Source organism: Zootoca vivipara, chromosome 8, assembly GCF_963506605.1.
Source record: "Zootoca vivipara chromosome 8, rZooViv1.1, whole genome shotgun sequence".
In the NCBI taxonomy this organism is placed as follows: domain Eukaryota; kingdom Metazoa; phylum Chordata; class Lepidosauria; order Squamata; family Lacertidae; genus Zootoca; species Zootoca vivipara.
Genome location: NC_083283.1, coordinates 57134464 through 57358315, shown reverse-complemented (window position 1 = coordinate 57358315; position 223852 = coordinate 57134464). Strand labels below are relative to the sequence as shown.

Genomic DNA, 223852 nt, shown 5'->3' with positions numbered 1-223852 from the left:
CAAACTATATACAAAAAGCATAAGCATTGTGCATTCTAAGTGCTAGTATACAGAGTTAAACACACACAGCTTTATAGTCCCCCCCCCCAATAATCCCTGTCAGCAGAAATAAGTGAGAGCAAATTGTTGGCCTTGGAGGAAATGAGATATATATATAGATATAGATATATGAGAACATGAGAGGATATATATTTGTAATCCTTACTTCCTCAAATGGACAGTCCCGGTTTGGTATTTCTGTTGGAAAAGATAAGTCCAAAAAATCCACTAAGTAGTTGTACCCTCCAGGCAAAGGGCTGAAATCATCATCAGTTTCTATTACCTAGTTATGGGATATAAACAACAAGAGAAGGTTGTCATTTCAAACAGATGTTGTGCAATCCCCCAAACTATTTAGTTTTTGCTTGATTCTCCCATTTACTCTTAGTGCTCAACCGTGAAGTTCTTCAGAATTCAGTTGTGCTTACTTAGTCACAGGTATGTGACTTTTGGATTGCTGCTTTATATTTAATATATTATATTTCAATTTCCAACATCATTGTCCTTTCTGTGTAGTAGTTTATTTGTTTAGACTTTTTTCATCCAACTTTTTATGAGCTGAATTTGAGGCAGGGGGTCATAATTCTTTGAAGAGAAGGGCTCCTTTGCCTCCAAATTTAAAATGAGAATAAAAGAAATTGTCTCACTGTGTTAGAGGGGGAAAAACACACAGAGAGATTTATAGTTCAAGAAGAAATATTGGCTGTCACTTAAATATAATTGTCATCTTAATTGGTATATGTCCGTAAAGTTGGATTTTTTTAAAAAAAAATATGGATATCCCAAAAGGAAATTTTAAATTGTTAGCAGCAACTGTATATCCCAAACTGTCACCATCAATTTTATGCATTTGAGGGTGTTGCCTACAGGAGGTCAAATCCCTACTGTTGTTCTTTAAAAAGTGTTTGCTAAAGCAATTGAAAACAGATAATCTTGTAGAATTTATCCCTTAAGTAAACAATATATTGCATTTGACAAATGCTTGTATAGACCTACTCACCCTTAGCACAAGGTTGTAGCCTTTAAACCCAGCCCATAGATAATATTCTTTCACCCAGGAAGGATAGAGAAAAATATCATCATCAACTGCAGCTCCAAGAGTGTGTAAGTATGGCTTAAAATCCCATGAGTCCTTGAAATTTTTTGTCCCTTCTGGAGGATCAACAATTCCTAAACTAAGAGAGAGGAAATAGACAATTAATAACTGCATCGACTAACTGTAGTCAAAATCCATGCAGAGCATATCCAGGGGTGTAGGAAGGGAGGGGCGGAGGAGGCGGTCTGCCCCGGGTGCCACTCTGGGAGGGGTGACAAGATGGCCTCTGCCTCCCCCCAGCTGTAGAGTGGCCGAGGGCGTGTGCAGCCTTTATGGTCGCCATGCAAGCGGCAGCCTGTATGGAGTGTGCATGTGCTGCGGTGCCCCGGGTGCCGGAGAGGGTTCCTCCACCGCTGAGCATATCTCTCTGATTCACAGAGTGAGTCTAACTGCAGATAAAATGAATAGCCCCACTTTCTATTTCTTATTCATCTTCTGACCCCCAACTTGCAATAATTGTTGCAAGGTAGCATTTTACACCCATTTACATTTATCCAGCGGTTTGACTTCACCCCTGGAAGCATACTCCATTGTCTCGAGACAGACAAATACCTACCAAACATTTAAGGGCAATCTGGATTCAACTCACAGAAAATTATCATGGTAGATTTATTCAACACGGATAGAAGACAGACACTCTGACTGTTTGGGGAAAATATTTTGCTAAACTAGCAAGGGACCTAACACATTGATGGAATGTTTGAAATCTGCTGCATGGTTCAGCTTGTCACTGGAATCTATAATGGGAAAAGGGGAAGAAGAAGAAGAAGAAGAAGAAGAAGAAGAAGAAGAAGAAGAAGAAGAAGAAGAAGAAGAAGAAGAAGAAGAAGAAGAAGAAGAAGAAGAAGACGACGACTGGTCCACTACATGCTGGTGTCACAATAGCCCCTAACTCTGCCTTGCAAGAGCCCTTTCCTTAGTGCTCTTCAAAGGCGAATGGGTCATTTGAGTGCTTCTTAGCCACATGAAATGGCAAAGATTTCCAAAACTCAATCTCAAGACTTCTTCTTCCTTCTCAACTTGATGAAGATGCTTCTCCTGTCCACACCAGTGAAGCACTTCAACAAAAACCGGTTAACAGATTTATTGGCATTATAAACATTCGGAACCTAGTTACAGAAATTCAGTAAATACTTAATCTGAAATACGTTAGGAATACCTGTCTGTTGGATCTCTGAGCATCCTTGCCAAGTCCAAAGTGGCTCCAGGTTTTGGTGTCCATGTTGAAACTTCTTCAGATTTTTTTTTAATTAGTCTGTTCAACTCCTCTGGGTCATTTTTAAGATTTGTTTCTCTGATGTAACTAGGTTAAGGAAAGACACACAACTGAATGTTTCCATAGCACTGGAGACACAAAATCATGAGTGGAAGGAAAATAGCAAAATTATTGTGATACAACTGGTGACTAAAGAGTGAACAGGAAGACAGTACCTGTCAGAAGGATGAGCTTCGACAAAATATCCCGCAAAAGGACAGTAGATTTTTGGCTTCAGATCAGTAACCAGCTGGGCCTTGTAATTCAACAGCTTCTTCCTTTCGATTTTAATAAACTGGGCTTTCTTCTCCTCTGAAAAACAAAAGCACTTATTGGACATAGGTTGTGCAATCTGGCGGGGGGGGGAGTCTTAATTGTCCTACAATGATTTTAACAGTTATGTTCTTCATTATTATTATTATTGATCACTTCCATCAGCATCACTTTCACACTTGAGCAAGAGAAATCTGGAAGGGACATTTGTCAAGTGGAAAGAGATCAGGGGAAGAAACTGCACAGAAGATCTGTCTCACTGCTACAGGCATCCCCGCCGCCCACTTGTGCACGATGGACTTGCATGCGGCTGCGTACATGCATGGCGCCGGGAAATAAATAAATAATTCAATTCTAACTGGAAATGTCAGGAGAGAGCTGGAAAGCCCTTCCTTTGTGGTTCACGAGGAGACCCTTCCCAGAGGGACATCAGTGAGCCAAAAGTCCAGAAAATAAGACTCCAACTGCTCAAAAATGGCACGCGGAAGCTTTTGCTGCTGCCACACTACTCCACTCAACAGCTGTTGGGCAGGAAGATGTATTTACTGCAGCAGGCTTATGTGCATTTCACTTAAGTGTGCAGGGTCCCAGAACGCCTGTACATGACAACAGACAAGGGGGCATTCCAGAATATTTTCAAGCTTTTAAATTCCCCTCTGGGTTAATTGACATGGACCGTTTGCTGTTTTTGGTCACTAAGTGTTTGTGGCATGAGTGCTTCATTGTGGGTTCAGGAACAGTGTGTGTGTGTGTGTGTGTGTGTGTGTGCACAAACGAACATATCTACACATGTACACACATTTGACTGGACGGATTTAGGTGGGAGGGGGGTGGATGTTGCCCAGGTATGCTTGGGTTTTGGGGTGAGGGGTTTTTTTTTTCTTTGTTGCCTGGGTGGGTTTTAGTTTTGATGGTTAATGTCGCCTGGCTATGCATATGTCGGGCATAGGCAAACTCCGGCCCTCCAGGTGTTTGGGACTACAATTCCCATCATCCCTAACCACTGGTCGTGTTAGCTAGGGATGATGGGAATTGTAGTCCCAAACATCTGGAGGGCCGGAGTTTGCCTATGCCTGGTTTATGTTGTGTTGGTACCTGACAACATAGAAAGAGCTCTCGCTTCTTCTCACATTTCCTCCATGTTTTTCTCTGAGGCGATTTCACACATTATGTTGCTGTGTGTGCTTGCTTGTTTGTCTCTTAAGAGAAAAGGGGAGTGTTGGCTTGAAATAAAAGTGTTGGCCAATGGAGGCTTCAAAATATTCTGAAAAATGGACTCCTTATCTAAAAGATGCCATTGGTTCATTACCAGTGTAATTTCCTCCGCTGTATACCATTGGGAATCCTGACGCTCCACCTGCAAAGTCACTCATCATGAGGTCAACCTTCTCAGGAAGCTTCCCACCATTGGGCCTGGTGCAGTCCACTGTATTCAGAATTTTGTGCCCTATGCAAAGATAAACTCTCAATTAAAATTGGGTCCCAACATCTTCCCAGCAGGACCAGGCCAGAACTGGCTGAGATTTCAGAGCAAGGGGAGAGGACCATATTTTAGGCACTAGGAGGTTTTGTTAGAAACCTGAAGTGTAGAGGAGCAAGGATGGTTTTTCTTTACTTTTATACAATAATCTGAAGTTATGAATAACCTCAAAGTAGGTCAGAGCTGGAAAAGAGAGAAATTGCACTAATCATACAGAGTATCTGAATCATTCCACTTTTTTATTTGAAACACAGTACAAAAAAGTATCAAATGCAACATAGTAATTATTGTTACATTCAGGTACCTTTATATTCAACAATGATGCAAGTATCCATTTCAGGATGAACACCATCCATCAGTATAATAAATCTAAGATTCCTGTCCACCTTAAAAGAAATCAAAGCATATATTACTATTAATTTTGACATGGGTATTTCTATTCATAGAAAACAGTGATATGATTGGCTGTAATCCCTTTAAAAAGTTATTGGAATGCAATCTAAAATGGCTCCCTAATGTGTATATTAGGGGAAATTGCATAGAAACTTGTGTATAATAGAATAAATTTGAATTAAAATCCTGATCAACTTCCATGAACATGTTGTTGTTGTTGTTGTTGTTGTTGTTGTTGTAGTAGTAGTAGTAGTAGTATAAATGCAAGGTTATGTAGAACTGTTGAGAACTGTGTTTAAAATCAGGAGGGATAGAAACCAAAAGAAATTGACACCGACAGATTTACCCATCCTTAACTGCAAGCGGGTGGCGCTGGGGGTTAAACCACAGAGTCTAGGGCTTGCCGATCAGAAGGTTGGCGGTTCGAATCCCCGTGACGGGGTGAGCTCCTGCTGCTCGGTCCCAGCTCCTGTTAACCTAGCCGTTCGAAAGCATATCAAGTGCAAGTAGATAAATAGGTACCTCTACAGCGGGAAGGTAAACAGCATTTCCGTGTGCGGCTCTGGTTCGCCAGAAGCAGCTTTGTCATGCTGGCCACATGACTGTACGCCGGCTCCCTCGGCCAATAAAGCGAGATGAGCGCCACAACCCCAGAGTTGTTCACGACTGGACCTAATGGTCAGAGGTCCCTTTACCTTTAACTGCAAGCAACAGTCTGCTGCATGGTTATTTATCCATAAGCATCTTGTTACTATTAAACTTTTTGTTAGTAATGCACCCTCTGGTGTTATTGGTGTTAGTAATGCTGCTCCTCCTCCAACGAATACATTTTAGTGGCAACAAGGATAGGATATTTTTGAGGATTGTTGAGTAGTTCTTTGTGGATCAAATGATAGTGTGATGATTAGGTCCACCAGTTGTCTCTGAACTGGTTGGACATGTCCAAGTGGCCTGAAGTGGTGAGCTAGCAGCTGCTGCGGGAACCAGCAAAGAGCACTCATTCATGGCCCCCAACAAGAGTCAACATGAAGCAGAGTCAACTTGAATCAGGAGTCTTGCTTCATCAGCTCACCTTATGTGTTTACATTCCATCTTAGGATATATACGGTATGTGGCAACCCAGAAACATATTTCAAACAGCTTTGGTTATTAAGTGATGTGTACTGGGAGCACTGGGACCTCAATTTCCTAATTCTGTAAATATTGTTAGGCTACATGTCGGAGTCCCTTCTAATTCCCAGATCCAGCAAGTATTTAATTGTTGGAATAGCCAGGCCAGTTTCTTGGTAATGGCCCTAAGTGTGGGTTGTTAGGGTAACAAAGGAAGCAGCTATGCGCCAGAGGGCAAACAGGTGAGCAAACAGGCACTCCCACAACTGGCAAAAATGAGAGTTGAGGTGTGAAAGAGAGGGAGGGAGGGAGGGAGACACATTCTTGATTTCTATTTGAATTCAAGGTTGTGGCTATGGGAGAAGCAAGACCTTCTGGGGTGTTAATGCCGTGAACGGCTCCATTGTAAACTCAGATTGTATGTGTAAATAAACCATATATCTTAAAGATAGCACAGTCTTCACTGTCTGTCGTTCCAAGGAAATGGAACCCTGCATAAGCATTTGGAAGCCCTGGAGTCTCAAGCCTCTCAGAAATTTGGGTGGTGTGCAAGAATTGTGTCTTAGGGATTTTTTAAAAAAAATACGGTATTGTTGCTTACTCATGGTCTGGTAATGTTCTGATTAGAAACTTCTGGATTTTTTCCATACTTTAGAAAGAAAATTTAAACTTCAGAAAATATCAAGACATCAGACCTGTTGCCAAACTCCAAATGGGACAATGTTAATATTGGTCAGCTTTACACCACTCTGCTCGAGGTACCAGAATACAGGCCGTTCTGTCTTCCCAACATAAATGGGCACATCTGGCCTCCTCTCTGCAAGTTTCTTCAATGTGGGGTAACTGGAGAGTAGGAAAAGAAGAACATTAGAAAGCTTGACTGGGTGAAACAAACAAACAAACAAACAACAACATATTTATACCCTGCCCATCTGGTTGGGTTTCCCCAGCCACTCTGTGCGGCTCCCAACAGAATACAGTATTAAAAACACAATAAAACATCAAACATTAAAAACTTCCCTAAACAGGGTTGCCTTCAGATATCTTCTAAAAGCCAGATAGTTATTTATTTCCTTGACATCTGATGGATGGGTGTCCACAGGGTGGGCACCACTACCAAGAAGGTCCCCTGCCTGGTTCCCTGTAGCTTTATTTCTCACAGTGTGGGAACCGCCAGAAGGCCCTCGGAACTGGATCTCAGTGTCTGGGCTGAACGATGTGGGTGGAGACGCTCCTTCACGTATACTAGGCTGAGGCCATTTAGGGCTTTAAAGGTCAGCACCAACACTTTGAATTGTGCTTGGAAACTGTCACAGATGGGTGTTGGCTACTCTTGGGCCATGAATGCTGTGAGCCCCTCCATCACAGGCTCAGGTTGTATATATGTGTAAATAAACCATAATATTCTACAGATACTGTAGTCTCCACTGCCCCTCATTCCGAAGGAAATTGAACCCTGAGTAAGTGCCTGGAATCCCTGGAATCTCAAACCGCTTGGAGATTGGGGTGGCAGGCCTCAATTACTATGCACGAGAATGGCACAGCTAATGATGTTCTCCCTTCCCTCATAAATGCCATCCAGGAAACAGAACTTTGGCTTGTCCTATTTATATGCTTCCTTATATGCCTGTGTCACCAGAGCAGCATGGGACAAAGCCATACAGCTTGCACACCACCAGCCCCAAGTAAGAGTGCTTAAGATGACAGCATAAGTAATTTCCCCTCTCTTTTTTATCACATACACAGATACCTGAGATGATCAGAATGCATGTGGCTGATGTAAATTAGATCTGCACGACACAGTCTTTTCAGCCAGTCGCTGGGCGGCTCATGAAGCAACCACCAGCCGCGTGCAAAAGCAGGGCCAATGAGCCACGGATCGAAGATCATTCTTCTGTCTCCAAGTTTGATGTCCATGCATGCATGAGTTACGTAAGTTACCTAAGAGGAGACAGGAACCCAAGACTCAGACTGATCAGTGTTGTCATGTTCTGTGTGCCTGAAATGAAAATAACTGTTTCCTAGCATGGCTAGCTCAGTAGGTTAGCGCATGGTGCTGATGACGCCAAGGTTGCAAGTTCGATCCCTATATGGGGCAGCTGCATATTGCAGGGAGTTGCACTAGGTGATCCTCAGGGTCCCTTGCTTCTCTACAGTTCTATGATTCTGTTATGTCCCCATGGTGTTATTTTGAGAGCGGATCTTAGAGAAGATTTCCACTTCCTTTCTGCAGAAGAAAATACAGCCCAGTGGCTGGCGTTGCTCTTTGGCTGCTACGGCCCAAAACATGCAAGTTGGGCAGGGAGTGCCTCTTCCTTTGGCTACCCCCAGAGGGGGAAAAAGAGACCAGGTGACCTTGCCCCACTGCTGAAAACATTTCCTCTGCATTGTCTGCTCCCCTTGTGCTCCCCCCAAAGGTCCACACATACTGCCACTTCTGTTTCACACATTCTTTACCTTTCTGTTCACACAAGCACATCCACTCCTGTTTCCCCACCTCCCCGCTTCTGGCTCACACTGAGCAGGGAGGGTGCGTGGTCAGGTGGGTAGGTAGCATATCTAAACTTTGTGCAGAGGCCAGAGGCCAAATAGGAACTGCTAAGAGCATTCAGAATTGGTGTGGGTGGGCTGAGATCCTCTTGGAGACACATGAGAAGCCATGATGAGAACATGTTCCCTTCTTGGGAGGCACACTAAACATAGAGATACTTCCCCAACCTAGTAATAACAATAATAGTTTTATTATTTATACTCTACCCATTTGTCTGGGTTTTCCCAGCCACTCTGGGCAGCTTAAAACACATAAAACATTGTAAGACATTAGACATTAAAAAATTCCCGATACAGGGTTGCCTTCAGATGTCCTCTAAAAGTCAGATAGTTGTTTATTTCCTTGACACCCGATGGGAGGGCATTCCACAGGGTGGGCACCACTACCGAGAAGACCTGGTTCCCTGTAACCTCACTTCTCACAGTGAGGGAACTGCCAGAAGGCCCTTGGAGCTGGACCTCAGTGTCTGGGCTGAACGATGGAGGTAGAGACGCTCCTTCAGGTATACTGGGTTGAGGCCGAGTTCCCTTCAGATGTTTTGGGCTATAACTCTTATCATCCCTAATCACCAGAATGAATGCTTAATAAAGGCTGGACATTATCTAACAACATATAAGATTTGTGCAAGCAAATCTGAAAGAATGCTGAGTAAACAGGCCACAAACTTTAGGTGTATCCAGAACTTCAGGATTGCTGGACGAGGATAGGAAGATTACAGAGTGGCTGAATGAATTGTGACAATTTTCACTGTGAAAGATGTTGAGAATGAGAAACTGGGCTTGTCCTCACTGAGCATTATTTAGCTGCTAATTCACCCCCCCCCCATTCACCCCCCCATCTGGAAATAGTAAATTTGCTTGTGCAGTTTTCTGATTTTGTTGCAGTCTGGGGGATCAAAAGATACACACACACACACATTTTACTGCATTTTCAATTTAATTTAATTTTTTTAAAGGGAAAAAAGAAAAACGTCACAATGTAATAATAGCTTGGAAATGAACTAGACTTGGGAGAAAGAAGCTGTATTTTTTTGTAATTGTCTGTGGGAAAACTCATGAGTAACTCATAGTTTGTTAAACAAACTATAGTTCAGCACCATGTGCACACTAGGCCATAGAGGCAAGCCCCAGTACATAAAAAGTTGGTGATTTTTATTTACCTGCACCTCTCCAAAAGCTAGGTCTTCAGGCTCTCTGGGTTCTGTATCCCATGGATTTGGAGGATTCAGTTCAACTAGCACCAATCCATTATCTGGACCTGTTTCAGCAACTAGAAGGAGAGAAAATAAACTACAGTACTGCTTTGCTGCTGCTTCATTCATAACCCCAAAACCTATGATATATAGCTCTATCTTTGCTGGACCAGAAGAACCCTGCTCTCTTCCGCTGATGGAACCTGGGCTCAGCCTGTGAGCCATTAGATGTTTACTCAAAAATGTTTTACTGTAGGAAAAAAAGTTGTTGTTGTTGTTTTTAAAAAATAGCTTTTACCATTTGCCACGCTTGGCTTTTAAAAAACCAATCCAATATCTTACTGTTTTTGACTTGTATGCATGACAGCGAACAAAATAAGCAATATAAATCAAATCAAACTCTTTAACTTGAGCAAATTGGATTTGTATTTCTATTAAACCACAGAGCAAGAAAATAACAAATGTGGCACTGTTATAAAAAGCTGCAGCAGATGTTACGTTTTACCTAGTTCATCTTGGCAGAAGCTGTCTGGGGGGTTAACGTATTTCATTGTGCTCACATCCAGCTTCCAGTTATGCTTAGTGCAACGTACACACCTAGGTTAAAAAGCCAACAACAGAAATAACAATGACGGGGTTTTAAAAGTTTAAATTCTTAGAGCAATGTTATAAATATTTAGCAACGCGAAGCTAGCCAATGAACTCGGATACCGTTTGGTTGGGAAAGACACATTGCACGAAGAGAAGGAAGCAGTTTTAGGATAGAATAATAGTCAGAGTCTGGGTACACACTTCCTTTAGAGCACATTTGAAACACAACCTTTCCCTCGAAGGATTATGGGCTCTAACATTTACCCCCCACAAAAATTACAGTGCCCAGAATTCTTTAAGGGGAACAATGTGCTTTGAATGTGCTTCAAACATCTCACACAGCCAGAATGCTGGGCTGATTTTATTTATTTCATTTCATTTAGGAAATGCTTCTCATGGAGCATCTTCAAGCGATTTTTCAATACAGTAATAACATCTATTAAACTTACAACAATGCAGAGCTGAGAATAAAGCACAGCATTGGATTATCCTGGGTCAAGTATGTGAAGTATCAGGCTAGAGAACTCTGCAGCAGAAGCATCAGTGACCAGTCACCATTTCTTTCTCTGTCCTACATTCTGACAAAACTCTAGGAATTGCAGGGAAGATGTAAAATATTGCACAAGACAATGTGATATGTACATATAAAGTATATGCTGCATCTAATATATAAGGACATTAAAAGAAACTGTGGGGAAAGGACCAGCAAGGCGAGACAAGGTAGAAAAGCGGGAAGGCGCTAAGGAAGAAATGGCAGAAAGACTTCATATAAACATTTTTATTAACCAGCCACAGAGGCAGATTTGGGAGAGTGCAACCAGTTGAGTCGCACTGGGTGCGTAGCCACAGAAGCTCCACAAGGGACACAGCAATTATGCTTGGAATGGCAGAGGCAAGAAGGGGAGGCGGTTGCCAAATTTTGGCACCACACAGGGCGCCACTGATATTTGAGACCCCCCCAGGTCCACCACTGCTATCCATATACATCTGAATATGCTGGCCTTCTTGATAGCGCTTTTAAATGCTTTAACAAGCATGCATCTCTCTTTGAGCCATCTCTGAGCAGGCTCATTGGTGGTGCAGTTCTGTGGAGCTAGAGGGAGATCTTAGAGGACTTGGGGGGGAGGGGGTGCCCTCTATGGCAACTTGTCTGCTGTGGAACTTCAGTCATCAGCATGAAGATTCTTAGCTACACTATTTTTCGTCGTTGCTGCAGATAATACATTCCTTGTCCTCACGGGAAACCCAGATGGCTGGGGTATAAATAATACATTATCATCATCATCATCATCATCATCATGGACTTAAGGGCAAGTGGCCACCAATGTCCATCTTTAAGATGGACTCATTCCCACTGGGGCAAATCTTGAGCCCCATCATCACGAAGGAATAGTGTTTCAAGTTTAACCAATCAGCTTTCCAAAAACCCCAACAAAACAGAATGCTACATACTGGTAGTTGTCTATCTGAATTCTTAGTACTTCCCATGCTTATCAGTTTACTTAATGGGAGTATATTTATTGCAAACAGAAAGAGAGAGCGCAAATGGCCTTACTTTTGTGTCAGATCTTCAATATCTTTAATAAACAATCCTCCTTGGTGTTTGCACAAGTTCTTGCATGCACGGAGCATATCCTTGTCCTTGTACAAGATGTAATTCTTCCCATCGGTTTTGTTCTTTAGGAAATTTATCCCTTCCTTGAGTGCAGCCACCTCAGAAGGTGTAAGTGACAGCAGCGTCCTGCTGGTTTGCTCCACACTATTTGAAACCGAATAATGAGCAGTAAGAGATATGAAAACAAGCTTGGGTTTCTCATATCAGAAAACATCTTCAGAATTCATTTTGCTTAACAAATTAGATGCCTGAATGCTTCAGCTGGACAATGACAAGGAAACAACAGCATTTTTCTTCTCCTGTTTATTTTCTGGTTTAAAGTGTGTGTCTCTTTAAAGAACATCAGGGGTAGGTTCCCCCCCCCCATATTTCAGCCATCTCCCTAGTATCTAGAACATGGGTAGGCAAACTAAGGCCCAGGGGCCAGATCTGGTCCAATCACCTTCTAATTCTGGCCCGCGGACAGTCCAGGAATCAGTGTGTTTTTACATGAGTAGAATGTTTAAAATGCATCTCTGGGTTATTTGTGGGAATTTGTTCATTTTTCTTTCTTTCAAAATATAGTCCGGCCCCCAACAAGGTCTGAGGGACAGTGGACCGGCCCCCTGCTGAAAACGTTTGCTGACCCCTGATCTAGAAGTAATGCACTTCTGCCCTTTCCATTTTATTTATTCATTTATTATTTGTGAAGTTTATAACCAGCCTTTCCACCAAATGTTCAAGGTGGCTGATAGAAACACATATACTGATCAAATACAATAAGTATAACAAAACAAATTGTTGTCCCCTCTCCAAATTTGGTGCTTCTAAATTTATTCCCTGAAGCCAATAAAGACCTTAAAAATACCAAGTTCATCTCTCATATTTTGACGGCCACAATGATGTCTATAGCAAGGTTTTGGGAAATGCTTGAGCTAGTAAATTTGGACTATTAGGTTTGACAGGTAGCCTTGTTAGTGAAAAATCCCATAAACTGAAAGTCTCCAAGAGGTCCAATAAAAAGTACAGAAGTCTGGTTTGATTTCACATCTTTTAAGAATAAGGAAACATATGGATCGATGGTTCCTCCAATTTACACTAAAGTATAGAATACATGATTAAAAAATCAAGAAGATACAACACACTCCTGCTTGGTTTCTTCTTTTATTCATATTATATCACATGATAACAAAGCAAGGGAATTAAAACCAACATTTTTCCTGGATCTACCTCACATTCAACATACCAGCAATTATTGTGGTATTTTCCTTTCTATTTGTTAAACTTCAAAAATACTCTGCTGTACTTGTTTTCCATGAGAGCATCGATGCTGCCTAATCCCCCCCCCCGCTTCTTCTCTCTCTTTTTCTTTCTTATTTTATTTCTGTAAATTTTCCCCGATTTTAGAATTTCCATAAAAATTACATGGGAAGAGCAATACATTAAAAAAGCAATAAGAAAAGCAATAAAATGACAACAAATTCAACTATAAAAAAACCATTTGTCCCCTGAGAGATTTTTCCAGAAGCTGCCACTGTGCCGCCCCAGTAAGTGAGACTTTGGTGGGGGCAACATCTTCTTGTTTCATCTCAGGTGGTGAAACAGAATGGGACTCCCCTCTGATGGTAAGAGATCTTTAGAGTAAAGATTTTTGTGTGTGACTTGTACAGAAGAACTGTTTGATAGTGGTAAAGGTAAAGGTAAAGGGACCCCTGACCATTAGGTCCAGTCGTGACTGACTCTGGGGTTGTGGCGCTCATCTCGCTCTATTGGCCGAGGGAGCTGGAGACAATGATTATGCATGAACAAATTAAATGATTGTTGGAATGTATTTGTTGAAACCATAGTGACACATGAATCAATGTATACTTAAGGAAAACAATTCATTTATTCATCTACATAATGGTAGTAGTAGTAAATCTTTATGTCACCGACCAGCACAATTCATCTACAGATATATACTATATAGTTTTGTGACCTTAATTATTTTGTTATTGCTATTTTCCTTTGCTTTTAAAAATGTTTTTTTCTGTTTCAGCTTTCTTTTTCCATTTTTTATTCTTATAATATATACTATAATATCCTCAATTTTATATATAAAAACAGGATGACAAACCTGTATTTTTAGAAGGTATGCAGGTGGATTGGGGATAAAACAAAATGTGCTTTGATCTTATCTGATCGTTCAACAGGCCACCAGTTTGGGATTGTGCCTGTCTCATAGCTGTCCACTTTCGGGTTTGAAAATAAGGGATCAGCAGCAGCCTCACCTGTCCCGGGGACAGTCTACGGTATATCTAACAATCCAGGATAGCAGCGGGAAACAGCGCTGGAATAAGGGAATTTCCAGCAAAAAAAGGGAAAGTTGACAGCTGTGACTTGGAATAAGGGAGTTTCCCACAAAAAAAGGGAGGGTGATACCCATGGCCTGTCTTCTAAATCATCAATATCCATGTCTAATCCTGTTCCCATCAAGTAGGTTCAATACAGCACGACAACAAAGCATTTAACTTAATTGCTCCCTCAGGTGCCAAGGCAGCCAGTGCCGAGGGCCTTCTGGCAATTCCCTCGCTGCGAGAAGCCAAATTACAGGGAACCAGGCAGAGGGCCTTCTCGGTAGTGGCACTCGCCCTGTGGAACGCCCTCTCACCAGATGTCAAGGAGAAAAACAACTACCAGACTTTTAGAAGACATCTGAAGGCAGCCCTGTTTAGTGAAGCTTTTAATGTTTAATAGATTATTGTATTTTAATATTCTGTTGGAAGCCACCCAGAGTGGCTGGGGAAACCCAGCCAGTTGGGTGGGGTATAAATATTATTATTATTATTATTATTATTATTATTATGGACTGTGTTATGTGCAGTCAGCTGGGAATATACTGGTTGCAAAATGAGAGGTTTCTGACTGGGGCCAGGTTTGTTCCCACACCTTCCCCCCCCCACCACCACTTGTGGGACTTTCCTTGTGCTTGCTGAATTCAGCCCCTGCTGCAACCACACCTGCAATGTTCACATAGGAGTGATGTCCTTCAAGGACATTTTGTGGTCATCGACTAAAACATCGAAAATTAATGTGGCTCAACTAATCATTGTATTTAGCATGTGTGGTTTAAAATATTTTAGGCACTGGGATATGGGAAAGCTTTACTGCTGCCTAATGAAGCTGTATTTCAGTATCCTATAGTCTAATGAAATGGGGATCTACATCCACGTTGCTTTAAATATACTGTAGTAAATTGGAGATATCAAGTCCATTCCATTTGCAAACCACGATTTTCTTAAAATGTTTCCTGACTGCTTCTACTCACTCTGGAGGCTACATAGAAGTGTATCCACGGTAGAACATTTCAATATGTAGCTAAATATGCCACACATCTAAATTGTTATATGCCACACATCATATGCTAAATACAAGAGCATTTATCATATCTCTGCATGTGGAAATGGTGCCGGTGAAGTTAGCAGGTGGTTTAGGTGAGCCTTGAAAAACTTAAGTTGTACGGTATCTAGATCCTTAACAAGTTAAACTGTCTATATCTCAGCACTGTACAAACTTACTCTAAATTGTTATTTGCTGGAATGATCAAATTACTTTCTCCTCCACACAACACATGAAACATAACACATCTCGTGTTATGTGTTCAGCTTTCAGCTTTGAAAACATAACAATGTTTGCTCCAGTTGTTACAGGGTGAAAACGGAAGCTCCAGCTATTTAAATTATTTTAACTTGTTCAATATAATTTCCTCAGCTGACCAGCTGTGAGAGATGAATTGTTGCTAAGAATTCTTGGGATATACCCAACTTCATTACTTAAGTCCATTAATTTCAATGGCTCTATTCTGAACATGGCTTAGTTGGATATCACCTGTTATCTTTGGTCTAGGAATTAACTTTCAAATACTAACATGTACGTTAAGAAATTCCATTCCATCGCAAACACACATATCCACTGAGAATATAGAGCTATATACAAAGGGGAAAAAATGTATGAATGTGCTGCCTTAAAGTAGTTCATTAGGTGATGCCAACATCTACAATCAAAATGACGGCTATTTCTTAAGTCAGCCTCTGATAAATGACAGAGCCTTTTTGCCCAGTAAGAAATGCATGCTGTTTGTGATTTGTAAGGTAGTTTTTGAGGGGTACTTCCTAGATATAATATATACAAAGGTTTTTAATATAATATATATTAAATATGTACTACGGTATTAAACTACGGTATATAGGATCATGACTCAAGTAAGGTTCAAGATGATATAAATGTGCATATCACCTCTTCCCATAAATGCATGCTTCTCTATTCATACACAGCTGTTATTTTAATGGAAGAAGCAACCATATGTCTCATGTCATGCAAATTAACTTATTGGGGGGGGGCACAAAATATAAAATGGATGAAATCCACTCACACACAAGACATAGCAAAGGAACTTTTTTTTTTTACATAACATTAAATATGTGCTATAGCCTACAGAAAGTCTACATCTCACATGGCATTCACTGCACAGCATATGTGTTATGCAAATGGTATAATATATCTTCAAATACCCTGTTTCTCATATTTTAAGACATACCCATAAAATAAGCCATAGCAGGATTTTTAAGCATTCAAGAAATATAAGCCATACCCCGAAAATAAGACATAGTGATAGGCACAGCAGCAATGCTGGCCGTGGCAGGAGGAGGAAAAAAAACAAGACATCCCTTGAAAATAAGCCATAGTGTGTTTTTTTGAGGAAAAAAATAAATATAAGACATGTCTTATAATATGAGAAACACGGTAGTTAATATGATATGCTCTTAATTTAATGGTATACAGTTGCTACAGTGCTGCTGTTATGCCCTTGATGTTAAGATAAATTGTGGAAAACTAAAAAGCGGCAGTTTATTCCAGATATGTTAGCTTTCTCAATCCGTTTCCTTATGTATTAAACTTTTTGTACTACTCGTTATTCTACATATCTCTTGCATTATTTAAAAATAATATATGTTGAAGAATAATTAATATAGAAATCTTACTTTTTCTCCATAGTAGATCAACAGGTTAGAGGAGAGAAATGATGTTGAATCTCTGGCAACAACAACGAAGTCATAAATATTTATTCCGCTTCATGAACAACGTCATAGGCTGGTTCTGGAAGAAGGACATGTAAACTCCAGTGGGACTGACAATGTGGAAACTACAAGTTTTGAGAGTTTTACAACAGACACCCTGTGAGGTACGTGGGGCTGAGAGACTTCAGAGAAGTGTGACTAGCCCAATAAGGTCAACAGTAGTTTAAAGATATCATGGTGAGCATTTAGAAATGAAAGTTACAGTATGTAATGGCATATACTGAAAAAAAACTTGCATATACTTTTGAGATTCACAGGTGTGGCTGCCAGCTGAAAAAGGAATAGTACGACTCATGCAACACGTGGGCGACAATTATTCACACAATTAATTGCAAAATGATTATGCATTATTTATCAATCTTATGAGAAAAGGACAAAACCTTACACAATGCCAGAGAAACTTGTGAACTACCCAAGCTAAAAGGAACTTATAACATCTGATTTCACTAGGTTTTTCTTAACTCAGTCTTTTGTTTTCTTTATCTTTTTAGGTAAGTTCATGAGGATTCAGACAAAAGGTAAGTTCGACGTTGTAGAGCGATGCCAATGAAGTTGTAGACAGGGTGCCGGCATTTTGCACCTGTTTTGCCCTGGCAGTCCAAGCAATTAAGAGGCCGCTGTTCGCCCCCATTGGGGCCCGTTTACTGGGGCTTGTGGATGGCACACTCCCAAGGTAATTTTCCGAGCTTCTTCAGTAGTCTAATCTCGAAGCATTGATACATATATTGATATTCACTGGTAATAATTCAAACCAAATCTTATTAGAATAAACTTAATACATTTCCAGATATTCAACTAAGTCAAAAATGCATATACATTATATGTGAAACCAGAATTACTACAAAGATTTAAGAAAATGTACTTACATATCATTGAAGACACAATTTCTTGGCTTAAGCTTAAGAGACTGATTTGCTTAGCAAAGTTACCCTGTTTGGTTCTGAATATAAATACACTCTTTCATTACTAATTGCTCACCAGGTGTTTAACATTCAACTGATTCCCTGGTGGCCCACTGGAATGTGGAGTTAACCAGGGCTATTGATTGTTTGGCTCCGAAGCGCCCTCTCTGATTGCATGGAGCCTGCACAGCCCCGTAGTTTTCCACGGATCTGAGGGCAATGAAACAATCGCTGAGATAGCTAAAGCACTGGTGGCGGATAACTCATTCTGAAGCTGACCGGACACGGGTTAGAGCTCAATGTTGAGCCTACCAAGTGGCGATAGTGACGGCAAAGAAGACTTTCTTCACCGCCTCTATTCCATCTGCAGAAAACAGCAGCAGGAGACTCTCTCAGGTGGTTCGCAATTTAGCGGAACCACCTGCTCCATAGGGGCCCAGTATGGGCCACATGATCTCCTGCAATGATTTTGCAAAGTTTTTTTGCAGATAAAGTCGCTCAGATTCAGGAAAAAGTAGACTCCACCATGGGAGCAGGGCTGGGGCAGGAGAGCGCTAGAGTCCTGTCTAGTCAAGTTGAATGGGATCAGTTCCAATCTGTTACCTCTGAGGGTGTGGACAGGCTGCTTGGATGAGTGAAACCAACCACCTGTCGCCTTGATCCTTGACCATCCTGGCTTATAAAAGCTAGCTGGGAAGGGCTGGGCAATGGGCTTCACAGGGTGGTGAATGCTTCTCTCTGTGAGGGAGCTTTCCCAGCCCCGCTAAAAGAGGTGATCATTAAGCCACTTCTTAAAAAAACTTCTTTAGACCTGGCCAATATGGCCACCTATCGCCCAGTCTCAAATCTTCCATTCTCGGGCAAGGTGATTGAGCGATTGTTGCTGAACAGCTCCAGGCATGCCTGGAAGAAGTGGACCATTTGGATCCCTTCCAGTCGGGATTCAGGCCTCATCATGGGACTGAAACTGCCTTGGTCGCACTGGTCTATGATCTCCGGCGGGCTAGGGACAAAGGTGAGAGTTGTTTCCTAGTTCTGCTGGATCTCTCAGCAGCTTTTGAAACCATCTGTAAGGATTAGCCAGGGGCACGCAGCAAACTGCCGCCCACAGATAAGCCAAGGCTTGACCTCTGGGCGAGGCAAACCACCGTCCTTGTACAAGCTGCGGCTGCCCTTTTTTAAGTCCATCGGCTCTCAGTCAGGACCAACTGCTGAGTGTTTAGCAGCAAAGAAGAAGAAGAGTTTGGATTTGATATCCCTCTTTATCACTACCCGAAGGAGTCTCAAAGCAAAATAATCTCCTTTCCCCTCCTCCCCCATAACAGACACCCTATGAGGTGGGTGGGACTGAGAGACTTCAGAGAAGTGTGACTAGCCCAAGGTCACCCAGCAGCTGCATGTGGAGGAGCGGAGACGCGAACCCAGTTCCGCAGATTACAAGTCTACCGCTCTTAACTACTACACCACACTGGCTCTCAACTCTTTGTCAGTGACAGCTCAGGCAGCCAAGGAGTGGTTGTGATTTTAGCTTCCTGAGTATGTGGTTATGAGTATGAAATGTATCCTCTCTGCTCAGCAGCAGAGAACAGTAAAATTGGCCTTTCAGCTCTTTTCAGATGTTCTGTTTAAAATTGGTGAGCAGTCATTATGTGTTTCAGCCCATAGCTGTCTTTTCTCATCAAAATTGATCAAATCATTTGTTGAGGTTGTTTCTGTCTCTGAAAAACTTATTTATCCAATGCAAAGTTGGTTCTACCTGTATCACATCTGGAGCCATTCTGCCTTGCCTCTGAGGAGCAGGAAACGCCCAGCGTTTGGAGCCTGTGTGGGTTGACTTTCACTTCTGTTCCCAGACTCGGGGAGGGTTGGTTTTTCATCAGTGTGCAAGAGCAAAAGCAACTCCACCTGCCTGACTTCAGCTTAATGAGCCTAACCGCAGAGCTTCAAAGGCACCACTTATTCTCTCGTGCTGTGGATCCTGGAGGCAGAAATCATGCCAGTTAATATTCTCCAATTTTGTTCTTATGCAGCAGTCCCTGCATCATAGATGCCTTCTTGGGTTATGGATAGCAGCACAGCGTGGACAGACAGTGGCTAAAGTCATGCAGCCCGTGAATGCTTGCATCACTGTTATGGGCCTGCCCCAAGCTTTAAATACATATAGCGCTCCTTCATATTGCTCTAATCTGTTCCAACAGTTCAGGCCGCAAGGGAATCTTTCCCTAACGCATGGATTTCTTTATACTTCCAATGGCGTGACACTTGTGAAATGTGTCCATCGTGCACTGGCAGCCTTTTGCACAATCAATTAAGACAGGGGGAATGATTCCGGACCCTCAGCAAATTCAGTGCAAATTGAATACCTTATTGTTTCACCTAAGCTATCTCTGCTTTTAATTCTGCGCAGCAGGTGCTTGCAGAAGGTCACTTTCGCAAGTCTCAGGCCATTGAGCATCCATAGGTGTATTATCACCAGCTACCTGATCCGCAGTAGCATGGACCAACATCCCTGGTCGCTTGGGGGGCGTGGCTCTGCTGTTCCTTTCTAGTCCTACAGGTCCATCGCGGGTTCTGGTTTGATGTGAAGCCAGCACTCCGACCAGCTCTCCAGCATGGCATCATGGCACCAGCATGCGACCAATCCCATCCCAGACTTCAAGCTGACCCTACAAGAGATGCCAGGGCTGAACCACCCAAGGGAGACCAAGCACTGCCAGATTGTCGCTGATGCTGTTGTTTAGTCGTCGTGTCATGTCCGACTCTTCGTGACCCCATGGACCAGAGCACGCCAGGCACTCCTGTCTTCCACTGCCGTCCGCAGTTTGGTCAGACCCATGTTGGTGGCTTTGAGAACACTTTTCTGCCAGATATGGACCAAGAAAGAATTGTGTCCAGTCACTTGGGGTGTCTTTGCTGCCGGACAACTCCAGCTTGCTTGAACTTGATAACCAGAGACACCAGACTTACTGTTTGCTTCCACCTTATTGCACATCTCACAATTTGCTGCCAACTTATTGCAAGGCTCATTATTTGCTGCCACACTTGGCTAGTACAACACTTTGCTGCCTGAGTGGCTAGTACAACCAGAGGGTTGCTGCTGGGTCCAGCCTCCAAGGCAGGCACCCCCAAACTCAGCCCTCCAGCTGTTTTGGGACTACAATTCGCATCATCCCTGACCACTGGTCTTGTTAGGTAGGGATGATGGGAGTCGTAGTCCCAAAACAGCTGGAGGGCCGAGTTTGGGGATGCTTGCTCCAAGGCATTCAAGCGAGCTAGGATTAAATCGACAATCCACTTGTTAGCCTCCTTTTGCTTGGGTGTACCTTCTTTCCTAGCTCTGGTCTGCTGACGGAGCAGAGCAGGGGGCTGAGGGAGCCAGAGAAGATCTTTCAAGGACAGACAGGGGAGCTGAAATGGCCAATCCACGAGCCTTTTCTTCTTCATCTGAGGAAATAGGATCAGGGAGGGTGTTTAGGATCAAGAGGAGCATTCACCATTTTTTGCCCTAGGGTCCTCATTCGTTTATAGGGAACCATGACTAACCAAACCTAGAGCTGGACCTCATTACAGAGACACACTATACAGAAAGCCTGGGACTAAAATGGCCAATGAGGCTAAAGGCCCGATAACAAAGATAAACATCTTGAGACAGATGAAAGAAATGACCGGAAAAGGCAACTCAAGCCTTAAACTGTAATTTCTACGATTAAGCAGTAGACCGATTTGTTCTTTTTAATATATATTTTTATTGATTTTATCTGCAGAAACAAAGAACATAACTTACAACCTAAATAAAAATCTGAACGTAACTTATAACTTATGTGGAAATTGCTTGGTTTGGTTGTGTACTTTTTGATGCGTTTTATTTACTGTTTATGACTGCTTTCATTATGTTTCTAATTATGTAAATCTTTTTATGTTGTAAGTTGCCTTGAGCAGACTTTTAACTATGGGAAGGCAGCATACAAATATGATGATGATGATGATGATGATGATGATGAAAACCAGCAGAGGCTGGCAGGGCAGCATTTCACAATTGGCTTTCCAAAGCTAAGCATTGCTGCCGCTGACTGAGAGGTCTAAGAGAGGGAGCTATGGTTAGGGTGTGGTTTAGGAGGTCAGAATATAGAAAGCTTCGCTTTTGAGACTTCCCGATTTCTTTCACTTGCCTTTTGCTCTGTTAAATTTCAGGTCCCTTTACCATTAAGTCCAAGGTTCTTTGTTAATTGTTCCATGTGTGGTGTAGTTAGGAGTAATATGCCTAGGCACAATGACTGCCTGTAGAATCAATATGCTGCATTCCATCTGGTGTTCTGTTTCACAGATAATTATCCTAACAATAATTGATAAGTAGAGAAATCCTACTTACTGGTATAAAACTGAGATGTTTCATTTCCGCATGCCAGAAGGGAGTCATAACCAGGCAAGCCCATAAAACACACTTAGAGTGTCTCCACTTTTAGTGTACACTTTTAGAGCTTAGTGCAGTGTTTCTCAACCAGTGTGCCTCCAGATGTTTTGGGACTACAACTCCCATCATTCCTGACCACTGGTCTTGTTAGCTAGGGATGATGGGAGTTGTAGTCCCAAAACATCTGGAGGCACACTGGTTGAGAAACACTGGCCTAGTGTATCTGCAAGATGATTTTCTGCTAGATCAGCTGTGGTCACAAATCTAAATATATTTTGATGCTTGCAGAGTTATAATTCCACTTACATGCTGGCCTCTGCAGTTCAGTTGTCCACTTAATCCAAAACTCATCCAGTTTAGCACCTAGTTCAATTCTAACATAGGAAAGCAAATGTCTACACTACTGGGATGGTGCAGAAATAGAACAGGTTAGCAGAAAGTTTGGTAAGCAGCAGCAGTGGTTGTGCCAGGGCGTGGTACAGCTGCTCCTGCTACCTACTGAAAAGGCAAGTTCCAATTAGTCTCCCTAACAAAAAATTGTCCTACTGACATGGCCACTGATCATTCTCAGTCTATTTCTCCCCCTTTCCAAAGTTATTGATGGCATCCATCAGTCTTGCGACACAAGCATGCCATCCTTGATCTATCATTTAATTTACATAGGCAATACTGATTTTATTCTCTGTGCAGTATATTTGTTTCCTGCTTATTTCATGTACAGTGGAACCTCGGTTTATGAACACCTCGGTTTACGAATTTTCGGTTTACGAACGCCGTGGATCCATCTGGAACAGATTAATTCACTTTCCATTACTTTCAATAGGAAAGTTCACTTCAGTTTATGAACGCTTCAGTTTATGAACAGACTTCCGGAACCAATTACACCCAATTACAGGATTAAGTATGCTTCAGTACGATTCAGTACGCGGACCCGTCTGGAACGGATTAATCTAATCCACTTTCCATTACTTTCAATGGGAAAGTTCGCTTCAGTTTATGAACGCTTCAGTTTAAGTACTCCGCAGACTGTCTGGAACAGATTCATCCACTTTCCATTACTTTCAATGGGAAAGTTCGTTTCAGTTTATGAACAGACTTCCGGAACCAATTGTGTTCATAAACCGAGGTACCACTGTATAGGCTTTAAATATTTTTTTAACTTACTTTCTAGATGTATGCTATGCTTTGATTGAATTGGGGGAGGGGAGAAAGATTTAAAAAGTTACAAAATGTAGAATCATAGAATTGTAGAGCTGGAAGGGGACACCAGGGTCATCTAGACCAACACCCTGCAAATGCAGGAATCTTTCGCCCAATCTGGGACTCGAACCCACAACCCTGGAATTAGGGTTTTTTAAATAAATAAATAAATGCCTGTTGTCTTTGTCCATGGAGTTTTGTCCATGGAGTTTTTTGCTATGGTCCATGGGGTCACGAAGAGTCGGACACGACTAAACGACTAAACAACAACAATAAATAAATAAATAAATAAAGATTTATGTCCATTTAGTGATCTTGAATATACTCCAGGAGTGGGCGATCTTTAGCCTTCCAGGTGTTGTTGGACTAAAAATGCCATCAGCTCCAGCCAGCATGCACAATAGTTAGGAACAATGGCAGTTCATGTGGAGGAAGACAGTTTTGCCATTCCAGGCACACATCTCTTTAAAGGTGCATAAGCACAAGTACTGTTTTAGTCAAGGATAAAAGGGAAAAGAGTATGCTAGGCCAGATTATTTAACACTGAATAATCTATATGTACACAAATATATTTTACGTCTACAACATGACCATACAGAAGGTTAAGAATACTGGGGGAATCACATGTTCAGTTTTTCTTTCTTTTGACAGCATTAGGCCACTAGGTGTCAACCCTCCCTCACATGAATAAGTGTTTCACGGTTACCGTAGTTTCATTTTTTCTCATCAGAAAGAAGGGTGTGGTGAAAAATCAGGCAGTTCCCTGCTGTTCCTTGCTATTAGGAAGAGAGGAACACAGAATCTCAAGGGAAGAAGAATTTGTCCTGAGGTAACTGTGGGCATAGTTTTTGGCTGTGTGTGTATTACTGCCTTAAAAGGGCAGCTAACTTGTTCTTCGTCTCAATTTGGATTGAGGCTGGTTTGGGGTGAAAGGCACCAAGCCACAGGTTTTCATAAGAAACGACAGGATAGATATGGATTGTGGATAATGTTGTGTGTAAACTGCTTCCCAAACCGGAAGCTGGAGTAAACAGGAGTATGTACCACACCCTTAGACTCCACAGGGCACCTTCTATAATGCAAAAATCTAAGTCAGCCTTTCGTGGAGTGGGAACAAGCTCAGTTCTCGGTCTGTGGGGTCCCCTTTTTCTCAACATAAAACTCCTGGTATTCTGCCCTCTCCCAAAGCAATATTGATACAAAAAAACCTGAACAACTTGGATCCAAGGTAACCTAAGGACTACCTGAGCCCTTAAAGCCCTTATAACATTTCTGCTCCATGACTAAGGAATTCTTCTTTAAGAGTCTTCACCTGTAGTTACAAACACCTTTTTCCAAATTGTCATATTTTATTATTCTTCCATTGTCTCACAGCATTGCAGCCAAGGGTGAGTTTTAGGCAGTGCAAAATGCTTTCATATCCCCAGTCCTATAACATATGATAACATTTTTAGCACCTTTGCTTTGTGAGAAAGAAAGTATCAGTTGAGCCTCACCTGTCTAGAATTACGGTACTCTATCACGTTTAGTTATTTTAATGCATTTAGGACTAGGAGAGATGAAAAATAAAAAGCAGTAATTGCTTCCTACCCCCATCCCTTCTCTCTCTCTCTCTCTCTCTCTCTCTCTCTCTCTCTCTCTCTCTCTCTCTCTCTCTCTCTCTCCTTTTGTAATCATAGCTAGGAAATTTGTGAGAACAACCTTCCCCCCATTGAATAATCCCATCAGTGCTGCAGCTACTAATGAGCTTTGTCAAGAGTCTAATTGTATTCATGTTCATCCTGAGCTGCTGAACTGACAGCCTATATTTTGCTGTTGGTTGTGGTGGCGGGGGGGGGGGAATCACATTTTCCCAATGCAAAATTAATTATGGCAAAATCACACACCAATACTAGCAAAGCAATATACTACAAGTTCTTCCTTGGTCTCCTGGGAATGTCCTTGCCCACTATCCTGTTATTTTAGGATGTTTCCATAGGTTTTGCTTTCTCATTATTGTTTTCAGCCATTTCTACATCATGTGAGGCCAAGTTCAAAACACATTCAGGTTGAGAGTGGATTTTTAAAAAATCAATGATTTTTTAAAAAAAAAATCAGAGGAGATCCATGCTTTGGGGTTTTATTGAATCCTTTGTGAAACACAATGGAAGGACCACTAATTATTTTAAGCTGAGCAGGATTCATGATTTACAAATCCAAAACATGTTTTCATAAATTCATACGCTACCCCATACTCTGTGAAGAGGAGAGAGGCAAGACAAACCAGTGTGACCCTCTTGTTTCTCGGCTACTTTGGACACCCCTAGTCATGGTGTTTTTCTGGAATGGCTCAAGGAAGTAGGAGTTGGAAGTTCTCTTATTACAGGCGTTCTGCTGCTACCTGCAGAAGCTAGGAGATCATTACTCAGCTCCATGGCTTGGGGTCTGTGGAGTCCCACAAGAGTCCATTCAGTCCTGTGCTACTTTATGTCTATATGAAGCAATTGAGAGCCGTCACCTGGGGATTTGGGCCACAGTGTCATCTATATGTTTATGACACACAGCTTTGATAGTTTTATGAGGTTATATCCACGTCTTCAGTCCCTCTTCTGCCCCAACTGGGCTAACAGGACGACTGGAGCACCTCCTGCTTCAATAAACAATGGATGTGCGGCAGAGGTTTTTAATCCTCTTTATTATTTCAAGCTATTTACAGAATATATACATAGGCTGTTACAAACAGCTCTCACTGCAAACACACAGCATAACAGAGAGCCAGAGTACTTACAACAGCTACATAGCAATATAGCAATACCACGCCTTACTAAATTAGCTGAGTCAGTAAGGCAATTGAGTGAAGGAACAGTTCCCGCCCACTTCTCTCTCTGGAGACTTTCTGATTCTCACATTGGGAGGGGTGAAAATGCTAACATACTCCCCCTTTTCAAACCGACCATTGAGAGAACTTTAACACAACTGTACTTTAACACAACTGTAATTTCTTAACATACACATCCAGTTGTTCCTTGTTCACAGCTTTAGTTAAAGCATCGGCAGGAATTTCTTTCCCTGGCATATAAGTAACTTTAACAACTCCTTCTTGAATACATTCTCTGGCACGGTGCATTTTAATCTGTAAATGTTTTGTTTTCTGCTTGCACCCTTCTGATTGGATCAACGCTATGCAGGCTTTGTTGTCCTGATAAACTGGAATTGGACACGAAACCTTTATTCTCATATCTTGACATAGCTGCAATAACCACTCTACATTCATAAGTGATAGTTAGAGCATTGAGTTCCGCTTCACATGAACTCGTGCTTACTGTTGCTTGCTTCTTACAATTCCAATCAAACAAGCACTGATTGTACAGATAACACACGCCTGATGTACTCTTTCCATCCATTAAGTCACTGCCAAAACTGGCGTCTGCATAGATTTCAAGACCTCCTGATTTTTGGCTTGAAAGTCTTAACCGATAGTGCATAGTGCCCTTTAAATATCTAACTATGCGTTTTAAAGCTTTCCAGTCAGATACTGTGGGCTGATTAGCATATCTGCTGAGCAAATTCACACCAATGGCAATGTCTGGCCTGGTACACCTTGCTACAAAACTGAGCTTGCCTAACACACTCCGGAACAATGTGGTGTCAGAAAATGCCTCAGCATTTGTGTCATGTTGGAAACCTGTGACCATAGGGGTATCTACAGCATTTGCATCAGTCAGGTTTAACTTTTTCAGCAATTCATTGATTTTGCATGTTTGGTGCAGCAAAACATCACCCTTCTCATTTCTCTCTACTTCCAGAGAGAGATAATTACTGACTTCCCCTAGATCTTTCATGTCGAAATGCTTCTGCAATTTCTCAAGAGTGCTTTTGTAAATATTAATATCTTTCCACAGAAATAAGATATCATCAACGAAGCAAATACAAAATAGCTTTTGTTGATTACACTCTTTCACAAAAACACAAGAATCAGCCTTTCCTTGTTGGAACCCTAAAGAAAACAACACTTCAGTTAGTTTAGTGTGCCAGCAACGAGCACTTTGCTTCAAACCATATAGGGATTTTTTTAACTTGCACACCATTCCCTTTTTGACTTGCACTCCATCTGGTGGCAGCATATAAATATTCTCATCAAGAATTCCATACAAAAACGCAGTATTTACGTCGTGATGCGATATAGTCATGCCTTCTTCAGCAGCAAGTTTCATTAAGAGTCTAACACTCTCAAATCTGACTGTTGGCGAGTACGTCTCATGGTAATCCTGGTCAGGTATCTGAGAAAAACCACGTGCCACTAACCTGGCTTTATATCTGGCAACTTTACCATGCTGGTCAGTTTTTACTTTGAAAATCCACCTGCTGTCTACAAATTTCATACCTGGTTCTTTTGGAACCAATTCCCATGTCTCATTTTGTTTTAGGGATTTTAACTCAGATTTCATGGCATTAAGCCAAGGTTCAGCATCCTTTGTGGACAAGTTTTGAACCTCTTTGTAGCTGGCTGGTTCAAACACTGTATCTGAGTCGCTAGTAGTGACAGCTTTTGCAAACTCTTTGGAAAATCGCTTTGGCGGTTTTCCCTTGGTGGCTCTTTCGGACCTGTGCAAAATTCTCAGATCCTCTGGGTCCATTTCCTCCTTGGGAGAATGGTGACCCACTGTAAACAAAGGTTGTACATCTACATCAGTGTCTGATTCATCTGTCTGTTTAACTGAGGCTTTTGCACTCTGATAGTCTGTGTCAGTGTCAGATTCCTCACTAACGCTAGATTCATCAGCAGGATCTGCCTCTTTCTTTTCTGGCTTTGTGTCATCATCACCAGAAATGGGGTAGCACTGAAAAATACCAACTTTGTCCCATTTTGGGTTACAATCCTTACTTCTGGTCAACCTAATTGTTTTCGTGTCTGTCATTAGCACACGATATGAACCTTTCTCGTACCCTAGAAAGATGCCATGTTGACCACATTTACTCAGTTTGTCATTTTGCAAAGTATGCACCCATACTTCTGAACCAAAATTTTTCAAATGCTTCACAAATGGTTTTTTCCTGAACAGCATTTCATATGGGGTGCAACCAATGGCTGATTGATATCTTCTGTTATAAACATACGTAAAGCATGATAAAGCTTCCCCCCAAAAGGGATTGGGTAGGCCTGAATCGTGCAACAGAGTTTTAATACCTTGCTGCAAGGTTTGGTTTACTCTTTCACACAAACCATTCATCCATGGAGATCTGGGCGTGGCAGTCATGTGCTCTATACCCTGTTCAGCAAGAAAGCTCTCAAATTGCTCTGAACGAAACTCTCCACCTTTGTCACTGTAAAAGTGACGCACCTGCTCATTGTGCACATTTTTTAGCCATGCACAAAACTGTTTGAACCTTAAAAGGCTTCAGACTTTTTCTGCAGTACATAAACCCAAACATATTTGGAATAAGAATCAATCAGAACCATGAAGTAACATGAGTTGCCTCTAGAGAGCGCTAGAGGCCCAACCAAATCTGCATGCACCATCTCAAAAGGTTTTTTTACTTCCCTCCCAGACTTTGTACCTTTGGGAGCTTGTCTAATCTTATTCTCTGCACAAGAGACACATTTCATGTGGTAAGGACACTTTTGGACTTTCATGCCCTCAACCATATTTTGCATTTTTGCCACTGCTTGGAAATGCAAATGACCAAACAAACGGTGATAATCATGAATACAGTGGTTATGCATTTTCTCATTCTTATCTACTGATATGTTACAGCATGCCTTTTCAGTTTCTCTATTTGCTTTAGCAGCTGCACCTGTAACAAAAGGCAATACATATAAACCATCAACACACTTGGCATAAAGAATGAGTTTGTTATCTCGAAGAATTTCGCACCGAGAGTTTTCAAACACCACTTTAAATCCTAGAGCGTCTAACTGAGAAACACTTAGGAGATTATCCTGCAAATGAGGAGCATACATAACATTGCTAACTGTTGCATTTAGGCTCTGCAAAAACACAGTACCCTGAGCCAAACTCTTAATTGACGACCCGTCTGCTTGATGAATGGCCCCTCCCTGTTTCTCCAGATGAACAAAGAGGTCTTTATTATTGGCAACATGCCGGGTTGCTCCTGAGTCGACAATGAAAACAGAACGTTTGAGTTTTTTAGAGCAACGTGAGACCAAAGCCTTTGATGCAGCTGGTCCTTGGGGTTTTCGGCCTCCTCCCCCTCTGCCTTTGAAGTTGTCCTTTTGCTTTAAAGTCTTCCTACATCGATTCCTGTAGTGCCCAAATTCACCACAAGAGTAGCAGCGTAGAGTTTTAAGAGCTTTAGCAGAAGTTTCACTTTCTCCTGCCGAAGGCTTGAAAACACTCTCAATAACTTTGCCTCGATTCTCTCTTGCCGTTTGTCTGCGATCCCATTCATTCATGAGCACAGCAGATACATGATCCTCTGTTAAACGATCATTAGGCAATGTGGATAGCTGAGTAGCAACTGCATCATACGACTCATCTAGGCTATTTATCATGAGCATTGCAAAAACAGCCTCTGACAATTTCAAGTCTCGCTGGGCAAGGTCCTGTCTGAGACGTTTTAATTGAGCCAGGTGGCTGGGCAAATCGCCATCTTTCTGCAGCTCCAGCCTACAGAGTTTCTTAAAAAATAACACAGTTGAGCCTGCATTTTGACGTAGATGCATATCTTTAAGTTTATTCCAAACAGCCTTTGTAGTCTCCTCATTCTCTAAATTGACCAACAAATGGTCTGAGAGACTCAAAACAATTGTCCCCCTGGCTTTCATGTCTGCCTCATGCCAGGCTGCCCATTCATCATCAGTCTCATCGGGGGAATCATCCTCTATGGTATGATAAAGCTTTTCTCTTTGTAAAAGTGCCTTCATTTTAACTTGCCAGGTAGGGTACGTTTCTGGCGTCAGGAGAGGAAAAGACAGAGCCATTTGGCCAATATGTGCAGAAGCCATGCCTGTGTTTTAAATTAACAGCAAGACACTTCCCTTCGTGCAACACAAAAAGCCTTGACTCTCCCAGCAACTTCACTCCCCCTTTCAGCACAATTAATTTAGGCAAACTGGAAAAGCGTCTCTTATCTTTTTGGCAGCTTTAAGCATGCCTCTCTGTAAACCAGCTTGAAATTAAACAGCTTACGACTTGGCAATGTGCAGCATCAGAACTCCGTCCAGCCAACAGCAGCAACAGCTCATCCAGGCCTGGAGACGATGTACAGCATCAGAGGAAAACTGGATCAGCAGAACCGTCCTCCCTCTCAGCAGCCAAGCGACACAGCAAAGCACGCATCCACTGCGCAACTCATGCATCCGCACAAACCATCCTCTGCTACCATATGATAGTTTTATGAGGTTATATCCACGTCTTCAGTCCCTCTTCTGCCCCAACTGGGCTAACAGGACGACTGGAGCACCTCCTGCTTCAATAAACAATGGATGTGCGGCAGAGGTTTTTAATCCTCTTTATTATTTCAAGCTATTTACAGAATATATACATAGGCTGTTACAAACAGCTCTCACTGCAAACACACAGCATAACAGAGAGCCAGAGTACTTACAACAGCTACATAGCAATATAGCAATACCACGCCTTACTAAATTAGCTGAGTCAGTAAGGCAATTGAGTGAAGGAACAGTTCCCGCCCACTTCTCTCTCTGGAGACTTTCTGATTCTCACATTGGGAGGGGTGAAAATGCTAACAAGCTTCACCTCTCCATTCCATTGGAATCAGAAAGGTGTTTATAAAGAGTTAACTCCAACTTTGAGCTGTGTGATTTCCTGGCTGCGAGATCGGCAGGTAAGGCCTTTTTAGTGGTGTTGCCACTGAAGGCTTTCTGAACGGGCCTTTTCAGTGGTGGTTCCCTGATTGTCTGTCTCCTTCATTATGTCATCTTCATATGAAGGGTGGTATAATCTAATAAATAATAATTATTTTTTTACTTTCATGACAATTCTTTTATATAAAAAATAAATAAATCCCTGTTTACCCAGGAATTTGACGATGGAAAAATACTGCACCTTGCAACCCTAAAATTGAGAGAATGTTCTTAGAATGTTTCCTTAGTTTATTTTAAGATTTTATTTTATGTGTTGGCCTCTTTGGGGAGAAAGGGCAGGATATAAATTGGGGGGGGGGAGGAAGTCATAGCTACATATCCTCCTAAATATATGTATGAGGCTTAAATTGGCTTTTGACCGAAATATAAAACTAAGTATAAAATTGTTCAAGTGCACATTTATTTTTCCATCTCGGGTTCTCTCCCACATTGACAGCATTCATGCATGACACAGAAAGTACAACAGAGGCTCAAATACACTTTTACAGCACAAACATATGCGGAGATTCATGCAGTTAGTGACACTTATGCAAACACTTTGAGATAACAACAGTCTGTTGATAGCTTTCAAGTAGGCAAATAAGGGTGATGTGCCTCTAGGTAGATCTCCTTTTCAAAAGAAAACCCATCTGAGACTTTTCTGACATTGGTGTTATGACTGGAAGATGTGAGGTAAGTACCGTAGTACAACAACACAGACTTTGATTTAAAAAACAAAACAAAAATGTGTCCAACCCTAATGCTAAAACTATTTTGAAGGGGGGAAATTGGTTGACAGCTCCTAAGGAAAAAAGCTCCTGAGAAAAGGTGAAGTTGTACCCTTCAATGTGCAAAATGTTCTTAAATCAATCCTGGCAGAGGTTTTTCTTGGCAGCCCTAAAGATAATCCAAATAATTTTAGCTGTGTCACAAATGCCAGACCTTGTTATCTGGAGAAAAGGCGAATGTGTTTATAAAAATTTGTATCTCACACTCTGTTAAAAGCATTTTTCTTCTGTGCTAATTTTGCTGGCAATCCAGATAGCTGAAACCAGGAACTAACAGAATTTCCCAGGGTAGAAAATTCAACAGGACATCACAGAATGCAAGCTCATTTTGACCTCCTGTGAAGAATGTGCAGGCAGCGAATGTCTCCTATCAATAAGGAACTGATAATGCATTGAAAGCTTGATGATGCTTCCCTGATGGCAGCGCAAATGAATTAGTGCCAGAGAGAGAGAATTATCATTGTGTGTTGAGCACCCTATAATTTTTCCTGTCAGTGGAACGGTTAAGATTACTGCCAGCAGTGGCTTATGCATGGGGGAAAGGATAAAGATTAATAATAAAGTTGCAAAGGAAAGGCAAGCTGTGACTGCAGTTAGCAGGAATGAAAGAACAGACAAGTGACAGCCAGTTTTGATCCAGTGAATAACCGCTTATTTACTGACCAGAATAGTCAATGGTGAAGAAGACATGATTTGGGAAACCCTGGTCTAAGGCAAGCTGAGTCCCTTCCAGTACTCAGTCTAGTCACATGAAAACAGCAGCAACAATACAATAAAAATGGACAGGTAAATCAGGAAAAAGACAGCAGTAAAGGGAGAAAAAAAATCTAAGAGCCTTGCTGCTGTTTCAGACAGTTCTTCTGCAGCTTGTTTCTAATAGCATAAAAATATTTATGTCTACAGATTTATAGATCAATAGATAATGTGGATACTTTTCCTCCCTTCCTCTGAGAGGGAGGGCAAGTGAGTGCCACAAAGGGGACCGAGGAGGGCAGGAGTACAGGCTTTTGTTCCGATGACAAAATCTGCCGATCCGGCACTGCGGCAAGCTCAGAAAAATACCCTACAATTCCAAACTGTTCATATTTATACCAAAGCAGAGACCGCATGTTTATACAGAATGTAGCTTGTGGGTAACCCTAACTCTTTCTGTTTAAATGGATGATTCTACCACCTCAGTAAAAGCAGGGGGTTTACTGCCAGAAACCCCACCGTGTTGCAGTCAGTTTTGTGGGTAGTTCATGATTAACAGAAGTGTTACATACATAGCCATCGTGACATGCTGTTAACAGACACATTTATCTTTGAGATCCAGACCAGTTCCTACTGCCTTTCATGAAAACCACTTTTTCTGAATCTTCAGTGGGGTCCAGTAGCTTCTAGGACTGACTCATATATTCCAACGACCAGCCAGAGAAGGTTTTGGTGTTACTTCTGCCGGAAAACTGGAAGTCACTGGCCATAGCTGAAGGCGCATGTTTGATTGCCGTTGACCAAGCCTCTCCCACTTTTTTGGCAATCATCTGCTGTTGTCGTTGGTAGCTTCCTGTGCATGTTATTGTGATAGAGAGCTTCTGGGACAAATTTATGAACTTGTAGTATTGTTAAATGAAATGGGTTGTTTTATTTCCCTTATGTGGTTTGGACTTCTGGTCCTAATTAACTGGTATCTTTAATCCTTACACTGACTTATGTTGGTGCCTTCACATTTAATGTGCATAGTCCACATGATGTTACTGACAGACACCAGCCTTGATGTTTTCCCCTATAATTTTTGATTTACCCAGTAAGAGAATGATCCAATAAGTTGGGGGAAATCAGGTTCTGAACAGCACCGTTTGGGCCTTCCGATAATTTGTTTTAGTGTTTGAGGGGGGAGGTGGATCAATGGTCACTTTCTGCTACCCCCCACTATTTCCTCAGTGCTTCCATTTAATTTCTCTTCTGGCTGTGCTCTTATTCCCAGTGTGCTCCGGAATGGAATCTCATGGATTTTCATGGATTCTCTCTCTCTCTGTCTCTCTCTCTGTCTGTCTGTCTCTCTGTCTCTCTCTCTGTCTCCCTCCGTCAGATTTGTACAAAATTAGGAAACTGCACAAGCAGGCCACATTTTTTTGAAAAAAATCTACACCAGAAATATTGAGCAGCAATCTGAAACGTATGTGTTGAGAATTTACAATTGTTTTCATTTCTTTTCCAGCCTGCTAGTAAGGGTGTGTGAGGAGCTTAGCCCACCCGCCTTCTTTTGATCCTTCATATGGGCACAAAAGAGGGACGCGGGTGGTGCTGTGGGTTAAACCACTGAGCCTAGGGCTTGCTGCTCAGAAGGTCAGTGGTTCAAATCCCCATGACAGGGTGAGCTCCCATTGCTTGGTCCCAGCTCCTGCCAACCTAGCAGTTCGAAAGCACGTCAAAGTGCAAGTAGATAAATAGGTACCACTACAGTGAGAAGGTAAACGGCATTTCCGTGCGCTGCTCTGGTTCACCAGAAGCAGCTTTGTCATGCTGGCCACATGACCTGGAAGCTGTATGCCAGTTCTCTTGGCCAATAACGTGAGATGAGCGCCGCAACCCCAGAGTCCGTTACGACTGGACCTAATGGTCAGGGGTCCCTTTACCTTTACCTTTATGGGCACAAAAGCAGAAAACTGTGCAAACAAATTTTCATTTGCCTGTGTGCTTTTGCATACCTCCTGGGTCGGTTTTTTTTTTCATAAAACAAGGTGGGCACGGCTATCTGGGCATATGTACCCTGTCAATACATAACTGGGATAATAGAATCAACAAATTGGGAGGCAAGGACAAGCACAAGTACAAAAGGGAATGGCTACTTCTTTAATGGAAAAGATTGAAGTTCCTCCTCCGATCCAGATTCAAATATATGCAATTGGTGATGACTCTTGTCTAATTCAAATGGGGTGGAGTGCATTAACAGCTAAACAATGCTCCAATGTGGTCAAGCCCTGAGTTTTAACATACAGTGGTACCTCGGTTTACGAACTTAATCCGTTCCTGAAGTCCGTTCTTAAACCGAATCCACTCTTAAACCGAGGCGCGCTTTCCTTAATGAGGTCTCCCACTGGCGGTGCCCTTTCACCATTCAGATTCTGTTCTTAGACCAAGGTAAAGTTCGCAAACCAGAACACTTACTTCTGGTTTTGCGGAGTTCGTAAACCAAGTTGTTTGTAAACAGGACTGTTCTTAAACTGAGGTACCCCTGTATTCAAGACTGATTTCGGATCTGGAATCAGGGGTACCAAGTTGAATAAAATATTTGGGGGGCTGTCCCCCTCAAATATTTTATTGGGGAGGGGCAAAGGGACCTCGGCACCAAGGAGTTGGCTCCTTGGTCTGGGATGTAATGCATACAAACACAAGCACAAAAAATAGGAATTTTAACTGAGAAATAATCTCCTATGTTTTCAAGATTGGGGAAGAGGGCGCACTCTTCTTCCATTCTATATATGATTATTGTTTTCAGGCTGTGACATTTGTACTACAAATGCAACCCTGAGGGGGCAAGGACCCAGGGGAGAGAGTGTAAGGAGGCTGCAAGGTTTGGTAGGAAAGAATGAAGGGGCAGACAAATCCATTTAATGTTCACAAAGTAGTAAGCAAGAAGTCATCTTCAGACTAGATATTAAGGAAATAGTGTGAGGGGTGGGAGAAAAAGATGCAAGGTGAAAAACACCCATTCTTCAGTTAATAAGGTGGAGCAGAGGAGGTATTGCACATCGATAATTGGGTTACAGTGTGACAATGGCTGCAGCTCTCCTTTGAAAATACAAATACCAGCAGTTATTCTTTTCTGTTTAGCTCTAATTAGAACACAGAGGGCTCTTGCAAGAGAGTAGCAAGCAGATAAAAACGTAATGGTCCTTGCAGTAACAAAGCTGGAGATTAATTTTAATGGTCCACATTAGGAAGAAGTTAATAAAATGATTGCAATAGATATTAGTGGTGTAACTTGTGAAATTATTTTCTCTAACAGTCCGGCTTTATCGCATAAGGCAGAACTATTTTGAGACATTGTTATGAGATCTCGAGGAAATGCTGGGAGTCCAGTGAGTCGACTCTTAAGTTTGGAGGAGAGAGTTAACCAATTCAAAACTGGTCAAACCTGCTGGACTAGTTTGCTTGCTGAAATGGTGGAGCTAGGCTCTCCTTTCTCCCCCTTAAGGAATGTTGATAATGAAAGGAAGCCTGCAGTTCTGCAGATGCGAAAGACAAGATTCAGGCTGCTTAAATACACAAGATGACTGAGCTTCTTTCAGCAAGGATCTAAAGGCGATGACTGTCCCCCAACCACCTGCAAAATCTGATGGGGGGCATGGAATTTTCAGCTGTGAATCAACCTGTATATCTGTACAACCTGTATATCTCTACAAAATGTCATAAACATCCTGCGACCTCCAAAGGAAATCAAGGCCAGGCATCACAGGAAAAGTTAAAGGTAAAGGTACCCCTGACCGTTAGGTCCAGTCGTGACCAACTCTGAGGTTGCGGTGCTCATCTCGTGTTATTGGCCGAGGGAGCCAATGTATAGCTTCCAGGTCATGTGGCCAGTGAACCAGAGCTGCACACGGAAATCTACTTGCACTTTGACGTGCTTTTGAACTGTTAGGTTGGCAGGAGCTGGGACCAAGCAACGGGAGCTCACCCCGTTGCAGGGATTCAAACCGCCGACCTTCTGATCAGCAAGCCTTAGGCTCTGTGGTTTAACCCACAGCGCCACCTGGGTCCCTGGGCATCACAGGAGAACCCTATTAAATTCTTACTGCCATGTACATGACATCCTTATAAGCTGGTGTTTGATTCCTCAATGTCTAGCAACCCCCACCTGTTAACAATTCTCTGCTCGGGTATCATGAAAGTGATAAAGGATGGGGTATAAATCTAAATAATGAATGAATGAATGAAACGTCTGCCATTAATGTGTGGAAAGTGAAGCAAATTATATCCATACCTGCTGGAAATGTGAAAAAGTGGGTGAATTTGGGAATGATATCGCAAGTCGTAAAAGTGGCATGAATGGATATTCTATGAACTGAATCTCCTATGCATTCTGTTGGCTTTTGTTTTGTTTTTTGAAAACTGAAGTGGGGCTGGCATTTAAATTTAGTATGGAATTTAATTACATCAACAGAAAGAAGAAGAAAAAGGCACCAATGTTTTTCACACAACATAGCCACAGAAGAAGACTGGTTCAACTAGACTTGGTACCTGACCTCTGAGGCTAGACTCAATAACTTGCCATGGGTGCATGAAGGAAGACAGAGAAAAGGAAGTTGTTAAAGACTTTGGACTCAGATCATTATTTATATGAACCAGAAATGCCATATCGTCATTGATGCTTATGAAGGCTTTTTGCTGCCAGCATAAATTACCGTGTATTGAATGAACTGGGTGCTGGGAGAAATATGTTCCCTTTTAAATTATTTCTACTTAGTAAATACATACACTGAGTGTCAATATATTTTTGATAAACTATTAGAGATTTGTGTGTTTATAGTGAACAGGTGGTATGCAACTAAGCCATACTCAAAGCAGGCCCACTGAAATCAATTGACTAATCTAAGTCCATATTGATTTCAATAGTAGCATGACTTCCATTGAAGTTACTAAACAGTTATAAACTCTGGTAAACTTTCGCCTTAAAAATGTGGTGACGCCATTCCTCCTTTCCACTCCCATTTCACTCCCCCACCCCCAAATAAGATTGAAATTTCCTTATTTGAAATTTCCTTATAAATCAATTTCCATTGATTTCCTCAGAATGTCCTTCCCACGGTTAATAACATGGTTTTCATTGTTGCATCTTTTAACTTCTGCATTTCATTTCCCCAACGACACTTTTTACAACCACCACACCCTTTCCAATCATGTTCTATCCACAGGAGCATCTATGGAATACAATGCATTTGGCTAAGTGGACTCTGTCTACCATAGCCTGTGGAAATATATTTTGTGAAGTCTTTAAGGTGCCACAAGATTCTCTGTTGTTTTCCCCGGAGAAAAGTTCTGAGAACTGGTAATTTTTTAAACTATTTAAAGTAGCTTGCCATAGGAACTTTTTTCTTTTTTTGCAGAAATAGGAGGGGGTGGAAGAGACTCAGGAATGCAAAAAGTTAACAGGAAACTAACTGCTAGCTCTTAAAAATAAAATAAAATGCTGCCACCATATATTTCATATGCTGCATAGCAGTGATGGTGTTCCTGGCAGGAACTTTCCCCACCTCAACCCCTGGAGGCAGCGGCAAAGCATATGCCCGCGCTGCCCAGGGTGGGCGTGCTCCCAAAGGGTGTGGGATGGGGCATGGAGGGTGCCCTCCTAGGTGTGGGATAGACGCTTGGGTGCACAGAGCGGCATGCATGCCCGGCACCCAGTGCAGAGCAAGCCATCGGTGGCGGACATTCGGAGCGCCACCCACCCGTGATGCCCAAGCCTCCCCCAGCTGTTAAAACGAAGTGGAAAGTGGGGGGTGCCACCGGCAAAGCGGTGCAGCTTCCCCCATTCGCCCAATGGCTTGGGGTAGGCTTGGGAGTCGGGGGCAGACGGTACGCCAAATGTCACCTCCCTCAGCGAAGACACCCGGGGTGGTCGACCCACACCGCACCCCTCCTCCTCCGCCCCTTCTTGGAGGCCCCAGGGCAGGAAAGGAAACACGTGAAGCACAGTGAGAGCAGCAACTCCTACCCTCAATCCATTGGCCCATCCAGTTCAGTGTTGTTTTCTACACATGGAAGAACAGCTGGGAGCAGTTTGCCAAGATTTTTGAGAGGGGACTTAACCTGGGATCTTCTACATGCAGAGCCTATCCTCTACATATGTACATGAAAAAAAGCAAATATTATATTTAAAATATGTATTAGGCTAGAACTGTCCTTTAATACACAGCAGGCTGAACAGATGCAGTCTCCCTGTTACCGTGCTTCCATGCAAAAAGGGGAGGTTCACCAGGGGAACCGATGCCAAACAGGCAGTTTTTTGAAAAGCACAGAGTCCTTGCCCAAGGTTTTTTTTAAAAAAAGGCAAGAGCTCGTTGATGCTGAATTCAAATGAGTGGTGATTATATGATAGTACAAGTTTTCGTTTGGGCATGCAATTTTGAGCAAAGCCTGACAAAGACCAATTGAAGAAGAAAAGTTAATTAAAACATAATTGATGCAAAAATAATTTCATTTAATACAATCAAAATAAGATGAAACGTATATGCTAGGAACTCCCATCTTGCAGTCAGGCCACAAAGTAGAAGGCACTGTTTGTGCATTGCATTCTTATATGATGGAAAGGAATTTCTTGCTTCAAAGGAATTGCAGAAAAGCTTATCTTGGGCAAAAGATAATAAAGGGATTGTTGAAGCAGGACAGAAGAGGATAGGAGAGCAATAGAAGCAAAAATAAGTAAGTAATGATAATGTTGACTGTCCTGATTTCTCTCGACAATGAAAAAACCCTCTTTTGTAACAATAGTATATCCATAATTTTACAAGTATCTCACCTATCATTTCAGCTCAATGTATGGCCCATAGCCCTGTTGCTCTCCATTTAAAAATTGTTACGTATTTAATTTAGTGACTCCTAGAGATGCTGCTCTAGAACACCCTGTATGTGCCGCTGGGTATGCAGAAAACATTAATTAACAATCAATGTGACGTAACAAATTCATTCGTTCCTCTTAACAGTTCAAACCACAATACTCACACGGGACTGAAAAGAACCTCCAGGTACATTGCCAGCTGGCCAGTCTGTCTTCTTAATAGACAAATGGCCTCCTCTCTCCCAGGTAAAGCTCCTGAAGTTAAACATTCTTGTAGTGGTAACAGCAGGTTTTATCTACCAAGAAGATAACAGCACTTGTGGTGATGGTGTAGAGACAGCGTGACCACACTAAATGCATTACTGGAAGTCTCCAGACCCATCGTTCAGCCTGGACACTGAGGTCCAGATCCAAGAGCCTTCTGGCAGTTCCCTCACTGAGTGAAGTTACAGGAAACCAGGCAGAGGGCCATCTTGGTAGTGGCACCTACCCTGTGGAACGCCCTCCCATCAGATGTCAAGGAGATAAAGAACTACTCAACTTTTAGAAGACCTCTGAAGGCAGCCCTGCATCGGGAACTTTTTAATGTTTGTTGTTTTGTTATGCTTTTATATTTGTTAGAAGCTGTGCAGAGTGGCTGGGACAACCCTGTCAGATGGGCAGGGTACAAATAATAAAAATTCTTTTTCTTATTAGGAGTAGTAAAACAGGAATGTGGAGCTGGTGGTCCTCCAGGTGTAGTTCCAACTCACATCACCTCCAGCTAGTACAGTGTTACCTTGATTTACAACCATAATCCGTTCTGGAGGTCCGTTTGTAAACCAAAACAGGTTGTATTCAAGGCACGCTTTTGCCAATGGGGCCTCAAAAAAATAATAATGTTCATAATCCAAAAGAAAAAAAAAGAAAAAAAGGGGTTGTAATCCAAAAAAAGGTTACAAACCGGGACACGCACTTCTGGGTTTGGCGTGTTTGTAATCCAAAACGTATGCAAACCAAGGTACCACTGTATTGACAATGGGCTCTCTAGTCTACAGTACCTGGAGGATTCTAGGTTTCACAAGCCTTAAGTAAAAGGTGAATTTCCCCCTTGTTCCATATCCATTTTTACCCCTGCAGCAGAAGGCCATAATTAGTCCCTGAGGCTGGCACTGCTTAATTATTCTCTTTATTTTCCAGGTTTAATTAGAGCCCACTCCTGAGCCCCGATACCCCTTTTTTAGACATGAACCCCTACACTGCCATGCCAAGCACCCTTTGCATGTAAGTGTATACTCCAGCCCAGTCCTATGTGTGTCTACTCGGAATCAAAACCCATTTAGTTCGATGCGGCTTACTCCATGCGCAGCTTCTCAAAACAACCAATTGCTTTGGGATTCTCACGGTTCAGGAGCAGGAGACAAGAAGTGGGTGGGGCTGAGGGAAAGGATCCCCCCCTTTTTTGCCCAGGTTTAGACCGCCTCAAACCAGCAGATGGCTCCCCCCGATCTCTCTCTCCGGCGCTCTCTTTGCTGCTGGATCCTGTGATTTGAGAGGCGAGGGAGGAGGGACCAAGGGGATTGCTACAAATGTCCTTAATTCTTCTTCCACCCGCTTCCCTCCCTCCCTCCCTCCCTGGCCGCGCGCATGGAATCTGTTGCAAATGTAGGGCTGGCAGGAAACGCGGCTGAGTAGAGAAGAAAGTCTTTCTGCTGCTTTAGAGAGAGAGAAAGAGCAACCCTCTCGGCGGCGGCTCTCGCGAGGTGAAGAGGCCGAGCCGGGCGCGCGTGTGGGCGCGCACGAAGCGAAGCCCTTCGCCGGGGCTGGGCTTTTCTCTGCGGGAGTAAGGAATGCCGCCGCCGCCGCCACTACGACGTCCTCCTCCTCCTCCACCCACGCTTTCCGCTTGCACCTCAAGCCAGGAGGCGGCTGCGTGAGGCAGGAGGGGAAAGCGGGAAGGAGGAAGGGAAGGCGAGCCTGACGAGCGCAGACGCGGCGGCGGCGGCGGCGAAGGGGATTAGCGCCGCGGAAGGAGGCTTGCGCTGCGGTCTCTGCCTGGGGGAGACCATTCCGCCCGTGGACCTCTCTCGCCCCCTTCCCCCTGCAGCCGAAATGGAGAGGCGTCATGTAGCAATAATCTTCTAAGTAACCCTCCGGTTTTTGGTCGTCTTCAGCCTACCTATTTTTTTAAGGGTAGAAAGGAGGGAGAGACGCCACCAGCAGCAGCAGCAGCAGCAGCAGCAGCAGGAGCAGGCTTGTTGCCCCTCCCTCTCCTGTTTTTCCTACCCCAAAATAATTGCGTTTTGGGCAGTTGTTTCGTGGCGAGGAGGCGCGAGTTGTCCCCAGCAACCAGCGCGCATACGCACACACACCTCGCCGTGGAGAGAAGACGGGGGGAACGATGACTGAAGAGAGCTCCGACGTTCCCAAAGAGTTGCTAGGTAAGCATGTCCCTCGCCTCCCCCCCCCCAATTTCTCTTCCTGGGTTCATAATGGGCACTTAACTGGGTGAGGTTAGGAGGAGGGGGGGTCGCTTCCTGTGAGGGGTATTAAGGTGAGGGCTAAAGTCTATGCCTGCCTCCCCCCCTCCCCCGACGCCTTCCTCGCCCATATCCTGTTGTCTTCTGCATTAAATGCTCCTTTGGGAATGGGGAGGCGTGGTGGGAAGCTGCAGTTACTTGTTTTCTCTGGGAGACGGGTAGAAAGGTGCGGGTGGTGGTGGGGCGTCTGTAAGCTGAAGCAGCTCTCGCTTCCGCCGCCCGCCCCCCTCCCCTTTTTTTGGCATCGCTGTTGCTGGAGGAGATTTGCTTACGGGGCGGAGGGGAAGATTAGGCAGCCTTTTAACTAGGCAAACGGAGCGGAGCTTTCGGCATCTGTGAGCCAACTAAGTGAAAAAGCCATATTTAACCCTCTCGAGGGACTGAAAGGCGGCTCGTTTCTCAACGCCAGCATTTCCTCGCCACCCTTGCCCTCTTCCCAACTAGCCCCATAGGAACCTCCAGTCCGAGCGATGATCTCTCACCTCCTGCTCTTTCACAGACGCATGTCGAGTCCCTTGCGCGCGAAGAATGTAAAAGGGTTCCTGGATGATTCTATCGCTTGGTGGTCTTGCAAGGTTGCGTGCGAAAAGTGATGCTTAAAAAGCAGTCAGAACCTCCTAGCATTTCCTTCTCCGATGCAAATAAGCTCCAGAATGTTTTGCTTATGGACATTGCTTTGCTGTGCAAGCCAAGCTGCTAGGCGGATAGGCTAAGATGCACAGGTGCATAAGGAGAGGACTGCCAGAGCATCTGTTGCTGTTCAGACTGTGGATAGGGAGATTTCAAAAAGCCCCTTCCCTGTGTCTCAATTTGCAAGGGGCTGGGGGCCAATATGGCTGGCAGTTCAGCCCTTGTTGATTAAAAATATATCCCTGTGAAAATTATTATTTATTGGGGTAAGTGAGTCTCTTTAGGCTTTTATGGACTGCCCTATAGCCAAGTTCCCAGGACAGTTTACAACAAGGTTTAGTTACTTATTATAATATTGAATGTGTCATATCAGTAAGGCTCACGGGGTGTGCAACAATATTTCCTTTGCCTGGTCCACCTCAAACATGCCATGCAATTTCATGGGGTTTCCATTTTACAGAGAGGGAACTGAAACTGATTCTTGGTATGTTACTGTACTTGCGACTATGTCTCGCCAAGTTCAATGAAGCTTATTCCTTCATTAAGTGTGCCCAGGATTGTAGCCTGAGGCATAGTGGTTTCTCCAGTAAAAGGCAAGTCTTCTTATCCTTCCAGATGCAGCACATCTTTTTATCATGACTATCCACCATTCACTGCTCTTCTTCCTCTAATCTCCTTACTGCTAATGCAAGTGCATATATGATGGCTGCTGGGCATAAGTTGAGGGCAATCCTTTTAGGCTTACCTGCATATGTTACTTAGTCAAATGCAAATGAAAAGAAACGTTTTGAAAAAATATACTGTGTGGAGGAGCATGAAAAGGAAATGAAGGCCCTATTCCACACAATCCTGATTAATAACTTTAGACCATCCACTAATATTACCCTGGTGAAATCAGATAGCCAGATCCTGGCAGCAGTATTTGCTGCCAAATGTGTTCCAGATTGCAACCCATTTGTTTTGTTGACCCATATTACTCAATGGAATCTATTAAGTATCCTCACCTGTACAGCTCTGCTCCGGATTTTGTTTACTGTGCTAGAATGTGACACAGAAATGGATCCCTCAAACTGTTTACCTCTCTCTCTCTCTCTGTTACATTTCTCAGCTGCCTTATCACCTACTTTGGATAAATGACACTATTACTTGCTGTGCAAATAATTCATACTTCAGCAATGTCTTGACACCTCTGGCAGTGCATAGATAGTTAAACTCATCATGTATGTAATGATTCTGAATCTTTGGATAGGAAAAAGAGTTATTGTGCATGGGTAAATAGTGCAGGAGCACCTTGGTTTGGTTATTGTAGGATGCCAGAAGAGAAATCTGCTTGTTTCTTTTTATGTACATAATGGGGTTGGCGGCTTTTTAAAGAAAACTTACCCATTGATTACAGGTAGGTAGCCATGTTGGTCTGACGTAGTCGAAACAAAAAATAAAAAAAATTCCTTCCAGTAGCACCTTAGAGACCAACTAAGTTTGTCATGGGTATGAGCTTTCGTGTGCATGCACACTTCTTCAGAAAAGCTCATACCTATGACAAAAAAGCTCATACCTATGACAAACTTAGTTGGTCTCTGAGGTGCTACCGGAAGGAATTTATTTATTTATTTTTTGTTACCCATTGATATACGGGCGGGGAAGCGTTGGGTATAAAAATAACAATATTTCAAACTACGTATCAGGTAAAATTGAATCATTTGTTGCCAACTTCTAGATGGATATAATGTCTAAAAAGGCAGACACTTGCATAGATTCATATATAATGAGTTATTAGGCTGCATTGCTCATCCAGGAAAACAAAAGGTGAGCTGCCTTCTATTGTAAACATAAATTAGATGTTACGTTTAATATAATATGACTTACCCTAACATCTGTCAACTTTCAGAATTAAAGCTTGATCCTACACATGTGTGTGTTCTTGAAGGTATTCCTATGTCTTCAGGGTGGATCAACATTTCCTCCAGTTTCAGTGAGTGCAGGTGCCTTGGTACTTTGGGCGGATCGCCTTGCAGCAGTGATACCTTGCTGTTCTGCACTGTAGGCTAATGTGTTATAAGAGACATGATACCAAGATGCATTAGTTAAGTTGCTTGAAGATAGCCATGAAAACATAATGGCATATATTTAAATGTATAAAACCTAATGCCAAATAGCTTAAACAGTACTGTGGATGTCCTCCCCTAGGCATTTTAACATATTGAGCAATATTCATTAAATTAATTGTATTCTCTGGGCCTTGTTGATGACCCTGCAGTATCTTTGGCAACATATTACTGTATTTTGATGGGTATTGATGCAAAGTCTTTCCTAGGAGATGAATTTTTAGTTAACCACATTGAACTGTGGCTGCTGCTATCTTGTTTACTGATGGGGGTGTAAAATGGTGGCATCTTTCTGTTCTAAAGGCGTTTTCGTCTTGGATTGTGGGTTGAACATGTGCAGCAACAATGATGGTGGTATCCATGTTGTCTGCAGGACGGCTTCCAACCAAATGAGGATGTTTTGATGCCCCCCCTTCAATTTTTGAATATACCTAGCTTTATAGTCTATTCCATGACTTCAGTACTTGATTTGCATGAGTTACTTACCACTGTTAATATTTAGACGATCCAATTTGTAATTTAATTCCCGTTCACTCACTCACGGTTTGGTCCTTACGAAGTCTTTATTTTGGAAGAATTGGCCGCTTTCGTCCTGCAGTCCTGCAGCTTCACGCCTCAAAAGTTAGCGATGGGTTGCTTGCTGCGTCCGGAGCTCCGATCCCCGCACTCTGGGGGGGTTCCGATTGAGCCTTGCCGGGGGGGTGGAGAACTCCAAAAGTCGACGTCTGCCAAGCCCTCAGCCTCCAAAACGTGTGATTCGGAGTTTTATGGGGTCCGTCTCGCTGGGACAGGTTCCCCCTCACTTTTGGGCGCCGAGGTCTGCTCCGCGAGCAGATCTCCGACTGCAAATGGCGCTGCTGTGAGAGCTTTATAAGTGAAGATGAACTGTTTGTAGTACTTGCTTTGGCTGTTGAGTAGATAGCTTGTGACAAATTCTTTCCCCTTTCCACACACCCCAAATCTGGTGTCTCGAGGCAGTCACATGCTCCTAAATCCAGACCTGTATGACTGGTTCTGGTCTGGTTCTTGCAGAGAGTGATAAAAATATGTGAAATTGAGAATGAGGTTGGTTGAGGCCAGTGACAAATGGTATGGGGAGTGAGCAGGCTGGGCATACCGGTAGTTTTTTTTAAGGGTGTATCAGCGTGGCAACTTTCCTTGCATTTGGTTCGGTACTTCAGTGCTAAACCAGGAATGTTCCTCTAAGACAGGCATCCCCAAACTGCGGCCCTCCAGATGTTTTGGCCTACAACTCCCATGATCCCTAGCTAACAGGACCAGTGGCCAGGGATGATGGGAATTGTAGTCCAAAACATCTGGAGGGCCAAAGTTTGGCGGTGCCTGCTCTAAGAGGATTCCATACTTACACTTTTAAGTACCAGTACTGTAGTCTGCCTGCAACCTGCATACTTTCATGAGTACTTCAGGGGATGGAGATGCATCCTGTTTGTGAGACTCCTTTTCAAGGTACTCTACTAAAAATCGACACAGGCCCTAGGAGACTGAACTCCTAGACTGAGATCCATTCTATGTTTTGGAGAGGCCATTCTACAGCTCTCAGATAAGAACACATAGAACTGCTTTGATGTTGCAATCTAGAGGGTGAGACAGCTTGCATTTACCATACAAGGCACTGGATCTTATTCGACTTCCAAAATGTGAGAGCCTGCTGTGATTATGAATGAGATCAAACATTTGAGTGCCTCAGTATCTGACTACTTTAGTTCATACCGGTAGACGTCTTTCTCTGGTAAGAAGAGGAAGTAAACCTATGCTTTCCTCTTTAGACTTTTCTTTGTTTACAATGTATTATTTACCTAATGCTCAAACGACAAAGGAGTTCAGATTTCCAAAGTGCAATAGAGAAGGTATAGGCATGTGTGGTTTGACTGTTTACTAAGAACAGTGGAAACATTTAGCTTAGTCATTTAAGTTTATTTGGAACAAGAGCATTGCTTGGCAGTATAATAGTAGCATAATTTCATATTTACCTTACTTCTTAGCAATGAAAGCAATTTTATATTCTTCACTATTTCAGAAAGTGTCAAGGATGTGATTGGGAGGAAGATAAAAATTTCAGTGAAGAAGAAAGTTAAGCTAGAAGTCAAGAGCGACAAAGTGGATAACAAAATATTGGTAAGTACTGTATGCTCCTTTGCCCTGATGACAATGTTCTTCATGTTGAACAAGTTATTCCAAGCCCTCAGAAATGATGTTCTTTTAATTTAAATGAAGGGGGCCACCAACTGGGTTTGCTAGATTCTTGCTCCTCTTCTTGAAAAAGTTGCCTGGCTTTTAAAGTTTCTCATTTCCTCTGTATTGTAGTTGTAGGGGGAGGGGTCAGAAAGAAAAGAGTTAGGTTGTACAGCTCAGGTGAAGAAAAACTGGCATGTAACCTCCCCTCACCCCACTTCATGCTTGTTGCAGGTTCTCAGTGTGTGTACCTGAGAAGTAGGGGAAAGGAAGAGAATTCTGTAATCATGGTGGCAGGTGGGCAGAAGCAATGGATTTCTCTCCTTGCCTGTTTCAAAGCTCTGTCTTGTTAGAAACTTCTCCCACTTGGGAGAGGGGACAGTCATGTTGATCATGGGCTCTTGCTAGAGGATATTTGGAGGCCTGACAATCTAGATTTGTGCCTAGTATTATCAAGTTAAGAGTACAGCAGATAAAGACAGATATCTACAGTATGTTCAAATTAATGTTAATGCAGGCATGCTCGCGTAGGAAGTTGCCAATATGGTGCTTGAGCTCTGTAGCAAGAGTACAAAACAGAGGGAACGCTTCCCAAATATTTCCCCTTCCTTTGCCAAAGTCTGCACAGAGGAACTCTCTAAATAATTCAAATAATTTAAAATTATGTGTACTAGAGGGGTTTTGGGAGGCTTTGGGCACAACTTGTTCTGCTTGTGTAAAATGTTAGGGAGGGAACACTGAAGTTCTGCCCCTTAACTACTGGAAATAATGCTTAGCCTACTACTTCAGATCTCTCACCAGGCTTTGTCCACATTTTGAAGTCCTTTTTTATATTATTAATGTCTTAAAACTTACTTTTTAAAAAGGTAAAAAAAGAGCCCATATTGTTGGTTTAATTTTGTGTCCGGTGCTAATTTATGTGAACATGAATTAGGATTGTGAAATTTACATTACCCTACCTGTAGGTTTGTGCAGGAAAAATTACTCTTTCGTTTCTTCAGGTTAATTACTTTGATTTTTTTTTTAAGGATCAAGCAGAAGTGTAATTGATTTTTATATTCAGTTGTGCACAACAGCAAAATTGATTCCTCCAGAACAACAGTTTTGAAATTTTGTTCCACAATATGTATATGTGTTTACATAGGTGTGAAGGAGAACAGGGTGTCAGCAGAAGCAGTTTGTATTATGACTATCAGATTCACGGAATATTTTTGAGCCTGATGTATTGTAACACAACAGCTGTCATAGACTTGAAAGATTTCCTGCCAGCTTATGCATATCAGATGCAGGCAAGAAGCAGTAAGCTTCTGTTCCAAAAGTGTTAAATGCTTACTCCCCTATGAACAATTCGATTGCTTTGTTCATTTGGAGCATACTTACTGAGCATTAGTGATATTAATAAATGCCATACCTCTTTCTGGGATCAGCTACTTAAAGAATTTGAAGTATCTTATATGCAATGTCTCTGCAAGGATCTCTCCCTCTCTCTCTCTCTTCCTGTTTCCCTCCCTCTCTCTCTCTCCCCAAGAAAACCATGACCTTAAATTCTACAGTTTGCATTCTCCCTACTTCAGGTTTGGAATATGCATGTTGCCTGATGGAGACTATTTGTCTTAAAATTATTTATGCATTTATGCATTTGACTGATCAGTTCATTCACATAATAGAATGTGAGTGACTTTTTGACTTGCACAAAATTATTGCTGTTATTGGTGCTAGATGATATATTTGCAGCATTGCATTTCTGTTGGACTTATTGGGAAACAAGCTAAAGTTTAGTGCTTTCACATTTCCTTATCACCCTTTTGCACTTCTCACTGCTAATTCTGCTTATTCTGCTATGGGTGTCCAAGTACAAAATATGGGTACTGTTCATTAGACCATAAACCATGCGTATAATTAAAGTGCTGCTTTTATTTGTCAAGAAGTGGCAACTACGGTAGGAAAGTTCTGTTTCTTTGTGTTTTGCATAGAAAAGCAGCAGTTTAAAGGTGTGCACCATTATTGACTGAAGTGTACATATTTTGTAAATGGAAATATTGGAGTATTCCTGACTTTCCATGTGCAAGTTGACTTGTGTTAAAAAAAATGGTATGTGATGTTAACCATAGTTCTTCAGTTTGCACAAAACGTAGTTAAGTAGAAGCAAAAGCTTCTAAACTCTTCCAGAGTGTGTGACTTTGAGGCTTACTTATACTCTCTTATGTCACACTATACTGTGTTTTTAGCATGGTGCGGGCATCTTCCCTGTGGGCTAGCCCTCATAAAAGTTGCTACCTATAGGGATCCTAAGTTACATTAAGGCTAAAGTTGAGGGTTGAGTACAAGTGCCAGTTTAAGAGTGTTATCTTAGTGCCCCAGAATGTCTACATTATGGCATTATGAGCAATGGGTAAACGAAACTTCGAGTAACATATGCTTTCAGGTTATTTCTAAAGTTTTTAAACATTTTCAAACATCTTGGACAAAAAAGTAAGGATCATTCTCATGCTAATGGTAATTCACTGCCTTCTGCTTGCTGTTTTTTTATTTTGAAGTCAAAAATAGCTTGGAGTTATTCATTAACTTGGACTGCTTCACTAAGAAATTCCAAACAGGAATCTACATGATTGAATGGCCCTAGGTGCCTCACATTACAGGAGGAAAGGTGCTACATAAATGTAATAAATAAATTATGTTCACTGAACTATTTACAAAATGGCAATGGAGCAAGTGTTTGTAGGATCGCAGCTTGAATTCTTAATAGTTGGATTTTTAGGGTTACCTTTTTGTGTGTGCAGATTTTGACTTTCTAAACATTCACATAAGTTTGGGAGAAAAGGAAAATGAATATTGGGTTGTTTCTAAGTTCTGTCGCTAATCTATACCACAGTCCCCAATGGAAGATTTTATCCTCACGTACTATTTGCAATCATTTGGTTTATTTAGACGTTCAGCACTTCTTCTTCTTCTTCTTCTTCTTCTTCTTCTTCTTCTTCTTCTTCTTTCAGTTTTCATACTCTGCTAGGTCTTGCTTTTGGGGGGTTATTGCTAAACCTCATTTTTTGTTCCAGTTTGTTTAATCTCAACCGCTAGCTTCTGACATGGCTTTGGTAAAGACCAGTGTGCTGTTATTTTACTCCTTAGGGAAAGCAGTCTTGGTAACTAATTTTCAAAGTCATGATCTATTTAACTCAAGGAAATAAAAATAACATTAAGTAGAAGTGGGGATTTGGTTATGGAACAAAACCAACATGAATATATTATAAGACAGCTGTGTTGGAGTCAAGCCATGCAAAGGTTGCTAATGCTAAATGACTTAAATGTTACAGTGAGGCCCCAAATGGAGATTGTGAAAAAGCACTTCCATGCGGCAGTGCTCAATGTTGTTTAAAAGTGTTTTCTAGTAGGTATTATTAGTGCAATTGTATTCAGTGTGTCCATGTCATCTCTGATTGTTATAGTATTTATTTATATCCCGTCTTTCTCGTAGAGCCAGGACTCAAGGTAGCTTACAAAAATTGAAACAAACACAGATAAAGCACAGGAAGCTAAAAACATGAAAAATAATAGTTAAAAAGTAATTAAAATACAATGAAATGAAAACAATTTAACCTCCAAATCTATTAAAATACACACAGTAAATATAGCACAGCACTATTAAAATGCCCTTCCTTAACAGCAGTCAGTTCCCCCAAGCCCTGATGACTTGAATGACTATAATGTCACATGTGTGAATACAGCATTTTCATGCTAGCACCAGCCACCAAGGACAGCAGACGTTACTGGACTTAATTTGGCTAAATCACATACGGAGGGACCTTAACATCACAATTCTGATACAAAGTATTTCTCTGTTCAAGCTAATTGCCTGCACAACAAGGATGTATCATGTTCCAGTCAGTACTCTGATACATATCTTCATCAAAATCTGTAAACACACCTGTGTTGGCTTTAAATTAAGGGAAGGATAAGGGAATGCTTAGAAATTAAAGCACAAGGACCCAGACCACTAGGTATTTGTAGAAAGTTTGGTTGGCAGACTATTAGGTGACTAGGAAATTCATATGGAGCAAGATTCTTCAGGAAGAATTGTTAACCGTTTGAGAAATTTGGAAGAACCTTTGAGTTGAAGGAAATAGAAGCGCAAAGTGAGAGGAAAATCAATAGTGAAGGTTGTCAAAGATCTTAAAATGCCTTATGAACTTACTGACAATTATGGTCTCTGGCTTAGTGTCTTGTGCATGCTGTCTAGGGAAGCCTGTTTCAGTAGGATAAATGTGCATGCTGATTTGATGATATACTCTGTGAGAGTGATGGGTGATTTTAAATGTGGGTGAATAGGTGGGAAATATGCTGCCTTGAGATTGCATCCCATTACAGCTTTTGCCACTCTTTTGTTGACTATGAGGGCCACTCCATTTCTACTACGGGATTCTTGCCCACAGTAGTAGATATGATAGTAGTAGATATGACAGTCAGCAAAAACAAGACCTGGAGCTGACTGTAACTCAGTAGTAGATATGACAGTAGTAGATATGACAGTCAGCAAAAACAAGACCTGGAGCTGACTGTAACTCAGATCATCAGCTTCTTATAGCAAAATTCCAGCTTAAACTGAAGAAAGTAGGAAAAACCACTGGGCCAGTAAGATACAATCTGAATCAAATCCCTTATGAATACACAGTGGAAGTGAGGAACAGGTTTAAGGATTTAGATTTGGTGGACAGAGTGCCTGAAGAACTATGGATGGAGGCTCGTAACATTATACAGGAGGCAGCAACGAAAACCATCCCAAGGAAAAGGAAATGCAAGAAAGCAAAATGGCTGTCCAACGAGGCCTTACAAATAGCGGAGGAGAGGAGGCAAGCAAAATGCAAGGGAGAAAGGGAAAGATACAGGAAACTGAATGCAGATTTCCAAAAAACAGCAAGGAGAGACAAGAGGGTCTTCTTAAATGAGCAATGCAAAGAAATAGAGGAAAACAATAGAATGGGGAAAACCAGAGATCTGTTCAAGAAAATTGGAGACATGAAAGGAACATTTCGTACAAAGATTACCATAATCAAGGACAAAAGTGGTAAGGACCTAACAGAAGCAGAAGACATCAAGAAGAGGTGGCAAGAATACACAGAGGAATTATACCAGAAAGATATGGAGGTCTCGTACACCCCAGGTAGTGTGGTTGCTGACCTTGAGCCAGACATCTTGGAGAGTGAGGTCAAATGGGCCTTAGAAAGCACTGCTAATAACAAGGCCAGTGGAAGTGATGATATTCCAGCTGAACTATTTAAAATTTTAAAAGATGATGCTGTTAAGGTGCTACACCCAATATGCCAGCAAGTTTGGAAAACTCAGCAATGGCCAGAGGATTGGAGAAGATCAGTCTACATCCCAATTCCAAAGAAGGGCAGTGCCAAAGAATGCTCCAACTACCGCACAATTGCGCTCATTTCACACGCTAGCAAGGTTATGCTTAAAATTCTACAAGGCAGGCTTAGGCAGTATGTGGACCGAGAACTCCCAGAAGTGCAAGCTGGATTTCGATAGGGCAGAGGAACCAGAGACCAAATAGCAAACATGCGCTGGATTATGGAGAAAGCTAGAGAGTTCCAGAAAAACGTCTACTTCTGCTTCATTGACTATGCAAAAGCCTTTGACTGTGTCGACCACAGCAAACTATGGCAAGTTCTTAAAGAAATGGGAGTGCCTGATCACCTCATCTGTCTCCTGAGAAATCTCTATGTGGGACAAGAAGCTACAGTTAGAACTGGATATGGAACAACTGAGTGGTTCAAAATTGGGAAAGGAGTACGACAAGGTTGTATATTGTCTCCCTGCTTATTTAACTTATATGCAGAATTCATCATGCGAAAGGCTGGACTAGATGAATCCCAAACCGGAATTAAGATTGCCGGAAGAAATATCAACAACCTCAGATATGAAGATGACACAACCTTGATGGCAGAAAGCGAGGAGGAATTAAAGAACCTTTTAATGAGGGTGAAAGAGGAGAGCGCAAAATATGGTCTGAAGCTCAACATCAAAAAAACCAAGATCATGGCCACTGGTCCCATCACCTCCTGGCAAATAGAAGGGGAAGAAATGGAGGCAGTGAGAGATTTTACTTTCTTGGGCTCCTTGATCACTGCAGATGGTGACAGCAGTCACGAAATTAAAAGACGCCTGCTTCTTGGGAGAAAAGCAATGACAAACCTAGACAGCATCTTAAAAAGCAGAGACATCACCTTGCCTACAAAGGTCCGTATAGTTAAAGCTATGGTTTTCCCAGTAGTGATGTATGGAAGTGAGAGCTGGACCATAAAGAAGGCTGATCGCCGAAGAATTGATGCTTTTGAATTGTGGTGCTGGAGGAGACTCTTGAGAGTCCCATGGACTGCAAGAAGATCAAACCTATCCATTCTTAAGGAAATCAGCCCTGAGTGCTCCCTGGAAGGACAGATCGTGAAGCTGAGGCTCCAATACTTTGGCCACCTCATGAGAAGAGAAGACTCTCTGGAAAAGATGCTGATGTTGGGAAAGATTGAGGGCACTAGGAGAAGGGGACGTCAGAGGACAAGATGGTTGGACAGTGTTCTCGAAGCTACGAACATGAGTTTGACCAAACTGTGGGAGGCAGTGCAAGACAGGAGTGCCTGGCGTGCTATGGTCCATGGGGTCACGAAGAGTCGGACACGACTAAACGACTAAACAACAACAACAACATGCTGCCTTGAAGTGGTGTACTCCTCTTTTCAACTTCAGTTGGCAGCCTAAACATCGATGATGTTTAGAGAATACCTGTTTATGCCATTCCACAGTAGAGGACATTCTGTCCAAGTGTTTTAGCATTAGCAACTTGTTTTCTCCCTTTCCTGTTTCTGGAAGTTATTTTCAGTTCCTTGCTATTTTTGTTTGGCCTTAGGTAAATTCTTAAAGTTGAGATATCTGTTAGGATTATGCTGGTCAGCTCAAACTGAATTGTAACACCACTATCTAGCTTTTATTTTAACCATTTGGCTTACTTCTTTTTAATTTGAAGAATGTATAAACTGCTTAATCAAAGAACCCATATATAAAATCAGCAAGATTTAAGGCAGATATACATAACTTCTTACATGTCCAGATAGGCTTGCTGAAACAAGTTTTTTGCAGGCATATAAAACAACATAATGAAGGGGTCTGACTAAGGTTGATAGGCAGGGGGGATTCCCAGAGCATAGGTGATGTCACATTGAAAACTCAACTTCCTGTAGATTAAGAGCAAACATTCTTACAAGAGTGCAAGTTCAGCAGATTTAAGGGACTGAGTAGACACAGGGGGGCAAGGCAGTCCCTCAGGTAAACTGGTCCCAAGCTACAGGTAGGTAGCCGTGTTGGTCTGAGTCGAAGCAAAATAAAAAAATTCCTTCAGTAGCACCTTAAAGACCAACTAAGTTTATATTTTGGTATGAGCTTTTGTGTGCATGCACACTTCTTCAGATACACTAGAAACAGAAGTGTCAGACCCTATATATATACAGAGGGTGGTGGGGGTGGGTGGGAATGGGAGATGGGCTGATGGGAGTGGTAAACCTGTAGATGGCTGTTAATGGCTGCTGATGGCTGCAATTAGTCCTGGGCTGAGGTGCTAAAGAAAGCTTGATCATGCATAATGAGATAAGAATCGAATTCAGCAACATTGTGTATGCCATCAAATGCCAACGGTGCCCTTCAGCTCTCTATATTGGACAAACAGGCCAAACCCTACGCCAAAGGATAAATGGACATAAATCTGACATCAGGAACCATAAGACTGAAAAACCAGTAGGAGAACACTTCAATCTCCCAGGACATTCTATACAAGATCTCAAAGCAGCTGTTTTATTACAGAGAAATTTCAGGAACAGACTGGAAAGAGAAGTTGCTGAATTGGAAATCATTACCAAGCTTAAAACCATGGAAGCACCTGGGATGAATAGAGACATTGGTTTCTTATCTCATTATGCATGATCAAGCTTTCTTTAGCACCTCAGCCCAGGACTAATTGCAGCCATCAGCAGCCATTAACAGCCATCTACAGGTTTACCACTCCCATCAGCCCATCTCCCATTCCCACCCACCCCCACCACCCTCTGTATATATATAGGGTCTGACACTTCTGTTTCTAGTGTATCTGAAGAAGTGTGCATGCACACGAAAGCTCATACCAAAATATAAACTTAGTTGGTCTTTAAGGTGCTACTGAAGGAATTTTTTTTATTTTGGTCCCAAGCTGTTAAGGACTTTATACACTAATACTAAGATCTGGAACTTGGTTTGGGAGTGAATTGGCAGCCAGTGCAGAACTTACGAAGGTGTAATACGCTCTTGATTTCTTGGCTATTTGGCCCTTAACTCAATGCTGCTATTCACTTCATAATTATAATGTGCTTTCTTGCTGTTTATTTGTTTATATAATAGTTTTTTAAAAATTGCAGTACTTGCCCTGGGCTGCTTCCCTCGCTGTCATCAGTTTCCTCTCAGTGCCGTGAGTAACTTCTTGCTCTGTGCTCGCCAGGGCTAAGGAAAACTGTCATGTTCTTTCAGGATTCCTTCCTAGTATGATAACTAATTTTAACATGGTAAAAGGAAATAGAAGTATGCAGATAAGTCAGGAGCAGGACAGAAAACTTCTACAAACTTTGTGTGTGTGTGTGTGTGTGTGTGTGTGTAAAATAGCACCCAGCATATCCATATTTTAAAAGTCCTGGGGCTTTGGCTTGTTTCAAAACAAACAAGATCCTGCAATACTTGTTGGAAATCGCACATCATTCCTCTCTTTCGTCCTCTTTAATTCCATATTTATCCCACTCGCACTTAAAACCACATCTCTTCTTAGTTATGATCTCCCATCTATTCTATAAGTGAATGACAAGGGAAAAACATATTTGATTATAGAAATGTAAGAAAATTAAAACAATGGATGCAAACAAAATTCTTCTGTGCCTCTCCCTAGCCATGAGTCCTACTTAAATAAATACTTAGGTGTGTTTCAGAAAGTGCCTAGCCTTGACCTTTAGCAGACTGTCAGTGTGGCAGTCTTCCAGAACTGGGGTGAAGCCATGCTGTTATAGGTTTGTCAGGAAACTACCCTGCATGGCCTGTCATTACCATGATGAGATGCTGGGGGGGGGGTTAGGTATGAGAAAGAGCTGTGTGGACTGCTTTGTTATACAAGTGCCATTGAACTTTGCACTTCACTTTTACTTCACTCCTCCCATATTAAGAATGAGATGGGTTAGTAGTAGTTATTTTCTAATTCCAGGAGAAGCATCTTTAACTTATCATCTTTCCTTCTCCCCCCCCCCCCCCAGTTTGTGATGCCACGTTCTTTTGGATAGTTCCCTTCATCTTTTTGCATTGGTTATTCAAAAATTGAGACAATTGTGGGTACTTGGCATTCATCACTTACTACAGAGAAGTCTCTAAGCAACTTACAGGGTTAAGAGTTTTTTTTAAAAAAGGCACAGCACGAAATGAAAAGTAATACAGTGGAACCTCGGTTTACAACTACCTCTGTTTACGAACGCCTCCGTTTACGAACGCCACGGACCCGGAAGTGTTTACATTCGGGTTCTGCGGCGTCGGATGCACAGCTCGCGCATGCGCAGAAGTGCTCTATTGGCGCTCCACGCATGCGCAAAAGTGTGCCTTCAGGGAGCGAATGCCTCCGTTTACGAATGCCTCCGTGGAACGGATTGCGTTCGTAACCGAGGTTCCACTGTACATTCCAATAAAAACTCATTTCATCCATTCATGAAAAGAACACACACACTAAAAAGAACAACAGGATTTTAGTAGCAAGAACATTCCAATTCAGTAGGCCATCAACCCTCTTATCATACTTCAACAAATGCCTGGGAGGCCAATCTGTGAACATTCTTTGTGCCTAGTTGCATCACACCTGTCTTTCATGTAGCAGAAGTGGCTAAGAGACTGAGCAATAAACCAAGAAATCGCTGTTTCAAATCCTTGCTCTGCCATGAACACATGGCCTTAGGCAAGTCGCTCACTCTTAGCTGTTAGGCACCATCAGAAATAAAACAATAATAGTAGTAGTGTTTGTGGTGTGTGTGTGAGTTTCTTAATTTCTACTTTTAGTAAAACTAGATTTGCCGCCATAAGATAGTGTTAACAGATAAAAGAAGGGATTGCCTTCTGTCAGTGGCAGTATGAATCAAATTAATCATTTTATTATTAAAATCTGTATCCTGCATTATCTTTCAACAAACGCAAAGCTGCAAACAGTACACAGAATCACCATAGCAAGAGCAGAAACATCAAAAAGCTGTTTGTTAAAAAGTGAAAACAAACCCCAGTGCACCAGGAGGAACCAAGCACAAAGGGCAACTAGTCCCAAAAGGTCCTCTTGATGAGCCAGGGTTTTGTTTTGTTTTTTAACCTGGCATTCGAAGCACACAGTATCTGGGGAGGGCATTCCATACAGTTGGCACAGTAATTGAGAAGGCCATGATCCCATCAGATATTAGTTGAGGCGCTTGGCCTCAGATGTTGAAAAAGGTGTGGAACAATGTACAGGTGGGCTCTTTAGGTATTTGGGTCCCAAGGCATTTACAACTTTAATGCAAGGAAGAAGAATAAATGCCCAGTAAATTGAGTCCAGATAATCTGTGCAAATTAAACAGGTACTTTCTAGTTTCTGGTAGTGACACTTTGCACCATATGAAGTTTCCAGATAACATTGAAGGTCTTACTTGATTTTCTAGTACAGTACATGTGGGGCATTGATTTAAAAAGCCATCTTGCAAAGTCTGTATCCTTGCATGAAATAGATTCATTTTGTAATTTTCCAGTGGATATAGGAGTCTGTGTTACATTGTAATTTGGGCATGGTTATGTTTGTTTGAGGTGCGATTTGGATTTAATTAATAGGTCTAGAGGGGGAAATCATGCCCTTGTGAGATATTGCAACTGCTGCAACAACTATCTTCTACTTGTAATCCCAAGTCAGCAAGCGAATTTTAAACATGATGCTGGGGCATGCACCTTATGTTGTATCTAAACCGAATTGTCAGCCTCTGTGTGTTCGTTTGCCGCTGCAGCACTTGCTCTGGATCCTTGAAATGGTATTTGCATTACTTAAATAAGGCGACTCTCTTTAGATATGATGTCAGGCATATGTGACTTTGCATGGTTAGTTAGGGCTTTAATGTGCAGCATTTTCCAAGTAAAGAGCCCAGAAAAGGGGAGAACAAGGTGATGCATTGTTTCAGCATCACTTCCCCAAAGCAGTAGAGAGAGCCTTGGTAAAATCATTACTCTGATTAGAAGCTAGATCAGTCATTTACAGAAGAGTTCTCCTCCCCCACCCCTTTTTCCTTACCTTGCTTTTTCCCTTAAATGGCAAGCTTTGGGAGAAATGCTTCGTTTCTGCAGGCAGACTGTTTCCAGGTTTCTTTTTAAACATCCAAAATGCTCAAGCAATCTAAATCGCTTCAGAGAGATCCTACTTGGACAAGCCCTTAATCTTTGGTTCAGGATACATCTGGATCCAGATTTTAATGGAAATCTTATTTCTATGAAGCCTTTAGATCTATCACATCGATACATTTAATAAATCTATAGGCTGGGTAAGATTTTGGATTGATGGAAGTCATCTGCCATGGGTGGGAGCAGAGCCTGGCTCCCATTCAGAAGTGGTACTGCCACTGCCCACCACTAATAAATGTCTTAACTTGAACTGGTCTACAAACTAGAATTGGGAACTCAAGAAGGTTCCTTTTCTCATGTGACTTGAACCTCTGATTCAAAATGCAAACAGTTGAAGTATGATGGCTGACCAAGCTGTTTCAGATATACGGTAGTCCTTAAACCTGTTTCATTTCCTCCAGTGTAGTTGCCCCATAGAAATCTGTATAGCGAAAGCATATCAGACAAAGACCTTGGGAATATGACCTTCAGCTCCTTGGAGGAAGGGCAGGATATAAATGAACAATAAATAAATAATTGCATATAGGGCATTTAATGACAATTCTAAAGACCTCACCCTAACATCATCTTTCAGTATGCCTTCACTTTCTTTCTATGCATATTCTGTCTCTCCCACAGCTGCTCTGTGTCGTTCTGCATAAGTTTCATTTAGCCACTTTTGAAGTTTGTAGATAAATATGGGGCATATTCCTCCCCACCTCCATTTCCCAGATTTTTTCAGCCCTTACATGATTGCACGAATTTCATTTTATAGATACCTCAGGTTTTTATGTGAAAAGGGGAAGATTGAAAACTCATTCTGGGGTGGGGGGTGGGGAGAGGAAGTGAGGGGTTTTTTGGTTTACAATGGCAAGAAAATACTTTGTCAATACATGTTATTGACCTCTTTGCATGTCAGAATTGATGGGCTTTTAAAAGCATGTGTGTTTTCTTTTCTTCTTCTTTTTGCTATTTATGCTGGTGACTGACTGTTTGGGCTCTGGTTCATTGACAGTATATTGTTTCTGGGCCATGCCCTTGACTTAAATTAAAGGTAAAGGGACCCCTGACCATTAGGTCCAGTGGTGACCGACTCTGGGGTTGCGCGCTCATCTCGCATTATTGGCCGAGGGAGCCGGCGTATAGCTTCCAGGTCATGTGGCCAGCATGACAAAGCCGCTTCTGGTGAACCAGAGCAGCACACGGAAACGCCTTTTACCTTCCCGCTGTAGCGGTTCCTATTTATCTACTTGCATTTTGATGTGCTTTCGAACTGCTAGGTTGGCAGGAGCTGGGACCAAGCAACGGGAGCTCACCCCGTCACAGGGATTCGAACCGCCGACCTTCTGATCAGCAAGCCCTAGGCTCAGTGGTTTAACCCACAGCGCCACCTGGGTCCCTTAAATTAACATACCGGTAATAGGAATAGATCATCTAAGGGCGTGTACTTCCCCCAGACATTTGTTTTGAGTAACTGATGTTGAGGGATGGCTTCCCACTTGAAATATTTGCTCTTAGTATATATGTATGTTGCCATGTATATATTGCTTCATTGGTTTTGTTGAGTGTTGTGGATTACTAATATCTTCTTAATAGGAAGATATTGGTCTCTATAACCTTCTGATGTGTTCTTCCCTTTTTGCATTAACAACTGGGGGGGGAGACTGTCTGCTTACCTAATGCGGTATAGTAAAATAGGTGCTTGGTTATCTTTTGATAGAAATATGTACTGGCTTTGAGGAAAAGAGGGGAGAAATTGTGTCTCTAAGTCAGAATTTTTGACATCTCAGTTTTCTTTCAGAAACGTGGCTCTTTTTCTAAAGTACACTTTTGCAGAAACTGATGAATTACAACATGGGCTTGCCAGAGGGATGAGTGTACACACACAGCATTCTGCACCTCCCTGCATTTCTGAAGGGCTACACTGTTAGAACTGACTTTTTCCTAGGGCATAAACAGGAAGGACTGGCTCATGTTTTGTCAGATGTTTGGCAGGAATGAAACAAATGGACTCAATAGTGGTTGTTTTTTTGTTTTTTTGTTTTAATGGCCAAGCCAGAAAAGAGCAGCCTTTGAAAACTAGGTATCTCATAAGTGCCAAGTAGATGAATCCTATAAAAAACTGAACAATGAGCTTTAAAGAAATAAAACTTGCTTTATCTTGATTGCCTAGTGTTAACAGTGTGTGCAGAGCATTCGGCACACATTCTGCGTCTGGAATGTTGGTTTGCAACATTAACATTTCAAATGGTAGGCAGCCGTAGAGGATTTATATCTGGATGATAAAAGTGCCAGCAAAAGGTTTTAAGGAAGAAAGGATAAAAGGAGTTAAATGATAAATGATTTGTGTATCACTTGTACCAGCAGGTCTTGAATCACTATGAAAATAGATGTGAAGCATAGTGAAAAACGCACTTGTTGGTTTTTAAGCTGTTCCACAAAACCAATTCCAACAAGTCAGTTTCCTGGGGTAACCGGTTCCTGCTGTATGTGGCAAGGAGAGCTTTGCCCCACACAAAATGCAGATAGTGTGGCTGAACTTGTTGCCTGTATGGGGTCTGCCATGCTAGTTATCGCTTAATGCTGCAGTCACTTCATGCTGGACTGCCCATGCATTTATTCACCTTTAATGACTTCACCTTTGTAGGAAATTGCCGTGAGGAAGACAACAAGGCATTTGCAAGCAGAGCTGTTTATTTATTTCCCTATCTTTACCCTAGCATTCCCAGCCTGGTGCCTTTGCTCAGGGTGGTGTGGAAGTTTAGAAGACCAGGGAGGAGCTTGCCATGGGCTTACCATGTTGTGTAATCCAGGGCCGATATGCCTTTCAGAGTTAGGTTGCTGTACTAATCTTGGGCTCTCCACATTTCCTTTTTCCTATAGAGTAAATTCCCCTGCTTCATCACTTCATACTGTCCAGACGACTGACAGCAGGATGTGCCTTAAAATAAATTAAATGTGGTTTCTTTTAAAATTCCTTTTGGCAACCTGATTTCACCTGAGGACTTCATCTAAGCTGCTTATTTGCTGTGGCATGCTCCAGGGGAGTTGCTGATTCAGTTATGAGTGGGGATGATCTAAGCCAGGCATCCCCAAACTTCAGCCCTCCAGATGTTTTGGACTACAATTCCCATCTTCCCCGACCACTGGTCCTGTTAGCTAGGGATCATGGGAGTTGTAGGCCAAAACATCTGGAGGGCCGCAGTTTGCGGATGCCTGATCTAAACTCTGGAATAGAGTTCGTGAACTCTGTGTAGATTTCTTTTTGACATTGCTACTTTTTGAAAGAGAAAGTTGACTTAAGAATAGGGTAGAGATGGTGACATAAACCACAGAACTGACTTGCTTTGAGGGGTTCCTGGGCAAGTTATCCTCTGACCTGGCTGTTCAGCCATCCTCCCAGTTTTGAGGCAACAGTGGGAAAGCCCAAATGAATCCCTATTCTTTTTTGAATTATGAAGACATGTGTTGTGCAGTGAAGGAATGACTGAGGATCTGGGGACACCTCGATATTCATTTCCCCACTCTCACTGGAGTTTTGGCTTTGGCTGCTCATCTAAATGTTAAAAACCAAACAAACTGGTATCAACCCCAGTTGCTTCGCCATTCTGGGCTTCTGTCTTCAGCAGTTGTTTTGGACCTCCCTGTGCCTAGGCCTGTAAGTCAAATTCTACTGGCACCAGTAATGACAAAGTATATGTGTATAAATATGAATGAAAACATTGCAGGAAATACATTTCAGGCATATGATGGTGTATCTCAGAAAATACAGGCAGTTTTTGCTATGAGTAGTGTGCATAAACATGTTTGAAATTTAGTGGGTAACATTCTTAAAAATAATCTAAAGTTACATTTTATTATATGTTTTAAATCTTTTGCAACCTTATTATTTTCTCAATTGTTGTTTGTAAAGAAAGGATGGGAAACTTTTGACTTCTGAGGTCAACAGTAATAAATATGGCACAGTAGATCGTTCAGGTTAGAAATTTTCCTTGGCGCCACCATTAAATTAACACACACACACTAAGCAGAGCCATGTTTCAAGTTCTGGTTAAAAGCAGACTTTGGTTAGCAGTAGCTGTGATGAATAGAGATGCCAGAATAACCCCAAACAGTGGGGGAATGCAGGGCAGATTTTCTACTGAGAAAGACAGCCATTGCCCTTACAATTAAACATTGTTAAGGAGCATGGAGTGTTGTGTCTGCATGGGCTCCTAATCGCTGTGTTTTGAGGAATTCTACTGACTTGGTGAAGGACAAGTTTGGAGATAAAGGGCCTTTCTTTTTTGGACACACTGTATGTTGTACCTGAAGAGAAACTGGAAGCAGTGTGGCAGTTGTGAATATTGCCTTTAGTGAAAGGAACATGGGTCATTGCTGCTGCTGCTGCTGCTGCTGCTTTTCCTTCTTTGTTAAATTTACTGTTGCTGCGGATTATTGATACATTTCTGCGATATGTGCCTGAGGTGTCTTTTTAAAAATTTCTTTTAATATTTGCTTATAAATACATAAACCCCCAGCTCATAATAAAATATTGTGGTGATGCACCTCACATTAAAAATTCACTAAAACATCATAAAATGGTTAAGTACAGGATCAAATTTATTTATTTATTCCTTTCATATCTCGCTGTTGAACAAATGTGCTGATACAGAGCTGGCCAAAAGTCGGGCTGTAGCATACTTGCACCAGCTGCAACTTCTGAACCTACCTCAAGGGTTGAAGGATAGAGCACATTGCAATATTCCAGCCTAGAGATTACCACTGCAACACTGTTTCCAAGCTGTTCCTGACAGCCGTCATTGGTGTACCAGTGGAAGCAGAAAAAAGCACTCCAGGCTACTATGCCTCCAGTGACTCCTGATGGGCACTCCCAACAGTTTCAAGTGGATGTACCTGACAAGGCAGTTTCCCAATGCTACCCTCCTCTGTGAACCTGTGATTCTGTTCCTATCTACAGGACCACAGTACAGTGCCACCAATTCGTATCCCACAGAGCTGGTCCAAGAGGATGCAAGGACCAATGGTATGAAAAGTCCCTGAAAAGTGGGAGTACCATAAGAGCAACAGGATTGCTCGCCCGATAAAGGACTTCTGTCAGGGCAACCAAGGCTGATTTGGTTCTGAAACCAAACCAGACCTGAAGCCAGAATGAAATGGGTCAATATTGTCAGTATCTTCCAATAATTTCTGCACTCCTCTCTTGATCATCTTGCCCAGAAAATCATAACTGTTTGTTTGTACTAATAAGCTCTGCATATTTAATCATTTGATGATCATGCTGTAAAATGTAGAAATAATGTACCCATATAGTAAGTATGCTTGCAATATTTATTTAAATTCGTAATCTACTTCTGTATATATTGGGGCATTAATGTCAGCCATTTAGATTAATTTAAATCATTTACATTTTTAATGGTTGCTGATGGTGTATTTACTGATGGCGTTGTGCTTCCCACAACGACTAGACATCATTAAAGGGTGACCCTAATTGAATAACTAAAGCTACACGAAAACAAAATTTTTGCTAACCAGTCGGGAAAACGCTGAAAGGTTGGTAACAATGTTGCTGATATTAAAGTGTCATTTCAAAGGCTATTACTTGGCCAGTCAGCACATTCCATTCTGTGGTTTTTGTTCTTTCAGGAACTTCTATTTACACTGCAGCTTCTTGCTTTTCGCAAATAGCCTTGAAAAGAGTGGAGAATTTCCCTGTTGTTTTACTGCACTGACCTTCAGCTTAAAAACAGACTTTTAAGCTTTGTATCTCTTTAAGGTCTCTTTGTAAGGAGTCCTTATCTAAGCTTATTATGGGACAATGTCCACTTGTTTTACCAGTTGTTGGGGGTTGTGTATGTTAGCCACTGTATGAGAGGGATAAATACACCAGACAAGCTTTTCTTGTTTCATAGATGTTGTCACAGGGAAAAGATCCACTGGCTGCATTTCTGTTTGCCATACTACTGTTTTCAGAGGTGTATGGTTGTACCCAGAAGAGGTTAATAACACTCTACTCTGTGCTCCCATATGCAAGTTCATTGGCCTTAGAGATGTTTACAGCAGAGTGGTTACATGGAGAGAGATAGAGAGAGACAGAAACAAATGGCCCCAGGCTACAAATTTAGGAAGTTCTTGCACTTATGAATTGGCAAACCTGTTTACATGACTGCTTAGGATTCATGCAGTTAACCGATCTGGTAGATGTTTATGGTGTGCCAAGGTGCAGTGAAGTTCATGATGTGGCCAATTTTCCATTTTGGTTCTGGGTTGAACAAGTAAAAAAACATGGTGGACATTGTGCCAGTGTAGTAGTGGCTGCATATCTCTCTTCTGGAGTATAGGATTTGCTCTGTTAAATAAACTGAAATTTACTTAAAACTAAGAAGGAAATAGAGAAAAGTGGCAGAATGTGATGGTTCTCAACTAACCAGTACTTGGTGCATTACGTGTTCCTGCAGTTAATATTTTTCTTTCTTTTTGTACTCCGTATCTTGTAGGCTAGCCACCCAGACATATTAGTCATCCATTCCTAGTTGTTTAATAATCCAGATAATCACTGAAGCCCAAGGTATAAATATTCATTAACACATTAGATAGGGGGATTTCGTTATTTTCACAACGTTTGCCCACATACAACATTGTTGGAAGAATATGAACCTATTCCAAGTATAACCACTTGTAATATAACTTTATTTTGTAGCACATATTCTGAAATAACGTCTCTGGGTCCCCCCCCCAAAAAAAATTCCTCAAACCTTAATAACCTTTCTGGTTCACCCTCTATTGAAACCTTCATCTTGCTCTGCTAGGCTTTTATTAGAGGGCTGAGCTGTCTTTGGGTGCATGCAAACCATCATTGAGCTGAACTTAGCTTGGGAGGCTTTGCTTTCTTTTCATTTCTTTTCTCCAAATTTTTACTTGTTGACAGCACGACCGACCGCCCGCCCGCCCGCCCACCCGCCTGCCCGCCCGCACACACACACACACACACACACACACTCACTCTCTCGTACCTTGGATCTCAAATGGCTTAGTTGCCGAATGTTTCTGCTCACCTGGAAGTGAGCGTTCCAGTTTTTCCAACTTTTTTGGGAAGCCGAACGTCTGACTGGGCTTCTGTGGCTTCCGATTGGCAGCCAATCAGAAGCTGCGCTTTGGTTTCTGAACGTTTTGGAAGTCGAACGGACTTCCGGAATGGATTCCGTTCGACTTCCAAGGTATGGCTGTGTACACCCACCCACCCACCCACCCATGAAATTTAGCATTCGAAACAACAAAACCAATCATAAATAATATAAGCTGTAAAATAAACAAAGTAAAAACCAGCATAAGCATAGCTGCTAAAAACAAACAAACAACTTAACCAGCAGCAGAAGAATTTGGGAATAAGAATCTGTACAATGACCTCTGTTGGGAAAAATGTCCCTGATAATTTGCCTTGATCTCTCGGCAGCTTTTGATACCGTCAACCATGATATCCTTCTGGAGTAGCTGTTGGAGGTGCGTGGCACTGCTTAGTGGTGGTTCCAGCCCTACTTTGATGGTCATTTTCAGACGGTGGTGCTTGGGTAGTGTCCCTCGGCCCCATGGAACTTTCTGGATTCAGTTGCTGTCCTTTGAGTCTCAGGGGGCTTCAGCGGCATGGAGTGCCTTCCATCAGCTTCTGCTGTTGGCCCTAACTCCCATATCAGATCCACAAGCAGAACAAAACCTGCCAAAATGTGCCTAGTTTGCAGCACAAGGTATAACATAATAGACTTGCAGCCGAATCCAGGTTTACTGAGTTAGCACTTGATCTCACTGCAGTCGGAGTCACTTATTTTCAAGTAAGGATGCCAAGGATAGCAGCCTCAAAATTATGTTTCTAAAATGTGCATTTCTACAACAGCTGAGATTCGGCAATATTTTCCAGCAACAACAAAAACCATAAAATAAGTGTTACAGTCCATATGTTGGTGGAATACAAACACTGAGTACTGCTTGCATATTTTAACAAAATATTTATCTGCCAGCTACTTGCCCGCATTCTGTCACAGAACTTAGGATGGGGTTCTGCTGATGGGAGCATGTTTGATTCTCCTTGACTCAGGGGTTCTTAGCAGTAGGAAGTGGGTTTAGTTTCTAGCCCAATGGTGACATTGAGCGCATCTCTTTACTTTCTCCTGCATAAAGAATGAATGCAACCATTCATGTATGGGGAAAAGCAAAGTGTTGCTCTTGGAGCAATGTTTCCAGCAAGTAACCTGAGCCTGCTAGATGTTCATGAGCAAGCTGGATTTGATCTCAGGAAATGCATCAGATAAAATAATAATAGTAGTGGCTGGGGAGCTTGTCAGGATTGTGGCTGGGGAGGGAGGGTTAAACCTGGTCTCCCCGTGTGTTGTGGTTTTTTGGGGGGGGGAATCCTCCTGCTCTTTAATTAAAGGACCACGGTGGGCTTTCTGATTATGCATTTTTTGTCGCATCTCGTTTGTCCTGTGCGGAAACAGATTCATATTCTGCACAGTGACATATATCAATGGCACAGTCTATGCAATAATTTTTTTAAAAAAAGCTTTAGGTTGTAGCCCACAAAGTTTTACCCAGGTCAATTAATTTTAATGTATCTATTCTAAGTTGGCCATGGCCCTTAATTTTAATGAGTCTACTCTGAGTATGCCTAACCTCGGGTGCATACCGGTACTTGCTTTCTGCCACCACGATGGATAGTTTTTCACTATATAACATTTGAAAGACTAAAAAATACTAGAAACTCAAGGTACAGTAAACTTGAGTGATTGGCTGTGGGATGTTGTGACTGGCAACTATTGCTTCTGCCCATTAGAAGCGGATTATAGGCCTGTTAATTGTAAGCCAGTTAAAAGAGTAATGAAATTCTCAGTCCAATTACCAGGGGAATTAGGAATAGGATTGCAGCCTGTATTTATGATGATTTAATCATTCCTAGTTATGCTGCTTGCTTTACATTTTTCTTTTTAGAGTTTATTGTTTTGCATTGTGCAGAGGTTCAAATTATAATTTATCATGAAAACATGGTAGCATGTATTTTCCCCCCCCCTCTCTCTCCTCTGCAAGGTACATGTGCACATTATTTCATAAAATAATATATTTGAAGTATATACTGTACTTCGAGCATGTTCACAAAGGCAATCAAGCAAAAGATGAGAGAATATTTGTCTTTTTACTCGAGTGGAAAGTAAACAAGTTTAAGAGTGACATCCAATTATTGCAATAAGTTTGCTCTGTGTATGGTTTAATTTAGGCATGGCCACATGTTATTGAGTTAAATTTTGTAAATAAATTTGATTTAGCTAGGCTGATATTCAAGGAATTTTTTAAAAAGGAAACAAACATCTATTTCATGTTTATTCCTACTGTCTCATCACACACACATATTTGTGTGTGCGGGAATTCGTGGTGAGCTGTCATTTGCTTAACAAAGTTCGAAGGAATAATATACTTTGGGTAGCCATTTAATTTGGTGATTCCATGGGCATTGTATTTCCAATAATCCAAATGTCAGTTCCTCTGTGTGCAGGTTGCATTCTTCAGTCACCGACCCTGAGGTAACCCTATATGCTTAGATTGAGATACTCTAGATAAATTGGCTTAGGCCGGACTGGCCTGTGGGTGAAGGTATTAAGTTTGCAGGCCTGGCCACTGCTGGTCATTGGAGCTCCCATGCCACTTTTAAAAATGAGTAATGGTATACTTTTGCTCACTTAGTGACATTATGTTTATACATAGTTTCCTCAAGCAGCAGTAAGTACATTTACTTCCACTTTGAAAGTGAACAAAGCAAATTATTATGTAGATAGGTTGCATTCCTTGTATTTAATATTTGAAATTAAAAGGAGCACTTTTTCAGTGCAGTTTGTTCTAAGAAAACCTGCAAACCCTGACTCTCCCCCCCGCTAACAAAAATGTATGGAACTTGACCCATCAGTCCAGGTAACACACTGGCATATACTCTGTGAGCAATAAAACATCCTGCATTGTAGGTTTCTTCCTAGCTCAGTCAGTAGAGCATGAGACTCTTTATACAAGGTTTTGGGTTCGGGCCGCACATTGGGCAAAAGATTCCTGCATTGCAGGGGGTTGAACTAGATGGCCCTTGTGGTCCCTTCCAACTCTACAGTTCTATGATTCTATAATCTTAAGGGCTACCAGAGCCAAAATAAGGACATTGACTAATTCTGTTTTACAGCAGATACAGTTAATTTTCAGCTACACTATAACCCAGGCACCCCCAAACTTCGGCCCTCCAGATGTTTTGGCCTACAACTCCTATGATCCCTAGCTAACAGGACCAGTGGTCGGGGAAGATGGGAATTGTAGTCCAAAACATCTGGAGGACCGAAGTTTGGGGATGCCTGCTATAACCCTTCCTATAAACATTGCGGGTAATTTCAAAAGGACTCTATTAGTTTGTAAGAAAGGAGGTCTTTGGATTAGGCTTATGATAGTTAAACAAACTACAAAAGAGTTACAGATATATTTAGAAAATGAATGATTTGGAAGAATGCCTTTCCGTGATAACATGAGCTGAGTACTGTTCATACATTAACATGCAAAAGCTTTCTTGGAAGCCTGCATGTCTCAGCTGAGTGCCTGGGAAGCAGAACCAGGCAAGACGCTCTCTCATATTTTCTGTCAACCGTACTGTTGCAGTTGAGACTAAGCCATAAGGAGGAATCCTTTTTAAATGAGTAAGTGTGAGATGTAGTAAGACAGATGCATTAGCCATTATGAATACTTACAAAGCCATGTAGAAAACAAAGCCTGGTGCGTGCAACTCATACTCGTTGAAAGTTATGCAAAAGAATAAAGGCTTTTATTATTTTTATCACTGTATCTGTTACTGAGACTGTGCCTGGCATAGCAGGAAAAACATTTTCAGATTTTCCTACTAGTCACTCTTAAATTATATTAGGGTTCCTTAACATTTTTTAAAAACTGCTATTTTGGAATGGACACATTTTCAACTTCATTTTATTTGAGGACTTGATATAGAAAACAGATTTGTGATTGGATTAGGTGTGCCCCTCGCTTAGTCCCCCACCAAAACAAACAAACTATGATTTGTCAAAAACAAATGTTCACTTGCAACCCCTGGCAATGAAAGAAAGTCCATAAACATTTATAAGATGGCCGGCCCACCCATGAGGTGGGGTGAAGTAGCTGCTTCAGGTGGCGGAAGATGAAGAGGTGGCATTCCCCAAAGGCACCCCTTCCAGCAAGATCTCGCATGCCATTGCTCTCCTGCCCCCATTATGGTGAACATTACAAAATCTTGTAAAAGCCTCATCATTTTACTCCAGGTTGTATGATTTTTTAAGCTGTTGGTTCAACAGTTGCTGGGCTGGGGGAGGGGAGAGAATCTTGGTTTTATTTGGAAGAAATCCCCTGTGTCTGCAGGGAAAATTGTTTGAGAAAGTGACTTAATGTACCCTGTTAATTCAGAAACCAGATGGTCAATTCTTAAAGAAGAATACAAATGTGAATGCTGGAAAACATCATTTCTAAATGTGTGCATGAATCTGTGCTTGATGAACTGTTAACTAAGTTGTAGTAAATGTCAGGCTAAGACATGTTCATTATTACAGTCATAATTGCCTGGTCTAGCTCTATTAAGAACCATGTCTTGCATTAAAGAGCAGTAGCTAACTGATTGGATAGTATTAAAAGAGGAGGTTTTAGGCCTAGTCTGGGTCTTTGTGAGAGGTTTTTGGCTCTTGAGAAGGTGACCTCTTATTCATTCCCAAGACCCTCATGACCAACTAATGTGAAAGGGAAGAAGGAGCGCTCTCTAGGCATGGGAGCTTAAAGTTTCTGCCATTACAAAGAAGAAGAAGAAAACCCAAAATTGCACAGAAAGTTAGGGGTTGCCATTTTGAATTTTGAGAGAGTGCTGTGGGCGGCCGTCACAAAAGACTGCCATGTCAGGTGTGGTATAACACAACATGGCTACCAGGTATAGTAATTGCTGATCCCCCCCCGGCCCCCGGTTCAGCGGTATGCTTGTCATGGGAAGTCAGCTGTATCCTACTTGTAGAGATCACACAAAATTGATCTCTCTCTCTCTCTCTCTCTCTCTCTCTCTCTCTCTCACACACACACACACACACACACACACACAGCAAACAGGAACTTTACATTATGAATTGCCACTGCAGATATATGGGAGCTCATAACTATGCTTGGTTATGATACGTGCAGAATGGCTGGAGGCTGCCCACTTCCATATGACTTAATGCTTCTTATAGGATGACTGTGAAGATAACTGAATTCCATAGTGTTTTGTGTCTATCCTTTTTCCTGCTTGTTGCCTGTTAGATTTAGATTATAAAACTGCTCATTAATACATTAATTTTGGGGCAAGGCCGCAGTTCGCTTCTGGTAAAATGCATAACTGAATCCTGTCCTGAATTGGTTACAGGGGCTGAATTGTTTTCTTCTCCCTGCCCCCCCCCCCAATAGGTTGTTTGCTTTGCCAAAGTAGTTAGGTCTATGGTGCATATAAGAGAGTTATATATTGGTGTGGGGAGGGCAGCAAACACAAAGCTTTACGAATGATTGTGGGATATTTCAGGTCTGGTCTTTCTACAGATACCTTCACTGGTGTTGAGGTGGAATAGGATACAAAGTAGAGAAAAGGAGCAGTCCTCTTATTTTGTTTTTGAAACAAACCTTGATAGTTTCTTTTCAGATAGTTTATTTTCAAACAATGTATTTCCCAAAGTGTACAAAAATGTACACAAATAAACCATAATACAATTTCAAAACAAGATGAAAAAAAGACATTTTGTTACATTCTATCTAGTACACAATATTGTTAAAGCCAGTATAATAAACTAACACGACCATGCTAAAAGCCTAGGCACACCCACAAACTTTTAAAAGCAGCAATGAAAGGATGCATCTTTAAGACCTATTTAAGGGTTTTGGTGGTTGGGGCCTACTTAACCTTATGGAGAATCAAGTTTTACATCTGAAGGGCATCTGAAGCAGATGGGCAAATTGATATGAATGCAAGCAGTTCTTCATCAAGTAACCTGGTCTCCAAAAATCTGAAGAAGTGTGCATGCACACAAAAGCTCATGCCAAGATCAAACTTAGTTGGTCTCTAAGGTGCTACCGGACAATTTTTTAAATCTTTAAAAATACCGGTATATTCCAAAAATTAAAACATCATCAAAGCACTTCAAATTCAGCACTGAAGTATACTGGTAATCGGTGGAACTGGTACAGTAAAGGTGTAATATGCTCAGACCACCTGGCTCCAACCAGCAGCCAGGTGGCCGCATTTTGTACCAGTTGAAGTTTCTGAGCTGTCTTTAAATGCAGCCCTGGGCAAGAGCACATTACCATAGTTCAGGCATGTCCAAAGTCTGTTTCAGGGGCTTAATCCAGCCCGCCAGTCGGTTTAATCCGGCCCCTGTGGCAGTTTATTTCATGGGGTAAAATCCTAAAAAAACCTCAACAACTTCAATTCTAAAAGAAGGTTAACAACTTTGGTCAGGCCTTCAGTCGGCCCCCATGGCCCTCCACTTCATCAAATCTGGCCCTCTTTGAAAAAAGTTTGGGCACCACTGCCATAATTCCAACTGGATGCCCCTAGTACAAGGGCCATTCTCTCCGGACAGGATTGCAGCTGGCAAGCTGGAAAAATAGCCAACTCTGGTAAGAAACACCCCAAGCCACCACCACTGCCTGAGCATCTCCACTTAGCAGTGAGTGGAACTGACAGTTTGCCACATACAACTTAACCTGAATTAAGTTTGTTGCCTTATCCAGCCCAAACCTTCAGCCACAGGCTCTGGGCATTTTCTGTAGTTGTATTTTGGTTGAAGAAAATCACAACGATCACTGCAGGGAATCCTGCATGTTTGTTACTGCTCTTGGTGCAGCCCATTTTGCAGGCCAGCATGCGAAGAGCATTTTGTGTAGAAACTCTGCAGACTGTTCTGTCACTGTCAGGCTGCTGATTTAGCATGTCCAATGATTTATTTTTCAGCAGCGAAAATTCTGCTGTAATTCTCTGGCAGGTTGGCAAGGGGTAATAGATCTCTTTCTTATTCTTTTTATTGTTTTCATCCAAATGCAGAAGACATCACTGCTCTGTTCATGCCTTTCCTACTTGGACACATCAGGCAAAAGAGGCAGGCCCAACTTACAGAATGAAGGACCATTCATAAGCAACCGTGTGGTATTTTTCATACTGTGAGAAAGGTTTGAGGCATGCACAAATAAATGACGTTATTTGGTAGCATGGCTTTGTCATTTGTGCAAGTGAGTTTGTGGTTTCTCTTCTGAGTGTGTTGTAGCTTTCAGTGCTTTTGAAAGCTATTGAGCTCAACCGCCCACTACAGGGCTGTGTGTTATGCATGGAATTTTGAGCTAGCGTGTGTTGGAGACAGGCCAGGTCTAAGCAGCCTTTGCTGCAAGATCAAGCCCAGTTCTCATAACCAACAGTCACCAAAGGTGGTTCTGAACTCAAAACCAAATATTGCTAGAATTGGCACAGGCAGGCTGAGAAAACTTGCCCGTTGCATCAGGATATAGGAGCCAAGATTCAAAGGTCACATTTGGTAATCTTTTGGTAGGAAAGGGCAATAAGTCAGTTTGTGGCAGTGAAAGGGTTTAGGCCCAAGCCTGTAACTACAGATTGTGTTTTTACTTCCCAGTCATGGGAAACAGCTACACTGAGGATAATCAGTACGGTATTATAATCTGTAGTACTAGGTGGGTAAGTTAAACATCTACTCCGATTTCTTCTGTTTGAAATTAGTTTTAGAAGAGCTAAACTGTGGCTGCCCTACTATTGCAAATGTTGCAATATACACACTTGAGCTTACTTCTGAGTAAGCACATATAATATCATCAAACTTTCAGAGCACAATTCTAGGAAAGATATACAGTTCAGTCCTATACTTTAGCTACTTGGAAGTAAGTCCCATTGACTTTGATGGGGTGCTTATTGGTAAGTGTACTGTATAGGATTCAAGACGTAGTTGATTAAAACACCAGGCACTGTTCGAGCAAGCTGAAATGTTTAATAAATTGTTTGGTGTCTTTTACTTTCCATGCTTAAATCGCTATTGATTTATGTGCCATTTCAGAAATATTTCTCAGTGGTGGTAATAGTAGTTAACAAAACTGGGGATTTTCTGTGGGATAACTCGCTGCCAGTACATTTTTAAGTCAGCTTGCAATCAGCAAGGTGGAAAGCGAGCCTTTTCTAAACAATGCAGAGCTGAACATTTTATGGTACAGTCATACCTCGGGTTACAGACGCTTCAGGTTGTGTGTTTTCAGGTTGTGCACTGCGCCGAACCCAGAAGTACCGGAATAGGTTACTTCTGGGTTTCGGCGCTCGCTCATGCGCAGAAACACTAAATCGCGCTTTGCGCATGCATGGCGCTGCGGGCTGCGAGCCCTGCGGGTTGTGAACGTGCCTCCCGCACGGATCATGTTCGCAACCCAAGCATCCACTGTATTAATTTTTTTTTCATAAGATGTCTTCGGAAAGTGTTTTGGCAAGTTCTTCCATGCTCTAATTACATAGCAATGCTTTCATTTTAATCAGCCTGAATAGAGAAATCCGCATCTGGTTTCATGGCAGATTTATAGCAACATGTCAGCTAGCTCATTTTGTAAGGTTTTGTCTTCATGAGGCTGCGGGATAGCTAAGTTGGTAGAGCATGAGACTTTAAATCTCAGGGTTGTGGGTTCAAGCCCCACGTTGGGCAAAAAGTTTCCTGCATTGCAGGGGGCTGGGCTAGATGACCCTTGTGGTCCCTTCCAAATCTACAGTTCTATGATTCAGCATTAAACTCCTGTTAATCATGAAGACTGTTTGCTGATGTACTTGCATGAAAGAATTCAACAGTTGTACTCCCCTCTCCACACTGTAACAAGCTCTGCATCCCACCATGCTCAAATAATATACAATTTTTCCCCCATTTCAAAGGGTGCTATCCTCTTTGCTTTCCCCCAGTGCTTCAGAGGGGTCGTCTTATACCAGAAGTGCTATAACCTAGATATAGATTATCACCAAAGGGAGAACTAGGCCAGTGATTTTGTTTTCTTAGGAACAGGAGAGCCAGCATCCTCTTCAAAAGCAGGTGTGGAAGAAAAGCTGTTGCTCCACTATAAGAAACTGTAGATTGTTCTGTCTCCAGCATTATCTGTGTGCTGTGTAATCGACATCATGTGATGCTGCAAGGCAGCAGAGCTTAATCTCATAAGTTTCTGATTAGTTAAGCCTTTTTGTGAGCCAGCCTGGATAAAGTGTGTTTGGATCACTGAGTCTCATTGGACACAATGGAAGAACAAACATGTGTTTCCACAGAGAGGCTAGATTTGAAAGCGTAATAAATTTGTGGGGGCTATATTTTAGAAATATACATCCCCGCCCCCTGGATCTACATTTGTAGTGTACATACTGACTCATCTCTGCCAGTTAAGATCCTGGACTTTGGCCAGATAAAGGATATTACAAAGGAGTGCCCATTTCCCTGAACACATCACTCTAACTCCAGGAAGAATTTCCTGTTGTTAATATTTCCCCCCTGAAACTGAAATGCAAATTGTTGAGAGATCTATTTACATATACATTTAAATAGGGTTTCAGAATTCAGCAGTGAAAGCATCGCCTGAAAGCTGCATTGGCAGTGTTCTTTTTTGAAGACTACATACTGTATAGCAAAGAGAATACCTTGAATGGAATTCTCTCTGTTTTGCATTCCACACTCAGGACCCTGTAATTATCTTTGCCAAGAGAATTGAGTTCAATGTGTACCTTTAATTTTAATAAAACAGATTTAATTAGAAGGGTTTTCTGATCATAGATGGTTACTTGCAACCAGTTTGCTATATGTTTTGCAACACTTTACTGAAGGAACTCCATCTCCCATGTGTACCTCCCACTATTTATTGAGATCTTGGGTCAAATCCCTTCTGCAAAAATTCATATTGTGGCAACCGGGGGGGGGCGACTTCTCTGTGGCACCCAGTTTATGGAACCAACCCTTGTCTGAAATGCAACAAGCATCCACCCCGAGTCCTTTGACACTTGCTAAAGACTACTGGATACGTTCCATTTTGTTGTAGTTTAATGCATTTCTTTTATTGTTAATATATTTGCGGTATTTTGCTGTGAAGCACCTTGGAATCTTGGATGAAAGGCAGTATAGAAATGTTTTGAATAAAACAAATAAAGAAATGAGCATTGAAATGTAATGTTTCTTAAAATGTTCTATGACTGGAATTCTGCTCTCAGGATATTTGAATGCACGCTATGGTCATTTGCTCTAGGACAGGCACCCCCAAACAGCGGCCCTCCCAGATGTTTTGGCCTACAACTCCCATGATCCCTAGCTAACAGGACCAGTGGTTGGGGAAGATGGGAATTGTAGTCCAAAACATCTGGAGGGCTGAAGTTTGGGGGTGCCTGCTCTAGGAATTAGCATTTGGAACTGCTTCTGTCAGTTTTGTCGGTTACCCGAAACTGACCTAGACATTTTGTGATTTGAAATACTGCTCCTGCTCCCACTGCATTTGGAATTAAGATGAAGTTTGGCCATTGTGCGTTTTAGGAATGGAAAAATTGTAGGTTGATTTGTAAAAGTAACTTTTTCAAGTTTTCAACTGTAACTGACAGCTGCTGGTGGTAATACTGTATATTTTTAGCACCTGTCAAGTGCTGGCATCTTGATGTTCTTCTTCCCAGTTAGTATCATTGACTGACTTGAGTCACTTGGCTCTATTTATACCATATAGATTGAAGCCCCATAGGCATCTTTGACATTATATGCTGGGTCCCCCAGCCCACCCATTCTGCTTTTGATATTTTATTAAATAAAATGCCCCTGCATAAAATAGCTACAGTGACAGCACTGTCATTTCCTTTAAATGTATTTCTTCAACAGTTCATTAATCTCCTCGACAGGGCTATTTTTGAAACAAGTTGTGCAGTAATATTATATTTCTCTTATTTGAATAATTATGTAAGCCAAGTGAAGTGGCCTGTGATAGAAGAAGTGAAATCAACCTAAAAGGTTTGAATGCCTTAGGGAGTCCAGAGTTATACTTGTTCCTGTAAATAAATAAAGCAATACCAGCTGGAGGTAAGAGAATCATTGTGGTTTTGTTTGGAACACCAATACATGATATGTTTCAGTGCCTTAAGAACCTTTTTTATTTAAATCTTAGCCTATCTTTATGGATGGGCTTTTCACCTAGAATTTTCTTTTCAAACAAAAATGCTGCTGAAACACATCGGAGAACACTGTGCTATGTTTTTACTGGAGTGCAGTACTTGGGCTGGCTTTTATCTCATCCTCTCAAAGTGCTATTTCCAGTGTCATTCCAAGAATCCAGGGGAAAGTCAAGGAAACAGATAAGCCAGTTATCTTAGTTTGCGGTACAGCCACATTGTTCTGATATGCAGAAATTTGCTGAGTTCCATAAGAAAATGAAGGAAATGGTTCATGCTACAGTTGTGGCTTCTTTAGTTTGTGGTGAGGGACTGAGGCCCTGCACATTAATTCTTGACCCCGTAGGTCCCCCCTTCTCTCTTCCACCTTAAATCCCCTCTTATGGCCTCATATTTGATCCCTCTTTGCATTCTGACACTCATAACCAGTGTCACAATCAATTTCTAGAAAAAGAGGTGTCGGAACTCACCCCATTCTTTTAGAATGGCAATGGCGCCCAGCTGAAAGGAGCCAGAATTGAGTTCCAGCAAGTTCCAGCTGGAAAAAATAGCCCCGCTCACAACCTTTCCTGGAGCTTGATGCTCGACTCCTGCTTTCTCATCTCCCTGTGAAGAATTTCAGCAGGAAGGACGCCAGCCCAAGAAATCATTTTAATTTATGATTCATAACTGAAAGAATGTATTTTTGGTTAGGTTTAAGAATCTCGTGGGAACCTCATTAAATTTGATACTGCTTGTTTAAAATTTGTGTCATCCAGGCAGCCTTGTGGCAGAGAATAAGAATGTAAATAACTTTCTGACTTAGCCAAAACTGGGCGTAGACAAATGCTTCTTTTTTAGTTTTCTGGTCCTTTTGGACAAATATTGTCATATTACACACCAAATTAAGATAGCTGGAAATCACAGCTTCCTCTGGGAAGACTTAGCATTTTTTCCTCATAGCTGGAATATCTTAATGGTAAACTCCAGTACAGTCTTACCTTGGGAGTCGAACGGAATCTGTTCCAGAAGCCCGTTTGACTTCCAAAACGTTTGAAAACCAAAGAGCGGCTTCTGATTGGCTGCAGGAGCTTCCAATCAGAAGCCGCAGAAGCCCCATCAGACATTCGGCTTCCAAAACAACATTCGAAAACTGGAACACTCACTCCCAGGTTTCAATCGTCTGGGAGCCAATTTGTTTGGGAGCCAAGGCGTTCGAGATCCAAGGTATGACTGTACTTAATTAAAAGAAATGGACAAGAATTATGCTGGTTTCTGATTTATGTTCTAAGTGTGTATGTGATGTGTATTTGAGGGCAGCATAGGAAAACTACCTGCTCACAATAGGTGAAAAAAACAGCTGTGCAATCACCTAATAGGAGTCAGCTGCTCTGTAAAAGGATTTCTGCAATGTAAGTACTTACATGCATTCTTACTGCTACATCTGAAGATAACGAGTGGTCCAAGCATTGGTGTCTGCTTCAGAAAAGCTGGCACTTTCTTATGGTCTTCGGTCTTCAGGTTGCTCAATTCTAGACTAATTCTCTTCTTAGGAAAAGGCCCAAAGGCAGGCAAGTATGCTCTGACAGATTTGTGGTGGTTCATTGAAAACTAGGGTGACTTTTTCATGGTGCTTCATTGTGAAGAAGTTTGGTTGATTTTTACATTTTTCACCAGGTTACATCAAAGTTTGGAACACTGAGATCCATGTATGGAAGTGCCATTTATTTGTTTATACTGTTGTAGGCCTGCAATATCTGGGATTTTGCAAAATGCCATAGGTGGTGAAGGTGTCAGATGTGTACTTTTTGTCTCTTATCCTAACCCTTTTTTGCTGGAATAGTGAATTTGGGGGGAGGATGGAAGAGATTCCAGATGTTGCCTAGGCTACAGCCAGTGCTCTTTTTCCCTCTCTAGAAAAATAGTTGCCGGTAGTCACAACGAAATTGTTACAGTACAGTAAGTGCCAAAAGGGGGGGGGGGAACCAGGTCATTTTTCCTCACTCAAAATATTTTCTGTATAATTTTGCTCACCTGTTTTCAAAAATTAGCCTGTAATTATTGCCACCTCTCTCAATAAAGGTGGAAAACACATGTTTTCCTATGTACTTCCTATTGTGCAGATGGCGGAACTGGGTAAATCAAAGGTAAGACTAGCTAGCCTTTTAAACTCGGGCCAGTTTTCAGGATCTGCTTTTTTATTTTGTTTTTATAATACAGAACGCAGCTCTTTAAGTGTGGACATGCACTGATAACCTTGAGAAAGATATCCATATAATAGTTCCTGTGTGACTTTTCTGCACACGCTGCAGCATGGGGAGAAAGCCCTTAGTAAGGATCCCAAAAAGCAAAGCAAAATAAATAAGCTGTTCCTCTTCCCCTTTCCCCAATGCATATTACCTAATTTGGCAGTTGTGCTGCTTTTACCTCATTCTAAATCTAGCCACGTTCTCTGTCCTTTGCCAGTGAACTGAATCTATGCTTTTGTAGTTATCTTAAAAACATTGACCTGTCTCCAGAAACTTGTTTTTTGTGGGGGTTAGAAACTGTCGATTTTATTTATATATCTTACAAACAAGTTACAGACTTTAAAGGGGTCTATTCTGCCTCTTTTTGTTTCACACTGTTTATGGTTAATGAACTTAAAATATTTTTATTACAAATGTACTGCTATGTAAGAGGAAATCAACAAAAATCATTTTGAGAACAACAACAAGAAAAGAAAGTGTCATTCTGCTTTCGGCAAAGTCTTTGAAACCTGTAGTTGCCTCAAGCTGTAGCATCACTATAGAAGAGTGTCTGATAGGAAAAGATGAAAGCTTTCCCTGGTTTTTGCTTTCTAAATGTGATTGATGTTTAGAGGGTCAGGCTGGTTGCTTTTATATGCATTCCCATTAAAACATTTCCTGACAGTTTTAAAAGGTCTTTTAACTGAAATGGTAATTTTCTGCCATCAACCACTGGTTGTCTAAGTCTAAACCTCTTTAAAAGAACTTTTGTAGAGCAGAGCTAATGATATTACCGGTAGTTTGGATTCAGGCTAAGAGAGTTGAACGTGTCCCATTGATTTCAATGGGACACGAGCTAGTCATGGCTTGGCTTAAATTTATCTGCCTGCTTCTGTGCATTCAGTTATGTCTCGTATTACTTGTTGGTGAAGGACAGCCTTTCCATAATCTCCTCCCTTTCATGGGCGATTTGTGATCAGCACAATCTCTGCTGACAGAGCCATACATTTGTATTGCCTGCAATTGCATGGGGTAATGGGTTAATAATGTTTGTTTTGGAGGGCTGTCCTGCAGCTCCTACAAAGACACCCTTTTCTATAAAACCCTTGGTTTAACCTTAACACTTCTTACATAGGAGCAAATATTTTATCCTTCTCTGTTTAGCAGGGTTTTTTTTCAAACTCGTGCAATTTGGATTTGGTAAATCTTGGTTTTTTAAAAAAGGATAAGCTAGAATTTGATTGACACATTTTTAGCAATGGTTTTTATTTGACTCAGAAGCTTTTGTACTCTGACACAGTCAACTTTCACAAGCTAAGAAGATGGTTTGAAATTTGGAACACTAAAGCGACAGTGGTTTGGATTGGGGTGATTGGTTGTAGGGAATTTTTGTAGTTTTGGTTTTATTTTGATGAAGCACATTATAATAATAGCAACAACAACAACAACAACAACAACAACAACAACAACCTACAACAACAATGGAAGATGACCCCCAAACAACCCATTGTACTACTCTTTAAAGAAGCCTATAGATTTATCAGGGTTTTATTTTTATTATATTTTTTGTTTCATGTTTCTTTGCATTTCACTTTCTGTGCATCAGTGTACACCAGTGTGGTGCAGAGGTTAAGAGCGGTAGACTCGTAATCTGGGGAACCAGGTTCGTGTCTCCACTCCTCATGCAGCTGCTGGGTGACCTTGGGCTAGTCACACTTCCTTGAAGTCTCTCAGCCCCACTCACCTCACAGAGTGTTTGTTGTGGGGGAGGAAGGGAAAGGAGAATGTTAGCCGCTTTGAGACTCCTTCGGGTAGTGATAAAGCGGGATATCAAATCCAAACTCCTCTTCTTCTTTCTGTGGATCTGGTGAGCTCTAGTCCACAAAACTTTATGCCAAGGTGTTTCAGAAAACTCTTTAAAAAAAGAATCAGCAACAGACTACCTCAGGTACCATTCTGATAATAAATCCATGTTTATTAAGCTAGCTAGAAACATTAGCTGTCCTTTAGTCTCAGTGCTAATTTTCAGTTGTACGATTGGCGTTATCTACTTCCCCCAAGTTGAAATTTAATTAACAGATTTGCAAAAAGCAAGTCAGACCAGTAACAAAAATTGTAATATTGGGCAGCATTACCAAGATACAAACTTGTACCAGGTAAGTGACTGCTTTTATATTGTATGTTTCACTAGTCACTTCACACTGTGTTTACAGGCCACAGAGAAATTGAACACTTCAATAACTAGATGGATTTTCCTTCACAAAGTGATTCCCAATAATGATGTAATCCTGATATCCGCCAAGTTCGTTTATCCTTTTATTCTGCATCTGAGTTAATAGGATTTTTAGTGTATGCCAAGACAAGTTGGCACGTCTTCAGAAAGTGATACGACTGTTCTTCCAATTACCTTTTAAGCTCATTGATTAAACTTTGGTTATGTCTTTCAAGTGTGATGAATGTGTGATTTCTCTTTTATTAAAAAGTCTTCCCAGTCTGTACCTTGAATGGCGAAGCATGAATGTGATAAATGGTGAGCTCAAAGTTCACTCTTTAGATGTAGTGCATAGTTCAGAAATAGGAGTCATGTGAACAATTACCTGATAAAGTATAGTGAGCTAGTTGGTAGAACACATGATGCATTGTGGATGCCACCTGCTGTGTAGACTCAATATTTCTTACTGGAACTGATTATAAAATAATGCTTTCAAATAAGAGATTTCTTGGAACATACCTGACATTGATTCACTCAGAAAAATAAAGAGCCACAACTCACAACTACACTTAAAACCCTAGATTTCTCAATTATTATTTTTCTGGGCAACAATCAGTTTTGTACGAAGGAAGGCTCCCCCATCCCTCAAAAAAGAGGATCATAATAAACCTGACATCACTTTTCCATTGCCTGACTTAAGAGACACCAAAGAAGACACACAAAAGGCTTGCAAATAACCCTGGAAGTCCTTCCTTCATGTTCAAGTTATTTTGGGCTCTTCTTTCTGGTTTGTATGATTCTAATTTAGATCTGACTTCACTCATTGGCTTAAAACACTGAAAGGCAGAAGCAGGCTCATATCTCACAAAGCCTTCCCCTCCCCCCCAAAAAAATTAGTTCCTGTGCCTTTAGTTCCATAGCTTTCATTCTAATGGGCTAGCACCTTTTATTTTTTTTAAAGAGAGCTCAGAATCTTGTACCTATGCTGGCTCTGGGCCCAGTACAGATATACCCTCTAAACCTACCTTTCTACAGCTATTACTGGAATCTAAACTTATGATAGTACTGTGGTAGCTGCATGTTCTAGATCAGGCACCCCCAAACTTGGGCCTCCAGATGTTTTGGGACTACAACTCCCATCATCCCTAGCTAACAGGACCAGTGGTCAGGGATAATGGGAATTGTAGTCCATAACATATGGAGGCCCGAGTTTGGGGATGCCTGTTCTAGATACTGACTCCCATTTTAATTAAAAAAACCTATAACCCATCTTTAGTAGCAGTCCCATACACTGTCAGCCCTGTTACTTTTGGAGGGCAAGCAGAAGCATGTTAAACTTTTACATAACTCTTTTCAGCTTTAACTGGCAGGGAGAGACATATGAAAAGCTGTGGTGGTGAGAGCAGTTGGATACTCACAGAGGCATTAGACTTTAGACCTTTGGTCTTCAACCCATGGGTTGGGACAAACAGGTGGGTTGCGAGGCCATTCCAGGTAGGTCATGACAAAGGTGTTGCTGCCATGTTGGACTCCAGTTAAGGCTGACCAAACCAAAGGAGCACTATATGTGGCGTCTGAGCTAGAACAGATTCTTCTGATGAGACACTCATTCTATCAATTTTCACGAGAGTTGCAAGAACCTTTTTCGATAAGAGAGATTTCTGTCCAGCCATATGCCCCACCTTCCTATGCCTGTAGCGAGGAAGATCTCTGTGGAGTGTAAACACTCTGTTGACTTTCTTGATACTTTCTATGGCTTTCTAGACTTCTCCAAAAAAAATTGGAATTTTACTGGCAACTAGAATTCAGAAGTGTCTACTGCAGAAGGTAGCTAGGTTGCTCAGTGGTTGCCATCATGAGAGTAGCTGGGGGCCTAGAAGGTGATGACAGAAGTCTGGCTGCAGGACGTGAGAGTTATAAGGAGCAGGGGTGCCACATCCTCGTTCCCGCGTGGCACAGACTGAATTGGCCTGATCTGGGAGCCATAGATTGGGGCCACTGGTCAGGTCTAGGAATCTGGGCAGGAGAGAACAGCAAATGAAAGTGCAAGAAGGTAGGAAGGCAGAAAGGCATGAGCAGGTGACAGAGAAAGAAAGGAAAGTGATGAAAGTGGAAGGAAGTGAGAGAAGAGACAGAAGATGAGTGACAGTTGGATCCTTTTGGAAGTCATGGATCCTTATTTTTTGGTAAGAAAATGCAAGCATAATGGTGTGATGATAACTTTCCTCTTTCTCAACATCAAAGACAGTGAAAACAATGGTGAAACTCTGGGTTTGAGCTGTGGTTCAGGAAATTCTATTCATGTTTCCAACTGTTGCCCAGTTTTCTGAGGACGATAAAACAGTAAAGTTTTGCTTTTATAGAAGCAGATATTCTGTAGCATGTACAACAGTTTATTGAAAGATTCGGTGCCCATCTTCTTCAGAGTCTGCGTGAGGAAATACAGTGGATACAATCATCATTCACTAATGCACACAGAGTCACTGGAATTAAGATATGAATTGCAGTAACACTTCCTTGAGCTTTCTTGTAACACAACCTTAAAAGTGCAATTTCAGCAACTAACATTACCAAAGTTTTGGATTTCATTCAGTTAGTAAAGAATATCCAGAAATGGCAAGTGTAGCAATCATCTACCTGCTACCATTTTATTTGTGGATGAATTGAGTGAAAAGAAAGGAAGCCTTTCTTGTCGTCGTTGTATTGTGGGAACTGGAGAAACCAAGCAAACTATAATTTGATACTTGCTTTTTCATAATGTCAGCCATCTTCAGCATGGTGCCTCCCAGATGTTTTAGACTAAAACTCTCCCAATTCCTAGCCATTGGCAATGTTGACTGCGGCTGACTGGAGTTGTAGGCAGGTGGATGGCTGCCTTGTTTTCTCTTGGACGTCTGTCTTGATAGGCATCAAATTTAAAACTTTGGTGCATTTGTACTAACTTAAATAGAAATTTCTTGACATGGAAAATGTGTAAAACTCGTATTTACATCCTTTTCAACCATGTATCCAGTGCAGCAGTGAAGAATGGGATGATCTTTAGTTTTGTCTTGGCCCTTTTTTGCTCTGGGAAAGACCTTAACTGTGATCTTGCAGACTCTGTGAAAGTACTCCATGATCTACTGATAACCAAATATCTGGTTCATGTCATGTAAGATCAAGAGAGTTAATTCTGATCGAAACAAGTGGCAGTTGTGAAGGCAGCCCAAAGTATTTTGTTGTGCCTCTTTGCCGTTGATCACACGATGTTCTAGTAAAAAAAAAAAAGTTGTTTACAGTCTGACTTTTGTGCTGTTTAATCACAAGATTTAAGTTTGCTTAATCAATACCAGCTGGTTTTCAAATCTGTACTCAGATTGTTGTGCGTAAACAGTGCTTGAGTCCATGATACGATAACTTCAAGAGCTGGAAGGAATTGTGCTACAGAAACTACTGTAAAACATATTTATGAAAGAAATGATAAATCTTCATGAAAACTTCATGAACTCTATTCCAGAGTTTAGATCAGGCATCCCCAAACTGTGGCCCTCCAGATGTTTTGGCCTACAACTCCCATGATCCCTAGCTAACAAGACCCAGTGGTCAGGGAAGATGGGAATTGTAGCCCAAAACATCTGGAGGGCCGAAGTTTGGGGATGCCTGCTTTAGATGCTATGGGAATTCTAGCTTATAGAAAGATAATTGCCCCTTTCTTTACATTGATTGATTGATTGATTGATTGATTGGTGATCTATACTGCCTTTCTGCCAAGGCACCCAAGGTGGCTTAAAATGAAGAGTGACCAGACTCCTCTCAGGCCAAATATGCCCTCCTTAGCTCTGGGGTACCTTCCTGCAGGGCACACAGTGCCAAAATGTTAGCCACTGAAAACAGAAAAAGGACCAGGAATGCTAAAAGACTTTGATTAAGTTTCTTGCTGTTACTAGTGATCCTGTCCCTGGGGAAGAGGCCTGATTATGAAATCAACATTCCCACTTACATCCCTGCATTTTAACAAGCTCTTGTGTTGAACCTGCATAAGCAGATGTCTTCTCTTCTACTTTTTAATGATTTCTAAATTTATTATTCAGTGGACTTTCTAAGGGTTATTTCTAGGAAAATACCAAACTTCATTTGTTTTGTTAGTGCTGTAACGCTGGAAAAATAAGATAGGTTCTTTGGCTCGAGTACTGACTATTTTATTTATGCTTGGAATAATTACTGTATTCTTCACTTATTGAACATTCCGTTTCCACTTAAATTCTCATATGCTGACTTCATGCCTCATCTACAATATTTTAAGCTCAGCAAGTCTGTCATTCGGTAACCTGATGTGGTTTGTAAAATAATGACCCTGACATCTACAATTGGAGAAAAATAAGGAATTGGAAGAGGAAAAATACCAAATAAGCAAAATATATTGCCGGACTCCTTTTTGTACAGAACCAAAACTGCATACAGTGTTGCACGAGCGTATTTTTCAGTCTTATCTGCTAGTGAAACTGTCAGTTGTTTACAGATCTACAGTAGATGGAAAGTTAGCCAAGTAGGCAAGGAACTAAATATAAACCCATCATTAATATCTGCCTGGTCCTCAGTAAAAAGGAAACTTGACTCTTCTTATGAAAAACAACACTGATTTTGGTTCTGTATGCACACACTTCAGATACAGATTCACAACTACGGTACATACAAATGATGATAAAACTAGTCAATAATAAAGCAACAATGCAGTCATTTATGGTGGTCTCCCATTTTTTTAAACAAAGAAAAAAAGGAGAAAATTGGAACCCAAAAAGTACGAGTATGACATGTATGAGGGCTACAGCCCATGTTGCTGCTTCACTTACTTGTTTTTACCTCTCTTTTTAGGTCAAGTGCTCACAAGGAAGTTTATATTTAAAATGTTGTAAGCAATGTCGTACTTGTTATAATTGTGTATTAGTTCTCTGGTTACCTTCAAGGACTGGAATGCAACTTTTGGCCAGCATAATAATAATGTGTGTGCCTGGAATAAGTTTTAAGAAATAGCAATCTGAATGTCTCATATCTATGTACAGTAAGAATAGATGTATCCAAAAAGATGGAGGAAAAAGTTTTCTATTACTACCGGTAGTTCTGTATAGAGGGACCATGTTTTTGCATGCAGGAAGCTTCCATGTTTTGTTTCTGAAATACTCAGTTAAAGGATCACATGGGGCTGGGAATAGCCTCTGCTTGAGAGTTGCTTCTTACACAATTCTATGCTGAGTAGACCAGAGATCTCACTTGATTTAACAAAACCAGGAAAAAATACATAAAGTTAAATATTCAGGTGATCTTAAGAGCCAGCTCCTAATGACAAAGGTCCCTCCCCCCCAAAAAAAAATTTCTTTGAGGGGGCTGGACATTGCCATTCAAATTGATCGACATTGTCATTTAAATGGTGTGGGTTATCAATAATTGTGATCAGTTATGTGGGGCGGGGCTTACCTGAGCGCCCCCCCCTGCTATTTTATTCAAGTTGGCACCCCTGCAGGTGATTACAGACTCTGGAAGGCCACCTTAGTCTAATCTTTCTTAAAGATGGATCTAACAATCTCTTCACAGAATAATCTAGGCAATTCATGTGGAACATATATTCTAAAATGATGCTGGGGCTCAAACCTGTATTTTATGATGTAGAACCGTTGCTTCAACCACAGATGCTGGGGCTTACTCAGAGTGGCTTGGATGCACGGTCCAAGTCAAAAGCATAGTCATTTCCGCATTTGCCTGGTGGAAATTTGCTGCGGCTGTATCCAGATTAACAGCCAGCAAAAGTTCCCCTTTGAATAAAAAGTACACACAGCTGGATGTGGGAATGACTGCCCATTTGGCTGAAAGCATTGCTTCACAGTTGAGAGAGAAGCTTGCTATGTAAATACTCTAAAGCAGTATTCATTCTTACTGCTCCCATTCAAGGGTTGAAGCCTGTGCACCAATTGCATTTGTACTTGTGCTACTTGCATGTCAAGTTATCTAGGCTGAAATCCTGATCTCAGGGACGTTTGACAAAGTTCCGCTCCATTTTAAATGGCATAGGATCACAGTCTCTCTTTAAATTTGCACAGGCAGCCTAGTTTAGATTGGCACCAATGCCAGCAGCACCCAAGTGCTTTTGTACTAAAGGTGCAAACCAATACAGTCACTCTGGTAAGCAGATATGAAAGGCAAATCCTTAGTCTCTAGTCTAGACAAAGCCTGAGTGTGTTTTCACCTTGGATTTGTGCCAAGGGGAAATGGGCCGGCATTAGTTAATTTATTTGAAAGATAGGCATGGGTGATGAGAACTATTTGTATCCCATTTAGGGGAGTGTAGAATAGGAGCAGTAGAATGAAATGTGATGTCTTTGGATGATAGAGGAGGGTTAGCATAGATTGTCACCTTCTGGAATTTTTAAAACTAGAATGACAGCATGGGGTGAGGAGACAGTTTTCCACAAGCTCTAAACATAGGTGGAGAAGCAGTAGTGTTGCTCCAAGGATAAATTGAGTTTCAAGCTGCCTCTGCAACATTGATGCATAGATAATAAGAAACCACTTAATTAGAAATTATCTGGTGCTAATGATGCAATCAAAAATGGCAAACGTGTCTCATCTAAAACACACATGATGATAAAAATTAAAATAGTTCTGAAGCAAGTAAAATAAGATACCAGTAGATATAGGTAATAAAGGTAAAGGTAAAGGGACCCCTGACCATTAGGTCCAGTTGTGACCGACTCTGGGGTTGCGCGCTCATCTCGCATTATTGGCTGAGGGAGCCGGCGTATAGCTTCCAGGTCATGTGGCCAGCATGACAAAGCCGCTTCTGGCGAACCAGAGCAGAACAGGGAAACGCCGTTTACCTTCCTGCCAGAGTGGTACCTATTTATCTACTTGCACTTTGACATGCTTTCGAACTGCTAGGATGGCTGGAGCTGGGACTGAGCAACGGGAGCTCACCCATCAGCAAGCCCTAGGCTCAGTAGTTTAACCCACAGCGCCACCTGGGTCCCCCAATGCAATTTCAATGAACCTTGAGTTTCAAGATTAGCAGTGTAATCTAGGCATGTCCACTCAGAAGTAAGTCCCATTCAGTTCAATGAGACTTATTCTTGGGTAAACATGTATGGAAGTCCCGTTATAAGCCTCCGGTTGAAAACTGCACCTTTGTGATTTGCTCAGGAATAAAGAACCTCCTGGCACATAGCAAACTGTTTGAAGATTGTACTGCTTCTGTGCAGGAGAAAAACACATGATTAAGAAAAGCATGTAGTATTCAAAAGACAAAAGAAAAGGTAGTCAATTGGGGATTGAGGGGGGAGCTAAGTAATGTAATGTAAGGAAGCTGTGGTGCTACAGTGAAATGTATAGTTCCGACCATTACAGTTTTTATAGCATTACCAAAAGTGATAAGCACATCAATAAATTTTATATACATATGCTTTTTATTATGGCTTATTCAATGCATTGGGTTGGGTTGAAATGATATATGTATTGCCTTTAGTAAAACATTTGCAGGATTTTTTTCACAACAGGAATGAAACTATTAATAAAAGAATTAAGTTTTTTATTTTCTAGAAAATTGAAAAACGTAAGTATGCAATACATTTTTAAGATCTAAAGTGAGAGTTCATGAAATGCAGGGGGGAAGGGGTGGTAGTGCAAAACACAGCACAAGCCCTTTTCCAATTTCCCAGTGATTTTACTGGTTCTGAATTGCACTATAAACTCCTATTCATGCTGCCTGTGATATCCCTATTGGCAATGAATTTTTAATTAATTAAACAATTTATATACTACGATTGTGAGCGGTGTACGGAGACTACAATACAGAAAATGTAAAAAATAAATAAATCAGTTATTGCTATTGTGAGGGACAAGGGATACAGGGAAGTCCCTCCCATCTTAAGTTCCAGCCCATCCCCAAGCGCTGGGGAGAGCAGGGAGAGCTCTGCCTCCAGCGGAGAGTCAGGAAGTGGTGTCCGAGGCTCAGTCAAGGTTGCGGAGCCCATGCCCCAGGTGGGACAGGAAGGTGTGAGCACGGGGGGAAGGCCAATTCCCCCAACTCCGGAATTGCGACGCAAACGTAGGGGGAAGAGGTTGGGTCTCCCAAAGCTTCTTTGCTGGAAGAAAACGCGCCAATCTCCATTCGGAGGTTCTGACACCTCACCGTAAGCATGTATATAGATTGTTCTGACCACTGTAAATAATCAGCACTTAATAAAAGTCTAAAAAGACTATGCTGCGAGGAGTCGTTACTCTAGAGTAGCCACATCAGCGCCTCTGACAGCTATAAAATCAGACCCGTTAAAATGCCTGCTAGAATTTTAAAAAGTCTTCATTGAGTGTCAGGAGTTCAACAGGGAGAAGGTCTGTCTGACCTCAACCGGAAGGGATTTCCATAAAATTGGACCCGCAATACTGATCACTGGTGGATCATGCACCTGAACCACGAAGGACCACTAACAGTGACTCCCCCACAGACTTCACTGATCGTGCAGGGATAGGAGGGATTAGGCAGTGCTTGAGGAATCTGGGACTGTAGTTGTTAAGAGCCTTGCAAATTAATACAAGGACCTTGAACTTGGACCAGTGCAAGCATGGGCAGCCAGTGCAAGTTTTTAAGCACTGGAGTTCTAGCAATTATCTGTTCCCATCAACAGTCAGTTGCCACCCTCCGGACGTCTTGTGGAGGAGGCACACGAAGAAGGGCCTCAGATGATGGTCACAGGGTCCGGGTCAGTTCATATGAGGAAAGGCAGTCCTTGAGGTATTGAGGTCCTGAGCTGTTAAAGGCTTTATAGGTCAAAACCAGCACTATGCATTGGGTCCGGAAACTAATTGGCAGCCAGTGCCTTCGGGCCAGGATTGGCGCTATATGCTCAAACTGTCTTCCTCCCCCTCTGTTTTCTCTCCATGCATAACAACTGTGTGAAGGAGGGAGGTAAGTTTTAAAGACAGTAAGTGACCCAAGGTCAACCATCAAGTTTCATGATTGAGTAGGGATTTGAACCCTGGTTGCCCAAGTCCTAGTCTAACACACTAACCACTGCACCCTACTGGTTCTACATGCAAATGTACCCTAAAGCCATAATATATTTTAAAAATGAACAAGTAATAGCTCATGAATATAGGAACAATACATTAAAATAATTAACAAACCACAGTTTTTCAGAGGCTGGAAGACAGACAGTTTAGAGTTGATGTTGTCTAGAAAAATATACATCTAATTCACCAATGCAATTTTTAACTGGTCTTGTACCTCAAGGGCAGTTTGAAGTTTCATTGTGTGATGTTAAGCAGCTGTCTGGCTGACATTTGTTGCCTCATATAAGGTTGGCATCAATAAAATATGCCATTGTGCATGCAGGTCACAGCTCGTTGTTATGTGCTTGCTGGTACCTATCCAAGTCACCTTCCAAATTCTCCTGGGAGCTCTTAAGGACGTTCCTGCATTAATTTCTCCCTATTCTGTTGTTTAACACACATGAACAAAATACTTAAAATTAGTTAAAAGACCTGTCAATTCAAATTATTGCATATCATTGTATATACTGATAGACACTTGGTCATGATGCATTTATAGAAGTCACATGTTATCCTTGTTAAGCAGTAGCAGATCCTTGTTTAGCTATGAAAGAAATTAAAGCTGTGCGCAGAATAATGTTGATAACTTTTGTGATAAACAGTTACTGTAATAGTAAATTGCTTATCCTACATTGAAGGAGAGACAAGGATGCTGCTGGGAAGTAGATGGGGAATTTGGTGATTTGCCTCTGCTAAAGCAGTTGACTAATTGATTCAGATGTGTCTGAAGCTAGGAGTCCTTGGTGTCTGTGGAGATCCTCATATTTGAACCACAGTTAAGGAATCACAAGCAAGATCATATGCTCACCCACTTTCTTCCATGAAATCATACCTACCCCTACCCACACCCACACACTGTTAAAGGTTACATTGCTGCTTATCTTAATCATGGATGGATAAAGCTACAGTAGCAAGGGTATGCTTTTAATTTGGGGATTTGAGACAAGCTTCAAAACCTTGGTGAATACAGACAACAAAAATCATAGCATCTAGGAGAAAGGTAGTGTGTGTGATACAAGAGAGGAACAATCAGCTTAATTATTTTTATGCGGAATTGCAGAGTTGGAAGAGGCCACAAGGGTCATCTAGTCCTACACCCTGCAATTTAGGGATCTTTTGCCCAAGGTGGGGCTTAAACCATAGCTGCCAAGTTATCCCTTTTTTTAAGGGAAATTCCCTTATGCTGAATAGGCTTCCTCGCAAGAAAAGGGAAAACTTGGCAGCTATGGCTTAAACCCACAGCCCTGAGATTAAGAGTCTCAATCTCCACCAACTGAGCTATTCCTGGCATTTAATGATGAGTAGACTCTCTTTCCGTGCCTCCGTTGACATCTCTATCTATCTATCTATCATCTATCCCCTCTTAGTTGACCACAGGTGGTCTGAATTTTATGTGAGTAGGTATGATTGATTACAAGAAATACTTGATAAGATATGACTCATAAAATGCAAGATAGGCCCATTGATGCTGTTTCCTGTGTGATCCCTTAATAGTTGGCTAAAATTGACATATTTAAAATTGACATATGGCTCTGAAAGTGACCAAGCCAAATTTTGGAATAGAACAGAATGAAGATTCTTTAGCATTAAAGGTTCTACAATGGTTTCCCATGAATCAATAAAAAACCATATACTGCCCATCCCTTCATGGCAGTCTAAAACGGTTGTTTTCATAGTTCTCTCAGACTGACTTAATTCTACAGAAGGCAGTGTGTTGCTGTTAACAGAGCCATCTGGGAACAGGTCCAGTGTCAGCAGTTTATGCAACCTTGTGACAATGGAATAATCCTGAGGCTCATCCCATGAATGTAAAGCATGTGTGTTAAATCACTCCATAATCAGTTTTCCAATAGCTTCTCTGCAGAACTGTATTTTTCATTGAAAGTTAATTAAAATAGTTTTAGGGGTATGGTATAACAACCTTCTGTCACTGAGCTCCACTTATGTATCTTGCGGATTTCATAGTGGATAAACTACCGGTATGCATCCCCGCTTGAAAGGGATGGCCTGGGCCACTGTGATTCTTCCTTGTTTATGTCTGACGGGTTTGTTCCCCCTGCTGGAGAGAGCATGAAATTGTCAGAGTGGAGCAGAATGTTCCCTCCTCAGTTTTAGCTTTTTTGTAGCATTGAATTCCTACAGAGTGGAAACTTTGTATAGCAGCTATTATTAAGGGGTTTAACTTGCAGCAAGAAGAGGAGGTGCTGGGACTGGGTCTAAATTAGGTCAGTCTTCTCATGTATGAGCACAGAGGATTGTGGGAGAGTTATTTTGTACAGCAGAGGATGCTGTGTCTAAAACTCACTTCGTTTGTTACTCACCTGAAGACGGAGGCTGTGTTGGAGAGGCAAGGCTGTGCAACTGGCTGGCACCCTAAGATGCATTCATGGCTGCCTTATTGCAGACATCAGTGTGCACATGACTGAGGGCAAGTTCATTGGTGTTACCCTGATCCCTTTCAATGCATGGAATTTGCCTTCTCATAAGTAACACGTGACAGAGCCTTTGTACCATGCTCAGTTCCTTGTGGATGACATGAATTCTTCTCTTTTTTAAAAAATAAGTTAATCTATTTTTAATATATTACCATAATGAATAGCGCTTACTGCTGGCATTGTAGTTAATCTTTTCATCTTGGAAATGTTGATACTACAATCCTGTTGTTCACTTTGAAGATTCTGCAAATGTTTTGATAATCCTGGGGTCTCATGGAAACCTAATTCTCCTTAAAAATTAATAGAAAAAGGTATTTCAAGTTGGTGGTAAATGTGGAGGGGCAAATGCTTTTGTGCAGTTTGAAAACGAAATGCACTAGTAGATTTCAACATGCTATGGGAGGATGTCACTCCCTGTGTAATGTACCTGCTGAATATTCCCAGTAGCATCTAAGAAACTTGTCATACGACATCAACACTTTCATTGTTTCCCTGCACCATTGAAAATGATGCCGAGAGCACAGTGAAGCCATCATATCTTTCAGGGAAGATGTGGGTCATTGGCAACCACTTGCTCCTAGTAATGTCCACATAGACTCAAAGAAGGTCTGGTGGTGGGGTCTGTTATCATTCCAAGCATGTGTAATAAATAGTCAATTGAAAAGATCAGTGATGGAAGGATATTTTTTACAGTACTTACAAACCACCAGATAAAACAGCTGCTAACCTGTGCATGTTCATCTGGATACAAATACCAACGAATTCAGCGAGACTTGCATCCTGAGCAAAGATTGGTTTATAAAATTACCTGTTGGTAACAAGAGTGTGTATCATGCTGTAGACGTTTATTTTAAAACAGCTAAACATTGACTTCAACTTTTGCTCTTTCCTTTGTAGGTGCTAACATCATGTCGGGCCTTTCTGTTAACTTCTCGTATTCCTACCAAGGTAAGGCATTTTTCAGTCCAGTAGCATGGTAAATTTCACTTTTTAAGTTAATGTTGTTCATGTGGGAGCTTCAGTGTTTATCAATTCAACGGTACACAACTGCACAACTTCAGACTTTTAAGGAATTGCTTCAAGGCTTTTTTTTTACAGAGTCCTTTTGCCTAGCAACAAAGCCAGGGCTACCTTTGTTTCAAAACTGCTAGATCTACTCTTTTCCTTCCACTTCTGAGTCCCCAGTGGTGCTTCGCCAGCCCCCACAGACCCACTCTCAGGCTCTACCACTTTACCTACTTTTTCTCTTTCTCTCCCTGCTTCCCCTCCTTTCACCAGAAACTCAGCTCTCCGCCCTAGAGGTCAGAAAATACAGAGTAGCAGGGGCTGTTGGGAAATGGAGTCCGAAGAGATCACAGCCCTATTACATTTCATTTAGCAGGAAAAGCTTTGTATTGCTGTGCTTTTTGTTGGGTTCTTCTAATTTTACATTGGGAAAAAAGTTTCCCAAACTTTTTTAAAGGATGGATTTCCCTTTTTTTGCCTGTCCTTGTTGAACTTGTGAAGTAGCTGTCTGAGTATCCTGGAAGCCAATTTAGCATGCCATTACAATATTTTTGAACTCTTTGTATTAACACTCTCAACTATTGGCAAAGTAGATCTCTTAAAGGATCATCTGTAATAATAATAATAATAATAATAATAATAATAATAATAATAATAATAGTTATTAAATTTGTATACAGTGGTACCACCCGAAGATCACAGGATGGTTCACAGCGTAAAAGTACAAAGTGAGAACACAAAATGCATAATAAAACAAAAGCAATCCAATAACTGCCTTTTCACAAACACATATTATTTTAAATCCAGATACATGAACAACTAGCCTCTACAATTGTTATGTATATTAGTTTCCTGAACTTGATTACCATGAATCGAAATGTGAATATTTGTATTAAATACTCTTTGGATTCACATTTTTCAACTGGATGTGGCATGGGGTTGTGTCTCGAACAAGAGTTGAAGTTCCTCCACAGCTCATCCACATATATTTATGCAATTTATAAACAGACCCATTGTCTAGTGCTATGTCTGCAGGTGAGTACTGTAATGAATACCACTTATAGCTGGTTAAACTATACTGTGCAAATATTATTATTTTTTAAAAAAGTATAAATCTTTGTAAGATAATTCCATCAAACAATCCTATGTGGAATTTTTGGGTAAATTATTCAATAAAATTTGTAAGGCAACAATTTCTGAAAACTTGATGCTTTTGAGACCTTGGTACACATGCCTGATGTCATTAGTGCAATGTCAGGGCATGTTGCTGCTGCCATCTTCACAGTGAGTGCTGGGATTTCTCCATCCTGCACCATCTTGACACAGCAGGGGAGATCTATGTAGAGACTCACCAAATAATTTGGTGGGTATCCCTTTCTCAACAGTATCATGGGTTTGATCTGTTCAGGCCAAAACCTGCTGCTGGGTTGAAACCCCCCCCCCCCAAAAAAATCATTGGCAATCTTAGTTGTATTTGCAGCTTGAAAACATGAATGTTATACAGCCTGCTGTGCCACATTATTTATTATCAGTGGAATAGTGCCTGCTATTCTCTAGAGACTGAAATTGCATCTTATGACTTGTCTAACAGCATATTCCATGAAATGCTTTGATTCTCCTGACAATTGGAACTGATTGTCTTGGCAGAGGGGAGACTCCAGTGCTCTTTGCAGATGATGAATCTGTATCTGGAGATAATCGTTCATTCCATATGGACTCTGGCTAACATGATGTTGGCAGATGTCCTTGTACAAAACAAATTCAAAAAGACATACAAAATAAAACATGAGTGAAGCTTGATTTTCTCTTTTCTGAGTGTGTGTGTGTATGCGCATTTTAGTCACAGTTTAATTGTAGTATAGAAATATTAGTATAGTAATATTAATAGTACAGAAATAATACAGTAATAGTATAGTATAGTATAGTAATATTAATAGTATAGTATAGTAATTTTACCCAAATTCGAATCCTCGTAAGCATGCCAAATAAAATGTGTTACATTAGGAAGTACTGTATAAGAATATAGTCAAATACATTTAGCACTGCTGAAAAAATACCAGATCTCTTTCCCTCCCAAAAGAAAAGCTGAGCCACACAGAAACATACGATCAATGCAAATTTGTTCTTTCAATCTGCAAATTAATACACTTGCAGCAAGTTTTCTGCTGAGACATGGAGGAGAGGTGCTGTTCCCCCCCCCTTGCTGTAAGATAGAAACGGTATCCCCTTTTAAAGGAATAAATACTCAATGCTGTTCATAAATAAACTTAGAACTTGCTTAACCAGTGCTTGGAATGAACAAATCTGGTTTAACAAATTACAGGTAGTTCATAAATCTTAGAACTATGCATGAAAGTAGTTCCCATTATTTCAAAGTGAACTAATTGTGAATTAAACTCATTTGGGGTAGAACTCTGATTCATTATCAAGTTTATCTTCAGGCTCATTATCTTGCATGTGTTTTGCTCCTAGGACTAGTGGTTCCCAATTGGGGGTTTGTGTAACCCACCCAGCGGCTCCGTGGCACCATTCACATAACAAAAACTACAAAAGTTTAGGGAAGCTTCCAATGTTTAACAGACCATTGTATTTTAATATTTTGTTGGAAGCCGCCCAGAGTGGCTGGGGAAACCCAGCCAGATGGGCGGGGTGCAAATAATAAATTATTATTATTATTATTATTATTATTATTATTATTAGATATTAAAATTTTCAAAAGTAGGGGGTCCATGGCTTGGTTCTTGGTTCTTGGAAAATAGAGGATCCGCCATACTTAGCTAACTAGAAACCTCCTTAGATGAGTTGAACCTTTAAGCTTAAAGTTCATAACTACCCTATTACTGTGCTGGCTGGGCCTGATGGGAGTTGTAGTCCAAAACAATGGGAAGGCACCAGCTAAGGACATGTGCTTTATTCATGGGTACTCATTCTATGGCTGGGCACTCATTCTATGTAGAATAGTTTAATCTTTGCTTGGTGTGCTTTTCCCGCTGTGTTTCGATATAAAGCAAAGTAATTTTCTGTTTGAATTACAGCTAGAACTAACTTTCAGCTACTTGGAAATCCAAGGAATCACCTGCAATAAACCAGGCCAGGTGAATATTTCAGTTATGAATGTATTTAACAATGCAGTAATCCTATATAGCAGATCAGAACTGTTCTCATTAGGCAGCTGTGCTCCCCCCACCCCCACTTTCCAATACTAATTTAGGTGAAACCAACGGAGAAAGAAATGTGCATGTAATACCAGCCTTGTCTGAATTATGTTGGTAATAGCTTATTACCAATTGGTGTTCCTCTGCTGACATAAGTGGAGGTTTCCAGCAGAGCCTTTTGCTGGTGGAATATGAATTGAAGCAATCTTGGGCAATTCACTTCCCCTACCATATGTTCCAAAAATCTGCTCCAGAGGGTTCTGGGATCTTTTTGGAGAAAAGCATGAGGAAGGGAAGGGAAGATTATGGTGGGCAGGCAGGGGGTAGGGAATTGCCAAAGATTGCCTTGATTGCTATTATACTAGAAGGACTCGTGGGACTAAAGTGTCTTCTGTCAGGCAAAGGGACACCAACTGGACACAGTTCTTTATTTGCAAACAGGTGTAAGATACTGAATTGGGGACAGGGGATGAGTTTGTAACTTGGAGCACAATAAATCAGATTGACTTGGCTTTGTACTGGATGTTACGTTTGCTTTCATAAAAGATTGGGGGCGGGGCGGAATCCAGTGTCATTTCATTCCTCCAGATAAAATATGAAAAAAATGCTGTTTGTGAATGCAGAATCTGAAAATATATCAAGAGGAGGCAGGAATTTTATTTATTTATTTATTGAATTTATATACTGCCCTATACCCGGAGGTCTCAACTTAGTCTGCAAAAAATGTAAAAATATATGTAAAAATATATGTGTTTGCATACCCTTACATCCCTTTTCCGTATGTGTTATCCTCTCAAAGAAAAGCACTGAGTCAGTTCAGATGTAATATATCTAAATGTGGTTTGACTGATGAACCTAAACCTCAGACACCCACACTTCCTTCATCACACACACACGCCAATTCCCTCCCTGGCTTCTTGGTTCATAGCAAATCATAGTTTGTTATGACATTTCTGGGCAAACCCAAGATTTTCACAAACCATAAACAGGACACCAAATTATGGTTTCTATTTATGGTGGTCTGCCATGTTCAGATGTAACAACAGACTAGGTTTGTCTCAAACCAGGAAGTCGGGAAGGGATCCATAGTGTACAAAGGAAGCAGGGAGTATTCAAGTTTCAGAGCCTACACACAACCGTTGCTTGTCAGTATGTTCAAAGTGGGGCATAGGATTAATTAGTAGAGAAGATGGAGCGTATCACTCTTCGAGTATCTCTCTTGAAAGTGCTAGGACCATATTTCACTTGATATATTGGAGTGCCTACAACCACACATACAAAAGTCAAAATTGGATCACATATGCACCAAACAATTCGATTCTAGAGTGGCCTATATAAATCTAATTGTTTACTTTTTTTTTAGTAGTCTCTTTTTTAAAGTAAAGGTTGTCACCAGTTTTTTTTCTGTGCCTATACATCAGATTGGCATAGTTTAGCACTGTTTTGTCCTGGAGGTTGAACAAAGAGTTTCTTAAAAACGTTTCACATGTGATCCCATCACCACAAGTGGGAAGATATCAATTGCGGTGATCTCTGCACATTCTTCTCTCCCAAGAGAATGGTGCAATGATGTGCTGATACAGCCCCATTCCCAAATCCTATGTGATGTCTTATCACTCAGAAAAAGATGTGGGAGACTGACAAAGTAGTTTGGTTGTGCTCAAGTCCTGCTTGTGGGTGTCCAATGGGCATCTGGTTGGCCACTGTGAGAATAGGATGCTAGACTAAATAGACTTGAATGGGCTTTGGTCTGATGTACCAGGGCCGTTCTTGTGTTAGTTCCTTGCTAGGTTTGTAAGATGGCCAGGTGGTAACCACCACAATCAAGACCTTTTGATCTGATAACACCAACAGTATTGTTACAGCGCTGTTTCGGCATGAATATGTGGCTGTACTTGTTGATGAAGCAAACACATTTCTAGGAACATAGATTATTACTTGGATTGGGTTTTGTTTTACGGTAGTGTTATTAGATTTTCATCATAATATTTATTATTGAAGTGGTATGCAGAAAAAAAACATGTTTATTTTTCCTACTTCATTATGCAGCTGATTGTAGAAACTGAAAAATGCAACATTTCTATGAAGTTGACTTCATCTGAAGATGTGCATGAAGTTTTGGCACATGTTGGAACATGCCTTAGGAGGATATTCCCTGGTCTGTCTCCTGTGTAGGTACTCATTGGGAAAACTGTAGCATATACATATGTCAGGAATGCTTTGATGGTGTTTCCTGCTTGGCAAGGGGTTGGACTGGATGGCCCTTGTGGTCTCTTCCAACTCTATGATTCTATATATTTGATATTCAATTAGTCAGCCAGATTCTCTTTGTATTATTTGTATATGTGTATGTGTGATCCCATCAGGGTTCAGACATCCATGGCTTGAAGTGGGTTTCAGATTCTGATTTGGAGAGAAAAAAAAGTGCAGTTTTAGCAGTAACCATAGTTTGCCCACTTTGGATATCACTCCAAACTGTGGTTACTGTCAGGGTTGTCTTAAGCATATCAGGTGCCGTGGTGCAAAGCTCCCTCCAGCGCCCCCCAAAATTTTCCAGAGGTTTTTTTTATGGAGGACGGCGCTGCCGGCGGGGCTGGAGGAGGCGGGCAACGACTGGAGGGCGGCTCCTCTGGCAGGGGAAAGGTGGAGGCTGGATGCGGTGCCTCCCGGCTCAGCTGGTTGCTTCGTACCGCAGTGGCCACGGCAGACGGAGGCTCCGGGTGCGGCGCTGCTTCGATGCTGCATGGCGGAGGCGGGCGAGGGCGGCGAGCTGATGCCAGGAGGCGCCACATCCAGCCTCCGCCTCTTCCCTGACACCCTCCAGAACTTGGCGCCCTGCGCCACTAGCCTGTATGGGTAAGACACCCCTGGTTACTGTGGACAAGCCTGCAGCTTATACCTTTTGTGATTGTTACATACTTTCCAAGTTGCTGCGATCACAGGAATTGCAGAGAACTACTTCTGTAATCACTCGGTGGACACAGTATACTTGACTGAGGAGACTTCTCATATGGTTCAATGTGTGGGTTGAACCAGCCCTTTGACCTAGCAGAGAGGTGTTCAACAACCACTTCGCTCCAGGAAAGCTCTGATTGTTGCAAGTACCAATGTAATAAATCTGAAGTGTGATTAATATTGGGGGGGGGGACGGACTGAAAGCTTAACTTCTCCTTCAATTCACCCTTATCTGCACTTAATGTAGATAAGTATAATAAATAAAGTACGGTAGCTGAAGGAGCACCTCTTTCCTTTCCATCCCTCCTGTGTTTTAACTTTCCCATGAGGCCATATTCCAGCTGCTTTCCTTATGTAATCACAAATGGGGAAAACCTTTCTCTGTGATGGTGCCCTGGCTGTGGAATGCCCTCCCATAAAGGAGTATGCCTGCTGTCTTATTTTGCAATCTTTTCAGTACCAAGTTAAGGTGTTTTTATGTACCCAAGTGTTTGAATTTGCATAATCCCTCAGTCTGCTTTGTTACCTGTTGTCTTTTATTATGGTTATTTGTTTTATTTACCCACCCTTCCTCCTAAAGGAGACCAGGGCATTTACGCATCTCTCTGTGTGTGTCTCTGTGTGTGTGACATTTAAAAACTGTTTAAAAATATAACAACAATGAAAAACATTAAAGCATGTAATCAATCATGTGCCTCAATAATTGTGCTTTGTTGTATTAGGTTTTAATAAACTTATTATTTATATTGCTGTAATTGTTATGGGGGTTGGTGTAGTAATGTTTTAAATTTATAAAGGGCTGAATTCGGCTACTTGGTTATGTTAGCATAATCCAGAGCAACACATGGGCAGGGGGAAGGGGCGATTGTTCCATAGAACAAGCAGAAATGCTTGCATTGGCAGAACAATCTCCTTAGCACTATATACATTGAATTCCACCCAAATATGGGTAGGCTACATTTTCACCTGTGTTCTAATTCAGATGTGTATTTTCCTCTTGCATGCAGAAGGATAATGAAAAAAGTAATTATGGAGCCGCCAGAAAGACTGGCTAATCTCCAGACATTGTGGGACAGCCAAACCGTGGCAGAATTAGGACCATGTGGTGAGTGTGCATGCTTTTTTAGGCTGAAATGTACAAATGTATAATCGCCAGTGCTGGGAAACAGTACAGTATTCTATTTATGGTAGGCTTAATTCTATTTCTAGGAGAGGCTTGGCTTTTTGGTAAAGGTATAATTAGCTCTAAGCTATAGTTAGAGTGGAGTGCCGTTGAGACTGGCTTGGGAAGGTGCTATTTTTGTACATCATTGTGCCCTGCTGTACATTACAGGCAACGTGGTCTAGACTCAGCTAGCTTCCTAATGTGCCTGCAGCATAATGTTTGTGCTCAGAAGAGAGGAAAATATACTGAGTCTTTAAGATATGTGCATCAGCTTGAAGTACCAATTCCCAAAGGAGACAAATGGTTTGTGTTGCTTCTTTTGTTTCTAGGAGGTTTTTCTCAAATGTATGCGTGTGTTTGTGACTGGCTTGGTTTTCCATATAGGGAAGAAGTTCAGTGGGTAAGTACAGAAATCTCATTGGCAGAGTTTTATTTTCACCTAGCTGTGCAAAGACAGAGAGGTGTTTATTTTATAAAAGCCCTAACTGAACCCAAACACCACCTTTCTACCATCCCAGCTGTAAAATATATTTCGTTGTGCTTTTTTCCAACCAGGATGTTGATACAATTTATCTGACTCAAGATACCAGGGAGCTGAATTTACAAGATTTTAGTCATCTCGACCACAGGTAAGCACCCGAGACATTCCAAAAACTGTTCATGGTCAAAAGTAAATACGCCATGCTGCTTTCACAGCACTTGGTATTGCGTGCATCTGTAAACCTTACTTTTTCAGTATACCGTTGAAATGTAGAGCAATGCTTGGGTATAGTGGTGACATTGTGAGCTTGCTGTGATGCCTCCATAATCTAAGGTCTCCAGACGTCCCCGTTTCCTGAGGACAGTCCCCGGATTTACAAATCAGTCCCCTGACCAAATCCATCTATTTAGTAGGAAGTTGAAAAGTGTCCCCAGATTCATTGAAAAAAAAATCTGGTAACCTTACTATAACCATCTGCAGTGTTTGAGATGATGCAACTGCTGGTATGGCTCCCATCCAAAACACTTATTTGCTTGCACTTAAAGGGTGCAATTCACTCCCACAGAAAACACTCCCACATGCTGCTCCCTGTAGCTCAGTGGCTATGCTCTGCCTCCCTGGCTGGAGGCAGCACACTTCTGAATACCAGTTGATGGAAGCCACAGAAGGAGAAAATGCTCTTGTTGTCAGGTCTTGTGTGCAGGCTTCCCTTAGGCAGCGAGTTGGCTGCTGGTCTAAATGGCCCATTGGCCTGCTCCAGAAAGTTGTTTTTATGTTCAGATGATGAAGAAGAAGAGTTTGGATTTGATATCCCACTTTTATCACTACCCTAAGGAGTCTCAAAGCCACTAACAATCTCCTTTCCCTTCCTCCCCCACAACACTCTGTGAGGTGAGTGAGGCTGAGAGCCTTCAGAGAAGTGTGACTAGCCCAAGGTCACCCAGCAGCTGCATGTGGAGGAGCGGGGAATCGAACCCGGTTCACCAGATTACAAGTCCACCGCTTTTAACCACTACACCACACTGGCTACTGTGTGGTGTGGTGTTTACTGCCATAAACAGATGGCAGGCCACTGTTTATTTGTTCTTGGGACAGTTAATATGTCTGTATCTGTGGCACAGTTAGGATACTGGCATTAGATTATGATAATAAAAAATGTATATGTTGTTTGATGTTGTACGTCTGGTCAGAATTTCAGTGCCTAGGAAATAATTGCAAACTGGAAGAATATCATGCAATGCAGGACTGTGGTGCAGAAATCTTTTCACAAGTTAGCCATGCGTGCAAATAGTAAGTTAGCTTTGTGGGGATTTAAAATTGTATGTCAGCCTGTTGTCAGCACACAGCACACGTGGGAAAATCTTTAGGCGTACCCAAGGTAGCTCTTTGGATTCTAATCATAGTGGCCATGATCAGACACCAGTTCATACTAGCTGAGGGTGCTCATGACCCTTTGTCATCTCATTATGCACAAACCATAATTTGCCTGATTGGGGTGGCGGGAAACACAGCAAAGCTACAGTTTGTTCAAACCAGGGAGGGAGGTATTGAAGGCAAGGAGAGACCGCATGAGCCCAAATCCTGTTCACAATGGCCAATCACTGGTTTGCCAGTCACATCTGAAGTGAGCTAATGTATACCTTTCTTCACATGTTTAGTTTTAGCTTTTAATGTAAGCCAATACAAAATAAACCTTGTTTCCTATTTGAAACTTATATATTTATAAATAAGTTTACAAATCAGTTGATAGTCTGATATCCTACCCTTCCTCCCGAAGGAGCCAGGAACCATACACATCCTGTATTTTATAGCACACAACGTTGTTAATAGGCGCAACACTGAACAGTTATTTTAAGTAGGGCATAGACCGAATCAACAACAAAACCTCCTATATGTGTTCACTCGGAAGTAGCCATAGGATTACAGCCGAAAACATATGCAGACTTACATGGGAGTAAGCGCCACTGGACACGCTGTCCACTTACTTCTGAGTAGACATGTACTGGTTTGGGCTAGACATTTAGAGGAGATGTTGCATACATAAAAACATCTGTATCAGATAAAAAAATTGAGAATAAAACATCAGGAAGAAAATAGATGAAAATTTACTCTTAAAACTCAGACTAGTTTTAGTACAAATCGTTTTCTTTCAGAGTAATTGCTTTATAGAGAACTAGTACTTTAAGTTCCTATTGTATGGATCAGGAAAGTTAAAGATCTGTTTTGAGCTATCTAGCATACTAAATGCTGTGGTAGCACTTAATACGATTTGCCGTAGTTAGCATGGAAGTATCCAACAGCATGCCTTTGTTGGTATTAATTTAATGGAGAAGCTGACAGAGGGACAGGATATCAAATTAAGGAGTCTAGGATTAAAGGAATGAAATTCATCTTAGGGTTTTACTTTTTAAATCCTTTACAATTAGAGGAGAGGCCATGTGGAAAGTTTTATTATCTTTTCACAAGACAGCAGTATCTTTAGAGTAAAAGGTAACTGAAAGAGATGCTTGTTGGATTCGTTCAGTCATAGGATTATGTTAAATCATCTAGCTGCCTAAAAGCCTTTAGCACTCAATTATGATTACTACACTGATTAAATGTGACACAAGCTGATAAAAAAAACCAAATGCAATTCAGTAGCTGAAACCACATTCTAAACAGGTGCTCACTTTTTAATGAATATAAAATGCCCAATTTAATACAGTATGCCCAGTCTGAAAAACCAGACTAAACAGAATTGTTTGCATTCCCTCTTACCACCTACTTTTTATTACAAATCTACACATTTACAAAGCTCTCTAAAATTGTAATTATTACACATTTCAGGTACTTTTGGCTTGAAATACTAAAACATCACACACACAGGGGCACACACACACAAATAAAACCACACAAAAAGAGAGAAGGTATGATGCATATTCCAAAAACAAGCTTACATAATCAGCAAGTATTGTCAAAAAGAGAGAATGTAATATTTCCTGAAATAGAATGTTTGCATATTCTGGTACTGGTCAAAGCCTTCCAACCTTTTTACTAACCTTTCAAGGGTCAATCTTTCCTTTCTGCATGTGAACGTAGCCTGTAAACCTGACAATTGCAGCTTCTCATGAAGATAAAACATTTTACCAAGTTGATCGCTCTCACGCATTGCTTATTATTTTCCTTTTTTCTCAATATGTGGTACTTTCTCCCCTAGGGATTTAATACCAATAGTTGCTGCCTTGGAATACAACCAGTGGTTTACAAAGCTTTCCTCCAAGGATCTAAAGTTAGTAAGTATTAGGGTGAAGGGTGACTCTCTGGTTCATATAAAATAACTAGTGCTGTGGAATTTATGAAGGTGTAATTATCCAAATGAAAAGAGGGATTTTCAGCTATAAATGTTTGTGCTTTAATTCTGCATGCAGTAAAATGTAGTGAAATTAAATGTGCAAAGTTCACTTTCAAACACTGGTAAAAGGAGAAATCCTATACACAAGAAGCTGGCATGAAGTAAGCAGTGTAAGGCAAACCAGTGTATAGTTACAAATTCTGTTTAGCATCTGGCTGAGCAGAGGGAAAATGCCCTTTTTCAGGGCTTAACATCCAACAGGCTCAGATCAGCCAGCTGGGTCCTTGCTGAGCCAAGGACTGAGGGAGTTAAGCCACCATAACTTGGTTATGCCAGGAATCTCCTGGTTCATCCTGGAACATCTTAAATGCCTCAAGTTGTTTCAGGTGATGAAGAGGGACATGGGTTTTTTCTTCTTCTAAACAATCTGTAAGTTAAGCAACCCTTTTGAGTGAAAGTTACCTTTATTATTTGAAATTTTCAAAGTCAATGCACTAAGAATAATAATCTAGTTTGAAATTGTTTGTGAGAGCTTAGCAATGGACGAATCTGCCAATTTTGGTTTCTCATTTTTCCAGTCTTCAGTTCACTTTCACATTATTTTTAAAAGTCTGCATGGCTAACCATGAAAGCAGGTCCAGTGTTGATGTGACAGAATGGATAGAGGCCCACTGAATTCACCAGTCACACCCAACTCAGAAATTTCCTTTTAAATCTGTCACTTCATGATTCTAGGGCTTAGCTAACACATATTTATCTTTTTAAGAGGAGGTTTCCTTGAACCTTGGAGACCCCTTTAGTATTTTCCTTGAAGGGACAAATAAATCTAGTAAAGAACAGTTGGCAAAATACATTGTCATCTCTCTTAGAGTTGCAAGACAGTTATGGTAAGTTTCCAGCTTCCAGTTGTTAATAATTGGTTCTACTGAGCCTATGATTTTCTATTTTCTATTTTGTTTTTTTGTTTATTGGTCAGTTGATGATGATGAGCATTTGATTCTTTGTATAGCCATCCTCTTCCTTTATGCTTTCTGGGGGATGGCAGCTCTCAACCAGGGTTGTGATGTTTTATGGGTGGCCCACTACATGGAATTGTATGCGTATTCACACCTGAAATGTCCACCAATCCATGCCTTTCTGTGGGCTTCTGGCTTTGATGTGGACATTTTGTATTTGGTGATTCACTTAACAGAACATTAGAGCCCCTCTGTGGAGCCCAACCGCATTAAAATAGTTTCAGGCACCTGCTTCGGGTATGAAGGCAGGTTGTTAATTGCTGCATACTGACTTGTTTTCATTGATATATAATATTACATCGTTGTTGTCTTTGACAGTCTGCTGATGTTTGTGAGCAGATCCTGAGAGTGGTGAGCAGATCTAACAAACTGGAAGAGCTAGTACTGGAGAATGCCGGTCTTAGAACGTAGGTCCATTTTTTCTCATAGAGGCAGATATGCAAAAAGAAAATACCAGATGTGTATTACATTGTCCAATAAATATGGCATCTTCCCTTCCCTTTGCATGCTTGTGCCTTTGCATGGTTAGTTAAGCGCTACATGCAGAAGCAAAGCCACCCTTAATGTAAAAGAGAATTGGTACATAGTGGCAATGTTGTACACAGCTTCCCAAATTCTATGCTCATTCTTTTTAAGTAGTCATTTCATAATAAGCCCTTAAATATGGTGTGATGCAACTTTGCAAGCCTTAATATAACCCTCTGTTTTATGGTTGTTGTTTTTCTTAAAGAGATTTTGCACAGAAACTGGCCAATGCCCTATCCCATAATCCCAACTCAGGACTTCATACAATTAACCTTGCTGGGAACCCCCTGGAGGACAGAGGTACTGTAGCACTTAAATTTTCTCCATTCCTAATACATGCCCAATAAGAAGATTAGTGTGGTTTCATTCATCTTTTGTCTGAACAATACAACATTTTGTCTGATGTCATTGCTTTATAAATATCCTTTGTTCACAAATGTCTGAGGATCTGGTCACTGTCCCTTTAAACTGCAAATCATGTTTAGTAGTTATAAAAGGTAAAGGTACCCCCTGACTGTTAGGTCCAGTCCCGAACGACTCTGGGGTTGTGGCGCTCATCTCGCTCTATAGGCCAAGGGAGCCGATGTTTGTCCGCAGACAGCTTCCGGGTCATGTGGCCAGCATGACTAAGCCGCTTCTGGTGAACCAGAGCAGTGCATGGAAACACCGTTTACCTTCCTGCCGGAGTGGTACCTATTTATCTACTTGCTCTTTGACATGCTTTCAAACTGCTAGGTGGACAGAACTGGGACTGAGCAACAGGAGCTCACCTGTCACGGGGATTCGAACCGCCAACCTTCTGATCGGCAAGCCCTAGTCTCTGTGGTTTAGACCACAGTGCCACCTGTGTCCCTTAGTAGTTATAGTGGCCATAAATTTAATTAAGACTAGCTTTGTTCTGATTTCACAAAAATTGCTGGCATTTAAGTAAAAAACAATAGCGGGTAATTAGTTTGGAACTGAGGTAGGAATTAAGAGGCCACAAATGTTGTATTTTTCAAAGTCTTTAGAATTACCATAATATTCACCCTAGGGAGAAGTGTTGCTCTTTTGAGTAAATAATACATTTGCGTCTGGTAATATGAGCTTAAATATTAGCATATCATACAATTTGGGTGAAAGAGGAGGTCCGTTCTGTCATCAGTATAGTAAGCATTTAGAGCAGCCAGTCAGGACAGAAATAATGAATGATAAGCTTATCACTGTTCTGCATAGCACTGAATCATGTTTCAGTCCCAGGGATTCAGTTTCAGTTCTAGGAAGTGTCAGTTAAGTAATTTGGTGGGCTTGGATACTTGCCCATCACCTCGTTTCCTGTTCCTTCCTTAAATCTAAATATTAAAACCTCGTTTGCACATTATCAAAGGGTAGGAATTCTCATTAACTTTCTCACACATTCCACATACATATTAGCATGCACTCTTTTTGTTAAAAATACTCATTTCATATAGGAAATTGCTGTGATCTTCTATTCTGGGATAAAAGAGATGCCGAAATACCGTATATTCCAGCGTATAAGACGACTGGGCATATAAGACGATGCCCAACTTTTCCAGTTAAAATATAGAGTTTGGGATATACTCGCCGTATAGGAATAGGCGCATAAGACCCGGCGCATAAGATGACCCCCGACTTTTGAGAAGCTTTTCCTGGGTTAAAAAGTAGTCTTATATGCAGGAATATACTGTATATTTTATTTTTACCATTAGTGTTTAGCTTTACGGGAATGTGTTCCCAGTAAGTGCACTTAGGGTCATGTCTTGATGGCATATCTGCTGTCAAATCCATCATATTTTTACCAGTTTAACTTTTTTATGGTTCCGTCCCAAATAATTTTGAAAATTCTACTCAGTGTGGCGAAACGTTTTAGTTGCAAACCTTTAGCCCATCCCAAACTACAGTTCCCAGGGTAGCCTTACGGGATGAAAGTGATTATTCTGATAATTACAGTGAAGCGTAGATGTGTCGTAATTAATGGCTAAGGCATCATTATATATCTTTTGTCTGTGGATGTGCAAGGCACTTCCCTTGTTTCTCCACTTAGCCTTATAGTAGCCATGCAAAATAGAAGGCTGTCCCGTTTTGCAAAAGCAACTTGTCAGAAGCCAAACTATGCATCTCTGTATGTGCAGTGCTTTGAACCCAGCTTTTGAGGTCCAAACATACTGTTGTGTCAACTGGACCACACTGTACGTCAATATTAAAACATGAATATATACGATGTAAGCACTTCCCCATTTCTAGTGTGAGCCTTTGTTGTCTTTCGTTCTTCTACAGGTGTGTCCTCACTAAGTATTCAGTTTGCCAAACTACCAAAGGGACTGACACAATTAAATCTATCAAAAACCTCACTATCGCCTAAAGGTATGTTCAATAAATGTACAAGTCATTATGGCACATTAGCTTTTGTTTTCCCTTCTGTCATCTGAGTGCTTACTCCAGTTCAAAACTTTTCATTCATCATCAGGCAGGCAAAATAGAGCTGACAATGTTTTGCAACACATTTTTTATGAGCTGTTGCCCCATTGGATGTTGTAGTCTAGACCATCAGGATTAATTGAGCTCCAGTTCAGTAGCAGTTGTCATCACAAGCAGGCTCTAGGTGTAGTCCCGGTGGCGCGGGCCGCCGGCCTGGTAGGGGGGGGGGCGCTGCGCGCCAAAGCTGCGCAGAAGCCATGCTGCGCACAGCGAGGGCGGGGGCGCCGGAGCGAACTCCGCGCCTCAGTGCCAGGGCGCCCGACCTGCTTGAGACGGCCCTGATCACAAGCACTGCATAAATACACAGGTAGAGTCGCAATGAGTCTGCTCAGCACAGTGCATGATTTGCATGGCAAGTAGAATAATAGAATTGTAGAGTTGGAAGGGACCCCAAGGGTCCTCTAGTCCAACCCCCTGCAATGCAGGAATCCCAGCTAAAGCATCCATGGCAGATGGCCATCCAACCTCTGCTTAAAAAGGTGGTGGAGGTGGAGAAAAGTGGAGGATGTGTCTGAATGGCAGGTCAAGGCAGATGAAGGAACTGCAGTTGCAGAGGAAACCTTAATGTTGTGTTTGCCATTTTTAAGGCTTTCTTTCTGCACATTCTGTTTAGAATCAGGTACAGGATGCTTCCAAGCACCACACCTTAAACTATAATCACTATACTAGGTCAGCCCTTCAGTGTTCTTACAAGATGCTAGCAAACTCAAATAGCTCTCCTAACAAAAACAAATTCTATTGAGCACTTATGTCTGTCTCTGTATGTGAGATCCTCTTCTTACAAAAACCGTGATTCTCCCTCTCTCTGTGTGTCTCTAAAAAAAACTCTTCAATCTTGTCTCTTAAAGCTTTGTGGCTTTCTGCCTAGCTTATCTTCTAAAACATTCGCTTGGCTTAAGGACAACACTTCATTGCTTTAGCCATGGTTGGAAAATTTAATCGGAAGCCTAAAGGCTGAATTTTATTACAATTAAAGATTAGATGCAGAAACTGGTTGTGCTTATCACCTGTAAATTCATCCCAGGAGTATACAGAAGTGGGTCTCTTTTCCCTTAGCCTGGCCCTCCACGCACTTTTCAAGAGAGATAATTAAAAACGGTGAATTTCTGTTTGAAGAAAGCTTGGTAGCCATTTCTTTTTAGGAATTAAAAAAATGCATGTAATTTGAAATATCGCATCAGGATTTCCACTGAATTTTACAGTGCAACCTCTTCAGATATATATATATATATATATATATATATATATATATATATATATATCATAAGATAGATCTCTGGTGAATCTTCATATCACCAGAACGCATACCCAGGAATAATCTACTGCAGGACAGACCTAGAAGGGGAAATGGCAGACCACCACTTGTTGCATGCAGTTGTCAACTGAAACTACTCAAATGTATCATCAGGGATCTATAGCACTTCCCTCTCACGAGTCTTGCTTACTTACCAAGAGGCCCCCACCTCCAGCCTAAAACAGCTACTCCCAAAAAAACAACAGAACACATAATAGTAATATGGGCACAGACAGGGGCGTCTTAAGCACCCCTCGCGCCATGGTGCGCCGGATCTCTCCAGCGCCCTCCCGCCCCGTTTCCCAGTGCGGTGGGCGGGCGGGCAGGCACAGCGCGATCTCTCCGGTGCCCTCCCGCCCCGTTTCCCAGCGCGGTGGGCGGGTGGGCGCAGCGTGCAGCCGGCCAGCGGGCGGGCGCAGCTCGCGGCACCCTCCTGGCAGGCTGGCGCCATGGTGCCCTGCGCCACCCAGCCTATACGTAGGGCCGGCCCTGGAGCACAGAGACCCAGATGCTAGCCCTGCGCCCATGTCCAATCCAGAAACACTATAACAGGACATAATAATGTTATCCAGAACTGAGTAAATAGCATAAGATCCTTTGCCAAATAATGTTTGTAATCACATGCTTGCTCTTGAGTTCCTTATTTGTGCTCCTTTTCATGGTTAATTGCAATGCATGTTTTGACTTGCAGCTTCATTTTTGGTTGTCCTAGATCTGCTTTCTGGAGCACAGCAATTAAGAGGGGTTTTTTTTAAAAAAAATGCTTTTCTTAATAAATTATAACATTGCATGCTGTGATGTTTCATTTTTATTCCAATCTTCCTAATGTTACTTTCCCCCACGCTGCTGTCTCTAACTTGAAGCAGCCTTAATCTCTTATCAGATTCTGAAAACTTAATTCTTCTGCAGAATCTTCCCTGGATCACTAAAGCTTCACTTCCTCTGTGCTACCAATTCATTCCCATCTAACCCATTCCCATGCTACCTTTTTTAAAATTTCCATTTAGCCTATAAACCTGTTGAATACAGACTGGAGATCTTTGGTAGCCTGCACAGTACCTATCACTCTTTTCTTTCTTTGTGAAATGGTTGATCGTGTTTCAAAAGGATTGTAACAATTCCATATAGCAGCCACATTTATGACCTTAAGAAAGGAAATGTTTATTTTCTGAGATCAGCCTCCCACAGACTTTTGCATTACTTGTTTTTTCATCTTAATAATAATAATAATAATAATAACAATAATAATAATAATTTATTTATACCTTGCCCATCAGAATATGCTCAGCATTTGGGAAGCATAGTCTCTCCAGCAGTGCTGTTATCTTAAATATTCATTGCTGTTCATGTTCTTTTGATGAAGTGCAGAACAGGAAATCATTAAATTTTTCATAGAAACTGTATATTTGCAGAGTGTATGTTAATACTTTACTGAGCACAACCAAGGCAAATGTTGACCATTTTGTTGCAGGGGTAAACAGCCTTTCTCAATCACTGACTGCCAACCAGCTTTTAGCTACCACGCTGACCCACCTTGATCTCTCAGGGAACATTCTTCGGGGTGATGATCTTTCAGTAGGTGCTACTTTTTTCTGCTTCCTAAACAAATCTGTTGTGTTAAAGCAATCGGTAAAGTATATACCAGTGAAGACAGCATTGCAAAAAAAAAATCGGGAATAGCAGAAAGCACATTCGTTTCCCCAAGTCGCCTAATTTTAGACAGTCTGCCAATCGAATGTGTCATGTGAACCACCTGTTAGTTCCAATCCTTGATGTGCATAACAATCTATAGGAACGAAAGGAATAAGTCCCCTGAGGTTGTCAGCCATCTTCCATTACTTTCCTTAATCTGTGAAGAAAGCAACATAGCAAGCACCCTAACCTATGGCTCAGGTTGTTGTTGAAGATAATATGGGCTGGTTCACCTATCATAGTAAACCAGAGTTAATGGCTTACCATGAATGAGCAGATCACTTTGACTTTGTTCCTCCATGAGCAAGAGAACCCTTGGTTTAGTATCATGTCCGAACCAGATTTCATGCTTTATTTCACCAGTGGTGGATCTTGCGTTCTCAAATTTTAGCAGCACCTCCAACAAAAGAAGAACGGATACAAAAACTTACGGAATATGCAGAAATAGCGAAACTTACCGGAAACATAAGAAATCAGGATAACAAACTTTTTATAAAAGAATGGAAATGGTTTGTTGAACATTTACAAACAAATTGTAAACAGATAAGGACAGTGGCAGGATTCATAAGTATATAATTAAAGTAGATGAATAAAAGAATAAGTTAGAATATGCAGAAAATGATAAAAAATAAATTTAAGGAACCGTACAAAGAGGAGGAAGGAAGTCGAGTTTTGAAAAGTTAAAATGACTGTAAAACTTCTGAAATGTATGAAACTGAAAATCATTTTAAAAATAATCAGCGGCACCCTGTGCAGTTCAAAAATTTGGCACCCCCTTGCCTCTCGCCAGGGGAAAACACTAGTTTCTTTCAATACCAGTAATATACCGTATTTTTCCGTCTATAAGACGCCCCCTATTTGGGGGGACTCGGATTTAAGAAAATGGGGGAGGTGGTCCTGTGTATAAGATACCCCCTAATTATTGACATTATTGTTTAGGGGGGGGGACCTAGTCTTATACATGGAAAAATACGGTACTTCTCATTGTAAGATGGAGGGGAAGGGATGTGTACTTCTGTTCATTGCAGAATCCCTTTCAGCTGAGTGCAGCTACTCCTGTGTCAGAAAGGCTAGAAGTGGAGGGAAGGTTTTGGCTTCCTCAGTATGTCCTCTCTTTAACCCTGCCTCAATAAATTCAGTGGACGTCACTATCAGGAAAAGTGAATGAAACTGCTTTTGAGGGCAGAGTTTGCTCTCTCTAAATTGTGACGCAGTTTGAAGTTGGCTTGCTTTGCCCCTGGTATAGAATCCAGCGATTGCCCTGTGGGCCGAAAAGCAGGGTAGCAATTTTGCTTTCTTCCACCCCAATCATAGGTTCTATGCTGGGAGTAGCCAATGTGGTGTCCTTATAGGGATTTGCAGTCCTTCAGGAAAAAAGAAAGAAAGCAGCTCTTCTCTTAATTTAGCTGCTTTTTTTCTGTGAACTGCAACACCTTGACAAATAACATGGCCCATGTCATCCCCTTCCCTTTTTTTATGAGAGTGTTTATTCATGCATACATGTATATATAGCTCTCAGATTTTCAAGCTATTAAATTATTTCTGAAATGCCTTGTGGGAATTAATTCTGGGTGGAGGATGCAGCTGAATTACTAGATCCAGTTGCAATTTAATAGCTTACTATTTGGCTGAAAGGTAGCTGGTATTCTAATCTACTTTGTAATTAAAAATAATGGTTCCTTGAAACTGGGTAGTTAATTGATTATTTAAAACTGAGGCATGCATGTGTTAAGGCTATTATTTGATCTTATGTAGGCACTGGTTTTTTCCTTAGTACTTTCGAGGTATTTGGTATTTAAGGACCAGGATGTTGTGGTATCATAAGGGTGAAATAAGAATATTTGTCAGGGCAGCAGTTACTTACTTTTTTTTTTTTAATAAACATTTTTATTAGATTTTCCAATTTAAATATCCAATTATACAAATATCAATTAAACATTTTATCCAAATCTTCTGCCAAATTATACAAATTTATCAACTCCCCATGCTTTAGGCTAGCCCTCTTATAACGCTGCAGTTCTTTCCCACTGGGCAGCAGTTACTTTCAAGATCAAAAAAAGTGGATATGAATACTAGAAGAAAACTGAAGCTTATTTTTAAAATTTTCTCTTTCTGTCTCTCCCTTATAGTTCCTGTATAATTTTTTGGCCCAGCCAAACGCGATTGTTCATCTGGATTTATCCAACACAGAGTGTGCGTTAGACATGGTAATAATTTACTAAAGTGAAGTCCAGTTTTTCTGTTTCAGATTGGCTTATGTGTAAAATTACTACCGCATCTTCTTATTTATGATTTAGATGTGTGGAGCCCTTCTCCATGGCTGCCTTCAGCATCTTGCCACCCTCAACTTATCCAGAACAGTTTTTTCTCACAGGTCAGCATTTATCGTTATTTGTGTAAATTAGATACTGTATCATGAACCTCCCCCTCGCCCCCCCCCAAAAAAATCTTAGAGAGCTGAAAAACACTGTATCTGGTGAAATGATATTACAGCACTTGTAAACGAAAGCATTTAGGTTGTATGCACTGCGAAACTGGATTACAGTAAATGACAGTGTAGGTAAATAAGGCTGGAAACTATGAGGGTGAAAAAGGAATAAAAAAGTTGGAGAATCTTGCTGGATGGTGTAACTCTGTGGTGATTTGGGGAGGTGTATGCCACGTGCAATGATTTCTGTATATCATGTGATAACTGTGTATGAAAAGTCATTTGTAAAGTATCTCTTGTACATGTTACGGTTGCCTCTTACCTCTGCCATGCTAACTATACTTGAAAAGGGAACATTTAAGTGTCATTTGGTAGGGCTAGGCAAAGAAAAAGTGAAACAGCTGGGTGTGCATGGTTGCTCACATATTGAATGTGTGTAAATGGGGGGGCGGTTGCCTGTATCATTAAAATATGTGCGTTACTATAAGTTTATTTTTAGAGGGTCATATCCAGTGCTGCAGCTCTGCTTGTTCAAGGGAGTTTTGTGAGCAGAGTTCTCTCTTCCTCTCTCTCTTCCTCTTCCTGTCCCTCCAGCCCCAACATGCACTCAAATTCATCTCCAGAAGAGTGTGGGACCCTTCAGAGCAGATATTGGTGGTAGAGGGGAGGAAACTGAAGTTCTGTAGCACCAGCCCACACTGGATAGCACCCAGTGGTTCCTGTTTGTTTTCTGCTGCTTGATGCTTGTTGAACTACCGTAGACATTTGAGACGGATGAATTAATGCTATTATTGCATTTTGATAAGTGTTAGCAATTGTATCTCTTTGGATTGCAAACATACGTAACAATGATCACAAGCCTTATGTGGGAAACAGCAGATTTAGGAGCAGATCTTAGAGAGGTTTGGGGATGTTGACTTCTATCTGCTTGTTGCTTTACAGAAAGGGCAAGGAAGTACCCCCATCCTTCAAGCAATTTTTCAGCAGTTCCCTTGCTTTGATGCAAATCAACCTTTCAGGGACTAAACTTCCTCCTGAGCCGCTAAAGTAAGTGTGCTATGAATTTTGTCGTAAGATTTTAAATTGCATTGTGATGCTCTCTTATGTAAATTTATGAATAGGCAGGAAAGTTGATAGTAGGGTGTGTTGATTTCATATGAATAAAATAGACCAAAAAAATGTTCTGCAGATTTTGGCTTATAAATAGTCATGCATTTGATTCCCTGCAGTGTTATGTGTTTTCTTTACAGTTCCTGTTTTATGAATAGTAAAATTACTCAGTTCTTTCGTGTTCAGTTTAATTTGCTTGATTTTTTGATGTTTGAGTATTTAATTAATAAATGTTATACTTTAATTGTGTTTAACTGAAAGGTGTTAGAACTTACTGACTCGGCTTAGATCATTCAGGACACTGCAGACTCATGTGGTCCCTCTTCCCTTTTGCTAACTATCATTTTATAATAGGTCCTAGACAAACTTTATCCCAGTAGCCACCATATTCAAACCATAGAGGAGACGACCTGTATACAGGAGGGAGCAGAAGAAGTGTGCCAGCCTATGGAGACACTTCCAAACCATGTTTTAATTATACAGTGTATTCTAAATAGGATGCAGTGCATTTAGTTATCGTACGTTGCCAATGCCTTTCAGTAAATATTTTTTAAAAATTCCTTCAGTAGCACCTTAAAGACCAACTAAGTTTTTATTTTGGTATGAGCTTTCGTGCATGCACATGAAAGCTCATACCAAAATAAAAACTTAGTTGGTCTTTAAGGTGCTACTGAAGGAATTTTTTTATTTTACTTCGACCCAGACCAACACGGCTACCTACCTGTAACCAGTAAATATTTTGTTTGTTTGTTTTAAAATGTATCCTGCTTTCCACCATGTAGTTCTTAAAGAGGCATCCTACAACAACACATACAATATACAAAAAATATATATAACAGGAATTTCTCTTGTGACTTGATTGCCATTCTAGTGTTCCATAAGAATTCGAATTCATTTTTCAGAGCACTCTTACTGGGTCTCGCTTGTAACCAAAATGTGAAGGAGGTGTTTTTAGATCTGAGCAGCTGTGAGGTAGGAAATGCTTACAATCTATAATGTCATGATTATATTGTTCTCCTTAAACATAATGGTTTCTGTATATTTTGTGTTGGCCATGCTGAAGAAGCAATAAGCCAATTTTAAAACCTGTTGCACATTCACAGAACATGCCTGGCCTTGTGTACAAGTGCACCCATTGTACAGACATGCATCTGTTATGCTGTGATTTTCTGAACAGCAGCAACAAAAATGGCAATCTGTTTTGAAACTGAGGAAATTCAGATGAAGGTCTATTATTATTATTATTATTATTATTATTATTATTATTATTGCCTTGCTGTTGAAAGAGTCAGTGTAAGCAAAACTGAAAAAGGTTATATTAGTTCAGGGTTTCCCAAACTTGTGTCTCCAGCTGCCTTTAGACTACTTCCATCATCCCTAGCTAGCAGGACCCCAGTGGTTAGGCCCTCTGTGCATGACAGTAGACTTCTTGATGCTGTTGAAAACTTGTGAATGTTTCGTTTTCATCAGGAGTACAATTAGTTTTCAGCTGCCCAGTTTAAATATCCCAGTGCCAGCCCAGCTTCTTACAAACAAGAAGCCAGAGTACAGTCAGTACCTTTCCTAGTTTTATCTGATTCTGAGAGGAATGTATTAATATCAAGCAGGATCTCAGCTTTGCCTCTTCTTATTGGCTGCTTGGCCCTCTTAGTCTACGCAACAGAGACAAGGCTCCATCATGCTTAGAAAGAAACAAATATTTCCTTTCTTCACCTCTTCAGTTTTATCTTGTGACTAACTGCTGACTTACTAACTCTGATCCAAAACTTCGTTGCTATGTACTGCTGATTTAATTGCAGAAAATACTTCTATTTTAGTTGCTCAGCTCTGATGTATTTTAACTTTCCCCCCCCTCCTGCTTCCATTAGCTTGGTCACTGTGTAAGTACACATCATTTATTACTTGCAACCCCTCAACTATTAACCCCAAAGCAGCTCACTTCCTGCCTATCCACTACACATGTTCCCTTTGCAGTACATCTTTTTAATTGCTGATACTTGGGCGCAGGAGAGGTTTGGTTGTTTTATTACAGAATGTGTCATACTTTCATAGAATAGGTTAGGGAGTTCTGAAGCTGATCACTGCCTAGATCAGGGAGAATTGGGAAGCTATTTTGAACTTAATGAAAGGAGAAGCAGGGTATTGGATGTAGTTTGTATCTTCTTCTTCTTCTTCTTCTTCTTCTTCTTCTTCTTCTTCTTCTTCTTCTTCTTCTTCTTCTTCATCCTCCTCTAGAGCATACACTTTGTCATGAGATATTATTCCTGTTTGATAGGGTAGCAATTAAACAAAACGCTAACAGCTACTTTCAGAAAAAATGAAGTACTTCAGCTTTATTCATACTGTACTGTAGTTCACATTATTTGCAAACCTCTGCTTTCCACATTCTCAGCACTCCCTCAATGAAAAGGTATCTAATTTTTTCTTTCCCCCCTCTAGCTAAGATCAGGAGGTGCACAGGTTTTAGAAGGATGCATAGCAGAAATACATAATATCGCCAGCCTTGATATTTCAGACAATGGTAAGGGCTCCTATAAGTCTGCACAGAGGACTAAGGAATGTGGGTGATTTATGGTGTGATCCTATGCTATGATGTGATCCTTTACTTGCAAGTAGACTGCATACCTGATGGGACTTGCTTTTCAGTAAATATTAATATCAATAAACCATTTGGTTGTAATTCTAAAAATAATTATTTGGACAAAACTCTAATTGAAAGCAAGCTTACTCCCTGAGCAAACATAGCATTGAGCAGTAAGTCTGCTTTCATTATATAATAGGCTATTTGGGGGGGGGGTTGAAGAACAGGGTAATTAAGTATGCAATCAACCTCCTTATTTTCCCACAAAACCCTTAAAAGCCTAATGCTGAAATAAACTTCTGTCAGATGTTCTTTTCTAGTCTAGACACACAGCCAAACACTTGTTGCATCATTTTATTCTCCTGCTAATAATCTTCTTGCGCAGCAGTTATTGAACCCATTCAAAATAGGGCTAGGCTGGGTCAAATTGTTGGAGAATTATATTGCTATTCAAAGCAATTAAAATGAGCTAAACAATATATTGTGGCCATAACTCTCAAAAGAATGAAAGAGTTCCTTTGCTTAAACACATAACTGTCTGCATAGCAGCCATTATGCTGAGAGCCCAAGTACCTATTGTGCATGTAACCGATGCTCAATGTTTGCTTTCCTGGGACTTAAGGAAAAGCATCTTCAGGAAATTGGCAATTTGAAGTAAATAAGCCACTTAACCCTTTCTCCACCTACTTGTTTCCTTTTAAAAATTGTCTTCTAAAACGGCTTTTCCATAGGAAAATAAAGGGCTAGATCACATTTTTCATCCACCAAAGCATGTGCTCTTGCTAATTAAGGAAACCGGTGTGAAAGTACTCTCTAACTATAGAACTATAGATTATGGCCACCTCATGAGAAGAGAAGACTCCCTGGAAAAGACCCTGATGTTGGGAAAGATTGAGGGCACTAGGAGAAGGGGACGACAGAGGATGAGATGGTTGGACAGTGTTCTCGAAGCTACGAACATGAGTTTGACCAAACTGCGGGAGGTAGTGGAAGACAGGAGTGCCTGGCATGCTATGGTCCATGGGGTCACGAAGAGTCGGACACGACTAAACGACTAAACAACAAACTATAGATTGAAACCCCCGTGACAAAATGCATTTCATCTGGTTCCTTGCAGGCCTGGAATCTGACCTTTCAACCCTTATAGTCTGGCTTAGTAAAAACCGATCAATAAGACACTTGGCATTAGGAAAAAACTTTAACAACATGAAATCCAAGTAAGATTTTTATTTATTTGTGGTTTTTTGAAAAATGGAATAATCAATAAAAACTGCTGATTTCACTTTTTCTCTTGCTTGTTGCCTCTTTTAGAAATCTGTCCCCTGTACTTGATAATTTAGTACAAATGATTCAAGATGAAGATTCGGTGAGTATCATTACCCTACTACTTTAAAGTTGTCTTAAACACCACCACCTCTCACCTGCAGCTTTTAGTCAACAATATATACTAGGTGAAAGCATTATTCAGGTTTATTTTTTAACCATTTCAAATTTATATAGCAAACAATGAGCTATGCATTGGGCGGGCGGGGGGGGGGGGGACACAACCTTTTTTTTGAAAGTGTTGAAACATTTTAAGATTCTATGCAGGGTCTGATTGATTTTTGGGCTACACTTGTGCTTTATAGATAGTAACAAATATTCAAAGGTCCATTTCCCTGCCTTTTTAACAACAGTTTCCCTTACTCCTGAGATCCAAATCCCATTCTACAGTTGTTTGGGGTTGTTGTCATGAGGTCATACGAAGTTTACCTGCTCACCATAAAAAGCTTGTTTTTCGTTTTTAGCTCCAAAGAATATGGAAATCAACAGTTTGAATGCTTTGGAATTGAGTGCAGAACGAGTGTGTGTGTGTGTGTCTGTCTGTCTGTCTGTCTGTCTGTCTGTCTCTATATCTATCTATCTATCTATCTATCTATCTATCTATCTATCTATCTATCTATCTATCTATCTTTACCGGTTCTCCTCCTACATCAGCCAAGCAGATGGCTGGCATTAACTACCAGCAGGACCAAACAGTTCCAGGTAGTACATAGCAACTAGCTGTTGGCATGGGAGTGTAGGTTCCACCCAGGGCTAAGTGAGACCATATAACTGCCAGGCTTCTTGCGAAAAATGAATTCTTCCTACTAACAGCAAGATCATTTGTATTCCATTTAGGCCAGGTGACCATTCATGTCCCCCATCCCTCATGGCTGAAACCTCTTTTGAAGTTGCTTCTGGGAAGGGGCAGTGGCAGCCAAAAGGCAGTATCAAAAGACATCAAACTTTGGGGTGGCACTTTGGCAGAGTTAAAGTTTGCTTGGGTCTTTAAGCGAATTTATGTTTGTTACAGTTTGCTTTTATATTTTTTCATTATTGGCATGCCACACGTAGCTAGGTATACCCATTAAGGAAGGAGGAGTTGAGTGAGAGTAGCAGGCGGAAGCTCATCCGGTTTTGCTCCATGAAAGTTTTGCCAATGTTGTCTCCTAACTTTCTCCTGTCTTTACTCAGAGGGGAAGGAGTGCAGTGGACGTATAAGTTTTTCATCTGTCAATTTAAAGGTTTTTTATTATATTTTTAGAACTGTCATTGATAACACTGAGGTTATGTTAAGTATTCATGCAAATACAAGTATGAAAACCTGTGCGTTTAACTTCTGAGAGACTTTTTAGAACTCCTGGAAACACTATTAGCGATTTAAATTTTGCAGGATCAAAAATTCCTCTGTTATATTGACTTAATCAGAGCTGTTTTCTGTTTTATTGTTTGTATATACATTTTTATTTCTATTTTATATTTTACAGGCTAATTTTAATACTAACTAGGCATCACCTTAGGTCCCCTAAGCTGCTTCAAAAAATCTAATCTGATTTCATGTGACCACTTGGACAGAATGAGCATTTGAAAAAACCTGAAAGATTCCTTGCAGTTCCCCCAAATGAGTAATTGGTTTTTATAGCCTATTGTTCTAATACAGAAACTGGATTTGTGCATGTTTTCCAGGGGTTTTGAACAACCTGGCTAATGGTGCCAATGATACCCTATTTCTAGAAGTGAGATTTTATTTGATGCTGAAATCTTAGTGTATTAATAAACCCTTGGAGCATCCTAATCAATAACTGCCAGTTCATGTCTCTCTTCTAGATATAATTGATCTCCAGACCCACATAGGATATAGTTCAGGGTTCTGTGATCTCTTGCTTTCAGAACTCAGAGCAAAGAATTGCCCTCTAAATTATCATTATATTAAACCTAATGTATCAAAGTATGACTCATCTCAGGCCAGTATTAATAAAAGTGCAGATTATTTGTCTTTGATTTTATTAGGCAACTAATGTCTCTGGACTGGACAACTGATAAGACCAGCAATATGGAGAAATATTCCAAACAAAATTACCACTGAACAGCTTTGAGCTATTTTTAACAACCATTTGTCCACTAATGCAGATTGATTTTTCTTTTATCCCTGTCTCTCCTTCAAATTCCCCCCAGGGACATTATGATGATGAGGGCAATTGTGATCTATTAAGCTCTAAATAGAACCATATTCCCAATTTTAGAGGACTAAGTCAAATTTTGGAGTCCAAGTCAGAAAGAAAGATCTTTTTGGGAACTGGAGAAGTCTCCTTCTAGGGATGAGTCAAATTACCGTAATTAGGAGGGTGCAACTTCACAGCCTTAAATAGGTAAAAAAATATTCCAGAGTTTTGTAATAATTTATCTCTTAGGGGTTTATTGGAATAGGGAAGGCAAAAAGGTCCCTTGAGTATCAGAGACGCATAGAAACAATCCTGAGCAACAAAAGGGGAAGAAATATCCACATTTGGACAATTGGAAAAGGGGAAGATAGTTATCTTCCCTCTATAGATAAACGACTTCAGTCTGCAGACAAACCTCTAATTTTCCTGGTGTTACATGATGGGAGCATGAAGTGTTGGAATGGGTTCCTTAAGAATGAAATAACTCTAATTTTGGAATTACAGTACTTGATGATACTTGGCACAGCACCTGGTTTCAAGTGCAGGAGTCAATTCAGGGTATAATTATGATAACAGAAACCCATGCCATTTTCACACACTACTCTGCATATTGGCATAGATGCTTTCATGCAGAGTAGTGTGTAAGAAGGTAGTCATATGAAATGGTATTTAAAGCCTTCATTTTTTTGGATTTGACAGACTGGTGCAATGTCCGTCTTAGGTTGACATAAGAATGTTTGGGAGTATTGGATCCATTCATTCTAAAATCCGATTTTTCATATAATATCATTAAGTCTTGAGGTTTTTATGATGTGGGTGTGCTTTATACCAATGACTATTTAGTGTCGAAAGACTAAAATATTAAAATAGTAGTGTGATCATTTGGCAGGCCCTATACAGGGTTTTTGAACAGCCAGATTAGGCAGAAACATTGGGCCTCTACCAGTCCCCTCATAAGGCCTAAGATTGATAAACACAGAGGCTTTCTTTTCAAGGATGCCTGGAGAGAATAGTTCTTTATTTTTCCATAGGCCCAACTACCACTATGACCAGGATAATTAGCTAATTGAGAGTCAATTGGATGCTGGAATAAATTGTGCTCTTTCTGAGACACTGATTGAAGACCAGATGTCCCACTTTAGTATGAAAGCAGAGAAAGCAGGTTTACAGAACAGGAAGGCCTTAGTCCGGAAGAAGGAATGCATCCACAGGAGAGATGTGGCGCTCTCAATGTTACTAGACTACAACGTTCATCATCCTCAAGCATTAGTCATCCTGGCTGAGCTAGTAGGAGCTGTTGTCCAACAATATCTGGAGGGCCACAGATTTCCCATCCCTTATGGTACATATTATTGAAGAGATAAGTTTATCCCTTGCTCACTTTCAGTAATGATGGTGAACTCCTGCATTCTGTTCCAATTAATGTTTTTTGAAATTTCCTCTGCCATGCACACTGTAAACAAGCATTGCTGAGCAGATTATTATTTCAGAAGGATGAGCTGTACCGTTACGGTTTTGTGCTAGAACCTACGACAGAAGCACGAAGCACCTCAATTAAACTTTTGCTACCTTTCCCAAGCACCAGGCTAATATGAAGCTAATGCTCTCTAAATTATGTGGCGAATAAAGTAAGGGCGCACTTGGAGATTAGGAGAATTAATACAGTAATTTGAGAGCTGTCATTTAAACTAAAACGGTTACATTTCTTTGTCAAGGACAGGCTTTTCAATTATGTAGTCACAGCGCATTGCCTTCCTAGTTTGCATAATGGCAAGCTCCAACTTAGCGCCATCCCTCTGGGTTTTTAATCTTACTGTATAGCAGTGGCAAGAAAATAATAATCTTTTCCAAACCATCTAGAGAATTTCTGCAGCATCTCTCTGTGTCTGTCTGTCTGTCTGTCTGTCTGTGTGTTGACAGTGAGCTGCAGATTCAGTTGCAGAGGGAATTTTATATTTCTAGATGCTGTCAAAAAAAAGCATAGCTATAACAAGAGGCCTTCTGGATCAGGCCAGTAGCCCATCCAGCATCCTTTTTTTAACAATGGCCAACTGGATGCCCAAGAGAAGCCCACAAGCAGGACTTCAGTGCAGTAGCACTCTTCCTGTCTATAATGTCTAGCAACTGATATATTGAGGATTAAGTTTTGTTAGCTGTGTGTTTTTCCTTTTAAAAGGTTAAAGCTTTTTACTCTATATCTCATGTGCACAAAAGACGAGGAGAAGGGAAGGGGACCTTGTGTGTCCAAAACAGCTCATTTGCAGCCATCTGCACCATGGTCTGGGCCCAGGGGTGGGGAATATGTGGCTTCCAGATGCTGCTGAACTAGAACTTTCATCCGCCCCGGAGGTTCGGGGGGGGGGGGAGGTGGGAGAGGTGGGGAGAAGTCTAATTATAAAAAGGACTGCCTCCGACTGTCCGTTCACTCTGGGACCTTCTCGTGGCAGGAGGAGGCCTGGGGATGGGGGGATAGGAGAAGGTGGATAATAAGTTAAAAAGAAAAAAGAGAAGAATGTTTTAGAAATATGAATAGTTTAAAATAATAGCTGGTTTAGATGATAATGATTGAAATTTGGATATATGAAAACTACTAAGGATAAAAACAACTTTAAAAATGAAACTCAGAAGGGTGGGATTTGAGGAAGTCCTCAAGACAATGTTAAGTAAAATATGACGTTAAAAAATATGTATACGTTTGTTTGTACCTTGTTTAAGTGTTTCTTATGTTATTTTCATCATTCTGTGTATTGTTTAGGATTTTTGTTTTGTGATGTATTTGTTTTGTTTTGTTTATGTTTTTGTTGTATGATGCCTTATTATAAAATGAATAAAAATTATTTTTTGGGGGGGGAAAAGAACTTTCATCTGCCCCAGCCAACTTGGCCAATGGTCAGGAATGATGGGAGTTGCACTTCAGCCACACCTGAAGGGCCACAGGTTCTCCACCCCTGATTTAGATGATGATATGAACCAGGCATGCACATTACAGTAGCTCCAAATAATAGGACGGAATGTATTGCTCTTAAGTAGTGTAAAATTCTACATTTGTAGCAGTTCACTTAGAACTTCCTGTGTGAAGGCGTCTTGTGCAGAACTGTGCTGCCGGTTGATCTAATGACGCTCGAAAGGGGGCATTTGGACTAGCATAAGGGGTAGTGCAGTGATATTGCCCGTTCTTTATTTACTCTGCAGCCCTTGCAGTCGCTGTCTCTAGCAGATTCCAAGCTGAAGACAGAGGTTACTATTATCATCAATGCTTTGGGCAGCAATACATCTCTTACGAAAGTGGATATTAGTGGAAACGGCATGGGAGACATGGGAGCGAAAATGCTAGCAAAGGCTCTTCAAATAAACACCAAACTCAGGTATTATGTGCATATTTAAACATAGCATCTTCCTTTACTTGAACGATGTCTGTCTTGCATGCCATAACCCATGCTTTGTTCGTGAGTTTCTTGCATATTGTCTAATCTCCCAAACCAAACATACAGATCTACTCTGTTCTAAATACTGGAAATGCTCTACTACTGATAGTGTTTAATACGTGTGCGTTCATTATTACTATTTTTTTAAAAAAACAACTTCATCAGTGCACCCATGTCTTTTCTATTTTCTCAACAGAACTGTTATATGGGACAAGAATAATATCTCTGCCCAGGGTTTCCAAGATATAGCAGTGGCTCTAGAAAAGTAAGTTTCATCCCGTTGTGTATTATACCAGTAATTGTCACAAAGATGGACCCAATTTTTGGTTTGTTAATGTTTTGATATTGCTTTGCAAAAATAGACAATGAATCATTTAGATCTGCATGTTCTGAATGGCAGAGGAATCCCTAATATTTACATTCTCTCATCCGTACTGAGATTCATTATCACTTTCTATCCTAATGTGTGGAATTAAAAAACAAAGAAACTAAAAAAGTCAAGTGGCCAGCTTAGGCACTTAATGCTTAAACGGTGCCATCTTGTTGAAGTTACAGTTAGTGAAAAGTTAACTGGCAGTACTGAGATCAATGGCAAACTTGGGGTGAGGAAATCCCTTCACTCTCTGGCATCCTGTTTATAATATGTGCTTTCTCTTCCATCTGCCGAGATAAATGAAAGGGGGGGGGGCTGCTCCTAAGATTGAGAATGAAATTATCTGACAGAAAGTGGAAATGTTGGTGCTAATACAACAGCTATGATTTTCTAAAGGTGACATCTTATTTACTGAGCATAGAAGTTCAGGTCACCTTCTGTCTCCTTCATGGGGCCCAGATATGGTCAGCAAAGGGAAGACAGCCTTTTATGTCAACATTGGTTAAGAGGTGTGTGTGTGTGTGTGTCACATCTTTATTAGAATATTCTCTTCCATAGGCTGATTAGCAGAACAAGTAATGTAACTAATTCTTCTGTTCTCAAGCTAGTTGTTTTTTGTATTATAAATTTTTTAGATAAACTATTTCTTTCTTCCAAAGTATCCCTTTTTTGGGAACAATAGAGTAAAAGAAGTACAATGTTTTCCTTTTGAACGGCATCAAAATGACTGGTTTGGGAGTTTTTAAAACTGTAAGAGTGAAGTTATATATTTGCTACAGAAATATGAAAACCATTATGAAGAACAATGAACAGTGTTGTATTCTCTCATCTTAATTACTTTGGTTCAATAGGGAGTGATTTATTGATGGTTGCACTGCAGGACTGAAAATGCAAAGTCTGGAATTGGGTTGAGATAATTATGAAAAAAACCCACTTGTTGTGCATTATGATGATTGGAATTTTCAGGACAGTATCAGGGCTGCAGGGTGGGAAATAACTCTTTAGAAATGTGTTATAAATCCAAGGGACAAAAACTCCAAGCATAGATTAGGATAACAGCAGTGAAAAATAAGTCAATATATAGCACAGGAAGAGGTCGAGACTCCCACAGTTACTGACATTTTGGTGGGTAGCATCATGTGTTCAATAAACAAAGGGCTATAGTTTTGCAAGCTAATTCTGCAGAAGCCTATGGATTTAGTCATATTTTTTAAGTAGGTTGTTATCCCTCATTCCAAAATTTTACAGTGGTACCTCAGGTTACAGACGCTTCAGGTTACAGACTCCGCTAACCCAAAAATAGTACCTCGGGTTATGAACTTTGCTTCAGGATGAGAACAGAAATCACACGGCGGCAGCAGGAGGCCCCATTAGCTAAAGTGGTACCTCAGGTTAAGAACAGTTTCAGGTTAAGAACGGACCTCCAGAACAAATTAATTTCTTAACCAGAGGTACCACTGTATACTGGAAAACTCAGCTTCCATATTTGCATGGAAGATCTAGTTGCTACATCTGTTGTCAGAAAACTTAAATAGGCTAGCAGTACACCTGTTGGCCATATGAGTTACGAGTAACATTGATTGATTGCTTAAATTTATTTTCTTCCTATTTCCTTGTTCTCTTTAAATAACATATATCCTGCATTACTTTATAAAAACATATAAATTATTGTATTATGCTGTTGCTCCAAGGAGCTCAGTTGCATTTTATCCGTGTATTTTGCACTCAGTATGAGACAGTAAACATAGGGGTAAAAATACATGCTGGTTATTCTTTCAGATGTTGAATTTTTAATTTCCTGGTCTTTAGAAATGAGAACTTGCCCCCTGGAAATATATTGTTAGGATTTTGTTTGGGGGTGGGGGGGGGTCAGACTCCGTAGATCCGTGAATTCAGTAAAAGGTTAGAATTTAAGCAAACTCCTAAATTCCTGGATCTAGCAAGGGCTGGAAATAACACAAGCCTGTTTCCTAATGAGGCAGTTATTTAATTATGGCCAAGTCATTAACAAAGCAAAAGGCAGGAAGGTTGGCTGTTAAGTCAGAAAGCTGTTGGGAAGGGCCCCTGCCTCAACTAAGAGGGAGAAAGTTTGCAGAGACAAGGAGAGTTTCGTTTTAGGGTTGTAGTTTGCCTGATGTGAGCTGCTGGACTATCATTGGGGTCTATAAAATGCAATAACCTGTTGAAGGGGATCACAGGACGATGTGGGCTGATCAAACATTGCAGATATGAGAAAGATGGAACCCACTTGGTGTGCAATGTTTTGAACCAGATTCAAGCTGTGCGCTAACCACTATACCTTACTGGCTTGGCTCGGATGCTTGTTGAGCCACCTCTGCAGCTCACCTGTTCCCTGCTTATGGTCTGAATAAACTGTCAGGGATTGGTGAGGGATGAATTTGGCCAAAAAGGGCGCCTCAAATTTGGATTCTGTAGTCCTGCTGATTCTTAAGTAGTTATAGCAGAACTTTAACTGTCATCCCCAGCATCCAAAAGAATGACTGAGATGCTAAGCATGAAGCAGTTTGGGTTACTTGAAATATGCTATTTATGTGGTAAGGGTGAAAGCAAGTCATATTTCACATTAGATGTGGTTTTAAAAAAAACTTATCAACTAAGAAAACTGTGAAGCAGCGTTGTGTTTGTACCAAATGTAAGATTATATAGGGCAGGTGTTTACTTACTTAGTTAGTTAGTTATATGCCACCCATCTGGCTGGGTTGCCCCACAAATTAAAGCAAAGTAAGACATTGAACATTAAAAACTTATACTTAGATGGGCAAAGTTATCTTCCTATATCTATATGAAAGACTGAGATCTATTTTCTAAGAAGGGGTATAAGAATCACCCCTTATTTGTGTCTACTTGCAAACTGATGCATAACACCATACATATACAGTGGTACCTCAGTTTATGAACACAATTGGTTCCGGAAGTCTGTTCATAAACTGAAGCGTTCATAAACTGAAGCGAACTTTCCCATTGAAAGTAATGGAAAGTGGATTAATCCGTTCCAGACGGTCCGCGGAGTAACCGTTCATAAACTGAAGCGAACTTTCCCATTGAAAGTAATGGAAAGTGGATTAATCCGTTCCAGACGTGTCCGCGGAGTACTTAAACTGAAGCGTTCATAAACTGAAACATGGGTATAATTGGTTCCGGAAGTCTGTTCATAAACTGAAGCGTTCATAAACTGAAGCGAACTTTCCCATTAAAAGTAATGGAAAGTGAATTAATCCGTTACAGATGGGTCCGCGGCGTTCATAAACCGAAAATTCATAAACCGAGGTGTTCATAAACCGAGGTTCCACTGGCGTTCTCATTATAAAAATACTCTAAAATTTAAGAAATCCCTCTACAGAAAGGAACAATGGGAGGCACTTGACAAAGCGATCAAATTGCGGGACGACAAAAAATTCTGGGAAATAATTGCTCAGGGAGTTTCACCCAAAGGGAAAATTGCAACCAACAGTATTTCATCTAACTTATGGTACCAACATTTTTCCCGGCTATATACAGCTCCAAACATTGTTAAACCAAGCCAGTTTCCTCCTTTTAAAAACGATCTATTAATGGGTTGGGATCCTGTTACTGAATTAGAATGTTTACAGCTAATTAAAACACTCAAAAATGGCAAAGCTCCCGGTGAGGATATGATTCCCCCGGAGGTGTTTAAACTAAATGCCCAGTGGTGGGCCGCTATTTTGGCCCAACTTTTTACGGTAATAAATGATACATGCAGAATCCCACCAAACTGGAAACTGAGTCTCGTAGCCCCCATCTATAAGAAGGGAGACCCCCAAGACCCTTCAAACTACCGCCCCATAAGTCTCCTGGACATCGCGTATAAACTTTATACTCGTTACCTGCTAAATAAATTGGTTGACTGGGCTGACCACTCTAACTTGTTTAATCCGGAACAGGCAGGGTTCAGAAAGGGCCATAGCACAACAGGTCATTGTTTGGTACTACAGACAATGATAGATAAGTATACAAAGGTACATAAGAGCAAACTTTTTGTGGCTTTTGTAGACCTTACATCTGCTTTTGACTCAATTTGTAGGGACAAATTATGGCAAAAACTATATCAAACAGATATTGATAGACGACTTCTCAAAATACTTAGAGAGTTACATACAGATACCACAGTTAAAATCAGAACTGGGATGTCAGGCAACTATACTGACCCACTGCCACTGGGGAAAGGGGTTAAACAGGGTTGTTTGTTAGCGCCATTCCTCTTTAACTTTTATATAAATGATGTTGTTCAGCATATGGCGAAGTACAAGTCATCAGCTCCTGCCCTGGAAGGCAAACACCTGAATATATTACTATATGCTGATGACATGGCTGTCATGGCACTTACACGAAGGGGTCTACACAGCATGCTGGAGGGGCTCGCAGCTTATTGTTCCCAAAACTCTCTAAAGATAAACTATGACAAAACAAAAATTGTGGTGTTTACTAGAGCTCGCCACACATTTAGATGGTCTTTAGATGAACGCATAATTGAACAGTGTCCTCTTTTTAAATATCTTGGTATCACCTTCCAAGCTACATCTAGCTGGCTTGCCCACTTCAAGGCCGCGACCCTTCTAACACGTAGGACAATCGGTGCTCTGCTCAGCTTTTTTTATTCAAGGGGAGGGCAACTGGTGATCCCGGCACTAAAAGCTTTTGTTGGTAAAGTGATTCCCCAGATGTTATATGGGGTAGAACTCTGGGGATGGAACCAGAAGGTGCTAGAACGGCTGGAAATCTTCCAAAATTTTTATCTCAGAAGAATTCTAGGCCTCCCTCAGAGTACTCCGGCAGCTTTCCTAAGAGTGGAAGTAGGATTACCTTCTGTGTCTGCCAGGGCCCACTTAAGATTTCTGCGTTTTTTCACCAACCTCGCAGATGCCTCGAACACCTTATTGGCTAAACAAGCCTTTGTATCTTTACAACATAATACTACTTGGCGTCAAAACCTATTAGATATTCTATCCAGATACAATCTACCTGAGTTTAATACTCTCAAACTGTGGAGCCCTGATAAAGTTCGGGAATGGATATTTGAAAAAGACGCCTTTTTGGACACCACGAAGATAAAAAACTCTGGGTTTTCCTACTGGTTTCCCCGAGTAAAAGCAGTCAAAATCTGTGCCAACTACTTGGTGGAGATCACTGATCCCACCCTTCGGAGAGCTTTTACTATGGTGCGGTTTCAAACATTGCCAACTGCATATTTGACCGGTAGATTCACAAAAACCCCAGTAGAACATCGTCTATGCCCTTGCCTTATGAAAATTAAAGAGGATCTTATACATTACCTCCTCTATTGCCCCATTTATTCGGGCTTTAGAGACGCAATGCTGCAAATTATACCCAACTCCATAATCAATCCTGAAGACAGAGTAAAATTTTTGTTGGTTGATGCAAACCCACGTATTACCCACGCGGTAGCGGTTTTTGTGATGAAGGCCATGAAAGCCAGGGAAAGATTTATAGATGACAATGTAAAGACCCCTTCATCGTCTGTTGTTTTCCTTCTCTTCGTGTTTTGTGGGATGAAGGTTTTGTTGGGATATTATGAAATGGATTTTAATATTTTTAATTATTGTTGTGTTGATATTTGTGTACAGGCATGGTCCTCACAATAAACGGATTTGATTTTATATCACTTTTACATCTCAGCTATGTATCAAAGCCATTTTGAAATGTAGTCCTGGAAACTATGTAATGATACAACGTTTCAGCTTGGGTGTAACAAAATGTGTGCATTTGCTAAAGGGACTAGGAAGTTTACAGAAATCTTAGAAATAATTACATTTTTTCTATGTGCCCGTCTAATCTGATTTTTTTCTACATCTTTTTTTTTAAAAAAAGAAATTATACTTTAAGATTCATGCCTATACCTGTGAATGATGCTTCTCAAGCACTTAAAACAAGCCCTGAAAAAACCGAAGAGGCACTTCAAAAGGTATTGTCTACAGTTACTTATAGATTGGGATGGACAGGGAGAAGCAAAGAAACTAATATTATTAAATGCTTGTCATTTCATGGTTGAATGAACACAATTCTTGAGGCGTGTGTGTTTTAACCCTGGGGGCCGATACAAGTATGGTTGCAAAGGTTTTGGTATCCAAAAGTGCATGAAAATAACTCCCCCTCCAAACGAAGTGTAGGAAGTGAAAATAACAGAAACAATAGCATAATAGTAAACAGTCCCATGTAATGCTAATTAAGCAGAAATTTTTGGTACATAACACAAATAAGATGGATGTGTATGTATGTTTGCATGTGTATTCCTAGGCATTTAAGAATATGTGATCGTGTATTTCTAGGCACTTAGGAGTATGGGAGTGTGAAGCATGCCACTGTTTTTAAAACATGTAAAATATTATCCCCGTAGCTGACATAAAAGACAAGAAGGAACTCACAGAATGCATGGTAATGGACTAATTTTTGGAACACTGATTTTGCCTTAATGTAAGGAACAAAAGGGTTGCCGCCATACCCCCCCGCCCCAATGATTTCACATGTGTGAAAATCAATGAATTGAGAGTACTTTGGACATGATGGCGATTGCCACTTTTATCCCATTTTATAAATACTTTTAGTTACTTTTCTATTTCCAATACTCAAAACAATTTATAATGACAATGTTGAAAATAATATTTGTTATTACAGTTAAAACACAAATGAAAAACAATGGAACAGAAATCCTTTTCCAGTTAGTAATTATTTTTTTAAAAAAACAATTTCGTGTCTCCAGTGACTGGATGGTTGGGGCCCCGCCCAAAAGTTGCAAAGAAAGGCACCACCATGGAGAAAGCTGAACCAATGACTTGTGCCTGTTACTACTGGTATCTAAATCCACTGGATTAAGGAATTGCCAATTGCATTTTAATGCAAAGAAACCTGCTGAAATTTCCCATAGGATTTCCCTTGTCCCTCAGTCTAAATACATGTATGCATGGTCCCATTTGTACATGTTCTGTTTGCTAATGACAAGTGACTGCAGATATAGAGAATATCAACAATATTACCTGGGAAATGTGGCTGTTGAGTTTTGTGCTTTAAATATTGGAACGTATCAGAACAGCTGGTGATGGCAAACATGTTTTGCTTTACTTTCTGTGAACTGCCCTGAGACCTCCAGGTATAGGGTGATATATAAATTAAATTAAATAAATAAATAAAACTTCCCCTGCCTCAAATAGTACTCTCCCTTTCTTTTGACTCATTTTTGATCCAATCTCGTTTACTTCATTTTGTATCAGTTGTGTGAAATTGCATTTCTTCCATTGTTTCTCCTCACTTGATTTTTTAAAAAACAAATACGTTAACTGTTTGTGTGCATGCTCGTGCAAATATATTCCTAACTTACTTTTTCCTTCTGTCCTTAGATAGAAAACTATTTGCTTCGCAACCATGAGACCCGAAAATATCTACAGGAGCAAGCATATAGACTGCAGCAGGGCATAGTTACTAGCACAACACAGCAGGTGAATGCATTTCACTTAAACAAACAAACAAACAAACAAACAAAAAACTCTGGTAATTTTCAGTGGGTTGGATTTAAATTGGTCTCCCTAAAATTCCACTCACAGAAAAGGTTTTCAGAAATGGAAGTGGAGGGGAGGTAACTTTCACCAATTTCTCCACAAAAACCTGCTGCACCACCTTCTATTTTGAAGGGTCCCCAACCTTGTGAAGCATATTTTCAGAGGTGCTTCAGTGGGGAGGGAGATTTTAAACCTGAGTATGATTTGAACTGACTATGTGTAGAACTCTGGATCCCAGCACGTATTCCTGAACATCGGATTCTTTCCATCCCCTGCTAAACCACCATTCTAAGTCTGAAGTAAGATTTGGCCCAGGAGCCAAATGTGACCTTCCTAGCATCACTGCCAGACCCATGGGCTCTCCCAAGGCCACACCTTTCACTAGCTCTGCCTTACACCCTTCTTGACTGTTTTTGCATGCTTGGGTTGTGTCTTTGAATTCTGATAATGCCTCTTGCTTGCCTGGATGGAGAGTAGAGAAGGGTCTGTGAGTACACATAGAAATTAAACTACTGTACAAAACAGTAATGATGATGGGCAGGGTATAAGCAATATCATCATCATCATCATCATCATCGATGATGATGATATTGCTTATACCCTGCCCATCTGGCTGGGCCTTCCCAGCCACTCTGGGAGGCTTCCAACAGAAAAACACAATAAAACATCAAACATTACAAACTTCCCTAAACAGGGCTGCCTTCAGATGCCTTCTAAAAGTCAGATAGTTGCTTATTTCCTAAGGGCGGGTGCCACTACCGAGAAGCCATCTGCCTGGTTCCCTGTAATTTTAGTTCTCACAGGCAGGGAACTGCCAGAAGGCCCTTGGAGCTGGATCTCAGTGTCCGGGCAGAACGATGGGGGTGGAGATGCTCCTTCAGGTATACTGGGCTGAGGCCATTTAGGGCTTTAAAGGTCAGCACCAACAATTTGAATTGTACTCAGAAACGTGTTGGGAGCCAATATAGGTCTTTCAGGACTGGTGTTATGTGGTCTTGGCTGCCACTTCCAGTCACTAGTTTAGCTGCCGCATTCTGGATTACTCTTGCTCTGCCCATTTTTGCCTCTAGCCGTTGTGTGGCCCCCATAAGGTTACCCAGAATACTGGGAATGAAGATGTTTTACAGCTTTCCTGACAGTTGCTAATATTATCTTTTCTTCCCGCTCTGCTTCTGTGTAGATGATTGACAGAATATGTGTCAAAGTGCAAGACCATATCAACTCTTTAAGAAACTGTGGTGTTGATACTATACAGGAAGATCTGAAATCAGCAGAAAGACTTATGAAAGATGCGAAGAACTCCAAAACGGTAAGTGGGACCAGGCTTTTATGTCACTGGCTACTAATTCCAATAGAATGGAATCACTATTAAAATATTAATGTAGATTAAGTATTTTTTAAAATATTTTATTCACGTTTACCTGCTTAACAGATTCTGTAGATAATGATTAATTTGATGCAATAATTTTTACAGTTACTGCCCAATCTGTATCACCTTGGTGGGCCTTCATGGGCAGGAGCAAATGGCTCCTTATCCAACCCAATCCAGGAGACACTAGAATCAATGGCTGGGGAGGTTACCAGAGTCGTCGATGATCAACTCAAGGTATTATTATTATTATTTTTCATTTCAGTTCTATAACGCTTTATATTTTAAAGAAAAAAACCGAAAGCAGTTTACAACACGTTAAAACTTTCAAATACAATAATCCAGAGTAAAACTTTACTGAAGAAAGTCAGATATAAAGTATACATTCAAAGCAACATAATTAACTGGAAATGAAAATGTTACCTTAAAGATATATAAAATAAAACAGTACAAAGTATGCCAACTAATATAATGCAAATGTAAAGTTAACAAAAAAAGTTTCAGAAGAAAACATTACTAAAGGAATTCAAATATAAAATGCACATTTAAAACAGCATAATTAACAAGGGAATAAAAAGTCATCTTAAGCATAGAACATAACCTGCTGCTGTTGCTGCAAATGGTGGTTCATGGCGGACTAAAAGCCACCCACCTATCAATCACCTGACGTCAGAGTAACACCAGGTGATGCTGCACTTTGAAGGCCCGATATTCAGGATTTCAAATTGCATCACAGGGCTACTTGAAAGCCCTTTTGCAAAGAGTACTGTGTGGCTCCTTAAACTTCAGAAAATATTAAGTTTTAAGAGCAGTTCAAAACTGTTTTGGAAAGGGAACCTCCAGTTTTTGGAGGTGAGAAGTACAAGGAAAGAGAAGTGGTTTCCATTGCGAGTGGGAGTGTGCTGTGGTCCAGCAAAGGAACAATCAGGACTTCACTTCAAGTTCTCAATTGTTCCTTTGAAGTCTTGCCCATACCTATCCCACACCTGCTGTCTGGTATGTAGAACAGGTTGCCGTGACTTTCCAAAAATGACCTGGCATGCAAACGGTCCAAAGTTTCCCCACCCCTGCTGTAATTTATTTCACTGCCTAAAAAAAAAAATCCAGCAAGAGTACGTAGTAATACTTGGAAGAAAATTAAGTTAGGTTAGGGAGAATGTATCATGCCATATTAAAAGGGAATCATAATGATCAGCCGTGTTAGTTGTTGCAGTCAGCCCTTGGAGGTATTTTTAGGAGAAGGTAAGCAGTACAGTATCTATTCTGGTGTGAAAAAAGCAATGCCTAAAATTCAGTGGAAATTTGTCACCATCAGGGTTGTCTGTGGGGAAGCATAATCATCACACATAGAGTGTTAGAATTTCTCCTGCAATGGCGTCTGCTTCCAACTGCTTGCTGTGTTAGTATATTTGTGAACTTAGTAGCAGCTCTAAAGCTACAGATTGGACTTCTGCTCATAAGAAGCAAAAAAAGAAAATGTTTTAGTCAGTGGGAAGGTAATGAAGAACTATAGAAGCACCACTTTGCTATAAAAAAATTCTAAATTAGAGGAGTTAATGAAGAAGAAAATGTTACAATTTAGAGTACTGAGTTCCTTTCACATTTTTTTTATGAAGGTTTTGCAAGTTATGTTCAAATCCGCAGAGTGCTGAAGTATTTGAAGGGACAAAGTTAAATCTTCCCACAAGTTCCCAGGTTTTAAGGCTTCCAGGCATGCAGCTCTTTCCTATGTTGTAAGGGCTTGGAAATCCCATTTTATGCTTATCACTTCAGAACAATGCAGGGTAGCCACAGTTTGACGTCAGCTTAATATTCTGGCTTTTTCCAAAGCAAGTAAACCACAGTTTCCCATTTTGCCCAAACCAGGAAACCATAGCTAATTGGAAGTGTTCTTGTTTGATTGCTGGTGCCGTGAATGAAGGAGCAAAGAGAAAGCGTGCACTGGCCAAAAAAACAACAACCCTTGTTCATCATCTGAACACGGCCATGGAGTTGGAAAGACTTTTTTTTCCAGCCTCCCCTCACCAAATCGGACCATGTATAACTTGATGAAATCCTAGCCAATGCAACACCGAATAAGTAACCCCTTGAGAGCAAGCCTTTCATCCAAGCCTAGTATGTAGGAGAATGCCAAAAGCTACAGTTGCAAAACTAGGATCTCCTAGTGGTTCTGCTAGGATGTGTGAGTTCAGCTTTCTTCTGGCTGCACAACTGAAATGACAGACATTTATCCCAGTGAATCAAATACTGGCTCTGCTGTCAGTCTTGCTACTCAAACCACCCCACCACCCTGCTTCTTCAGCTAGGCTGCTTGACCCTTTTTAATTTTTTAAGTGCCACCATTATGTTTATAATGTTGTTTTATTAGAAAAAACCTAACCACTTTTCTTTTGTTTTTTTGTAAATTCAAAACTACTTTTGGCATCCAAAGTATTTCAGTTTCTCTTCCAACTTCCATTTTACTAAAGTCAAGTTCAAGTAATCTGATCTGCAAACTTAATAGATGTGCTCAATCCCACCGTATGGAGCTATCATTGTTCATTATTTGACCAGGCTTTGATGGTGGTTTTTTGGGGGGGTGGGGGGTGGGGTTAAGATCTTGGAATTGGAAACAAAGCCACTATTCAGATTTTTATTGATATCTTCCATGTAAGAGAGCAATGTCTGGCTGCTTAAGATTGCAGTGCATTCTGCTTAAACTCAAATTCCTTATTGTAGACAGCTGTTTAATAAATTATAACATATCACTATTTGCTATAGGTAATGGTATAGAGGTCGATACTTCCACTACTAACCCTTTAATACCAAGGCAACTGAATTAGCATTCATATGTCTAATTCAGTGTTGATTAAATATCATTTCCTCTTCTGTATTTTGCATTCAATTAAAAACATTGCTGCTGCTGCTGCTACTTTTTGTTCATTTTTGCAATCAATTCTTGCTAAGATTTGTGTAGATCTTCTTCAGCTGCTGCCAACACACAAACTTGAAGTTATCTAGAGCTGGTATCACAATTCATGCTAGAAATATGTTGGGTAATTTCAAAAGACATTCTCATATGAATTTGCCTAGGGATAAACTGCATGGTAGAAGAAAGTGTCTATAGGAACTAGCACTTAATTTGATGAATCTTCATAATTTGTGAGTTGCACATCAACAGGCCTTAGCATTAAAGCAGCACATGCAGTATTTCAGATGGTTTCTTGAAAAACCACCCTTCCTTCACTTTGTGCCTTCCTTCACTTTGTGCAACAGACACTGCTTGAGTCTATGGTTGATGCAGCAGAAAATCTCTGTCCAAGTGCAATGAAGAAAGCACACATAAGGCAAGATCTGATTGAGTCAGGCACTGAAAAGATTTCCATTCCACGGACATTTGTTAAAAACGTTCTCTTGGAGCAGTCTGGCATTGACATTCGTAATAAAATCAGGTAAGCCGGCGTGATTTCTCGCTTCGTCTGTGGATTCAGTGGCACATATTTAAATTGTACATTGTTAAAAACAGACCTCTACCAGTCCCTGCAACAGCAAATGGGGAATACCAGCAGTTCTAGACTTAGTTTGTTTCCACCTCCCTTAAGTCAATGACTTATGCCCTGGGTGTCCAAGTGTTTGATTCTTGGCTCATCTCATGGTCCAGGAAGTCCTAACAGACATACTGGTTTCTTGCATGTCCAACTTTGTTTTCTGATTAGAATGTTTTGTTGACAGAGAACTAAGGCCTTATAAAACATGTATAGAAATTGAAGTTCAGGCTATGGTGCCACAGTTAATGGAGAATACAATTAATTTCATTATTTGATTTTTAAATATGGTTCATTAGTTTGATCTCTTTGTGAATTGTTGCCGTTCACCATTGAGGCAGGGGGCTTCCAGATTTGGGATGAATAGACCCATCTATTTATGGTTTGTGTCAATTTTACACATGTTCATTTATATGTCCCTTTTATTCTGGGTCCACATCAGTCTGGAAATTTGTAAAGAACTGCATTTTTTTTAAAAAAAAATCACATTTTTTGTATGCATTTCCCCCCATAAAATATATTTTTGTACACTTTAAAATACACTTTTTACAGGTTTTTCTTTTTTAGCTGAGAGCTATATCACAGACTTCAGGGAAGTGTGAAAACCAAAAGATAATGCATTCCAATCTATATATTGGCAAATGCAACTCAGACTAGTACCTTAAATGCAGACTGAATGAAATCCCCCCTACTCCAGATACACCTTTTTACAAATAAAAATGATGATGTTTGGAAAGAAAATGTTTCCTATAAAACCTCTACAGGGTACAAATCAGCAAAAGAAATGTTGATTTACTGTCCATGTAATCTATGTAGCCTGGTTTATTTACTACACCAATTAGTCTCTGTTTTATATCTTCTTGTTTAATTCACAAGCAAAAGCCCTGAGATAAGTTGTAACAAAATTGCAAATTCATCAGCATTTTTTTTTTAAAGTTTACAATCTAATTCTATTGGTAGGAATGGTCAGGACCATTGCAGATGTCATAGCAACCTTTCAAGGAAACCAGGGCAGCCTAACTGTGCTCCCCTAAATACTTATGACTTGCACATAGCTGTTAAGCATCCATGGCTCAGAAGTGCCATACTGTCAGGGATGAGCCAGAGGTTTCAAGTTTCCCAGAGGGAGGGGGAGACTTAGGGTTGGAGGATGGAAGAGGTGTGCCCAAGGGGGATAAGGAGGAGAGAGTTATTGAAATCAGTCTAGAGGAACAGACAGGGAAGAATATAGAGCTGTGGGGTTCACAGGAGCAACAAGGGTGAAGTTCCAGTTCAGAATGGGAGGGGGGGAGGTTTAAGCCAGCTCTCGTGAGGTGTGCAGAGAAGAGGAGGGGCAAGAGAGTTCGTCCTTTTCTGGCTTTGCTGGAAGGGCAAACACAGACCTCAGCAGAGATCTGAACTGAGTGACTCTGATGAATGATCATTATGTGCTAATGACCGATTGTAAATACTGTAAAGGGCCATAAAAATGTCAGGAGTCTCTCGTTGTGATTGTGTGAAGAGAGGAAGCCCATCAGCCCTGACACATACGATGCTCTGGGGCATATGTTCCTACTCTGTTCTCACATTTTGCAGCTTGGTACAAACCAATGGCACACATCCATTTGAACTGATGTCACATTATGCAGTGGCATAATTGCATGAACTATGTCATGTATCAACATTGGTTGTCATGTGGTTTATTTAAGGCACTCCATCTGTAGAGTGCCAGACCTTTGAAATGGTCCCTGAGACAACATCAACATAATACTTTCAGAAGTTCCAGCCTTGTAATACAAATACTTCTGTTGAAGTTGTTCTCACATTGCACTGCAATAAGTGCAATTTACAACCATATAATGGTGCTGATTGGTATCACAGAAGGAAGGAATAAATTATTTTTATTTATTTATTTTTGCAAATGGAAGGATAGGAGCAAGGTAGAAATACATCTGGTTCTTTATGTTAGAAATAATTCATCATATTTTCTGAAAGAGTGTGTGGCATGCTGTTGTTTTTTATAATATTAATAATAATTATTAAATGTCCTCTGTTCCTACATGCACATTTATACATTTCTCCTTGGAGAAATTTTGAGATCTTTGTAACTTTTACATCATACAGCCAGTAGTGTAAAGAATAACAGAAACTCTTGTGTGAATTAAGCTTTCATTTTCTTATTCTCAACTTTCACACAGTGAAGTGAAGTTGACAGTGGCCTCATTTCTCTCAGACCGAATCGTAGATGAGATCCTTGATGCACTGTCACATTGCCATCATAAACTGGTGAGTGCTTACATAGATCTGAGTATTTCAAGAGATTTATAACAGCTCAGCATGATTTGCCTGTTACGTTGCACTCACCTGCACTGTACCTTCCAAATATATACCCATCTGTTTTGTTTCAAATTGTTATTAATGTTATATTTTAAAATTATAATCCACCCAACAACATTAGGGTGAAGGACAGGTAAGAAATCTAATTATAATTGCAATTACGGTTATCTCTCTGTAACACGTTGTAGTTACATAAATGGCAACCACGGTGTCCCTAACACCCATAATGGACAAAATATCTGTATAATACTGTGTAAATTGATACTGGTAAGATAGCAATGTGAATGATATGGTACCCTTCATTGGACAGGAAGGACGAAGGGGACAAAGACTCAACTGGATATGCATTTAAAAACAGGCTTGTAATGTGGCATACATCCTCAACCCTTGTAATCTCTGTTATATACCATGGTACCTCCGGTTACGAACTTGAATTCGTTCCGGAGGTCCGTTCTTAAGCCGAAACCACTTGTAACATGAGGTGCGCTTTCGCTAATGGCCCCTCCCACTTCTACCGCTCGACTTCTGCTCACATACTGGGGCAAAGTTCACAACCGGGAGCATCTACTTCCAGGTTAGTGGACCTCGTTACCCTAAGCGTTTGTAAGGAGGATGGTACATAACACGAGGTTCCACTGTAGTCAGAGAATTGTTGCTCAAGAGTTCAGATCTTTGACTAGAATGTAGGAAAACCAGATACTTGAAGAATGGCGTATAGAAGAGGACAAAGTCTTGTTCTCTCCTATTGCAGAGAGAGCTCACAGGACAAAATATAATGGGCTTTAGTTGCAGGAGGGTAGATATTGTTGAACATAAGGAGAAACATCCTGAGGTTAAGAGCTGTTTGGCAAGGAACCAATTACCTGGAGGGATAATGGGCTCTTCTAGCAGAGGCCAGACAATCATCTCTGGGAGATGCTCTAGTTCTGGGTTTCCTGCACGGAGGTGAGTGTGAACTAGGTTTCCTACAAGGCCCTGTCCAATTCTGGGAGGAGTTGCTCTGTGAGGGGCTCTTGAGTTGACTCTTGCTCTTTGGCAGCATTTGCTTCAAACAATTTTTTTTAACCAGTGTTTCATTTTTACTAAGAGCACTTTCTCCTGTTTCAACCTTTCCTTTAGGCTGGTCATTTGACCCGGCGAGGCAAGTCCCTTCCCAGTCAGGAATCATTAGATATTGAACTAGCAGAGGAAAAACCTGCGAAGCGTTCCATCATCACAGTTGAGGAGCTAACTGAAATCGAACGTTTGGAAGACCTAGATACATGCATGGTAAGACACATTTTGCCCTTGTCTAGATCTCGGCATTCATTTAAACTTCTGCTTGTTGTTATTGAAACAATTGAGCTAGTAAATACCGTATGGATGGTGTCGTGTGAAACATTTGTCCAAGAAACATATTGCAGACAAAAGGAAAGGTAGCATTTTCCTTTCCTTTTCACTTTTATTTCTTGTAGTTATCTTTTTATGGTATCTTTTAGTTTGTGTTTTGCTGCTACCTCTCTATAAGTGACTGGCAGCACACAGGGAATGATTACCTCAATAAATCAAACCATTCCGCAGCAGCAAACTGTTGCTTCTGTCAGCACAGAACTTTTCACCCAGGTAACCATTGAGCTATCTTTATCTATGGTTGCATTTTTTATTATATGCTCGTTTTAGTGGCGGACGTTTGGCGGGTTTTGGTTGCTGCTGCTGTCGTTCCAAGGCTCATTATGAATCTCCTGAATGTATTGGCAATCTGTTCTTACAAATAGTATAGATCCTTTTTGCCCTTGGCTCAGACCTTTTTGTTTATATGGATTTCTTTTGTTCATGACTTTAAGGAAACTGAAAATTGTGTGTGTGAATCTTTCTTCTGCTCAGTAGATAGCTCAAGTAAGGCAGCTGAGTCTTGACACTTAAGTGACTTTTCACAAGGGAGTTGTGATGTACACATTTTTCATTTCCGTCTAGTGTTTGTGCATATGCACACACATGCATACACATGCCTTTCAACTGAGAATAACATTTTGTTCGATGAAGTGGACTTTACTACACAGAAGCTTATGGCACAATAAATATCTCAGTCTTCAAGGTACCGCAAGACTCTTGATTATTTATTATGTACACTAGAGACTGATCTTTTATACAGAGCTAAACTGGGTCAAAATAATCAAATAACTCATTCAGCAAGCAGCATAAATTCTGCATGCTGCATTATTGATGGTACATGTTATCTAACTAGCTCTTGTAGGCGGTTTTGTAAATAAGGGGCATAACTGCCTATCATTGCTTTATTTCATGCCTCTTATTTTTCCAAATGTCCTACCCAGAGATGTCTTGGCAAATGTATCACAGTTCAGAATCAAATAAGTGCAGCTGGCAGTGGTTTGTTGACCATAATTACAAATTTAAGGATATATTAACAAAAATGCTACAGAACAATATCGGCTATACTTCCTAAAACAGTCTTCTACTGACTCACACTATTGTACAATTGAGCTTTGTTTGACAAAAGATTGCTCTAGTCATTAGGTTATTTGGGTCAAGGTACACTGATGATGCCCAACTCTACTTCTCTGTAACATCTGAACCAGGAGAGGCCATTCAAGCCCTGGACTCAGTGGTGGGCTGAATCCTGACAAGACGGAGGTGCTGTGGGTGGGTGGTTCCTGAGCCCAGATAATTGGTTAATTGCCTTTTGTGGATGGGGTCATGCTCCCCTTGAAATAGCATGTTCATAGTCTAGAGGTGTTCCGGGATTCATCATCATTGCCAGCAGCTCAGCTGACCTTATTGGCTAGGAGTGCCTTCTACCAACTTTGGTTGGTAAGTCAGTTATGGCCATGTCTGGACCTGAATAGCCTGAGCAGTATCGTCCAAGTTCTGGTAACCTCCAGACAGTATTGTTGCTGTTCTCTCTGTGTGAGGCTGCCCTTCAGGCTGGTCCGGAAGCTGCAGCTAATGCAAAATGCAGTGGTTCTACTGCTTACAGGGACAGGATATCACTAACACATACCGGTAATATTCCAAACTAGTGTCATCCAGCCCGTTCAGTAAACGGGCGCTAGCCGGGTGGGAACGGAGGGGAAGCCCTGGGACCGCACAGGCGTCGCCTCCGTCAAGCGCCTGAGGCCCAACGGCCCCTCCCCCACCTCCTCCTGCTGTCCCGAGTGGCGACGGCCTCCTCCACCTCCCTGCTGCGGCGGAGTGACGTGGGGTGACGAGGCGGGAGAGCGAGGGGCGGCGCGCTTACCTGAGGTGCGCTGCAGGAGGCGGCGGCAGAGGCCTCTTCCTTCTCCTCAGGAGAAGGGAGGTGGAGGAGGCCGTCGCCACTCGGGACAGCGGGAGGAGGTGGAGGAGGGGCCGGTCTCTGCGCTCCAAGTCTCTGCGTCCAATCTCTGTGTCCGTGGGGCACATGCGCAGTAGCGCGGACACAGGGACTGGACGCAGAGACACAGGGACTTTATTATATAGGATTATAATATTTCTAGTGGAAGCTATTGAGAGTGTATGATTTGGTGCTGGGTTTTGCCAGAGAAGGGCTTCAAATCAGCTTCAGTTCTTGTCCCCTCTTAAAACCTCAGTGATACACATAAAGAGAAAGATGGGGACATTTGCCTTCATTTACTTCTCAGTATTATCTTTCCATAGCCAGGAGATCAAATCTCCATCTCAAGGGTAGTCATCTCTCTCCCCACCATCAGAGAGGGGGATCTGAAAAACCCATGACCCCTGAAACACCTTCCCTGGGGACCATAGGATTGTGCCCCAATAGTTTTTGAAATAATAGCCATAAAAGAACCATTGCAAATAGCTGCATGTTGTTTGCTCTGATGGTTTTTGTGTCTTTAATGTTAATGCAGTAACAATATCAGCATTGTATTTTTACTTCAAATATTTCTCTGTGTGACGGTGGGAGCGTTCAAATGGGTAGAAGTTATTCTGAGAAGCAAATAACAGTTCAAGCTTAAACAGATGATCTCCTACCTACTTAAAATTTTCAAACTACTGCTTGTGTTTCCAGTAAGGAGCTTTTGCTTCTGGTGCAAGCTTCAGAGATCTGGCTCTTGTTTGAGTCCAAGCTTTCAAGAAAAGCATTTGAAGTCATTTCCAGGAGATACTCCCACCCTGAGCACAGCAGCAAAAGGACTGAGAGAAAATCTAAAATTAGCCTGTGATGAAAGGCACCCAGCCTCATCCCATCAGTAGGGAAAAGAGTTACCTTCTGAAACATCTTATGAATCTAGCCGTAATCAAATTTGTTCCTGGGATTTGCACTGCAGATCTTGGAGTGTTCAAATATGCATTAAAGGATATTTGACTTCTATCATAAGAGCATCCCTGCTTAATATACCGCAGAGTTTCAAATGCTAATTAGGACTGTTTGATTGATCTAATGTTGAGCAAGCTTACTTACACTTTGTTCTGATGTTTTATGTACTGGGTTTTGTTTTTTTGTTTTTAGTATGGCCCTCAACATGCTCTTTTTAATGTCTTTCGTGATTAGTTTAGCCCTTGGTCAGGCTTCTAAGGCTGTTCAGACCACTCCAATTTGCCTGGAGACTTCACACTCATGTGCTAAATATAGATCACTCTCCATTATTCTTTCTCGGTATTTCATGGTTCGTTCACTTCGATTTCAGCACTAAATCATAACCTGCCTGAAGAGAAGGGGCAAGTGTGCGGGTTTTTTCCGTCTTACTTATGGCTGTGCAATCTTCTCACAGCACTGGTACAGAATTAATGTCCAGGCTTAAGGAAAGGAAGACGATTCTCTCTAAAGGCTACTTTATAAATTAGAGTTTGTCTTTTACTGTTGGATACAGACTTGGTGCTGTTAGTGTTTTAGTTGAAGTGGCCTTGTAAGGTTGAACAGGATATTTAAATATTTTTGTTTTTGCTCTGTGGAGTTGACTTGCAGGTGAACTCTTAAACTGACATTGGTGAGACTCAATCGTGGATTATTGTATGGGAAGCTGAACTATTGCATGATGCTCTGGCGTGATTTAGTGCTTGTCATACTTATTTTGCAGCTTATCCAGACTTCCTTTTGCTCCACCACTTTTCAGACGCAGGTCCCCTGCTGTAAAGCTCTGTATTTGAGCAGATTGCTGCTGTTTTTTGTCTCAGAACTTTCCCCAGAAAACTCTTGTTTTACTGCTGAATTGGAGTAAATGGCTATCCTGCTGAAAACCCAATTGTCATTTGCTGTGATTCAATGGTAAAATGTGGGTTTTCCTGGGGAAAGCTCCGGGACCCCAAAAAAAACCACAGCCACGCTCAGACACAGAGTTTTAGAGCCAGGACCTATGCCTAGGAACATTGCACAATCTGGATGCACCCCTTAGTTGTGTGATAGCTAAACCTGCCAAAAACAATAACCAGGCTCTTTAGACATTACATAGCTAATGACAGCGTGGCAGCAACTTTCATAGTGGTAGACTTCAGATGTTCTGTGACTGGTATCGGAGCAACTATTGGATCTAGCAGCAAGTAAGCTAGTAAAACGACATCTGAAGAGGAATGTTGTTCCATGGTGTTTAACATACAAGTATTTAGCTGTTCAGTCTAATAAAAGTAAGGAAATGTTTTGCCTTTCACTTCCCTTCTGGGCAGCCTTCTATGGCTCTTCCTGCCCAAGCAGGAACACCTATTTCAGTGCAGGTGAGACAAGAATGGCACATTCCATTTCCCTCTAAAATTAAAGGGAAATCCTCTGCTTACAGCTACTACGGTAGCTGGAACAAAACTCTGTCAACTTAGAACCATAGGCATATAATGGTGCAAGAGACAAATGGCAACCTTCTCTCCTCCACTGAAGTATACAAAGTTTCTGTATATGTAATTAAGACTGTTCCACCCGAAGGCTTCGGCAAAGGCACCAACCATACCTATGTTAGCCTGCACAGCCTTAAGATTGACTTCAAAGATGAAATCTCTGGCTTGCTGGAAAGTTCCACCAGTCCAGTGGATGATACCAGCAAGAGAAGCTTTTGTGTGGTGGTCCGCATACCTATGGAATTCTTTCATTCCAGGGATATGTACAATCCCATCTTTATTTGCCTTTAAATGGATTCTGAAGAAATGTTTGTTTCAATCTCTCTTCGGCTGAAGTATTGTGGGCCAGGAGTCTTAACTGCTGCTGATTTTTGATTGGGGCGGATAAGGTATAATGTATTTAATTGTTTAAGTTGTTTTAATTTTGAGAGCCTCTTTGGGAGGGCTATGGCATGAAGGGCAGGGTAAAAATCCATCCATAAATTTTAAAATAGTATGGTGTTATCTCCCAACACTTGCAGCAGCATTCAGAGCTGTGTATTGTGTCCTGCCTGCTCAGCAGAGGATAGAAGTGGACTCAAAAAGATTCTTTTCTAATCTAGATGTCAGGCATGTGTCGAAACAAAAAAGTGAAATATTATTTCCTAAACCATTTCACTTTGTCTTAGTTGTAGGAAGAATGACTATATACAGTGAACCAGATGATAAATTATATGTGTATAGCATTCCATGAAATTGCAGATGTTTGACACAAATATGGAGACAATATAATTTTGCTCTGTCTCTATCTCAAGCTGGTTTTTGGAGGGTGGGTTTTGTTTCTTTAAGAATAAGGTGTGTTTCAATTTTAAGAACTTGTAAGCTTTTCAATCTCACAAAAGAGGAGTGTGTTACTCTGAAATGTTTTGAACTACAATGAAGTATGTTGTACTACATACAGTGAACCAGATGCTATATTAGCATTCCATGAAATGGAATTATTTAGGATAATCCTTATGCGACTGAGAATGTTACGGAAGTTACGTAAAATTCCTCTGCAAATGCTAAGGAACTTGCTTTTCCCCTCCACCGCTATGTTTTAAAATAAATATCCTTGTGTTCAAACTAAAATGCAACATACATGTAATTTGGTGAAAACACTAGTATTCATGCCACATGCATTATTCACAAATAAGGAGGGACATGGTTTGTTTGTTTTTTCTGTTACTGCGATTAAGACCATTGTAGAGTTGTATTCATTTACCTGAGAATAATCTCCATTGAACTCTCTTCTGGATAACACACATATATTTGGGAGGTTTCTCTGTTTGCTCATTTATGTTAACTCTGTTAATGGCATTTAGACATAGACCAGAAGAGGATGTCTTCTACCGAGCGTCTATTTCTCCCAGATGTTTGAAATGTAACACTGAACTGTGCTGCAGTATAAAGAATAATAATACAGTAACTTCAAGTTGAAGGCGCTACCGGCCCTTCAATCACCTGAGCCAGGAACTTAAATTATTTCAATTAAAAATCAAGATCCTCAAGTGTTTTGAAAGTGCATGAGGTTCTACACTGGAGGTCTTCATGCTCCCCTGCCTCTTTTAGTCATTTTCACCTCTTCAGGAAATAGTAATCTATATACTGTATATAAAAATGTAAAGGGGGCTTGTGTGTTGGTCTCCACCTCTCACCAAAACCGCTTGACCAATGCCAATGAAATTTGGACACAATGTCACATGCGAATAACCGAGTGTCCACATACCATTCATGGGCGTACCCAGGATCAAAACTAGGGGGGGCAAGGGGAGGGGCCAAGGCACGGAAGGGGAGGGGCCACAAAGTGGGCGGGAACGGCAAACTCGCGCTCCGCCGGGCTGTGCCCCTCCCTAGAAGCAGGGCTGGTGGGCGGAGGCGGAGCCCAGCCCAGCAGAGCGCGGGTTCAGCGTGCCCGCCCGCCGCGCCGCGCTCTCTGGTTCCCCGCCGCGCTTGGCCTTGCCAGAGGGCGCGACGGGGAGCTGGAGGGAGGGCGCAGCGCGGCAGGCGGGAACGGCGAACTCGCGCTCCGCCGGGCTGTGCTCCGCCTCTGCCCACCAGCCCTGCTTCTAGAGTAGGGCAGCTGCCCTAACTTGCCCCGTGGTGGGTACGCCCTTGATACCATTTGCGTACACAGATGACACCCCAGCGCAATGTAAAACCCCGTTTTGTTGACCTCAAAACTCGGGCAGCAGACACTGCCGGGCATGCTGGGAAATAGAACCCAGAAGCTGCGTCTCCAAGGGCGGGACAGAGTGCATCCTGGGAAATAGAAGGCCGAACCTGTGTCTCAGCAACCAATATGCTATAACTGCCAGAATGGCCATTCCTCCACAAAGGGCCACACCGGAATCCTTCCCCTAGCCACCCATGTCCCAAAACACGTCACCTCAGGTTTACAGGGAATGGAGCTGGGGATTTGCCTGCGTTGCAGCTGGGGGCAGCATGGGGACAGGATAGCTAGGGTTTGCAGGGAACGGAACTGGGGATCCACAGCAATGCGTGGCAGGGCCAGCTAGTAAACCATAAATGAAAGCACAGAGAGAGCTCCCCTGTTTCACATCTGTATGCACCTGATATAAATCTGTTCCCATTTTGCCTTAATGTGAAAGGTTTGTATCTTCTGCTTATCTTTGCTTCAGTATTTCTGCTTCAATTATTATTATTTTGCCAAATTTCAGCACTGCTTGCTTCTCCCTACTCTTCTCCCTTGAAACTGCTCTTGCTTTATCTTCTGCCCATTCATATTCTTTTATCTTTCTCTTCTGGCTGCATGGAGACTCTCTGCTGTACAAGTGTAAGTATTTTTCTTTTAAGCTTTGCTGTTTCTTACCTACTTCGTTTTTCTTGCTCCATTTGCTTCTCTAGTGCCTTACTAATCTGTTGGGGGCAAATGCCGTACCGTCCGTGTGCAGCTATTAACAGAAACAGGCGAATTTGAAATATCTCTCAGAAGACATGAGCATAAAGTTCACATAGCACTAGATAATGGCTAAGATAATCTTTGGATTCAGTTCTGCATTAATGCTAAGATCAGTTTATTGAAAACAAAGCTTCAAAGGAACAGAAGGTAGGGTTTTCCCAGGGGCACAACTAGGCTTTATTTCACCTGAGTCAAAGATTCAGTTTGGCGCGCACACACACGCCCCTCTGGAGACTTCACCCAGGGCAAAACCCCCAGCTAGCCTCACCATAGCCGTGGCACTAGTTTTCCTGTCATAGATTTTAAGGTGACATATTTTTCTGTTGCACTGCATTGTCTCTGCTTGGCAAATGCCATTCAAGCATGCAATATTTGTACCTTTAGCAGGGAGAGGGAGAAAAGGAAAAGAGACTGGATCTGATCTGAATGAAAATGCATTCAGCAAGTTTATGTAACAGGAATAGAGAAGAGGCAGTGGAAACAGGGGAACTTTTGTATATAACCTCTTCTGGAGTCATTTCAAGTCTAATTATGCTAAGCAATGGCGTGTAAAGTTTCCCCTTAAAACCAAGATTGAAGCTCTCCGTACGTGTTAAAATGTAATTTCCACTTCCAGTTATAAGAGGATATAACAGAAACCCCTACTTTTCCCCTTGGGTAGAGGAAGAATCAATACACTAGGTTTCTTGCCAGTTTTTCCTCAGATGCCCACATCCTCTTGCAATTCTACACTTCCATTTCTGCTCTTGATCGTTTGCCAGCCAGGCTTTGGTTTAAGTACTACAGGTGACATGAGCTATTATAGAGTGGGATACAAGTTGATACTTTACGTTCAAACAAAGCAACCAGGAATCTGGAGTGGCATGTACCACCAGTTTGCTTTAGAGCTGGAGTGTAACTTGGGTACTTGGAAGAACATGTTTTCTCTCCTCCTGCACTGCAGGACTTTTTATTTTTTTTATTTTTTCCAATTTCTGAAGATTTGGTTTGCATCACTCTCAGCATACTGTTTCTGCTTTTCATGGTCTCTATGAAAAGAGTTACGGTCACATCACACATGCAAATATTTTATCAAAAGTGTGGGGAAAACCCATATGCATTGCCACCTGTAAAAATCATATATATGTTCTACCATTCCTACATTTGATGTAGGATATTTGCTATTTGCTATTCATGTGGGTGGCACTGTGGGTCTAAACCACAGAGTCTAGGGCCAATCAGAAGGTCGGCTGTTCGAATCCCCATGATGGGGTGAGCTCCCGTTGCTCGGTCCCTGCTCCTGCCCACCTAGCAGTTCAAAAGCACCTCAAAGTGCAAGTAGATAAATAGGTACCGCTACAGCGGGAAGGTAAACGGCATTTCCGTGCGCTGCTCTGGTTCACCAGAAGCGGCTTAGTCATGCTGGCCACAAGACCCAGAAGCTGTACACCGGCTCCCTCAGCCAATAAAGCGAGATGAGCGCCACAACCCCAGAGTGTTCACGACTGGACCTAATGGTCAGGGGTCCCTTTACCTTTACCTTTAGTGCATCCTGAAAACTAAGCAGACATGTGCATTCTCATCCATCCTACATTATGCTGCAAATGGTGCACTAGACTAATAATGAAAATATATTTTAAAATCATACTAATTGGACTGCCTTTAGTTATGTATGAATGGCGTCTGCTTCTCTGTCAATCTTTCTGCTGAACCAAATGCCGCTCAAATTCAGCTGTATGGGCAGAACTTTTAAGAAGAATGTATTAACACAGCTTCCCCCATCCTGGCAGCCTTCAGGTGTTTTGGGTTACAATTCTCTTAACATCCTTGATCATTGGTTAGAGATGACAGGGGCCAATAGGAGTTGTAGCTCGAAACACTGGAGGGCATCAAGTTGGAGAAGGCTGTCTTAACATATATAGGTAAAAATGGCTTGAACATGAGCTTCTGCAAGCACCAAAATGTAGTAGAAAATAGATTATCTTGTATACACTTCATTACCACATTCACTCAAAATATAAAGGTTGCCATAGACAAGTAAACACAAGATTTCTCCCTGCTCCATCCCATTTTGCTGAAAACTGAAAAGTTGCCGTTTTCAGCAATCTTCAATTAAGCTTTTAGTATGACAGCATAGAGCTTGTCTTAAAAGATTACTTTCAATTTTACAAACTAAAACTGCCCTATTGATTCAAAGTCGCCAAGAAAATGTGTAGATGATCTTGTGCCAGAAATTATTAATGAAATAAGTTGGATAAACTTGCTTTCTTTGTATGGTTGGGACAAATTGATCAGTGTACCAGTGTAACAGTTATCAATTGCACCAGCCTGGTGGCTGTAGGACACAATCACTGACTCTGCCTTGCCACAACTCTTAGGTTTATTCAGTTAGAATAATAATATTGTTTCATGATCCCCACTTCCATAAGCAGTAGAAAGCTCTAGGGAAAGTCTTTTACACTGTCTGGCTTATTGTTACCAGGCAGTACTGAAGACCTTTGGCATGCTTGGAATGTCTGCTTCTTTATAAATATGCAAGCTGAGCACAAGGGAACATGCACCCAGATATAGTGCTAATATTTAAGGCAGCATTCAGTCCTGCAAAAGCAAACAGTGGGTTTATCAAGCCCTCCTTTTCTTCTTCCTTCTTTGATTGCAGTCCAATTATCTAACAATGTTCTTCAATCCTACCCAAGCAGGTGGAGCGTGTCCAATAGCCACCATCCACCTGCTATCAAAAGCTCAGTTAACTAAGCAGGAATGTTCCTCTCAGTGCCCATTAAAGAAATTGCTTCACTCTAGGCTTTTGTTTAATTATCTGTTTACTTTCCATGGCTTTAACAATATATTGGACATTGTCGTAAATGTACTGTAACAAAAGCCAGAAAGCTGTAGATCCTGGTGACTAGCTGAGACCAGAAGGGGGAATAATCAGAGGCAGGATTCAAGGAGGGTACATGGCGTGTGTGTGTGTGTGTGTGTGTGTTGGGGTGGGGGTGACATGGGAAATATCAGGAAAACAACTGTAAACATATAACAGCATGCTGTGTTGCATGAATGGAAGGCAGTACAAAAGAAACTCCCGTGGAGCAAGGAGGAAAATTTGGATGGGGGGGACTAAGGGCTCTCTGTGTGCATTTAATCAGGCCCTGTTCTCCTTCCTAATTGTTGCACACCAAAGTACCTCAGATTCTAATTAACTGGTTAGCATCATTTAGTTTATTTTAACTTGTACTTCTTGGTTCAGGAACGGGTTACCCAGGCAACAACGAGATAATAGGAATAGGCTAATCAAGCGTACAGAAGAGGTACCCCCACCCTAAATCTGTATCCTTTCCTATTTTGATTATGTGGCTTTTTGTGTTTGCCACAGTAGTATGGACTAGATTATTTTAGGGGTGTCACCTGAAGTTATTCCCTGTTGAGTACTACTGTTGTTTATAATGAGATTATTCTGATGATGGTTCATACCTGAAGTTCTCAGCACAGTGCCAATGGGCACAACAATCAGAGGCATAGCAAGCCCAGGTGGTACCCGGTGCAGGTTTTTTTTTTGTCCCCCCCCCCACGTGAAAAACATGACTTCGGATATGAAATCAGCATTGAAAGAACATATAAAAAGAGTTGAAAAATCTCATGCAACAGAATTTTTTAAAGAAAATGTTCCCGGGGGTGTGGGCCCGAGTGGCACCCCCCCTCCAGGGTGGCACCCGGGGCGACATGCCCCCATTGTTCCCCCTTGCTACGCCACTGACAACAATGCCCTCTGACTTGTGGTCCTCCCCTGCCCCTCCCTATTTTTATTGTGTTTGCTCTTGGGTTGTTTTTTTACTTGAGGGAGCTGGTTTTTTTCCTTTCGTTTTTGTTTGTTTAAGGTGCTTTGACTGCTTTTTTGTCTGTGCTTTATTTGTGTTTGGGGTTTTATTAGGGAGGGTGTAGGTAGGCCAAGATTGCGACAAACCATAAGCACAGACTCAGTCCCAGCACTAAGCCAAACTAGGAGGACCAGGGGAGGACAAAACACCCTCAGATGTTCATGCTTAGGTGTGAACTGGCCAAATAAACTTAGTATGAAGTGAAGAGAAGTTTGTTCAACAACTTTTTTCTATGCTGGCTTTCTTCACTATGACTTACATTTGATTAAAACAAATATTGCATAGTGCTACCTAGCAATACTTTCATTGTTCGGCAGTAGGAGCATTAATTTTTTTCAGCCATTTGGAATTTCCGTTCATTATCCCTTCTAATGGCACTGACAGCTGAAAAGGCTCTAGCTAGACTTGAGATTCACCCGTCTGATCCTGCAAGAAAAACTTGAGTGAGGTCATCCCCTAGGGCTTCGTTTCTCTTTTCAGCTGGTGTGAACAGGTAGATCAACCAAACTGGAAGCTAGATTGTCATATCAAAGAGGAAACTCCCATTCGGAGTTCATTGGGTTCTAGAATGAGTAACAAGTATATTTGTAGGTCCATCGTTTCATTAATTTCTTCTTGGTCTTTACATTCAGGCTTTGATTTATTACTATGAACTCTACTCTCATTTTAAAAGAAAATAATGTATTATTCAAGTACAGTGATTCCAAAAGCTAGGGTTGCCAGACTCAATACAGGATAGGACTTCTGTGCCTTTAATTTCCCTGCTCTCTTTTGAGTCTGGAAACCTTAAAGAGAAACAAGCTGACCCTTGTTTAATTTCCAAGCAAAGGGTCTGCTGGTTTCTGCTTAAGGTTTCCAGACTCAAAAGAGCAGGGCAATTAAAGGCACAGAAGTCCTGTCCTCTATTGAGTCTGGCAACCCTACCAAAAGCGCAGGTTTTAAGCAAAGGTATACACAGTGAACTACTAACCAGTTACAGTTGAAACCCTTTATGCTGAGGCTGCCTAATAGAATGAGTATTTCATATATTGTTATAACTCATAAAAGATAGAAAGAAAAGTTGTGAATATTGTGGCAAGGGTCAGCTTTGAGTAGAAATCATTAGGTTTATTTTATTGTAGCATTTTAAAACTACAATAAGTCGATCCCCAAAGCAGGTTATCACCAAAACTTGATAAATTCACAAGAATGACACTATGCACAATTTATAGTAAGAAATTTATCTGTTCTGTGTGTGTGTGTGCGCGCGCGCGCGTCTTCTTTCTCTTTCTTTCTTTCTTTCTTTCTTTCTTTGTCGGTATAATGCCTAAAAATAGAAAACAGCATTCAAAGGTAGCTTGACTAAAAATAACGCTTAGGATAATGCTTCCATTGTTCAATAATAATACTTTTTTTGCGAAATCTCAATAACTTCTTAAAAATCAGATGGCACTATGTGGCATTGCTCCTTTTCCAACCACATTATATCAAACGTGATGAATTTACAGACTCATTATCAAGTCTGAACACCAGGTTTGAATGCTTTCCAGCACAATAAATGATCATTATGAGTGATTCTGAAGAGAGAAAGCTTAATTAACCGTTACTTGATTAACAGATCACTTGATTTCTGATCCAGAATTAAACGAGCTTTGCTTTTGCTCCATCTTTCACAGCTGTGTTGACTTCATAATATGAAGAATATATTCCAGTCTTACTCAGAGCTTACAGCTGCACTGGTAGAACTAACTTTTCTGCCCTACTTATGGCATTAAGTTCTGCCATCTTTTCGTTCTGCAGATGACTCCTAAGTCTAAGAGGAAGAGTATCCACAGTAGAATGCTGAGGCCTGTATCCAGAGCTTTTGGTAAGTGGTTGTTTCTTTTCACAATTTATTAAGCTACTTCCTTAAGATTTATAAGATTTACCTAAATAGACTAGGGATGGGGAATCTGTGACTCTCCATATGATGATGGACTACAATGAAGAACCCATCCCTGTTCTAGAATATAAGCATTATTTGGTCTGGTGCTCTCATCTAACCTTATAGAAATTAATAATTCAAAAAAGATACTGATGCTCAAGCTTCTTTAGGGGTATTAGTTGTGCAGGAACCTGTGTCTACAAAAAAAAGATGAAATACTTTGATAATTCTGTATTTAAAGACATTACGAGTGAAGATTGTTTAGATGCTGTAGGCCTGGTCATCGTCAAGCCTCAGGCACCCACAGGCTTCTCCCTCCCTTCTTCCTTCCCTTTCTGGTTTAAGACATCCTATAGTTCACCATTATATCCAAACCAGAATTGGAAACTATGTGCAAACCATAATTTCCAGTTCTGGATTGCCACAAACCAGGGAATACAGAAAGGGTGGGGTAAAAAAAAGTGATCCAGAGGCTCAGATCCAATCATCAAAGCATGATTTGTCGTTATTCCAAACTATTTCAGATGTGTCTGCTTACAAATGCCACTACCCACAGAGGGGGCTTGTTGACAAGGTCATGCCTATGTTAACAAACCTGACCAGAGAAGGAAAGGTTCAAATATAATGAACTCATTTCTCTTAGAGATGGAGTTTGACTTGGACAAAGCATTGGAAGAAGTTCCCATCCACATAGAGGACCCTCCATTCCTTTCCGGAAGAGTGGACAAACGGACTTCTGGGCTTATGTCAGAGCTGCCTTCCGAGGAAGGGAAAAAACTGGAACACTTTACAAAACTAAGGCCTAAGAGGAATAAAAAACAACAGCCCACGCAAGCTGCTGTGAGTGAAAATCTTGGTGGTGATATTTTACTTCATGTGAGAGATAGCTCAGTCGGTAGAGCAAGAGACTCTTAATCTCAGGGTTGTGGTTTCAAGCCCCACATTGGGCAAAAGATTCCTGCATTGTCGGGGGGTTGAAATAGATGGCCCTCATAGTCCCACCCAACTCTACAATGCTAGGATTCTTATTATTCTATTATTTAAATAGTGTGCAAGCTTTAAGCCGTGCTTTAAGATTTCTGATAGCCACGTTCAGTCCTGTTTGGTTGCTTATTTTTCTGTCTTCTTGTCAGCACTCATCATAAGAAAAACTGCTGCTTCTCAAACCCACATGCAATTATGACTTTTGACACCCATAACTGGCAATAGTGAACCTTCAGAGGCTTCTAGAGTAAGTAAAACTATGTGTTTTATCAGGTGAGTACGACAGCACCTCAAGATGGCGAACAGAATGGTCTTATGGGAAGAGTGGATGAAGGCGTTGATGAATTTTTCACTAAGAAGGTGACAAAAATGGATTCAAAGTAAGTCTTATTCTTCAGCAAGGTACAGTAGCTGAAGCTGCTGTAGATATTTGGGGGTGTTTTCTGTCTTTAAAAATTCAAAATAGCAAGTACATTACACTGCTAGCGCTAATGTAGTAGACGTAATTATGGCAATAGTAAGTTAAAATTACTTATATATGCTAAATACATCTATATACCTGTACATATATCTGGGTTTATGTCACCATAGCACCACTTAAGTTCATTAGAATTCTTTATGATTGCAATTTAAGCAGAAGAGCCATTCTTTTAGGAAACTGCCTTATACTGAGACCATTGGTTCTTCTTGCTCAGTATCTTTTATTTACTGGCAATGGCTCTCCGAAGTTTGAGGCAAGGAGCCTTTTCTAAGCTGCATCTAGAGACGCCAGGGATTGAACTTGGGAACCTCTACATGTGAAACCTATGCTTCACCATATCTTGGTGACATTCTAGTGCTACATGTGATGGCACTGCAGGGCATTGTGTAGGATTAAAGCAGGCATGTCAAACCTGCGGCCCTCCAGATGTTTTGGACTACAATTCCCATCTTCCCCAACCACTGGTCCTGCTAGCTAGGGATCATGGGAGTTGTAGGCCAAAACATCTGGAGGGCCGCAGGTTTGACATGCCTGGATTAAAGAGTGGCATAAGCAAAGGAGGCCGAGGAGGAAGGCAGTGGTGAGGAAAAGCAGGCAGTGAAACAAGTGTGCCAAGCAGTACTTAAATGCTGCATTTTCTTTTCAAAGTGGTTTAGGGCAGGAGGGATGAATTTGTTCAGCTGAAGCAAATGTGGGTATTTTGAGGTAGGTATCAAAATTTGGTACCACACAAAACCCTTGTTTCCTTGGACAGAATGTGTTCTGACTCGATTCCGTTATTCATTTTCTTTTTATTTATTCATTAAATTTTCGTAACGCCCTTCTTCATAAGATCTCAGGGTGGTTCACAGAATAAAAATACAAGATAAAAACACCAGTATTAAAAGCAAAACAACAAACAACCCCCTTCCCACAGACGCATTTAAAACGCTGTTGAATATTTAGCAGCCAAAGCCCTGGTTGAAGAGGAATGTTTTCACCTGGCGCCTAAAAGTATATAATGAAGGCACCAGGCGAACTTCCCCAGGGAGAGGTATGATAACCCCACATAACTATTGAGTTAGCAGTAAGATTGACTTCTCTGGTAATATAAAATGCATTCTTTATTTAGAACCAGCATGACTATGGAATTTAAACAAGGAGAATTTAATACAGTACTGCACCAGACTCCCTCGGGAGGTTGTGGACTCTCCTTCCTTGGAGGGCTTTAAGCAGAGGTTGGGTACCCATCTATCATGAATGCTTTAACTGAGATTCCTGCATCGCAGGGGCGTTGGACTGGTTGACCTTTGAAGTCCTGTCCAACTCTACAGTCCTATGATAGCTCAAAACTGTGGTTAGTCTAAATACAATTGAAAGGTTCCAATCTCCTTGCGATCTCACCAGATATGGAGAGCGGAAGCACAGGAGTCTATGTAACACTATACCGTCGTTTAGCATTATGTCCAAATGAGGCCATTATAGCTTATGTGCTTTTTTCATCTATTAGGAGATCCTCAACAAAAGGCGCAGACACAAATGATTCCGGTGAAACCACTGATGAAAAGAAGAAAAGAGATTCTCGGAAAAGCGGCTTTCTCAATTTAATCAAATCTAGATCAAAATCTGAACGTCCTCCGACTGTTCTGGTGTCGGAGGACCCCTCAACACCCAAAGGTGCTGTCAAAGGCCCCACAGCGGACACTGCAAAGAAAGAGGTTAAATCAGCCGAACAGAATGGCAACGCTGAAAAAAACGAGGAACTAAAGACTCCAGACTCAATAGAGGAGGGGTCCTCGGAGGATGCCTCAAAGCTTGAGAAAACTGACAGCAAAGGCAGTCCTCAAGGAGGACGTCGGTATGGGGTGCAAGTGATGGGTAGTGGACTTTTAGCAGAAATGAAAGCCAAGCAGGAGCGCAGAGCAGCATTTGCACAAAAGGTGAGCGACATTTTCATTTTAATGGTCCGAGCAGTTCATTTGAGGGCTTACACGGGATAACGTAGCTAAATATTGGTGGCCAGCTTGAGGCATTTGATTCTCACCAAGATGGTTATACTCGAAATTGCCATTAGGACTTACGGTTTCTATATTTTTGTATTTGTTGTTAAAAAAAACTAGCACATTTGTATAAGTGTTGAGATGACAGCTGGCTGCTTAAACGTACCTGAGGTAGGAACGAAAACTATAAGGAATTTACTACTTGATGTGCGACCTAGTACAACCCTACTACAATTGCTAGTGAGGAGCAGGTGTGTGCTAGATGAAAAAATGGCAAATGTTGGGCGGGGTAGGGGTGGTTTTTTGTGTGAATTGGCAGGAACAGTGAAAGATCAGTGAATAGGGGATTAGTCTTCTCTCCAAGCAAATATTCAGCAGTGGTCTTGCTCCACCTAGTGTTTGAAGAGATTTTAATATTAGCTCTAGGAACAAATGCAATGCAAATAAGACCAAGTAGCATGGCTTAGTTAGCACTTGAGATGGTTTAAAGCAGAACTCTCCAGCAAGCAACAGTAAGACTAATGAGATTTGGGAGATGGTATTGTTTGCAGTTGCTATGAAGTGCAGTTAGATATCAAATAGGTAAAAAAATACAGGTGACTTCCAATTTACGTGGGGATTATATTCCCGGGTACCACACATATATGTGGAATTGGAATAGATATTATTGGCCTAATCCAACAAGTTACAAAATCTGGTGTTGGCTAGAAAGAGTGAAGAAGCTCCAACCAAAAAGCTTTTATGGTGGAACCTTTCCCTCCAGGATTTTTTGATGCAGTTGATAAAAGTTATTTAATGTTTTATTCCTGTGTGATGTATGTTCCTACTTTGTAGTTTATGTGCATTACCTTATTTATGTGTAGAAATGGTTTTAGCTATATGATAGGGGTATATGATAGTAAATCTATTTTATTTGTGGCCTAGTTTACTAAGATGAAATTCTATTATCAAGAAATTTCATTTCCAAAGATTAAAAAAAGATGCCAGGAAGTTGATTTACAGCAGAGGCAGGTGTCCCTAATGGGTTGATTGGGGGGGGGAAACAAATTTCCCAGATGCCCGCCCGTTTTTATTTTGCCAAGCATGTAAAGCTAAACGTGCACATGTTGAAGATGTGTTCAACTTTCAGAAAATACAGGGAGAAGAATGCTTTCAGAGCAGCAGTGGGGAACCTGGGGCTGCCCAGATGTTATTGGACTCCCAACTCCCATCAGCCTCAGCCAGCATGGCCAATGGTGAAGGATGCTGGGAGTTGTAGTTCAGCAAGGTGTGGGTTGTCACAGGCTAGGCATCTTCCCAAAGCCTAGATTTTGCTTACAGTAAATGTCAACTTAGAGTGTTTAATAACAAATAATTTAGACTACACATCATGTAATGCAGAGATATACTTGTAAACCAAGGACTGCTGAAATGTTGTTCAGATGTGATGTAGCACAGTGTCAAGAAAAGCTTTCAATGCCATATAAAAACTGACCAAGACTGGGCACACAGGTGGTAGTAAACCTAAAGTAGGAAAGGGGAATTTACACGACTTCATAATGCTCCCCATATAGAACCCAGGATTGCCACCGCAATTCAGCATAGGCAATACTGAGCTGGATGTGCTAGAACATCTTGATTCCGTAAAGGTAGCTTCTTATGTTCCTAAATGGCATTTAAACTGCTTGAATGGGATTACAATTAAGTTTGCGCACAAATGCTGCTTTGATATCATCAAGGGGAAATGATGTTCTGTTAATAGATTCATTTTTTTTTTAATGAAACCGTAAGTACATAGAGGCCAAAAGGAAGGCTGTTCAGAATTCCCACCCACCCCTTGCAGAGTGAAGAAAGTGCAAAAGAAATGCAGGTATGCAACAGGATTGGAATAAATATTTATCCAGCCTTGTTGAATTAATTCCTAACACCTTTCAGAATAAAGTTAAAAACAAAAATGTGAGCCTGCAGTGAAAATAATACAGCTAGGTGTAAAAAGAGAGAAAGAAATGCAGCTGATAGACCAGCAAAGGGCAGCTACAAGGATCTCAGGCCTTAATAAAGGCCACTAAAGGCAGAGGTGAACAGGGTGGAATTTACCAGGGACCCAAAAAGATTGTTGAGTAGACACCAGGTGCACATGTCTAGGAAGGGAGCTCCACCATTCAAATGATTTTTCCCCCCAGTGGTCCTTAGGATTCCTGGGCTCCAAGCCATTCAGGGCTTCAAAGGCTAAGACACCCATCTCACCACTTGAAGCCCAGAAACATACAGACAGGGGTATGGCTTATATTGCGCAAATGCTTAGAAATCCTGCTACGGCTTATTTTATGGGTGTGTCTTATTTTCGGAGAAACACGGTAGGTATTTTTATACCACGAAAATATATTCTCTTTGGCTGGCCCTTGTTAGCAATCTGGTTGTCCTGTTTTGTACCAATTGGAGTTTTCAAACATACTTCAAAGGCTGCCCAATATAAAATGGACAGAGATGTTTCAATTACATGTCTGTTACCCTGGAGTGCTTTGCTAGAAAGAACAGGATATAAATTGAAATAAGAATATGAATAATGATTGAATTATGATGATGGGGATGTTGATGATAGTAATAATACTACAGAGCCTTGGAAAACGGTGGTCTATCAACCAAGTTCAGAGAATTCTGTTAATTTTCAAGGATTCCTTATCACACTTCTTTTTCTTTCCCTAGAAACTAGGGAATGATTCAAGAGACTCAACAGATCTCTCAGTGAATTCAGAACGGCTGGATGGAGGCGCTACAGGTGCGTTGCTATTAGTAAAATACTACTTCATTAACTAGTGTTCACAAGCTTGCTGTTGCCGATCTGTTAGTACAAATGAATGATTAGAGGTAATATACTTTTTGTGAATGTACTTGATTATTAGAGTGATTACAGCCATGCAGACCGAGCCTTATCTGCACAATGCCATGGGAATTAGTTTCCATTTCCCCCATATCCACACCTTGCTGTGCAAACTACACCTGCTCAAATTCCCTCTGCACAACTGCCCTCTTTTGCATCTGGCCTCCTTGCCACAACTCCCTTTTGAAATCTTGATTTATTTATTTATTAAAGTGCAATTATATTATTCATATCCTGTCCAATTTTTACAGAGTAGAGACATGTTGCTTATATTTGTGAAAGCTGACCTACTTTGCTATATTCCTTGATTCCCTCTGTAGGGCAGAATTCTAATCTGTCTTACGTGTAGCTGGTGTCAGTTGCTTAGCTGTTTGCTTCATTTTCATTCACTACACTGTGGGGAAGCTAACCTAGAATGCTTCCAACAGGGAATAACTAACTAGTAGCATCCTCTATGCCAGGCCTGGAAATCAATTTCCAGGCAGCAGTGATGGGAACACAGAAAAAACTGGTTCTAAGAGGGTGCTGTGGATTTCCCTCCAGCCTTTATAGATCTGCCTTGTGAATGCAAATGGAGACGGAAGAAACACATCTCAGTTTTTAAGGAATTTTAGAGTGGAAGACACCTGCTAAGAAGTAGAATAAAACTGATAAGTGCCAGAAATAATGTTGTTTTGTCTGTGGATGAAAAAAGGCATTTTCCCATGGTTCCTCTCAAAATGTATGTAACTCCTTTAAGGAACTTCAAGGATATAAAATGGCTGCCTGACTTTAACCAAAATGTAAAATGTAGCTACTTCATCTGCCACTGCTACTTTGGCTTCCCATCTTCTCTTAACTTCTGAAACACCCTAACTGTGTATTTTATCTTTTTATTAAATGCATAAAACCCCATCTGTATGAAGGACAACTGGGCAAAGTGTGGCCCTAGTGAATTTCATATCTGTGTCAAGAAGAGGGGAAATTGGGGGAAGCATTTAGCAGAAATAGAAGAGGTGGTCTTGTTTGTTTTTGGCTGTGGCTGGTATACCGACTACAGGTATATGATCCCTGACAGATTGGGCTGTATCCAACTAAAACAGGTTGGTCCAACATGTGGCCCCATTTGACACACCGCCCACCCCCAGCTCACATCACCTTCCTAAAGCTGGGTAAGGGAGGCACTGGGCTTTAGGAAGGAGCTATGAGGGGTCTGACATGGTCCTTGTGTCCTCCCACCTCCTTCCCAAGCCTAGTTAGTGCTTTCCCAGCTTTGGGGAAGAGAAGGGAGAGCTTTGGGACCCTGCCAGAGCCCTCACTCCTTCTTCCCTAAGCCAGTACCTCGCTTACCCAGCTTTGGAAAGGCAGCACAAAGGTTGGAGTGTATCAAATTTTGAACGCCCCCCACACAGCAGGGCAGTGGGCTCCATGTTGAAGTACTCTTGTGGTCGATTTGGTATGGAAAGTTGGACCACCCAGAAACAGTTCTGCTAGTGTAGATGTGGGGCACCTTTGACACTCTAGATGTTGTTGAACCACAGTCGCCATCATGGTAAATAGCTATGCTTGCTGGGATTGATGGGAGTTGTAGTTCAGCAACATCTGAAGGGCCAAAAATTCCTCCTTTGCTAATGCAATGAGTTTAAGCTGTGCATTGGAACTTAACGTGGCTTGTCACCTCTCTGTGTGACTTTAAAATCTCTTCTAAGGATTCGTCCAGAGCAGATTTATGCAATTCTCAGGGGGCAGGGAAGTTCTATTGCATGCTTCCAGGGAGAAAATGGTGTCTAAATGACACATGGCCAACTGCACAAACACTTGCTTTGCTCCCTGTATATACAATGTGCATGTGCTAAGATCCTTTTTGGTTTTGACCACATAAGCCCTCTCTTTGAAACGAGCTTAGCTGATGAATATGGGGAGATGGTTTTGAAGGCAACGGAATATATATTGGAAAGAAAGGTGTGAGAAGGTGGTCCATATATTTAAATAATTCTGGGAGAGAGAACATTTAGTTCTCACAGAGACAGTGAGGTGTAGTGGTTAAGAGCGGTAGACTCGTAATCTGGGGAACCGGGTTCCCGTCTCCCCCCCTTACATGCAGCTGCTGGGTGACCTTGGGCTAGTCACACTTCTCTGAAGTCTCCCACCCCCACCCACCTCACAGGGTGTCTGTTGTGGGAGAGGAGGGGAAAGGAGAATGTTAGCCGCTTTGAGACTCCTTCGGGTAGTGATAAAGTGGGATATCAAATCCAAACTCTTCTTCTTCTTCTTCCAAGAATGTTTGAACATATACCAGTATTTCTCAAACACTCTCCCAAAAATGGGAATTAAAAACTGGAAGAACATCTTGTTCACATAGATAATGCACTTTTAGCCACATAATGCATGCACACATGTACAAGTCAAAGTACAAAGTACAAAAACATCTATGTAAGCTAGAAGAATGTCTTGGAAAGTGGCCTGCATCCTGAATTACCTAACTCTGAATTTAGAATTCCTGGGCTCAACAGTTCTGTAAGAAGTAAAATAGCAGGTAGCTGGGCCAAGTTATGAGTTTGGGATATAATGTTCTGCATTAGGTGACTGGCCAAGTAGCTTCAGTAGGATAGGATTATGTTCAGTTATAAAATGAGTAAATAGAAAAACTGCTTTATCCATTTGACACAAAAAACCTACATGTTATATACATATAAGCTATATATTTGAGAATAAAGAAAGGAAGCATCATCCAGGCAGACTTAAGCATCTTTATGTTCCATAGAATTCAGTAAGTGAATTAACACGATTAAGGAATTCTAGGGTTTTAATTCACAGGCCATTGTATTTTATAGAACTGTGAAATGCATCCACCCCAAAACAACTCTCATGTTTGTGTGATTAACTGTCCTAGGCTGAATGGTGGGTGAATCAAGATCCCTTGACTTTACTGAGGGATTTTGGCTCTTTCTCTCTCGGCCTGTCTGGACACCAGTCTTCAGGGCAGCTCCTCAGCCATTTTCACAGACTTGCACTGACATAAGGGCAGGATCTACATTGATCTTCTGAGCGCTATTAAATATAACACTCTAGAAAGCTTTATGGCAGTTTTCCATTGCCGGTGGCTCACTGCTCTGGTAGTCACATTTTCATAACACCTTTTTAACATTATAAATGACGGGAGTAGATCTGCCCAAGGTCCATTGAAATATTTTGGGGCTTTCTAAGCCTCAGCCCAGTTTCTCTCTGCCTCATAAAGCTTTCTGTTGGAGCACACAGCTGCTGCCAGACCTCAGAGAATAAGAGGGGAGTGGTGATATTTTCTGACAGTAAAGGAGTGAGTATTCTGCACTCGCACACTCTCCACTTCATCAGGCTTGTGTCTAATGCTCAGGTGTTCCTCTATGGAAACTGACTACATCAGATTATCCCACTCATTCCCTCATGTGTTACAGTTATCAGCCTGGGCCCCATTGAGGAGCCAACCATGAACCCTAAGTCCTGCTTAAAGTGCTAATGACCAGGAGAATCGAGCTAGTTTCTAAAGCCAGAATAGTGATATATCGGCCCAAACCATTCCAGGAATCTGGGCATATTCTTCTTCTAAAGCTTCCACAGAGATGGAAAATCTACTGGATATCTCACTCTACATTGCTTGTCAGTGACTCTATATTCACATTGGTCAGAAAAGAGGACACTTGGGGAAAGTAGAAGCTTTTCTTTTTCCTGAATAACTACCAGTCCACACACATCCCTCTGTGTTTTTCTCCTCACCTACAGAGGCTAGAAACTTTTAATACGCTGCACTCTTGGTCTCAATGTTTGCTGGGTCCTTTTGTTTCAGTTACCAAGCTCCACCAGTCTTCTCCAGAGAACTGGTTTGCCATGAGTAAAGTTGACTCTATTGTAACCTCCGCAGAGAAAATCACAAAGGCTGAACCAAAGACAGAAGTTGGGGCGAGGACACGAAGTTCTTCCAGCACATCTACCAGCCCAAAGCCTCCACTCCAAGCTGTAAAGCCCAGCCTAGCAGGACGGCCAACAGTTCCTCAGAAGCCACGATCTGCCTCTCGGACTGGTGAGAAGCGCCTTTTCACTACACTAGCACGAGCACAATGGCTTATGTGTGGAAAAATCAATAGTTAAATACCGAAGGGAAAATTCAGAAAATAAGATAATGCTTATTATTTTGTTCGGCGGCGTTTTTCAATTGTTCTTCTCTGCTAATCCCGACTAATCTTTTAAATGCTAGAAATGGGATTGCAATGGTAAATTATGAGAGAGAATGAGATATTCCCCTAAACACTGAGGTACTAATTTGTAGCCTTTGCATTATAGTACTGCCCTAAAGGCCTCAAAGATGACTACATTCTTCTTGTGTCTGATTAAGCAAATTGTTCTCCCTCATTTCTGAATATTGAAATACAGGTTTTAAAAAACTTTTTTGAGGCTTTGTTGGAACATATTTAAACAACTTCTTAGGGCCCTCTATGTAGCTTTATTGCTGCGTAGCCCTTCAGCACTTTCATTTCTTCCAGCTTACCGACTTTGGAGACGAGAAACTTAGCTTTGAGGCTGTTCCTCTTCCTCCTCTTATCATGCTTTCAAAAACTAAATCAGTACATTTGGGTGGGTTGATTGGGTGTGTGTGAGAGGGTTTATGTGAACGAATTTCCTAGATGCTGTGCAGCTGGTGACTGAATTTTTCTGTGTGCATGCTGTGTTTGCACAGAGGATATACCAGAGTCTCCATCTGGTCCAGGTTCCCCTAAAACTGCTCTTCTTCCCCCGGTTCTGAAGAGAGTTCCTTCTGATAAAGAAAAAGATGGACAGAGCAGCCCCCAACCAGCAGTCAGATCTCTTTCACTCGAAGGTGAGAATGCTAGTACTGTATATGTCTCCACCCCCACCCCCTTTGTATAATTGTTCATGTCCTCAGCTATTGGAAGTCAATTTGCAAACTTCCTGATTCTGAATATGACCTTAATGTCTGGTCATAATAATGTGTTAATTTACCTGTATTATGAGTTCTAATTGCATGCATGCACACGCCTCGCCCTTCTTCTGCGGGGGTTGTTTCCATTCTAGCCCATGGTACTAATTATATCTCCCATTATCTTTTGCGTTCTCTGCAGCCCCCATCATTTCCTTCTCGGTCATAGGGCCAAGCTAGACAGGAGGCTGATGTTAAATGCATCTTTACATTTAACATGCAGGGTTTTCAAAACAATTCAGCTAGCGTTCTCCAGCGGGGCTGGTCGTTACTGTGACAGCAGGAGGCATGAAGACAGAATTTAATCCTGCTGCAGCCCTGCAGAAAATGCTGCCTCTGAAGCTGATATTTCCCTGGGCATCAAATGCAGATTTCCTCCCAGTGCAAATACCAATTTGTGCGGAAGGATTTTCCTCAGGACCTCAGCATGCAAGGGCAAGGTTAAATTGCCCCTCCTCATCTGTTGTTATCCTGATAAATATCACTCCCACTCCCTAAGCTGGTACAATATTTGCATTTCTAAAAACCTGCACACTAGATACGAAGAATCCTTCTGTGTCCCATCTGCTTTGACCAAGAGAACTCCTGTCGTGTATCCTCATTGGCTGGCAGAAATGGAATCTCAACACAAATTGCACTTAGGTCCTGCTTCTGGTTGGCCATTGTGAAAAGAGGGAAGGTGGACTTATAGGTCCATTAGCCTGAACCAGCATACTCTACAGTGCTCCATCTGTTGACAGGAAAGCTAAAGTAAGAGAGGTATGGTGATGCTCACAGACATTTCACACATTACAAAGAGGCAAAACTGGATTTTTCATTCATTCATTCTTTTTATTTGTATCCCGCTTTCACACACACACACACACACACACACACACACACACACACACACACACAAAACCATGCTCAAAGCAGCTTACAACAAAGAAAACAGGAGTGCATTTCAAACAAACACTGCAAAACAACATACCAAAACAACAGCAAATATAACAACATAAAAACCCACATTTCAATACTATAAATGTAACAAGATTACTGAAACAACATGCAGCATCCAATAGCAAAAATAAAAAGGGAGCTCCAAGGTTTCGCCTTAGTCCTAGAAACACATCACCTACGATGTTGCTCATAGGCCCTCTCCTGCAGCAGCAGCTACTTATAAGCTTCTTATAAGGCTTCCAAGAGCAAGGGGTGGGGTAACTGAAAACACCCCTCCCATGAATTTTGACCACATGTTCAGCCCCTATAGAAAGCTGCAGTCAATCCCAGCTCCCTGGCAAGTATGATGCATTTGCCATGGAAGTGTATGATTAGAACATTTTAGGTGTATTGCTATTGTTACCACTCGGTCCTTGACTTAAGCCAACTCTATTAGTATATATGTTAGGACTGGTTAAAAGCTATATCCTCCTGCTCCTCTTTTTTAAGTTACAGTTCCGTTTGTGCCACCTATACTTCTGTATTATGTCTGGCTTACGTTCCCCCATAACTTCATTTTATTTATTCCCCATTCTTCACCGTAAGGCCCTCAGATTTTTTAAAAGACCACAGCATTTTTAAAAAGCAGCATTGAAAACAGTTCAAAACAAATTTATGTGAAACCAGCACACTCAGTTAATTGGTTCTTTTATCAGTAAATCATTGACACAATTTGCTTGGCAATAACAATGAAATAATGCCATCTTATTTTCTCTCTCTCTCTCTCTCTCTTGTGTATTGTTCTGTTACTAAGCATGCAAAATATGTAAAACATGACATTTTCATTATTAAGGCTGCTAAATTGTATAATATAAACAAATGGGGCTAAGAATGCTGCTGATTAAGCTAATCAGGCTTCAAAATCTGAAATAATTTGCCTCAGTCATTTACTGCAGTGAGTGAAACATGTGCCTTGTGGGGTCTGCACATTAAAAGGGCTAGTGAAAAATCATATGGGTTCAGGTGGTAGTACATAGGTCTTTGTCCTATAGAGTTTGGCATCAGTTGTCGCCTGCTGTAGAAATCTCCAAGTATAATATTTATCCAATTCATTTCTGACCCAGTAGTGTATCTCTGGAAAAGGAATGTCCTTAAAAATAGCCTTATGAGAGGCTCTTGCTTCTGCAGGGAAGGCTGGTTCAGTAAGAAGCATTGGACTGGTTTGCATGTCACACTAAGTGTGAATACATGAGTGAGTAGACTCCTGGGGAGGAGATAGCCATCACTTTGCTCTCCCCAGTCCTTTCGCTTCTGCACAACACTGAGCTAAGCCATGGCTTGGCTTAGCATGTAGTCCAAACTTATGCTTTTTGGTTTAGCTGGCCAGCTAGATCCAATTCTCCATCGCTGTACTAAGTCAAGCTGCTGCTTAGCTCAGCGAAACAACAAGGGAAGAACAAAGAGGCCACAATCTCCTCACCAGGAGCCCTGATACCTGCCCTAAGCCATGGTTTGGCTTAGTATGACATGCCAACCAGCCCATTGGACTTAACATTTGGTCACATTCTCAAGAATCAACAGCACTCTCAATTCTCCATGCTAAACTCCAAATGTAAGCAGTCCTCAGTGTAACTGCTCAGCGGTTTGATTACGCCTAGTGATTAAGCACCTGTCTCTTTGAAGAGCTGTACTTAGAAAATTAAATACAGTATTTACAAGTTGAGCTTGAAGTTCATTAGTGTCAGTTACAATACATCCCTTCTGAAACCTTTAGTCAATTTAATAGGCATTTCTGTTTGGTGCTTTCCTTTCTCAGGTTTGTGCTTAAGGAACAGCAAAGCAATTCTGGCAACTCTCCCCTGTATAAAGCATACTAAGTGCTTTAATATTTAATTTCGTGTGTGTGTGTGTGTGTGTGTGTGTGTGTGTGTGTGTGTGTGTGTGTGAAACCTTATTAAGTGGTTTGATTCTCAAAATCTGAGGCTGGAATCCTATTGCCTAGAAGTAAGCCCCACTGAGCATAGTAGGATATATTTATGTGTAAACATGCTAGAGGTTTGCCACATGCTAGACGTAGAAATGTCACAGGGCCAGAAGCATTCCAGGGTCTCTCCTTTCCCCATCCCCCCTGGGGCCAGAAAACAGGGCTGTGTGGGCTTTTTTTTTTACCTGAAGCAACTCCTGGCAAAGAATTCCTGGCAAATTTGAAATTGTGAAATCCATTGTGCCATCCATCAAGGAGCAGAATTTCCTAGCATCATTCGACCCACTGGAGACTTATCTACACATCCTAATAAAGTTCTCACACCTGAAGTACCTGTGTTTTCATTCATTTTATTCATTTGTATTTATTTAAATATTTATAAACTGCACTTTCACATACAAAGGTATACAGACTGAAAACATAGTATTGCAATAAAAACACGGGCACTTCCATATAGATCAGTGCCAAAGATGACCTCTGCTGGATCAAGCCAAAAGGCTCATCTAGACCAGCATCCTATTCCCACCGTGACTAATCAATGCCTGAGCACAACAGCACCCTCCCCATTTGTGATTCCCAGCCAGCTGGTGTTCAGGATATGCTGCTTTTAATCCTGCCTTAATGATACCCTGATTCAATCTAGTTCCTTAATTAAGAGCCATCAGGACAGCCCAGCTCAGCTTGGACAGCTCCCAAGAACCACAGCTTTGTAGTGAATCTAGAAAAGGGCTAACTGGAATTTGTGTTCCAGGAACTGTACCTTGGGGAATTAGTCCATTTATTATCACTCTCTGCTTCTTGTTCCTTAACCACCTACTGATCCACAAGAGGATATTTCTTCTTATTCCATGACTGATAAACTTGCTCAGGAGTCTTTGGTGAGGTACTTTATGAAAGCATTTTCAAAGTACGCAGTGTCAACTGGATCTCCTCTGTGTGCTCATTGACACTCTCAGAGATCTCTAATAGGTTAGTGAGACAGGACCTACTCTTGCAGAAGCCTTGCTGGTTCTGCTTCAGCAAGACTTGTTCTTCTGTATGTATGGTAATTCTGCCTTTAAACCTCCCACCAGCTCCCCTTTAGTTCCCTTCTTAAAACTGTTGTTCTCCTGGCCACCTTCCAGTCCTCGGCTACAAGAGCTGATCTTAAGGGCCTGTCCTGTGATGTTTTTGTTAGAAGATCAGCAAATTCACATTTGAGTTCCTTAAGAACTCTTCTGTGGATGCCATCCAGACCTAGTGATGTTTCAGTTTTTAATTTGACTCTTGACACCACTATGTGCCTTAGTTCCTAAGACTTCCTTCCTGAGAAAGTTAGTTTCTGAAAATGAACTCTAATGTGCAGGAGCAATTTTAGAGAGAGTTACATGTTCCTCACAGGGTAGCAGTCTTAATGAATAGCATATGACATGAAAATATTTCCTTTCCAACTGCATTATTCATTTTTGTATGTTAGGAAGTACTTCTCATACTTGCAGGTTTTTAAATGCTGTGCTAAACAAAAGCACTGCAGCAAAAAAAGTTTGATCTTTTACCTATTCAGTGCTAAAATAAATGGGCCTTATATCACCTAATTACCATGTATTGCAGCTCAGCAATCAAACCTTTAAATCTGATTTTTAGTTTTCACCCATTCTCTTCTTTTCTCTCAGAATTCTTGGTCTTACATTTAACTTTCCAGTGAGTATGTTTTCACATGATAATGAATAGAGTGGAATTGTATTTTTGGTGAATTCTGAATAATGGGAAACAAGCAGATGTGCTCACTTGCCAAACATGGAGGAATTTCTTCTGTTTTGAGAATATGCCCCATTGCATATGTGACTCATCAGAGCTTTAAAGAGAATGAGAGCAATTTCAGTTATTATCTTAGGGAAGGATTATCGGTATAATTGTTGACCTGTGCATATTCAAGCACATTGTTTTTTATAATGCATTCCACATAACATGCATTCTGCTGTGGGGGGGGGGAGGCAACAATTTACTCTAAACTCCTGCGTTACACTTACCCACTTTTGGCCTATGATGAAATGAGTTTGACAATGTGTGCAATATAAGAAGATTGCAGTAGAAGTCAAAAGCAAACCATTTATCTTCATGGAAGATAAATTGTCTGTACAGCAACAACAGCTTGATGCCAACTTGGCTGCTTGGTAAGGCTAGTTGTAGATTTTATATATGATTAAAAACTACCATCATCTTGTCTTTTTAAACAGATGTAAGTTTTGCTGTGTTCATTTATTATAAAAGTTGATGCTACATTTACAATGTAAACAAGTTCTCATATGGTTTGGTTTGGTTTAATCGCTGTATTTTTGCCACCTTCTGTTGGTTTCAAGTTTGTGTTTCCACTTGCACACTAATGAGGTAATTTCTGCTCTCCAGTCATGGAAAGGTAACACGTGGATCCCTTTCTGGGTCAAGAAGTAATCAAAAGAATAAAAGAACCAAAACTATCAAAAAGCACTACTGTCAAGGTTTCTTTGGGTTTGATAGGGCCCCATGTGCAGGGCCTAACTTGATTCGTGCTGCTTTGAAAGTGCCTGTCCTCCGAGTGAGCTTTCTGCTCAGGAAAATGTGACAGTTCCCGTCAGTGTTGATTGTGCCCTGCCATATATGATAACTGGAAATCCCGCCACTATCTGTGATACCCTTTGGGTGTTGGCCATAACTTGCTATTTTAACCAGCTTCTATTTGGAACGTAGGGTATGAGCTTTTGAGTTACACAGAACTCTAATCAATTAACAATTTGGAGCAACAGAGCAGATATTGGGGTCCTAATGAATAGCTCTGGGGTCATAGCAGATGAAGACGTCCACTCCGCAACTTCCCAACTCAACATTCTGTCTTCTGATACAGGTCCAAAGAGAAGCCCAGGACACCAGGAGCAGAAACAGAGGTCTTTAAGTAAAGATGGCCAGCAGGGAAGCAAGTCCAGTGACTCTGGTGAAGAAGCTGATAAAGATTTTATTTTTGTTTAGTTGGTTGGTTGTGTGTTTGGCAGTTCTCTTTTGTAACAATAAGGGTGCCGCTTATCCCTCTTTTTGATCAGTTACCCTCCTTTTATAGAGGGGCATTTGGAAATGGGGGGGGGGGTGTCAGTGATTCCACTGGTAACTGAACTTCATGACTCTGATCCTTGGGTTTTTTTCCTGATCTGTACAATTCCAGACATTCCCTTTCGCCTTTGCAAAAGCCAGCAACTTTTTCATGTCTTCTACTTGAATTTCTCTGAAGCAGCTATAAAAATAATGCCTTGCTTTGCGGGGCTTTGCGGGAGGAAACCCCAAGCAAAGGAACTGGACGATTTCTTACACTAACCCACACTGTGCAGCATGAGAGATGTTGTACTGTAAATGTGTCAAACTTGCACGCAACTTACTTTATAAATATATTCTTGCTGAATGCAATTGCACATTGTAATTATATCAACAGAGCACACTAATAAAATAATTTGTATAAATAATATATATTAGATGCTTGGGTATGATTTTTACATTCTCCTTTGGGAGACCTTTTTTCTCGTTTGTTGTACTGTATATAAGAACACAATATCCTACATTTTGTGTACTGTTCTAAAGCACAAAACAACAACAACCCAGAATTACTAATAACTTCATATGCTTCCATATCCATAAGTAAATGTTTGTTGTTGATTGGAATGAGGGCAATGGACCTTTTATTACTATTGCTATTTTCTAGAGGGCACCTTAGGGGGTCAGTCTGCATTCTCTCTAGCTTCTAACATGTACTTTTGAAAGAAAAGTATATTCTTGTCTGTAAAAGCAATTCTTTTTTTCCCTTTGCATATTTCACAGGCATCTGCTTATAATACACGCTGAAGGGAGTTTATTCATAATGTATATTTGTACCAATAAAAATGATTTTACAACTGGAATATGAATTTCTAATTTTAAAGAAGTACTTTCTTGAAGCCTTTGTAATTTATAAATTTTAAATCTATAGTTCCATACCTCCGGTAAAAAACTTTTTTCCAAACCCTAAATATAGGCGTACTTAGCATTTAAATTCTTTCAAATCATTTTTGTACATAATGTAGCAAGTAACTTCATGAGAACAAAAAATGTATTTCTTTTTAAAAGTCATTCATTTCTTCTGAACATAACATTGCAGAATATGAGGCATATTGCTGCAAAAGAACCCATCACCTTTACACAATTCTATTGTGATGCTTTCTGTATGTTTCTGCCAGTGAATCAACAGATCCCTCCCCCTGCCTACCTTTCTCTGTCACCAAGGGATCAAACACCGATATGTATCTGTTCATTAACTGGTTCGCTTAACCAACAGTAACCAAAAATGTTCTGTTACTGTTAACCAAATATTAAAACTAACGGAGGCTAAATTAAGGAAAGTTGGTTATATCAGGCATGCCTTAGTTTTAAGAGGGGAAGGCTCTGTGTACAGGGCTGCCCTGGCCTTCGTTAAAAGGCATGTTACATGCAAATGAGAGTAGTGAATCCACAGCATTTTATTTTACTGAAAAATATTCCTGTCATTTTGAGTGGAAAAACGAGTGATGCTTAACTCTTTCCTGCTCAGCACTGCCCCTTTCCGTTGCTTCCTCCCTGCAAGGTCCCAGTATGTAATTTCCTTTTATAAATAGACACCTGCAAATTCCATAAAGAGGGATAGCTTTGGCAGAGGATAGGAAGAGTTTTTAAGTATCATATCCTTCTCTGCTGAAAAATGTAGCATCCTAAAATTGCTTTAAAAAATAAAAATAAAGACTGTTCAGACAGTTGCATGCAACATGGTTTGCCCTCAAGACAAGTCCTTACCTTATAGGACTACTGCCAAGTTTCTCTTTCAGCCTATAATATACAGCAAATGAAGTAATTCAACACGTAAGAAGGCAGAGGTCAACTCTACCATTATTTAATCTATTATGCCACAGCCATTATTATTAGTTTAAGTGGGTTCTATGAAAATAAATGGGATCTAGTGAACCAGAGAGGTAAGGTTGAACATTAGAAATGTTAATCTTTTTCTCTACAATAATCATTTAGGTAATATTATTTCAGAAAGGTTGTTCGTAACCATATCTGGTGAGCAAAGCAAAGTGACCCTGGGTTTTTCCATCTTTCATTTTTCTTTCTTCAAATGAGGAAGTGAACATGTAGAACCAGAGGAAGATATAAAAGCTCTCTTAGAAGAACTGTTGTTTTAATTAGATTGACCGTGTCCAGGAAAGGGATAGGGCTGCTATCTGCACAAATCCAATTTGCTTGGATTCAGCAAAGTTAACTCTAAATGACTGCTGAAAGGCACAGCAGAGGGGGAAATGAAGTAAGTCTTATCTCCTCGTTTCCCATAAGCTTTTTTCTTCAAAACCCTCTGGCAGAAAAATTTGAGCATTATAGGTTGGGAAAGGGACAGTGGCATAGACGTTTTGTTTCATTACCAGTCAATGTAAAACCCAACAAGTTTGTCAATATGATTGTACCATCAGTGTCCATAGAGTACTATGTTTCAGTGCCACGTTAATCTTTTAATTAAAAAGTTGGAGGGATGGTTTCCGATTCCTTTATGTGGTTCCTGAGCCTATTATTATTATTATTATTATTATTATTATTATTATTATTATTATCATTATTATTATTTATACCCCACCCATCTGGCTGGGTTTCCCCAGCCACTCTGGGCGGCTTCCAACAGAAAAATAAATCACAGTAATCTATTAAGCATTAAAAGCCTCCCTGATTAAAAGCCTTCAGATGTCTTCTAAAAGTCTGGTAGTTGTTTTCCTCTTTGACATGTGTTGGGAGGGCCTTCCACAGGGCAGGCGCCACCACCGAGAAGGCCCTCTGCCTAGTTCCCTGCAACTTGGCTTCTTGCAACGATGGAACCACCAGAAGGCCCTCGGTGCTGGACCTCAGTGTCCGGGCAGAATGGTGGAGGTGGAGACAACAGAAGCGGCCACGCTTGTTTATAGTGTTGCACTTTCCCCCTTCCAGAGCTATGATAGAAAAAAAAATGGTTTAATTAATTAATTACATTCCAAGCCACCCTTCATCCAAACAGATTCCAAGGAAATTGACCACAATAACCAAATAAAATAAAAGTGAAACATAAACATTAAAAAACCAGCATACAACTAAAAGACAACAGCTTTAAAAAATGCATCAAAAACAAATGTAACCCTTTTAAACTTCATGAGCAAACAAAAATGGCGTCAGCAGGCATCAAAAAGATGATAATGCCAATTGAACCTCCCCAGGGAGGGTATTTCAAAGTCAGGCAGTCGCTACAGAAAAAGGCTTCTCCTTTGTGTAAGCATAATGCAGATCAGCAAGCAACAGCAGTCAAAGGGCAGAGGCTCCCTTTCTCTCCTAAGAAGTTTGCTGGCAAAGGCAGTTGTTTCCTTCTGCAGTCGCACCTTCTCTTGGGTACAGGTAGTGTTGAGATGCTATGGGGAGGGCCTGTTCAGCTTTCCAACTTATCCCTGCCTGGCTGGCTAGTAACAGAGTGATCTATCTAGTAGTTCTAGAATGGGGCATTCTTTCAATTCTGGGAAGTACCTCCTCTTGGTTGTCAGACAGGAGTCTTCTAGTAAGAGCATCACTAGGGGGTGGAGCTAAAACAGGCTGCCTGTAGACAGAGTGTGACTAAGATTGTTCTACCCAAAGCCACAACACAGAATGGAGTGAATGGACTACCGTAAGAGAATGAACAGAGGCAGATTGTGGGTTGCACCAATGTAGCTTAACTGAAACACACACACACACACACACACACACACACACACACACACACACACACACACACACTGCAGTCATCTTCACTATCCCACATTACATGTTATTGCATCCTTGTGACCAGTCTTTTACTTCCTTTCAGCATAAAAACATTGTAGAGAAGTTTGTGGCACCCTAGCTAAAAGTCCATGGCATTATCTGTAGGTTGGGGTAAACTTGTACTCAAAGGACCTTCCACCAACAGTTACCCAGAGGTGCCTAACACATTTTCATCATCAGCATCTAGCCATGAGTTCCAATCTACATATTTCTTCAAGGTAGGTGCCTTGGTGAATTGATTTTCACTGTTGCTGGATATGCAGGAAATATATTTGTGGAAATGTCGCAGGCTTTCATATCTTTCTGTTCTTCAGACCACAGGTGTTCAGCATAAATATTACAAATAAAATAAGGTTAGGATTTGATCATTTTTAAAACAAGACAGAATCAAATTTTTATTTTAGCTGTTCTTGCATAGCAGGGTCTGACTGGAAAGTGATGTGTCAACTTTGTTCAGCTATCAGCATGTCTTTGATCAATTCCCCCACTTTGAATGTTTATTTCAACATTCAAAGACCCCCTTAGTGGGCTGCTGCCTGTTGTTCATATCAAATATCTTCTCAGCTGCTTTGAAAAGGCTTGTTTGGCAAAACCATGTCTGTCAAGTTCAATTTAAATTGTATGCTGTGAGGCAGATAAGCGTGTTTTCTTTGTAGTCTTAAATCATCCGTCAGACATGCAATTGTATATTATCATCGAACATTCCACGTTTATAAAGTTAAAACTAAAATTCTACATAATTTTGCATTCAGTTGTATGTCTGAATTGTTTGACCTTTAGGGGCCCATTTGTGGTTCTTATCCTGGGCTATATTTATTCCCCTTAACAAGTATGTCTGTTGAAGAAAGTTCGTATTGGTATTCACAGCTATTGACCTGACCTTGTATTCACACCTTGTGATATGCTGACATGGGTCATGGACATAATACACATTTAAGAGCTCTGTATGGTGGTGGAATCATTTAGACCATAGAGGGACCCAGGTGGCGCTGTGGGTTAAACCACTGAGCCTAGGGCTTGCTGATCAGAAGGTTGGCAGTTCGAATCCCTGTGACGGGGTGAGCTCCCGTTGCTTGGTCCCAGCTCCTGCCCACCTAGCAGTTCGAAAGCACATCAAAATGCAAGTAGATAAATAGGAACCACTACAGCGGGAAGGTAAACGGCGTTTCCATGTGCTGCTCTGGTTTGCCAGAAGCGGCTTTGTCATGCTGGCCACATGACCTGGAAGCTATACGCCGGCTCCCTCGGCCAATAATGCAAGATGAGCGCGCAACCCCAGAGTCGGTCACGACTGGACCTAATGGTCAGGGGTCCCTTTACCTTTACCTTATGGTGGTGGAATCATTTAGACCACAGTTGCCTTTCAGCAAAAAATAATTGCTTTTTCCTGCATACTCAAAGGACTTCACATATGTTGACAGTAAACCTTACCCCAACTAAGGTAGACAAGATACACTTTCCCTTTTTTTCAGGTGGGATACACTTTCCCTTTTTTCAGGTGGGATGGCCGAGGCTCAGAGATAACTTGCCCTAAGATCATCTATTAAGGTTAAACCCAAAACGAGATTGGAACCAGGGACTTCCTAGTTTCCAACTCTTTCTCGTAACTGCTCCTTCTAACTTGTTTTTGGGCTTATATCTGGGAGGTGATAGTGCTAATTTCAGGTGAGTGACATGGGCTAGCAGCTCCCATGCTGCACCAGTAACATATTGTTACAGAGGTTGTGCACCACCCCCAATCTCTGCCAAGCAGCAACAAGATTTCAGGGGATTCCAGATGTTCACCAAGGGTTGTGTTCCCATTCGGAAATCAAGGCACAGCAGAGACTAGTGTCTTTAAGAAATAGAGTTTGTACTACACATATTTACAAGCAAACGATGTTCCTCGAGGGTGGGGGAGGAATCTAGCCTCTGGTCTCCTAAATTTGAGGTTTAAGTCCTAGGATTCCAGCCCTCCTGCAGTATCAAAAGCTTTTGTTCAACAGAAGGCAGATCTGAATGCTGAACAATTCCAGTACTCCTATAAATGCTTCACTCTACTTCTAGCAGCATCTTACAGCTTGAAGAAACTTGTAACAGCTTTTGATAATTTGAGGGTTGGGAGGTTGGATAAGGCTTTACTTCCATCTGTGATACAGTCATTATCTTTTGCAAAAAGAAAATTTGATTGCGAACATTCTTACAAAATAGCAAATAGAATGTGGTGTGGCAACTACAGTCATTTTCGTCAATACTTATTGTTCAGTACTGTGCGAGAAGCTTAGCTTGTTTGCATTGTGTTACTATACAATCATGAGGACAAAATAAGTCAATAGCTGAGACAACCACACGTAGACAATTTAATTAGTGCCTTTCGTTTTCTTTCATAAAAGCCTATCCAGTTTTCAATGCACTTAAATGCATTTTGCAGGCTTTAACATAATGCTTGTTAAATTTAAAACTCAGAATACCTTTTTTATTTCAAATATTTCTTTTCAGCTTGAGTTATAAGAATTTTAACAATGCATTTTATCGTAATAATGATAGTGATAATCTTCATTCTCTTCATGTAATAATGATGTCCCTCTTTACAAGTACCTTGCTAAGGTGGGGTTAGGTGGGTGACATAGCTGCCAAGTTATCCCTTTTTTAAAGGGATTTTCCCTTATGCTGAATAGGCTTCCTCGCGAGAAAAGGGAAAACTTGGCAGCTATGGTGGGTGATGTGGAGCAAAAGCCATACACAAGATGGGTTTATTGAATCTGAGGCCTTCTTTGGTTCTTCTAACACAGGCATGGGGAACTTTTAGCTTTCCAGATGTTGCTGCACCGCATCAGCCCTAGCAAGCATGGCCGATGGCCAGGGATGAAGGGAGCTGTGGTTCAGCAACATCTGGGCAGTCAAAGGTTCCCAACAACTGTTCTAATCTGTATGAAATTGTTCCAGGATCAGTGGTTTGCAGCATGATGCAATGGTGTTGGCTGTGGTGAAATAGAATCATAGAGTTGGAAGGAACCCTAAGGATCATCTACTAGCCCAAGCATAGGCAAACTCGACCCTCCAGATGTTTTGGGACTACAACTCCCATTATCCCTAGCTAACAGAACCAGTGGTCAGGGATGATGGGAGTTGTAGTCCCAAAACATCTGGAGGGCTGAGTTTGCCTATGCCTGATCTAGCCAAACCCCCTGCAATGCAGGAATATGCAGCTGTCCCTTATGGGGATTGAACCTGCAACCTTGGCATTATTAGCCCCACTTTCTAACCAGCTGAGCCATTCAGCTGCTGAAGAGTTATCAGAGCCCTTGCACTGAACTGGAGCAACAGATATATTGGAATCTGGATGCTCAAGCCCACATGGTAATTACTGTGGGGAAAGGGAGATGTCCAATAGGTGTGTGTGTGTGTGTGTGTGTGTGTGTGTGTGTGTGTGTGTGTGAACTTCCCATATTTGACATAAAGCAAACTTTGTAGATGCCACAAATGACCCCTTAAGCAAAACTACCCTATTCCGTGGCCCCCTCCCAATCCCTGGGAGTGGAGAATTCTGGAAAGGGTTTGCTTCAGCCCATTCATTAGATGTGGAGGAAATTGTTTTTCAAGACACCACTTTTAATATTTCATAAACCCTTTACCCCAGAGCACAATAGTGATTCTAATCAGTTTGGGACCTCACGGAGTTAATTGAATGCTTCGGTTCTTGTGGCAAGTTTCCTTTCTCTTTAATGGCCTTCAACAGCCACATGCTTTCTGCTCAATGAGCATAAAAGGTTTTGGTGGGTTTTATTGACTTAAGATTAGCTCCATTATTTCTATATATTTCTTTTATTAAAATGTTAATGCAGGGGAGCTGTCATAGCAGGCTGGTGTGTGGGAAAATGGGACCTCTGTGTGAACTATTAGTTCTGCCAAACTTGCTCCAAGATTTTCTTGAATGTAGGCTTCTGGCACAACCTTTGAGCTGACAGCTATTTGCCACTAAATACTAGTACAGTGTTACTGGAACCCAGAAGATCCAAACCTGGGTCTTTTGCATTGCCCCTTATCTTTTTTATATAGCAGGGGCAGGAAACCTGTGGCACTCCAGATGTTGTTGGACTGCAACTCCCATCACCTCCAACCATAATTCCCTACGTACGTGGATGATGGGAGTTGTAGTCTAGCCTAGCGGCATCTGGAGGGATATACGTTCTGAGTGTACTACAAAGCTCAGAACCAGTGAGACTCCAGCCATTTCCCATCTTACCCTGTCCAGAGGCAAATCTCTGTGATGTGCACTTGCCCCTAGTTCTTAAATACCTTTGGAACCTAACGGGTTACTCTCTGATGTCAACAGTGTAAAAGGAATAACCGTATGGTATTTTAGACATTCCAACAAACAGTTCCCCAGTTGCCAGCAGGGAACACAAGGTTCTAATTGTATGGAAATGGAGAGGTGTGCACATGCCCATTATAATGTTTTGCATCATCATGTAGACCAGGGGTGAGTTGTTGGTTTGTTTTATTTTGTTGTTGTTTTTGCAAAATCTCCCCCAAAAATGAGATTCCAACACTTCCAATATGGGCTGCCATATGCCCGGGTTTTCCGGGACATTTTTACTGGAAAATGAAGGGAGCAAGTAGAGTTTTTAACTGTAGCCATGCTGCTAAGAAACTCTCTCACACACCTCAATATGCAGCATTGACTTTGTGTCTGTTTTCAGAAGCTTCTACATCACACCAGTCGTTATTTGTGTAATTTGATAGTGGGTGGTGTGGTTTTTTTCCCCATTTGTTATCAATCAGGCCAAATTGACAAATGAATATATATTGGGCAGGTTTAATTCAGCTGTTTGTGTGCTTGTGTATGTTTAGATTTTCTAGACTAGTGATCCACTCAAGAGAAATTTGATGTTGCCACCACTAATAACAACAATATTCTGCCCATTAGCTAATATTGCAGGTGCCCATGTGCATAACGCAACTGTAGTTCACAAATGTGTTCACAAAGTACAGTTCTGCAGGTTGCTTGCCTAAGATATCATAGAACTGTAGAGTTGGAAGGGACTCCAAGGGTCATCTAGTCTAACCCCCTGCAATGCATTACCCTGTAATCCCTTCTAATTTCGAAATGCCATTTCACATCCTAATCTTCAAAACTGCTAAGGTTTGCCAACACTAACAGATATGTAGAATGGAAAACGTACAGGTAGTTGTTGTTGTTTTGCCCTTTCCTCTTTCACATACTAATGTAATTCTAAACACCAGTATGTGGGATAAGAGTTATATAGCATTAATAACTTACGTCCTGCATTCACAGATCAGTAGATAATCAAAGCATAAGAACCAAGGTTTGCCATAATTTGCAGAAACCCATGGTCTATCTTGCTCAGTATTCAGTCTACCACCAGTGGTTCATAAAAACTTCAAGCCTTTCAAATGAGGAATACTGGAAAACAGGCACAATATATACCGTATATATATATCACTCTCTGATGCCACTCTGAAAACTAACTAAAAACAGAGGTGGTGCTTCAGAGCAATTCATGAATAATTCAATGTGTGCATGAGCAACATTAAAATTATGTAATATTTATTTACCCCTTTACACCCTTGCCCATCACAAATTAACAATGTACTTGTCTGTGCAGTAAATAACTAATTTATATTCCCCATTTAAGATAAATAAATCTTGATTTAAAGTCACCACTATAGGTTTCATTCTATTCATTTCAGGTGACTTTTGGATTGTTTCCAAAAGTAGCAACAGCTCCATAGGCTTCCTTTGTAATGCATGTTTAGCTCCTCTACAGCTCCTGTAGTTCTAGAAAGGGTTGCAACTCTGAAACTCTGGCAATATAAAACGAAAAACAGCGAGAGAGCTCTGGAAAGCGAGCTTTCAAACCGACCCTTCTGTCTACCGCGAATGCAGTTCTGAATTAATCCTACTCATTAACCGCTTTTAATACTGCAGCTGTTTCTTCTTCAAAGTCCCTTTAAGCTGGTGACTCTGCCTTCTAAATTCCATCTTGCACCTCTGTGCAACAATAAATCCCCTCATATTCTCGCCTTACTTACAAGGATATATCATTACAAAAAAAACAGCAAAAGTTGGTGGCAGCAGTCTCATTTCAAGGGCGAACCCAGCAGCTCTTCCTCCAAGCAGGTGACAAGGGAAACTTTGGCACGAAAGGGGGCAGCAAGCAGCCGAATTTGCCTCGCTTGCTGGCTCGCTCCGACCTTCTCTCCGGGCAGCAGGTGGGATCTTGGGGGGAGCCTGGGCGTGTCCCCGGCTGGGCTGCCTTCTGAAAACCCGCCCGCCTCTTGGGCACTCGAGGCCAGCAGCCCGAGCGCCGCGCAGCCCGCTTGGACTTGCCAACCCGACGCCCTGACCTTTGCCCATCGCGGTCTCTCCGGCATCAGAACCATGGACAGCGACTTTCTGCCTTCCCTCGAGGCGGCTGCCTTTCTGCGCCTCTGGCAACGCTTCGACGCCGACGGTGAGTGCGTCCGGGAGAGGCTCTTTCCACCCTGGGAGTTAAACAGGGAAGGGACAGAGCGCGCCTAGAAAAGGCATAGGCGCTAGCAGGGGTGTTTCTTTGTCCAAGTTTTCTCTTTCTACTTTGCAAGGAAGTTTTTGCTTTTCCAAGTTGGACGCTCCAATTCGATTTTCGACTACCCATATGCTTGTATTCCCGTGATCTCAGAGTGTTTTGTGTTCATGGGTGTGCAGAGGAGATTAGGGTGGTTGGTGTGATTGAAGCCATTTAATTGAGAAGCAAGGCTCATTACAGATCAGCTGACTTTTTTCACCTATTAATTGGCTGGTTAAAAGAAACATTGCTGGTGTTTCAATACCGATGTTAACCCTCATGAACTTTTTGTTCTTGTTTTACACCATCAGTCTGCATGGTGCTTAGTAACATAAGCAAAAGGACAGGTCCCTTCTCCAAGGAGCTTACACTCTCAACCAGTCTTGTAAATTAGACCCCCAAAGTTACTAGCATGCAAAAAATAATTATTATAATATACCAGCCTACTTAGGCTGGCAATCAAGGAATGCAGAATCCCACTCTGCCTCCAGCTGTCTGCTGAAAAGTGGGAAGCCCTCTGCACTACCTCCCTCATTTGCCATTTATGCTTTCCAGGTTGATGCAAGTTTGATTTAAATGGTTCTTCATTAAGCATCACACTAAAGCAACATATCCCAAAATGTCTTAATACATTGTTGTAACCCTAGATTGTGTACAACCTGGAACATGATGGGCGGGGTATAAATAAAATGTTATTGTTATTTAAAAAATTCCTTCAGTAGCACCTTAAAGACCAACTAAATTTTTATTTTGGTATGAGCTTTCATGTGCATGCACACTTCTTCACATACTGTACACTGAAACAGAAGTTAATGACTGCAATTGGTCTTGCGGGGGGGAAAGCAAGGGCTGAGGTGCTAAAGAAAGCTTGATCATGTATAATGAGATAAGAATCCTATGTCTCTGTTCATACCAGGTGTCTCCATGGTTTTAAGCTTGTTAATGAGTTGCAAAAGTTTTCTGTAATAAAACAGTTGCTTTGAGGTCTTGAAGTGTTCTACTAGAGAGCACCTCAGCCCTTGCTTTTTCCCCGCAAGACCAATTGCAGTCATTAAGAGTCGTTAACAGTCATCAACAGGTTTACCACTCCTATCAGCCCATCACCCATTCCCATCACCCCCACCCACCCTCTGAATATACATGAGGATGTGTTTACTTCTGTTTCAGTGTATCTGGAGAAGTGTGCATGCACACGAAAGCTCATACCAAAATAAAAACTTAGTTTGTCTTTAAGGTGCTACTGAAGGAATTTTTTTATTTTGTCTCAACTCAGACCAACATGGCTACCTACCTGTAACTATTGTTGTTGTTGTTGTTGTTGTTGTTGTTGTTGTTGTTGTTGTTGTTATTGTCATTATTATTTAGACGTATTTATTCCATTTTAAAATAAACATGTTAATTCTCTGATTAGTGCATTTGTACATGCATGAAAACTTTATTCCTCTTTCGTGTACTTCAAAATGTATGTGCCTGCAGTCTAAAGTTGTAGGCCTGCTCTGGCATAGGCAGCCTGTACCTATGTTTTCCAACCTTTGTATCAATACAAGTCTTGGCTGTCAAAGGAGGCTGAAACAAGAGAAGCTCTTGGTGGATTTTGGAGAAAGTTTCATATCTCTTATTTATTTGAAGAAGAGGAATGTTTAAACTTAGAAAGCTGGAATAAAGTACCGGTAACTGCCTATTTAAACAATCTATCAAAGTAAAAAAGAAACATTCACATTTTCTTTATGTGTGTTAGTTTGGCTAAATGTGTTTGAGTTGTTACTAGATTCATGAAATGTTTATGTTGCATGTTATTTCTTCAGTTTAGATTCTGAACATTAATGGTACAATATTCAGTAATATGTTTTTAATTGGTTTTAGACAACGGTTACATAGAAGGGAAAGAGCTTGATAATTTTTTTCATCATCTGCTGAAGACACTGGGCAGTAAAGTAAGTACTGTGTCTTATGTTCTGCATGTAAATATAACCATGAGCATATGCAGAAGTTTTCTGCAAATTGGTGTTGAACATAGATCCAAGAACTGGGGTTCCGTGTTGCAGAGCACTTTCAGGAAGATAACTCTGCCACTCAGCTGTTTGGTAGGGGGAGGAGAAACATGGATTATCCACAACATACATTTAAATCACATGGCTTCTTCCAGCACCAAATTTTGGGCAGTGCAGGAGGTTTCTCTGCACTGGGTTTTGAGCTGAGGGGGCGCAAAACTGAGAAGATCTATAATTGAAAAGATCCATTTGGAGGTGCCAAATTTTAGCCTCACTCAGGGCACCATATTACTAAAGATTACCAAAGTCTGCCCCTGGTTCTCCCAAAGAACTGTGGGGGAACCCTCATAGAGCTACAACGCCTGCAGTTTCCAGGATTCTTTGAGGGAAGCCATGCACTTTAAATGTATGGTGTGGGTGTGACCCACCTCTCTCCTTCCTGCCCAACACCTGATGAGACATATCAGAAACACAATGTGGTATTGTGGTTAGAGCATTGGACTAGTGCCTGGGAGCTGAAATATCCAATCAGCCATGAAGCTTGCTGGGTGACCTTGGGCCAGTCACCAACTCTCACCTTAACCTTCGTATTATGGAGAAAGGGAGAGTCATGCTGTGTGCCTTGAGCTCCTTGGGGGAAAGTTGAATATTTTGTATAAATGCAATAATAAATAAATTCCACCCAGAGAGAGAGAGAGAGAGAACTCCCCATGCATGGCACTGGTAGTGCTGTCCATACTGTTTTAGACCAAGCCAAGAGTGTGTTACCATATTTCTCTCCCCATCTACTTTGTTTTTCTCAGTAGCAACATTCTAAGGTAAATAATGTTGTTCTTTGTGTGAGAGTTATGCTCAGGTTCCTTTCGCAACAGGTGTGGCAACGTTCTTATCACTGTGTGTGTTCTGAGTCCCTCCGCACTGGCCACCCACTCACTGGTCATAATTCTGGCATGAAGCAAATGCTAGGCTACTGACAAAAAAACACATTTAGATTAATGAAGGTGAGTCAAGAGGCTTGCATACACATTAATCTGGATGAAGGGAGTGAGGGCAGCAGGTGTCTTTTGCTTATTCAAAACGTTGCTGATTAGTTTTGCAGATGCAAAATTCTGCTTTCCAAAAGCAATTAACATGGGTCTTTCTCCAGAGTTAATTGACACTTGCTTAGGAAAATGGATCTGCTTGTAAACAGCTGTAAAATGAACAGTAGAATCAATGGCACAGTCAATTATTTGCATGTCCTGTTCGTTGTGGTTCTGTTTCATTTCCCCTGACATATTGGCCCTTTATTTTTGATTGCCACTAGCAAAAAGCCGGGCTCTCAACTTGTGCTTACTTTCTTCTGTCTATTATCTGACTATTTGCAGTTGCCATAAACCACCAAAAAAGGGAACAAGTACTGATTATGTGATCTTGTTTATGCGATCAGATATCCTGCCTTCATAAAACCTTAACTCTTTGGATTCTCATTTTACTATCAAAGGAAAAATCATGAGAGAGAAGTAAGTTAAAGGGAAATGGGAAAGACCTCTGGATGATTAGAAATTATTTCTGAACTGCAATTGTGTGACCTTGGAATGACTGATAATAGGTTTAGTACCTCCAATGAGGTGAACTTATTCATAGCAAACACTTCAAGCTGCTTCAGACATTATTTCCCACTATGTTGAGTGACTGGTATTCTTCTTAAAGGGGAGGATGCTTTTCATAATATATGCACAATAGGTGATTCTCTACATCTTAATGGGTTTCTGCTGGTGCTTCAATAAAAAAGCCCTGCTTTCTTAAACACTTCCCTACCAAGCACTTGGAAGAGGGAAAGGAAAGGAAGTCAGACTGCAAGAGCTGAGTACATCATTCACTTCTCATCTCTTGGACTGAGTAGAAAGTGTGAAAGATTTCCTTCCCCTGGCTGCTAGCCATGAGGGTTATGCCCTCCCTTCACAGTCGGAGGCAGGAATGCTTCTGAATACCAGTTGCTGAAAACCAAAGGAAGGGCGAATGCTCTGGTGGTTGAGTCCTGCTTGCAGCTTTCCGACAGGCCACTTTGAGAACAGGATGCTGGTCAGATCCAGGTGTCTCTTCTTACATTATTATGTTTGTGTTATTCCCCTCCCATCAAAATGGGACGCGGGTGGCGCTGTGGTCTAAACCACTGAGCCTAGAGCTTGCCAATCAGAAGGTCAGCGGTTCGAATCTCCACGACAGGGTAAGCTCCCGTTGCTTGGTCCCTGCTCCTGCCAACCTAGCAGTTCGAATGCACGTCAAAGTGCAAGTAGATAAATTGGTACCGCTCTGGCGGGAAGGTAAACAGCGTTTCCGTGTGCTGCTCTGGTTTCGCCAGAAGCGGCTTAGTCATGTTGGCCACATGACCCGGAAGCTGTACACCGGCTCCCATGACCAATAAAGCGAAATGAGCGCCGCAACCCTAGAGTCATCCGCGACTGGACCTAATGGTCAGGGGTCCCTTTACCTTTACCTCCCCTCAAACATCAGGGACCGTAGAGGTTAAAGGGCAAGGTGACTAGGGCAGGCTTCTGTTTGGGGGAAGTAATATCCCGCAGGGGACAAGGTAGCCCCCCCCCAGGTAGGAGCAGGGAACTGTTTCAGCCTGCCTGTCACCCTGGGCAAGTTTGCAGAGGTCACAGGACAGTGGTGGAGCCAGGGGCAAGTGGGCAACGCAAGAGTGTAGACTGTTATCTTTGTACCATCTGTGCTAAACTCAGAGGTTACCCTTACAAACACCTTCATCCAGCCAATAATTGGCATTGTCACAATTCAAGGACACATCCCGGCCCAGCAAATGCTCTTGAGAAGGACACAGGGCAGGACCAGTGAGGAGCATGGCCTGTGGAAAGTCCTATGAGTAGGTAGGCTGGCTAAAGAAGCCAGGGGACACATTTAGCCCCTGATCCTAAGGTTGCCTCTGCCTCTCCTTGAAAAGCGGGGTTATCTAAGTACACCCTTCGCCGATGCTGCCAGACTGGCATTTGTAGGCAAGACGTGACTGGCATCCCGGGGACAAAGCATCCTTCCTTCTTGCTTGCTCACTGATCTTCACCCAAGTGCCACCCTGTGACCCTGTTCTCCATTGTCTTGGTGCTCCTTCTGCCACACCTGTTGTGTGGACCAGTTCTGCCTTCCCTTGATGTTCTGCAGAGTTTTGTAGTGTAGACTCTAACAATGTTGTAATTCTGTAAGAGCAGCGAGTTGGAGGCTGGAAGAGCATCTCCCAGTGGTGATTGTTTTACAGTGACTCATTGAGTTATGAATTTGTCATAACGTGTTGGCGTGCATCAAAATGATTCGATCCCTCTTACCAAGCAACCTTCACAAGTTGTTGTGAAGAATAAGCATTTCTGCTTATATGCTTTGAAGATTAAAAGTGCCGGATGAAATAAAATGAATAGTTATTATGCACTCCGAAAGTTGTCTCTGTTTGAATAGCAAACTGTTCCATAATTATTGTTTTTAACCTCTGTGCACCCTGTTGTTATTTCTCCCTAATGACCACTGTAGTCTCTAGCACTGTTTCCCCTGCCTCTCTTTCATCTACTCTGAAGTGTTCTCAACTAATGCTAAAGGCAAGAAAAGGAACCCCAGCTGGGAAAACAAAAGAGTTGACCGAATTTAGTGGGCATGCAAAATGGGAAAGGGGTGAAACGAACGGGGAAATGGAGGAGCCTGTGTTTGTTTTCATTTCTGGTTGCCCTACAGTGGGGACCATTTTGAGTGTGTGTTCAAATGGAGATCTGTGGGGTTTGTGCATAGCTTCAGACTTTTTAAGGGAACAGCTATATTGGCGACTGTAAGTCTCCTCTTTTAAAATATTTGTTCAGCTGGAAGTTCAGCCAGCAAACTTCCATTATATCTCCTTCAGGGTGGCTGAGGGTGACAGTTTGAAATGGTGTGCTTGTGTCAAAATAGCTACAGGATTGCTGGTAAAGTTACCAACTTAATTTCATATTTAATGAAGAAATAATTAAACAATCTCTTAATAATTAATCTCTTTGCTGATATCAGATTAAAATGAGAGCTCATAAATAAGGACAAAACATTGAAACACCAAAGAGAAGTTCTTGGTTGGCTATATATATATATATGTTCTACTTAAAATACAGGAGCAAATCTTACATTTGTTATTAGCTGATGGAATACATGTGGCATTGCGGGAAGAAAGCTAAATTTAAAAGACCAAGATGACTATACAAAGGAAGTTCTATTTGAATATGTACTATTCCATTCTCACTTTTATTTTACTTTTTTCGGTGGTTTTTAAATTGGTCTTAAACTTCTGTTACAGTCTCACATTGGAAATTTTCATACTATAATATTGTGTGGTATTCTTTAAAAAAAAGATACTAAGGAAACCAAACTTGCCCTTTTTCTTTTTCTTTTTTATATAAAAACCCCTGGTATATTGTTCAGTTGTGTGCAGGATTATTTTAATGACTTCTTCAAAGAATTTAAAGCAGACAAGATCTTTTTATATGGGATTAAAATATATTGGAAGTGTCATGAAGTTTAATTAACCTGGCTCCCATAGAATTAACTTTTGGAGCAGAGCAGAGGGATATTTAACACTTGAAGTCTGATATTCTTCTGACTGGCGTTAAAGGCTACTCATACTATATTTAGCCCATCTTATTTCTACAAGCTGTCATCGGCTTCTTCGTACATAAGGAGTCCTCTTGTGTACAGTGTGGAACACAGTAATACAGTGAAATTGTTGTTTTGGCTGCCTGGTGGCATTTATTTAAGCAATTACATCCCACCCTTCTGGTGCAAAAGGTTGTTCACTGTTTCAGGCAGAGGTCCCTAGCTATACCTGCAAGGTGAGTTGGTTGTCTTACATGCAGAGGCAGCTACAACATCTTACTGCTCTGGGTAGATGCATATGAGCAGAGAATCCTTTTCATTGCTTTGCCTTTAGGTGCCTCCCCTTTGCAACTATCACCTGGAGTGCTGTTCTCTGTTTTAGCCACAATGGCCCCCAGCCAGGAGTTCGATATGCTCTTTGAAGATTTCAGAGACCATGTTGATATCTTCCTCTTTTTGTCTGGTCCTGAGCCTTTCATATAAGCGTGTAAGCTCTTGTTTCTGTCTCATCTAAGCTAACCACAATATAGGTCAGTGATGGGCAACCTTTTGAGCTTGGTGTGTCAAAATTCGCCAAAAAAATGAGCATAACTCGGGTGGTGTGTCACTTCGGGGAAAAAACCCATAATTTTGCGATATTTATAGTTTAAATAACAAAAATGTATAATTGTAATATATAACTGTATTTAATAAACCAAAAACTAATTATTTAACCAAACCAAACCAAAAAACCCTTATTTATCACAAAGTGCCCAGAGTTGGGGGGAGCTGCTGAGCAAAGTTTTGGAGGTTGTTTTGGGGGGGTGCAAATGTTGCTTTGCTTTTGGGGGGGATGCCCCAAAGCTGCTGCGCTTTTGGGGGGGAAGAGAACAGAAATAAATGACGGATATAATACCTTCGCTGGAACTAACACGCAGCACCAACATAGTCTGCCACAGCGCCAAAAAAACCCAGCACAGAATGGGTTAAAAAATGAACGCTGTTACACTCAATCAGTCTGCCAAAGCGCCAGGAAAAAACAGCACAGAAAGGGTTAAAAACCAATCTCTGTCTACCAGCAACAATAACACACACAAAAAAAAGGATCCGGGTTTTAACAGCAGAGACAAGCTCTAGCGGAGACAAGCTGTAGGAGGAGCGGGAGAACAAATTGGGGGGGGGGACAACAACAACAGCACGAATGGGCCGATGGGGCACATGCCAGTAGTGAGGGCTCTGTGTGTCACGTCCGACACGCGTGTCATAGGTTCGCCATCACTGATATAGGTGAATGTGCCTATTTGTTGTGACTTCGTCTTTTCTTCCGATAATCTCTTTCCTTTCTCACATTTATATTCTGCCTTTCTTCCATCATGGAACCCAAGATGGCATACATGTGGCCTCCAAGAAGTCTCCCATCCAGGCACTGATCCTGCTTAATGTTATTTAGGTGGTGGCCCCATGTGCTCTGGGACTATTGTCACTTTGGTAAGGAACAAGTCGCTTCTCATAATGTATGTATGTGTGTGCGTGCACCTCGCTTCCAAAGATGACTTCAAGGCAGGGTGTTAGGAAACCAGAACAAATGGCTCTTGCTGCAGGCTCCCTTCCTTTCAGACTAAGGGAGACATTCGCTGCAGGTCCTGCATGGCTGGTCTTAAAAGAGACGGGAGAGAATGCATTGTACTCGGGGAAATTGCTTTTATCCTTAACCTGTTGCTTTTCATATCACAGAGCACCATAACAGAAGAAAAGGTGCAGAGGGTGAAAAAACGATTTATGTCAGCCTACGATGTGACGGCAGATGGACGCTTACAAATACAAGAGGTACCTAGCTGCCTTTTATTTTTCAGTGTTAGAAATTAGATAACAGGCAATTGAGGAATAATAATTGCACTGTTACAAAGAGTGGGTTCACCGGTTCGTTTAGATAATGTAGTATTGGAACTTTTTGTCCAAATGTCCTTTTGACAAAAGCATCTGTTAGGATTTTGCTGCTACCATAGATTTTGTAGTTTTGCTCTGCTCTGCCCTGCTTCTGTCCTTGTGGTATAGCAATTTATTCCGAATAACAATAATGATGATGATGATGATGATGATGATGATGATGATGATGGAAATAACTGCATAGAGAACAGTTTGAGAAATGTACCCTTCCCCCCCAAAAAAATTTTTTAGCTTGCAAGTATAATCTTGTCGGAGGATGAGAACTTCCTGCTTCTTTTCCGAAGAGAAACACCTTTGGACAACAGCGTGGAATTCATGCGGGTGGGTGTAATTTCCTGCTGTCTGTTTCCATTTTTCAAAGTATTTTGCATTGCATACTTTTAGTTGGTGTCTTGGCCACACGCTGAGGCTCACATTTGTTTAACCTCAGGGTAGCTAACATAGAGCCTTCCAGAATTTATGGGACTCCAGTTCCTAGCAGCCAGCACAGCCAATGACCACTGCTGCTGAGAGTTGTAGTCCAAGGACTTGGGGAAGACCATAGGTTCCCTACACTTGGTTTAAACCCAAGGCCTTTCCCAATTAAGTACAAAGCGTGAGATGGAGGATTGGATTCTGGGAGCCCCCCAAAAAGCTCCAGGAAGCGTAACCTGGTACTTTGCTCCTTGTACCTATCACTTCCTTGGATCTGCATTCCACCTAACCACCTAACAGTGCTTTCCCCCTCTTCCAATTTTAGAATTTGGTCCAGGAAAGAGCTCTGGAGGTGATAGAGAGCAAGGAAGTAAAGGGAGGGAGGGAGGCGTGGGGGGCAGGTTCAGAATCCTCCCACCCACCCACACCTTTGCTCTCAAAAGTAGACCCTTCTTTTCCTGCTTTATCTCTAGTCTGCCCCCTCCATCACATATATGTTGAGCCTCAGCATCCTTCTCCATTGTGAAGCACGATGGCCTAGTTTGCATGATGCGAAATTTATCAGCCATGGAAGAAGCAGTGTGCAGCCTTTGGCCACAGATGGTCTGTGGGGACCTTTTGCACAGCTGTTTATTAAACTCAAAAATAATATTATCACCTTTCATTAAACACACACAAGCTGTTAAGTGTTGTGTGCCTTTGAACTTTGGAACCTGAGACAAGAGATTATGAGGCTTGATGCTTAAAAGACTATACCTACTAGGTTAATGATTCAAGTCACCATATAAACATCTAGCTAACAACTCTCATTCTTCTTCCCAGATCACTCTCTGTCTTTTCAGTCCAATATAAAACATGGGATTGACACCGCAGCTACTGAAGGAGGGCCATTCTGGAGTCCTGGCTAAGAATGGGTCCATTGTGAGCACTAGACCCAACCGTACATTACTCAAGGAGATCTCTGAGGAATCTCCTGGTTCTTTTTTAAGCAATACTTAAAAATGAGATGGAAACTTCAACTGGTCCAAAATGCAGTGGCCAGATTACTGGCTGGGATTACATTTAGAATTCACACAAACCCTGTTTTGGCTGCCAGTTTGCTTCTGGGCCATATTCAAGGTGTTCAAATTAGTGTTAAAAATCCTAAATGGCCCAGGCCCCAAATCTGACTCACAGCCTCCTTCCCTACAGATTTTCTCAGGTCTTACAATCAGCAGAGAGGGCCTTCTTGGGAGTTCCACTGCCCTCAGAAATTCTCCTGGTGACCCAGGAGAGGACGTTCTCTGTGGTAGCCTCTAAAGTGTGGAATTCCCTTCCCACAGAAGTGTGTTGAACACTTTCATTATGTCACTTTCCTCAAATGCTGAAGGTGCACCTTTTTTAACCCTGCCATTTGACATCTGAGATGTATACTTTAGGACCCACCCTATTATCTTGACTGTACTTTGTTTTAACTGTTTTAATATTATATTTTTAATTGTTATAACCCACACTGGAGCCTCATAGTGAACGGGCAGCAAAAAAAAATTAATAAATTGGAACAACACCACAGAGGAAATACTCAGCTTCTCTAATCTTGTAACTGAGGCATTAAGTTGTTTATATTGCCCTATCCAAGGTGGATACCATCAATTAGCTCCAGGTGGGTACCGTCAAGTGCACTGGGAAATATTATTATTTTTTTACAAAATAAAATCTCTTCTAATCTGGGCCTAGTGTTTCAATCTAAAAATACCATCTAACGTCAACTACTACCAAGGGGATACAAATAGGAATACAAATAGCCACTTAGTCCCTTGATTGGCTGTGCTGTTTACATAACAAATAGCGAATCTGAATATGCAGCCATGGTAACGACATGTCCAAGTTAAGGATGAAAATTGTTTAACACTTCTTTTAGATGGAACTTGTCAGTGACACATAAGGGTTTTTTCCAGGTTTCAAAATCCTTGTTTTCTAAATATTTTGGAAAGAAACAAGATGTTGGTTACTAATTCCATGGTGTCAATGCTGAGATGAGCCATTTAGGATTGCCATATGTCCTCTTTTTCCAGGACACGTCCTCTTTTTCTTGGGTAGAGTCATCATAGTGATCCATAGTTAAAAGTAGAAGTTGGCAAATGTGTCCTCTTTTTTGCTCTTCAAAATAGGGCAGCCCTAGATGTGCACACATGCACGTGCACACTTCAAACAGTTTATTTTAGAGATGGTTGAGTAATAGCCAAGATCTAGAGAACAAGGTAAATAAATGCTCAGTCTTAGAAAAGCAAATCAGTAATTCCACCTACCTGCGTATTTTTGAATCTGGCCTGCTGCTGGATAGCTCCAAATGAGTCTGGCATGTTCATCTACTAGGAGACTCAGCACAGCCTGAAGGAACATGAGCCCAGAAGAATCTCCTTCCCAAACTATCTGATTCCTGAGCGATGGGCCTGGTGTGATGGTGGCTACTTCCATCTGATACTGTAGAGTAGCCCTTTCTTTTTCTTTTTTTTAAATTAAAAGAAATCTTTATTTGCATACTTTAAAAAATACAGGAGTAGCCCTTTCTTTCTGCTGTGGCTCCCCCATGACTGAAGTACAAGGGAGAGTGGGCATACAATCTCCACACAGGGAGCCCACTGAAGGGCTGCAACAGACTCCCATCGTCTGAAATCCTTCCCGTGTTGGTTGCAACCCTTGTGAAAAATTATCCAAATTCCCGCTATCCAAACATTTTCTATGTTCCATAGCACTTCATAAATGAGACTGAGATATGTATTGAACATCTATTTGAAGATGATAACTGTTCACTCATTTCCCCCCTTTAGATCTGGCGTCAATATGATGTTGATAGCAGTGGTTTTATTTCAGCTGCCGAACTCAGAGTAAGTTCTCTAGGGAGTCTTTATCCAGATGCCTTCTTTACTCAATATGTATATTTTGATCGCATATAGAACATATTAAGTGCATTCAAGCAACTGCCTTAGTTTTTGTGAAGTGTCTGATGAAACGGGCCTTGATTCCTTTATATTATTCCTAGTATGAATCTGAAACAGTAAAAACTACTTCTCTCCTTTCCTGACAAAGAACTTTCTGCAAGATCTTTTCCGGCAGCATGGAAAAACCATTTCTAAGGCAAAGCTGCAAGAATACACAGAAACCATGGTAAGCAGAGTGCATATCATCAAATACTTACGTTATTATAGAAATTATGAGGAATTCTAGATAGCCAATATGGTAGTTGCACAAGATGGACCAGCGTTGCAAAGGGGGGGGGTCAGGGGATATCTAAGGGGTGGGGAAAAGAAGGAGAGAGAGCTGTTGCTTCATCCTGGGATGGGGAACCTCTTGGCCAGCTAGGGGGTCCAATTTGGCTAATGTGGCCATTGTCCCTGAAGCCTGTCATCCCAGCCGTGAGCTCATGGCACTGGTGGTTAGAAGTTACCTCCTTTGTGCTCAGAAGTCATCTGATACCAACTACCAGTATTTATTCCCTATTCTATTTTATGATGACTTGTGTTTTGCTTTTGAATAAGTAATTGGACTGTACCTCAGAATAACATCCTGCTCGGTGGAATGGGATTCTGTCATCCGGATTATGGGGGGGGGGTGAGAAAAGCAGAAAAATAAGCAATGATTAAATCATAGCATGAGAACTGAGAGCACTTATCATAAAACGATTGCAGTGTGTAAAAGGTAAACGTAAAGGGACCCCTGACCATTAGGTCCAGTCGTGACCGACTCTGGGGTTGCGGCGCTCATCTCGCTTTATTGGCCAAGGAAGCCGGCGTACAGCTTCCAGGTCATGTGGCCAGCATGACAAAGCCGCTTCTGGCAAACCAGAGCAGCACACAGAAACGCCGTTTACCTTCCCGCTTGGAGCAGTACCTATTTATCTACTTGCACTTTGAGGTGCTTTCGAACTGCTAGGTTGGCAGGAGCTGGGACCGAGCAACGGGAGCTCACCCCGTCACAGGGATTTGAACCGCCAACCTTCTGATCGGCAAGCCCTAGGCTCTGTGGTTTAACCCACAGCGCCACCCGCATCCCTATTGAAGTGAGTACTGCACCCATATTTCACACCAACCCACAGGCCCAATCTGACTGAGATTTAGTGTGGGGGGTTTTTCTCACACATGCATTGTTCTTGGCCTATGTAGTTGTTTTCAGCCTGGATTTAGCATGATCTGCATCACAAGCACAGACAACAATTTCATGGATCCCCCCAAACAACTATTTTAAAAAATAAAGTGCATTATGATCAAGATGGAACCCATTATAACCTATTTAGGCTGGACTGAAAACTTATACTTTGCAAGAATATTTGTGATATACACAAGAAGGATTTGAACAGGCATTATCCATGCCCAGACAACTGATTTGTGGATACCATCTGTTGAGTTACTGCATATGTTAACATTGTAATCTTGCAATGTTATTTCAGTAGGCTTTAAATCAGGTATTTGTGATTTCCTTTTATTTCTTGTGTCTTTCAATAAGTTGTTCCAGTACCGATTTGCCCACAGAAGAGTTGGTTTCAGATGGGGCTCATTCCCCAGAGATATACGGTACTGTTCTTAAGGGAGAGACAGTGAGGCACTTCATGCAAATGGGAAGCAGCTGTTACACAAGCTTGACCTTATATTGCAAAATTGACCTTGTCAAGTGGCCTCCTCAAGTATACATTGCACAAAGGGAATGACACGGGAAGGAATCCTACCACAAAGGTCCCAAGGAGTTGATGAGCAATTATCCTTCAATACCTGTGGCAACCCTCTTACTAGAGGATGAATTCTAGAGGGCAAGTGTGTTTCTAAGCACACCATTCAGTTTAAGTGGTATCAAAGGCTGAAGGAGAAGGGAAGACCATGTTGTTCCAGGAGTGATCATGAGCTAAGGAAAAGGTTTGGTAAATGAACAACAAGTGCCTTGCCATTAGCACTCATCTGTCATGTCCCACATGTCACCTTTAAGTTCCACCTCTAATCATGCAACTAGGGAAGAAGGAAACCTACTTTAAAATTATTCTTATTATTCTTATTATTAACTGTCCTGTGCTTCATCCATAGATCATCACAGAATTTGCAACATTAAAATACAACATTAAAAAACTATACTTGTAAGGATCATTTCTATAGTGCTTAAAATACAACATAAAAACACAAAACTCCTAAAAAAAACCCACAAACCCATAACACCACCCCATCCCATTCCCACTCCCACCCGAAACACATTTAAAAGGTTATAGGGTGTTATCACTCAAAACCACTCAGAAATGTATCCAGTTCCCTTTGAAAGGTTCATTTGTGGAAACTTAGCTCTGTTGACTGTCTCTATGTCCCTTATTGTATCCCACTGTGCCCTGTATCAGTGTAACCCTTTTTAATTTCTAAGTTCAAATGCTACTTCCTTACATCTGACTTCCAGATTTTAGAAGTGTTTTTAATGTTCCCCAATCTCATTTGGATAAATTAGAGCATACAGGTGTTATTAAATCACCAGTATGTTTTTAAAATTATGATTAAAACAATTCTGCAGTTCACAAAGCTACATCTTGTCAATGCCATATGCAAGGCAAGCTCATTGCTGGTTTATTCATCAGCAAATCACATTACCTAGCCTGCCAAAATTATCACATCCTCGCTAAGGCTATTGTTATTCATTGGCTAGAGTAGGAGGTCATGATAATATCAGACAAGCTGTCAATGCTGGGCTTTCATTTGCACCACACAATATGCTTCCACTGAATAAAACAACTAGTTTGTCTACAGAATCACAGATACCAGTAGTTTAAGGCATATGAAAAATCCATGTGCTATGTTTCCATGGAGGTTTTGTTTGTTTGTTTGTTTTTAGTTTAAAAGAGCTTTATTTCTTATTTTTTAAAAAGTTACATACATACAGACCACAAAATCAACAAAATCAACACATCTATCACAAAAAAGCAAACACAAATATAAATGCAAATAATATACATGAAATTATATACCAAAACTCTGAAAAACAGAAACAAAGCAAGAAAAAAGAAAAGAACGAAAAAAAGAAGGGGGGAGAGAGATAATCCCGGGAAGAAGAAAAAAGGGGGGGGGAAGGTACCTAAAAGAAAAAAATAATATATATATATATATATAAGAACTTCCGATTGTTGATAGACCGTTTCTCACCATTTTTTGTTTTCCCTGTTTTCCCCTTTCTTATTTTCCCACCCTTTGTGGGTAGCTCTTCTCCCATTGCTTCCCATATATTCTCTTTAAGCAATCCTCAAGTTAAATTAGACAAACTACCAATTCGCAATTTAAACCCTCTTTCCTTAGGTGATCTTCCACTGGTTTCCAGAAATGTAGCAAAACAGAGAGTACATGGAGGTTTTGTTTGGATTAACTCCGTGCTTCCTATGTGCTTCCTATGTCTTCCTTCCCTTTCTGTCCCCACATCTGTCCAAATGTTTGTTGATTACGCTTGTTATTGGATATATTGGGTTTCAGGCATGCAAAACAGGTTCTGGAGATGAGCCCCGATTCAAATTAAACCATCCCTTTTTTGTTTTTTGTAACCAAGCTCTTGCCACAGTTGCATGGGAAAATACTATGAGCAGCAAGTTCCCGTGACACTAGCAAAAAAAAGAAACTTGTGAAAAATTATGGAATGTGTCGGGAGGGGGTAGGGAAGAAAGCATCCTGCTCATATTAGGCTGGCTTGGAGGTGAATCTAAACCAGGCATCCCCAAACTGCGGCCCTCCAGATGTTTTGGCCTACAACTCCCATGATCCCTAGCTAACAGGACCAGTGGTCGGGGAAGATGGGAAATATAGTCCAAAACATCTGGAGGGCCGAAGTTTGGGGATGCCTGATCTAAACCAGTGTTTCTCAACCAGTGTGCCTCCAGATGTTTTGGGACTACAACTCCCATCATTCCTGACCACTGGTCTTGCTAGCTAGGGATGATGGGAGTTGTAGTCCCAAAACACCTGGAGGCACACTGGTTGAGAAACACTGATCTAAACCATAGTTTAGTGTTATGAGAATGAGTCTTGTTTCCCCTAGACTTGCACACTCCATCTTCTCCCTTGTCCTTCAGCATGACTTTTCCAGTGGGAAGTTCAGGATATTTTACCTCCATCATAGCTTAACTACAGCTTTCTGTGTCCAGGGGTAGACTTTGGTCTTTCAAATTTCAGGAGTGGGGAAAAGGAGAGAGAGCTGTTCCTTGATCCTGGGATGGGGAACCTCTTGGCCAGATGGTGGGTCCAATCTGGCCAATGAGGCTTTGTAAACTATGGTTTGGAGGGAGCTTAGTTAAGGTTAACCACAGTTGACACAGCAGAGGCAGATTTAGGGCAGTTCAACCAGTTCTGCCGCACTGGACCCTGAGCCTAGGGGGCGCTGCAGGGCACCACAACTATGATGCAGTGAATTGAGCAGAACAGATGGCAAGAGTTAGGAGGTACGCCAAATTTTGGCCTCACACCCTGAGAGGGTGAGATATTTACTTATGCATCTTGAGGTGTGTGTAGACAAACACATACACATACACATATTTCCCCCTGTAGGTTTTTCAGAGCATCATCATTCCTAAAGAGGTAGCATTCATAAAAGAGAAGTTAAACACTATCCCAGTAGTGAATATTTTACAGCTGATCTATGAGATATACTGTGCAGTCATCTCCCAACACCTAAAAAAATTAAATTCAGTTTCTCAACCCTCTTTTATCATGAAGTATTCAGGCTACTTTTCTCCTTTCTGAAAGTGATTGCTGTTTTATAGCAACAGGGCTATAGCTGGGAAAGGACTGGGGTGGGGGGTGGGGCTTTGAAGAGAAGTGATTCAGCCTGGAGGGGAGCAATCGAAATATAGTTCAGGAAAATCTGAATATACCGGGAAGAACCTCTTACAGTCATCAGCATGAGTGCTCTGACATTAAGAGCCTGAAATTTCCCAGCAGAAACACGTGCTTATGGAGGGAAAGCCATTTGTCAAACATACTCATCACGAAAATGAGTCTGATCAAATGTTCACTTATGAGTCTTTCAGAAGGAGGATGGATGGTGCTCCACCATGTTTTCCAAGGACAGTCACATAAAAATTGGGAAAGACAGAAGGAAGTTGGTATCATCCTCACATAGGTACACATCCAACAGGCACACAATGCACTCTTTCAAAACTGTTTTGCAATCTGGCCAAATATCCCATGATAAAATCTGAGAAGGACAGATGATTGCTTGTCCAGGCCTTGGCAAATCTGACAAGGCTATGTGACTCCACAACGTGGGCAGCATCACTGTGAATAGTAAAATGCCCCTGTATATTGACTCATTGCTTATGCTAGGTTTCCTAAACTAATGGGAGCTTCATAAAGGCTTTCTTATCTTGCTTTTTAGATGAAGCTCTTTGACAAAAATAAAGATGGACGACTGGATCTCAATGACCTAGCAAGGTAGCTTCTAATGACTCTTCAGCTTATTCAGAAAGGGAGTGTTGAATCTGTGGTAGCTTCAACAGGCATAACTTTCCCCATTGCCTCTACCCTAAATACGAAATCTGTTGAATTCCTGCCTGTCATGAGGAACCAGAACTTCTAGAGCAGGCATCCCCAAACTCGGCCCTCCAGCTATTTTGGAACTACAACTCCATCATCCCTAGCTAACAGGACCAGTGGTCAGGGATGATGGGAATTGAAGTCCCAAAACATCTGGAGGGCCGAGTTTGGGGATGCCTGTTCTAGAGGCTCAGAATTTCTGTCTACAGATTTAAAATCCTACTCACAATCCTACTCATAATGTTACAAGCTTTTGTATCTCAAAGTGTTCATCTTTCCCCTTTGTGAGATCTATCAGGCAGAAATGCCTGTCTCTGTGGAAATGGTATCTGAGAAAATGACCATTTGCCTCTTTCCATTTAGAATTCTGGCTCTTCAGGAAAATTTTCTCCTTCAATTTAAACTGGATGTAAGTACTACAGTAATTTTTAGTGCATTTAGTTACACTTCCCCCTTTTCCCTTAAAAAAAAATCCCCAAACATTTTAAAATATTTTTTCGTCCTCCATTCAGGCTTGTAGTACAGAAGAAAGGAAGAGAGATTTTGAGAAAATCTTTGCTCACTATGATGTTGTAAGATGATTTTTTGTTGTTGTTTCTTTGGTGGGTTTGGGATTATTGCAAGCCCTCCAAGTGTCCCTGTTTTCCAGGGACAGTCCCATGTTTACAGAAGCCACCCCGGTTTCTGATTTGATTCTGGAATGTCCCGCTTTTCTTTAGGATGTCCCTGTTTTCATCAGAGAAATGTTGGAGGGATGGAGTTTTGCAAACAAAAAACAAATAATGACCCAAGGAAATAAGTGACTATACAACCTTTAGAAGACATCTGAAGACAGACCTGTTTTTTTAATGTTTAATGTTTTATGATGTGTTTATATATAATGGAAGTTGCCTAGAGTGGCTGGGGCAATGCAGTCAGATGGGTGGGGTAGAATAGTAGTAGTAGTAGTAGTAGTAGTAGTAGTAGTAATCATAATAATAGAATAGGAAGTCCCTATGTTCATCTGAGAAATGTTGGCAGGTATGTTATTGCTGATCAAGTGGCACATCAGACTTTACAGACTTTGCATTAGAATACCATGCAGGGGAATCAAGTGGATTCATCTATTTCGTTAAAAATATATACAGCTCGATTGCTGTTGTTTGTTAAGAAAACATTCAAAGCAATTTACAGTGAGAATAAAAACCATAAAGCAACTCTATAGCTATAGTGCTGGGTTTGCAGGGGCCAGGACGCATGCCTGATCGTGGTGCCCCATGAACTCAGCATCATTTTTTGCAAGACTCGCAAAAACGACACAGGGCTCTCTGGGCACCGCAAGCAGACGTGCACCCCGCTTTTCAGCAGTGGGGAGGGGTCGCTGCAGCAGTGTGCTCCACCCACAGCCCCAACCCCATGGTGTGCCCTGGTGCATGCCCAGGGCACAGGTGGGGAACGATCTGCCGCTGGCCAGATTATTTGTGAGATGCACAAGTAGACCCATTATAGCAGCTGTCTTGCTCTCTTCTGAATCAGAGTGTCTGAATCAGCTCTGATGACCACCTTCCTTGTAGCGTAGTTACCATGACAGAACCTTATCAAGACAACAAGGAGCATGCAGTGGATTTTCCATATGATTTGGAATGTCCATAGGCATATAGCTTGGGAAGTTGGAGATAATATTGCCAGAAAAAGAGAACAGGCAGCCAATTATTCATGGATGGATGTGTTTCTAGTCTGCAAAACTGTATGATTTTTACATGTATATATTCCAGAGTAAGACAGGAGCACTTGAAGGCCCAGAAGTGGATGGATTTGTAAAAGATATGATGGAACTTGTCAAGGTGACTACTTAGTGGTTTTCATGTTTTGTTTCCCATAGGTTTTGTGACAAATGTGGCTTGGTTTCAGTAGCTTGAAAGCACAAGGAACCAAAACAAATACCGTAACTTAATTGACTCCACGTCTTTTGTGGAACAATAAAGAATGAGGAACTTCTCTTTGTTAACTTGGGTGCCTGGGTAACCTAATGAAGTGATAAATTATGATGTGGACTTAGCTTTCCTTATGACAGATTTATGAATGTAATGAACCCAATACAGCAACTCTGAGGTGCACATGGTTTTCCAGGTACAAAGAGCTTCCTCGTACTTTCATTGAACCAGGAAGTGTTATATACACACACACGAACGCCTTGTGTCATGTGGAGCATTTTCCATTATAGAAGAGGATGGAAAGCATTGGCCCATCTAGAGCTCTGTGTCCCATAGGGCTTTGGCCATGTTCTCTTGCTGTACATACCTTGCACCATCATCACTTCTACCCCTTCTTCCAAATCCTCCAAACTGGGCACACAAAGAAAGGGCTAGTACAGTAGTATAAACTTGGCCAGATTCATGTTTATATATTTAGAGAAGACACACACATCATCACACATCATTAGATAGCGGACAGTGGAGTGTGGTGTCAATATTTACCTGACTTCCTGTCAACTGAGCCGCTGCTGTTTACCGAGACAGTGAGGGGCAAGGCAGTGAGAAGGTCTGTGTGGTGCAAATGCGCTGGCAAAGCCAATCCGGTGCTGCTGTGTTTGCACTGTGCCAATATCACTGCCACCTCTCTCCTCCACCTCATGTTAAGCAGAAGTGACTCAGCTGTCAGGAGATCAGCTAAGTGCTGCCACTCCACCATCTGCTGCAGATCTCAAATCCATCATTTCTCCTTTGTGTTTTTCCTTCTTTCCTTCTTTCAAGCTGTACTGAGGCTTCCTATTTGCTGGATCTCCTCCTCCTTTATCCTTTTCGTTGCTCTTTGCTGTTGAATTCTCGTTCATGCTTGATGTTAAAAAAATAACTCCTGAGAATGGATATTTTGTCTTCTGAAAGTAATTCTCTCTCTCTTTCCCCTCCTTCCCATTGTAGCCCAGCATTAGTGGCACTGACCTGGATAAGTTCCGCCAGATCCTGCTTCGCCATTGTGATGTGAACAAGGATGGGAAAATCCAAAAATCCGAACTCGCCTTGTGTCTGGGAATCAAAATTGCCCCATAGACCTGAATGTGCTTCTCCTGTGGCTTGCCAATTATTGTCTTTTGTGAGAGCCTGCTGGTCCTGGTAGAACATTTCCAGTGCTGTGTTAATAATCTCTGTTATGCTGAGCCTAGAAGATAGAGGCAACTCACAGTGCAGATGAACATCTTCATTTGCAAGTCTTCAGCCCAGCAGAATACATGTGATGAACAGTAACAGCACACATGCTGTTCCAAAGGAGATCTCACCTGCGGGGTTTCTTACACATTTTTAAAACATGCTTCATATCTACAAACTACCCAGTCTATCAGAAAGCTACGTGGCCATTGTACCAAGACTGCTGTTATATAGCATCACACTTTGTTGTACTCTGCTCCCTAGGCTATATTCCTAAAACTATTGGTTCCTTCTTGGTAGTCCATGTCTGTGACAACTGTGTAGTGTGTGATACTCACAGTATCCCCCCCTTTTTTTTAAGGCGCAAAAGCTTGATGGTGTTGGAAGCAATGTATTTGTAAAAGAATAAAATCAACCGTTTAGAAATCAGAATACAACTGCTGTGTGTATTACTTATAATATGTAACACCCTCCACCCCAATTTTAAATGACAGAGGAGGACAAAGCTGGAAAACAGCAAAGGTTTGGCTGGACAGAAATATCCCCCAAAGTGGTGCTAATCTTAGCACCAAAGCTGATCATGATCAAGGTTCCTGAAGTTGAGCAGGGGTCTCATTTCAAGGGTCGCAAGTCTTTCTGGTTTAAGATCAAGTCTCTGCTCCATCTCCTTTCCTTCTAGTGTGAACCATCTCTCTTGTGTGCTTCAACCCATAGATTGATCATTGACAATGCTCTAACTTTTTCTTTAAAAAAAAGAAAGAAAACTATCCAGCTCTCTTTTGTGCAAGACTTTTGAGGTCCAGTAAATGCTTGAATCCATCCATCCTGCTTTCCCCTACTTTAAGGCACAATAGCATATTTTTCTCTATGGCTTTGTAAATCCTAGCCGAGTCACAAACAGGTACATTTGTATGAGGGGGGCGGGTGGGACTGAGCCTCTTGGGCTTGCTGATCGGAAGGTCAGCAGTTTGAATCTCTGCGACGGGGTGGGCTCCTGTTGTTCTGTCCCAGCTTCTGCCAACCTAGCAGTTCAAAAGCACACCATTGCAAGTAGATAAATAGGTACCACTGCAGCAGGAAGGTAAACGGCATTTCTGTGCAGTCTGGCACTCATCACTGTGTCCAGTGTCCACTCATCACATTGCGCCAGAAGCGGTTTAGTCATGCTGGCCACATGACTTGGAAAGCTGTCTGTGAACAAATGCTGACTCCCTCAGCTTGAAGCAAGATGAGCACCACACCCCATAGTTGCCTTTGACTGGACTTAACTGCCCAGGGGTCCTTTACCTTTAACATTTTTTAACCTTTGCCTTTGTATACGATGTAAGTCTAATATATTTTGGATATCATCAAAGTTAGTCACATGCAGAGCAGAGCCCTTCAAATAAATCAACTTGTTAGTTCAGTCCATTGATTCCAATGGGTCTACACTTCTGGGTTCCAAAATAATTTGGAATTAAAGATAACTGCCTCTTCCTTTCCCCTTTTCACCACCGCTAATATTTTGTTTTGCATTTTTATGTTCCCAACTCTGAGGATGGCCATTGAAGTCATGCTGCTATTTGAACTTGAAAGATGGGTTTGTGTCCTGAATCTGCATACCCCACATGTCTCTATGATATTTCAATATTCAAGGGAGCTGTTTTATTGCAAACAAACCAGGCTTACAAGCAAATAGAATGCCAAACAGGAGACTTAACGCAAAGGCCTCATTTGGCTCAACCAGTTATATAAAGTGCCAGTAGAGAGAATGGGAAAGATTAGGTTTTCTGCCTCTGCTCATGATGTTATTCACTGCTTCCCTCTCTATTCAACCAGCTGCAGCTTTTCCCCACTTTCCATGAGCCTTCACTGTGAGCCCAACAAATTGGCTGCAATCCAGGTAAAATTTAAGCATTGCTCACTTAAACATTGAATGGGACTGAAATGTATTTCACCCTTTTTTGTAATCGGGCAGAATCTTTTCTCTTTTCAAAAAAATTAAAATCAGACGTGCCAGCAAAACTCCCCAATATGGGGCACTGCCTAGAGCAGTAGCCACCAGTCTGGTGGCTTTCAGATGTTGGCTGGGGCTGATAGGAGTTGGAATCCAAGAACATCTGGAGAGAGCAGCAAGTGGGCTAAGGACCAGAGTGTTGGGCTGGATGTGCAAAACCCATGTCCAGTTTCCTCCCACCCTCCACCAGCTCTGAAGTTAATTTGGAGGCCTGGAGGGCAAAGCCACTAACTTTCCTAGATTGCTCTATACCGCTGGCAGGAAGGACAGGAAACAAATGGACATAAGGAATATGATTGCTTTCATCTCCGGGGAAAAAACCTCCCTGGAGGTTTAAGTGCTTTTTGCATATGGCCCCCAAGAGAGATTACTTTCAAAACCTGATACGTTTTTGAAGTTCGGCTAGAAGTTTTTAAAATTCAAGAAAACTGCTTCTTGCTGTAAAATAATGGAGTGTTGGGAAACCTTGGTAGGCAGAGAAGGGACTACCATTTCAGGAAGAGGGGAAGACACATAACACAGTTATTTCCTTCTTTGTCTTGTTTGAATACTGCAGAATAACTGTAGCAATGTTATGAACACAGATTGGTTGTTTTGCCCTTTCTTACACAGGCAAAGGACCTTGCCCTTTGCATGCATTTCTAGCACATAATTGTGGTTCCTCCAGACGTGTTTTTTTTACTCTGCATTCAATATGATTTGTGCTCATAATGGTATTGGGGCAGTTAAATGTGATCTCCTTTCAATACTGTTTGCACCTGAAATGTTTCAAGGCAGAAATACTTTTATGTTGTCAATCAGTGTGTATCCCATACCTTCCTGCTAATATCATGCAACTTTTTACACCACAATTGGGGGGGGGGAATGTGGGGGTTGTCACACTTTTGTTGTTATATAGTGCAGGAGTGTGCACTATATTACAGTGATCATGTAATAATGTTGAAGAACAGAGAAACAACTAATAAAGCAAACTGGTGTGTGGATGGTCCAGTAGAAATCCACCACTAATGCTCTATTATTGTATCAATGACATGTTGCAAAATATATCGTAAAAAAACAGTCTGGAGCGGCCCTTAGTACCGTAATCTGCTTATTTCAAAAATAATTGCCGCACATGCAAAACCAGTCAGTTTGCAATAGATATATGTGCCTTCTAGGAATTGCCGGACAGGATCTGAAAGCACAGTGGGAGAATGCCCTTTCCCCTAAATGGCATACTTGTGGGCACAATCCAAGAGCAGAAACGGAAACCCAGTTTCAGTCCAGCTGTGTACAAACAGGTACTGTATGGGTGTCTGGTTCCCAATGCCATATCCCTAAATAATGGCACACAGATTAAAACTGTACCTACCGGTAAAAGAACCTTATTAACGCAAAGGGCTGGTCCTAGACATTTTGCCGCCTGAGACAAAGAACAAGATGGTGCCTCCTTACCCATTCCATGTATTGAAGTTAAGTGGATCAGGTCAGGAATTGAATTTTAAACTTAGAACATGTCCATTTTGCAGTAGAGCCACTGTGGCTAAGGGAGAAGACTAGCTTTCACAAGCCATCTGGGGTGGATAAGATCCAAATGTCAATGGCTGTCTCGGCCACACTCAATTTGCTGCCTGCCAGTGCATATCAACTTTTCGGTGTGATGGGATGAAAGTCTAACATACATGAAAAAATATTCCAAATTAATTTGTGAAATTGCTGGAAAAGCCTCCAACAGTTCCCGTCAAACAGAGTGTCAAGAATAATGTATTTTCTGAAGCAGAAGAAATATATTGTTCGGCTAAATTGTATAAAATATGAAGAATTATCTGGGCTTCCTGGTATTACAGATCTGCAGTGCACAAAGAAAACTTAGCAAAAAAAAAACCATTGAGAACTATGCGCTGCTTTGTTGATAAGAGTCTTGCAGGGGGTAGGAAAGAAACTGGGGGGGGGAACCTCCCCACCCCGCTTTGCAGTTTTTTTGTTTGTAAGATTCTCCCTGGTGACACAGATGGTTATCCTGCTATGCTGAACAACTGAGAAACACAGGGATGATTTTTGTTTACTGAACAGCATGTTCCAACTTTCCATTTCATTTTTTGCCTTCAAAGCTTCCAAGTAAGCCCTTGTGGCAACGTTGCTACCAGTTGTTGAACAAAGCCAAAGCAAGCTGGGATATTGTTCTGGCCTTTTCCCAGGAACATCACAGCAGCATTCATACCCTTCATAATCAGGAGCCAGGAATGCCATCAACTGCAAGTGTAAAAGCAGCTAGTCCAGAAGCCTGAATTGTGATGATTCTAGCGATGTTGGCACAGACCAGCGTGGTTGTTCCCCCTCCCCTGGTTCTGATTAATTGTGCCTCTAATTGCAGCAAGTCACAGAGCACCTGATCTGCCATGTGCTTTGACCTATGGGGTTGAATTCAGACTTAGCATAGGCCCATGGTTTCCAGTGGGAGTGCTCTAAGTAAGTCTGAATTCAAACCTCTAAAATAAAAGGTCAACCAGAGTGATTCAGTAGACATAGGAAATGCCACATGTTACCTTCGTGGGGACCAGGACTAGACGAGAATGAGCCTCGGTGTGTTGCAGGCTATTTCGCTTCTCCTGCTGCTTCTGCTGCAAGGAGGAGTTTGAAAGTTTTCATTCCCTTTTGAAAGGAGCTACCGTAGCTAGTTGTACTGTCCAAGCCTATCAGATCTTAAATATGGTTTGTATGAAATAAGTCAGCTTCAAACCACCTAATTCATTTTGTAATTCATTAATGTAATTGAGGGTGTAAAATTCCATCACAGCAGACAGCAATGCAAGTAACCCTCTTTTTTTGTTGGAGGCCAAACTGCAGTGGAACTGAGACAGCACTGCATGCGAGCAGCACAGGTCAGAACAGAAATCGGTGCCTTCTCACACCCCTCCCTTCACTTGGTAAAAAGAACAATTAAAGTCAAATTATCATAATCATCATCATTATTATATACCGCCATTCATCTGAAGATCTCAGGGCAGGTCACAAGATAAAAGTACAGGCTAAAAGCTATACAATGGTACCTCTACTTACAAATTTAATGCGTTCCGAACGAACATTTGTAAGTCGAAAAAAATTGTAAGTCGAATCCCATAGGAATGCATTGGGAGAAAAAAATCGTAAGTAGAAGCAGCAGGAATAGCGAAAATTCGTAAGTAGAAAAAAATCCTACCTAAACCACATCCAAGATGGCGGACGGAGCTCCATTCGTAAGTAGAAACATTCGTAAGTAGAGTTATTCGTAAGTAGAGGTACCACTGTACTTGTTTTAGTTAAAACAATTCTCTCCCTTCCCACGAACACATTTAAAAGGCCACAGAAAATTAATCAGCCCAAGGCCTGGTTGAAGAGGACCGTTTTCGCATATCGCTTAAAGATGTATAATGAAGGCACCAGGTGAGCCTCCCTGGGGAGAGCATTCCACAAATCTTGGCCTAAAAAATGAGCCATCCCCAAAACCGATCTCATTGCAAGCAAATATTTACCATATTGTGGAAAGTGCATATTCAACTCTCTAGGGAATATCTCTCATTATTCAAAAACCTTTGAAGATTCCCCCGGATACTTCAGTCATTGTTACTGCTAAAGCTCCTCTGACCATTTTATCCCCACAAGCTGAGAGCACTTGTAAATGCTGAGAGGCGGCAGGCCCTTTTCTGTCTATTACGCAATTCAGTCAGCCATTATTATTATTTTTACGCTACTGGAAGACTCCAGAAACTTGGTCTCCCAGCTTTTTTAAAACATGGTTCTTCCTTAGAGGAGGATGCAAATACTGTTCCAGAAATAATAGCTAGAGTCGGGGTTTATTTGGATTCGTTGTTTTTCGTCCATAGCATGGCTTTCTGGATAAAGAATCCTGATAGTTTTGATAAAGCAGTGCTATGTATGCCTCACAACATCCCATGGCTGTGTGAGAATGACCCAGTTCAGAACATGCCTGAAAACCCCACACACAAACCCCACTTCTCTGCTGGTGTGTCTGCTGTTCTAGTAAACTAACTGTTTCTGTTTTCTTTCTCTAACCACCACCACCCAAAAAAAACCCACTTTTATTTTGTTTACTCCAGTAATGGACCTGGTTGTAGTTGTTACAGAATAGCAGCACAGAATAAAACATTTTGGAAGGTGGAAAGGGGCTTGGGGGGGTCAATGCATTGCATGATGCAGGCTCTCCAGGCTAAACATATTCAGCTCTGTCAACTATTCTGCAAAGGACTTGATTTCCAGGCTCCTGACCATCCCGGTCATCCTCCTCAGGCCTCTTCAAGCATCTCTCTCTTATTCCTTCAGACACTGATCCAGTCTAGAGCAGTGGTGAAATACCCAAAGCCTCCGCCCTAAGTTCATGCAGCTCTCCAGATACTGCAAACCCACCTCCTTCCTTTGGGGAATCGCTTCCTCTTCTTCTAAGGCGTGGGTGTGTGCATCAGAGGTATAGAAGGTGGCATGGCTGATGTGGAATGATCTCAGAACAGGAAACCCCCTGCAGTGAGTCACAGGAAACAGGGGGCCTGGAGAAGAGAGTTGGGGGAACATAAATGGATAGAGCCAAAATGGATGGATTGATGGAAAGGGGCAAATGCATGTGTCAGGGGTTATTGCGACTACAACAGAGTAACAACCTTCCACATGCTTGTCTTTTAACAGTCTTTATTGGTGCACTCTATTTACAGTGTAAAGAGGTGTGGGAAACATGTCTGCTCATTCCGATCCAGAATCCGGCATTGCCCCTCTGCGCGATTTCGGCCAACATAATAGTCTCGGGACAGTGAATCTCCTCCCCTTTCTCCTCCTCTGTAAATCCAGTGCCAGGAGAAAGGGTCTACGCTCCTTCCTTTCCCTTTCCCCCCTTTCCACCCCTCTCTCTTCCCGCCTGTGGAGCAGGGGCTCTCCCATGCTGCCAGAGACCTGGCACTCTCTCACCGCTTCCTGACTAGCCCCTTCAGACCCCGCGCGGCGCTTCCATCGCTGCTTGGGGAGGAGCTGCTCCTGATAAGAGGGGGAGGTTCCCTATACTCTCTCCCCCTTACAGCATGCAATCAGCTCTGACCTCTTTTATTGGATTGGTGAAAGGGGAGTAAAGCCTAGCTGAATGGAGAGGTGGAAAGGGGAAGCACAAAGAGAAAGAGGAAGTGATGCACCCAGGCGGTCCAATGAAGACAAGAATGTCATGCAATCCAAAAACCTGCACTCCTTACTTTCCCCTGTGCGGCCCCTGAAAGAGAAAATGTTTTCCTTCCCTGTTGTGAAAAACCAAGAATGGCATTTCTGAGGGAGAGATGTGGCATATTCTCAGTGATCCTACGTAACCTCCCAAAGGCAAAATCAGGACAGTGATTTACCTGGGGCAACTACTAGAAAATAAAAACCATCTGTTCCTGTTTTATATATATATATAAAGGGGGTGATAGTTGGAGTACATGTAGGCAAAAAGGGAGTATGTTCGGTATTCTATTATTTGACTCTTGAATATATAGTATTGCCCTGAACAACATCCAGAAACACAAAATGCTATAATATTTTGATTAGTCTGCATGGTTGGGTATATCTTTTTTTGTTTGTCTAGCAAGAAAATATTGTTGGCGTTAATGAAAATAATTGTCTAGGAAGCTGCCAACAGGAGTATCACTGAGCATCTGCCACCTATTAATAACAACCCATCATGAGGAACACCCTAATTACCGGTATTTATCTCTTTAAATGGACGGCTAATCGTAACAATAATCTGATTTAGAAGATACCGTTGCTGTTATAAAGTGAAACCTTTAATGGGGCATTGTTGTGTAATTACACCATAGCGAACACAGCCATGAAAGCCCCCTTGCCCCCTTTTTGTCAGAGACACCAGGAGATAATGAGGCGCTATCAGTTTGCTTCCATTAGCTGCACCTGCATTTTCACTGCATCCTTAAAAAAAATTACATCATGCCACAAGGAGCGTTTGCAGAGGGGGCTCAAAAGGGACCCCCAACAATGAGGGTAGGACAGGAAAAGAAGCGAAACATTGTTTAGCGTGCAGCAGGACTAGCTTAATCCACACTAGTATTTTTGTTTTTGAGATGTGTAGGCCATATGCTGTTGGGCTACAACTTCCATCATCTCTGACCATTGGGCATGCTAGCTGGGGCTGATGTGAGCTGGAGTCCAAGGATATCTGGAGGGGGCCACAGCTTCGCCAGCCCTGCTGTAGGTTTTGTTTCATTTTTTCGGTTTTGTTTCTTTTTTTAAAAAAAATGTGATTGCTTAAAAAAGGACATGCATGAGAGAGAATAATTCTTGAGTGCAATAGTGGCTATAATCCTGCAACTTTCTTCTAGGAAGGGGTGGTCGGGTGCAGACCTCCAGGCCTCTCTATCCAGCCCTGAGGACTTTCTCCAAAGCATCCAGCCTCCCCAGGGTACAGCACTCACAGGCTAGGTCATCCTCAAGTGCTAGAATGTGTCATTGAACTGTGGCAACACCTCTTGCTTGCTTGGAGAGAATGGAGAGGTGTCGCTATGTGTTTGCGTATGTGCAAAAACCTCTGGCTGTCATTTCTCAGCAATGTAGCCTACAATGCAGAAATGAGAGTCACATATTTGGTCCTTCCCGCTTCTTCAGACTCTGCCCACTTCTGCATTTGGCTCCACGCATCACCGGCCTGCATCTGCTGTCCATAAGAGGCTGCAGTCATTAGGCTACACCTGAAGCAGAATCGCAAACCTGATTCCATGCCAAGGATCGCTGGAAAGGAGGCAGCGGCAAGAAAGGGCACTCGCTGAAGTTTAAAGAATGAGAGGAAGGGAAACCAACTTCTGTGGTCAACCTCTGTGGCATATTGTCTATTAAAAAAAAGAGTGGCAGGGAGAACCTTCTGGGTGCACCTCAAAAAGCTGAACAATCTAGGGATACAATGTTCACCCAGTTATAGGAAAAGCTAATCACGGAATATGAAAGGGTCTTTTCCCCCTTAACAAAGTGTGGACTTAGACTTATGAGCCATTATATGACAAAGGATACATGTGGGGAATTTCTTGGGACATCCTGAGTCATGCGAATTAAGTGTCATGATGTCACAGGGCTTAAATCAAGCCAACCCTTCACCCCTCAAGTCTTATTCTTAAGTAGTGATCTTTCTCTTGCTGAAAGAGCTTAGACCTCTCCTAAAGGTAAAGGGGCCCCTGACCATCAGGTCCATTCGTGTCCGACTCTGGGGTTGCGGTGCTCATCTCGCTCTATAGGCCGAGGGAGCTGGCGTTTGTCCGCAGACAGCTTCCAGGTCATGTGGCCAGCATGACAAAGCTGCGTCTGGCGAAACAGAGCAGCGCACAGAAACGCCGTTTACCTTCCCGCGGGAGCGGTCCCTATTTATCTACTTGCACTTTGATGTGCTTTCGAACTGCTAAGTGGGCAGGAGCTGGGACCGAGCAACAGGAGCTCACCCCATTGCAAAGATTCGACCGCCGACCTTCTGATCTGCAAGCCCTAGACTCTGTGGTTTAACCCACAGTGCCACCTGGGTCCCTAGACCTCTCCTAGCAATGCCCAAAGGACACTTGGTTTAAGTAAGGTAGAATAAGCTTGTTGACTGAAAAGCACTCACGCGTAAGGGATGATGAATGGCTGAATTATAGGCTTTGTTTGCTTTGGCTATGGCGCTGGGCTCTGGAAGATGATCTGGGCAATTGCAACCTCCTGCTTGTGGGATGCAGATGCTAGGATCATCGTTGGTTCATACCATGATTTAATATTGTTTCAAATGGGAGGGCAAAATGCTAATTTAAAAACAAAGCAAAAAAGGAAACAGACAAAGGAACGCAATACTGTTGCTCTGGCCCTGCTGATTCCAGGCTAGCAGGGCAAAGCGTAAGGCAGTGAAACCAACGTTGTATTTCCCTCTACCCCAGCCACCACCAATATCTTAGCTGAACACTTTGTGGATTCTTCTCATCATCATCATTTTAGTTATATGCTACTTTCCATGCCAAATCATGCTCAAAATGGCTCACAGCAATCTTAAAAAAAACCCACAATATTAAAGAGGAGTTTAAAACAAAGGACAATTACAAGACACAACGAAATACTCTTCTAAACAATAGGCTAATGAAAACATCTCAAACGAATAAACCTGCAATATGTTGTATGAAACTAAGTTCCGCTCAGAGAAAACCCATCTAAACCAATGAACCAAAGTTAGTCATGTCTATTAGACTCTCATTGCATTCAACTCAATAAAATTAAACCATCCATTGACAATTCACAATAAAAATACAAGAACACAATCTAGGCAGCAGCAAAAATAATGCTGACCCCAGTAGTCTTGAAACCAGAGATGGAGAATGTCTGGCCCATCTCTGCCTTCAAGAACTGTTTATATACTGTAGTAGTGCTGTGAACTAAACCTACAAGTAACAGAACAAGGTTTATTTAACAGGTTTCCTGAACATCAAACCAACTGACTAGAAATAATTATGCAAAATATATCCCTGAGTGTTGCTCAGTTGCAGCAACCATATCCAAACACATTGAATTGGATGTGTTCTGATATGTACACAACTTCAGAACTTATCAGTATCATATTTGCTTCATACCCTCCAACATTTTGATGAAAATAATGACGTCCTAAGGAAAAGTAGGACATTCTGGGATCAAATCGGAAACTGGGACGGCTTCTGTAAATCCAGGACTGCCCCTGGAAATAGGGACACTTGGAGGGTCTGGAATGCCTACCTGGAAGTTAATTCCATCAAGATTAATAAGACTTCCTTCAAAGAAAATATGTTTAGAATGAGAGGATTCATGTGAAATATACAGCTATTTTCTGTCTCATAAATTTGATGCATGAGACGAACCTTCCACTCTTCCCAGAAGGTGATTTGCCCCCTCTTTGCATTCCTACCCCACTATGCCCCATTAAAGTCTGCAGAGGACATCAACAGTCTATGTTTATCAGTTTTTAAAATATTTATTTTGCCTTCCCACTTCCAGGTGGTGGGGGCAAGTGGTTAAGATGTTTCTGAGTGGGGAAATGAAACATGACACTGTTAATGAGATGGCCAGCCCCAGGAAGAAAACAATCTTGAACACTGTCTGTGGTATAAAATAACTTGGAAGGAAGGCAATTCATACCCTTTGTCTGAACTAACAAACACAGCCATTTTTTGGTGTGATTTTAATTCCATTGTTATTCTTCTATGTTCTTTGGGTCATTATTTCTCTGGCTTCTTAAGAGCGTTTGTATATCAAAAAGGGTTCCTTTGTTTTTCAAACTCATTGTACGGAGAATATATATACAGTATGGCTGGCTTTAAGAACAAATTCCTGGTATGCCCCTAGTCTATTCATTCTCCTTTTTTTTCCTAAAAGGATATTTTATTTACTGAAATCTCTAAGTGGATTATATTTTCCATCTCGTCTACTTAGAATGCACTGCCTATTTTTCAGGCAGAACTGTGCAACATAATATTTTGCTTTTTAAGAAAACGTAAATGGCTTTCTTCTGAAAAGCTTTTAGAATATTTATTTGGTTTTCTTTTTTAATGAACTGCAAAACATTTCCTGCCAGACTTTTATGTCAGCTTTTGTTGGGTTTTTTTTAGGGTTTTGCACTGTTCATTTGATCTGCTTGAGTCTTATTTCCCTCATATTGTTTTGACTGACAAAAGAACCCAACAAATTTCTTGGATTCCCTCCAGTATATGAAAGGAAACCTGAGGACATTATGTTATAAGGAGAGATTTTAAAACATTCTAAATGACTTGGAGATTTCTTTGCCACAGGGTCAAAACATAAAGTGGGCGAGGAAAAAGGGAAGAGCGAGAGGCAACAATCAGCAAGGCTGAGGGGGGTGTTTGGACAGTCCAAGACCTCCATAGACATGGCCCAGGCTTGCGCCCAAGAGAGGTCACTTCTGTGCTGCTAACGCATCGATTTGACTTCAGCCCTGGAGGTGCACTCCATGAGACAGGAAGGTGCCAATAACAACAGCATATGCTAGCTTTCATTCTCAATAGCTAACAGTGCCAATAAGAGTGAGTTTATACCATGCTATAAATGCGTGTTGGGTGCGCTTTAAATGCAGCCACCATTTTTATTTCTTTTCTGTACAATGACTAAGCTCTGTTTTCCTTGTACAGTGGTACCTCAGAAGTCGAACGGAATCCATTCTGGAAGTCCATTCGACTTCAAAATCGTTCAGAAACCAAGGCGCGGCTTCCGATCAGAAGCTGCAGAAGCATTTGGGTTCCAAAGAATGTTCGCAAACTGGAACACACACTTCCGGGTTTGGGAGCCAAAATGCTAGACATGCAAGGCGTTCGCGAACCAAGGCACGACTGTATAGGTATGCTTTGTTAATTGAAATTTAAAATCTTCTAAACAAAACCCCCCAAAAAATGACATTTCCCAGCATTCTTTGAGAGAAGTCATGTGCTTTAAACATGTGTTGGATATGATTTAAATGGACAGTGTGCATCTGCCCCAAACTAGGACCAAAGCAACATTCCTTCAGTTCCCTTTTCACTCTCTGCTGCCTTAGTACATAGAGGAGACACCTTCCATCTTGCGTTTAAAAAAATCTATGCGCTTTTGCCCATATCTCCTATTTCAGTTCATATGTTCCATGTTTTCTGGGAAGCCAGCAGGCGCCCTTCTGAATGTGAATTAGTGCTTCTTTTTAAATCATGCATAGCAAGTGTTTCCCCCCCCCTCCCATTGTAGCTTTTACCGCTCAAGTGCCATTTAGAAATTATTTTTAGCCTCCTTAATCCTGTTCCACCACTGCAAAACAGGTAAAATAATAACCTCCAATACAAATAGTGTGGGCAAGTTGAATGCAAACCTCCTCTTGTCCCTAACTGGATGAAGTGGAAGGCTAGGAAAGAGTCTCTACTGGGAGCAGGCTGTACTGTTCCTGGGGGTCAAAAAAAAGTAGGCTCAAGAACCTCTCTCCTGAAACCTCAAAACTGAGCACAAAAGTTTAATAAATGGTGTTATAGGTCTGAGGGTGAGACGCCGCTAAACCCTAGAAATTAATAAACAATAGGATTTCAATTATTTGGAGTACTGAAGGGAAGGTTGCAATCCAGTTGGGGGGGGGGGAATACAGACTAAGCTTCCTTTCCAAGCCAAGAAAGGAAAAGGCGAGAAAGAGGCGTTATCTTGACAAAGGATATTGGTGGCCCAACTGAGAGGAATTCGTGGGCCTGGGCAAACAGAAGGTTGCCAGGTAACTGGGTGTGAAGTGACAGGAAATGAGAGTTTTTAGCAAGGTGTGCTGGGAACAGGGGCGTAGCGAGGCGCCGCGACACCCGGGGCAGCAAATTGCCATGCACCCGGTGGGGCACGGCATCACTACATAACGACGCATGCGTGTTATATAACGACGCATGCATCGTTACGTGGTGGTGTATCGTCGCCACCCCCGCACCGCGCTGAGCGGGCTTTTTACCTGCAGTTTGTAGCTGGAGGCGTGGGGGTGGCTGCGCATGCGTGTTACGTAGTGGGGTATCGCCACCCCCCAGCGACTCCAATCCGGGATGCCACTTGGTGCCCCCAACCCCCGTGACTCCCAAGCCAAGCCTCCAGCCTCCCAGTTGGCACAGACTTTTTACCGGGAGGCTGGAGTCTCGGCTTGGGAGTCGCAGGGGTGGGGGCACCAAGTGGCACCCCCCCAGAGTGGAACCCGGGGCGGACCACCCCCCATCACCCCCCCATTGTGATGCCCCTGGCTGGAAAGAAGAAGGGAGAGAACAGAGAGGGAAATCCATCTTAGGCAGGCTGCCTGGAGGCAGGCTGGAAGAGATGCCTTGGACTCCAGTGCTGCACTGCTGTGGGGAACAAGCCCCTCTTGAGAGGACCATGCTGTAAGATCTGGACTCCTTCCTTCCAAACTCAGGTGTAAATATGGGAATAAGTCACATTTCTTAAAACTACAACAGTCTCCGCCTGCCTTGATTCCCGCTGGAGCACATGGAGCCCCTTGGAATTTTGCCACCACTAGGCAAAGGAACGGGTGGTACCCAAATTTTGTAACAATATGATAATACTTTCCTGCTTCTGGTCTTTTTAATGCACTGCTTTTGCTGCCTGCTTTTTCTTTTCTTTTTTACATTTGCATTATTTTAGGCTGTTTTTATCTTCTGGGGTGATGATTTGTAGATGTGTCGCTGTGCTTCAGAGCCTGTTTTATTGCTTTATGATTTGCGATGTTTTTAATATATACATCATTGTTTTTCACACGTAGAGAGCTGCTTTGAGAGAAACCACTCTGAAGGGCAGCCTCTAGATAAATGGCATATTTACTCGAGTCTAATGCGCCATTTAATCTAATGGCTGCTCACTCTGTCGAGTGGTGGGCGAGGTTTGCGGCCCAGTACACAGTTTCCCTGTTCTCTTGGAGCCTCACTGTTTTGCCTACCATTGCTCCGCCCCACTGGCTGTTGCAGAGCTTTCTGGGTTCCCACCAAACCCAGATTCAAATTCAGTCTATCCACAGCAGCCTGGGGGTGGGGCAAAAAAAAAACAACCCAAACACCTACAGCAGTTCAATAATAAAACAATAATGCCAGACCAGCAACAATATGAGCAAAACTAGGGTTGCCATATTCTGAAGAGTAAAAAAGAAGGCACATTTGCTGACTCCTACTTTTAACCATGGATCGCTATGACAACTTTCATTTTACATACTCATGAAAAAGAGGGTGTATCCTGGAAAAAGAGGACAAAAATATCAATTCAACTCGGGGGGGAAAGAGGGGGAAAGACACAAAATCAGCCATCAGCAAGACTCAGCCCCACTTCAAAAACTAAAACCAACCCAATTGCTCTCATTCTGCAGAAACTATAACAAAGGTCTGGGAGAACTGATCTGCGATGTGAAGGTGCTCATTTTCCGTGTCTCTAGGATTGAAGCATGGGGAAAGTGAGCTATAAGGGCAAGTGCCACATGGCACATACCCCTCCAAACAAGTACTGTAGTGCAAGCGTTCTTCACAAGAACCCCATAGTCACACCATTTCTAAAACTGTACATCAAAAATGAACTTTTTTGGCCAGTGGCGGCAGACACCATAGCTTTACTTCCCACCTGCACAGCATAACCTTCCGTCTAATGAAGAGCTCTGGTTGACTGAAAAGCTTGTTCATTTCTGTAGGTCATAACGAAAAGACTTTGGGATTTTAAAAAATTAAAATGCCTGTTTGACACTTACACATGCATGCCAATGCAATCTACCTATTCCAAAGCTTAGCTTAATTGGAAGGTTTCCTTTGAGAAAAGCATGCTGCCCTCAGTAAATGACATCATCATTATGTCATTATGAAATAGGGAGGGTTGCTTTGTCCCTGAGATCCCGACTCTTCTTTACCTTCCTCCTTCCCCGACACCGAAAAGGACTCTTCATGTAATGAGGGGTGCTGTCCTTTGGTTTCTTAAAGGACCACAATATGAAGAAACCGAATCCACTTCCCTCCCTGAAATTAGCCCATGAAATTTTCATGTGTTCCAACTTGCAATGATAATATTAATATTACAGTCTTGGCTGGGCTTCTGCTCATATTTTATGACTCTTCGTAATGAATTTTTCAACTGGCTTTAAAACGTGGCCTAATTTTGTTTCTGCGAGTGTCTTTAAAATAAAAATCTCATGGGTAAATAAAAGTCCCCAGGGAGGATCCTGGCTCCCTGACAGCCAGATGTTTTGGAGATCTGCATCCCAGATGTGATGCAGCTGGAAGTGGATGGGTTTTTATCCAATGCTGTCCTGAACATCTTTTTTTTAGATGCCCTCTGTTCGATAAGGTACGTAGAGATACCATCGCCCCCATTCTGGAGAGCCTGGCCGACCTCCCAGATAAGGCCAAACTAAAGGCCCTACTATTAGGAAAGGAGCAAAAGTTAACTCGGATGGTAGCCAGATTCTGCACCCAGATCTGCAGGACCAGTCTTCCCCCCCAGAACAAGACAGCCATTGGAATAGTAAACGCGGGATTGGACTGTGGGAAGTAGTTCCTTCACTCGGGCACGAAACTGAGAACTTTGAGCAGCACCAGGGGAAAGGCCAGCTGGACCCGCTTTCTGGAAACATAGCCACTTCAAACTTATAGACTCTTATATCCACCCCGAATGACAACCCCCATAGCCCTGTAAAGCATTTTTATTTTAATAGCTGGTATACGACCGTAATAAAGCTTGATTGATTGATCCAATGCTGTCCTACTGGCATTGGATAGAATAGATTGGAAAACTCTAAGTAAAAGAATGAAATTCAAACAAAATGAAACAGAATGGTGGGTATTCACAAAATGATCCCTGATGCATAGACGACCCATTTGCATTAGCATGCCAAGTCTTCCCAGAGTGGATGCACCACAAACAAAGGGTCTCAGGCCAGGCATGATCAAGAAGCCATAAAGGGGACCCCCTGTGCCAATGTCCAGCATTCTCCTGACAGCCCCTTGACACATACTGAGCTAGTTGAATCCATGGTCTGTCTTGATTTAATACAGTTCTCCATGTTATGCTCTGCCAGTGAGAGTTCCTTTACATGTTAATTCAGGTGCTGATGACTACATAGTAGCCCTGAGTAAAAAATCAGTCATGCTAACTTCAAGACTAGACCATGGTGAGATGTCCAGCTGGTGACAAGCACAGGATTCAGCCCAGGTCTGCTCTTTGCACACTGTTACAGAAGGAAGTGACACTGGATTACTGCCTTGCAATAGGCCAGCAGCTCTAGGCCAATATAGACAGACAGACAGACAGACAGACAGACAGACAGACAGACAGACAGACAGACGTTCTCTATCATAGCTGCTGGCCAGGCTGATTAGATTGTGAGACTCAGCCCTGGGGCTGCATTGGTTCATGCCTTTTGCATAGCGAATAAAAAGCTTGCCACAAGTCTGGGCAGTTTTGTTAGTAAGAGGCAACTGGATGCACGTGATGGATTGGGCAGTGAGGAAAATACTTCATACCCCACCAGAGAACTAATGAGAACAGATTGGCTGACAGCATGTTGAATGCGCAACTTCTTAGCCTTCTGCAACAGATGTACAAGGTGGGGGGGATTGCGATTTAGCAATTAGATCTCATTATTAAGCAAATTATATATGGTGCCAGTTTAATGAATCACCATGTAGGCCCTACAGACAGGGATCCAAGAAAGAAGAACTCTCTATTTTTAATTCATTTTTTTATTTAAAAAATGTTTTTTTTCTCCTTTTTGCTGAGCACTTCCATGGGTCCTCTGCTGTGATTCCATAATGCTAAAAGGTTTCGGTGACCTCCCAAAGCACCCCATTTGTCATTATTATTTTTTAAATAAAATTGGCCATGCCTACTTTGGCATGCAGCCCTCAGGGGATTGAACATGGTTTAGTGTAGCCCTCAGCCAAAAAAAAAAGATTGGCCACCACTGATGTAAGAAATAATCCTAGTTTCCATATCTGGCATGGGCCCCAATTAGAATGAATGGCTTCACAAATGATTTAGCATTTTACATTTCCTCTTAGTTGAATGCGGGGCTGTAGCACCCAGCTGTTGAATACTACTACCGGTACTATTACTTCATCCACATTTACCGTATTTTCCCGTGTATAAGTCTAGGTTTCCCCCCTAATAAATAATGTCAAAAATTAGGGGGCGCCTTATACATGAATACATCTTCCACCATTTTCTTAAATCTGAGTCCCCCAAAATAGGGGGTGTCTTATACATGGGGGTGTCTTATAGATGGAAAAATATGGTACGTTTTTGGAAATAATAATAATAATAATAATAATAATAATAATAATATAATAATAATAATAATTTATTATTTATACCCCGCCCATCTGGCCGGGTTCCCCCAGCCACTCTGGGCGGCTTCCAACAGAACAGAATTTCTAAAATACAGAAATCCATCAAACATTAAAATACAGAAATCCATCAAATAAATGCATCCCTGTTCTATAGAGGCATGGTAGTGGCGTTCACTCTCCCCATCACGTGAACTACTTATGAATTCCTATATATGCCTTTTTCCTTATTTGATTCTGAGTATCGCCTGTGCCTGGGCAACTGTCTGAGGTTTTAAGTCCACGGATTTCAACACTAAAGCAATTGCTTGTGGGGGGGGGCAGCGTTGTCTGCTATACACATCAAAACAAACAAAAGAACTTGCAAGCCACAGAACCAGGTTTTTAAACTTTTTCCACGAGCACCAAATTTAAAATGTGGGTGTTGTCACATTAACTGCACTTTTAAATCAATCTGAGTTTATTTATGATGCACAAACTTTTCAGACAGTAAAAGTTTTTTTAAAAGAAGGTTGTAGCAGCTGCAGACAGCTTTGCAACACAGTGGGGGGGTTTAATGGCATGTACGCTCTTCTTTTTCTCATCCAAGTCAATTTAATTGTTTGGTTTCCTGGTTGCAAATGAGGCTGAAGGAAATAGACGGGGCTCTTGTATTTCTACAGCATCTGTCATTGTACCTGGGAGTAATCATGGTGTGGTAGCGTTATGCAGTTTTTAATAATTGCAAGCAGAGCAGAACAGAGGCCCAGAGACCAATTTGGTGCATTGTAATGAATGGCTTCCATGAACTTCCTGGCTTAATCATTGCTGTGCCTTTTTCTGTTTATCCTGTAGTTACGCAGCATATATAGTAATCAATCTAGACTTTAATTGGCAAGAAGCCTTGAGAAAAATTAAAGCTGGATTCATAGATGGCTGCAATATGCTTCCCAGTAGCATAAAATCTCTCTCTGCATTTCTTCTCACTATCCACTACAAAAGGATATACATTAGATCATTAAAAGATTGTGTATTGGCCACCAGGTATAATATTATTGATTTATCATGTCTGTATTCTATCCTCTCTTTTTACAAGGAGCTAAAGTTAGTATGCATTGGGTTATCCAATTTCAAGCAAAACTCAAAAACTTTAAGAAGTTATGCAGAGGGATAGTGACTTGTCAAAGATAACTTTTCCAAGCGATTGCAATATGTTGCTGTTGTTGTTATGGCTGGACTCAGACCCACTGAGTTCAATGGGACTTGCTATTGAATAGGCATGCATGGGTTTTGCTGTGAGCTCAGGGCTGAGCTGAGATTTTGAACCCAGGGATATAAACCTTTAATCAATGAAAAAGTTAAATCAGCAAGCACAGAGAATTCACAGAAGCTACTACAGCCCTAGTGCCGTAGCACGAGCTGTCAAGAAGCTTACAGAACAATCCTAGCCATGTCTACTGAGAAGATAGCTGAGATTTACTCTCAGGTGTGTATAGAGTGGCAGATCTCATTAAACTTCATTGGCATGTCCAGTGTAGTGATAGGACAGTGTAATGCCGTCTCGGGTCTGTTCACCACAACTGTGATTTGTCCATTTCTCATAGATCCTTTCTCCCCAGCTTAGGATGACTAGGCTCTCAGGTTCAGGTCCAGCAATTCCTCTTGTAGTTATTTTGGTCCAAGAGTGCCAGAAGCATGGACTAGGCCAAGTGATCAGTCTGATGATGATTGGGATCCATACTGCCCTTCCACAGACAACGGGACTTCTATACAAATGTTCTCGCCTCAGCCTCACCCTGCTCTGCTGGTAGTCCTCGTTTCCAGAGACAATGGTGAAGACACGGGGTGGTATTCAATCAGATTTCATTCAGAGCAGACCCACTGAAACGAATGGACCTAATTTAGTCATGTTCATTCATTTCAATGGATCTATGCTGAGTAATAGTTAGTGGAATGATTCTATGAATACAACCCATAGTTTCAGGCACTGTTGTCACAATAGACACATGCCTTCTCTCCCTAATACATGCCTGGGTTCCAGAAAGACCTTTGGAACCTCAAAACTTTTGGCTGTTGTTGTTGTTGTTGTTGTTGTCCTATATTTCTGCTGGTTTTCAGGAAACAATAAGAAACACAAATGTCTTGTTTGGGAGCCAGTTGTTGTTAGGATTTGCATCATATTCTCCTCCACCACCCCACCACCCCCGCAGCCAAAAGAAAGAAAAAGACCCCTCTGTGGAACTGGGAGACTTTACAAATCCTAAGAACTTGTGACTCCACATTCTATTTCTTGGTGCTCCTGTCCATTTAAAATGTGGCCACGTGACATAGCTTCCTGCCCAAGGGCACATGCTGCAGAAGTGGGCATTGTTGCCACACACAAAAATCCTCCTTTTGTTTCCATGAAAAAAGCATTATTCTCCAAAAGCAACAAATGCACTGCCAGGACACCTGCCTTCAATGTACTTAGCAGTTATTAATATTCATAGACTAATTAAGGGGATAATTCACTGATCAAAGGGAGAACTGCAATGCAGTAAAAGTCTCGGTGCGGCCCTGTAAATTAAAAGTCCCTACCTAGCAGTTCGAAAGCACGTCAAAATGCAAGTAGATAAATAGGAACCGCTACAGCGGGAAGGTAAACGGCGTTTCCATGTGCTGCTCTGGTTCACCAGAAACGGCTATGTCATGCTGGCCACATGACCTGGAAGCTATACGCCGGCTCCCTCGGCCAATAATGTGAGATGAGCGCGCAACCCCAGAGTCGGTCACGACTGGACCTAATGGTCAGGGGTCCCTTTACCTTTTACCTTTACAGAGAGAAGAGCAAGCATTGGATTAACCTAAGTGTGCTCAAGGGCCGAAAGAAATGCCGTCAATGGCCTGGGAAGATAGTGGACCCAAACCTGCATGAGTTACCTTGTAGTCCAGGGATGTGGAACCTGTAGCTCCCCAGATATTGTTCAACTTCAACTCCCATCAGCCCCGGCCTGTGTGGTTGATGTTCAGAGATGATAGAAATGACAACACTTCTATAACAACACCTGGAGGGCCACATGTTCTCAATCCCTACTGTAGCCAATGGTGTGACTTGGTAATATTAGACTCTGAACTTAACAGTCTTAAGGTGGGGACTCCTTATATGCCTGCTGTTGCATCTGGGGGGGGGGGTCCTCCTGGCTATTGGGTCCCTGGACTGCTATCCCAAAGCCTGTAGTGACAGTGGCTCACTCTCCCTCTGGCAGCATCATCCAGAGGCCACTCTTGCAACTGCAGTTTTTCATCATGTTTTCTTAGTTTTTCATCCCCATCCTTCTTCTCACCACATGGAGTTGAGAGAACTTCTAACCATCACCACAAGCTCACAATGCAGTACAATCAGATGGCATGGTAAGTCCAGGGTCCCTGTGAGACTGTGAAGTTGAGCAACCAGGGGAGATGGTGCTATAGTGTCAACCACCCTCACGTCCCTCTTTTGTGAGGAGGACGTATGCATGGGATGAGAACCCCACCGTGTACCAATGCCAGAAAATCTTCAGCGATAACCAAGTATGGTATACATGAAAGTTCTGCAGGTGGACAACAGAAGAGCATTGATCTCTAAGAGGGAGTAGAGCACAGAGATTTATAAACAGAAAAAGCATAAGCATTGGGGGCAAGAAGTCTTACTGGGGAGGAAAGGAAGAACATGACTGCTGGGGGCTGTCCCAGAGGTTTTAAGGGACACAGAGAGGTCTGGAAATAGAAACCCAAGACTTCCACTCCAATAGGAGTGATCAAATAGGAATGGTTGGCCTGGGGGGGGCACCTCAACAAGATGACCTCCTCAAGATCCTGGAAGCAACCTGGTGGGACTGTCCAAGGTGGGTGTTCGCTAGCTATAAACGACCGTGATCATAGAATCATAGAATTGTAGAGTTGGCAGGGATCCTGA

General features: G+C 41.5%; 2 protein-coding genes and 1 long non-coding RNA gene across 4 annotated transcripts; all 3 read left to right on the top strand.

Annotated features, from left to right (window-relative positions):
* The first annotated feature begins 7512 nt into the window (after positions 1-7512).
* On the top strand, positions 7513-17286 carry LOC132592554 (uncharacterized). The gene is made up of 3 exons (XR_009558040.1): positions 7513-7578; positions 16609-16795; positions 17183-17286. It is a non-coding gene; the product is annotated as an uncharacterized LOC132592554 (long non-coding RNA).
* A 23559-nt stretch (positions 17287-40845) lies between these two features.
* Positions 40846-172113, top strand: CARMIL1 (capping protein regulator and myosin 1 linker 1). Of its 2 annotated transcripts, none has more exons than XM_035125236.2 (37): positions 40846-41759; positions 46632-46729; positions 93260-93310; positions 96403-96462; positions 98572-98693; positions 100485-100582; positions 100972-101042; positions 101198-101271; positions 104320-104395; positions 105789-105877; positions 106201-106295; positions 108273-108359; positions 111239-111342; positions 113589-113666; positions 113757-113833; positions 114830-114934; positions 115900-115969; positions 117437-117518; positions 118696-118795; positions 118890-118944; positions 124235-124407; positions 124664-124732; positions 130709-130802; positions 132232-132330; positions 133571-133699; positions 133865-133996; positions 137015-137190; positions 139461-139548; positions 140719-140868; positions 153934-154000; positions 154701-154897; positions 155315-155421; positions 157012-157441; positions 160187-160259; positions 164164-164397; positions 165052-165192; positions 171075-172113. In XM_035125236.2, exons 1-37 carry the CDS (start codon positions 41720-41722, stop codon positions 171194-171196), a joined length of 4113 nt encoding a protein of 1370 aa, XP_034981127.2. In that variant the 5' UTR covers positions 40846-41719; the 3' UTR covers positions 171197-172113. The 2 variants fall into 2 exon arrangements, with proteins under 2 accessions (XP_034981127.2, XP_034981128.2); XM_035125237.2 differs by having other exon boundaries at positions 40847-41759; positions 164239-164397.
* An 8970-nt stretch (positions 172114-181083) lies between these two features.
* SCGN (secretagogin, EF-hand calcium binding protein) lies at positions 181084-202797 on the top strand. Its single transcript, XM_035126053.2, has 11 exons — positions 181084-181491; positions 183448-183518; positions 189888-189980; positions 190332-190421; positions 193325-193381; positions 193584-193661; positions 198876-198931; positions 199397-199442; positions 199546-199605; positions 200788-200856; positions 201934-202797. Exons 1-11 carry the CDS (start codon positions 181419-181421, stop codon positions 202060-202062), a joined length of 822 nt encoding a protein of 273 aa, XP_034981944.2. The 5' UTR covers positions 181084-181418; the 3' UTR covers positions 202063-202797.
* Positions 202798-223852: the final 21055 nt, after the last annotated feature.

Excerpts from the sequence above, each read along its gene's own strand:
- CARMIL1 (XM_035125236.2), top strand. The coding sequence starts at position 41,720 with ATGACTGAAGAGAGCTCCGACGTTCCCAAAGAGTTGCTAG. Across the intron at positions 124,408-124,663 it reads CAAATAAACACCAAACTCAG|AACTGTTATATGGGACAAGA; the intron begins GTATTATGTGCA and ends TTTTCTCAACAG. Across the intron at positions 124,733-130,708 it reads ATAGCAGTGGCTCTAGAAAA|AAATTATACTTTAAGATTCA; the intron begins GTAAGTTTCATC and ends TTTTAAAAAAAG.
- SCGN (XM_035126053.2), top strand. The coding sequence starts at position 181,419 with ATGGACAGCGACTTTCTGCCTTCCCTCGAGGCGGCTGCCTTTCTGCGC. Across the intron at positions 193,662-198,875 it reads AAGAATACACAGAAACCATG|ATGAAGCTCTTTGACAAAAA; the intron begins GTAAGCAGAGTG and ends CTTGCTTTTTAG. Across the intron at positions 198,932-199,396 it reads GATCTCAATGACCTAGCAAG|AATTCTGGCTCTTCAGGAAA; the intron begins GTAGCTTCTAAT and ends CTTTCCATTTAG.